We start from the raw sequence: 288,358 nt of genomic DNA, 5'->3' as shown, positions 1-288,358 counted from the left end.
TTGATTGAGGTATTCTAAATAAAATGGGGGGGGGGCAGAAAGTTGGGGATTTAGGGGGTGTATCTTGGAGGAGTTGAGGTAAATATGATGAAAATACATTGTATAAAATTTTAGAGTTTATTTGAAAAAGAGTTCATGTTTATTTAAAAAATAATTTTGGCTGCATTGTGTTTTTTATTACATAGAAAGGTAACAAATTCCAACTAGTAAGAAGATGGCTGCCTCTGCTAAGACATCTTCTAAGAAGATGGTTGCCACGTTTCCTGACCCTGGAAGAACAATCTTCCTAAGTTTCACGGAACACGAGAAGATTTTTTTAGAGCATAATGACTTAAACCAAAGGGAGTAAGAAAAACTTGGCACTGAAGCAAGAAGCTAATTTGTAAGGAAAATACATATCCACAAATTCCCCAAATGATGAACCAGAAAGAATGCCTCGGGCATCATCTTTCCCTGCTCAGCACAGGTAAAACCTAGCAGAAATTGAGTGTGCAGATCACAGTGTTCTGTCTGGTTTCTGTACTCTGACTAGTTATTAATCCAAGTTCCAGTTGGAAAGCAAAAGGCCAAATTATGCAGAGACAGAGATGCCATGTGAAAGTGCATGAGCCATCGCAGCAAAGAGAAGCCTAGCTTTTCATCCTGAGTGGAGAAGTTAAACTTAATCCTAAGGAGTTTGCATCCTGCATTACATCTTTGAAGGTCTCTGCAGAGAAGACAAGGACCAGCCATGCAGTTTTGTTGGCAGGCTGTCCATAGATTGAATCAGCACAAAGGAAAATGAGTCCAATATTTCATGGAGAAAAGTACTCAGGTCAAACAGCCAAAGGTGACATTGATTGACTTCTCTATTTCTTCATTGTGTGCTATTACTCATTCCCGGTGGACTGTACTGAAGATAGCCCAAGACTGGATCAGCTTCATGCATCTTTGCATTGGAGGGAAGGGAGAAAAGGCAATGTTTTAGCTTGCTTTCTGTTGCTGTAAAACACTCTGGTCAAAAACAACTTGAGGAAGAACGGGTTCATTTGGTTTACACTCCCAGTTCACAATCCATCATTAAGGGAAGGTGGGGCAGAACCTTAAACAGAAACTGAAACAGAAATCACGAGACAATGCTGCTCTCTCCATCCATCTCTGATTCCTGCCAAACCAGCTGGCTGATCTACCCTAGTCCCACCTGTCTAAGGACAGTGTGACTCTTAGGGAGCTAGGCCCTCCCACATCAAATAGTTGCAAGGACAATGGTCACACACCTGTCCATAGAGCAATCAGATCTACACAGTTCTCTTGTTCCAGGTGACTAGGTTGTGTCAAGCTGACAATGATAAAACTAAGCAGGATGGACACCAGCATCACATCCTTAGTCTACAGAGGTCTCACGCCCTGCACAGTAAGGCCTGGCCCAAGAAAGGAGGATAGTCCTAGGATCTGCCATCCTTTGTTCAAATTATAATTGTCTTTACATCACCAAATTCTAAAAAGGTAGACTAAGGAAATTCTAGATATTTAAGTAAAAATGCAAAGTTACATTAAAAAATATAGACCAAGTTTGTAGTTATAAAAATGTGATATTTTAGGCAAATAAGCAGCTAAACAATTTTTAAATTATAAAAACATATTCCTAAAACACAAAGGTGACAAAAATGACAGAGAGCAAGTTACTAATTTTTTCCAAAGCTTAGGACAGAGGCTTTGTACAAGATAGTGGTATATTATACCCCTGAGGTACAGCCACAAGTATGGCCTTGCAAGTTACTGACTGTTGTGAGATTGTGGGCATTCAGTTTCCACATGACTTACTATTGTTTTTAATATTTTTATTATAATATCAGAAATAAGAAGTTTGTGAAAACAATGTGTGTATTTGAAAGAGGGAAGCACCTGCAGGGTACCTTCTAACACAAACACACACACACACACACACAGAGAGAGAGAGAGAGAGAGAGAGAGAGAGAGAGAGAGAGAGAGGGGGAAAGAGCCTCACATGTTATAACATACTTTAGTTTGTTTGGGCTTTTACTTGAAAAGAAGCACGACTTAGCTGCTACTCTAAAGGATGACATACCCAGGGTCTTTTCCTTCTCTTGTACCAACCTCAGGGATCTTTACTAGAGAAGAGGTTCTTCTTGGGGTCTTGGAATTCCAATACATAAACTTTCCCCAGTAGCTTGTGGACTTTGGAGCCACCATGGAGAGAGTCTAAAGGCTTTGATGTGGATCTATGTCCCCTTGTGGTATGGCACAATGACACTCTAGTTCCACCTGCACTGATCTCTCAGGGCTTTAAAACAGTTCTGCAGAATTCTTTAGAGCAGTCCTGTGGTTCCCCAGCCTAAGCTAGTGTCACAGATGAACCATGTCGAGAGTCATGACTCATGTTCCCATTCCATCACAGCATCATGCTTAGGTCTCCCACAGACACCCTCATCCCGAGAGGTCCAAAATCTACTCCATACTACTTAATGAAGTCATTCTAATTCTCTTTGCTTAGTAATAATAAATGTACTACAGAAAGATCATTAAATTGTATACTTTCAATGAGAGTCATTTCTTTTATGTTATGTTCCATAAAGCCATTTAAAATAAAACTAATAATAATGAAACAGAAACCTGAGTATCCCATCTTCTGCGTGAGGATCTTCAGTGGAGCTCCACTCCTTCTGGATCCATCCAAACGACACAGCCACCACAACACAGGTTACCTTTGCAATTAGGATTAGGCAAAGGTGCCACTTTGTCAAGGGACACAGTTGCCATCTACTGGAAGACTTCGCTAATAACTATGCAAGTCTATGATACCTGTGTTGTGATGGCTCCCCCTAGAGCTATACAGGCTGTGTCCTCAACCCAACAGACTGGTTGGGTTTTGACCAGTGCTGAACAAGCACCCTGCATCACTCCTCAAGATTCTATTAGTTCCAGAGTGGCTACTGAAGTTTCCTCTGACAGTCACTGTCCTTGGCCTTTAAATGCCCTATATTTTTTACTTTTTTTTTTTTTGAGACAGGGTCTCTCTATTAGCACAGACTGTCCTTGAACACGATTCTCTGCTTCAGCCTCCCAACTGTCGGTACTAGGGACCCAGATCATCATACCTAGATTGAATGATCTTTGTTTCCCCTGGGCTGTGAGATCCTTGCTAGCAAAGATAGAGTCTCACTTGGGTCCGAATTTCAGCCTCGCCTAAGTTTGATCTCAGAATAGTAACCTCTGCATGCTCACTCTGAAAAGCAGCTTGACAAATTTTGAGTGTTCTGCTATTTGGTACTTTGAGCCAAGTGATCATGAGTCCTCGGTTCAACACGATTAAACAAATCTTCCACTATGAATATCATTTTAGTAGATAAATGACCAAAAGATCTAGGCGAGAAAGGAGAGGGCAACACAAAACACTTAACTGCCCACTAAAGTGAGACTTCCTTAATCATGCTGGGGTCACTGAGGCCTGTGGTGTGAAGAAGTTTGCTCAATATCTCTCAGTCAGTGAGGGAATGAATCCGAGAGTGCAGTGGCTGGCTGCAGAATTCAGGTCTGCCTCATATCTGAGAGTGTATCCTTGGGAGAAGTAGGGTTAATGCTAGTTGGGGAGTAGAAGGGCACTGACTTCTAACCTAACGTTTTAGCACTGGGAATACAACTCCTCTCATGAAGGAGGAGAGTGGAAAGAGTAGGGAACCTCAGGTCTGGAGCAGGGCAGGTTCCATGTGGAGGGCCAATCCCAAGTCATTTTGGTCACAGCATTAAGAATTCCAGTGAGGACTGTGGAATTGTACACAAGAGGCAGGAAGTCAAATGACAGTGTTATCAAGTTGGAAACAGAAGCCTGGGTTCAAGACTGCAGCTGGCAAAGTCACATAAGGGTCCCCAATTTCTCTAAGCAGCAGAGAAATTCTCTGAGTGATGTGGGATTCCCCTCTGTATGCTATGAATGATTTATTACCATTGGTTAATGAAGAAGCTGTTTCAGCCTATAGCAAGGAAGAATAGATCTAGGCAGGAATTCCAAGCAGAGATGGACAAAAGTAGGTGGATTCAGAGAGATGCCATGTAGAAGCTGGAAGAGAAAGATGCCGTCAGAACCTTTCCAGTAAGTCACAGCCTTGTGGTGATACACAGATTAATAGAAATGGGCTAATTTAAGATATAAGACCTAGGTAAGAATACACCTAAACTATTGGCCAAACAGTGTTGTGTTTAATATAATTTTGTGTGATTATTCGGGTTTGGGTAACTGGGAAGTGAGTGTGCAATCTCTTTCTACTAGAATAAAATACTCTGACGGCGCTGGCTTACAAAATTGGTTGTTTTACAGCTTCCATAGTGGGACAGGGAAGGGTCTGAAACTCTAAGGCCTTAAAAATTCAAGTCCTCTCAAGGCCATCACAGTAAGGAGCTAACAGCAACCATATTATCTGAACAAGATTAAGTCAGCTAGAATTGTGGTATAGACAGAGAAGTTCTCTCCATGCCCCACACCTTACTGAGGCACTAATGGCATTGCTGGCTGTTGGGGGCAGGAGGATCATTCTTTTTTGAGGTGTTCCTACTGCTATATTTCCCATGCTCCAGTGGAAGACCCCATAGCCATGTATATATGGGTAACATTAATTGAACTTACAAATTTTTGGTGGGTCATGGGAAGTAGATGTGTTGAGATATGGAGGAACTAGAAGAGGGAATTGGGAATTTGGGGTATATACTATTTTATTGTATACATGTATATAATTCTCAAGAATAAAGAAAATTATAATAAAAAATTCAAGTTATTTTCCATTCAGTTTACTCCCTCCCCAAAGAACACTCAACAAAAGAATAGTCTATTACAATGATTATCCGTGAACTCTCTCCTCAAGCTGCCCTCTGCCTCGTTCAGGCTCTTGAAGGACAAAGACCTTGGCCTTTCACTGTTTTTCTTATACAAAGCTGAACACCTGATTCTATAGTAGAAGTTCAACAAATATGGAAGAAATACATTCTCCACATTTCGCACATATAGTAGCTGAAGTTCAGTAAGGTGAAAAAGCAAATTCCAGGGATGGAGAGCTGGCTCAGAAGAGCATTGTCTGCTCTTCCAGAGGACCTGGTTTTGACTTCCAACATCAATGCAGTGGCTCACGATAATCTGTAACTCCAGTTCCCAGTGATCAGATGCCATTCCTGACCTCTATGTGCACCAGGAACACACATGATGCACAGACAAACATGCAGGCCAAAACCACCGATACAAATAAAGTAAGTAAAACTAAAACGAGTTTTTATTTGGTTTGGTTTTTTAAATCAAATCCCAGGCTCCGTATCTTTGGCACCTCACTTAAGCTCTGGCATCTTGAGCTGGGGTGGGGGTTCTTAGTTACAAGCCCTCACACTGGGTGGCTTGCCACGAACGCTGTGGGTTTCTTGTGTTGCTTAATGGAAACGTCAAGCCTGATTAGTGAGTTACCATGTGGTGAAGATCCACCACAGACAATGATCCAACATCAACTAGCGGTGAAATTTCAGACTGTTGTCTTTGCTGTCTTCCTGCTTCAGGCTGAGAAAGGGGGGTCATTCCCTGCTCCTACATGATTATATCCCTTGAGATCCATTTTACCTAATATCTAACAACAAAAATGAGCCCAACTTCCTACCCAGCTGTAGACCAAAGCGTTTGTGCCTCAGCCAGATTGTTTAATCGACACCTCTCAGGTGGTTCTGTGTTAATTAAGAGAAAGGAGCTCCAGTCGTGATTGTGATATTTCAAACAGGTGTGATTTTCTGGCTCTGTCTAGCGAAATCTCCCGAGGATTCTTTCCATCCAGCCCCTCTCAGTTCAGTCTGGTCTAGGTAGCTTGGGCACGCTTCACTTTATTGTGTCACAGCAAGCTTCCAGTAGAGCCTTGTCAGTGCAATTTCACACAATGGGCGGGCATGTGTGTTCTGCATATTAGCAGAGGCTTTTCTTCTCTGCCAATGGAAAGGGTTTTCTATTCTAAATCAACTTAAAGCCCCAAATGAGGTTATAATGGTAAATAGCACAGGGGAGGAAGTTAACAATGACAGTCACGGTTCTCAAAGTCTGTGCTTTGCCTACCAAAACATTCCAGGTGCAGACTTGCTCTCCTGTGCTCCGAGTCTCAGGACAGTGGGTTGGAATAGGAAGACGTGATTATTTCTATTACTGAAAATATATTGGTACCACTTATAAATGAAATATACGGGGAAGCAGAGTGAGCTCTTATTTATTACTTTATACATATTGGATTGTTGAAATTATAAGAAATTGTATGCTGATTTCACATAGCTATTAAAATCATGGACATCTTTCCAAAGAAGCCGACATAAGCAATGTCTAATTGCTTCTTAAAAAAAATCAGAGAATTCCAGTTTCAAAATAAAAAGAAACCTTTTCACCTAGAAATGTCAACTAGGAAAATGCTCTATTGTTGACATGTCTTAAATATTTGTAATTGACCTCCTAAATTATTACATTTATATTGTTTTCAAATATTAGAAATGCTACTCAATATAATAAATGCTATAAGAAAAAATAAGTGTTTATCCATTAATTCATGAGAATAATAGTGTTGAAGAACTGTTATGGTTCTTATTATCATGTGAAGAACATTGAACTGATGTACAGGCCTATCTTTTGTAAAGATGCCACCAATTATAGCCGTTCTCCCACTCTCGCATTAAAAAAGCAAAAGGTTTTTAAGCTGGGGAGATGGCTCAATAGATAAATGCTTTGCTTGTAAACAAGGGTACCTGCCCTTTAATGCCCAGCACACGTATGTATCAGGTATGGCAGGGGCGAACTGTAAGCTAATATTGGGAGTCAGAGACAGGCGGATTCTGGGAGCTCACCAGTCATCTAGTCTAGCCCAAACATGCTAAGCTTTCAGTTTATTTGAAGGCATAAGTCACAAACAATCCCACACCAGTTTGGAATTACGATTAATAGAATGGTTATTTATTTAAAGGGGAAAAACTTACAGATCACCGTCCCAGACAACAGCCCTCTGCACAAACAGGAAAGGACCCTAGTCTCTGGAAGCCAGAGAGAGTGAGCAAGGGCAGTTGCTGCTTTTTTAAAGAAAAAGAGACCACGCCCCAATGGGCTGGTATCTCAGCAGCTATTGGCTGAAGGAGCGGAAGGAGCTCCTGCAACATTTATTGAAGGACCTTTTTTCAAGGGAATAAGAAGAGCAATAGAGGACATCCAATGTCCACTATTTGAGCCCCAGTATGCACTCTTACGGACACACTCATCCACCTATATGTATCCCTATCTCCCCCTACACAAAATTTTAAATTGTTAATAAAAATATGCTAGAGAAACGAAAGTACAAGCATCATCTTTGTTCAGATTCCTTTCTCTGAGACTAAAGAATAAACTATAATTTGTGAAACACTTGCAATGGGCCAGGCATGGTGAAACATTTAAAGGAAAGCATTTTGGGTATTCGACATCCTCAGGACATAGATACATGCATTTTATTGATGCTACTGATAAGGCAGCTGAGGTTCAGAAAAGCCTTGACAGAGGTAACTTAGACAATGAACCACACGCTGGGGCCTGCAATGTGAAGGCATATTTTTCTAGTACCTTGTGCATTTATCAGCTAGGCTTAATGCTTTCTACAAGATTCCCAATTGCTTGCATTGTGGGCGAAATGCAAGCTTGCTGAGTTCCACATTATTCAGGGCACACTTGATCTCAGATATGGAAAAAAACACAAACTATGTGCTTCGTCCTCTACGCCTTTCATAGTAAAACACATAAAACAACATAGGGGAAATTGGAATATGATTACATAGCATTTCCCATAACTTCCAACTCAAGAGCCATTTGCATATTCTGTAAAATTCAAAGGGTTAGCCATAAAATTTTCCAAATAGGTTTAGGGAAAGGGTATTTTTTTTTTAGCTAAATACTTGCCTTAAGGTTTTTTTTTTTAAGTTTAACTTACTAATAATTGTGTACCTTGAGAAATGATTGGCAGAAAGAAAGAAGGCAAAATGAGAGCTAAGGAGGGGGTGGCATACACAGGGAATGTGTTCTTAAGAACTATAGTGACAACTTCTGATGCATAATCACATCCCACACACCCATATGAGAGGCATAGCGTGAGTAAAAGCCTCAGCTGTCAATTACAACGTCTGTTCTCACGCTGAGTGTTAATGAAGCTAGAGCAGAAGGGGAACACACATGGTTTTCATCAGCAGAACAGGGCACTTCGGTTCTTCCAACTTTTCGGATTTCTTGTGTTGACTACGGATATTTTCATGCCGGAGCTTCATTATAAAGCTCTCATTCTTAGCGTGTAGCCCCCCATGAGACTATGGAGTGTCATACTGAAGGGTACAGCCTCTGAAGTCATTTCCTGGGAAAATGAAAACTCCTTAGCATGACTTCATAACAAAGCACGCCGAGTAACACAAATATTCCCAAAGACTTCCCAGATGTTTCCCTCCTGTTTCAGGTATCTTTTAGTTCATATCTTTTTTTCTATTAAATTACATTTATTTATTTCTTTGTGTGTGTTATGTGTGACACACAGAAATGCTCAACGTGTGGCAGTAGCTCCTTTGACCATGTGGATCCCCAGGATTGAACTCAGGCTTGGCAGCATGCCTTTTACTATCTAAGCCATCGATCTCAAGCAGATTCTTGTCTTTTCCACAGACAGAATTCTTTCAATGGACAGAGACTTTAAACAGAAGCTTATTTAGCAAAGCTAAGCAAGTACTCCAAGGAGAGTTTAGAGTGGACTGCCTCAAATTAGATGGCAGCATCCTGAGTACTAAACTACGGGTTTAAAAGGTGTCTGAATTAATACTTATGAGGTGGATGGCAAATCTATGGAACAGTGTCGTGTTTTCCCTTCAAATGCACGATGAACCAAGTCTTCATTTTAGAGCATTCCTTCAAGTGTTCTTCTGAGAATGTTCACCAAAGAAAGGGTCAAAACCACAAAGCAAGCAATATTATACAGACCTTATATTGTTGAATGATACAGACCTCATGTGTGGGAAATACCTCAGAACTATAGTTCTGATTAGCAGGAATAACCTACCTTCAGCTTCAAGGATGTTTAACCACAAAGCAACACTCTGGCAGTCAGGAGAGCACAGCTGCAGTTTTCCTGAGTGACATAGCCCATAGCTAGAAGTGGCTGTTCATACACTCTGGCTATGTAACCAAATGCAGAAGTTGAACATCATCAATTACAGGAAGGGTGCAGAAATATTGTGTATCTCTTCTTCAGGCTATAATACTCTACCTTTGAGCCAGGCCTGACATTAACTTTTCAAATGTGACCTCCGATGAGGAAAAATGGAGAGCGAAGCTCAGGAGCTTGCAGACTAGAAAAGAAGCAAAACCTGATCTTTACATCGCTGGGAGTGATTGTCACTTCTTAGGAGGAAGTGTTCAAAAGACCGTAAAGTTCACTTTCCGTGGTTTCATTTCTCTTAGAAGTGATACTAGGCAATAGTGGTATACACCATTAATCCCAGCTCTCAGGACTATAAAGAGAAACCCTGTATTGAAAAACCACACACAGACACAGACACACACGCATGCACACGTGCACACATGTACGCACATACAAACATAAACAAACAGACATAAAGAAGTGATCATTTCAAAGTACCGCTACTATATGTTTGTGAGTATACATGTGTGTAAGAAAAATATGAAGAGCAAACCTTCAGTGTTTATGTGATACATGGCATTGTTTTAAGTGATTTTAAATATAATAAATTCCCATAATTCTCACAACAAGCCCATAAAGCAGGTGTCATTTTTATCAGCACTTACAGTCCAGGAACAGAGACATCCCCTGGTCACACAGCTCCTAAGTGCTTGAGAGCAGCTAGTACCCAAGCATTGTCTTCAAAATTCGTGACTTAATCTCCATAGTATACAACCTCTCTCTGCTTCCAGAAGATACAGATTTTATCTTTTAAAGTCATCACATCAAAATATTGACTTGATTTATTCTCATTGACCTCAAGCCCTGTGCACCTCCGACTTCCCCAAGTATTGGATCACTGAGGCACACACAGCCTAAGTTTTCATATTCTCAGAGCTGAGCTTTAAAACCTGTACAAAGTTCTTGGAGATTTCCAGACCCATTCAGATAGTGTTCTGCACCACTGTTCAGCCCATTAGCAAGCTGTGCCAAAGCCAATTTTATCACTACAGAAGGCATGTTCCAATGGGCCAGCAATTCTTTGTTTATTTATTTATTCAGCCATTGTTATAATATTTATAACATCTAGAGATTAATCTTACAGATGAAAAAAACCTCATAGAAGGTGGAAAATGAACAGATGGCAGGATTCCAGGGAACTTAGTCATTTTCTGCACAGCAATTTCAGGCGAAATTCAAGCATATGACTAGTTGAAGCTGGCAATCTGCTGTCTGGGTTAGAGTTTACAGAAAAAAAACATCAGTACCACTAATAAGCATCTCATCTCTGACTCTAGGGATGTGCCCCGACCCTCTAATTTGTGCCATTCGGCACTAATCAATACGTTACAAGCCCCTAACAGGCACTCTTGCAGATTCCAGAGAAACAACTCACACCCCAGAAGCATGGGCTCCCTGAATATTCATACCAAGTGCAAATGTTAATTCATGCAGCACTTGCGTTAAACTGGTTTAATTATCTACTGAAGGAATCTATTAAAGGCGCGCTGTCAATCCTCCAGATTGGGTTCAACAAAGTGAAACTGAATTGCGTGCCTTTTCAGTTAATTACAAAAAAAAAAAAAATCTGCCTGGCATGCTTTAAGAATGGTCAAGAGGTGAGGGGTGGCAGAGAGCGAGAGCGAGAGAGAGAGAGAGAGAGAGAGAGAGAGAGAGAGAGAGAGAACAGTGCTGCCAGCGTCAGCTCCCAATACACATTGTTACTTCTCTTCTTGTCAGCCTGGGAAATACAGGACAGGATGAGAGGCAGAGAGCACAGCTTAGGAGACCATGTGTCCTGTTACATCGCTCGGAGTCTCATAAGGGATGTGGTGCACTGCAATAAGCAGTTCTTTTAAAAACCTTAAGTCTCAGATAACTGGGTTTTCACTGTGGAGTTTGAAGCAATAATAAGTTTTAGCACTTGGGATATTCCTCAGCTGCTGTTCTCAGGAATTCTATATATTGAGAAAAATTTCCGTTTATAGAAGTTCTTCTTATCTTTCTAATATTTAATTAAAAATCAAGAGAAATGTGAGGGTCAGGAGATGAAGAGGTGACTCAAAGTTAAGGACCATGCACTGTTGCTTCGGAAGACCTGAATTTTGTTGCCAGCATTGAGTGGCATGCAACTGTCTTTAATTGCAGTTCCAGGAAATCCAGGCATCCACACTCACAATTGCACAAGCTTGCGTGCCCCACACACATATACAAAGACTGATTTTTCAGATACTATTTTCTTCCCTCGCTGTCTTTCCCAGTTACCTAGTAGTTTCACTGGAACTTCATTGGACAAGCTCATCTCCAAATCAAGCAATGATGAGCAGGCATCATTAGGGAGAAAGAGGAAACAGCCGATAATTCAAATAATCCTTCAAAATATCAAGTAGGATGTGGCTGATTCATAGTGAAATCAGATCATCTTTTTCTCTGTTTGGAAAATGTTCGTTAGCTTTATGTCCTATCCAGCCATATTTCTCCTACCCCTTGCTCATATGCTCATATTTTAGCATCTGTGAATGCAGGATAGATGCAAAAACTCCAGTCTCTATTGTTTTGTTCTTGATCTTGCTTTGTTTTTGCAAGACAAGGTTTTGTGTATCCCAAGCTATCCTTAAAGTGGATATGTAGCTAAGGACAACCTTGAACTTTTGATCCTCATGCCTCTATCTTCCCAGTGCTAAAGATTTTGTTTCCAAGAATAAGCCTGAGTCATCAAGTAAGCTGTTAACACCTGGAGAGTTTTAAGAGACACGACTGTTTATTTGGCTTTTACAAAAATCACTATGGAGTTGAATGGATATTGTCTTAAGTTACTTGAGAAAAAATTCTCTATATATCAATACAGTCTCCTTTCTCTCACATAGCATGACCAGAACACCAGAAAGTCATATCAGCTTCCCTTTCATCATCTCCCCAGATTCTCTACACTTGTCTCCACCTCTGAAGACTTCCTCATGCTACCATCACTCAATGGCAACACTGCAATAGGATCCAAATGCATACCTGTTTTCCACTGTTGCTCCTCTTGAGTTTTATGCCCCTACATATGGAAGTCAAAACAGAAAAATTCCATGGAAAGTCGAAACACAAAATTCATGTCAAACTGAACTAAGTCAAGCAGCAAAGGACAAAACTTGGTTCCCTTTAGACAAGGTATCAGAAGCTCTCTATGTCACAGATGAGAGTGGGGGTTGACAGGAGCTGGCTGAAAGCAGGGAGGTTGATGGAATGGAGCTTCGGTTTGTTGAGACAATATGCTTGTTGTTAACAGTATTCAGTGGTGCACTGGTCAAAATGTCCCCAAAATTACATCAAATCTTTCTCTCTGCCAAGGACTTCACAGCTACTCAGTGAAGCACTGAGCCTGCTCTATAAGCCACTGGAGCTCAGGATGAACTTTCTCCATTTCTCTCTAAAGGCTCTTCATGACTCTGTACCCAGTGTTCAGCCCCATCTCTTCCCAATTTCCTTACTACTCTGTACCCAGTGTTCAGCCCCATCTCTTCCCAATTTCCTTTCTTCATCCTCTCAAGTTAAACTAGGTTCCTGTGTCTCACTTAACATACGCCATCATGAAGCACACCACCTCCTTCACCAAGACCCCATTCATTTCCTTATTTTTTGCATGGTGGTGAGCACCACTTGTATGGACCGTGTCACCGAAGTACCTAAATTCACATCTGCCAGGGGCAACTTCCTACTGACTTGTTCTTCTGCTAGCCTTTATTGAAAGAGATCAAAATTTTTGTTTTGTTCAGCCCTAACTCCTATGCCTTAAATATCAACTTGAACCTTGTAGATGCTCAATTAGTGTTCATTACTTAAACAAAGACATAGAATGAACATGTATTATTACAGATTACCCAAGTAAAACTTTTAAACTTGTTTTTGGGTTTGCTCCAATTTCTGAGTTTCCTCAGTGTGCTCAGCTTGCTTCAATATTATTATAGGAAGTTGCAAACACCACTTACAAGAACTACCATGGATATTAATATATGAAGCATTAAAGTAGCTTTGTCTAGTTTTCTATGCTGTATCTTAATTCTTCTGAAATCACATTATCCCCCATAGATGTCTGGCCTATGATAGGAGCTGCAAAGCTTAGTAAATCTGTACTGTTGAACAAGTTATTTGATGCTCTCATTTCTGCTAGTGAGTGACACACTGTGAAGTAGCCATAAACTACAGACTGATTAAGAACACACTTCTATTAAAATCTCCATGCTGTCAAAAGCTAGTGGCATTAACTTTAGTGTGCAGTTCTGACTGTGGATATGAATCGGTACCAACAGGAGGCAAAGAGCAGAAAAGTAAATATGGAGCAGAAACACAGAAAAGAAACTGGAGCAAAGTCTGAGGACAGAGTGTCATGCCTATGGTCAGAAGGTAAAGCAAAGTCTCTTTAAAATGCAATGAAAAGATGCAGATAAGCAATAATAGAAGCTAAGAAAGGCCATTCATAACAGAGTATCTGTAGCATATTTCCAACCTACAGTAGGAGTGAAATTCATGAATAATATTAAAGGTATTTACATGATCCACTGTTCTCTTGAATAGTGTTTGCCTAATGTAATAAGATCTGGATTGCTTGAGCAAAATACAAATTTGAGGTTATAAGACCTCAACCTGACTGCCTGTGTTATTAAAAACAGGAGAGGAACTTTTATGAATACAATAGTATACATCAATATTACCACATCATCCCCCTCACATCCTAGATTATTTGAATTGCATTCATACCCTGAAATAATTATGTAGTCCACTTGAGAGATTTTTTCTTTCCTTCTTTAGTGTGACATGTTTCACTGAAATCAAAGACTTCAAATTCAAATTTAATTGCAACAATTCCAATCACCTTCCATTGTAAAGAAAATATCACGTGAGGAAAGACAGTATCTCCTAAAGCAAACGAAGAGCACTGCATACAGAACAATGTAACTAAAACTTCTCCTCTACTTCAGCTTTCCTTCCAGTTTTACATTTGCAAAGCAGAAAGTAAATATCAATAGCTAAGAAACTTGTTGTAGGGGGCTGGAGAGATGGCTCAGAGGTTAAGAGCATTGCCTGCTCTTCCAAAGGTCCTGAGTTCATTTCCCAGTAACCACATGGTGGCTCACAACCATCTGTAATGGGGTCTGGTGCCCTCTTCTGACCTGCAGGCATACAGACAGAACATTGTATACATAATAAATAAATAAATATTTTTTTTTAAAAAAAAAAAGAAAGAAACTTGTTGTAGGAAGGCCATTTATTTGTAATCTGGCTGCCCAAACTCCCAGAATAATCACACAGAAATTATATTAATTAGATCACTGCTTGGTCCATTAGCTCAAGATTCTTACCTGCTAACTCTTACATCTTTTTTTTTAACCAATGTAAAGTATTCATTTCTATGTCATATCACTCTTTAAATGAAAACAAACATTTATAAACAATCATTTTGGGAATTTGGGAGTAGTTTTTGAGACTACTCCCTGCTGATTGTTAGGCGAAGTATTCTTAGGGTTCATGAAGACCTTTCAGGGAGTTCTTTTTTTTTTAATTTATTTATTTATTAAGGATTTCTGCCTCCTCCCCGCAAGACACTTAAGGTCATGCTCAACTTCCCTAGCGATCAGGGAAATGCAAATCAAGACAACTTTAAGATACCATCTTACACCTGTCAGAATGGCTAAAATAAAAAACACCAATGATAGCCTTTGCTGGAGAGGTTGTGGAGAAAGGGGTACACTCACCCATTGCTGGTGGGAATGCAAACTTGTGCAACCACTCTGCAAAGCAGTGTTTCTGTTTCTCAGGAAATTCGGGATCAACCTACCCCTGGATCCAGTAACTCTTACATCTTAATTTACCCCATTTCTAGTAAACTGTATCACCACAAGGCTGTGGCTTACTGGGTAAAGTTCCCGCATCTGTGTCTAATAGAGATACATGGCTTCTCCTTAACTCTGCCTCTTTTCTTCCAACCTTCAGTTTAGTTTTTCTTGTCTACCTCTATTCCCTGCTCAGGCCCAAGATGATATTCACAGAATACAGAGGGGAATCCCACATCACCTCTCCTTTTCTGTTTAAATGAAAAGGAAGGTTTTAATTTTAACATAGCAAAATTAATTATCACAAAACAGGTATCAAGCAAAAATTACAGTTACAACATTTATATCTATTTTATCTTTTATCATAACTAAGGAAAACTAAAACTATCAATTCTTCAATTCCATTAAAGACTCCAGAATAATATAATATTACCTAAGTAAACAGGAAGTATATTGTAAGCAGTTTCCAAAACTCTAGAATTGACAGAGACATCTCACTGCCTGGACAGTCACTCAAAGTTCTTCTGTACCACTGAGGCATCCATCTTCAGCCTACAGGCCCATAGTATCTAGCAGAATTTTCCAAGAAGCAGGAAATTTCAAAGACAATTCTACCTATATTGGCAGTTTGTCAGTCACTTTTTTTGTGTGTGTCCTACAGAATGTCTGGCAGACTTTTTCGGGAAGCAGGAACCCCGAAGGACCCTCTCACTTTTAGACAAGTATTTTTCTCTGTGGGTCCTGTATGTCCAGTTCATCAAGGAACCCAGGCAAGAGCAGTTCCTTGCCCAAATGGCTAGCAAACTCCATAAGAAGGCTCTTCGATGCCCATCTTCATCTTGAAGGAGATTGGTGCTGCCAGGAGCAGATGTATCTCATTGTCATAAAAAGTCCTAAGTTCTTAATACATTTTAAATGCAAGCTTCTTTAGTCTTTGAAAGGTTTGAAGAATACCTATCCGTCTGAAATACATCTCTGTACATCTAGAAAATCTATCTAACATGACTACAAGCTTGGCTATTATAGATAGCTTTCCTCTTCTTTTGCCCTCATCCCTTTTCTTTCTCCTTGTACATACACTTGTACAAAACATCCTGATTGACAGAGTGATGGAGGAAGGTCATTGGCTAATAAAGGAACTGCCCTGGCCCATTTTATTGGTTAGAGGATAGGTGGGAGGAGTAAACAGAACAGAACGCTGGGAGGAAGAGGAAGTGAGCTCAGAGACTCCACAGCTCTCTCGGGAGCAGACGCCTCAGAGAGAGATGCCATGCTCCTGGCTCCTGGGCAGACGCACGCTATGAAGCTCCGACCCAGGATGGACTAGGCTAGAATGTTCCCGGTAAGACCGGTTCTCACAGATTATTAGAGATGGGTTGATCGGGGGATAACAGGATTAGCCAGTAAGGGCTAGGGCTAAAGGGCCAAGCAGTGATTAAAAGAATACAGTGTCTGTGTAATTATTTTGGGCATAAGCTAGCCGGGCAGGCGGCCGGGGTGCTGAGAACACAGCCCTGCCGCCCCTATTACTACAACAGAGGAAGACGAAAACCTCAATTTAATAACCAAGTTCTCTAGCAGAAAGTTGTCTCACAATTTCTATGAGCGATCGTAGCTTGTCTTTATATTTTACCTTAATTTTTCTAACCTGCTTTAAATTTAGATGGATAGTTGCACTCAATATGAATTTAGATGCTCTCACAGAAGGGACTGTACCTTTATTAACACTGTCAGCTTAGTTCAGCTAAAGAACTGTGTGATGAGTAGTTGTTTCCCCGAGTTTGGATTATGTAGCTTTCGCTCTGACTGTTTTTGCTTCATTCATAGGATATTCTGGTTTCTGTGATACTGCTCGTGGTTGCTTTTGTCTAATTTCTGTTGGATTGGGGCAACTATTTTAATTATCTGGAGAAATCAGTCCTTGTATCTTCTCCCAGAAGTATCAAGTAACTGTTAGTAAATGATGTAATTATAATTTGGTTCAGTTCTTTCTCTCCTTCATGTAAGTAAATAAGTACACAAATAACATCAAGAGAACATGTTCTTTTTTCTTTAAAGTCATGTAGGAAGGAAAGGACATATCAGTATGATGCTTCATGCATGAATCCTTACAAGTTCATATAATTCACCTAGCAAGTGTTTTGAGAACCTGCTGCATCCAGTGTCCTTATCATGTGTCATGGAAGATAAAAGAAAAAGGTGTGCTCCTTTGTTCCCAAAGAATGTACAAAATCTAAGGTGTTATAAACTGTGGGTCTCTGAGAAAAACAAACACCATCTTCATGCTTGTTTGCTGTTCCTTACAGAAGGAGGAGATGGGGATGGTCTCTAGTACTACATCTGAGATTTCAGCCATTCTTCCAAGCCATTTGTGTACAATGCTACTCTAATTGCATTTGATTTTCGGAGGATGGTCATTGAAGGGATCCCATCTATGCAGCTACAGGGGAGCCATCATTTGTGCTGGGAGCAGACCCTCCAGGGTTGCTGCTTTGAGGTCACCAACATTCCTGCCTGTAACCATATACTCATGCTCTTGCGAGTAAGCCAGATAAAACTCACTGATTCTCTGAGGTGAACATTAGTGGAATTATATTTTGGTTTCTCATTGAGATAGATGTTGTTTATGTCTCTTCAGAGGAGAAATTTTACAACATAAGGGTTCACATTTTACTTTTTTCAATAATCTATGAAATATATTCAGTAGGTAGTCAGATGAGTATGTTTAAAGATCAGAACCTAAAATCTGTATTAACATTCTATTTGTCTGATACAAAGTCTGTAAAAAATGAAATTGTGACAAATTGGTTACCAAAATGACACAATTCCTAACCCTTAATCATGTACTCTGAGTGACTAGTCCTCCCTTCCCAAAGGTAGAATCTATTTCTACCCTTCTTAAATTTTGGTCACCTTGCTTTGTTCAAGCAACTGCAGAAGCCACTTGCCAGTTCTCACCTTAGGTCTCAGAAGACTGTGATCTCTTTTGCTTTCCACTCCCTGCCTTGAGAGCCACTATCAGTGTGTGAACAAAACCAGGCCAAACGTCTAGATGGTGAAATATATCCAAATGACTCCCTTCCATCATGCCAGCCAGCCATCAGTACTCAGCCAGACATCAGTAAGGAAAGCCTATGCCCAGCAGCCCTTGCAGACCTGCCAGCTTTTCACAGATGTGTGAGAGAGCCTGCTGGGATCAGTGAGCTTCGTCTCTGTCAGCAAAACGAACTGACCAGCTGACTCTTCGACTAATGATAAATAATATGAGATTATTCTTTTGCGCCACTGGGTTTTATTGTTCTTTCCAAACAAAATTAATTTAGTCCTAACTCCATCTAAGGGGAAAAACATAAATCTTAAAGATTGAAAATAAAAATTCCTTGAAACCCAAGCCATTAAAAATTTAAGTCTTCTCCCTTAGCAATAAATACCAAATGAAATACAAATATACACAAGACAGAGGCAAGAACAGGAACTTTGAGATTGCTGTCCTAAGTAAGACTGCAACATTCCTACCAGTTCTATCTCTGACTTGAAACAGAGTGTAGTCAGAGGCAGAAATGTGCCAAAGTAGTATATGGCCCTAGAACGAGCTTCAACTGTTGTGATATTTATGTTCTGATAATAAAGCTTGCCTGGTGATCAGAGGGCAGAGCTAGTTACTAGTTAACCTGGAGGTCTGGAGGTCTGTACAGACAAACAGGAAGTAATAAAGCAGGATCTTGGTTTTACAGTCTGAGAATTCAGAGAGATAAGAGGTGACTGCTGCTCCCTTGCTTCTCTAATCTTTCAGCTTTTGCCCAGATATCTGCCTCTGGGATTTTATTGAAAGGAGTAATTAGGATCACGCTTCATTCAACTTGACAGGAGAATGGGCAATGAAAGAACAAGTCTCTATTTAAATCATAGACATGCCCAGACCCTATTGAGGTGTGTGTGTGTGTGTGTATGTGTGTGTGTGTGTGTGTGTGTGTGTGTGTGTGGTGTGTGTGTATGAATTCAGAACCTATCTCTCCCCCTTCACTTCCTTGCAAATGAGGGAAGGTTATTGGCATCAGGGCAGTAGCTTGGCTGCTGATATTGAGACTTTCCTTTCACCAGCAAGAGGGTGTCTGCCATCTGTCAGCTTCCAGGCAGGTGATCTGGAGTGTACTGAAGCCTGGTAAAACAACAGTGCTGCAGTCCTTAGAAAGGCAGTGATTCTCCTAATATTAATAAAACCAAGATGGTGCCCCCTTTCTATCTAGCATAGTACAATCACATGGCTTTGCTAAGTGTTGATGGTTTATACTACTGTGGTGCAGAGTTTGCGGAGGGCTTGCTGGAGATTCTGTGGCCCTCCTTGAGCTCAGTTTTTAACTTCACTGAATTTAGATCAGAGGATTCTTTTGGTTTCCTAGTAGTCTAGAGAGTCTCTCAGATTGAACAACTTATTACACAGTATTTGTTGATGATCAGGAACTGATGAACATAGCCCCGGCCAGTGCATGGAGAGCTATGGCTTTGTGCCTCAGTAGTCTATGACGCATCTATGTAACCTGACCTCTTTATGCATACGTATATGTGTCTACTTAAATCTCTAAAATGAATTAATGAACTTCCATGAACAGAAACAGAATAAATGAAACATCATTTATGATGACACACAAAAAAATTCTGAGGGCAGTTGGCTAAGAGAAATAAGCCAAGACAAAAAGATAAATCCTGTATCAAATTGCTTCAGCACAGAATCACAAAATGATGAATTTATGAAAATGTAACAGGTCAGTGGTTGACATGAGCAGTGAAGAGTAATGAAACAAAAGAAATGATGAACAAATTCTGGGGAACAGATGTTCAGCAGGAAGGAAGAAAGGTAAATCATGTAAGAATATAGTCTTTAATTATATTTTTGTGACCCAATAATCAAGATAAGAACTTAGCACAAAACATCAAGTAAAAACACTTTATTCATCAAATTGTATGTATTTAGCTATAGAGTGTGTAAGGCAAAGGGAACAATCATATAGTGATGTGGGATTTACCCCTGTATGCTGCAAATATGTTTTATTACCATTAGTTTATAAAGAAACTGCTTTGGCCTATAGCAGGGAAGAATATAGCCGGGCTGGAAGAAATATATAGAGAAAGTAGGCAGAGTCAGGGAGACGCCATGTAGCCACCAGAGGAGAAAGATACAAGCCACCAGCCAGAACCTTGCTGGTAAACAATGAGCCTCATGGTAAAATATAAAATAATAGAAATGGATTCATTTAAAATGTAAGAGCTAGCTAGAAATATGCTTAAGCTTTTGGCCAAGCAGTATTTCAACTAACATAGTCTCTGTGTGGTTATTTTGGGTTTGGGTTGCTGGGAATGGAACAAGCAACCTCCGGCTACAACATAGCATTGGTGGGTATGCAAATTAGTAGAGAGAGACATATAGAAATCAATGTGAAGGTTGAACTATGCTATGACCAGCAATAAAACTCAACAGAAATGAAGTCAGCATACAAAATAGACATGTACATACTCATACCCATTGTGGCATTGTTCAGAATAGCTAAGTTATAAAATCAGTCCAGGTGTTTCTCAGCACATAAATTTGTAGATAAAGAAAACATGATAGAGAAATTTATAGTTCAATGAATGAATAGAGATAGATAAATAGGCAGATAGCTCTATAGATCAATAGAAGATAGATAGATAGATAGATAGATAGATAGATAGATAGAGCAAGGGACATATGTTTTCTCTCCTATGTATAATCTAAATTTCTTTTGAATGCTGATGACATGAAAGCAATATAGGTACTAGCAAGAAAAGGAAAAAGGATATGGATGGAGAGAAATATGTCATACAGAGAAACCATTAATCAATATGAATTAAAATTTTAGAAATAAAAAATGTTTAAAATATAATGATATTAGCAGAGTCAAATATATTTTGGAGGGTCTCACAGGCTTGAAGCATAGATGAATAATCATAATACATCAGTAATTAAATTTTTGAAGTACCTACAAAAGGGACATGTAGGGTAGCTCAATGGTAGGGCAAGTATCTAGTCTGTTTATGTTCAGCGTTCTGCCCCCCCCCCCCCAACACCACACACAGGAGAAATAAGAGGAAAATAAGGAGGAGAAAGAGGAAGAGATTCTTCCCCAAATAGAAACATTTAAGCAAATCTGCATTTGAACTATTTAGAGATGTAAAATGAAAGCCTCGGAAAGCATGTAGGTTCAATTCTAAGACAGTAAGTCAAGTCTTAGGAAAACAGAAGACGCAGTGACGCTGCGGTTGTGCTTTGTTGCCACGGTGACAGCAGGAGCAGAAGAAACAGATCAGCTTAGCCCTATTCAATGCTCTGGGTTTGCGCTTCGAATATATGTAGCAATCCAGTCTCTAGAATTTCTTTATCCCTCCATCTCAAAACATCGATAACAGTTTTTCAGTTCAAATATTCAGTCTAATTGTAGAAACTGGAGTATTTGGTTAAAAGCAATCATATCCACTTACAGCCCAACACCACAGCCCTATGAAGCTCAAAACTAAATCCCCAGGGTCTAGAGAGAGACAGGATTAGGGAAAGAAGTATGAAGAAAAAGGAACAGCAAATCTGTGGCGTTTGGGACGGGAGAATAACAAGTCCAAAGACCTGCAAATGGTTCTGTAGAACTACAGCTGCACGTCATAGTAGAGTGAAGGACGGAACTTAATGGCTGGGAGTTAGTCACACAGGACACTGAGAGATCGTCACATTTGCTGGCAGCGTGACCTAATGAGGCATCGAACTTAGAAAGGACTCCCTAAATGTACTGTAGTTTACGGAGGAAAGCAAGAAGAAGGTCAAGGAGAGGAAACTGGGCAAACTTCTGAGTGGCCCCAGGAAGAACTGGTTGCTTAAATTAATGTGGTAGCCCTGCGGGGTGGAGATCTTCGAAAATAGCTTAGAGTTCTCAACCGTGCTAAGACTGCGATGCTTTAACACAGTTCCTCATGGTGTAGTGAACCCCAACCACAAAATTATTTGGTTACTACTTCATTACTGTAATTTTGCTACTGTTGTGAATCATAATGTAAATATGTGACATGCAGAATATCTGGTATTCGACCCCTGTGGGACTCGTGACCCATAGGTTGAGAACTCCTGGCTTAGATGATTCGGACAGAAAATGTGCAGAAGTGAGGAATGGATAAACAAGCCCCTGACTATGGCAGACGGTGGCGGAGGTTCCTGAGCACGAACCTAGAGGATAAGAGGCCGAGAAAAGCAATGAGTTTGAATCATTTGAACAACGATGTTATATAGCGCTTCTTATAGCCCAGCATAATGGCTGGTCCACAGTAAATACTCTCCAGTGTATTTGTCAAGGAATGAACAAAATGCTTAAAAAAATGGTCTGAATCTGGACTTAGAAAAAAAGGAATAATAATGACAGGATTGGAGAATTTATTTTAGGAGAGAGGGAATTCAATCAATTCCACTCAAAATGAGGATGTTAGAGAATGATGGCCTAAAAATTGCCACCCATCTTCAATGAGATAAGCACAGGTACTTTAAATAACCATTTGGAAAATTTCACAGTATTTTATTGAGTAATTTTATGTTATCTCTTTCAGCTTACATTAAGAAATATGGCTCATATTCTATCTATCTATCTATCTATCTATCTATCTATCTATCTATCTATCCTAGTAAGTCAAAGAGATGTCTTCTTGATGTGTTAACTTTTATAACATTCATGTAAAATTTGGATATGTTTAAAACAATAACAGAAAACAAAATCAAGGTCCAGAACCCGAAACAGCTGAGGCACAAAATGAGGTTATTTGAGGAAGATGTTTATGGAAGCCCCATTTGTAACGATTGTCACCTCCTATTCATTTTTCTTATCTGTTTTTATAAAACAAATCTTATTTCTCCATTTGGTATCTCTGCTGGTTACATTTTTGTCACCTTGACACAAATCAGAGTCACCTAGGAGGAGGGAAATGCAGTTAAGAAATTGCCTCCATCAGTTAGATTGTAGGGCCTTTTCCTATTAATGATTGATGAGGAACGGTCCAGCCTACTGCGGATGGTAGCACCCCATGCAGGTGGCCCTTTGCTGTATAAAAAAGTCAGCTGAGCAAACGATGGAGAGCAAGCCAATGAGTACCCTCCTTCCATAGTCTCTATTTCAGTTTCTTCCTGCAGGTTCCTGCTTGAGCTGTTGTCCTGACTTCCCTCAGGGTTTTATCACAGTAAATATCCGAGTAACTCTAACCAAACAAGTGGAAGACTTGTGTGACAAGAACTTTAAATCTTTGAAGAAAGAAATTGAAGAAAACACCAGAAAGTGGAAAGAGCTCCTATGCTCTTGGGTAGGTAGAATTAACATAGTAAAAATGGCAATATTACCAAAAACAATCTACAAATTCAATGCAATGCCCATCAAAATCCCAGCAAAATTCTTTACAGACCTCAAAAGAGTGGTACTCAACTTCATATAGAAAAGCAAAATACCCAGGATAGCCAAAACAATCCTGTACAATAAAGGAACATCTAGAGGTATCACAATCCCTGACTTTAAACACTACTGCAGAGCTACAGTAATGAAAACAGCCTGGTATTGGCATAAAAATAGACACAAGGACTAATGGAACTGAAACAAAGATCCAGATATTAATCCACACACCTTTGAACACCTGATTTTTGACAAAGAAGCAAAAAATATAAAATAGAAAAAAGAAAACATATTTAACAAATGGTGCTGTCATAACTGGATATCAACATGTAGAAGAATAAAAATAGATCCATATATATATATATATATATATATATATATATATATCACTATACACAAAACTCAAGTCCAAATGGATCAAAAACCTCAACATAAAGCCAGTCACACTGAACCTCATAGAAGAGAAAGTGGGAAGTACACTTGAACACATTGGCACAGGAGACCTTTTCCTAAATATAACCCCAGCAGCACAGACTCTGAGAGAAACAAGCAATAAATAAATTTCCTAAAACTGAAAAGCTTCTGTAACAAGACAAAATGGCAGCCTACAACACTAAAAAAGATATTCACCAACTCCACATCAGACAAAGGTCTGATCTCCAAAATATGCAAAGAACTCAAGAAATTAGTCATTGAAAGAACAAATAATCCAATTTTAAAAATGGAGTATAGACCTAAACAGAGAATTCTCAACAGAGGAATCTAAAATGGCTGAAAGACAATTAAGGAAATGCTCAGCATCCTTAGCCATCAGAGAAATACAAATCAAAACAACTCTGAGATTCCATCTTACACCTGTAAGAATGGCCAAGATCAAATGACAACTTTTGCTGGAGATGTTGTGGGGTAAAGAGAACACTCTTGCATTGCTGGTGGGAGTACAAGCTTTTACAGCCCCTTTGAATATCAGTATGGTGATTTCTCAGAAAATCAGGAAATAACCTTCCTCAAGACCCAGCAATACCACTTTTGGGTATATACCCAAAGGATGCTCAATTGTACCACAAAAACATGTGCTCAGCTATGTTCACAGCATCATTATTTGTCATAGCCAGAACCTGGAAACAACCTAAATGCCCCTCAACCAATAATGGATGAGGAAAATGTTGTACAATTACACAATGGAGTACTACACAGCAGAAAAAATAATGACATCTTGAAATTTGCAGGCAAAAGGATGGAGCTAGAAAAGATCATAAAGTGAGATAACCCAGACGGAGAAAGACAGTTATCATATGTACTCATTCATAAGTGGTTTTTAATCAAAGCAAACGAGTCTACAAATCACAATCCCAGAGAACCTAGACAACAATGAGTACACTAAGAGAGACGTACATGAATCTAATGTACATGGGAAGTAGAAAAAGACAAGGTCTCCTGAGCATGAGGACCATGGGAGAATATTGAAGGGGAGGTGAGCACAGAGAAATGTATAGCTCAATAAAATCAATAAAAAAAGAAAAAAGCAAACTAATATGGTATCTGATAATGGACAAATTGAATTCCATTTTGTTTTTCTGTTTCTTGTTCATGTCATTTTTGGAAGTACTCTTATTCCTTTTTCTTGCTCAGACTACACAGAAAGAACACTGTGGTGGGCAGAATTGTAAGACAGCCCCTGAGCAGCATAGTTTCTATTCTGTGATATGAACATGATCTGTGATGTTCCTCTGACTATAGGAATTTGGTACAGGTGACTGGATGTTATCCTCTTACCCAGTACAGGTAAAATGTAGAAAATACGTCTGTGAATGATCACACATTCATTTGCACACCTGCCTTGAAGTAGCAAGCCACAAACAATCTCTAAAACTAACATTCCTTTAAAATTTAGAATTCTATCATCAATCTATACCATCTGAGAAACAGATCTTTTCCCTGTTGAGTTGTTAGATGAGACCTAACCTTTAGCCAACATCGCTATTGCAGTCATATTGCAAACCTCACACACAAGATATCACAAACAGGTATCTGGGATCCCAGCACGGAGTAAAGGTGAGGGGTGGCTCTTCATTGCTTTAATAGCTAAATTGATACTAATTTCTTATGCACCATAAAAATTAATGTAATCAGACAAGTGGTACCTGATTGGATTCAGATGATGAGGAATCTGGGCAAGGGAGGTATTCTTGTTGCAGTTCTATTATGCAAGAGACAGGAAAAAAGAACAATTGTGAGAAGAATAAATCTTGTTTTGGATAGAATGAATCTATGGTGTCACAATGAAGGGAATTATCTGAATAACTTACAATTAAAATGAAAGAAAAGTTTATGATCTAACATTTAAGACATCCACTTGAAATGAATGATCATGTGGGTGGGAGCAGGAAAGAAAAAGTGTGAAGAGTTATGAGGGTTTAGGAAGGAGAAAGGCTTTTCTGAGAAAGAACATCATCAGCCAAGGCTAGTGAAAGGAGGAAGAATATGAAATATCCTTATCGTTCATTAGAAATGGAAAATGTCTGTTGAGCATTTGACAAGAATCACTTCAATAAGATGGACCAGCAAAATCAATAGCATATGACATTGGTGACTGGCACAAATGTGCAAGCATTGAATAGCAATTCTGGGGAGGTAGAGAAAGAAGAAATGTTCAATGGCAAATGGGAGATCCAGAGTACAAGGCCCAGCAATTTCATGCATGGAAGAGGGACCCAACAGAGAAAAGAGTGAGACAGAGAAAGGCAGGTGACTAAGATATCACACCTGGTGCTCAAACAGAAGCAGTAGCTTTAACCAGGGATGCTTTTCATTCTCAGTGTGTTACAAAACACAAAGAAGCTGGGCATGGCAGTACCTACCTTTAGTTCCAGTACCCAGGAGAGAGAGGCAGGTAGATCTCAGTGAGTTCCAGGCCATCCTGATCTACATAGCAAGCCCCAGGCTAGTCAGTGTTACAGCATGAACCCTACCTCAAAACAACAAAACACAAAGGGCAAAGGATCACATTAAAAATACTGTGTTATATATACATATATTGTGCTCAGTTTCTGCTGCTTAAAAGAGAAGAGGAGTTGTCCACCTCAAAATAAAAAGCAAGGGTGAGATCAGAAACTGGGAGTGAGACCAGGTTTGGAATAGCTCATGTGCAGACTGTTAGAGGATCAACAAGAGATTAATGAAAGGATTAAGAAGCAATTAAAGTCAGGCGGCGTGAATTGGTAGCAGGCCAAGTCTGCAGAGTTTCACTTGAAATCTGTTAGTGACACTGGGTAACAGTGAGGAGAAAAGCTAGATGGATGGTGGGTTGGTGGGCAGCAGAATCTCAGCTCATGCAGTAAGGATGCCACCCGCACACACTATGTCATTGCACATGGACAGCCAGGAGGTGGAGATTTTTCACAACAGATGGCGAATGGACGTTCAGCCAGAAATGACACAGGCAAATCTAAAAAAAAAAAAAACAGTAGAAAAGAGAAACTTTTAGGAAGTGTCTTAATTGAGGTCTTTTCTGGCCTTAATGGCCCATGTAAATGCCTCAAAGGGGTCTTTTCATTCTGAAGTTCCTCATGCTGTGTGTTGAAACACACATATGCATGTGCATGCAGGCATGAGTGTGGTATTATCATTCCCTCGAGATGAAGATTCCATGTTAAAACCCACGACATTGTATGCTAATCTAAAATTTAATTTTTAAAAAGTTGCTTCATCTCTATACGGCTTAAATTACTTATTCCACGTGGCATCACTAGTGACATCTAACTCCCAGTATACATTTGACAATAAATGAGATCATTTATGTGTTTGATTTTGGTAACGTGGCATCTATACTAGATATATAGATAAAACTATTAACACAACTTCACATATTACTGTATTTTTGAGCCAGTAAAATATTAAGAAATAATTGAAAGGCAGAAGTTTTAAAAAGAAAAGTCATCAAGAGTCTATCCTCTAAGCATTAATTTTCTTAATATATTGGTTTTTAATATAAAATTTGAAACCATGAAAATTCTGAGGACATGATACCCCATAGTTTTATAGAAGAGAAGACTGAGATCCAGAGAATCCATCTGGTCTTTCTAAGAGCATATGGCTAATGAGCAGAAGAGTCGGACCAACAAATGGGATCTTCCATCTCTAGGACATTTCTACACTCTGTGATGGGGAACAACGGTATCAATAGCTAATGCTTATTGGATCCACAGATGATCAAGGGCCTCACCACTCTGTGTGCAGAATCATTGTTGGCTATCCACTTATAACTGCTAAGAAACTGGTTAAAAGTAGAACAGCAAAAGATATCCCTTCTAGATGGAACAAAACACCTTAGAGCTATGCCTGCACACACTGCACAAACATCAAGTATGCTCTCTTCAGCTCTCTTTGATATCAAGGAGAGTACAAGCACCGCATGTCATCCACTAAGTTAGTTACAAACAGGCCTCCGTGACAAATTCTGATGAATTTGGAAACAAGCAAAATCAATTTTAAAAAGAAAATAAAAAAGAAACAAACAAAATTAATAAAGGCCTTGTGCCGGTAAATTTTTCTCATCAACTTGACACCTGGGAAAGTCACCTGGGAAAAGGGAGCACCCATTGAACAAATGTCTGACCATATTGTCATGTGGTATGTCTATGAAAGGCTGTCTTGATGATCGATGTGGGAGCACCCAGCCCTGTGTGGGTAGCACCATCCCTAGGTGGGTGTGCCTGGGCTACATAAAAAGGCCAGCAAGTATGAGCTGGACAGCAAGTCAGGAGAATGACAGTAAGTCATTCCTCTAGGGTCCTTCCCTTCAGATTCCCACCTGACATTTTCCAAAGATTGACAGTGACCCGGAATTGTGAATCCTTTACTTCCCTGTGCTTGATCACAGCAACAGAGAAGCAAACTACTGCAGGCCTCACGTTTAGCCCATCAACTTGAAACCTATTCTGCAATGCGGCAAAATGGGGACATAAAAGTCTTTCTCTTTCAAGAAAGGTGAGAAAAGAAGATGAGGAGAAATCCTAAAGTGTCAGGCAAGGGCTAAGATAGCCAGCAATGACCATTTTCCTCCCAGACTATCATTGCTACTATCCATGCGTTCCTTACTGATGGAGGAAGGTCATTGGTTAATTAATAAAGAAACTGCTTGACCCTGATAGATTAGAACATAAGTGGGTGGAGTAAACAGAACAGAAGGCTGGGACGAAGAGGAAGTGAGCTCAGATGCTATGCCTCTCCTCTCTGGGGCAGACGCGATGAAGCTCCGACCCAGGATGGACGTAGGCTAGAATCTTCCTGGTAAGCTCACCTCGTGGTGCTACACACTTTAATAGAAATGGGCCAAGTAGTGTTTATATGAATACAGTTTGTGTGTCGTTATTTTGGGGCATAAGCTAGCCAGGCGGCCGGGAGCTGGGTGTCAGGAAGCGGCCCACAGCTCCTTCTACACCTTACAGTCCATCTTTGTCTTTCAGATTATTGCTTTTCTCTCTGTCTTCCTGTCCGTATGTATGTATGTATGTAAACAGAATCTCACTATTGTAGCACAGACTAGCCTTGAATTCAGGATCATGCTACCTCAACTTCATAAGTGCTTGGATTATAGGCATGTATTTTCTGTGTGCTTTCATATTTTCTAGAATAATGCCCTTCTATTTTCTAGCTCAGTAATTGCTGTAAATTTTTTAAAAAGTGGCACACAAGAGAAAGATGTCATGCAACAGAGTTCATGTGGAGGTGTTTTTATTAGGGGAAAAGTGGATATCAAAAAAGGGGAAGAAGGGAGCAGGAGACTGGCCTCTGAGGACAGCAGCAGAAGAGAAGAGAGAGTTGGGGGCAGGAGGAGAGGGAGAAACAGAGGGACAGGTAGAAAAGCAGAGAAACAGAGATAGAGATGGGAGGGGGTAAGGACCACCTTTAAAAGGGAACATAGTAAATGTGAAGAGGAGGTGTTTTTAGTGGCTGCACCTGAGGATGTAGCCTGTCAGTACCCCAAGGGCGGGCCAGTATAGATGCCTGAATACTAACAGCAAGTCTTCCCCAATTTCATAATCTTAGTACAGAGAAGGGGAAGATCTGTGTAGTGTAGCCTGTATTATAAAGCATGAACTATCTGACATCTGTCTTCTTCACGTCTCTTGAAAAGTTAAGTCTCTGTGGGCAGAGCATCCCTCTTCATGTGCATCTGTAACTGCACAGCTGTTATATTGGTTCTTTTGTAAAGGTGTGTATCATTTTTTTTTACTTCTGTGTATGTGTGTGTGTTTGTGTGGAAGTGTGCAGGTACTCTGAGAAGCCAGAAGAAGACATCCGATCTCCTGGAGCTAGAGTAGAGGCATTGCAAGCCTGGGCATCTGTGTTCCGGAAACTGAACTCCGGCCCTTTGCAAAAGCAGTATGTGTGTACTTTGAACAACTGAACTCTCTCTCTAGCCCCTCATGTTCTTGGTAAGCTTTCTCAAATCATCCTGATGTCTTTTAGCCAGCGGAAAGTGTATGAGGTCCCAAATCTTCCCCTAATTCCCTTCTGCTCTTTTTGTTCTCGAACTGTAAAACAGGACCTCTGATTATTATTAGAACATATGCTTTTCACCCTGTGTCCTAAGATGTCATCTTCATAACAAGCATTTCACAGGTCCTTTCTGCATTCATTAAATCAAGCCTGGGGCTCTGAAAGCTTACCCCAGAAATCAAATTCTGTAGCCTTGTAAGATCTAAGGTTTTCTAACTTGTTTGCTGTTTCTTGAGCCATGCTTGAGATGAAAAAGGATATTTTTATGCTGTTTAATTAAAGCATTAAGAAACTGGCAGAGTCCCCAGGCAGAACTTTCCTGCAAATTCAGGGTTCTGGGTGGCATTGTTGGTTATAAAGCTCTTAGCATCAATTAACAAGATTTTGACAAGAGGGAGCTAGTATTTTTATCTCATATTTTAAAATTCCACAGCCAAGGCTCATCAGGTCAAACAGTGGTACAAAGGACTTGGATGCTAACATGCCTGCCTGTCAGCAATCTACCTTTCCTGGTTTTAGCAGAGCTAGACACGATCTACAAACAGTGCTTTGCTAGTCAAGGCACAGGACTTTCCTCTTCAGTATTCCCTTAACATATAGAGGAAACTTTCTTCAGACCACCCCAATTCCTGTTCATCAGGATTGCATCACCTGCCTATAGTCCTCAATCATTGGCAAGGGGCATGAGATTCAGGACATTTATGATTCATCCCCAGGATTGGGCAGGAGCCTTTCATAAACATATCTCTGTGCTGGCACATGTAGAAAAAATGATACTACATTGCTCATATTTAGATAATCATATTGGTAACATTTTCAGATGTGGCTTCTGATAGTACTAGGAGACAAAATCCCACAGCAAACTCCCTGATCCTTTGCTCTTGTACCCTTTCTACCCCATCTCCCACAAAGTTCCATGAGCCCTAGGTGTGGGAGTTGTCTTGCAGTTATATCCATTGGGACTGGGACACCACAACTCTGCCTTTTGTTTGGTTGTGGTTTTCTGTAACGGCTCCTGTTGCAAGCAGAACTTTCCTTGATAAAGGGCGAGGACTACACCCTACATAAAGAACTACATGCAACTACAGAACGTTGAGAGAGGGGGAAATAGTCTTTTTTAAGAAAGAACATACCAATTAGTTATCCAATACCAAATGGTAAGCCCTTAAGACATACATAACAAGTAACATTATAAAGGAGGAAGAGACCTGGTCAGTTGTCCTCATCAATTTAGACCGTGAAACCCATTCTGGACAAGTTCAACAGAACCACCATATACGGGCTGTCCTTGCATGCTGCAGAGGACATGCTGCATTGCCAGAACATAAATTTCATTTTCATTTTTCAATATTACGAAGGCCACAGAGGTTATATTTAGGGACAGATATGTACATATACATACATATATGCACACAAAATAATTAATGAAGAAAAAGATAATGAATTTTTAAGAAAGAAAGGGTGTATATATGGAAGGGTTTGGAAGGAGGAAAAGGGAAAGGAAAATGATTTAATTATAGTACAATCTCAAAAGAAGTAATAGAAAATAAAAATTTCAAGCTGTACCAACAAGCCAAAAAGGAGAGCATGGTTTTGGGTACTGTAAACACCTGTCATTTGACAGTCCTAGCAAAACAGGAAGTGTGATGCTCTGTACATGCTGTAGACCAGGGTTGAGGTTATGACACTAGGGTCACAAAATTTACTATCAAGTGCTGACCCTGAACTTACATGACTCAGGAAACAAATGCATTATTAAGTTCTATGCCTTAGGGAGCTGGAGAGATGGCTCAGCGGTTAAGAGCATTGCCTGCTCTTCCAAAGGTCCTGAGTTCAAATCCCAGCAACCACATGGTGGCTCACAACCATCTGTAATGAGGTCTGGTGCCCTCTTCTGGCCTTCAGGCATACATGCAGAAAGAAAATTGTATACTAAATAAATAAATATTGAAAAAAAAAGATTATTAAAAAAAAAAAGTTCTGTGCCTTAGAAAACTCATTGGCTTCACCCAGGACATGGACTTGACTGCAGATTCGACATTAGCTCAATAAACATGGCCTTTTTTCCTTCTAAGATATGTTGTAAATCAATTGCTTACATACCATCTCACCTGACTCATGAAATCTAGGCATTAGCTTTGATTTCTTTATGGGAAGCTTTCTTTACTCTTCTATATGCAGTGCCTCTAGAGAAGGAACTTATTCGACGGTTACCTTCTCTCCTCGCAAAAGAGAGACACATTTTAGAATCAAAGCACTAGGTGGTCCACACACAGTATCTCTGTGAGGCTTGGGATGCTTGAGGCAGCTTCTCTGGCATCACAGTGGGAGAACATAATGCTGGATTTAGGAATTCTGTCAAGTTTATTCAGGACATACTGGCATCCCTATAAGCTTCGGAGTTGAAATCACCAGAAAGATAGGGCACAGGAAGATAAGAGGCACCGCATTGGAAGCAGTTAACCTGGGATGCAGAATAAAATGTCACGTGACACAAAGGCTTGAGGCAACATCTGTTTGCTGTTCTGGAGACTGTGTATCAGCTGTGAGGTTCTGCTTTGGGAATGTCTCTGTCAGGTCTGTTCCAGTGTTGCCTGAGCAAGAAATGCATTCTCTGGGATAGTTTTAAGTTTTCTACTACATGGAGCTCCAGGTCTTCCACTGTCTTGGAGGTAAGCCCCAACTTACATGAGGTTCTCCGGGTTGCACAACCAGCAGAGAGGAAAGTTGTGCAGTGCTTTTCATGCTCATTTGTTCATACTCCAAAAATCAGTGTAAGGGAACACCAATCTCATAGAGGAGTGGGGAGAGAGGGAGGAAGTAAAGAAGAGAGAGAGAGAGAATGAGAATACTGGTGGCTATTTTATCTCTTCTTTTCTATGAGTAATTCCAGATGTATATATATTAACTTTCTATTACTATAATAAATACCCTAGATTTATCAACTTGTTCATTTTGCTCTATGGCTTCAGGGATTCCAGTCATGATTCCCTGTTACTGTTGCTTTTAGGCCTGTAATGAGACAGTACATCCCAGCATCAATGGATAGAGAAAGAAAACTGATCATGTCATTGTGAACCAGAAAGCAAAACAGGGCAGAAGGGATAGGTATCCTCTTCAAGAACATGTCTCCAACAACCTAAAGATCTCCCACTATATCCCACCACCTAAAGATCCCATCATTTTTCCAATAGTGCTTCTTTGAAGAGGAAGCACATGGTCTTTGGGGACATTTAAGGCTCCAACATTGATAGTATCTATAGGACTCTAGAAATTGTTAGGATTGTTAAGGAAGGCTTTCGTGAGAGAAACCATTACATAAATAAAGCCTGTGTCATCAGAGCAACCACTTCAAAATGATATGGTTCTGTCTCAGAAAATGATGACAATGTCCATGCAAATACTGAGCCCCTCAGGTGACCCCGAAGCACACACTAGCAGGTGTTCTTGTTTTTGTTTCTCTGTCTAAAAAGAGAAAGTCTCTGGTCATTTGAATCATGTGACTTACCCAATTATACTAATTCCATGATCATCAAACAAGTTCCTTATGTCTTAGCTTACTGTTGACCTAGAAAGAAGAGAGTACAGTAAAAATAATGGAAAATTATGTTAGACATTGTTATTTCTCATTGAGAAGTAATACATTAACATTTTGTCTTATTATGATAGTTAATACCATCTCTCAACTTAATGAGATGAAGAATCACCTGGGAGCCAGGACTCTTGGCGTGCCTCTGGGGAGTTGTATCTTTACCATGTCAATTAAAATAGGAAGAATCTAACTAGTGTAGGCGGCACATTCCTGAGTTGGAAGCCTGAACTGTGTAAGAAGGAAAAAGTGAATTGAATACTGGCATCCACTATTCTCTGCTTCTTCCTGATTGTGGATGTATTATGACCAGTTCCTTCCATCTCCTGCTGTACCGATTTCCCCATCATGATGGACGACACCTTGAACTGCAAGCCAGAATCGTCCTTTCTTCCTGAAGTGGCTTTTGTCAGAGCATTTTCTCATAGCCACTGGAAAAATACCTATGACATTTATGTGTGTCACCATTGTATGAGATTTTAAAATAATTCAGAGGTCTCTTCACATCGTGGCATTGAAAGTTTAGAAAAAATGGTCTGTATATACTATTATTTCACTATCTTACTGTTTATAAGCTTAGCAAAGACATATATATTACCAAAGCATGAATTTCTCATCACTTTATAACTACATTTTAATGTAATTTTTCTTTGTAAACAATCACAGGCAAGACTATTTTATATTTTGCCTTTAATAAATTATTCTGAGATGAGCTCTCCAGGCTCCTTCAGGTTGTGATGAGAAAAATGGCTTTAGAAAAGTTTGAAAGCTACCACGAACCAGTCTCCCTACTCTCATAAAATAAAAAGAACCAATAAGTATTCTTGGACTTGCAAAGTCAAGAAACAAATCTTAACACAAGGAAACTCACCAAGTATATGATGCTCTTCATACAGTACTGTTATACAATTCCCTACTGTGTTTAGTAGTGATCTAGAAATGCCAGTGATGTTATTAAAGTTAGCGTCTTGGACTGAGTATTCTCTAAAGGCCATTCCAACCTAATGTTGTACCATTTTATTACTCTATGGCCTACCTCGAGCCCCGGACACAGTTATTCCATAACTAAATGGAGACAATTACATTCAGCCTTCTATAGAAAGAAGGTAAACTGCCCTCTGCAGGTTCGTGGTCTGTTTTCGGCCTGTCTTCAAACTAAGGCTGCTGTTATATTTCAACTGGCTAAATAAGTCAAGAGGAAAATAATATTTTGCGACACATCCAAGTATATCAACTTCCGATGCGGATGTTTGTAGACTGTACTTGATGGCAGAAACACTGTGTCCTCTCAGTTAAATACTGTCTGCAGCTGCTTTGCCATAGTAGAGTACCTGGGGTAGATCCCACATGGCCCGCAAAACCCAACCTCCTTAATGTCTAACCCTGTATGGAAAAGGGTTGCCAAACATTTTGGAAAACTGAGCATCTAATCCTGCCTGTAATGATGACGACGCCTTGTACTAAGAGTTCCTTCCCAGATGAAGCAACCCTAAAATAACTTTCTGCTCTCCCTACCTCAACTGACTTACTGAACGGTTTCACTGTGTGTTCCACTTCACGAGTCGCATGTCAGGCAAATCATGCACATAATTCTCACTTTAAATGAGTTAATTATTTAAGTGCTCAATCTTTTAGTCAGTCTATCAGGCAGAATTACAAGGAAATGAATAAACATGAGGGCATTTCATACTCTCTCTCCCCGCCCCCATCATTCATTAAAAACATTTCAGAGACTCATTAGTAAGGAGCTTAAGCAGCCTTTATAGCAGGTTGATCAGATGCCAGACATGACTTCCCATACTCTACAAGTAGCACCTTAATGGGGGGAGTGAAATTCCTATCATCTCATAGGAATTAACTGTGACTCAGCCCCTTGCTGCCTTCCTTTAACTCTTCAGGAAAATCTAATCCCATCTCTTTGATCTGTTTAAATTGCTCCAAAAAAAAAAAAAAAGACTGGCTAAGTAAATAAACAACTTGGATGCATAAAATGCTGTGTACTTGCTTACCAGAAGTACTTTCCTGTTTCAGCCTCAGAAAACAACAAAAAAAAAATAGTAAGGAAAACCTGGGCAGTGGTGAAAGGGATTTTAAATCAGTACACCGTGCTCCCCAAATCTCTCATGACTTATAAAAAGCCTCGGGTATATTGTTACCGTTTTATGGCATGATGGTGGCAAACAGTTTCTTATTTTAAACGTAATTCTAAAACATGTCTCTTTAAAATATCTTCCCCAGAAGTGTTCTTAACAGACTCTATTGTTATCTGTCTATTGGTACACTTTCTTCTTCCACAGTTCATATATTGTACCAGGGAAGTGGGCAGCGACCTCATGAACAGTTACTTGGGACCAGAAGCTTTGGGTGGCATTCTGTGATAATTCCTCATGATTGCCTGTTGCAGTTTTCCTGGTCACATCTGGTTGTTGTGTGTGGAGTTTATTGAAAGAGCATTGTATTTCAGTAGATGAGGACCAGGAGGAAAAGGTTTGTGCATCTACTTGTTCCTAACATGCCAAGAGCTGCGAATCAAATAAAATGAGTGTCTTTTGAGTGCTTGTGGTTTCCGCGGTTACTCTGAACACTGAAAATCCCTTAGGTTCAGCCTGTGTGCCCAGAGCCTGGGTGGCATCTGTTCTCGAAGGCGGAACAGATTAATGTGTGGTCTCCCCATAGCTGCAACAAGTTCCAAGGGTTGAGAGTGTGTGCCTGGTGGGGAGAAATGTTTATTTTGGCAGGGAAGGGAAAGGACAGCAGATTGGGGCCAATAGGAACAGAAAGGCGTAATGGAGCCTTGTGCTGTCGTTTAAATTAAAGTCTGCTTGCCTCCTACGAAATGGCAGCATTTGGCAATGAACTGCTTCCAATAAGAAATAATGAGCTCCCTCACTATAAAGTAATAGTCTTTAAAATAAAATTTCAAAGCATAATTAATGAGCCTCTGAAGAATGCCAGGAAAACAGTAGCCTGAATGTCATTTCTGAAAGTTTACAAGTTTATATACGGCAAGGGATATTTGCTAGGCAGACTTGAAGGCTTACCAAAAACTTCCAACTCTGTTTTCCTTCATACATAGTATCTTAAAATTTAATTTCTTATCATTGACCATGTTCCTCTCAAATTTATACTCTTAGTGCATTTTAACTAAAAAGGTGTGCAGATGAAATCATATAAGAATTATTAAAATATTCATTCATGAGCATCCTCAGAATAGAAGGACTTTAGTGCTTACATAAAATGATAGTCTGTCATTCACTGGAACACATTTCAAATCATGACTACTCCGGAAGAGACATGACATTTGTTTATTTTATGTATATGTATATATATATATATATATGTATGTATAAATGTTTTATTCTGTGTAGTATTATTCTGTATGCAAGCTTACATCCAAGCATTCTTCTTTCCTTGAGAAAATCAGCCCAATTCCTATAGTTGGGGATTAATTAAGAGAGATTATCATAACAATGTCGACACTGTCATTGCTTCAGGGGTAAATAAGTGACCAAACCAAGTCCAGTAGAGACACTTCTTTGTATTTCAACATAAACATTGGGGGGGGGGGTAATGGTTTGTTTTTCTTTGGAGATGCTAAGCTGGCATGCTACAGGATGGGAGAGTGCTTATCAGTTAATTTTCATTTTAGCCAAGAATACAGAAAACCCACAGGAATGAGTGAGACTTACAGGCAAAGTGAGGGAGAGTTGAGCAGACAAGAGGACAGACAGGAAAACACAATTGAGTCCAGGATTTGGTCATATCTGATGTGGTTTGGATCAATAGACCCCTGTTTCCTTTAGGCGGCTCGGCGATGGATGTCTATTCCTAATGCTTAAAAGGATCTGACAGTCTGTCAATAGGCAAGAAAGTCTCTCATATAGAGTGAGAAGGCTAGCCATAATGAGAAAGTTATTGAGCACACTTTCAATTCTACCACAGTTGTATGCTGGAGGATGATATAATTTTCCCTTCCTATTTAAACTGAAGAAGATATTGAATAGCAAGCAAGGGGTGATGAATGGCATAGGTATATCTTCAGAATAGATAGCCCGTAGAGTAGTAAATGCTGTCCAGGCCACTCTAGAGGGACTTCCAAATTTGTACAAAGTAATCAGTTTGGAGAAGATAAGATAGGCATGTGTCCATATCTCCCTGAAATCTCCCCCTTTCTTCATAAAACAGCTTATATAATTGTATAATTATTCAGTGCCTTTTGCATCTTTCCAGTATTTTATGTTAGCATCCCTTAGATATTTCTCTATACTGATTGTCTTGGGGTTTCTGTTGTTATGATGAAACATCGTGATTAAAAGGCAAGTTAGGAAGCAAGGAAGTTATTTAGCTTATTCACTGAAGGAAGTCATAGTCAGGAACTCAAAAAACGGCAAGATCCTGCAGGAAGGAGCTGATGCAGAGGCCAAGAAGGGGAGCTGCTTATTGGCTTGCTTCCCATGGCTTGCTCAACCCAATCTTATAGAACCTGGGATCAGCAACCCTAGGATGGCATCACCCACCATGGTATCGGCCTTCCACCATTGATCACTGAATGAGAAAATACCTTATAGGTGGATTTCATCAAGGCATTTCCTCAACTGAGGCTCCTTCTTCTGATGACTCTAGCTTGTGTCAAGTTGACGTACAAAACTGTAGACGGAGGTTGAGCATTCGTTCCCAGCCACCCAGACCCAAAATAATCGCACAGAACCTATATTAATTGCAACACTGCTTGGCCAATGACTCTAGTGTATTTCTAGCTAACTCTTACATCTTGAATTAACCCATGTCTATTATTTTATATTTTACCCTTGAGACTCATGGTTTACCGGTAACATTTCTGAGCTTCTGTCTCCCTTGGCTACATGGCATCTCCTTGATTCCATCTTCTTTTCTCCTCTATCTCTGCTTAGAATTCCTGCCTTGCCTGATTCTCACTGCCACTGGCCCAAAGCAGTTTTTTGTTTTGTTTTGTTTTTATTAACCAATGGTAATAAAACATTCACAGTATACAGAAGGGAATCCCACATCACAAAACAACTCAGTGCACTAATTTAAAAACGAAAGAACTGAAGTTCCTGAAATATTCTGTTATGAAGGTGAAGGCTTCCCAAGTAAAAGCAAAGCAATACTTAGGGCAGGGTAACTGAAACGTAAAGGAAGACATGTTTCAAATATGATGGTAAGGCAGGCTGTTCAGTGTTAAGATTCAGTGTATGTACATGTTGACAGCACAGAACATCTCCTCAGCAGCAAGAACCATAACTGCTCCTAGTTAGCAAGACAAATTAGTCAAAAAGAGAAAAACTGCCAGATGGTGCACACTGTTAATAATGCCCATCTGTGAATTATAGAGCTGATTTGCGATTGTATTTGGTGTTACTTTTGGAGGGGGAGCAAAATAACCAATACATCTTTGTGAAGAACCCCAGTGCAGATACCTAACTGGTTTTGTAGGTACATTTTATTTGTTTTCAGCATTAGCTTTTGATGAAAACTTGTTCAGTCTGGACCCAGTAGATCTGTGCAGCTCCAAAAGAGTTATTGGGGTTATTGGGAATCACTTCTCTTTCTCGTTCGTTTTTAACATTCATTTTTTTATTGATTCTTTGGGAATTTCACATCATGCACCCCAATCCTGCTCATTTCCTACTCCCTCCATATCATCTCTCACCCCTATAGCATCCGCATGTAACGGAAGAATTAAAAAAAAAAGTAATTAAAAACAACAAAGCAAGCAAACAATAAAAGCACTTCGCTCCTTCATCTTTCTCAGCTGTCTAACAGCTCTTCGTTCATCTCTGGCATTTGGAGCTGCAGTGTGTCACACAGTACACCATTTGGTCTACTCAGCTTCACCTGTGAACGTTCACCGTGTAATGTGCTGTTGGTCAGGTGCAAGGCTGCTGGTACACCATCAATGATGGACCCTCACCGAGATTCTTCTTGGATATCTGTTTTTGCCCCAAGTTATGGAGATCCTTCGGCCATGGTTCCATCGGGCCACTCCCTTCATATGCTCTGGCACGTCATAGATGGTGTAGATGTTTGGACATGCCAACTCAAAGCCCTAGATGTGGGTTTGGGTGTTAGCTGATTTGGTCAATCCGGGCCACTGGGAACCCAAAGGAAAAGGGGAGAGCCAGCTCTTCTATAACCATGCCATTGGGGCCAGTTCTCTCATGCCCAGGCTGAGGAATGGGATTATCTCTTATGAGTGTGGGGCCATCTCTTCCACTGCAGTGGCCAGTGAGGGACAGGATCAGCTCTCCCAGGGCCAGTAAAGTGCAGACCTCATCATGCCCCTCAGATTTCAATATACATGGTCCCTCTGGCCCCTTATGGTAACATGGGCCATGGAGATCAACATAGACCCAAGCTGCATTAGGATCATGAACCCAGATATGGCCCTCAGGGCATTTCGGGCCCAGACATCACCCATCCAGATCAGTATGGCCCCAGGGATCCATGGATACCAACATGGTCTGTGGTGGCTGACCAGACTCTGGGTATTCACATGGTCCTTAGTTGTAACAGGAGTCACATCAACTCTGCCCCTGGCTGGTGTAGGACTGGCTATAGACCCAGATATGACCCCATATATCAGCTGTCTCTCTTTCTCAGTCTTAAGAATGTTATTTTTATTTTATGTGTATGGATGTTTTGCTTGTGTTCATGTCTGTGCACCAGGAGCATTCTTGGTTTCCAAGGAAGCTGGAAGAGAAGTCAAATCCCCTGGAACTGGAGTTACAAATTGTTGCTAGCCACCATGTAAGTTCTGGGAGACAAACCAGTGTCCTCTGGAAGAACAGCTAGTGCTTCTAACTTCTGAGTGATCTCTGAAGGCCCAATTGCTCATGCTTCTAAAAAAAATCAAGCAAATTATAGATAAGAGGCTTCAGAGTGTTAAACTATAAACACGAAAAGAATAAAGATATGCAAAGTTACTGGCCAAAACTAATCCTCTAAAGAAGATGGTGTTTGGGTCTAAACAGAAACTAAAAAGAAAGTAAAGAGGGTCACTCTTGTCAGGGTGCAAACTGACAACAAGCAAAGAGCCTGAACCCTGAGGAATCTTCAGGAACCCTCATCTCCTCAAGACGTCATAAGAATCCTTAGTCCCTCATAAGGGTATGACTTGAGTGAAGGATCACATGGAGGGTGTAGACAACAGATTCTCATTTTCCGTGTAGGTATGCAGATGTGTCAAGTACATTATTCTGAGATCGTGATTGTTTTGATATCAATTATTCTTATTCCATACTCAGCACACACACTTTGAATCCTAAGCCTATTCATTCTATATTATGGAGTTTTTTTTTCTCGTAATTTTCATCTCTATGCCTATAAAGGTAATTTCTAAATTAATCAGAAAAATCATCATGAATTGTTTTCTGTTTCTGTGATAAACGCCATGACCTAAAGAAATTTGGAGGAATTGATGTGGTTGTTTGAACGTAATTGGCCCCCATAATCTCTTAGAAAATGGCACTATTAGCCGGGCGATGGTGGCGCACGCCTTTAATCCCAGCACTCGGGAGGCAGAGGTAGGCGGATCTCTGTGAGTTAGAGACCAGCCTGGTCTACAAGAGCTAGTTCCAGGACAGGCTCCAAAGCCACAGAGAAACCCTGTTTCAAAAAACCAAAAAAAAAAAAAAAAGAAGAAAAAAAGAAAATGGCACTATTGAGGGGTGTGGCTTTTTGAAGTAGGTCTGGCCTTGTTGGAGGAAGTATGCCATTGTGGGGGGTGGGCTTTGAGGTCTCTTTTGCTCAAGTTTCCCTAAATGTGACACAGTTCATTTTCTGTTACCTGAATGCCACCATGTCCAATCATGGTAATAATGAACTGAGCCTAGGAAAGTGTAAGCTGCCATGTCAATTAAATATTTTTCCTTACAAGAGTTGCCATGGTTATTGTATCTCTTCACAGCAATAGAAATCCTAACTAAGACAATAGATTTGTTCCATTTTAGGCTTCCAGATGTTTGCAGTCCATCACTGAGGGAAGTCAGGTAGGAACTCAAGGCACCCTGGAGACAGGAACCCTGAAGGGATGCTGTTTACTGATGTGGGATGTCCTTCTGTATATGTGTTGCTTTTATTGGATGATGAATAAAGCTGTTTCAGTCAACAGTTTAGCAGAGTAAGACTAGGTGGGATGTCCAAACAAAGATAGAGAGAGAGAGTATGCAGAATTGAGGATAGATGCCATGTAGCAGCTCAAAGAGTAATATACCACGCTGGTAAGTCACAGCCTCATGGCATTACACAGATGAATAGAAATGGGTTAATTTAATAGAGCTAGCCAGTGAGAAGCCTAAGATATTGGTCAAACAATTGTAATTAATAATAAGCCTCAGAGTAGTTATTTCATAAGCTGCTGCAGGAACTAGCAAGTGGGACCTGGTGAATGGAGAGAATCCAGTCCAGTGGGGCCAAGTGAGATGTAGAAAAGCCTTTTGTCTACAATTTACTGCCTCTTTACTTCTATCTCATGTCAGCCAGCTTCCTTATATACCCAAAACCATCTACAGAGAGATGGCACACATAGTGGGCTTGGCTTCCCCATATAAACTAACAATCAAGCTAATCTCTACAGACATAGCCACAGAGCAAATTGATCTAGTAATTCCTCAGATGATGCTCTCTATTCCCAGGTAACAATAAAACTAATCTGTATATTGTCTTTCCTGTAAGTTAAACCTTATATATTTACTAACAGTTGACTATCTTTAGATATGTAATATAAGGCATTTCTACTGTGACTACATTGAGAGTATGAATTAATAACAGACTTCAATAATTTTCCTGTGTTACGGGAGGTCCTCCCACTCCTCCAGCCTATCGCCGCTGAGATATCAGCCCATTGGGGCGTGGTCTCTCTCCCTTTAAAAAAGCTGCCACTTCCTCTCCTCTCTCTCTTCACTTCCTGCTCTGCCGGCGACTAGACTCCTTTCCTGGTTGCGTAGAGGGCTGTTGCCTGGGACAGTGATCTGTAAGTTTTTTCCCCTTTAAATAAATACCACCCTAATAATCATAATCCCAAATTGGTGTGGCATTTTTTGTGACTTACGCCTTCATTCCTGTATGTTCATGATGTGGGAGTTATTTCTTTCTAATCTGTTGCTTTCATTGGTTAATTAATAAAGAAACTGCCTTGGCCCATTTGATAGGCCAACCCTTAGGTGGGTGGAGTAAACAGAACAGAATGCTGGGAGAAAGAAGCCGAGTCAGGCAGTCACCATGATTCTCCCACTCCAGACAGAGGCAGGTTAAGATCTTTCCTGGTAAGCCAGTTCGTGGTGCTACACAGAATATTAGAAATGGGTTAGATCAATATGTAAGAGCTAGCCAATAAGAGGCTAGAACTAATGGGCCAGGCAGTGATTAAAAGAATACAGTTTCCGTGTAATTATTTCGGGGCATAAGCTAGCCATGTGGGAGTCGGGGCTGCTGGAACGCAGCCCCGCCGCTCCTATTACTACACGTTCATGATAAACTGATAATATTCTAATGTCTATTTTTGAATAATCTGTCTTTTAATTAGAGTAAGACAATAAAATTTCCAAAGGACAATGGAATACTAGAGACAGTAGGATTAGATGTCAACTAGTCCAAGTGCCCAATTTTAGAAAAGTACCAACTAAAATCTGGATTGGTTAAGCAACTCATTGGGAGGCACAGAGCATGTTGGTGTCTTAAGTAGGACTAGAGCCTAGAAGAATTTTCCTTCTATTACATGAGACTGAGAATTAAGCTCCCAGGATCATCGAAGCGACAAAAACAAACACCAAACAGTGACTGTGCTTAAAGACGTGAGATAAGTCTTGTTGCATCTCTTATTTATGTCCTTATTTTTCATAAAAAACCATGCAAGACACCACACAATTCAACTATTTTCAAGGATGACCTCAGTATAGAAATGTCCTTGACTTTGAAATGCATTCAAAACAATGGATGTTATCTCTAACTGTAATCAAACAGAAAAATCAGTATGGACATTTGGCAAATTTCTATCCAGAATTGTATAGATATGAAGGCATGTGCCTGTTTTCTTTGCAGTACCTAAATATTATTCCACACAGAAGAGACAGAACTAATGTAGGTTAAAAGCCCCAAGAAAAACCTCATGTTCTGCTATAATGAGTATTTGACTTTGGAGAATTAATTAGCAACACTCCTTCTCATATAGTCAGAAGCACTTCCTAACGAAGTTGTAATGACTTGGGGCTGGAGAGATGGCTTGGTGGTTAAGAGCACTTACTGTTCCTGTAGAAGCTGAGTTTGTTTCCAAGCATCCATGTCGAGCACAACTCCCTGTAACTCCAGGAGATCTAATGCTCTCTTACGATCTCCCCGAGCATCTGCACTCATGGTATGCACTCACTAATACAGGCACATACACACACATAAAGAAAGTCTTTTTTAATATTATAATTTAATTATCAGTCATGACAATATCTGGAAATACCTATAATAATAGTGATAAAATACTATAGAAATGTTTATAAAATGTAAGCAAATATGCATGTAATAAATATTTATGGGATGAATGTATGTGTTCATAAATATAAACCATAATACAACATCATCAAACTTAAAGCATTATATCATTGAATATTGTATTGTTAAAATTTTTGTACATTATCAAAATAATTAGTACATCATCATTTTTCCACTCTCTGCTAATTGACTCTTATTAGTGCACATGCTAATTTTAGTTAATTTGCATGGCTAAGATCCTTACTAAATTTTTGGTCCTATGGTCTTCGCAATGAACCCTTTCTTAGCCACCCTACAGTTTTGAACTCCAACCTCCAATCTATTCCCCCACTTTTCTTTTCTTTTTTATTTCACTAAGAAATGAGACTTCATTTATAGGGATCAGAGCACTGACTCCATATGAAATATCCATAAGACTACAGAGGATTAAGACACACAGGTCCTCCTTCCTGCTTTCATCAGCATTAGCAAGGATTTTCCCTACTCTTTAATTTTCCTTCATGGTACAAATCACCTCCTAACAAACTGCATTGTGTACTCAGTCATTTATGGCATTTACATTATTTTATCCTTCCCTATGGACTGTAATTGCATGAGAGAGGAAAACGTCTTGTTCACTGATTCCTCCAAACCTCAGAAGAATAACTGATTCACAACAAATGTTGTAGGAACATCAGCTAAATCGAAAAAATCTTCCTTCTACTCTTATTATACCAAATGTTTTGAACATTCTGCAATTTAAATCTTCTTTCTTTCATGCTGCTGAAAGTGAAACTATTGGGTCAAATGTTGATAACAGTTTTTATGTTCTTGTTACTTAATGAGTTATTCAGGTCTCTCTGAGACAAATCGGACCAACTGTGCAGTGAGAGGGGGAGGAGGTAGAGCAGCTGGTCTTGCTCCATAGTTCTGCTCCTCTGCAGAACAGAGATAACCTTTTCCCTAAGGACAGAGGCCTTGCTAATCTGACTGATCCATATGCAGATATTTACTGGGCAAAACATACCAGTAAAAGGGTACAGGACACTAAAAATGTCAAGTACACTTGTAAATCTCCTCTCCATCATTTGAAGATGCCAGTGACCACAAGGAACAGCACCCTGACGCACCTACATACCCTTGCACAGATACACAACTCGTGATCAGTTACACATCCCAACAGCAGCTAATGCCCACTGCAAAGATTGCACACCCCATTAGCAGCTACACGTCCCTGCAACGGTTGCACAATCCCAACCCCATGTACAAACGCCTGCAGCAGATACACAGCCCTGCGGCAGATACACACACTTCTGCAGCAGACACCCACCCAGCTTGTAGTAGATTCACCTCTGTAGCTACAGAACCCTGCAGCAGACACATACCACTGCAGCACATACGCATCTCTGCTCTTCTTCGGGTCCTGCAGACTTTTTCTAGGTGTAGATTTCTTAACCCATAGTTTGAAAACTTCGTTTTCTTTTAAGGTACTTATTTACTTGCTTGTATTTGAGTGGGTGTAGTGTATACACATATGCTTATAGATGAAGACATTGGTTGTCTTCTATCCCTGTCTGCTTATACCCTTGAGATCTCTCATGGAACCTATAGCGAGGCTGTCAGCCATGATTTGATCCTTGTGACTCAGTTCCCAAAATGCTAGGACTATAGACATAAAGACTATCCAGCTTTTGACACAGGTGCTAAAAAGTTGAACTCAGGACCTCATGCATGCTCAGCTAGTGCTTTAACCCACTTACCTATCTTCCTGGCCTCCATGTTTAAAAAAATTTAGTTAAAAATATGAGCCTTCTATCCATCACCAGATGAAGGTTCTATGATGATATGCAAGATATTCGTCAGTATTGCTCTAGGATAGGGTCATTTCAGGTTCCCAATCCTCAGCTGCCCAAGGAACTAACTGGGAACCTCATGTTGGGCACTTGGGAGCCCCTCTAGGGTCAAATCTCTTGCTCACCCTAAAGTGGTTCCCTTAACTAAGAATTGTGGTTCCGTGGTCCCCTATCCACCTTTCCTTTATCCCAATTCTCCTGATTCCCCAAGTCCCCCCTCCTTCCCTTCTACCTTTTCTCTCCCCATCTCCCCTTACCCCCATCCCACCCCACCCCCAAGATCCTAATTTTCTCCCCGGCAATTTGGTCTACTTCCCTTAGCCAAGAGGATAACTATATGTTTTTCCTTGGGTTCACCTTCTTACTTAGCTTCTTTAGGTTCACCTATTGTAGACTCCGTGGCCCTCATTTATGGCTAGAAGCCAATTATGAGCGAGTACATCCCATGTTCATCTTTTTGGGTCTGGGACACCTCACTCAGGATAGTGTTTTCTATTTCCATCCATTTGCATGCAAAATTCGAGAAGTCATTGTTTTTTACCGCAGCGTAGTACTCTAGCGTGTATATATTCCATAATAGAGACAGAGACCCACACATGAGCACTGGACTGAACTCCCAAGGTCCCAATGAGGAGCAGAAGGAGGGAGAACATGAGCTAAGAAGTCGGGACCACGAGGCGTGCACCCACCCACTGAGACAGTAGAGCTGATCTACTGGGAGCTCACCAAGGCCAGCTGGACTGTGACCGAAAAAGCATGGGATAAAACCGGACTCTCTGAACATGGCGAACAATGAGGGCTGATGAGACGCCAAGGACAATGGCACGGGGTTTTGATCCTACTTAATGTGCTGGCTTTGTGGAAGCCTAGCCAGTTTGGATGTTCACCTTCCTAGATATGGACGGAGGGGGGAGGACCTAGGACTTACCACAGGGCAGGGAACCCGGACTGCTCTGTGGACTGGAGAGGGAGGGGGAGAGGAGTGGGGGGAGGGGGAGAAGGGTGGGAGGAGGGGGAGAAGGGTGGGAGGAGGGGGAGGGAAATGGGAGGCTGGGAGGTGGTGGAAACTTGTTTTTTGTTTATGTTTTTTTTCTTCTTTTCTTAATAAAAAAAATTATAATCACAAAAAAAATATGAGCCTTGAGTTGCCAGAACTCACTAACTATTTGAATATGTTTCTAAACATAGATTTAAAATACTCTATCATATTAAAGTCTCAAATTATCCCATTTATCTCTATTCCTTTAACGATTTTCTATGTAGAATGTAATACAGTTACCTATCACATGTCCCAGTGGAGCACGGCTATCACCTTCCTCAATCGAGACAGCATTCTTCTATTAATGCCCATTATTTTTATTGACTGTCACAGCCCCCTGTTTGGTTCATTAAGTTTCCTGCTGAATGCTTGTCCCATTGGCTATTTGTGCTGACACCCAGCCACCTCGCTCCTACATTTGTATCCTCCTTTTATGGATTCAGGTTCAAGGTTGCACATGGTGTTAGTGCCATAGAAAAGAATATATTATACACCCCCCAAACAACCATTTGTTCATCTGCAGATAGTTTTCCCAAGTCCATTGTGATTTCATGCGTTTAAGAAACACGGTTCCAGGAGAAAATGTGATGCAGTGTACTTTACATGGGTCCGTGCCACATACAGTCAGCAAGAGATTTTTCAGCATTTTCTGTAGTAGAATCATAAGCCAATTTTAAAGGCTGCTGACTGTGGGAAACTGACACAGGAAGGAAGTCAGCAGAAGGATTTAATACACAAAGGATAGTGGGAGTATTGAGCACAGAAACGCCAGCAATACATGGTGGTTTATAAATCTGGGGAAATTAGACTGTCATCGTTAAGCACTCATCAGTGAGATTTTCATCTTGCACCAGTTTCACAGAGAAATACCTATTCTCACAGACATTTCACAGGAAAGTGTCTGGTTCTCGTGTAAGTACTTCGAGCAATCAGAATATATGTATGTCTGTGTCACTGGTAGGGTGCTTCTGGGAGAATACTGTAATTATATTCAGTCCAATCAGATAGACATCCTGATATAGCAGAAAAGTGAAGGTGGATGACTCTTGGGCAGGGGTATCTTACGTTCTTGTGTGTTTATTACATTCTGTCATCTGCTACTGGATATAGCCAGTTTTAAAATAGAACACTATTGAATTGAAAACCAGAAATCTGTTGGTCACCTACTTGTGAAGAAGCCTCTTCCCTTTGCCGATAAAGCATAAAGTATTTGTGAAAGCACAAAGATTGTTTTCACATTTTAAAATCATGATTTTATTTCTCTTTATATCATAACTTCCTATGTTTTTCTATCTAAACTTTCTTGTGTTTAACCAGGAATCAGCTACCTTATTTATTAGCTAACTAACGAGCCAAAATTGCTATTTTATATTAAAGACCACATTTATCTTAAGGAACTCTAAGAAAATTCCCACACTGGTCGGGGAGGTCCTTCTGTCTATGTGTTGCTTTTATTGGTTAATAAATAAAGAAACTGTCTTGGCTTGTGATAGGACAAAAGAACAGAGCTAGGTGGGGAAAACTAAAGTGAATGCTAGGAGAAAGGAGGTAAGCCAAGCCACATAGCGATACACAGATTAATAGAGACGGGTTAGTTTAGGATATGATTTAGCCAGAAATATGCTATTGGCCAAACAGTATTGCAAATAATATGGTTTCTGTGTGATTATTTCAGGACTGAGTAGTCAGGACACCAACAAGCCGCCTTATTGCAATACATGCTGTATCTTTAAAATTTCTTGAAAAGTAGCTCATGATTGTCAAGTTTTCTAGGTAATGTTCAGACACTGCTAAATTACCCTAAGTATTACTGTCATTAAAAGAAAGTGTCCTCACAAACTCACAGAGACTGAATACAGAAACAAGATATGCACAAGATCAAGAGAGCCAAATCCAGGTACTGATGGGGGTGTGGCTCATAAAGTTCCACCCTGGGAGGAGATGGATTAGTACTTGGTAGATTTTGGAGAATGGAGAGTCAGTTTTCTTCATGGTTGTGTCCTCTAAGAGGCTGTCCACGCTCTAGTATTGGTCCTATGTTCATGCACATGCAGCAGACACTAAGTGAATTCAATGGACAAAAAACAAACAACAAGGAAGGGAGGGAGGGAGGGAGGGAGGGAGGAAGGGAGGGAGGAGAAAAAAATGAAATGAGACTAAATTGTTAACAAACTTGAGAATAGGAATTTTTCAAAAATCAGAATAAATGCCACTTATAAATAACAAAAAAAAACACATGAGGTTGGGACAAGTAGTAAAAGAGAGAGCTGGAATAGGAACTGGAAGGAGGAGACAGGAAGGAATTTGGTCAACATACACATATGAAATACATGAAATTCTAAACAATTTTAAAAGAATATTCTTTTTTTTCTCTTTTTTTATTGAGAAAAGGAAAAAAAAAACAAGTTTCTGCCTACTCCCAGCCTCCCATTTCCCTCCCCCTCCTCCCATCCTTCTCCCCCTCCTTCCACCCTTCTCCCCCTCCCTCTCCAGTCCAAAGAACAGTCAGGGTTCCCTGCCCTGTGGTAAGTCCTAGGTCCACCCCGCTTCATCCATATCTAGGAAGGTGAACATCCAAACTGGCTAGGCTTCCACAAAGCCAGCACATTAAGTAGGATCAAAACCCCGTGCCATTGTCCTTGGCTTCTCATCAGCCCTCATTGTTCGCCATGTTCAGAGAGTCCGGTTTTATCCCATGCTTTTTCAGTCACAGTCCAGCTGGCCTTGGTGAGCTCCCAATAGATCAGCCCCACTGTCTCAGTGGGTGGGTGCACCCCTCGTGGTCCTGACTTCCTTGCTCATGTTCTCCCTCCTTCTGCTCCTCATTGGGACCTTGGGAGCTCAGTCCAGTGCTTCAATGTGGGTCTCTGTCTCTATCTCCATCCATCACCAGATGAAAGTTCTATGATGATATGCAAGATAATCATCAGTATTGCTATAGGATAGGGTTATTTCAGGTTCCCTATCCTCAGCTGCCCAAGGAACTAACTGGGGACCTCGGCTTGGGCACCTGGGAGCCATTCTAGGTTCAAGTCTCTTGCCAACCCTAAGGTGGCTCCCTTAACTAAGAATTGTACTTCCGTGCTCCCCTAGCCAACCTTCCTTTATCCCAATCATCCTTTTTCTCCAAGTTCCCCCCATCCTCCCCTTCTCCCTCTTCTCTCCCCATCTCCCCTTACCCCCATCCCACCCCACCCCCAAGATCCCAATTTTCTCCCCGGCAATTTTGTCTACTTCCCATAGCCAAGAGGATAACGATATGTTTTTCCTTGGGATCACCTTCTTACTTAGCTTCTTTAGGTTCACCAATTGTAGACTCCGTGACCCTTATTTATGGCTAGAAACCAATTATGAGTGAGTACATCCCATGTTCATATTTTTGGGTCTGGGATACCTCACTCAGGATAGTGTTTTCTATTTCCATCCATTTGCATGCAAAATTCGAGAAGTCATTGTTTTTTACCGCAGCGTAGTACTCTAATGTGTAGATATTCCACACTTTCTTCATCCATTCTTCCATTGAAGGGCATCTAGGTTGTTTCCAGGTTCTAGTTATTACAAATAATACTGCTATGAACATAGTTGAACAAATGCTCTTGTCATATGATAGGGCATCTCTTGGGTATATTCCCAGGAGTGGTATTGCAGGGTCCAGGGGTAGGTTGATCCCGAATTTCCTGAGAAACCGAAACACTGATTTCCAAAGTGGTTGCACAAGATTGCATTCCCACCAGCAATGGATGAGGGTACAATATTCTTAAGAGTAAAATCAAATAAAAGGAATGTGTTCAGATTATAGCTTGTCCATTCCCTAGACAGATAAACCAACTTCTTTGAGAACCTACTTTCTCTTTTAAGTAATGAAGATGTGGCCATCCCTTCGGTGGTCTGGCATGAGATTGAAGTCATATACTTGCTTATATGTGAGAGGTGCTCAAGAAGAGTGGTGATGCCTGTGTTAGTTATCAGCTTCTGGATAACAAGTTATATCAATACCTGCAGCATCACATGATCAGCTTCATGATGCCCTATTGGTCAGACAGGCCATCCTTACTCAACTACGTGGTGTGTGCATACTAGAAAGCAGAGAACATTAGGAGCCTTCTTGCAGCCTACTTACCCAGAATATGATGATGATGACGGTGGTGGTGGATGATGATGGTGGTGGTGGGAGTGGTGGGGAAGCTAACATCGGGAGACAAGGAGTAAATCTATAACCCAGTAAAACTAAAGGGACTTCATTGACGTTATGGTGCTTAAGAAGCCAAGTATTCAATGTGAAACCTACAGAGCTCTTCATAACTCAAAGAATACTGAGAAAGTTCCAAAGTGAACTGATTTCTAGAAGAGCAATATAGTTTACTAGTTCTATGTTCCTAAAACATAGTATATTCTCAATTAATTCAACAAATATTTGGTAAGTTCTGAGAGTACGTCTATCTGCCAGATCAATGAATGTAACAAAGCTGCCTGCCATTGTGAAACTTCTTTTAAAATAGAGAAAGGGTGATGTGGGATTCCCCTCTGTATTCTGTAAATACCATTGGTTAAAAAAGAAATCTGCCTTGGCCCGTGATAGGGTAGAGTAGAGCTAGGTGAAGAAAACCAAACTGAATGCTGGGAGAAAGAAGGCAGAGGCAGAGAGATGCCATAGAGCCACCAGAGGAGAAAGACATGAGCTGCCAGATAGAACCTTGCTAGTAGCCCATGAACCTCATGGTAAAATATAAAATAATGGAAATGGGTTTATTCTAGATGTAAGATCTAACTTGCAATAAGCTTACGTGATTGGACAAATAGTGATTTAAATAATACAGTTTCTATGTGATTATTTCAGGACTCTGGGCAGCCTCCAACAACAAGAGGGACCATAGAAAGTGACGAATTACCAAGTATGCTTCCAACAAATGACAAACAGAAAATGTATCATGTAAACAGAATCTAGTACTTTGGTATGAGGAATGAGTGTGTGATATTTCAAAATAAGTGCAATTTTGATTTATGTTGTTTTGTGTAAGTATGTGTTTACATGATTGCTGCCCTAGAAACCCATCCTTACGAAGGCAGACTACCTACTAAGTGAATCCTCACAATTTGGCACCAATCTTTTCTCTCCAGGTACTCATTTATCTTTAAAAGAGGATGGTGACAGTTTTGCTTACATAAACACCTCATCTTCATTTTAACTTCTGTGCACTGTGCACGGCACGTTTAAACACTGGCCATGTAGGCTGTGCCATGCTTGTCTCTCCTCCATCAGGCCTACACCAGCCCATCTAACAAAGAGGGCAGCCGAGATGTATTTTCCCAGCTTCTAAGTCCCAAGCCACACAAGGTAAGCTGAGGCCTCACCCCTCAAGCACACTGTTAACGTCAGTCCTTTGGCATCCTGTCCTGTTGGCCAAGGTCTTTGCTCTTCTCACTTCTTCACTTTCAGGAGACGGAAGAAAGAAGACAGTGTTTACTCCCCACTCACTCAGCTCTGGCTTGCCAGGCTAGCTTCTGAGTATATAAACACTCTCCCAGGGAGATACAGAGACTGGCTTCTAGGTCTGCAAGAGACAGAACAAAGCCAGAGTGTTCTCAGAGCAGGCTGCCAGGAAAACCAGGGGAAAGTGTTTTCAATTATTAAAGCAAGCTACTTTAGCCAGATACCTTGAGCAAGCAGCTAGGAACTCCATGATGGCTGCTCTAGAAATTTGTACTTACATAGGTAGAGAGGGGAGGAGATTGGAGAAAAGAGAGGACTTTGAGGAAAGAAAGTGTCCATTGTTAAAAACCGTTTGAGGCAGGTAACACCCATGAGACAGATGTTTAAGGCAGCTGAGTCTGTGTTTCCTTAAGCAACATACCTGGTTTTATACAGCCGTGTCAGGTTTGAGGGAAGACACTGAAGATGATTCAATCTGGCAGTCTTGGGAGTTTATGACTTTACATACTATGAGCTGAGTGCACACTCTCCTCGGAAAAGAAAGATTGTCAGAATACAGGGTGAATTCCATGACAGCTCTTTGCATGTGTCTTGAATTAAGGTATATTTGTGTATTACATTTAGTGCCATGGTAAGGACTGATGTATCATCTTCTATGGAAATCTTTGGAATCAATCTAAAAATTTTTGTATAGCCCTTTGTCCGTGAGTTGACAATTCAAACAAAACAAAAATGTGTAAAACCAAGGTATTAGAGGTTCAAGATTAATGTTTTCCACTACTACCTTCATGACCTCCCTTCAAAGTAGCCTTATTATGCCCTTGCATGGCTCCAGGGATTAGACCTGACTGGGGCAGCAAGGGAATGAAGAAATGGATAGGCACATGGACACATAGAAAAGCTGGGATTGGTTGGACAGGGCTCTTGATGGAGAATCCTAAGCATCGAGGAAGCTCAACATGTGTTGAAATAGGAGCGGCGGGCTGCGTCCCCGGCATCCGGCCGCCCCCACGGCTAGTTTTACTCAAAATAATTACACGGAAACTGTATTCTTTTAAACACCGCTTGGCCCATTTCTATCTAGCCTCTTCTAGGCTAGCTCTCGCACCTGGACTAGCCCAGCCCATTTCTAATAATCTGCTATAGCCCACGAGCTGGCTTACCAGGAATGATCTTAACCTGCGTTTGTCTGGAGTGTGAGAATCATGGCGACTCACTGACTCAGCTTCTTTCTCCCAGCCTTCTGTTCTGTTTACTCCACCTACCTAAGGGTGGGCCTATCAAATGGGCCTAGCAGTTTCTTTATTGCTTAACCAATAAAATCAACAGATTGATATATGACACTCCCACATCAAACATGTGTGTTACAGACAGAACATAGAAGTAGGGTTATGGTATATAGTTGAACAATTAAGTGGGGTCATTACATATAAACAAGCACTTGTGAACATCCTCTTTCTGGCATCATTTAAAGTAACAAATATAACATGATGGTCTGCTTGTTGGGGTTTCTGTCCTGCCCAGTTCCCACAGCCAGTCAGCCCCCAAAGAAAGTCTCACAGAGGCCTCCATAGGTTATAAACGGATTGGCCCATTATCTCAGGCTTTGTATTAGCTCTTATAACTTATATTAACCCATTATTCTTATATATGTTAGTCACATGGCTCGGTATCTTTTTCAGTGGGGTGGGTCACAACTTCCTTTTTCTGTGGTCTGAGCAGGACTGCTGAGGAAGCTTCCTGCTTCCCAAATTCTTCTGTTCTCCTTGACCTGCCTCTACTTCCTGTCTGGCTGTCCCACCTATACATCCTGCCTGGCTAATGACCAATTAGTGTTTATTTAAAACATAATTGACAGATATAGGATTGTTCTCCTGCACCAAACAGACATAAAGGTTTTTTTTATCTCTGTATTTAAAGAGCCCACTATGCTACAGTGCTTTCTCTGAGCTACTGAAATTCTGCATTACAGTGAAGTAAGTCTATGACCTATGAGAAATGAAACTAAGGAAAGTCTATGGATAGTCATAGGTGCTGATACAAGGAAATATTAAGTGATTGTTACCGTTTACAAATGAGCTAGATTTCATAGAATATCATTGTGTTAGTGGAAAACTAGCATAAGGACAAAAAATATATTTTAATGAAAAAGTTCACACACACACACACACACACACACTGTCCTTTTATACTTGAGCTGGCCTGGGGACTGTCTTCTGCTGAGAGAAACACACCAGAATGCCAACAGTTACCATCCCAGCAGCACCTTGAGGGGCCTCTTGTGCATTCAGCATAGAGCTGCAGTAGTACTTGGGTCCCACACTCGTTATCTCGTCTTGACTCTGTGACCACTATCAGAGATCTCAACCATTTGGTGGCATCGATTTTCTGAACAGCAAATTAAAATGGATAGAATACATGATCAGATCAGATGCAAAGTTCTATGATTCTTTGATGCCTCTGCTTTGAGTCAACTGGACGTGAGTAACATCCATAAAAAATGAAACTCTAATGGCAGCGGCCATCCCTTTAAATCTCCACCGCTTCTCCTCTACCTCCCTGAGATCAGCTCAGCAGTCAGTCAGCCTCTCTCAACTGCTAGATTTACTCAACCCAATCTCTTCTGCTCCTGATGTGTTTCCCCTGACATCTCTGGAACATTTTATTCTAATACTCCACTGTTCCTTCTTGAAATTACCTCTTTCCTGGCCAAGTGCTGTATTTGCCTGCTTCTTTCCCCATTCTTGCATGGTTATTTGCAATTCTAAGCTCTGGGAGTGCTGTATTGGGCTTTTCCGTCATCTATGCCCCAGTACTAACAGTCACTACCCTCCCCTTTCTTGCTCTGCGGACTCAGTCCTACTTATGGTCCCACTTAAGTCCTACATAGATACTGCCCACAACCATTTCCCTGAAAATCTACGCCAATGTCTCTAATTGACTGGAAAGCAGTTTCCCTGGATAGATTCCCTGTTAGTATTTAAGCATCTATACTGGCCGGCCTTGCCCTTAGGGTCCTGGTAGGATATGTCTTCAGCTCCAGCCACTAAGAGCTCCTCCTGTGTTTTTTTTTTTTTTTAAGGCAAGCTTTTCTCACCTCCCATCTCTTTCTTTCTTTGTCTCTCTTCCCCTCTCTCTTCTTCTCTCTCTCTTTCTCCCTCTCTCTTTCGCTCCCACCACTCTAGTCCCCAGGGACTACTGCCCCCCCTCCTCTCTACCCCTTTTTCTGCTCCTTCTCTCTCGTCTTCCCATAAACATCCCATATGAGCCCTGTTGCATGGCATGTCTTCTCTTTATAGTTTTAAATGATAACATTCCCCACTCCTGAAACCAACTATTTATTTCCTTTCTTCATCAACACTTTTACTCAGAATCCTTGAGTTGGACCAGAGTCGAAACAAGGTGTTTTCCAATTATTGGAAGAGCAACACGTTATGAATATGTGTCACACATTTCTAGCTTTCTCAAACCATCTCCTCTTGTATCCAGTTTTCTCTCTCTGACTACCTTCGAGGGTTCCTGATCTATTTACAAAAGTGCTAAGGAGCGAGGGGTGCACCCACCCACTGTGACTGTGGGGCTGCTCTAATGGGAGCTCACCAAGGCCAGCTGAACTGGGACTGAAGGAGCATGCAATCAAACCAGACTCTCTGAATGTGGCTGACAAGGAGTGTTGACTGAGAAGCCAAGGACAATGGCACTGGGTTTTGATTCTACTGCATGTACTGGCTTTGTGGGAGCTTAGTTTGTTTGGATGCTCACCTTCCTAGACCTGGATGGAGGGGGGAGGACTTTGGACTTCCCACAAGGCAGGGAACCCTGACTGCTCTTTGGACTGGAGAGGGATGGGGGAGGGGGGGGTGGGGGAGGGGGAGGGAAATGGGAGGAGGTGGAAATTTTTAGTAATAATAAAATAAATAAATAAACAAACAAACAAACAAACAAAAAACCCACAAAGTGACTTTCATCAGCCTGTGCGAGAAGGTTGAACCAGGCATCTCTCCTCACCATAAATGCATTAGTATTAGGGAGCAGAGAACACTATTTACAGAGCAAATTCAAATACAAACAATCTCTCACTTGGTTTAGGTAAGGGCTCGCTAAAACACTACCAGTTAGATGGCTGAGAGTGTTGTGAAAATAAAACAAAACAAACAGTGATTTTGGAGCTGTATAGCTCTGAAATTATGTATTAAAATATTTATGATATAACAAATATTAATGATGAAAACAATGTTGAGATAAAAATGATTCACTGAAAACTGATAATTACATCTGTGTATATAAAAATGGTAATAGAATGTGTGTCTCTCGGAGCCTGAGAATACTTCTTTCCCTGATGTTTTTATAAGAAAATTATAAAGTGCTACCAAGAAATTTTAAATATTTTTCATTCTAGAATCTTGGATCTTTTCATTTTCTTTCCTCCAGAATTTGCCTTCGTATCCTACAGATTTGTTTCTGTCAAGCGCTGTCTCTGGAATCCCAGTGTTGACGTATGACCCAATTTTGGATCTGCACACTGTGCTTTGGATGAGAGTTCGCCCCAAATGGCTTTTGGTCGGAATTATATCACAGCAACAGAAAATAAAATTAGCATAATGTCCATGTGGGTAACAGAGTCATTGAATGGCAAGAGGTCCACGGTCACAAAGGCGTGCAGTAAGGGAGGCTCAGCCACACATCACCCATGGCTCTTAGTGCAAAGAGTCTCGCTGAGTGTGGACTGGGCTATAAATGTGATTTTTTTTCATTTCAGCATTGCCTCTCAAAAGTTAAACCATTGTTTGATGGTGTCCTATACCCACTGCTGGTGTTTGGCAGAAGTCTAAGATTTCTAACAGCTGACTAGTTAAAGGGCCTGAGAGTCTCTCCTGACAGATGATCAAGAGGAAGAGATGACCTATGGAAGGGACTGCTAGTTGCTGAGGGTGGTGCCAACCAGTTCTAGTAAAGAGAGTTGAGGAGAAATGAGTTGTGAAAAAAAAAAAAAAAGCCAAGGCGCTGGAAAAGGAAACTCGAATCAAACTCTAGAAGAGGTCTAACTACATTGATGTAGGCAAATCTGTTTTAGCGTTCTGATATATGGAGCAGCCCATCTGTAATTGTAGCCCTAGGAAAAGGGAGAGGCACCGATCACCAGAGCAAGCAGGCTGGTTAAAAATGCCATACTAGATCTCAATTTTCTCCCCGGCAATTTTGTCTACTTCCCATAGCCAAGAAGACAACTATATGCTTTTCCTTTGGTTCACCTTCTTACTTAGCTTCTTTGGGATCACCAAGTGTAGACTCCGTGACCTTTGTTTATGGCTAGAAACCAATTATGAGTGAGTACATCCCATGTTCATCTTTTTGGCTCTGGGATACCTCACTCAGGATAGTGTTTTCTATTTCCATCCATTTGCATGCAAAATTCGAGAAGTCATTGTTTTTTACCGCAGCGTAGTACTCTAATGTGTAGATATTCCACACTTTCTTCATCCATTCTTCCATTGAAGGGCATCTAGGTTGTTTCCAGGTTCTGGCTATTACAAATAATACTGCTATGAACATAGTTGAACAAATGCTCTTGTCATGTGATAGGGCATCTCTTGGGTATATTCCCAGGAGTGGTATTGCTGGGTCCAGGGGTAAGTTGATCCCGAATTTCCTGAGAAACCGAAACACCGATTTCCAAAGTGGTTGCACAAGATTGCATTCCCACCAGCAATGGATGAGTGTTCCCCTTCCTCCACAGCCTCTCCAGCAAAGGCTATCATTGGAGTTTTTTATTTTAGCCATTCTGACAGGTGTAAGATGATATCTCAAAGTTGTTTTGATCTTGGGGGTGGGGTGGGATGGGGGTAAGGGGAGATGGGGAGAGAGGGGGGAGAGGGGGAGAATGGGGGGGAGCTTGGGAAAGGGGGAGGATTGGGATGAAGGAAGGTTGGATGGGGGAGCACGGAAGCACGGTTCTTAGTTAAGGGAGCCACCTTAGGGTTGGCAAGAGACTTGAACCTAGAGTGGCTCCCAGATACCCAAGCCGAGGTCCCCAGTTAGTTCCTTGGGCAGCTGAGGATGGGGAACCTGAAATGACCCTATCCTATAGCAACACTGACGAATATCTTGCATATCATCATAGAACCTTCATCTGGTGATGGATGGAGACAGAGACAGAGACCCACACTGGAGCACTGGACTGAGCTCCCAAGGTCCCGATGAGGAGCAGAAGGAGGGAGAACATGAGCAAAGAAGTCGGGACCACGAGGGGAGCACCCACCCACTGAGACAGTGGAGCTGATCTATTGGGAGCTCACCAAGGCCAGCTGGACTGTGACTGAAAAAGCATGGGATAAAACTGGACTCTCTGAGCATGGCCAACAATGAGGGCTGATGAGAACCCAAGGAAAATGGCACGGGGTTTTGAACCTACGTAATGTGCTGGGTTTGTGGGAGCCTAGCCAGTTTGGATGTTCACCTTCCTAGAAATGCACGGAGGGGGGAGGACCTAGGACTTACCACAGGGCAGGGAAATCTGACTGTTCTTTGGACTGGAGAGGGAGGGGGAGAGGAGTGGGGGGAGGGGGAGAAGTGTGGGAGGAGGGGGAGGGAAATGGGAGGCTGGGAGGAGGAGGAAATTTGTTTTTTTTTTTTCTCTTTTCTCAATAAAAAAAAAAAGTTAAAAAAAATGCCATACTAGCTCGTTCTGGGTTCAATCTCATTTCAATAAATAAGCTGGAGAATGATTGAAAATGACTCCTGATATCAGTGTTGGCAGTTCATACACAAGGACATGAGTATGTGCAACCTCAGACACGGCATATGGCCACACACATGCTTGAATAGCATAGACACACATACACATGCATGTGCATGTACACACACATACACGCGCTCACATGCATATGCTCTTTAAAAAAGAAAATATAGAGGATGATAAAGGAAGACACCTGACATCTCTCTCTGACTTTAATACTCCCAGAGAACACACTCACAAAACACAGGCACATGCATAACTTATGTATCTACATACAAAAGTGTAATATTTAAGAATTAAATATATGATGTATGTAACAGATGATTAAGCTCAGCCTCAAGATTTCAAGAAGAATAATTCCATAAATTTGTCTAGCAGATGTTTCTAGAATAAGACACAAAGACACATTTTACACAACTACTCCAGATGGGGCTTTCTTTATGAGACTTCCCTTGCTCTATAATACTGGAAAACAAAGATAACCTGACTATTCTAGCATTAGTTTTGAAAATTTAAGATGATGAGGGAGCTGTACTATTGTCCTCTACAGACTAAGCAATAAACCACATTAAAGTACTACCATGTTTGTTTCCCAGAAAAAGCTGAACACATACACTGTGGTTTATTTTCTTACTGTTAATTCTGACTTCACTGATGAGGAAATTGTGAACACAAAGAGGTCCAATAAATGGGTTTAATCATACAACCAGAAAGTAACATATAATATCAATTGGATCTGGTACCTTCACCCTACCTGTACCCTTGCAGGATGAGCATTTCATGAGAGATGGAGGAGAGAGGAGTAGAAGGTCTATGAAAAGTGGAGTGGATAGAGGGGAATGAACAGAGGCAACTGCTGAAATTATCACATATTTCAGCTGTTTTCAGCACCAAATCCCAAATGGGATATAATGTATTTCCCATTGCTCAGACCATTGAGAAATATTCACTGAAATAAAAAAGAAAGTAGTGATTATAGTTCTCAGTCAACGGGGACACTAAAAACATAGTATATATAATAATATCACAAACTGGATCATCAAAAATGTGCTAAAATTCTCTCAAAGAATAAAATGATCAAACTGAAGTTATATAAGAAATGCAGACACAAATGAAAGCACCTGTACTTGCCTTTTTACTTAACTGAGAGAGAAGGGAATGGCTAGTTAATAATGGTCTTTAAACTACATGTATATTTTATTAGAGGGCCATGAAATCAACTATGTGGATCACAGCCAGTAGAGAAACGTGTGTGTGTCTCTGTATGTCTGTGTCTGTGTGTGTATACATGTATGCATGTGTACCTTCAGATCAATGACAAATGAGAACTAGTAAAACATTTAACACATCTGTGGAATTATAATCTTAACATCTTACAATTTTGATTCACTTTTAATTATGAAGTCCATTGTCATAGAATTAATCATTTGTCTTTGCTATCTTATCTCAGCTGGGACCTTGTCAAAAGCCTCCATCACGGAAGATAGCAGGCTGAAGTCCTTAGTGAATGAATACTTTTGAGCTGATTACAAGGGGCCCTCATCCTTTGCATTTCAGGGTGATAAGTGGAAAATGAAGTCCTTTTTATAAATAGAGAGGAATGTATCTGCACTGAGGAATCTGAGAAGAGGGACTGTAGAAAGTATATTGGAAGGACAAAAGCATTTCTCAGGAGCGAGTTCTGTTTGATATATGAGTTCTGGTTGACCTATTCACACACACAAGCCCTGCCCTTCTCTCTATGCCCCACATGTAGGCTGACCACGAGGTCAGATGACCGTAGTCACATAGCTGTCCAGGTCTGAGTATTAATAGATTGCCTCTTATCCTAAGAAATGTGGTGTTAGATGATGAATTACATGAACATGCTTTCCATAGTGAGGCAGAAGTATGTCCCTAGCCTAGAAAGAAATACTTGTAAGGAATGGCTGTGTACCAAGGATCTCTTATGTTTATCCTTTCCAAATTAATTCCTAGGGCTTTGGTTTCTGCTGGGAACCCCCTGAAATACACTTACTAGAAGAAACACTGTGTTTTCCTATTCAAGAGTGTGAGAAAAGACTAGTGCAGTGTTTGTAAGATGAACTTCAAGGACTTGGAAATTCTCCAAGGATTGTCAGCTAACTGAGCTTCCAATGTGCACTTATGTACAGCACAGTTAATCTTCGTGTACTTATTTTACATCTTAAAGTATAAACTGTAAGTTATTCTAGATCATTTGAATGACCACTAGAGACTCAAGTGTTTCTGTTATTGAGTATAACTGAGCCATACTTTTAATGTTTGTGAAAGAATCTGAAAACAAAAAGTAAATACAGTATTCATAGAAACTTTGAAACAAAATGGTATAATAGATACCAGAAAAATAAAAATGAAGATTCTTCTGTGGTTCAAATACTCTCTCTCACACACACACACACAAACAAGCAACAAATAACCAATGAAATAACAGAAAAGTCATAAAATGAAGAGATGAGGTAGCCGATCTACAAAGTTCTATCTTTCTCTTATGTGTTTAAAAATATGCTCAGCACAGAGTCGCACTCCTAACCAAGAATCTATTTGCAGTTGATGTCTGTTAGGGGAAGTAGGTGAAGGAAAATTAGTTTTCTCCAATGGAGGAGTGTATATCAACAACACTGGAGAGATGGTCCCTTGCTCAGGAGTCATTGGCCAATGCAAAATGGACTCCATGGTTTTATTGCTTTGCTGTGTGTGTGTGTGTGTGTGTGTGTGTGTGTGTGTGTGTGTGTGTCTTTGGGGGTTGATTTTCTTTTTTGAGAGAAAGAGAATGGATTTTTAAAAGTCAATTAACAACAACAACAACAACAACAAAACATGCCCACATTTTATGCGGCCACATCCTTTACACAGAACAACAGGACAAATTAATGTTATCTGTTTCTATTTTAGTTTTTAAGCTTGAAAAATTCCTAAAGATGTTTGTGTACTTTAGTGTCACACAAAATGACACTGTATGAGGAATTTTAGACATATTTGCTTGTTCTTTGTAAAAGAAATAATGTGAGAAAATATGGAGGAGGGGCTAGAGAATGTTTTGCTTTTAAAATGGGATAGATTTATATTACCAAAGATTTAGACACAAAGGAGTGAAAAACTCCATGCATTGGAAACAAAGTCAAGTTTGCTGTTTCTCCGCTGCTGAGGAAAGCAAACAAACATAAAACCAACCAGGCTTTCTGGCTCGATGAAGTAATGGAAATGCTCTTTTTACCAAAGGAATATACTTGCCAAAAAGGTGACCTAGCATAGCCAGTTGTCCTCCCATGAGTCCTTGTACTGGCTCCTGTGACCCCCACAGCCTGCAAGGAGACTGATCTATCAACTTCTCTGGGAGTTACTTTAGTTCCCCGATTGCTTCCCGACTCCCCACTCTGTTGACATTGTACACAGCACTACCCATCTGTCTCAGTCTCAGGTATAGTTCCGGGAACACTTCCAAGAAGACACCAGATTAAATAAACTAGCAAAGGCCTGGAACATAGGAAAAGCTCAAAGCATTCTCTTTTCTTGTGGCTAGTCTGTTTTAAAGATTAGAACATTGAAGCTCAGTAAGCTTGGAGACAATTTAATGCTGCCAGTCAATGTAAAGCAAATGTAGTTCATGATCATAGTCATTTTCATTAAAAAAAAAAGACAGTTCTAGGTTAATATTGGTTTACTAAAAAATAAGACTTCCGTTTTTTGACTGTCCTTGATGTGCCTGGGAATGGTTTGCTTTTCTGTTTGGAGACAGCCTCATCTGCTTTTCCGCCACTGGACATTCCTCATAGGTTTAAAGTATCTTCCAGAAGACAATTATGGATTTATCCACTGGCGTCCCAACCTTATTACTGAACATGTTTCATTTTGAAAATTTTCCACACAGTGTGCATGCCAAAGCTTGCCCTTAATAGAGTGGATTCTCTATTGAATTTGCGTTTCTCAGATCAGTGAATACCATTTTGAAAGCAGTCTATTCTTTTAACTCACTTGGGGGAAATTAGGTATTGACACCTATATCATTGGCACATGGAAGCATTAAAAAAAAAAAAAAAAAAAACCTTGTATTGAAGACCCACAGACAGATACCATGAGGGAGAAAGAGTCTAAACTGGAGGTCCCCATTAAATCCCTTCCCCCCCGCCAGAGCTCAGGGAATCCTGCAGAAGAGAAGGAGGTAGAAAGATTCTAAGAGTCAGAGGGGAGGGAGGGCAGCAGCAGAACATGGTCCTTTGAATCAATGATGCAAGGCACATGAGTTCACAGAGCCTGAAGCAGCAAGCACAGGCCCAACATGGGTCTCTACCAGGTCCTCTGTGTATACACTATAGCTATTAGTTGATTTTCATGGGATCCTGACTGGGAGAACAAGTTTGTCATGACTCTTGTGCCTGTTGTTGGGACTCCTCAATTCCTGTTGGGTTGCTGTGTCCAACTTTGATATGAAAGTTTTTGATTCATCTTATTATATTTCATCTTGTCATGTTTGGTTGTTATCTCTTAGAAGCCTGTTCTTTTCTACTAGAAGATAGAAAGGGAGTGAATATGGATGGGAGAGGTAAAAGGAGGAGGAACTGGGAGGAGCAGAGGGAGAGGAAACAATAATCAGGATATATTGTATGAGAAAAGAATCTATTTTCGATTAAAAATGTGAAAACATAATTTACTTTTATTTGGGAAAAAAGAAATAAAAAATATATCTGGACTCCTTAAAAGTAACATCACACTCTCTACTAGAGTTCTAGCTAATGCATAGGTCATGGCAATATGCTTAAAGGGCAAAACAGTCTATGAACAAGGACTCTAAACACTCTGATAAGGTGTCTTCAGTGGAATTATTCAAATTTTGATGGATAAAGTAAAAGAATACAGTGTGTGTGTGTGTGTGTGTGTGTGTGTGTGTGTGTGTGTGTGTGCATGTACCAGATCAATTAGGTAGCTCAAAAGGCACATGTGTGTCAGGAAAGACGGTTCTCAAGTGAAGAGTATTTACTGTTCTTCCAAAGGATTCAAGTTTTCTTTCCAGCATGGATATCCATTGACTGACAACCACCTTTAATTCCAAGGGATCCCATGTCTCTGGCTTCTGTGGGCACCTGCACCTACATACATGTACATACATACACATACATACATACACATAATTAAATAAAAATGTGTGGTGGTTTAAAAGAAAATGACCTCCATAGGGAGTGGCACCATTAGGGAATGTGAACTTGTTGAGTAAGTGTGGCTTTGCTGGAGGAAGTATGTCACAGTAGGAGTGGGTTTTGTGGTCTCATATATGCTCAAGCCATGCTCAATGTCTCAGACCACTTCCTGTTGCCTGCAAGTCAAGATGTAGGACTCTTATCTACTTCTCTAGCAATATGTCTGCCTGTACACCACCCTATTGCACCATGACGATAATGGACCAAACCTCTGAAAACGTAAGCCACCCCAATTGAATGTTTTTCCTTTAAAAGAATTGCTGTGGTCATGGTATCTCTTTTCAACAATAGAAACCCTAAGACAAAATGCATCTTAAAAAATAACACATGCATGAGCTAGCTACATCCTTATATGGAGGAGGCAACTGATATTATCTGTCCTAGAATCTAAGACAAGCAATATATATAAAGGGATGTGCTTCTGAAACAGTATCTGTATTGCTTAGGCTGATCTCAAATGATGTTCCCATGTCCATCTCTTATGTGGCTATAGTTACAAGTTATTATGCCTTGCTGATAAAGAAACCGTTTACTGAAGAACACAGGTGGTTAGATTGTTTGCCTCCTTTATTTGTTAACCACAATTGTAATAGTCGAGTGCTGCAATCAAGCTTTTTTAAATGATCAATGTTGTAAAATATTTGTTTAACTATGTAAAGATGTGTTGCATTGGTTTATATTGCAGAATGTTTGTTTAACTATATAAAGATGTGTTGCTGTTCTACTTTGCCTGCCTAATAAAAGCTGAATGGTCAATAGGAAGGAAGGAGGTATAGATGGGACTTCTAGGCAGGGAGATCAAAGTAATTTAGGCTCATAAAACGGAGAAAGAAAAGGAGAAACCAAGAAGATGCCAGAGGCCAAACAGACAGGAAGGAAGCAGGAAAACAGGATATACAGAATAAAAGAAAGGCAAAAGCCCCAAGAAAAACATAGGTGGAAACAGGTTAGATTCAGTTAGAAGAAATGGTGGGACAGGCCTGAGCTAGCGCAGAGCATTCATTATTAATAAGTCTCCGTGTCTTTGTTTGGGAGCTGGTTAATGGTCCAAAGAAAATGCCAACTACAGATCAATTTAAGAGGAGTATCTATCCTGTGTCATATGATGCAGGTAGTTATACTGGATCCTTGTGACTAAAAATGCCACAGAGTAGATTCTTGTGACATGAGAGACAGTTATCCCCACCATGCCCCATCTTCTTTTCCTGAGAGTTAGTAGTGGTAAACTCTGTAGTCCTTACCTATCAGCATCATGTCTGCCCACAGCTCTTTTCTCTGGCCCTCATCTTCCTGTATTATTTTGGAAAGGTAGTTAATAAATTCTTTGAATAAATAAGTGAAGTTTTATATAAAAACAATCACAGGTTTATTATCTTATTTTTCTCTCCCACCATCACTAATCCCTCCGGCTTTGCCTATTTTACTATTATCTGCAACTTTATTCCCTTTTGTTTTTGAAAATGAGATTGGGTCGCCTTGCTCAGCCTTACTACGTGGAAGGTGCTTAGTCTTACTGCAACTTGATATGCCATGTTTTGTTGATACTCATGGGAGACCTGCCTGTTTCTAAACAGAAATGGAGGAGGAGTGGATTAGTAGAGTGGAAACAGAGGCGGGAGTGGGGGTTGCAGGAAAGGGACTGGGAGGAGAGGAGGCTGGGGAAACTGGCTGGGATGTAAGATAAATAAATACACTTATTTAAAAAAAAAACTAGACTGAAGTTGGGCTCTATGGTCCTGTTTCTTATTCCTTAGTGAGCCATACGTTTTCAGTCTGTTTATTCGGTGTGTGGTATAGTTATTCACATGTAATAGGCTCTTCCATAGCAATATGCAGTGGAAAATTCCTTTTGACAAGCCATAGCAAGCTTAATTGAGTCATGACGTATCCCATTAAATGACTTCCAATGAAGCAAGCAGTCCTTTCCCTGAGGTAGCAAATGCTATCCTACGGTTTCATCATGACTGTATGGTCTTATATGCCTAAAGAAATGAATTTCTTCATTTAGAAAAAGTTACAGAGAGGTGTGGAGTTAGTATTAGAGTTATCGAATTAAATTTTAAAGAGGTACATGTTCTACCAAGCTAATCTTCCTTAGATTTAAGGAAACCCATTTTTTGAGAAAAAAAAAAAACAACCTAGCACTGATTACAGGCCCATTTTTAAGTGGTATGCTTACTTGGTTGCTTAATGAGCCCCTTATGAGAATCCCAAATCTACTCTTTTTAAGTTTAAATTTTATTACAAAATGTAACTTGTCATGTCAGTAGAAACCACTCTGTCAAGAAAGTACTTATGATTTTCTCCCACTGCCTTCGCAGCCTGCAGTCATCCTGAATCCTGACACCGCAGTTAATGTTTTGAGAACAGATGGTGTGAGGGCTCTCAGCACTAAGCAGACCAGTAGTAGCTGACCGTGTGCAGTGTTGAACTTGTGAGCCTCCATCTAAGTCTTCTGCAGGTGCCCTAGGATAGAGTGAAGTACCACTGTCAGTCTGGAGAGAAACATTAGGAATGGGTCTCATGCTTGCCTCCAACCCCAGTGCAGCACTAAGCCAAGAAAGGGAGATTGCAAACCATTGATTTGAACCATACAGACGAGCTGAAAATAAATTGTGCTATCTGCTCTATTTGTCCCTAAAGTCAAATTTACCTAATACATAACACGAGTAGTCCCATTCAGTTGCATCAAAGGACTTCTTGGCATGTAATGCAATTGTCGCGATTCGTTCTGATGTTCTCTTATATTTCTGATGAGTGGCATTAGCCTATGCAGATAACCTGATGCTTCTGACCAGGCACACAGGCTTCTCGATAAAGGTCCATTAGGTCTTTATTATTTATTCATGCACCATGTATTCAGGTAGTCATTATAGTATACCTACCTACGTTATATGAAAGCATATTTTTCACAGTACCACTAAGGGAATAATATGTAATTTAAGTATAAAACTAAATGGATGTATGTAATAGAATAAAGAATGGTAGGCCACCTTGACTTCAAACCACAAATAGTATCTTATGCTTTAAAAATTCAGTACAAACCATTTAAATGCATGACATTTATTCGTAGTCTATTTGTGAGACTAGTGGCTGCTCCAGGTGCTGATGGCAGGGAGAAGTAAATGTGTTGGTGGCTAACCTAAACTTTTATGAAGCCATTTTTAAAGTGACTTCGTGCCACAGAAAGGGGCATCAATTACTGCTCAGTTTTCAGTTGAAATTGAAAGGCCGTCCAAATTTCCATTCTTCAGCTCACCATCTGTAACTGAGAGGGAGGCAAAAAATACCTCCATGGGAGATTCCTTATTATTATAATCACACGAATAGGGCTGAAATATTTCCTTCCCAAGTATTGATAAAACCTTTGATGCTCTGGGAATCTGAAGAGTGGATAATAGGCATAAAGGCAGCTGGTAATCTTAAAAGTTCTATAATCCATACTGGTGGCACAACACAGTATCAGAGGAATGGCTGGCAATGGAGTCAGCTCTCATCTGGCTCCCTGCTTAAGTTGCCAGTGTCATTGACAAACAAGTAACCCTGGGCTTTGCTTCCTCATCCACAGAGAGGAATACAAACTCACTACCAGCTGCGGCTCATTGGATTGCTTGCTTTGAGACAGTGTCTCCCTCTGTGGCCAGACAATGGAAGGGCTCTGCACACCAACAGCTGATTACTGACAACCACCATCATTCCTAGCCCACAGTTATAAAGATCAAAAAGGCAACAGACTTCGGTCAACCATTTAATGCTCAATAAATGTTTGCTGTTTTGTTACAATCATCTTAATAAAATATATAAATATATGTAATAAGCATACATGTATTTCTCATCAGTCCCAAGAAAGTCAAGTTCAGTATCACACTTGGTGTTCAACTGAAGCTTCATGACATTATACAGGAAAAATAATGACATTTTGTGCTGTGAAAATTTATACTGTGGCTAAATGACACAAAGAAAATGCACTTTTAAAACTAGAGACTCCAAAGACAGGATTTCAAACAGAAAAACAAACCAGTAAGTCAAACTAAAATAAACAGAACACTTTTTTTGTCATTAATCTTCTATACTAATTGAATACAGTTGATGGGCTCAAGAGATAAACCTTTACTTTAAACAGTGGTCTCATATACTTTAAAATATTGTAGAGAACACAATTTCCCTAGATATTTCCATTAACGTGAGTCCAGTGACAAAGGCTTGCAAAACAGAAAGTGTGTACTGAATACCTTAGAGAACAGAAGAGACAAACAATACCATTCTGCTGCCATGGAATTTTGTGTTCCCTAGCTGATTTTTTAAGCGAATTTTTGGCTTAAGCCATAGCTTCATGGTTAAGAGTATGTGTTGCTCTTGCAGAAGATCAGAGTGGTGGTTCATAGCCGTCTATATCTCCAGTTCCAGGGCAGCGAAAGCCCTCGTCTGACTTCCTCAGGCAACAGGCATTTACATAGTTCACAGACATACATGCAGGCAAGACATTCATACATACAAAATAATAATAAATAAATCTTTAAAAATTTTAAAAAGCTAATTTCTAATTTGAAGGATGCTTTGTAATTTTCTCTCATGTCCTCTATCTTTCCTTCTTTCCCTCCCTCCCTTTATCTTCCCTATCTACCTCTTTCTTAAAGAGGGTCTTGCTATGCAGCTCAGGCTGTACTCGAACTTGGTTTTCTGCCTCAGCCTCCCAAATGCACTGCCATGTCTGCCAGCATGATTTTTAGTAATAGTTGGAAAATATGTTTGGATCCAAGAGAAGCATTTTTTAAAGAAAAGTTCATGATTGAAAATTGATTCTAAAACCCTAAGCATACATATAGACATATGCACAAAACTCGTGGTGTACGTGTAAACAGAGAGAGCCACTCAGTGAATGGTTTGGGGCCTTGGTAATAGATAATTGACTCTCATCAGGCATCTCTCTCTTGTGCATTAATATGTGACATCACACTCTCATATAAGATTTTATAACCTAGTGAAATAAAAAGCCCCTTCAGATTGCAACTGTAAGATAATCAGATTCCGTAGTACTCATTATGACTGCAATTATGTAACAAAACACTCCAAATATAGTTCAGTTATTGCCGTTATTAATCATTCTGGTTCTGTTTCAAGTGCTTGCTTTATAGCCTGCTGGATAGACTGCATTATTTCACAGGCTGAATGTCGAAAGTCAAGCACGTGCTTGTGACTCTGCTGCGCTGAAGGCCTTTCAACATAACTTACCCTTTCAGTGTGTATTTCTGAATAAAAACAAATGGGAGGGATGGAGAAGTTGGTGTCAATGGAGTCACTGACCTTTGCAGTAAACAGAAGAGAGTCCTTAGCACAACAACTTTGCAAATAAGAAACCTATTTTCCTACGACTAGAAATTGTGCTGTTTAAGGAGCTAGCTTTGGAATACCAATTGCTCTTACAGAACGAATCTGCACATTTGATGAGGAAATGGTAATGAGTGTTGGCAGATCCAGTTTTAAAGGAAATGTTTAAAATACCTATGTCATAGGATTCAGTCCTAAGCATTTTATTTATTTCATTTTACACAAAGAACCATGTATTCTAACTCATTTACCAAGTAAAAACAAGAATCTGATTACACAGAGCCAACACCATCTGCCCCACTTTACACATCACGGTAGATATATTTCGAGGAACAAAACTGGACCTGAAAATTTCTTAAGCCTATGCTCTCCGCGGCTGAAGTACGAACGAAACAGGTTTCCAAATGGTCCTAGGAAAAGTGGCTCTGTAATTATAAGTACTAACGCATAGTGTGCTCAAATAATATGCATATAATAACACATCAATACGGTTTACAAAATTATGTCACCATTTTCCTGTACTCACGATTTTTTTCAGCTTGGCTATAAACATTGGGCCCCAAGCTTTGCCCTTTTCTGGAATCACCAAGAGGCTGCATTTCTGGTTAGTGGGAGCAAATGTGAAATCTTGGGAGCAAGTCCTTGCTAGTCCACTCATGTCCACAGGCACGATGGTACTGTTGGAGGTTAAGATCTCACTGATGACGTCCTGATTTTCAGCCCTGGAAAGTGTGCATGTGGAGTACACGAGGAGCCCTCCAGGCCGTAAGGCCTTAATTGCAGACCTGTGCATAGTGGGAAAATGAAGGGGTGAGTGGGGTACAACAAGGAAAGTAGGGGACCTGAGTCAAGCAGATTACATACCAGCCTTGCTCTGCCTCAAGCTGCAGTAAATCTGGTGGTTTTCTGACCCTAGTCATAGATCATTTACATCCTATACATAATTTAGCACTGATACCTGGGAAACAGTAACCAGAGAAATCAAGATGGAAAAATCAGAGAAAGTGAGTTGGTTGACGGTTTGTTCTTCTAAAGGAAGGAAAAGGGTGGCAGAACACAGATAATATTTTTTAAATCATGGAAGTAAAACAGAAAGCAAAGACAATAATTGACAACAGACATAATAAATCATTGATCATACTCTACATGCTCAAGGAGGGCTATCAGGTAAAAGTCAGAAGGTATTCACCTAAGAAAAAGAGATAAATAATTTGTAAAGACATAAGGGAGCTGCTGTGGTTTGGGAAGCCAAAGACCTTTGCATTCTGCCTTATAGGGGTCCTCTAGAGTAAGATCTAGCTTCCCACGGTGTGATATTAGCAGAAAAAGTTTCTACCCTTACAATAAACCTCCTGTACATTGTTGTTTCCTTATAAACTAAAACGTATGACCAAGGATCCCAAGAAATGATTAATCAATACGAAAGAAAAAGAACACAAACACCAAAATGTGGCCTAGAAAGAAACTGACAATTCAATTCAGGGAACAAAATATGACACAATAAACACAGAAAGATCAGGGAAGATGGATCACTCATAAAATAGCAACATCATAAGGAAACAGCAAGAAGAAAGTTTATAGAAATTGAACATCTGTTTGCCAAAATAAGGAATACCTGTAGAAGCACTTGGAAGGTAATGGTCAACATATTCCCCGCTCCCCGCCTTCAAAGTAGAACAACCTTGTCCAAAATTAAAGTAACAAATTTAGAAAAATATTACTCAGAAGTTTTTGACAACGGGAATTGAATTAATGTAATAACATAACTATCCAGAATGGGGACAGGACTCAACGCTTCAGATGGAAAGAACTCATCAAGAGGCTACCACATTCATTATTATTCATGTATTACCTATTATATGCTGAGTGTTGTCTAGGTATGGGATATGTATCAATGAATAAAACAAAACAATGAAAATACAAACAATTTAAAACATATTCTACGAGGTGTGATTCTTTACACCTTTAAACCTAGTACTTCAGAGTCTGAGGAAGGAGTATGAGGCCAGCCTTGGTTATACAGTGAGTACTAAGCTAGCCAGGGTTACACAGACAGGCTATCCTGTCTCAAAATGCTCCAGGAAAAAGCACACTATATCCAATAACAAAAGCCCAGCCCTGAAGACATACACATACAAATAACAATGTGTAGCGTGAGCAGTCTGTATTTTAAATTTAGAAACACACACATAAGTGAGAGCAACTAAAAAAAAAAGCTGCGAATTTGAAAGAGAGCAAGGCAAAGTACTTGAGAGGAAGGAAAGGAAAGGAGGAAACAATGTAATTACATTAGTTTCAAATAATCTAAAAGTTTTCCAGGGAGGGGAAATTGCAGTCACGATGTTATGTGTGAGAGAATACATTTTTGAAAAAAAAATTATAAAAATAATAAATCCAGAGACCCAAGGGTGGGGGGCTTTATTTTCCCAAATATCACATTCTCATAAGTACCAACTATGGAAAGATGGCCACGCCAGTGACTGAACTGTGCCCCTTAGACTTACACAATGTGAAAACACACGTCGTCTCTGCACGGGGCTGAGTTTGGAAATAGGCCCTTTAATGAGGTAATTCAGTTAAAATCCAGTCACTGGAGAGGACACATTAACCCAATTTAGCTGATATCATTATAGGAGAAAATTTAGACAAAGAGCTACAGAGAGACGGACCTGTAAGCCAAAGGAAAAGAAGGTCTGCAAAAACGGAGGGAGGCCTCAGAAGAAGCCAGGCCTAGCAGTGTCTCTAAGACTTGCTGCCTGTCCACTGTCCGAGTAAGCTACTCAGTCAGGTGCACTTTGCCATGGTGGTCAAGGAAAACTTATATAAAGTATATATATACACATAAACACATATATATCTATACACAAGAGTATGTAAGACTATGTGAGTTTGTATATATTTTTATTTCATATGTAAATTATTGGCAGGTATCATGAAGAAAACTAAATCAATACAAAAAGATTAGGAGTGATTGGACCATGAGGAATTGTAACTTTAAGACTGAGTAACAATTGGGCCAAACAGATGTGTGATGGATAACTATTCTACACTGCAGGAATAGCCTGTAAGAAATCCCTGAGGCATGGCCAAGGAAAGAGGCCAGACGTGTGGCTAAAGTAGGGAAGACAGGAGGGGAATGGGGGATGGGATGAGAGCTGAGGTGCAGAGGCCTGTGAGTGCGCTGTAAACCTCACCTTCCACACGTGCACGGAAATCCGTCACTGCTAGTGCTTAGAATGCTGGGAACAAAGAGAAGACACTAAATGCTTCCAGAAGGAAAGACGAACCAGCAATAATTATGGGCCATTTCAGCGTTCAGAAAGTGGGCTGGCAACAGGGAATGTCACGTGACTTCCATTTGCAGCCGACCCATCAAATAAACATGCGAGAAGAATACAGAAATTCAGAGATTGGATGGCTCTGAATTTTTCCTCCAGCGAACTAAAGGGATACGGAGAACCAGAGCCCATAAAAGAGTAAATATGGCACAGAATGGTGAAGGGCGGGAAGCCTCGGAGAAGAAGCAGTGTGAGAGCTTTGAGGGAAAGCCTCTTCAGGTGACAAGGGTAGGGTAGGTCCCCAGAAAGAATGGCTGACAGGTAAGAAAAACCTGTGGATCCACCTTGCACAGCTGAGAGAAAGTTTGATACTACCATCTGATTTGGTTGCAGAAAGACCCTTTAGTAGAACTCCTGCCATAAAATTGAACTAACAGAAAAAAAGTTTAATTCTAACACATTACCCAAGTCTAGAGTAAATGATATTTATAGAATTAAATAACTCTTTATCAATCTCCAATATTCAGAATCATTTCATAGATTGATATTAGTATTGTGTTGGAGAGTAGATAAAACCTCTGGAAGAACAGTACCAAGGCTGACAACAATGAAAATGAAAACCCCATCAAAGGGTACTGAGAAGTAAATAAGATGGAGCTATGCAGGCAGGGCCAGCATACAAATACACTTATTTCAGAAAAAGACAGGAGGCACTTCCCTTGGATGAGAGAGAGAGAGAGAAAGAGAGAGAGAGAGAGAGAGAGAGAGAGAGAGAGAGAGCGCCAGTAATAGACTAAGAAATGGAGGTCTCAGAGTTGCCTAGGAGAATGGGTAATGTGGGCTGCAGGTGTACTCCACTCATTATAAAATGCAGTCTGTACAAATCAGTCGGCACAGATGACCAAGGACACAGAGTGGTGTAGGGTCCTGTATGTGCGATGAATACCAGCAGCAGGCTAGTAGTAGGTGCCTAAAAGCTAGAAAAGAAAAAAAATTATTTAGAGAGCTGGGGATGCTCTGTAGAGATTTGGTAGTGACCTGGAGAATAAATTAAGAAATATGTGAAAGTCATTGACTCCGAAAACACGGGCGGAAGAGTAAAAGAACAGAAAACAACATTTTGGACACAATTATATTTCGGGATTTTTTACCTATATGGTTATTTTTTATGACACTACAAACAATAGGGCAGATTCAACACTAGTCTAAGTACCTACCTTTTCCACAGTCATTGTTTTTGTATAAATTTTGATTGTTAGGAGAAAACTTAATCTTCAGACAGCCTATGCTCCAAAATCCCAGCTAACATTTTGTAGTACCTAAAATTTATAGACTTCCCAAGTATTCCTTTCCCGAATGAAATATAGGTATATGCATATTTGGGATATTGAAATGGCAAGAAGCACTTGATTGGGAATCTCTAAGGTTTTGAAATCAATCCAATTTGTATTAAAAATAAAGCCTTTGTGTTATTCCACATAGTTTCTTTGTTTAGAAATTAATGTAGCCAGCTAAGTTATGCAACCTAAGTTTAGAAGATAAGTTAAGGATGTTGAAATGAAAACAGCAGAAGAATGAGCCAATACTGCAACACTACAGAAATAATTAATTTGCATCAAGCCAGAAACACATTGTTGATAAACGGTGAAGCTTCTGTGTCATTTTGTACAACTTTAGTGAAAAGAAAAAAAAAAACCCTCACTCTTCCCTGATTAAGTACTAGCTTTGTTACCAGTGGAATTCAGATTAAAATAGTCCTTTTAATGGCAATTTAAAGACATCTGCATTCAAATATGCATATATCCTGTGCACAATGTTTATCTAATGGGTTTTTAAAAAATATTGCACAGTCCATAGAAAATGGTCTCAAATGAGTGTAGTTCAAATACAAGTGTAGAAAAATGACAACACATTTAATGGCTTAAAGTATTGGAGCCATATCCCCTTTAGGCCTCTGGAGCCCACAGTTTATAACAGGATTCATGACTCAAATCAAGGTACTCCTATGCTGTATCACCCCAGAAGCGTGGGTGAGGAATCCTTACTTTTATCCTGCTTTGTATTTTAGCAGCCATGCACCTTGACGAGGCAGTGCTGTCATCCAGCCTGAACTATGTCATCGCAGCTCCTAATCTACCTCTACGCTCCCTTCCCATCTGCAAGGACCTTCGTGATGACACTGGCCCACTAAGATATCCAGGGCATTCTCCGCACCGCAGAATCATATTTGGTCAAATCTAAAAAGCTTCTAGCCTATTCTGGTGACTCTGATTATCACTGTTCTTATGACAGGGTGTTATCTTATTAACAATTCCTTTCTCTGGTGTCTAGATATGAAGACCTTCCTTGTACATACTGTGGAGATTGAGAAGAAAATATGAATTTAGGGACTTTTGAGCACAGCATGCATGTAGGGTAAATAAGCCCCCCATGAAAGTCAACCCCCAGGAATGTTTTTAAGCAATGAAATTTGGTAGACACACACACTAAAAAGCTAACATTTGAGATGGAAAAGAATTTAAAGGCCAGAGAGTTGAATAATAAATTGTGGCAAGTCAGTATGAAGAAGGCCACATAAAAAGACAAAGGGAAAACAAACAAGAAATACAGACACTGAATAGTTAAGAGGCTTTTCCCTCTAGCATAAGCTTCTGTGCTGTGCAGTTATTCTTTCTGTTTTATTGAGAGAGAAGAAAACTAAACTACCCTGCTAACCTTCTCCAAGGAAACAATGGCCTTCTTAATGACCCTAAGTTTGCTAGGTTTACAAGATCTTAGCAAATGTGACATTATTTCCCTGTACAACAACCACTAACCACACTGCATGGAAAAAAATCACAAATAATGTTGTACTAAGATGCATTATTCACCACTGAAAAGCAGCAGAGACAGGCTTACTTACAAGCTGAAATCAGAAGAAAACAGGCAGTGTGGTGTCAAGCTAACTACAACTGAATCAGAGGGCTCATCCAAATACTCAAAACTGTTACTGGTCTCTGTTTCTAAAATAAGAGCTGATAAACAGTATCTTAGGCTACATATATTATTCAGTATACAATGTCCAAGTATAATGTAAAAATTGGGGAAGTCCTTCACAAGAAAGCAGAATACCCCACAATACAATCCCTCTCATTTCCCTAGAGCATTTATATTCTTCTCAGAAGCTTCCTACGAAGTGCTCATTAGGCTTAAACCCTATTTGAAATATCAAGTAAAATTCTATCTCAGAGTAGCGCTGTAGTAAACAGGGCTGATGTGGCTTATAGGTAATAGAACAAAACACAGTGGGAAATTCTATTAGTAGGAAGTACTGCTAACAGAAATGGTGACTCAGTCACAGAACACATTCCAGTCACCTGGTGCTTTACAGCAAATCTGGGCTATCTAGCTCTCTCCAAATCTCCCGTAGCTATGCGGTGCCGTATGGAAAAAGGCTGAAATGCATCTTAGGCTTAAGCATCTAGTTAATGAAGCACCTGAAAACAAAGCCAGACATATTCCTACTGAGGAAACCATTACATAGAAGAACATTTTGAGTTATTAAATGAGATCAATCCTTACTGCAACGTTGTGGAAGTTTGCAAAGCATATACGAACGGAACTTCAGGCCTACTCCTCCTTATACTTTACCATTAATGCCAAAAGCTCTGAATCCCATAGGGTTTGTTTTTAAAGCTTTCTTTAGTCTATGAGTAACAAACGCACACAAATCTACTTATGGGGAAGACCTATGGCATATAGCGTAGCTATTTCTATGTTTGCTGAGTAGGTGTTAAGGTGTGATTACAGAATGTGCTGCTAACTCTGCAAGGAAAAGGAGGTTATCCCATACACCCAGTATGTGCTGAACTCTTTCTCAAGCCCATTGAAATGTCTGAGTTCTGAACATACCAACACTATACCTCAAGGGTTTTGAATCAGACTTTGAACTTCTGTCTTCTATTCAAATTAGCTTCATTGAAAAGTTATGTAAAATAGGATCTGCAATATTTCTACAAATAGCCACATAGTTATCCATTGAACATTTCATTCAATACTTGATATAAGCAGACAACTGAAATGTTAAGGCATCAGAAAGGGTTGATGGGTACAGATCAGTGGTAGACGACCGCTCAGCATGTATGAGGCCTGGCTCAATCCCCAGTCAACAAGGGCAAATGAAAGAATCATCACACAGGCAGATCTGCTAAGTAGACTATGTGCTCACCAGTGCTTTCTCATCCTAAGAGAAGAGGAAAAACTAGATTCCTTTGTTTTTGCAAGGCACAAAGAGTTCCAACCCCTTGATGCCAAAGTGCTTTGATTTGTGTTTGTATTAAAAAACAAAAACAAATGAACAACAACTCCCAGCTCTTGGTTTATAGGTACTAACTAAAGCCAACTGTCAGGCATTCCTTTTATCTCCCAAAAATTAAATCCTCTGCTTTTCATAGACGCTGATCATCTTTCACAGGTCTACTTTAAGAAGAGCAGCTTCAGCCACCAAGAGCCCTCTAAGATGCTGGCTCAAAATCTGGGTAAGACTGTGCTCCTTCTCACCACAACAGAGCTCACTGGGTCTCTAGACAGGCTCACAGGGTCCCAACTACCAGCACATGATCTACAGAGAACTAACAGAAAAGGCAAAGGGCTACCCGAATTTAAATCCTTTAAGGAAAAACACAGTACTTTCATAACAGCGTGTTTCATGGCTTGGAAACTAAAATGAAATAGAGAAGCAAATAGTCTTAAAAACCTCATAGCTATCTAAGATCCAAAGGAAAAGCAATGGATCCAGCCAGGACTTAGCACAAGACACCGGGTGTCCTGTCCTGTCTTCCCTATGGCAAATCTCAGTCTCAGAGAATGTTCTTTGTGGGAATACTTTAAGACCACTAACATGTAGTCGGGTGGTGGTGGTGTACACCTCTTTGAGTTTGAGGCCAGCCTGGTCTATGAAGCGAGTTGCAGGACAGTGAGAGCTGTTACACAGCCAAACCCTGTCTTGAAAAACAAAACAAAACTAAACAAAAACAAACAAAAATACAAAAAGAAAAAAAAAAGACCTAACCTCTCTCATCTCTTCTTCTACTGCCTGATTACAAAATTTGGCATTCAGTGGGGAGGGTCACTGTTAATTAGATCAGCACATTTAACTGGTTTTCTGAATTTCAAAAGGACCAAACTCTCATTATAAGAGAAAAGCAAAACAAAACAAATACCTACCAGCACAGCAACAGTGCCATCTTTTGACTGAAGAAAATAAAGAAGAAAATGGTTTTCATTTTCATCTCTCAATTCCTCAAGCCCTGCCAGGAGGTAAGCGACTTCTGTTTGTGCCATCACTATAATGTGATGTACTTTAAGATGTAGATCTTGCATTATCTCCAATCTCTCATGTGGAGGTAGAGGATTCATAGATGACTCTATTCTTGAAAATATAGGTGATGACTGAAAAAGACTGTAACTAAAATGCTTATATCTCATCTTTATTCACGTCTTTCTACTACCACTGTAGAATTAAGGCAACTGTACCATATCATTGGATATAAATATAGGCAAAAGGAAAACAATAAGAATCACATATTGCTTTAACTAACAATCTTAGCAAGCTTATTCACCTCAGAGACTTTAACAATACACTTAAAAAAATCCACATGGAGGACTCAGTGGTTAAGAATACTTGTTGATTGCAGAAGAGCTGAGTTTGATTCCAAGCACTCACACTGGGCAGCTTTCAACTATCTCTAGCTTCACTGGAGGGTGTCCCATGCCTTCCTTTGGCCTCTCAGGAGCATGCAGTATAGAGATACACATATTTAGACATAAAAACAAATCCTTCTTAAAAATCAAAGGTTTAATAATTTTAGATATTTAAAGTAAACATAAGAAGCCATTTATAGTCAAGCAATAACTCTGAGATTCTGGATCAGAGAATTTTATAACACATGGTCAACTTGTACTGAAAATAAAATAAATCGCGATGATATGAAAAATGGAAGCCTCCCAATCTCACTGCCCAGAAAACCATAATAAATAAATAATAATAAATAATAATAAAATGCAAAAATACAACACACCCTTCCAGAGGATACTACACATTTGGCATATATCACTCCATGAAGGCAATTTCACTCTTGGTTTAGAACAAGCATATCATGTTCCTCAATAAAAGGGAATGTAGATTTGGCTCCACTGAACTTGGAGCAGGCAAAAGAAGTTCGCCTATTTTGAACCCCATAAAAGGAAGCCCCACAGAATAATCAGGGCTTTAAAGAATCTTCATTCAAGTGGTCCTCTGCTCTCTTACAGCAAACTGTGCTTTTGCTTTTTGTGAGTAAAGTATTTTTGCTATTCTGTGGTCTTTATACATGTTCATTTCATTCTTAAGATGCCAACAACCCAATAACATGCAACTTAAACCCCAACTGCCAACTCCCAATAACAAGCTAAACTGTGTAAAGGATGTGCGATCTGTCTACGTATTAACACTTATTTGGTACCTAAAGATCACAGCACATGCAGTCTTAATGAAACATTACAAAGTGTACAAGGTAAATAGTCTGACTCTATTTATCAAGCCAAGGGTCACAAACTCTAAGTTACATTGCTAATTAAGGGAGCACAGACGGCCAACCTTAGCTAATATCAGAACGGGGCTACACACTTTACCACTGCTTCTATGTAAAGCAAAAATTAAAAGTGCTAAAATACGGTATGGAATCTAGGGCAACAAGACCTAGGATGCAACATACATTCCTTTCATCATCCCAACTGCACCAAGTCCTCCTGGAAGGAAAGGGAAACCTACAAGCCTTCAGGCATTTTAACACAAAGGAATCAGAATCTGGCAGGGCCAAGGCAATGACCTGAGAACCTCCGTGTATGTTGTTAGTTATGCTTGTTTACTCATTCCTACTGGTTAAATTCTAATTAAATGGCAAGAACTGGACTGACTGCCCTGGTGGGTTCAGGCTCTCATGACTATGGAACCTGACTATCTACTGATTGCCAGTAGTACTTTAGGATATTTAGTAATGTTATTATTTATTTAAGTCATTCTTACATACAGTGATATCGGGGAGAAAATTACCTTCACTATTATTAAATCTAGTGGCATCATGCTGAAGTAGCTATAGCAGAATCTCAAATGTAATAACGCTATAATAAGCAGGTAACAGGGAACACGCTACAAAACTACAAGTTACAATGCTAGAATGATAACTCGTGCCATTTTTTAACTTCATTGGACCACTGTGCCCAGATATTGGTTAAACAGTATTCTGAGCACATCTGTGTGGGCAGAAAGGTTATAGAAAATTAGCATTTGAAATGAGACTAATAAAGCAGGCTGCACTTCATAATATGGGTGGGACTTTGAACAATTAGCTGAAAAATGGAGTTGAACAAAACACTGACCTCACTTAAAGAAGAAACTCTGTAGCAGGTTGTGTTGAACTGGCAGAGCAGGGTGGCTCTTCCCTAGGTCTTCGGCCTGCTGGTCTACCCTGTAAATGATGGACTTACTAACCTCGCTAATTTCATACAGTTTCTCTGGAGAACCCTAGCTAATATGGCCAATGACCTTCACTATGCCATCACAATTTTAACTCACATTTTCTGTCTCTTGATAGAGTTATCTAATTGGCATGACTCTATAAAGTACACAAACCACTACAGGTCCATTGGTTCAACCTCTATGCAGAAGAGAGTGGCTATGCTTACTTCCTTTGGAATCACAGGGTATTTTTTCAACTTGGAATTCTGAAAATCTGAGTTCTCTAATTCTGAACCACTTAGCTCACAGAGGAATCGAACAGCTCCTACAGATCTCTAACAAACACCATTAAAGTTAGAAGCTTGAGAATGACAAGAGAGCTACACAGCTTGTGATGACAGAGACGATTTCTCTCATTCTTGTGGGTTCTCCCCATCTCGTGTGCAGTCAGCCTGCTTAGCTCAAGTCCAGTCAACGTAACCAACTCTTAGAACTGGACGAGATCTAATTCTCAGACTACATTCCTGAAGCATTAGGGAGATTCTCTCTAGTCAACGCTGCGCCCAGGCAGCCAGACAGATACCATTGTGAAGTTAAACACCTAGTCATGGAACTAAAGCTATGTTTAGTTTTAAGACTTATGTAAGTTTTCCCCACAAAAAAATCATGCTTCTTTTTTAGAGTTGATGAACACTGATTTATCTGTCAAAACCCACTGCAAAATATGTATAGTCTCTGAAAACTTCGCTATGAAATGCCCTACTACATTTTTCCCAGGCAATACATTTTGAGCTTTTTTAAAATAATGGTTTTGTTATAACCATGCTGCATGTAACCAAGTATTTATTGTGTCTGTTTGAGATAGGGTATTGCTATGAAACTGTGGTGGTTTGGCACTTGCTATGTGGCCAGGCTGCTCTAGAATTCATGAAAACCCCCTGAATACAGGGATAACAGGCACAAATCACTATATTTAGCTAGCTTGTAATTTAAAAATATAGCAGAATAAATGAATGTTACCTTAAGAGGGAGGTCATGAAAAAAATATTTAACATTGAACACAAGAATGCATTTAATTTAAGCAAACATTCAAACATTCTGAATAAAGAATATTTCAAGCAGCCTCTAACTTTTATGCTGTAGAAGAGGTGAATATAATAGTGGCCTAAGCTTCACTTGGGAAAAAAAAAATACAAGTTTTTCCTAACAATTGGATGAAAAAGGTTTTTCTAATAATTGAATGAAAAAATATTTTTCTTCATGCCAACATAAGTTTCAAGTAAGTCCTTTAGTAAGAAAACAATCAGTTAAGGGAGGGCTAGTACTTACAGCAACTTGGTTTCACTTCTGGTAAAGTGGTATTGTTACTGTATTCAAAGACTTTATTTTGATTATGTGTTTAAGTGGTTATCTTTTTGTGGGTTTGTACTATACCTGTGGAGGCCAGAGGAGGTTGTTAGATCCTCTGGAGCTGAGCTTACTAGGAATTGGAAGCCATAATTGATGGGTGCTAGGAACCGAGGCAAAAGCAGTGCTCATGCATAACCACGGAGCCATCTCTCCAGCCCTTATTCGGTAACTTTTAGTAAATAATTGGCTTCCAAAAAAAAGAACATTGTTATTGCTTTAAAAATGAGGTATAAGTGATATCAAAATTACAATTAAGTCATCTTAAATACTTGATGGAGGAAGGTCATTGGCCAATAAAGAAACTGCTTGGCCCTGTGGGTGGAGTAAACAGAACAAAATGCTGGGAGGAAGAGGAAGTGAGGTCAGAGTCTCGACAGCTCTGCTCTCCGAAGCAGACGCCTCAGCAGAGACGCCATGCCCCGCTCCTGGCATGAAGCTCCGACCCAGGATGGACTAGGCTAGAATCTTCCCGGTAAGACCGGTTCTCACAGATTATTAGAGATGGGTTGATCGGGATGTGAGAATTAGCCTGTAAGTGCTAGAGCTAAAGGGCCAAGCAGTGCTTAAAAGAATACAGTGTCTGTGTAATTATTTTGGGGCATAAGCTAGCCGAGCAGGCGGCCGGGGTGCTGGGAACGCAGCCCCGCCGCCCCTATTACTACAAATACTAACTATCTCAGATCTTGCGTTTTTATTAAGAAAAGAAAAACCTTAACAGAATACATTTAAAAATGGTGGGGAAGGCAATTTGATCTAAAAATAGATCTATTTTTAAAAGAAGATATTAGCCTAATTTGACGAAATAACAGAACCAATTTAATCACTATTTAATAGCTTGACAAACTGTAAAAGAATCCCTGAATTGACTCTCAAGGCTTTTTCAAATCTCCACCGAAATGTTCAATTCCTATGCAACCACCCACCCTTTGTCTCCCTGGGACTGGGGGTGGGGGTGGTGGTGGTTGGGGAAGACGTTTCATTTCTTTTACCTTTCCATCCAGGGTCTGTCTCTCTCATGGTACACTTGCACACTTGCAGCTTCTAGTATTCCTTTCCAATTTTTCTGCTTCTGCTCCTTTCCGGGGGCTCTCATTTCTTTCCTTCCCAGCTGCCTGTTCCTCATCATTCCCTCCTCTATCAGTTTACTGTTGCTGCGGGAACACAGCAGTCTGGGCAAGGGAGCAAATCAAACATCCCTGCGTGATTATGCACTACGACCACAGAAACATTCAGGTGAAAAGTTGGAGCCCATGTGCAATCTATCAAGTAAATGCAGATCTGAAATTAAGGTTCAGGTACTATAAACATCAAAACACAGATATTTCTAGGTTGATAGCTATCGAGTGCTATCATCAGTTTTAAAAGTATTATTTTACAAGCCTTGAGGGGACCTTCACTGTGCTCACAGTATGTAATCAAATTTCTAGATAGCAAACTGTTTATTATCAAAGAAGTTCCGTAAACTCAAGATAAATAAACATGACCAAGCTTGCTATTTTCAGAGGCATCATGCCCGGTGGCCAGACTTTTGTCAGTATAAGAAACAAAACAACACTGATAACTAACCATCTCTCTTCTGGCAGGAAGTTTTTACCTTGAGGAAGGGATATTTCTTCCAGTGTGCTAGTAGAACAAAGAAATGGTAGCAGATACTTCTGAAGCAGATTATAAAGGACTGGCTCTAACACACTTAGCACCAATTTTCACTTGAGGATCTCAAGTTTTGTGTATCTTTTGCAACTGCAGGTTTACTTTAATTACTTTACTAATTTAATTTACTTCATTATTTTATTAATGTGTGTATGAGGAAGGAGTTAAGTATTAAAAGTTCTCTGTTTACAATGTTTATAATTAAATATAATAAACTTAAGATTATACTGCCTAAATTAGGAAAGAGTGCTAACATAGCATTAAATCTGCCTAACTTTAAGACTGGGTCTTTTTTATTTTCAAGACAGAATTTCACTGTGCAACAGGCCTAGCTTTCCTGGATTTTACTTTGTAGACCAGGATGGCCTCGAACTCACAGAGATCTGACTGCCTCTGCCTCCCAAGTACTAGGAGTAAAGGTATGAGCCACCACCGCTCAGCTTCAAGATTCGGTCTTTGATATACCAAATATAATCTCACTAACACAAAGAAAGAACATTTGAAAAGTATTTATTTAAGCAAATCAACAGAAACTACTATCTGTGTGTGCTTGTGTGTGGGTGATGGGGGCGCAGTTCTGGGAAGAGCTGGACAGGAGAGACTAAGGTATGGGTTTGACCAAAGTACTTCTCAAACATGTATAAAATCTTAAAAACAAAACCATCAGAACCAATTCAATGTGGGCTCGTGAAAAACACAGTAGTCAACAGAGAACAATGATTTTGAAATACTAATTTTCAAATAACAAATGGTCTTCAATTTAAAATCTTATTTTAAAATAAGAAATGGTTTTAAATAAAATTCTATGCTTTTTCTTAAAGATATCACATGTAGCTATATTTTGGGGGCAGATTAAGGGTCTCTAGTGATCATCTTCTCTATTCCCTTAAGATGATCCCTGAACCAGTGCTCTAGAACCCCATATCTTTATAGATGTTCCCCAGATGAGTGTTCTAGAACCTCATGTCTTTATAGAGGTTTCCTAAATTAATGCTGTAGGGTTCCTATGTCTTTATAGACATTCCTTGAATCAGTGCTGTAGAATCCCTATCTTTATAGATGTTATCTGAATCAGAACTTAAGGACCCTATGTCTTTATAGATGGTTCCTGAATCAATGCTATAGAATCCTTATGTTTTTATAGATGTTCCCCTACATCTTTATAGACTTTCCCTGAATCAATGTTGGAGAATCCCTGTTTTTACAGAGCAGAGTCACATTGACCTGAATAATTCTTTAGAGAAAAACAATGACCTCCTCTTAAAGAAAGAAATCATATTGTTCCTGCAGTGGCCAGATTATAAGATAATTAAAAGCCTGTAAGGCTTAGTGATGGCATTTAGGTCAACAGCATGGTAAACTCAGGTGCCTGTAGTGAAGGATAGAATGGGGTCAAGTGCCATAGCATGACTCTCTTGGAAGAAGCTTTGCGGGGACCTGTGATTAGCAGTGAGCACTGATCTAGTCAAATCCGTCAGGGGAAGGAACAGTTCTTCCCAATAGAGAGAAATTTCAAGGAAGATTATGCGGCCCCAAGTAGCACTAAAGAATACTCAAAGCCTAGTGCTGTGGAGCACACTCATGCCAACTCTCAAGAGGCATGGGTAGGGCTACAGCCTGTTAAATGGCTTCTGCGGAGAGTGTCGGTTTTCCTAAGGTTGTGGCTCCTGGTTGGTCAACCCAGCTCCAGTGGATGGCCTCATGCCCAGATGCAAATGGAAAGCAGAAACTGATGTCATTATGTCTTTGAAGAAGCAAGAAGACGTGAAGTCGTTAGGTGGAGGGAGGAGAGGAAGGGAGTGGGAGGAGTTAAGGGTGAGAATTGGGGCTGAATATGGTCAAAATACAAACAATTCTCAAACAATTAACACAGTATTTTTATAAAATGAAATCACATTACTGAAAAAGATTACTTCAGCCATTTCCTAATTATGAATTACTTTTAGTTATATAGTAGGGCTTTTAAATTGAGTGTTAGTCAGAGGTACAGTTAAACTTTTAAGTAGAGGCCTGATGGTAAGGGCCAGAAGTAGAACATTTGCCTTAGCATGTGCAATGTCCTGGATTCGATCTGTAGCAAGAAAAAAAAAATTAGGTTGTATACAGTCTGGCTCAAGAACAAATAGTTTGACAGAAGACTAAATCAAGTGTTAGGACAGTAAGATGGCTCTCTAGGTAAAGGTACTAGCCATCAAGTCCATAAACTTCAGTTCAATTTCAGAACCCAAAAGGTTTATCCTCTGCCCCCGCCGCACATGTGTGGCTCAAAATACATAAAAGGGGAAAAGAATAAATTAACAGTAAATACTGATAATACAGCCCCATTTTTCTTTTTTAAAATACAGTTATTTATTTGTGTGCATTGGGTACTCCTTTTCTCGGGTTCCTTGCCCTCTAGCTATTTTCTCTAGTATAATCTTTATTACATCTTCTGATGTTTTCCTAAGGATATTACAACAACATATTTTATTATTTACAGTGTTGGCAAAGTACCACACAAATCAGATATTTAACAAAATGCTCGATAAATTAATGAATACTGAAAAATCCTACTATACATAGACTGTATTTCATAGTACTAAAGACACTGACTAAAAACCACAGGAAGGTTTCAGTTATGAGTGAGCACAAAAGCTACAAATTATAGGACTTCATTTCTCCTGAACTTACTTTGTATAATCACATTTAATGGAGAAATTCTGACAACTTTCATTGAAAAAGACAAATGTAAGCGCTAGGGATAGAAATCAGGAGGGGTGCATGATCCAGCAGGCAGAGGTCCCTGAGCCTGATTCTCGGTACAAAAAAAAAAAAAAAAAAAAATCCCAAAATAAAACATAAAAAACAAAGTTCATTTTGCCAAATTATAGATGATAAACCTCGGAAGCTCTGGTTTCTAATGCTGACTTAAACAACAACAACAAAAATGAAAAGCAAAACAAAAAGGGAGGATTACAAAGCAGGAGGAGGGAGAAACAGTGCACTATTATTTGCAGGAATAGTTAGCTTCTGCTTTCCGGATTCCAAACATGTGTGACTAAGCATGTGATGACAGCATAGCAGCAGACAGATAGGTACTCAGGAGAAAGAATACTCATGGCAGAAACAGTGAAACAAACCTCCCACACCCAAGTAACCATGCAGACATGATTGTTCTTTGGACATCTGGACTGACTTCTTCGGGCACCATGTTGATAAACGATAAAGGCCCATTCTCCAAGTCACTAGGAGTCTCCCAGCTCAGCTCAAGAGCATCAGAGAATAAATGTTAGTGATTTTTTTATTGCTTCTTTTAAAACACAATTCTTACTGCCAGTGTACCACTTTTTAAGACTTGTTATCTGGATGATTTATACAAATTTTCAAAACATTACCCAATAATCTACGCTTCCTCTTTCAATGAGTTCTCAAATTCAATTTTACTTGTCAGGTAGTGAGAAAAGAAAACCAGAAGGGGTCAGTATTTTATATGTGATTGATTTTCTTGCAGGAAATGGATGACATGATACATTACTGCAATAAGATACCTATATTTTTGTGATAAATCATACTCCTCAGTTAGCACTTTCCCAAGCCCAAATCATGTAAACTTCTCCTGCACAAATATCAAAGCCACTTTCTAAAAAGATGCCGTGTTTATCACTTTCAGCATATTTCTCCACTCTGCATTCTTCTAAATATATTGACGTGTAAATGGAGTGACAGAGCTCTACTGTGTAATATATGTATATATACATACGGCACACAGTAGCAGTGAGAGGTCAGAGATTATAACGGTACACTTTAAACAGCACTCTATGAGTAAAATTGGGTTATGTTCAATTATTCCTTTAATTCTTGCTCTTCAGTCGTGGATTCTAAGAATAGCCTAGGGCAGTGGTTTTCGACCTTCTTAATTCTTCAACGCTTTAACATAGTTCTTTCAGGCTGTGGTGACCCAACTATAAAATTATTTTCATTGTTATACTTCATAACTGTAATTTTGCTATTGTTATGAATCATAACATTAATAGTTCTGGAGACATCAGTTTGCCAGGGGAACCATGACCTACAGGTTGAGACAGACTGGCTTAGGAGCTATTGTGTGATAGAATTTTATATAATGTGTATGTTCATCCTTGAGAGACTCAGCAGAGATTGTCATGTAAGCCAGAGTCCATCAGCTCACAAGCTCTGGGGATCTGTCCTCTGACATCACTGTGCTATTTGTGTTTTTAGCCATTAACAGTAAAAAAAAAAAAAAGTGGGTTAAATTACTACGGTCATGACTGCATATAATACTATACATAGATTGGTTTTTAATGGTTTTGTAGGGGACAATAAGTGCTAAAGACAGAGCTCTGTTCAGTTGAGTGTTTGCCTAGCCTGTGCAAGGCTCTGGGTTTGAACTTCAGCACCACAGGACACTCCTACCAACAAAAAACAAAACAACTTGCACATATACTAAAATTTCTTTTGAGAAATAAACATAAACCTTCCACTAAACAAAACACCACTTTTCAATTCTGCACCACATACAATGTGCACGATCAATATACGACTACAGCTCATTAACTTTCAAAAGCTAAAATTTTAAACTGTATGAAGATTACCTATCTAAGGAATCATTAAAAAAAAATCTGAGAAGGTCATGGATGGCCTGAACTAGAGATCCTCTCCTGCTTCAGCCCCTATAACTGCTGGACTCACAGTCTGAGGCAAAGGTCTGGACCCATTGCTTCTCTCCGTTTTTAGTACCATCTTTTGCCAGGCAATATACGTTTGCTTTTTTTCTAACTGCTCTTTGCAAGGATCTATCAATTCTTTACAGTTTGGCTAAATGTATATGCATAGATTTACTCTCTTGTAAATTGCATATAAATCAATTTATCTCATATTACAGAATAAAATGATTATACCTTTTCTAGAAAAAATAAGTATGCAAGGAAAATTAAGAACAATGGCCAAAGAAACTTCTTTGTAAATGATATGGTATCTCTGATTTTAAAAATTACCATAATCCTTTTCTTCTCTGAAATGAAGACAGGGAGATAAGGAAAGGTTGTTTGGTATGCTTTATCTTTTTAACCCCAGCACTTGTCTGTACCAGGAAATCAGAGCTTTGTTATTCATGTGTCTACAGCTTATGTATTTGACTTTCTGCCCTTTTTATCATTATCACCTGGCCAGATACCAATTCCAGCTGCTCCTAGTCAGTCTGCCTGCAGAGCAGCTCCTAGTCAGTCTGCCTGCAGAGCAGCTGGGCCTCAGAGGCAAGGCTTGCAGGCTCCCTGTTCACAGGAGGGGACAGGACAGCTGCAGAGATGGCCTTCCCCAGTACATATGATGACGTGAACACTGACACCAAATGTGCCTGACAGTTCTGTACCTTGTCAACCTACTTTAGCATACACCATTTTGTCAGAGAGTTAAGGAGATGGAGGAGTGGAGTGCCTACTAACACAAGCTTCAGCTCTGATGTCCTAAGAGGTGGAAGTATGTTATCATCTTCAGAATGATGAAAAATGCTATTGGATCCTAAAGAAAATTTAGTATATGGAAAAAAATAAAGTCAAACCAAAAACATGCTTTGTCTCTATAAAAGCTAAAATAATCAAAATATATTATGAAAATTGCTTTGCTGTTATGCCTAATTACCTTGCAGCACAATAATGATTACAAGATTATTTTGATCATTTTAACTTTGACCAGAATAATTATAACGGTGTATTCCAAATATTCAGGCGTTGAGATTTATTATTTTTAAACAAATATTTACTGAGCTCCTTTATTTGTTTGGCACTACATTGAGAATAACAGTTACTCTCTGATCCACAGAATCAACCAAGCAGGGCTATAGGTGCTCACAGAGACTGAGTAATAATCACAGGCCATGCATGATCTAAGCTAGGTCATCTGCATATACATTACATTACAGCTTGGTGTTCTGGTGGGACTCCTAATAGTGTTTGTGGGGGGGGTCTCTCTGATGTTTTTGCCTGTGCTTCAGACCCTTTTCCTCCTACTAGGATGCCTTGTCCAGTTTTGATATGAGGGGTCTGTGCCTGGGCTTACTGTAATTTGTTATCAGTCTTATTGAGAGAAATAACACAGGCAAGCGTCTAGTGGAGACTGACTATGGACAACACATACACATCTATTTATTCTCCCTTGGGGGTCTGGTTTGAGACAGGATTTCTCTATGTAGCTATAGCTATCCTGAAACTCACTCGGGAGATGAGGCTGGCCTCGAACTCAAGAGATTCACCTGCCTCTTCCTCCTGAGTGTTGGGAATAAAAGCATGTGGTCACTACTGCCCAGTTCACCATTTTAAATAAAAGTAAGGATGTCATAAGAATATCATTGATTAATGCTTCAATAATTAATCAATTATTAGCAAAGCTGATTCTGAAGAACAACAGTTAGTCAGAAGGGAAGGTTAGAATGACTTAGAACTCTAAGGCAAAATACACAGGAAATAATTGGCCTCAGACTTGAAAACTAAAAGGACTACATGCGGTGTCGCTCCCCTGAAATACACGTACATAGAGTCTTAAGACAGTGAAGGTTAAAGAAGTAAGAGTCAGGTGAAAGAGAGGCCTTGATTATTAGGCTAAAGAGCTGGCAATTTTCCTGCTAATGAGGAAGCACTAAAACTCTGCCAGGATGAGGGTTCAGATGAACTGCTTTGGCTTCAGCGTGTGGGATGAAGTGGTGGCGCTCACCACCGCAGGCCTGTCAGAAGCCGGCTGAAGTCATTTCAGTAATAGATTCTGGGAGGATCTAGGTTAGGCTGTGAAGAATTGAGGGAACTGGATGGAGGTGACAGATATGTAACAGTTACAACAGAAATGTCTTAGTGATTGATTGCATATGGGAGAAAAGGGGGTAGTTGAGGATGGCTTTCTGACTTAGGCAAAGACATTGCAGAATGTCATTTACTAAGAGAGAAAACAGGCAGATTGATAAAGCTTTGTTTTTACTTTCTATTGATTTTGGCAGTGGACCTAATAAATCATTAACTTAACTAACTTTACTTACTGAGTTTGAACTTAACTGAGACTTAATTTGTCTAGAGAGCCATGGCATGTTAAGGAGTGCATAAATTCAAGGGTAGGGAGGAATCTCAATTTAGATATATATTTAAAATACAACACTTTACGTCATTTGAAGCCGTCATACAGCAAAATGATACTAGCAACTTAAAGAAACACAAGTTTTTTTGAGATGAGCTAAGTAAGAACTCAGAAAAATATAGAGAAGATATAACCACAAGTAAGAAGAAAACCTAATCACAAACGTCAAGAACAGAGACTGTTTTAAGAGAGAGCAAGTAGCCAGCAAAGGAAAGTGCATGACTATGGGCTGGTACCATAGATTCTGGAAGGAAATATAAATATAATCAAGAAGAACGCTATTATGCACATCTACTGAGACAAAGGACAGCATGCAAAAATGATGTTGAAGGAGAAAAAAAAACAGGATACAATAGGCTATTCCTCTTGAGTAGTTCACAGACGTTGAGGAAGAAGCAGATCTGTATAGTCTGAAATATCACAAATAAAAAGTACAAGAACATACGTGCATAATAACAGCTATTTTTAATGTATTTTTTTATCCATACTTCCTTGCATACACAGAGACTGAAGCAGAAAGTTTACAGGCATATAAACCAAACTTAAGCCCAACAGTTAGCTTTGTAAAGAAAGACGGTATATGACTGGGTGAATGGCCGACAGGTTTACATCACTTGACAGTTTTTACAGCATCAGTATTTCCAGATCTTATAAATACACTTAAAAATACATTTTAGGTGGTCGTGGTGGCTAATGCCTATAACCTGGGCACTTGAAAAATACAGATGCACGAAGGCTGGAAGGTCCTAGAGCAGGGCTGGGTTACACAGCAGAATACTGTGACAGGAACACTAAGAGGAGAAAGGAAAGGAAGGAGAAACAAAGGAAGGAATCTTAAAATCCTGTCAAATCTCAGGAGGTGTCTCAGCAGGTAACAGCCATGCAAACCTGATGACTCGCAATCAATACCTGGAATCAATGGAGGAAAGAAAGACCTGACTTCCACAGTTCCATACATGTACCATGCACCACGTTGTGCATGCCTGCACACACACACACACATACACACACACACACACGTACACACCCAGATACTTATAATAGACAAAAATTCAAAATCTGTTTAATTTATTTTAAAAAGAGATTGAGTAAAATTAAGATTGAAAGATAGTCAATTGACAATTAGATATTTAAGAACTTTAATAAGAAAAGGTTTGTAAAAATGAAGCAAGCAGAAAACAATAAATTGAGATGAACTGGGAAGAAAGGCATTAAATAAAATGGAAAACTCAAAGAAACTGGTAATGGCAATGGCAAAAATAAAAACCAGTAAAGCATATTTCATATGAGGGGAAAAAAGAAAAATTCTCTGGAAGCTTCACTGCTTACTCACAGTTTAGAAAAACTAAGAAAGACATGCAGAAGACAGATGTCATTTTCCTATGAAGTTCACTTTTCAGAAAATTACAAAGATAGGAATCTGGCCCCAGACTGCTTTCCCTGGTAAAACAGGGTAATAGGCTCCTGGCCTGGTACAGACCTAGGCAGAAAACAACTGAATTACAACAAAATCCCTGATGTTGTTTTGAAAAACACATCGAGGGGAGAAGCAACACAGCAGAAAGATGGCCTGGAATTTTTTGCTTGCAACCTTTGGAGGAATTAATCAGAACACCAATAAGAAAAAAAGCTTCCCATATGCCTGCCCGACACGCTTGGCTGCTGCTGTTTAAACTATAGTAGGAACACAAACAAGCTTTTGAATAGACAGTCCTCACCTCAAGAGTTCTACCTGTAGGACAGGCAAATTGCTCCTTTGATGGAGCCTATAGGCAGCCTTCTGAGAGTCAGATGAGAACAGCCAGCTTCGGTCATTTGAACAGGGAGCATCAACTAACACCTGCAGAAAACAAAGACAAACAGTGCGAACATACTTAGGAAGAGGAATATGGCACAGCTACATGACAAACAGCATATAAATAAAACCGCTGCCTTAGGGATCCAACATACGACATGCTAAGTCCTTTGATGTACTTGTCTCTGATAGTTCACCAAACATTTTCCTAGGCAGTGTTAGTGTTTGTTTCAATGCAGAGAGGGGGCATTAATGAAATAAGTCTACTGATATCTAGTATTTGAATTTAATATTCTTTTTTGTTTGGGGTTTTCAAGACAGGGTTTCTCTGTATAGCCCTGGCTGTCCTGGAACTCACTGTGTAGACCAAGTTGGCCTTGAACTCAGAGATCTACCCGCCTCTACTTTCCACGTCCCGGGAGGAAAGACATGCACCATTACGCCAGGCTGAATTAATTGAATATTCTTGATGACTACACATGAGACTTACAAAAGTGACTCATCTTCAGCAAACATAACTGTATTTCTGGACCCACAGTATTTATTTCTTTTTCCTTTTTTACCCTAGTAAAATTATACATTGTTGGGGGCTGAATCCAGGGCCCAGTGTTTATTTTTAAGAATTAAACAAATTCAATTTTAATTTACTGAAATGGCTTTTCTTCATCTATCTTACTCTGATATGAAATATTCTGAATTAAAATAAAATGTACAAATATTGTTACTTGTTGGAATGATAACTGATCATTTCCAGAGTAACTCTGAGGTACCAGAAAACAGAAAACATTCTATAATCCCCAAACCCAATGTCACTGTTTCCACTGAACCATACTAACCATCAAATGAAAAATGCCTCCACATCCAGTTTATCAAAATCTCCCAGAACACTGAGGAAGTGTACCATCTGGAAGCAGAAGGCAAAGAACAACAGAGCAACACAATACCGTATCACTGGAGTCTGTCAGCTTTTCACAGTACAATAAAAGTACCTTGTCAAACGCTTCAGGCTGGGCATCTCCCATTTCTCTGCCATCCGATTCAGACACTTTAATTCCATTTATCAAAGGCTGTGGGATGAAAGATTCCAACGTCTGTCTCAGCCATCTCACTCTCAGACTATCATATTCGTTACAAAGAAGATAACCTAAATGTAAAAGATTAAAAAGTTCCGGAGCAGTCCGAGGCAACAGAACTGGGAAAGTTTTACTTTTTAACAAACAGACTTCAGGAAAATCAATCCTTTGCAGCTATATAGAGATATGGCTCAGAGGTAAACATTAGGATAACTTTAAAAACAAAACCACATACTTTATTAAATATTTGCCATGTTAAGCCTCACAGCCTCCCAGAAGCGCTCATGTTTATTCAATCAAGTTTAATTTGTGATGTGAAACTTACAGATTCCTAGAGGTGCGGCACAGCCATTATCTCATGTATGATTTTCACCCTGAAGTACCAGCTGTGGAGAGTAGGCAATATATTCTGATAGGTGTGTAAAGTTCCTTGCTGGGACAACACATTCATTTTAAATGAAGGAAAGTAATAGAGTGTCAAATAAAATGGATAAGAATATAAGCTACCGGTAAGGAAAACATGGGTTTAAACTGAGCTGATAGCCTAGGACAGTTATTTAACTCTGTGACAGCCTTTGTTACCTTATGGTGATTGGTAAGATGGGGATCATACCTACGCAATGGTTGTTATGATTAAATGGGACAGAAACTCAGAACAAGATGGTGGCTGAAGAAATGGTGGCCTCCCCACAGAGACAATGGTTTAAGGGCACAGGGAGTCAGGTAAGAGGCAGTGTCTGGTCTCAGCACAGAATAAGAAGAGCTGCAGTGAAGAATGAAAGAGGTGTCCTTGTCCATACCCTTCTAGTTCTAGGCAGTGGGATGAGAGGCTCCTCTTACTTGGGGGAGGGGAAAGGAATCAAGTCCAGACTTTGACTTGAAACCCAGTAGCATAACCTGCCACAGTGGAACCCTGTGCCTAGTAATCTTATAGCTCTTACACCGGGCTATTGCAGACTGTGACTGTGGGTTCTCCTTAGGCAGGCAGGTGCTGCCACCACTCCTCCACCAACCCTGGGAAGCAGAGTGAGAAACGAGACTCCAAGTATTGGAAGTGTTGTGGATATAGGTTGATAGGTCTGTTTGCTATGGTGCTTGTAGCATTGTTTGTTATCTGAGTTAGTTGGAGTAAGCTAGAGTCAGGAATGTTTCATCCCTTGTAAAAAGCCTGTTAAAGAATTCTATATCCTTCATTCCTTCCCATGTGATGTTTTATATGCTGTTCTAATAAATTCAGAGCTAAGTTTCTTCTTAGGGATCTAGCCATGGACACAGACACAAGGACAGACAAGATAAGACAGCAGTCAGCCAAGCACAGATTCAGATTTATATAACAGATTACAGATAGAAGAGATGATGGAAGACACAGGGAGAGAGAAGTAAGCAATTCAAACCTGGGCTCGCTCTTGGTAAATCTACTCCAAGGCCAGGATTATGATTTCTTTTCCTTAATACAATACATTCACTTGAGGTTGTTACTACTGTGATAAACTGATGATAAAGGACCCAGTGCCAGGCTAGTACAACTAACACCAGGCAGATCTTAGCAATCCCAGTCCTCAGGCTAATGTCCATGGACAGAGCTCCTCAACTGTCTGAATGCCACCATCAACTGAACTTGTAATCTAGCCAGCATTTCTTATGGTTGGATATAAATGCTCTGGACCATGAATAGACATAAATCCACCAAGGAACAGATAGTATATAGCAATGTAGGTCTTAGTGTCCCTCTGTTACGATGATCTTAGTAGCCAATATACTATGTGCACAGTGTTTTTAACCATGGAACTGCCAATTCCATTTCTTCCCTGGCTCTAGACAAATCAGGGAGAGTAGCTGTCCACCTCATGGCAAGTAAAGGGAGGTACTAGGGTACTGAGACGGTCAGTGAGTAAAGGATCTGCCACTAAACCTGACAACCCGAGTTTGAGCCATAGAGCACAGAGAAAGGAGACCTTTAATTCCTGAAAGTTGATCCCCAGGAACACAGGAGGGGAGGAGATAACTGACTACTTCAAGTCATAAGGTGACCTCTATAAGCGTGCCCCTGCAAGAGTACATGTGTAGGAACATGTATAGGTAGGTAAGTAGGTAGGTAGGTAGGTAGACAGATAAATAGCTAGGTGTTGTTGATATTTATTTAAGGAAATATAAGGGAGTATACATTAATCCACCAATTAAAGTGTGGCACAGAAATAGATATAGCTCTATTGCCTGTCCATAGGCCAGTGACTGCAGCTAAGGCTATCCCAACTTTGGACTAAGGTTTGTAATGACAAACCACTACATTTAAGCACTCCTCTAGTTCATTCTAAATTACATACCTACTGAATACGTGACAAAATATGGTTTGGGGAATCAGGGAGCTGAGCCAGCAGCTACAACAACAACAAAAAACCCAACAGTGGAACTGTGATAAACCTGGACTCAGGGTGCCATCTAGTGCTGAAATACCAGAAAGTTCCACAGACTCACACAAACCACTTAGAACTCTGGAGAGTAGGCACAAACATAGCTAGATTATAAGGACTGGGAGAAGTAGCTAATGTCTATACACAGCCTATGTCATAAGTCAAGCATCAGAATTCAAAGAATCATGACCAAGTCTAACGTATAAAATAAGATAAGAAACTGACCATAAAACAAACCATCCCTGGCTAATGGAAACAGCTAAAAGTAGCACTTTTAGGGAAACTTAGTAAGCTTCAGAAAACTCAAGAGAAATGACAGATTAAAGCAACTTTTAGAAATATCAAATATTTAAATGCAACAGAAGGCAGAAATAGCAGAACAGATCAAACAATGACAACAACATTCCAGTTGCCTTGAAATCAGAGTATTTGGAAATATACTGCTGGAGAAATACTAAAAAGAATAGAAATGTGAAAAAATTCCAGCAGATATGAGGGAGTAGCTAAAAAGGCAAATACAACTAAACAAAGGGTTCATTCTAGTATTTTCTACCAGCAAAGGTTAACCAGATGTCTAAACCTTACCACTGACCGCAAGAAAAATTTCCCTCTAGAAGGACTCCTGTCCTTGTGGAGAAGCTTGACCATACTACCCCATTAAGCTACATCATCCCTTGTGAACAGTTCAAATTTTACTGTTTAGGATCATAGGTATTTGCTCTTTCTTCAGTAAAAATCAGCACACTGCAAAAACAGTAATACTTTTAAAAAGCCAGTCCATCACTGTGGTACAGGTGAAAGAAATACCACATCTTTCTGGATCAACGGACAGACAAGCAGACTAATGCTTTAATTACACGAAACCCCTCTGTCATCCAAAGCCACAGCCTCGTTGCCTAAAATAATGTCCAAGGTAAAGAAATTCAATGCATAAATCGCACATTTAGTATGGCCTTCATTTTAAGTTTTGCTTATGGAAGCACTGACTAGCGTTGCTTCTGCATTGCACATTTGAATAGTGTGGCTAACTAAATTTGGGTTTTCAATATCACCATGAAGACATCAGCGCCTTGGAGGGAACCATTATCATTAGTCTATTTGATGAAAAGCTGCTTCATTTGGGAAACTAGTGGTAGTTCACTGTTCTTGAGGAAGACTTGCCCTGTCTTCAAAGTCCTAAAGTGATCAGTTTATAACCTTTGTGTTTCCGAGCCAATTATCTTCATCACTACAAATGTGTAAAGTATCTCTAACCTATGAATGAGGTGGCTTAAAATTAAAGTGCAACTTGTTAAAATGGAACTAGACTCAGGTATTTCTCTCCCATCTCCTACACTATTACATATTCTATACCTAAAATTAATAAGCTTGTAAGAGTCAACTAAGAACATCAAGTAACATAGAAAGAGTGGGTGTAAAACAAATACTCCTTATAATAAATGAATTCACAAAAGCACCGTCAAATTATAAAAATAATAATGTAGCCTTACTATTTACTTTTATTTCTTATACCAAACACATAAAGCTTCAGGTGCAGCGTTTTATCAGAAATCTAAAACATACAGTGTATTTTTTTTTCTTTTAAATATTAATATATCTGTACCACAGTCAAGTACAACTGGCTTCACATTTTGAAAATGCTTCCAAAGGAAGAAATAAATTAGCAGTCTACATGCTAGAAGATGCATGTCCTGGGGGAAAATAATACCTTTCTAAGAGACAGGCAAGCTTGGAGGATCTGAAGAAATTGCTGTTTAGATCATCCACTTCCTACAGGCATCTCCTTCCACATGGCCACTCACCAACTTTATAAATAGCCAGCTTCTCACTCATACATAATCTGAAGGAAATATGCTAGAGTTTTGAAACCTCCGGTACAGTAAAGAAGTAGCGTTTAAAACACTAAGAGGCTGGAGAAAAGGCTCAGCTGGTCAGAGTGCTTGCTGCTCTTTTAGAGGACAAGAGAGTTTGAGTGTGCACATCTGGTGGCCCACAGCTGCCTCCACCTCCAGTTCCAGGCTATCCAAAGCTCCTTTCTTACCTCTGTGTGTGTGTGTGTGTGAGTGTGTGTGTGAGTGTGTGTGTGTGTGAGTGTGTGTGTGTGTGTGTGAGTGTGTGTGTGAGTGTGTGTGTGAGTGTGTGTGTGAGTGTGTGTGTGAGTGTGTGTGTGAGTGTGTGTGTGAGTGTGTGTGTGTGAGTGTGTGTGTGAGTGTGTGTGTGTGTGAGTGTGTGTGAGTGTGTGTGTGAGTGTGTGTGAGTGTGTGTGTGTGAGTGTGTGTGTGTGAGTGTGTGTGTGAGTGTGTGTGCGCGTGAGTGTGTGTGAGTGTGTGTGTGAGTGTGTGTGTGTGAGTGTGTGTGTGAGTGTGTGTGAGTGTGAGTGTGTGTGTGAGTGTGTGTGTGTGAGTGTGTGTGTGAGTGTGTGTATGTGTGAGTGTGTGTGAGTGTGTGTGAGTGTGTGTGAGTGTGTGTGTGAGTGTGTGTGTGAGTGTGTGTGTGAGTGTGTGTGTGAGTGTGTGTGTGAGTGTGTGTGTGAGTGAGTGTGTGTGTGTGAGTGTGTGTGTGAGTGTGTGTGAGTGTGTGTATGTGTGTGTGTGAGTGTGTGTGTGTATTTTTGCATACACCCCCCCCACACACACATGCAAAATAAATCTGAAAAAAAAAAACAACAACAGTGACTTCTTTGTTGAAAGAGTGATGTGTTAACAACTAGGCAAGCAAGCAATCGGGCTGGAAACTTCCTTTAGAAAAGCTGAGAACACTTTAAAGAATGCTCACCTAGGCAATCATTAATATAACGCCCGCTGCCCCTGGTAGCTTGCAACCATAACTCGGAAGGAATTTAAGCAACCAATGTAACCAGTTTAGCAAGGCTCCCAGTATTTCCGTTTTTTTTTTTTAATCAGTGTGAACAGTAAGTAAACCTAAGATCATAATATACAACCAAATTGAACTGGAACTGAACTATGCCACATCTAGTAATCACTAACATTCAGAGAAACATGAATTAGGGTTTTAAAAGTTTTAGCAAAATGATCACTAACATTATTAAGAAAGTAATTTATAATGAAATAGATTTATTTTATGTGTGCATGTGTGTACTCATGTTTATGTGTGAGCACACGTGTGGTTAAGCAAGCATGTAGAGGGGACAGAGGTTGACTTTGGATATCTGTCTTTGTTCATAGCTCTCTACCATAGAGACCTTCCTGGGTCCTGTCAGTGCTAAGAACACATGTGCAGGCAAACATGCACAGCATTTTCTTTTAAACATTGGTGATGGAGGAAGGTCATTGGCTAATAAAGGAACTGCCTTGGCCCATTTTATTGGTTAGAGGATAGGTGGGAGGAGAAAACAGGACAGAACACTGGGAGGAAGAGGAAGTGAGCTCAGAGTCTTGACAGCTCTCTCTCGGGAGCAGACGCCTGAGGGAGACGCCATGCCCCGCTCCCGGGATGAAGATCCGACCCAGGATGGACATAGGCTAGAATCTTCCCGGTAAGCGCACCTTGGGGTGCTACACACAGATGATTACAAATGGGCTAAATTAGTATGTGAGAATTAGCCTAGAAGAGAATGGGCCAAGCAGTGATTAAAAGAATACAGTGTCGTGTAATTATTTCGGGGCATAAGCTAGCCGAGCAGGCGGCCGGGGTGCTGGGAACGCAGCCTCGCCGCCCTTATTACTTCACATTGGTACTGTGAATCCAAGTTTATTAGGTCCTTATGTTTACATGGTAAATACTATACTGACTGAGACAGACCCCCAGCCCCTGGACTTAACACCAATATCAGCAACAATAACAAAATCACTATAAAAGAACTTACTCCACTGTTTAATACTATCTTCTCTCGCCATATGTGGTTATGAGAAATTGACCTGTGTTCTAATAGTAAAACAACTAATTTCAAAGAGCTTGAAGAACAATGAGAGTGTAGAGTACTTCTTCAAATACTTTCATTGTGATTATGTGCTCAAGGGTCATAACCTTGGTACTCCAAAAAATGTCAAATTAATTTTACCTCTTACTACTTTTTTAAATGAGAATATTCAAAAAATTGAAGTATTTTATGTGTTACATAGTATCCATCTACTAAACAGAACTTGTTTAGAACCATATGGTCCAAGAAATAACACAACAAAGTGGTTTTAAGTGGAGTTTTGTGTGTTTGACAACGAGCTCTGACAATGGCATCCAGGCAACCACTCAAGTGTAAGGAACTCAGTGGCAGAGTACTTCCTTAGTCCGAGAGGCAGTCTGAATGCCATCCCCAGTACTCCTCAATCATGTTTTCCGTTCTTACTCATGGTGTCCTCCCTAACTCACATTTCCCTTCATCCATCTCCAAAGCGTCTGAAACCTGCAGATATGACAACTGTGGCTGTGGGAGGACAGACAGTACCTGGGGAAGCACACTGCAGCAGGGCTACTGATTTGCCTCCAGGAGCAGCACACAAGTCCAGAACGGTCTCCCCGTCACTCAGTTCCAGAGCCAGTACTGGGAGAAGAGAGGCAGCGTTGAGGAGGTAGTACTTCTTCAAGCTTCCAGTCCGATGTCTCTCTGAAGGCATTCGATCTGGAGATCGGCTGAGGTAACACTTCATTGATGTAGGGTAATATGGTAAGGACCCAGGAAGGATTGTGTGATAGCCCCTCAAATGTAAGTCCTTTTCCAGCTCAAAGGGATAACTGAATCGGTTGAAGAGGACTGCATATTGCCACAGTGATGGAGATAGTAGAACATCCCTACGGCAGAAAAAGAGCACTAAATGAGTCAGTATCACGAACTAGTGTAGTCTTACATGATTAATAGGGTGAATGTGGTCCTAGGATTACACTCCATCTGCTGGTGATTTTTCAGACAGGATCTGTAATGGTTAATCTGGACTGCCAGTGTTACAGAGCTGAGAAAAAAAACAACTATATTTAGTGATGCACTGTTCCGTATGTATCTATGAGGTGATTAGTTCATGAGGCTCTTACCTAATCAAGAGATTAATCCTTGCTGGATTTCTACATTAAGCCACAATTGGGGATGATGAAAAGTTGGATGTGAGGCTTGTTTGGGAGGTACGAATCACTGGGGTGGGGCCTGGGAAGGTAAATTTTGCCTCAGCCCCTCCTATTCCCTTACCTATATCCAGGGCCTGTGAATGGCTTTTTCCACTTTGCTCTCCTCACCCATCATGAACTAACACTTCTCAATGCATGAGCAAAATAAACCTACCACTTTCCATCATTTCCATAGCTACTGGCATAGCAACCCCAAACCTAATACAGGATGGGTCTTCCCAGCTTTTCCTTTTGCCTCATAAGGTCATGATGTGGCCACCCTGACTTTACTTAAAAATATAATTTAATTAATTAATTATGTAAGTGACACACTCTGTTTGTCTTAATATTAATTTTGATTAATGTATTTGGAATGGAAAAAAGATTGGGAAGAAAGCAGAGGGTAAGAGAACCTCCTTTACAAACTGAGGATACTTGCAGCTAGGTACAAAGTCAGGCATGGCTATCACCTGTGCTATAACTTGGTGTTGTGTGCCTGTAACCCCAACATTGAGAGGTCAGACATTGAGCTCCCTACCAGTTAAGGGCAAGCTTCGAGTTCAGTGGCAGACTCTACTGAAGGCTTTAGAGCAAATGCAATAGACAAAGACGCTTGAAGTTCTGCTCTGATCTTTGCATGCATGTGCTCAGATACACACACCCACACAGGCATGAGCAACCACATACTCACATGCATGCACCAAACAAATCTCTCTCTCTCTCTCTCTCTCTCTCTCTCTCTCTCACACACACACACACACACACACACACCACGTGTTCTGTGGTTTTTAAACTGCAGACCAGAGAAATGCTCTACTTACCTTTACTTCCATACCCACTGAAGTCTTGCCCTCCAAAAGCGGCTTGCCTAGAATTTACATAACTTTGCATCTGCCACAGAGCAGTTTTGTTGGGCATAGAGAGATGGCTTCGTAGTGGTTACAACTGCCTACCAGTCTTGGAGAAGATCCACATTCAATTCTCAACACCCACATGGAAACTCACAACTGTCTCTAGCTCCATTCTTGGGGATACAATGCCCCTATCTAGCTGCGCAGGCTCCTGAACACACATGGTGAGATACACACGTGCAGGCTCACACTCACGCACATAAATTAAAACAATACTTTTTAAATAAAATAAAATCCAGGAAAAATAGTTTTTAATCTGTCAGTATTTGCACAAAAGGTTTTCTTTAGTTACCAAATTTAAGGTCAGGGAGTGACCCAGGGAAAAGTAATATCATAAAAATAACATATTTGAAGGAATAAGCACTAAGCTCTCCTCCAACAAGAATAAAGGATTTGCAAAGCCAACTTTGGTCAACTCTTCAGTAATAGAATTAATCAGGTGACACAGGGTTCAGATGATGCAGAGCCAAGGATGTGAAAACCTCCAAGGACAGATAATGTAGGCTCCTGTCAGAAGTTGGACCTTCCTAGATCTGTATTCCGTCCACCATTAGGTCTTCCAACAATCCCAAGCTCCCATCAACCAACAGACAATGCAGCAGGAAACACTTAATTTATTTCCTAGCTGACCTTTCTGGCTGAGTTGTTTGGAAGCCTCATTAACCATGGTCAATTAAGTAAATTCCAGCTACTACTCCCTCTGAAGTTGCTTATGTGAGAAACGGCTGGATTGAAATGTAACACCTGTGACGCATGCCTGCCACGTGAATTTCAATTACACACGAATTGTGGACTGCTTTTGCCTTTCATTGCCTCTTGCTTACTATGGGCGGTGCATCTAGTTTACTTACTTTGACTCTGGATCCTGTCTGGAGTTACTGAATCAGCAGGATAGGGCCTGCTATTTTTGTTTCATTTTTCTCACTTACTGTGTGGGCATGCATGTACAAGCAAAAGTGCAGGTGCGTACACACCTCAGTGCCCGTGTGGACTTCTTGGGGTCAGCACTCACCCACCTCCCACCTTACCTGAGACAATGTCTCCCTTGTTGCTGCTGCTGCACCTAGTAGCTCGGGCTAGCCAGCCCTCCGGCTTTCAGGCAATTCTTCCTCCACCTCCTGTCTTGCTCTAGGACTACTGAGATTATAGGTGTGTGCTGTAGCACTCAGTGGATCTGAGCTAAGGTCAGGCCTGCTTAGCAAGCACTTTTACCCATGGATCTATCTCCCCCACCCAGAACACAGAGTAGTGCTGTTACCAGCTTTGGTCAGAGCTTAGTCTTTTCAGTGGTCAACAGTGAATGTTGATTCCTGGCCAGAGTACTAAGAATAAATGACTGCTGAATTTCAGGCTGTGATTGACACATTTGTATCACAGTCTTACCCATGGCTCAAGGAACATTTTGGAAGAAGCAGAAGGAAGAGAAAGATGGGTATAGGTGTGGATTGCTGACTTCCTGGCATGAGATGGCTGTTGCATTCTTGGACTCACAGCAGAGTAGTTCCATGCAACAGATCTACTCAAGATTGGACCAGTCAGCGACTTGCTATGAAAGGGGAAGAGACTCATGAAGACTTACACACAGCTAATGGTTAGAGAGAGACAGAGAAACATTTTCTTCATTGCTGGAGCCACTGGTATGCTGCCCAAGCTTCTCCAAATTGTAACCCATGCCCCAACTGATAACCCTAATGATTTTCATTAGGTCACACACGCAGACACTTGCACACACACACACACACACACACACATACATATAAGACATGAAAGTAGAACCAGGCAGTGGTGGCACATGCCTTTAGTTCCAGCACTTGGGAGGCAGAGGCAGGCGGATCTTTGTGAGTTTGAGGCCAGCCTGGTCTGCAAGAGCTAGTTTCAGGACAAGCTCCAAAGTTAAAAAAAAAGAAAGAAAGAAAGAAAGAAAGAAAGAAAGAAGAAGTGAGGGTAGATGGGAAGAAAAAATATTACCATGAGTGGAATGGGAACAAGAGAAGGTAACAGACGGAGGTTATGAATATAATCAAAATATATTATGTACATCTGTACATGTATGGAACTGCCATAATGAAACCTATTATGCATAATTAATATATGCAAGACCCTGTCTCAAAAATCAAAACATAAATATAAATAAATATACCCAGTGAAACATGACTATATTGGATTTGACACCTGTCACTGTTCATTTAGAGCTCATATTAATGATTCTTCAATAAGTAGAAATACATTAGTCCTTTCTTTAACTTTTTCCATTATATTTTATGCTTCAAATCCTTTTTGTTCTTTTTTTAGGTTTTTAGGTTTTGTTGTTGTTGTTTTGGGGACAGGGTTTCTCTGTGTAGCCCTGGCCTGCCTACCTGTCCTGGAAACTTACTCTGTAGACCAGGCTTACCTCAAACTCAGAGATCCACCTGCCTCTGCCTCATGAGTGCTGGGATTAAAGGCATGTGCCACCATGCCCAGCTTTTAATTCATTTTTATTCACAATTTTATCCACACGTTGGTGGCATGCCCATTCACATACACACTTTGCACGTAGTATAATGTTTGCTTTCCTTGTGGTTTTAAATATAAGTGTAAAAATAGTATTTTCTATATTTTATTGTCAATAACGAGTACAAATTTGCTTAAAATTTGATATTTATTAAACATAAGTAAATCTGTTAGGAAGCTGGTATCTTAATGAAATAAGTGCTGTCGAACAATGGTCTGTACTCTGTCACTTGTATTTTCATAAAATGCAGTAGCCAGGAAAAAGTAGAGGCAGGGCAACAAGCACAGGAGAATTCTGTCTGTAGTCGTCACCCAGACACAGAGCAAGTAAGATGAGAACGCATCACTGATATAAGTTACCAAGCCATGTAACATAGACAAGAGATGCAAGAATTAGTTAAATAAGAAAAGCCTGAGCAACTAGGCCAACGAGTTTATAATTAATGTGGACCTCTGTGTTTCTATGGGACTGAACGATTACGGAACCAGGGAGGACAGGAAGCTCTGTCAACAAATAAAGCTTTTGTTTCCACATATCTATAGATGACTTTTTTTTTTTTTTGCTAGAATGATTCAGGGTTCAAGATCAATTTTATGCCTATTTTGGATTTTTATAAAGCAGAAAAGATTCCCACTTAGGTCAGTTAAAATGGAACGTTTTGTAAAATTAAATACACCTGCCAAGTTTCCCTCCTTGAATTCTTCTGAATTATGTCTCCAAAAACGCTACTGATCCATCACCAAAAATATTTTAATGAGCTGTCAATTGCAGCTGCTTAGTTTTGATGAAATCAAGCCCTGGAAAACATCTCAGCTGTCAAACAATTTTCCATTTACTTTCTAGGTCCTAATGTTGACATCCCATGACTTGAGCATATGTGGATTTTGATGCCCTAGAGAAATGCTTTATAGAGCTGGATAAATAGCTCAGAGATTAAGCATTTGTTGTTCTTATAGAGAACCCATGTTTGGTTCCTCGCATCCACATGGTGGCTCCCAACCACCTGTAATTCCATTTCCAGCAATCTGATAACCTTATCTGAACTCAAATACTAAGCACTCACAGGGTACACATATACACCCATGCTAGCAAAATACTCATACACATAAAACAAACTAAGTAAATCTAAAACATAATTTTCTAAAAAAGAGAAAAGAAGGAGAAGAAGAAGAAGAAGAAGAAGAAGAAGAAGAAGAAGAAGAAGAAAAGAGAGAAAATCCTGATTGTATGGAAGTCAAGATAAATAAAGCATAAAGCATGGCTCTCTTTGTAAGTGTATACAGCATAAATGTGGATTCTGCTTTGTTGCGGTTTTTGTTTTTTCTGATAGGAGGACCAGAGAAAGGCACGTTGGGAATTACTGGTTTAGGTAGATGGGACAGCACTCTTCTGAAGGGGCTCAGAGACTGCTAAGACTGTCTATGCCTACGAAAGTCTTTGATTCACGTTTCTTATGCTTACACAACATGCCAATTCATCGTTGTCGTCTTGCTAAGATTTCTTTATTCATGCTCTAAATGAACACTACGCTTTGGCCATATGCTATTATATAGTCACGATATAAAACTCTGAATGTTTAAATCTTATGTAAAGTGACTTTAAAAGACAATAAATAAAACTGAACTTGAACACAGTACTAATGTTCTTACTGTCCACTAGAGGGAGCTCACTAGATCATGTTAAAGGCTGGGCTCAGAAAATACAGGACACATGGAAACACACTTAAGTTGTTTCCAAGGCATTTCATCTTCGTCTTTATTTTTCCAGTGGTTTTATCAAGGAGCTAAAGGCTTCTCACCTTTTCCTGGCAATGTTTCCTAGGAGTTGTCTAAGACCACTGGAAAACACAGATACTTACACACTATGATTCATAACAGTAGAAACAGCAACAGAAATAACTTTAGAGATGAGGGGATCACCACAACATGAGGAACTGTATTAAGGAGTCACAGCATTCAGAAGATTGAGAACCAATAGTGTATATATTTATGAGAATTCATTTCCTCTCTTAAATAACAATGGAATAAGTCGGGCGGTGGAGGCACACGTCTTTAATCCCAGCACTCCAGAGGCAGAGGCACGTGGATCTCTGTGAGTTTGAGACTAGCCTGGTCTACAAGAGCTAGCTAGTTCCAGGACAGGCTCCAAAGCAACAGAGAAACCCTGTCTTGAAAAACCAGTAATAATAATAATAATAATAACAACAACAACAACAATGGAATAGATACTATTTTGCTTGTCTTACAGATCAGGACAGTGTGCAGTGATTTTCTTTTTTTTTTTTTTAATTTATTTATTAAAGATTTCTGCCTCCTCCCCTCCACCGCCTCCCATATCCCTCCCCCTCCCCCAATCAAGTCCTCCTCCCTCATCAGCCCGAAGAGCAGTCCGGGTTCCCTGCCTTGTGGGAAGTCCAAGGACCTCCCACCTCCTTCCAGGTCTAGTAATGTGCGCGCATCCAAACTGCCTAGGCTCCCACAAAGCCAGTACGTGCAGTAGGATCAAAACCCAGTGTTATTGATCTTGACTTCTCAGCAGTCCTCATTGTCTGCTATGTTCAGCGAGTCCTGTTTTATCCCATGCTTTTTCAGACCCAGTCCAGCTGGCCTTGTTGAGTTCCCGATAGATCATCCCCAATGTCTCAGTATGTGGGTGCACCCCTCACGGTCCTGAGTTCCTTGCTCGTGCTCTCTCTCCTTCTGCTCCTGATTTGGACCTTGGGATTTCAGTCCAGTGCTCCAATGTGGGTCTCTGTCTCTGTCTCCTTTCATCGCCCGATGAAAGTTAATCTCCTCTAAGTGATGCGCTACAAGATGCTGAGAGCTTTGAACCCACACTCCTAATTAGTAGAAGGAAGGCAGGGTATACCTGGCAGAGGGGACATCATATCTAGTACCAAAGGCACAAAAGAGCCTCTTTGCTCCTATCATTTTGCACATGGTGAAGGCAAACCTGTGGGCGGGGTGACATGCTGGAACATGGCAGCTCTGAGAAGCAGCTTGACAGAGTGGTTAAGAATAATCCACAAGTCCTCTCCAAATACATAGGATGTGTGCCTTCTCAAGTAATTTAACCTCTGCATGTCTATTGGTGAGTGGAAATAACTGTACCTCAGAGGGCTGGTGGTGTCAGTCTAAAATGATGAGAGCGCTACCTGGAACACACTACCATGACAGTGGAGGCTAAAGCAAGCCAACAGCAAATACAGAAGGTGAAAGATGATGGAGACAGCAACATTTCAGAGAGACGAGGATGGCTACCTAAACAGCTATGACAGACAGAACTTCAAGTGTATCCAAATAAAAACATGTCTTAGGGAGAGGCAACAGCCCTTGGCAGCCAATTTTTCTTTCTCTATGGGAAGGAGTGATCTCTGGGAATATACAGATAAGAGTTCCCAAGACTATGCAGTTTCCACAGCACCTACAACTTCAGGGATCCCAGAGGTCACACCCAGAGTCAAAAATTCATAGAACACAATGAAAACTGCTGTACTCGCAATCATGAACATTAGGGACTACAGCAAAAGCACTGAAGTTCAAATATATCATGGGAAGAGACAACTCACGGGACTCTGTTGGCTCCAGTAGCTCAGAGAAATCTAGCTTTTCCTGGCAGCAATGTGGGGTAATCCTGTCAACCAAGGATGCTCACAGAAACTTAGCTGTTTTGCAGATTCTGCCATGGAGACCTAACTGACAGTCCTTATAGTCAAGTTTAATTAGTCACCAACCTCCCCGGGATGTTGTTCCTTTATCTGTGGTCTAGAACACCCTCTGTAAAACAAACGGGTAGACTAGCAGGTGTGGCACAAAGCCCCAGAAACACATCTCAACACCTATCAGGACAGTAATAGGACACATCAAGGGCTTAGAGATGAGCTGAGAAAAAACACCAGACACACTTCACAGTAACCTTTCTTCTTTATTACAAAGATCCTAAAGGTCTAATGGAGTAAGGATACAAGACTGACAGTAAGGCCCCCAAAGGAGGAATGTAAGTCAATCCTGAAAGCAGCATAGGTTTAAAGAGAACAATAGCATGCATGTGAGTATGCCGAGCAGGAGGGCAAGAGTACCTGCTGGAAAATGCAGGTAATGCACTGAATCTGCAAAAGAAGTGCGGAGTGTAGGAAGACATCAACGTGGACAAAAGGTTAAACAAAGCTCTGCTGGGAATGGGACTTTCTTGAAAGCAACAAGCTGGAAGCAAGTACTGCAAAAGCTGAAATATGAAAACCCATTGCTACAGAAATTTGAGAAACATCAATCACTTTCTAGATGAGAGAGAGGTAGGGCAATGCTGAAAGAAAAATCCTTACAGGACATTATGTTTGCAGACAGTTATCAAACAAACATGTCATTCAGTTCTCTTCCTATGCTGCCTTCATGGTCAGCCTTTCTAAGATTCTAAATTTCCTACAGCAAATTTAGTACATGTTTATGCAAAACTTAAGTTACCATGAAATCCTACCAAAAGGGGAGATGGAACAGAAGGCACAGCTAATTAAATGGCTTTGAGGTTCACTGCTCATTTTGTTCAGGGTCAAATAGTAATTTATATGTCTTTCTGGGTACACGAAGTAGAAAATCAACTCATTACAGGGTATGAATAGCCAAGTTACTAAAAAGTCTCTAGACAAACTACTTCTCGCAATATTTTTTGTTTTCAATCACCCAAGTATGCTAATTATATCCCCAGTAGGAGACAGCACTGTCAGCAGTGGGAAATTACGACTAAGACAGACTGGGCCAAAGTCCCACCTCTACTTACTAACCAACTGAATGAATGCAGAGAAATGACTTTAGCTGCATGCTATAGCCTCAGAGGAAACACTGAAAGCAAACCTGAAGTTTGTTCCCAGGAGGACACAGGTAGATATTGTTTGCATACAATAGTCACGCAGACAGTGTGGTTCTTTAGGTAGTCTATGAGAATGTTTACATACTAAAAACCTCATGAATTAACTATATACATCACTATGCATTTTTTGATAGAAGGATCACTATGAAATGCAGGATTGTTGAAATAGCTGTTGCATTTCCAATTATATTTATAAGATTCCCGAATATCTAACCATCCTAAAATCATCTTTGACCCACTTTATATTTTACTATCTTTATTAATAAGACCTAATTTCTGTCTTGAACTACGCTTCAAGCTGTTCTGTGAAAAAAAGTTAATCTAGGAATTTAAAACAATCCTGAGAAGCTACTGTCTGAGCTACGTTGAGGACTATCTGCAGTCAAACCACATTGTTCTCTTTACCACACACAACACTGGGCAATCTACACCCAGCCCTTATTGTCTGGTTCCTTCTACCAAGTTAATTCCAAAATTACCAGTGGCTTTCACAGGCACCTACACACATCAGTAAATAAAATACGCCATTTTTGCTCCATGTTTCTGGAATGTTTCCCATGCCTCTCCCATTTACTTCTCCCACGAACAGACTGCATGTAAACTACACAGGGGTATAAGGTTCTTGTATTCCAGGGGGTATCATATATACATATCAGGCACTCCATATAAAACCCCATTCACTATCATTCTGATCAAGATAACAAATGTTTTTGTCTCTTAAAAAAATCACTGAATTTACTTCAGGGACATGGAGTATGAATGAGCACGGAGCTCAGAGGACAACTTACAATGGAGTCCCCCTTCTGGTCGCCAGCCTTCCCTCCCCACCAACTGAACCATAGCATCACACGGCCCACCGCTGACTTTTCTGCATTATATGCTTATTTTTAAGAAATACATTTAGACTTGTCCATGTGCCCATATGTTCCAAATGCAGACATAATGGTTACTATGACTGCCAAATAAGCTAAGATAAAGGAGCACTGACTTTAAGGATTTGTTATTTTCTGAATTTCCGAAAGTGAAATTTCTTCAAGGTTAGGACTTTTGTTATGACACTGTTTTCAAATGCAGTGCAGTTTCATTTTTACAGATAAAAGTAATTGCTTCGGAGGAGGGCGCTCATTTTTACTATCACTTTCTTTCTCCATGATTTGAAACCCATTTGTGGCCTGTACCCACAGTTCAAGCAGGAGAGAGCAGCTAGTTGATTCCTTCACCTGTATTTTGTTTGTTTGTTTTGTTTTTCGAGACAGGGTTTCTCCGTAGCTTTGGAGCCCGTCTAGGAACTAGCTCTCATTGCCCAGGCTGGCCTTGAACTCAAGATCCATCCGCCAGTCTTCCTCCCAAAATGTGTATATACAATTTTATCTGCATGGTGCCGCTCTCATCAAAGAGGTATACCACAAGCTCCCACTATTGTGTCAAAAACAGCAAGAGATGAATTACACTAACCTTACTGTACTCCAGGAATCCCCAAGTTCTTTGGAATACTGTTTGTCAAACTGGTCCAACACAACTCTGCATATCTGTTTTGCGAGCTTCCCATCTGATTTTGCATTCAGCTATGATGGTAAGAGAAAATTGCGAACGACACATTGTGATATTAACAAATTTATTGAAATTTGACATTAACATGACCTTAATTTTTTTTGTTTACATCCGTATTTATTCGTTGAGCATTTCATTACGTATTCAATGTATTAATAACCGTGCCCACACACGTCTCCAACTTCTCAGACTACTACCCGTGTTCGGTTCTCTCCCAACTTCGTGTCCGTTTTAAAAATAATACATAAATGAAATGGGTGGGAAGAAAAGTCTCTCACAGCGACAGTCACCTACTGCCAATAGCTACGTGGCCAAGAGAGAGGCTTCCTGTTTTTAAAGAACTACTTACTGCCTTGGGAGCAACACCTCCACCTCACTTGTGACAAAATTTTATTATTGGTAGTCTACCTACTTATGAAAATGGCGTTTCTCAATGTGGTAATTACGCAAATGAAAGGCCCAGGTTAAAGGTGGATCTATGCTAAGAAAATTTCAGAAGGCATAAAAGTTTTGGGGTTTTTTGTTTTTTATTAAAGTAACACTGTGCAGATAAATCACCACGGCTGCGTTTCCGTGAACGTGAAATTACTCCAAAATGAAGTTTATTTATGGAAATAAACGTCGCCGTAACTTCCTGGAACTCGCAGCGGAACTAGAGGCACGGGCTCCAGGGAGCGCGGGCGGACAGAAGCCCGAGGAACGCGTCCGGCACGGCTCCCCATCCCGGTCCGCCCCGGCTCTCCGCGGCTTCAGTCCCCGGCACCGCGCCCGAGGGCCTCACCCGAGTCAGCATGCTCCCGCCTCTGGCAGACTACCGATCTTCCGCAGCGTTCGCCCAAGAACAAAGAGAAACGCCACGCTTCCGGGTTCTGCTAGGAGGTCACGGGTTGCCTTACAGTTCCTGTTTCCGTTCTCGTGAGATTGTACTTTCAGTGCCCAAATCCCGCCGGAGGCACAGGTCCCGCGAGACCTGCTCCGAACCTCTGTTTAAGCCAGGGTGTTCCTTTCCAAAGTCACCCTTCACGTCCGTCCCCGGGGAGTCGACAAAAGATCTTTATCGTTATTAGGCTGTCAGGGTTTTATAGCCAGAGGCATGGCAATTTATAAGACCAAGCTCCACGTTGAGGGAAGCGCTAAAAGTGTTAAGTGGTGCTTTTCCTTGGGATCGCCTGGGATGAGGCAGCCTTCCAATGGGGAGTGTTAAATATTACACTGAAATACCTAGTAAAGCTCTCACCAGAGAGGAGCCTACGCTGAAGGCTGGCTGACAGTATCACCAGCCTGACAGGCATGAGACATTTGTGTCTGGGTGGATCAGCCTGCTGAAGCAGTGGACCCCAAAGAAATGGGAGAGAGGGGAACTTGTCTTGTAGATTTTCAACAGTTGTAACATGTCATCCCATCTTCTAACAAGAGGAGGTTAAAAACCAGATAATGATTGCACCCTAGTCCCAGGGACCACGGAAGTTTCATTAGGACCCCAAAGACCAACATGGGGGAGTGTTTAGTGTATCTTTTTGCTCTTTTTCCCAATGTTCCTTTTTGTTTCTTTGTTCTTTTTCCCAATTCACATTCAATAAATGTTTTTTTTTTCTGCTTCCCACTTTCATTTTTGTTTTTTAGATAGGCTTATTGAGGGTAAGTGGGTGGACTTGATATAATAGCTATTACATCATTGGTGCTTCATTAATTCATTGTTATTTTTTTTGAAGTTGATGTTTTTATTTATTTATTTATTTGTTTATTTATTTAAGATTTCTGTCTCTTCCCCGCCACCGCCTCCCATTCCCCTCCCCCTCCCCCAATTAAGTCCCCCTCCCTCATCAGCCCAAAGAGCAGTCCGGGTTCCCTGCCCTGTATAACCAAGAATTGAGACCCAGGGACCACGAAGAATCCACCAAGCCACCAGCACATTCAACAAGCAGCAACAACGTTGATTGTATTAGGAATTACCATCAATTAGATTTTCCTTGTTTTGTAACAAACCTGCAATTTCTCCGAGATGATTTGGTCTCTTACAATAAGTAGGCATCATCGTTTTGAGATAGCAGTGGATGCTCAAAATGTCAGTGGAGGTATATGCAATAGGTAGGCGCTGGCCTCTTAACCCTGTTGCAAAGAAATGTGATTTAAAGCTTAGCATGTTTATTTAGGCAAGTTTCTCAGAAATCTAAAGGGTCGCCTTAGAATTTCGATTTGAGGCAAAATAAAATACAATATTTGGTATGCAAATAATTAAATGAATATCACCTGTTGTATATTTGGGGAAAAATAATTCATCTACCTTTTATCTGTAATAAGAAGAGAGATTTTGTATATTTTCATTGTTCATTATAAAATGTTTCAACCACTGAATTAATATACTAACTTTATATTTGCAAAGTAGACCTAGAAAATAGGTAGCCTCATATTAGGATGTTAAACTTGAAAAGGTCAAATCTATTGGTAGATTAGTTTTGAACTACTGAAAACATGAGATAAGAAACAGAACCGACAATTAAGTATGAGAATTTAGTTAAGTGTTTCCTAGTTAATATTGTTTTGAGGTGGTGTCTCATGTAGCTCAGACTGGCCTTGAAGTCACCAGGTAGTGAACTGATCCCCCTTCTTCCACCTCTAAGGTTCTGAGGCTATGTGTGGTATGCTTTTAGGCTTAGTTTATGTAGTTGCTGGCACTGAACTATAGCGTTGTGAATGCTAAAATGAACCACATCCCAGCCCCGTTTGTTTTTTTCCTTTCAATAATAGTTTCAAAGACTTGGTTGATTAATAAATTAAAGGATTAATAACACCTCTAAGCAAAATTTTTTTAATTTAAGCAATTTTATCATTAAATCATTTGACATAAGGAGTGCTTTTGGATATACTTCATAACCTATTTCCAACAATTTTATAAATTTTCATATTTATACAAACTATGTCTCAAACTCTCCTTGTTTATGGTGCCAAAAAGGTAAAGATCCACTGGGTAGTAAGGCCAGTCAGACATTGTGTAAACTCCTTGTTCCTTGAAGCCAACGGCAATCAAGGTTAGAGAACATAGTCCAGGCAGTTGTGGACTTCCAGTTCAGGTGAGACTATTACTTTAGGGGTCCAGGTATTGTGTACAAATCCAAGCACACAATCCAATATAGAAGAAGTAAATGCGACCTCTATTTTTATTCCGTTTTAGGATTTTTTGTTTGTTTGTTTGCTTTTTTGGTTAAACTTCCTTTTGTAGGGGGGCATAAAATGTATGTTGTATAGGTAAATATGAACACCTTCATGTTGATGTTTGGTTTTTGTTTTGTGTGTTTGGTTCTTGAAGACAGGGTCTCCCTGTGTAAGCCTGGCTGTCATGGAACCCATTCAAGGCTGGCCTTGAATAGGAGATCCACCTGCCTCTGCCTCCTAGGATTGCACCACTAGCCCTGGTTTCACAGTTAAAGTTTTAATCCCCAGTGTCTTACTTAGGTTGGGAATGCCTTTAAAAGGGTTGATCGTGTTAAAATGCTGTTGTGAGGATGAGTGCTACTCCAGGTAAGTGACAGTTTTTGAAAGGGATACATTGAGACACTAGGGACAATAGAGAAACAGTAACCTGGCACTAAGGTAAAAAGCCTTTGAAAAAGTCAATCTTACATTCACTTCAGCCTTAAACTTACAGCCTTCGGAAATCAAAGAAAACAACTATTTAATCCACTAAAATGGCGGTGCTTAGCTATGCTAACCCTAGCCCAATAGTAGCAAAAGGTGAAGAATAATATTCAAATGGTCTTTGATAATACATGTAATAAAAAGTTGAGGACCACTGATTAATTCACTGTGTTGTACACTGTTCCCTCAACAGTATATAAATGGAACTTACAAATGATGACTTATATCCTATTTACCCTTTAGTTATAAAACTGAGCCACCAATTAAAGGGAAAAATATTTCTCCTTTCCTGTTTTTGTTGTTGTTTGTTTGTTTCTGGAATGGAATAAGTTTGTACACTTCTGTTTCAACAAAACAAAAAGATTATTACAATTTTCATCATCTCTGCCATACTTTAAAACCTGCATTGTCTGAATTTACTCTCTGGATCAGATGATATATACCTCTCAATAAAGAAGTATCAGCAGACATCTCTTATAAAGTGTCCTCTATTCAGACAAAAACAGGTAATAAAAGCCAGGGGGTAATTAAGTTACAACTCTATTTATAAAGCAGTTTCTATTTTAGAAAACATTTAGTCGAATGGTGGTAACATACGCCTTTCATCCCAGCATTTAGGAGGTGGATTTTCTGTTAAGTTTGAGGCCAGCCTGGTCTACAGAGCCGAGTTCCAAGACAGCCAGGACTACATATAGAAACCTGTCTTAAAAAAAATAAAACCAAAGCCAAACCAAACCAAACAAACTAATCAAAGAAACAAAAACAAACCCTTAAAGTTAAAAAAAAAGAAACAGCACTTAAATAACTATTAAAAATTATAAATTTGTTTGCCTCAGTACAGAAACAATTGAAAATTGGGGAAAACATAAATAAGATCTCTTGAAATTTCGGCTAGCATTCTATACAGTTCCACACCCCACATTCATTACATACAATAGCATATATGTAGTATATACATATGAATTACCCAGTAAATGCACATGGAATTTTCTTCTAAATAAGATAAAATATATCTTTTGGGAAGTAGAGTTAACAAAGCACTGGTGACAGTAGCACAGACACACACATCACAATATTGTTTCTAACATCCTTATGTAGTTTTCATATAAAAAACAATTTAATCCACCAATTTAACTCTTTCCATAGTAATAATGCAAAAGAAAATAAATCAATTTGCTAAAGAAATTCATTCAAAATCAGGAAAGGGAAAGATACATGGGATACTGGTGTAAATTATTTTTTATTCTTTGAAATGCTATAATTCATGATGAATAAGAATGAAAATGTATAATATAACAAAATAAGCATAGAAGTGTTAAAATCTGAAAGGATTTACAAAACATCTTTTAGAGGATTTTTACACTGCTTTAAGAAAACATATGATTATAGAAAACATCAATTCTAGTTTATGTTACATTCAATTTCAAAATCATTTTTATGAAATAGAGTCGGCAATTACTGTATTCTACAGTAAACATTGGTAGGAAGCAATAATTTTTTTAAAAAAAATTTTATTCTCAAAGCAGATGAATGTTAAAAGATAGCAAAAGTGCGAGTTTAGTTTTAACAGGGAATTTAAATATTACAAAATGAACTAAAAAGATGAGCACTTGTTCCTCTAAAATCCAGTTCCGATTTAGCATCCTGTGTTCATGTGATTCTCCTAAAAAACCTAATTCTGCATATAGGTTTTGCATAGAAATGAAAATGCATTTTTGTCAGTATGCAAGGTAGGTACCATGCAAAAACTCAAAGAAACTCCAACAATGCTAACTAGAATAACGTGACCTGATTGATCCAGGTCCAGTGAGCTAAAATGTGAACACAATACCCTGTAAACATTTAAAAGACAAATAATCAATGACTATCTACCTTAGACGGACTTACATTCAGAAACCCAGTATATGTCAATTGCCAGTATAAGGTACCAGACTTAGCAACGTGATAGGGAAATTGTTCTTTATATTCGCCTTGACTTAAAGGCATACTTTCAATTGAATATTACATTATGAATCTATTACTAAGTGTAATCTCTAGAAGTTTTAGTAAAGGACAGATGAACAGGGAGTCTTATGAATGGCACTCAAGAGTAAAACAAGTGCTATCATTTGAAATGAAGAAGTCATGTTGGAATTTGCTCTTTATAAAATGATTTGAGCAAACATTTTCACTCAGATGACTGTGTTTGCTGTAAAGCTGAACTCTCGACACCCACAGTAGCCTTTGCAGTCTTCTTACCGTTAAGTTCAATGCATGGAAAAATGAAAACAACCCAAGGAGTCAGTGAAGATCCTAACGGATCAAAGTAACAGCGGAGGGCACCTGAGCTCGGAAAGTGTCCGGTCCTTTAGTTGGCTCCATTAGGGCTTTGAATAATGCCTCACAGTGCACATTTTTACTAATTTAAACAGAATTAGGATATTTCTGAAAAGGTATTTAACATGTCTTAACATTTATTGAGATCATCACCAAAGAAAACAAACAATGACAACAGAATAGAATTCTCTCCTCAGGTACTACTTTTAAATCACGTAATCGGGTAGAATCAAGCAAGGTCTGAGAACTTGCTTTTTAAAATAGCAACTATTTAAAAAAAACTATTTGAAAATTATGTCAAAATAGGGTGTACATTTTAAAAATAATGTTATCACAAAACATACCTCAAGCCAGTTAAACATATCCTGCTTGTACACTTCATGTCTGTCAAGTAAATCAACTTTCTACCCAGACAGTTTAATGAACACATCTGTAGAAAAGTGCACAGTCAATACAATAGCAAATTCAAACAAAAGCTTTAGAAAAAAATATAAAAATAGTTAAAATTTAGATTATAAATTCCCAGGAATTCCCTTTTAATGTACATGTACCTTATAAAAAAATGTTTAATGCATAGAAATACAGACTATTTAATAATCAGGTATGTAGAGTCCATTGGCTCCATTTCTGAGGAGGTTTTCCTTCAGGAGAATGTCCAAGAGTAGGCACGTGTAAACCAAAAACTCAACATCTTGCTAACTTGGCCAAATGTTCTGGTCATTTTGTTTCCTTTCTGCTTTAACCATAGAACATGGAGACATAAAGGATCAGGTCAGAAGTTCTTGGGTATTCTTTCCTCTATGGCCTCATGGATGTCTTGCCCCAGTCGTCAGTGTTCAGGGCTTTTCTGTTTGGGGAAAGGTCTCAGCTCACTTTGTTGGTATTAAAAAGACCAACCCATCTGACTTGGTTATGAGATCATGTCCTGAGCATCACCATTAGGTCTCTGTCGCACAGCCAGGGGAGGCAGTGGCTTCCCATAGAAATCTGCATAAAGAAGGGAAATGGAAAGCATAAAACAGTATGGTAATCAAGTTTGTCACAGCTATTCTTTTCCAGCCAACATCTTTAAAACAAGATGCAGACAATTCTCAAATGAGTGAATGGGGAGCGGGGGAGAGACAGAAAATGGAAGCAAACAAAAATCCAAGAAAATATGAATGAATTCAAAACATAACAACATGGGTAAATTCTAAATGACTGGTAAAATGTTGTACCAAACAAACATACTTAAAAAGTTTTTTTTTTAAATTGCACATTTACATTAGGAAAAAAAATACAAAATATTGAGAATCTATGCCATCTGCTACTAAGCCCCTGGTCAGTTACTATTTGTATAAACCATGTTTATTTCTAATGATTGGTATAGGAGGTTATTCTGTCTATGTGTTGCTTTCATTGGTTGAATAAAGAAACTGCCTTGGCCTTTTGATAGGGCAGCACTTAGGTAGGCAGAGTAGACAGAACTGAATTCTGGGAAGAAGAGCAGACAGAGAACCGTCATGGAGCTGTCAGGTCAGACATGCTGAATCTTTCCCGGTAAGCCATGACCTCGTGGTGACATACAGATTATTAGAAATGGGTTAAATCAAGATGTGAGAGTTAGCCAATAAGAGGCTACAACTAATGGGCCAGGCAGTGTTTAAATAAATATGTTTCTGTGTGATTGTTTCAGGTGTAAGCTAGCTAGGCATTCGGGACAAAGGGCCCGCGCTCCTCTCGGGAGCCTGGGACAATAAGCAGGCCGCTCGTTCCCTACAAATGATCATTATGTCTAGGTATTTTAGGAGAAGCAGACTAACCTCCCTTACCTAATCCTACTACAATTCTGTGGCTTGCTAACTATATTGTACAAAATGATCTTTCTTTTTGAATATGTAAATTACTAGTAACTGAATCCAGAGTCTCCTGCATGCTAGGTAATTCCTCTATTATTGAGTCATCTTCCCAGGCCACAATCGTTCCTTTTATCATAAAAATCATACTCTTGTTTGTTTGCTTGCTTGTTTTTTCAAGGTACTACTGCCTGGCTCATTTATATTCTTTTAAAAAGTATTACATTTACTTATTCTGATGTTTGTGTATGAACAATGTGTGGGAGTTGGTTCTCTCTTCAACTGTGTTGATCTTGTGGATCAAATTCAGGTCTTTAGGCATGGCAACGAAAAGTACCTTTACCAGCTAAGTTGACTCACCGACTCAAATTTCTATTTATTTCTTTGCCACAAATTAGATTATAAAGCTAATGTCACATTTAAGTCAACTTAAAATTATTTTAGAAGCACAAGTGTACAAAAACACTTAAGATAAATATATTGGAAATGGACGAGGGGAAATATTTTAATATTAAGATAAATATATTGGAAATGCACGAGGGGAAATATTTTAATATTAAGATAAATATATTGGAAATGGATGAGGGGAAATATTTTTAAAGCAAATGTAAATAAAAAACAAAAACTAAGCTGCCAAGAAAGAAATATTAAAGTAATAATATAAACATAAAATATTAAAGTAAAGATTTCAAAACCAGATAGACCTAAGTTCAAGTCTTGATTCTGCAGCTTAGTGGAATAAAAGCTTTGGCTCTTGCCTAAAGTAGTTTGGCTAACAATATTACATGGCAATTTGGAAGAATTATAATTGTCAAGCATAATGGTAGGTACCTATTACTTGATATTATTATTATGATAAAATTATAAGATATAGCCAATTATGCTAATGAATTTTAAAATATTTTTATTAAAAGATCAAATGTATGTATGTAGAATGTCCTTTTTGTCTTCCAAAAAATTAGTCTATTTTTGTAGTAGGTTCTGTATCACATCCTTACAGGAAACTAAATCATCCTATAAGATACAGCATTTTAATTTTCTAAACATTTTCATAGTGATTATCAAACATTTTTAAGATGAAATTTAGAGAGCAGTGAAAAGATACAAATATATTTAACTTTCTTTATAATTTTAAGCTTTGTTAATATTCTTTAATTTGTATAGCTGGTATTTTTGACTATCTAAACTGATTCATTTCTCATGATGTGGAATATAGACTGAGAGTGTTCACAATATAAATACGGACTCTCATTTTAAGCCTCTTCGAATGCTTCTGTTCTACCTGTTATACAGAGAAAGCTTTGTAGGCAATAACAGTGATTATAGAAACATGCTATTACCAAAGCAAATGCCTGTAATCAAAGTAAGAATCTCCCTTAAGCTGCTTTCAATCTGATAATGGCAATTTTTGTCAAGGCAGTGAAGTTTAAATCACAAACCCCGTACAGCTGGTTTTTAATTATCCACTAGCTCATTGTAAGTCACTGCATATTTATCACCAGACTTTGGACCACATATATCTATATACAATTGGAAAGAACTGGGTTCAAAATTAGTAATAAGAAGAGGGTCTGGGGGGATGGGTCTGAGGTTAAGAACACAGGCTACTCTTCCATGGGGACCAGGGTTCAATTTCAGCAACCATAATATGGCTCACATATATCTGTAACTCTGATTCCAGGGGATCTAATGCCGTTTTGTGGCCTCTGCAGGCACAGGCCCACATATGGCACACGGACATACACACAGGTAAAACACTATACACACTAAGTAATTTTTTGTTGTTTTCTTAAATCTAGTAACACTATGTCCATGCAATAAATGACCATTAGCTCCTGAAAAATTACTAGTAGTAAGCCTTTATATTTTAATATATAAGGCCTTCACCACCTAGTCCAATGCCAGAAATCCATTTTCAATGTTTTCCTATAATTTTAAATTTCCTCTCCTAACCACTATGTAACTTCATGCCTTCAGACCATTTTTCAGACAAACCACTCTTCTTTTCTGTCTCTGTTTTTGTTGCTGTTGTTTGGTTTTTCTTCTTCAGACAGGCTCTCATGTAGCTTAGGCTGGCCTGGAACTCCCAAGCCTTTTGCCTCAGCATTCAACCGTGCTAGCATTACAGGCATGCTTACATTTGGATCCTGCTTATACTGGCTTTTCTTATTTGAACCCATAGTTTTTATGTCTCTTTCTATAACTTCCCATGGAGTTTCTGAAAAGTACTCCAATTTTCCACTAAAGAACTTATAGTTTCAGATAAGTAATTTGGAGAACTACAGTAATTTGGAGGACTATTTATTCTATTAAATCAGAAAAAAATGCATGTCTTATTCATCTTGATATCACAAATATTTAGCTGGTGTCAAATAAATAAATACACACTGTTATTGTTTGTGTCTGAAATGATCCCTTCCCCCTTCCCAGCTCATGTGTTTCAACACAATAGTCCTGAACTGGTGGTGCTGCCATTTTGAAGATTGTGGAACCTACAGAAAATTAGTAAGAGAGGGATGAAGTACTTGCTGCGATGAATATTATTAGCAGTTCCTAGACTTTTAGTTAGTTTTCAGGATGAATATAGGAGAGTGTAGAGCTATTGGTTAGAGAAGCCTAGAATGTTATATATGAAAAATCAATGGACATTCCGCTACACATCTAGAAGCTAAGGCCAACAGATATGCATGCAGTGAAGGCCACCAGCAGGAGGATTCAGATGGAAACAAAGACTCTACTGGGTTTGGGTAAGTGGCCATTACACAAAGATTCTAGCCACATCATAGTCATTCTGAATTCAAAAGTAATAGACAAGTTTATTTGATGTTTAACATTCAGACTGTGGCATGGTTACTGTTAAATGCTTTCAGCTACATACTAAGAATAGAGAGCAAAGAATGGAAAAGAAAGAGAAGCAGCAGCTGGGCCTGGAAAAGGAAAAGAGCACATTTATCACAAAGCAAGTGCAGACACTGTAGGCCTGATTACTAAAGAGATTAGCATCAGGAAAGAGAAGCTACACACTTCAAACACTGCACTACAACAACAAAAAGGGTAAACAGGAAGCTATAGCTCCAGAGACGGGCCTAGAATGTAAAAGTACAAACTCACTTGGAAGATTTTCATTTACAAAGAGAGAACAGAGAATGTGAATCCCAGCATTTGGTGGACAGAGGCAAGTGGATCTCTGTGAGTTCAAGGACATCCTGGTCTACAGAGTGAGTTTCAGGGCAGCCAAAGATACACAGAGAAACCCTGTCTCAAAAAAACCCAAAAATTAAAAAGAAAAATAAAAGAAATAGAGTTTAAAATAAAGTCATGTAGATAGAAAATACACAGAGACTCTGGATAATGTATATTATTGTGTTGTCTTTGAATTGCATGACTGCCAAGGAAAGAGCAACAGCTGCTAAAAGACATTTGATTATAAATGCTGCTGAATTAATCCAACATATATATTTTGAAAATGCCTTGACTTCAAAATTGAAGTCAAAAAATATGTTACTTTGGAGAAGAGGTTTTGCTTTTGTTTCCCCAGGAATTGAGAAGCTGTGAATTCATTCTGGGTTAAGAAACATCATATTTGATCAAGGAAGACCCACTGAGAAATCTTCAATAGGAGCAGATGGCCCAGATGTCTGAGTTCTACATCCAGAACAGTTTCAAGACTGCTGGCTGAGATGATCAAGCCTCACAGAATACTCCGGTCAGGACTTTGTCATAATTCAAAAATTTCTTTAGGTCCCCATAAGATTATCATCAGCCCCAATCAGCAGAAAGTAGCCTGGAAAACTACACTCATATTGCCCCCCCCCAATGGATTATGGCTGTTTATCTTTGTTTAGAGTGTTGGTTATAAGATGTTATGGCTAATGGTCTGGACAAAAAGCTAAACAAAGGATATTAGATCCAGAGTTCTTGTTTTGAAAAGGGGGTTGCTGTGGGACAATGGTCTTTTATCCTGTCACTTGTATTATTTTAATAAAACACTGATTGGCCAGTAGCCAGGCAGGAAGAAGAGTTGGGGAGACTAGAACAGGAGGAAAGAGTCAGTCTGCAGTCCTCACCCAGACACAGAGCAAGCAAGATGAGAACTCATCATTGATAAAGGAAGCAAGCCACGTGGCTAGCACAGCCAAGAATTATGGGCTAATATAAGTAGTAAGAGTTAATAAGAAGCCAGAACTAATTAATAGGCCAACCAGTTTATAATTAACATAGGCCTCTGTGTGCTTCTTTGGGACTGAATGGCTACGGGATTGGGCAGGACAGAAACCCCTGGCAACAGGTGACCTACTAGGAAAAGGCCACCTAGAGAAACATTTTGTAGCCATGAAGAGACACTTAGCTCTATCTTCAGCTGGCAGTAGAACTTGCTACTGTCCCTGTGGTAATGGTTTGCAGGCATAAAGAATGGAAGAGTTACAAGACTGTGGAAGCTGCTGAACGAGGTGCAGAGGACAGCCTAAGGCAGGGGCATGCTTAGCAATAGCAGATTCTCTGAGAAAAGTCTCTGGCAATGGGAACCAAGAAGCTGTGAAGATGAGGCCTAAGGTGCTACACTGGGATCAACACAACATGGGCTGTCTACTGAGGAGAACTGTAGGTCCTGGGGGCCTACCTTAAGAGAAAGGCCATGTGTGCTGCAATTGACAAAGCCCGGGTGAAGGACGGAACAACACCATTGGAACTGTTATACCACCATGGGTCTTATATGCCTCTGCCTCCCAAGTGCTGGGATTAAAGGCGTGCGCCACCATTGCCCGGCATAAATATAATTTTTTAATTTTCACCAATGATCATGTAGAAACCATTAGGGGCCTGTACAGTATTCTGAAAATGAAAGCAAGAAGCAGGCTTGACTACTTTCGAATAGTATCAGTTCAGTGTGACAAATGTTGAGTTTATGGTAACACTTTTCCTAAAGATTCGGTATCTTTTTCTACTAAGTAATCCTCTTAGGAAACAGTTCTCTTACATTAACACAGAAAGTGTATTGGATGCTCGTAATGAAAAGTTATGGAACTACAGTTAGACTTAGTCTTTTGCATTCTAGGTTCAATGTGAAGCCTAGGCCTGGGAGTCCTATCTTTCCTTAGGCTTTATTTCTTGGAGTTCTAAGGCAAGGCACTGTGAAGATTATAGCTATGCCCATTTCATAAGGAAAACTGTTTTCTTGATTCAAAAAAGGCTTCAAAAACCTTTCTGTATTTAGTTTACTAATCTGATCTCTCATTTTATATGGTGTGCTGATCTTGACTTCTTTTAATGTTTAGTAACTGGATTAAGCAATTACGTTCATGATCACACAGTGCACTGAGCACAGCAGGCATGACAGTTTCCTAGCACAGTCCATAAAGCTGCAGTAGCTCAGACTTCAGTTGTTGGAAAGCTTTCCCATCTTATAATTGTTTCTCTTAGGGTTATCATAAGTAAACACAGGAATGAATCTTCATGTATTTATATTAAGATTAAAAACTCAAATTATATAATAGTAAGGTGCATTTAAAAATTAAAAAATAAAAATAAACGTTAAAAGTATAATGAAAAGGATGGTAGTGGATCTGAGAGCTATCAAAAATAAAATACTAAAACTGTGAAGTTATAAGATAAAGAAAAGTGGATGGATCATGCAGAGATGTTATTTGAAAACTAGTCCTTTTGTATTACCATTATGACGTGTTTCACCAAGAGGCTCAAGTTTTGGAAGTCTAGTGACTTTGGGGGTTCCCCAGCCAACTACAGGAAAAGAAAAACATTGAGAAGCTCTGTTAAATGAATACTTGTTAAGGTCTTTGCAGAGGATCCCTCCTTGACAGGAAATGTACTTCACATTCTACATAATTTGATATAAGTCACACAATTCTGAACAGGAGCATTTTCAAGCGGCTTCATTCACCACGTTACTGTAGGATGATAACATTTGCTTTAGAATATTATAATTATATTAATGTTAGTTACAGTTAGCTCTCAACACACTTTTAGTGATAAATTCACACCTCTTCTCACCATCACAGATAAACTATTGGCTACCATTATAATGACTAGCAAAGGCTAAGAGAACTGTTTTGTTAAAAAATAAGATTAGAAATGAATCTTATAAAAGTTCATAATAAAAAATATGACCATTTGACGCTTTGGCACCAAGTCTACACAAATGTATGTATTCATTTCGGTCACACATATTTACCACCACTGTAAGAGGGGCCACTATGCTCAGTGCGTCCATTATCTCCTGCCACATCTTAGGAGGTGGATATACACCTTGCATTTATATTGAGAAAAATCACAGTTATATTAACTTGTAGGATAAAAAGACCCAGCATTTGAAATCTCAATCTAGTTGTCAATTCATTAAACTTCAATTCCCTTCAGCAATGTGTGGTATAGCTATTTCAAATATAATTTGATCACATTCTAGGGATTATTGTATAAAGTTATATTAATACATTTTACCATATAATTCTTAAAACAACACAGAAATGTTAACAAATGCTGCATAACACAGACAGTAAAGGGTTCTTTCTCATGAAATAATTAAATACCAATTTCTTCTTCCTTTCTTCCTACAGTGCTTAAAGCAGTGTTTCTATGTCCAGTGTCAATATCAATTACTCACCAGGAGGGGGCGGTGGGGGTGGCGTGGGACTTTTAGGCACAGACTCATCTGTATTGACTGGCTCCACACGATGACTCCTTTTCATTCTTAGTTTCTTAGTTCTCTTTTTACTGTTCTCTATAAGAATATAGACATAGAACTTAAGTTCATAAAAACGTGAACTTCTACAAAGTAAAAACAAAGATGAAAATGAGACTATTGTTATTATTACCATAATAACTGATTACACTCAAGTTTGGAACTACTATCCACAACCACGTATGAACTTAGGTACACTAAGAATACATTTTAGAAGGCCGACAGAAAAAGTATACGATAAATGAATAAAACACCAACATCCAATTTCTAAGAGAAGTCTTCATTTCCAAAATGAATGAGCATTTCTTTCAAACTCAGAGTCATTTTAAACAACTATAATTGTCTTAAGTGTAGGAATTTCCATAAAACTCAGAAAGGCGTACAGAAAGAGGAGAGATGGTGACACGCCTCAAGAGCGTGTCCAGTGTAAATATTTTAAGCACATCACATGGTAAGCCTCTCAGAATCTAATATTCTTTACAACGCAAAAACAGAAGTGATACAGACGCTCAAAGAAACACACATGAACATTTGAGGCTCTCTATATTAATGTATACATTTTAATAACATAAAACCAAAACTGAAGCGTATATTGAACAAACTTAGAACAAAGTTATAAAAGTATCTCACCTAAAAAATTCTGAACTAAAATACTTCATCTATTTAAATATATATGCAACATATCAGATATATAACAATTCATATTCTAAAATGAAAATTATCTGTAACATAAACAATAACCAACATCTGTGAAACCTACAAAGCTACAGGGAATACAAAAAAGTCTAGAAAACAATATTTTGTGAGCAAATGTAATCTCACTTCATGTAGGATAAAAACAGAAATAAAAATTGTTATATGACAGAACTATTTCTGTGAACATGATAAAAACCAAATATAAGTTTCCCTTCCATATGGCAGGTATGAAATGATGCGATTTAGCACCTGATTCTGATGATCGCTGGTCCAGCTCCTCTTCATTGTCCAGTTGCTGTGACAGGGCCTCCTTGTAACTCTCCACCAAGCCACTGTCATTGTTTTTGTGGCAGCCACGAGGTTGGTGTTCCTGCTCCACTTTATGTTCTGGGAGGCAAACCTCACGCTCTTTCTCTGTAGTCTGCTTCTTTTTCTCTTTTTCTTGCTTTTTTTCATTCTAACAAAAATGAAATACATTTATCTTTATCACAACAGTGGTATTTAAGATCATTTCAAGGAAAAAATCAAGTAAGCACTTTGGTGAATCAATATCACCGTGAAATGTGCAATGAATTGCGAATATAGCATTAAAACACACTAACTGCTAAATATTCACTACAGACAGAGGTCTAAAAACATAAATATTGCCAGTAGTTTCATAATCTAGAGATGACCAATGTTCTGTTTATAATTACCAATGTTTTCTCAGTCTTTCCTGCACTCATATAGACACATACCACCAATAAACATATGTGAATGTTATTCTCTCTGAATACGTGTATTACTTACCTGTTGATAAAACAAAAATGAACTCAAGGTTTTATTTTAAAATGTTTCCTTCCATATAATGAATGTATAAAGTACTTAAAATAGCACCTCAAATGCAGTAAACATTATGTGGTAGATACTATTATTTTCATAAACTGAATTAACATTTCTGGTTGTTTGTAGTATATATGTATGTATGAATGTATGCATGTATTCTATGCATGCATGTATATACATACACTTGTAACTGTGGGTGTATGTTGAGTTCAGAGGCTGGGAACATATGGCTTAAGATAGGGTCTCTAAGTAAATCTAAAGCTAAATTTGGCTAGATAGGCTGGCTAACGAGCTACAGAGATCCCTGTCTGTGTCTCCAAGCCACATTGTGTATTACAGCCACATTCCACCATGCCCATCTTTTTACAAGGTTCTAGGTATTGAAGCACAAAGGTCATTGCGCACATAGATCACTAGGAAAACCAGGAATGTTAAACACACGGGGACCTTTTCTCAGTGGAGGATATAAGATAAAGTACCTGTTTCCCCACCCAGAAGAATGGGAATGGAAGCAGGGTGCCTCTTTTGCTTTCTATGGAAACAGACCTCACCCACCTTTATCTACAGAGGCAGACCTCACCCAAATTCCCTAGAATGATTATCCCAGACTCTTCCCTCTAAGAGACTAGAATCTAGTGTGGTCTCTGACCAAGATAGCATAGAGGTCAACAGGATATGAAGTACCCGCGTCCTCTTCCCTAAGGATGGGTGAGGGTCTAGGGAGGGACCCTTTTGTGACTCGGAGACTGCTCTGCTACAGAGACTCTGCCTATTGAAAGGAGCTAACCTGCCTCCTTGTTCAGAAGTACCTAACAATGCTGCCTCCTTGTCCCCTCTATGCAATGACACTGCCTCCTTGTTCAGCTGTACTTAATAAACACACTGAGCTTCCCATGTGCTGTGGCTTCTCCACCAAGCCCAGATGTTTCTCTGTGTTTTTGTCTCTTTTTCATTCCCTCACCACCCTGAGTATGATAATCCCTGGAGTCATGCAGAATTTGGCAGTATAAAAATGTATTTAATCAATGACATTCCAACAGATGAAGTTATGTTAATTTTTCACTATTATAAGAAGGAAATTACCTTAGTGTTTTAAGTTACATTCTTATCAGTTCAGCTATGGATCAGCTGGTCAGTATATTTTAAAATAAAAGCAAATATTATATATGCCAGGGTTGGGAGAATGACATTTCTTTCTAAGTGATTCTGAGGATGGATGATAGTGGGGATTGAACTCAGGGTCTGTGTCTACTAGGCAACCGCTGTATCACTCTCTGGCTCACGGCCAATGCTGTAAGGCTGTAGCTCTGCTAAACTAGCAAATGTTAACTGGCACTGTTTTAATCTGATTTGAGTCTGACCTGACAATAATTTTGTTACTACTGGAGAAGATTATTAAACACCTTTAAGGCCATGCTCTCTCCCACCTTTTGGAATCCAATGCCCAGGTTTTTTATTATTCGTTAGTAAATTTTAGTATTAGTACACTGTCACAGGACTATGAGTCTGGTGTGTCTCTTTTAACATCAGGGTTATTTTATTTATTTATATTTTAGTTTTCATTAGGTATTTTAATCTGTATAGCAATTCTTTTAAATTCAAATGCAATAAAATCTAACTTTTTTATGATTTGTAGCTTGATTATTTATGTAAATGTGTAATATACATGAATATAACGTAATTTAAATTATCACAACAAGAAAATAGTATCAATTCTACTATAAAAAATATCAAATTTAATATGGCAAACCAGTTTTTATCAAACACAGTAACTATAAAATATTCAGCTTTTACTTTTATTCCTGTATATTTTGAAGCCATATTTCTCTTTTTACTGTGGCGTCCAGCCATGATAAGCTAAGTCTGGGCATGTCACTCAAAGGAAGTTCTTTACTTCCAACCATTAAATTATCAACTGGGACTCTGGCCATTGATAAATTTAATAAGAGGGCTGAGTCTCAGTAATTTACCCTGAGACAATGCCTGGCTGCAGGAGGAACCACACAGATTGCCTAACTCCCACCCAAGAGCGGACCATTCAAAGGAAATGCCTAGCATTCCAAGAGCTGTAGATAAAGACACCTGCCAGTACTCCTCAACAGGACACCCCTATCAGGGGCCCTAAACCTCAGAGATGCCTCATCCCCACCTTTACTACTATAAAAACCTCTAATTGAGCTCCAGGCTCTCCCGTTAGTCCAACACGCTGGACATGCAGAGAGACCGAGTTTGCAAACTTGATTAAAATTAAGGCTCTTTGCTTTTACATATGGGACTTGGATTCCTTGTTGGCCTTGAGGGGATTTCGCAGATTTCGGATTTGGGCATAACATTTATACTTCATTGAACATATTTTTAAAAAATGATTGTGTTAGACAAGCATGTGATCTATTACTGTGCCCCAAAGTAAACTATGACCCGAAAAAGTGGTTAACCTCTACCTCATGGTACACCTTCAATGTCATTGGAAATTCTCTCTGGAGAAATTCTCTACTGCCCTGCCTGTTGTCCTAACACCTAACCACCATTACTGAATTCTGTTTCATTTAACACATAAAAACTCACAGTCTCACAATGCATACCTCAACGATAACAGCTGCTATGGGCTGGAAAGGGTTAGCAAGAACTGGTCCTGAGTCCGTCTCAGCCAGACCACTGGTCCCATCAAGTTCAGTTTGCTCGCGATCTCTGTTTGTGGGAGGAAAAAATAAAAATTCCCTTTGAAAGGGAGCGGAACCATTTTTACCTAGTCATGGCATTTACTTAGGGCAGCATTTCATGAGGACACGCTGATAACAGGATGCTATGTTTCTATAAAGAGGAGTCAAAAGGAAATCCTAAGAGGCAGAACCCTGACAGAATGGTGTGGGCTCTCTCCCTACATCTGAGTAAGGAGAGACAGTGCTGCAAATGAGCCGGGATAGTCCATGGCAGGGAGTGAGCCAGGAAGAATGCTGGGGACCAACAGGAAGTGAAGATAAAGCAAAACAACAGAAGTGGAAAGGCCTCAGACAAGCACAGAACAGTTCTAGAATTCAACCTCTACTAGCCTCTTGGGGGCTGCAATGATAAGGTTAATGTCAGGGTCCTGGCAACAGGTGGAATAGCAGCAGAAAAGACCAGAAGTCCTAACGACTGGAGAAACTCAAGCTTCTGCAGCTGTAATCCACAAGAGTCTGGTTTAATGTAATACCCGTATCGAGTAAATACTAAAAACCTCCTACTACCAAGAATTCATGCCTACTGCTCAGCTTAGCAAACACTCCAGAGCTCCAACTAGGAGCCATTGTTTGAGAAAGGTCCTAGTCCTAGGAAATAAACTGCTCCTGGGCTCAAAACAAAACAAAAACAGAGAATAATCAGAACCTAGGGTCTTAAGAACCATATGTAAGAAGTGACGAGGTGGGACACCACCAAACAATAGCATTGTTGATAGAACATCAATGACAATGGCAAGTCCACTGTGAGGTTTAAGCAGGGCGGGTGGGGTGTGGTATGGAGAGAGGGGACTCAGTGGTAGATGGTCCCATTCCATGAGGAGGAGTGAAGCCAGATGCACCAGGGTCTGGGTCTGAAAGCAAAGACCCCGGCTGTCAATTCTGATGCACATAATTCACTGTTCTGATGGTTTCCTTCACTGTCAGGGAGCATTCCAAAAAAACAGCACAGCTTGGGCATTTGCCATGCCTTGCAGGCTGGGGGCCTCTGACAGTAGCATGCACTGCCTGGTCATTCCACATACTGCTGAGGCTCCATATGCAATAAGGGCTTTTGGCAGACAGACTTTTGCCACACCTCTGATATACATATAAAAAACCTTCAGAGTCACCACTAATTAACCTGTGTGGCAGGAAGCAGCCAGGGAGCAGCCTGGATACTGACCTAAATTGTTAGGGCGGAAGCAGAGGAAGGACACCTAGTTTCAGCTACAACTCACGGGCCTCTCAGACCTGGTGGATCTGAGTATCAGAAAACCCCCTGGGAGTCACTTCCAATCCAAGCCCTTTGGCCAGGAGGGCAGGGCTTTGTGTTACTCTTCTAACATTTTAACTTTTTAATTTTTTAACTGAATCTTTTTTCTTTTTCTCTTCTACTACGTTTTTGCTTTTTAAAAAGTCTTTAATCTTTTTTACTTTTATTAATTTTTAAACTTTTAGTTTACTGTATGTTACTTTCACTTTTAAAAGGGTAGTTGCACCTTTTACCTGATTAATATATTTCTATGACAACAGATATAGCAATTTCAAGACAGAAATATAATTGTGAAAAATAAGGCCAAAAGAGTTAGTAATTTCAGTTGCAAATGGCAGAACATGCCTGTAAGTCCAGCACTCAGGCACGATGTGGGATTCCCCTCTATAAGCTGTGAATCTCAATGGTTAATAAAGAAACTGCTTTTGGCCCTAGCAGAGCTATAGGGGAACTGAGTTAGGTGGAAAAACTAAATGGAATGCTGAGAAAAAGGATGCAGAGAAAAAGAGAAGCCATGGAGCCTCCAGAGACAGATGCACTGAAACTTTTCTGGTAGGCCATGACTTCGTGGTGATGCACAGATTAATGGAGATGGGTTAAATTAAGATACAAGAGTTAGTCAATAAGAAGTTAGAGCTAGTGGGCCCAGCAGTGATTTAAATAATACAGTTTCTGTGTGATTATTTCTATTCTGGGCGGCCTGGATGAACAAGTAGTCCTCCGCAACACAGGCAGCACAGGGAGATCACTGGGTCCAAGAATCATCCTTCCCATCAGCACACACCAGGGTCCATTTCCCCACAAAAACAATGTCCACCATAGAACATTTAAAAGTGCCACAGTAATGAACACTGCATTCCCATATTCTGCTTACGCGTCCACTGAAGAACCATTTCTTTTCTTATAACAAGCATTAACGGGTTTTGCTGTGACATTTCCAAACACATGTGTAATGTCCTTCTGTCATCTCCATCCTTTGTACTAACCTCTTTTGTTCCTGTCACTCATCTCAGTAATCCCTTTTTGACTTTCAGATGAATCGCGTTTTCTTTTTTAAGTTAAGTCCCACATATGAAAGGAAATACAGAGTCCTTAACTGACCATAGTTGGCTTAAATTTCTTAATATGATAACCTCCATTCATTTTGAAAAAGTGACATAACTTCTTTTATTTATGGCTGAGTAAATGTCCCGCCATGTGTATGCATAGGAAAAGATAACAACGGAATAAAAGTAGAGATAAACAGCAAGAAAAGGTAAAGGAGCTATACAAAAATGGACTTTTTAAATAAGAAAGTAGGTCACAAAAGAAATCAGGAGGAACTTTAATATTTCTAGAATTAAATAAACTGGAAGCAAAATAACATAACAGTATCTATGGGATATAGGGAAAATAAAACTAAGAAGGAAGTTCATGGACTTCCTAACTAATATAACAATGTACCTCAAGGGCCTAGGAAAGCAAAAACAACAACAACCAAGTCAGCAGAAGGCAAAGTGCTTCACTAAGAATTACACTGATGGTAGATGGAGCTTCCATATCCATAGATTAGCAGAATATCCTGAGTATGTCCATAGTACCGAGAGCTGTCTGCTGAGTCAATATAATCCTCATCAATATATTCAAACTCAGAACTGGGAAAAAACTCAAATTAATACAGAAGCATAAAGAACAAGAATAGCCAAAGAAATCAAGGTCAAGAAGAATAATGGTAGGTCTATCATGATACCCAATTTCAAAATAAACTAAAGTGACATAGGAAAAACAAACCAACAGCACAGCCTAGTTCACAAACATGTGAATCAATGAGTATAGGGAACTCAAAAATAAGTCCACGCAACTACAGTGTAACTGATTGTGATTAACTCCCTATCTCCCAATCTGTTAAAAAAAATAAAAAAATTACCAGTTCAAAAGAATTTGAAACCTTAGTGGAAAAAGTGAAACTACTTTAGGCAATCATAGGAGAATCCTTCAAGATCTTAAATAAGCAGTTTCCTGAACAGGATCCTAGTGTCTTGAAGATTAAAGAAAGAATTTGCAAATATGATTACATTAAGATTTAAAAGCTCTGTATGGGAAAGAAAGCAATAAACAAGTTGAAAGGAAAACATGCAGAATGAAAGAAAATCAGTGTCTTTGCCAGCTATTCATCTGACAGAGGATTAGTGTCCAGAATAAATAACAAAAAAATTAATAACAAACTAAGTTATCTACTAAACAAACAAAAACAGGCAAACTCACAGAATAGTTATTTCTCAGAAGAAGTGCAAATACCCAAACAAGTGTTGAAATTTTTAGTCATCGTAGAAATATAAACCAATACTATCAAAACTACATTGAAATTCTACCCTACTAAAGCTGGAATGGTTACCATCATAAAACAAACAAAATATTGACTGGCAATAATGTGGGAAAAAAAAAGAAACAATCCTCATTGGTAGTAATACAAATTTGTATAGCCACAATGAAAACTAATGTGGGAGATGCCAGAAAAAAAAACAAGCTAAAAATAGAAATACCATATTATCCAGCTATACCTCTTCTGGGTGTACACCTACACAAAATGAAGCAAACAAAAGATACACTTGCAGACTCACGTTCACTGCAATACTGTTCACATTCACTAAGTTACAGAATCTCCCTAGAGCGCATAACCAGATGAATATATATACTCTCTCTATATTTATATATATATATATATAAAATAAATGGATACTATATATTATATATAATAGAGGTTTCATCTATACTGTTTTGCACAAACACAGATATAAAGTATTATTCCATAAAAGAAAGAAATTATGCCATTTGAAAGATAATGAGTAAAACTAAATTTAACATGTTACACAAAATGAGTCATATACGGAAAGTTAAAGATTGCATATTGTCTCTAATACATTGGGGAGAAATAAATGGGGGAAAGGCTATCTATCTGAAGGGCAAAGAGGGATTACTGAAGAATAGGGAAAAGATGAGGGAACAGGGCAAAAGAGATTTTTAGGAAGGATGGGTATGATCAAAGCACATTACATGAATGTATGAAAATGTCTCCAAGCCCATTAATATGTTCTAATAATTATAAGAGAAAGAACTGGTTCTCCAATCAGCCTGTATGTAGAATACATTACATTGCTTTGTCAACTAACTACATTCTATGATGAAATATCTGTTTCCATTCTGAACCTAGAAAGCTAAGATATGGAGATTGTTTGCTTTACCACCTCTTATGACCTGCAGTTCTAGAATTCGGAGCCTCTGCTCTGCTGCAGATGGGATTTCAACAGTCATCTCATAAACACTGTTTTGACACCAGAGAATTTACTCTAGAAGTGAGCATACAGAGGATAGCCACTGTTGTTACCCACTCATTAGAATTCAAGTTTAAAATAATAGCATAGCATTTTCATAATAAAATACTAAGTATATGCTACTTTTTAATAGAAATGACTATGTAAGATTGGTTTAACATGGCAAAATGCTTGCGTTTCACTTGTCCCTAAATGCTGATTTATGTATAATGCTGCAGTCACAACTCAATACTGAAGTTTTCCCTCTCTAACTGGCTTGCCCAGAAGACTTATAGAGAGGGATGTGAGTACAGGAAAGACCTCCTAGAACATGACCTGGACTATCACTATGGAAGGGAAGGAACTTATTTAAGATGGCTTAGAGAATATTTCTTGTATTCAACTCAACTGTTATTGCTACCGGCCTCCTTTCCTTCCTTTTTCCTTCCTCTTTTGGTACAGAGAACTAAATCCAGAATTCATGCAGCTAGCTCCTCATGCACTGTACCAGTGAGCCAGCTCTGCCTGTTACCCCATGTTTTTATTTCTGCACTGGAGAAAAGAGTTTTCAGAAAAATGTGGCCATATGTTTTATTTTTACAAATATATTATATATACATATATGTATATATACAAATATATAAATATAATATATATACAAATATAATATATATGGTAGTTTTACATGATTGGCTATAATGATCTTTATATTATGAAAAGGTGTACTAGGATTGAAAACATAAAATACCAAGAATTCTCACATGAACCTCCCACCAGTATCTGGTCATATAGCCCAGAAACCCAGATATTCCTTCTCCATCTTGTATATAGCACATAAACCCAGATAGTCCTCCCTTATCATACATGTAGCAGAGAAACCCAGACAGTCCTCCCGCCCACCCAGCATGTAGAAGAGAAGCCCAAATAGTCCTCATGCCCACACTGAATGTAGCAGAGAAACCCAGATAGTCTTCCCGCAACCTGCATGTAACAGAAACCCAAATAGTCCTCCTCCCATTCCAGAGATGGGTGAATAAGATCAAAATAAATTGTACAAAAATCTCAAAGAAATCATTTTAAACATGAGAAAAGAAGACCATCCATTCCATGTTCTGGTATTGGGGAGACCTAGAACTTGGTAGTTGGAGAGTAATTCCACACTTATTTCTTTCCTTCAGGTCCTATCTGAGTTATAAGAAAGGCACCACCAGGAGGCTTCCTTCACAAAATAAAGGAGGCCTCATAAAGCCCTGAGAGTAGGGGACACCTTGGAGGCAGCCTGTGAAACCACGCAAAAGGCCAATGTGACTGTGGCAGAGCGGGAAGGCGACTGAGAACCTTGTCAGACCTTCAATTTTTTTTCTCATTTTTTTCATTCTAACATGTAACAAAAAGTGATGAAGTGTAATTTAAGACTGAGTATTAAATTTAAATCTAATGAAATCTCAGCACTATCTTACAGCATTAAATTAATTTATAAATGATTTTGAAAGATTACATTTGCAATCATTTTTTCAGCTTCATGAATTTAGCTTAAGTGTTTCTTATCAGGCACAGCATTTTAAAAATACATCTTAAAACTTGAGTTAGGGCCTGGAGGGATGGCCTGGTGGATAAGAACCTGAGCACTGCCCTTCCAGAAGACCCAAGTTCTGAGCACTCATGACGGGTGGATCACAATTGCCTGTAACTTCGGCTCCTGGGATCCCATATTCCTGTCCTACGTGGGCACCTGCACTCCCGTGCACACACCCACATTCGCAAAGACACACACACACACACACATGTATGCACACAATATTCTCCATGGGAGGCCTGCCCCTTTCTGAAAGGAGAGAAAGGAGGACTGGATGGTGGGGGTTTATGGGAGGTGGGAAGAGAATGGGAGGAGAGTTGGGAGGGGAAACTGTGGTCATCATGTAAAATAAATGAAAAAAACCACCACAACAAAAAGTAACTCAAGACTGTGCAACTTTTGATAAAATGAATGTTCCAGATCGAGTTTGAGCTAATCGATCCTCTAGCAGCTCTACGTTGAGAACACGCATAGGCTTTTCATTCTACTGCACTGGGCACGGTGCATCTGATTCTCCTGTGCTGAGCTCCCTGCGCACTAGAGAATGGTTGACTCCAGCCCTGACTGACGCCAGCCCTGACCTCCACCCAGAACAGATAAACTGTCTCCGGACACTTCCACCTGTTCCTAAAGCAAAGTTCCCTGTACTTTGAGAAGAACTACTTTGAAATTTCTCACCACTGCTTGATACAAATTTAAACCTTTGGGAAGCAATTACTACATAAGAGGTATGCTTAAGTACTATCACAGCCCCAGGAAAGGTGCATAAGTCCATCGCGTGGGATGGAGATAGGGCTCCACAGTAGAATGTTTGCCTACCCTGGGCTGGATCCACAGCACAACAAAACAGAAGAGCCACTTGCACTTGTGCATGGACACAAAGAGTCACAGAAATCTTTCTTCATACAGAAAGAGAGAAAACTGAATAGACAGACACAAGAAGCAGAACTAACAGATTAAAACTGCCTTTTTGAATCTTTAGACAAACTTTGTGGTAAACTTAATCTACTCACCTTTCTTCACGTAATTTTCGCACTCGCTCAGCCCGCTCTCGCTTCTCTTGCTCCTCAAGAGCTCGCTGTTCAGTTGTGTCTTTTTGGATGCGCTCACTTAAGGCATCAAAGTCTTTTGCAATGATGTGCAGTAGCCAATAAAGCCCCTTTTTAATGGACTTGTCAATTTTCTTTCCATAGCCTAAGACTGCTGAACAAGGTTCCTAGAACAAATCATTTGACCCAATGATTAAAACTAAAAATTCTCCACATGAACATATTCATAAACCATTAAATATCATTATTGATAAAGTAAAAATTAGCTTTTTAAGTTAATAATAAATTTAGTACTACCAGAAGTTGAGAATAATTATAGATATTATCCATGTGACATCATGAATAAAATGAGAGGACCAGATAAATTTTATGAAACGTTACTGGATGATAAACTGAACTGCCCTGAGAAAAGCGCTGTTATGTATTAAGAACACCGGGGAGGACCAGGTGCAGTAGTACACACCTTTCTACCCAGCACTCTAGAGGCAGAGAAAGGTACATAGATTTTTTGAGAGTTTGAAGCCAGCCAGGGTGACATAGACTCTGTCTCAAAAAAAAGGAGAGTATGGGGGGAAAAATGTAAGTTGTAAATTCTTATGCTGAGTCAGGCGAGGTGGCTCACACTTTTAATCCCAGCACTCAGGAGGCAGAGGAAGGTGGAACTCTGTTGAGTTCAAGGCCAGCCTGGTCTTTAATCGAGTTCCAGGACAACCAGACACAAAAAATCTGTCTTGGAAAAAAAAAAAAAACAAGCAAGCAAAGAAGAAAGAACAAAAGAAAATTCTCATGCCAATTAAGTTACAGCAACAGACACATTTATAAGCCTTACAATCTGACGATCATTTCCTGAAAGTTGAATAAATCCTCTATTGTACTCCTAAAGACTATGACAACTCATAGACTGCTGTAACTTTTTAAAAATCATATTGAATTTCTTATGTTAAAATTTTATTTTTTATAGATTTTTTTCCTAATTTCCAAAATTTGCAACATGAAAGTTTACTGGTTCTATAAGCAATATCTACAAAAAAAACATAAGAAATTTAGACATAATGCAGGAAGGTTTCTAGAAGTCAGTGAAAACAGAAGAAATATTACAGTATTAGCTACTATAAACCGAAAATGACAGAATGGTATATGGCATAAAAATTATTTCAATAGTGTTCTTATTATCTTTTTACATTTATTTATTAATCTGGGGGTGCACAGCAATCATCACAGCATAAGAGGTCATGAGACAACCTGACTCCTGTCTGCTGTCTCCTACACATGGATCCAGGAACTCAGTGGTAAAGCCTGGATGACTTCTCAGCTAAGCTATCGTTACAGCACGGCCCCAAAAGACTGTTTTCTAGTTGACTATCACTCTTATAGAAACTATGTTTTCTGAACAAAATTAAAAAGTAGTAATGATAATTAAGAACAACAACAACAATAAACAACTTACTATCTGACACAGGCACTTGTGTTCATTGACCAGCTTTTCCAGAGAGAGACATTCAATCACATCGGCTTCTCCTAAAGCCCCCTCCTTGTCTTGTTTATTTGCCAACCTAGGAACACAGACGAACTGGTTGGTTACAGAGCAAATGTGGAATCATGGCAACTGAAGTGTCCTTTTCATGGTCTCTGTTCCTAAAACTTCTACCGAGTTTAGAATAAGCTGGTTCAGGGATTACTGTAGCATATAGCATAGATGTCATAACTTTGCACAGTTACTGCTCTACAATCCACTGTGGAAGTACTGGCTACTAAAAACAGCAAAAACAACAAGTACAAGCAACCACTAGACAAACAATAAAAACTACCAATAGAAGAAGCAGGCAATTTCCCAGAGCCCACAGACAACAATCCAGACCTTTCCTTCTTGAAAACAATGCTGGTGAGAATGTGAGTTCCAGTCCATGTCACACTGGAGTAACTGACGAAGCAACGATGGAAATCAATATGGACACTCTTCCTGTTCCACCCCATTCTAGACACAGCATTTTCACTATTTCTTAGTTCAGCTTCATGTTGTTTCCGTTCGATAAACAAAAACATATTTTTGGGTGGTATTTCAAAGTTTACAACTGAGCACTGTGGAGAACATGTTGTTTTGTACCATGATTTTTTTCTCTGGACACAAAACTCAGTCCTGAAATTATCTTGATGCAGAATAAAGAAATCGGTACATGACTCTAATTTGCAAAAGGACACATCATACAGGTGATCCAGTGTCCGTTCACCAGTCCTGCATGGAAGGATTTCTTCTTCATCTTCACAAAAGAGTACTGGGAAGAAGTGGTTTTATTTGGATAAGGAGGGGAAGAGAACAGACTTGAGGGAGTGGAAATCTAAAGACAATCTAAATTTTACTTTAATTGCAGCAGGTGTTCATCCCACATCTTCAGTGGGGGTGGGAACACCAAAAACCTAAAGGGTTAGAAATGGGACACTATGAAAGAATTTCATTCCTACATTTTCCTGTAAGTACTTCTTCCTGGTAGAATTAATTTTGAATTTCAATACTGACATAATAAACAGTAGTACTATATAACTGTTATTCTACATTGAACATTATAGAAACTAACTCTAAAGTAAAAATAACAGTACAGAAAGAAAAGTGAAGTGGAAGGTTCGAAGACAAAAGTCTTCTAATTTTGTGAGTTAAGCACTGTGGGATTTCCAAGGAGAAGAGACTTCAACCATAAGTGGAAACCAAAACACTGCACATGAGGCTGCATTCCATTCCCGTTCATGCCTACTTCATTCTGTACTTTCACGTTTTGAAATCTACAAAGAAACCTGTGTTTAGATACACCAGCAGTTTCTGGAAGTAAGGCATCTGCAGGTAGTGTAGACTAGCAAAGAACAGAGAATGCACTCACCCTGTGTGGGCAATTTAACAAGGACTTCCTGTTACCAAGGAGTTCCAGTGAAAATGATCTTCCTTTAATCTAAAGAACAGTGGAGGAACAGGCAGAACCAGATTCTCCAGGTGTGAAGTAAGCAATCCGCGCTCCTCATTTGATAGTAACAGCAAATGTACAACTTTATCTCCAATGTATTTGACTTCACTGTTTGGCTTTCAATTAACTGTATGAGAACCATAAAGAAAGCCCGTGCCTTAGAAGTGATTTAAGCACCGGGATGGAGCATTACACACCATGGCACTCGGATTCTCTCTCAGACTAAGAACTCTAACACCACGGGTGGGAAAACAAGAACAAGACAGTAAGGTGAGTGAATTGGTGTGTGTGTGTGTGTGTGTGTGTGTGTGTGTGTGTGTGCGCGCGCGCGCACACACTATTTAAGGTGAAATATGTACAAACTGAAATGCAGGTACAGATGACAGGAAAGAATGGTTCAGCAGGTCCTTCAATTTACTTTTTAGATTTGCACAGAGCTGCAAGCAGCTGACCTGTCCCGGCTATGATGACCAGAAGAGGCTTGAGGTCAAGTTACCAAGCTTGACGAAATCCTTACTCTAAATCTATAAAAAACGACTTCTCATTTTAGAAACATTAGAGAAGCAGATTCTGTGAAAACAAATCTAAAAATCTTTTTTTAAACACAGTAAATTAATAATGCTATATTTATGTTAGACAGGACTTAGGACTTTCACACTTAATTCTGAACAGAACTTATGTCCAAATTTGACAGAAAATATTAATTTCTCTATTGTTATTTCCCAGGATATGCTAAAACTGATTTGAAGAAAATTTAAAATGGTTTCATTGGAAAGAAGTACTATAAAATATCAAAGCACTCAAGCGTTTTAATGTTGTAGACAGTATGCCCAAAGTACTTAAATTAAAAATTTATCATAGATTTTTCAAGTTATTAGGTCAACTTAATATATAAATTGGGGCCATTTAAATGTGATGAATTTCCTAAGTTCTGGCTATTCCTATATGTGACTTTAATAAATACTCATTTCAAATCAACATTATGACTTTCGTAAGTACTTTCAAAGGAGATATGAAGTTAGCCATGTAATGTGTGAACAATGCCTCTTTAAGGCATGCACTTTAAAATTTAATATGAAGACCATTTCATATCTATTCAACTTCTCTGAATCAGATAAGTAAAAGTTAAAAAATATCCATCAACAACTAACTCTTAATAAAGTTATGATCTTACTATTTATTTAGTTCAACTAGACAACTAACATATCCACATCAAATCAAAAGAAAGAATACTGAACGAATACATTACTGAAAATGTCAGTTAATTCAAGCTTAGAAAATATATATAGTAAGATCTCCCACTTTTACCTTTGAGCTAGAAAATGCTGAAAGTTGCCTTTATATACAAGAACTTAATGTATTTCTTGCAGTACTTACTAACATAGTAACTACAGAGAATTTACTTAAAAAACCCACAAGCATATTAAACATGTATCCCATCATGTATTTTTGTTTTAATTTTATTATTCTTTTTATTTACTATTACTATTATCATTATTGCTATTTTTGTTTTCAAGACAGGGTTTCACTGTGTAGCCTTGGATGTCCTGGAACTCACTTGTAGCCTAGGCTGGCCTTGAGGTCACACAGATGCACCTGTTTCAGCCCCACAGTGCTACTAATGCGGTGTTCACCACCACTGTCTCATGACTCTGGGTATTGCATATTCACGACTGTCTCTAGGAATCTGCGTTCTCTATAACAGTGTGGGGAGTTCCTTTGAGTTACTCCTATTTACTTCTCTCTTTCCCACAAGGAACTATGACATGTTATTATTGCATGTATCAACCATCATTTTTTTCTTTTCTAAAATACCATCCTTAAACTCACAGGTATAGTAAACATTATAGGTGAAATTCAAACCACATAGCAAATCCGAAAATGTGCAGTAGTAAATTAACCATACTGATGATCCTATCTTCTACAGACAGAATACCGCCACACTATGAAAACTGCATAAAATAATGAGCTCATGAATTTCATCTAGCCTAACCAACTCAATGACTTCTTATTGTATGCTTATGTAAACTGTAGCCAAAATTTAAATTCTACTATGCATAGTTCTAATTTATGGATGCAAAATTAAACTGGAAACACTTGCACATATAGCTATAAGTACCAACAGCTAAAAAATGCACACAGACAGCATTTCAGTGCACCTGAGTACTTAAAATAAGTGAATTTCTACATGGACAAACAAAAATTGGAAGATTATAAATATGATAACAAGGTAAAGGTCATCACCTATATCTTCATCAAGGTAGACAGTTATCTGACAAGGGGTCCCCTCTCTGTGTAGTATGGAAGGATATCTGATATAAACTTAACTTTAAAAATACCAATTTAAAACTATCCCAACAGCTTTTAAAATAGTAAAATCTAGGAGGCTCTAGAAATGAAGAGTGAACACATCCACAGTTAGGGGCAGAAGTTAAACACAACTCCATTGGCTACTAGAATAAAATAGTCTATCTTAGAGGCTGGGACTGAGGGCTTAGATATTACAGGAAATAAAACAGAATTTCCTGGATGACCTAGGGAAAACAGAAGACAGCCTGTACAGACACTACCCAGATTATGGTGGACAAAGTCCATGGCTCTAGTGGGAACAACCAAACAACCTTAGATTGAATCTGTAACTTAGAAAGGCATTCCCGCATAATAAAATACCTCAAGAGACAAAATAAATATACTTGTCCACCTTCAAGACAGTAGCTAGACATTAATGGGCACTTGAAAGAAAAGAATTTATTACCAAGAAAAATAACCCAATAATAAAAAGAAACTTTAGCATAAATATGTTAGATATTCCAAAGAAATAAACTGCCAATATAGTAGTCATCAAAAATGATGCACACCATATATACATTATAGCTAACCACATAAGCTCATCTACTTTATACGCATGCCCTTGTATACAGCAGCAAAAAGAAGCCTAATTCTATTTACATGTTTGCATTTTCAAATCAGTAACATAGTGCTCTCAAGAAAGAAATGTTCGAGTATTTACTTGTATTTTGGCATATTCATGAATGTACACATGTGCATTTGCACACCCCTCTGCACTTACTAAAACAACTAACACTTGAGGAAAAAGCTTGAAAAAAAGCATGTCCATAGCATCAATAATTTGCTTCTAGCTTCTTAAAGACGAAAGGGTCATCCCATCCTCAACATGTTAGAGAAGGTGTTGTAATGCCCAGGACTTGACTAGATATGGAGATGGCCACAGTCATAAAAGTGGAAGTGACATCTCCATGTAAGCAAGTTGGAGACCAGAACCCTTGTGAACACACACAGACATGAATGTGAACAAAAATCATTCCGAACTTCAACGCAAGGCTTGGAATAGTCATTGCAGTGCCATATCTTATTGGGCAAAACAAAATTATGTATAATTGTTTACAAATGAAATTTAAATTTTGCAAGGAATTATAATTAAATTTATTACAAAGTTAATAATCTTTTCACTGTAACTCTGAAAATTTGAAATTAAGGATTTAGACTCTTAAAAATTGCATTAAGGGTTATATTGACTCTAATTAACTGTCATTAATTATAATCCATAATTACATATAATATATGACATAACTTGATTAGTATAATTAAAGACGGGAAACTGCTGATACATATCTATAACCTCAGTGCTTGGAAGAAGAAGCAAAAAGGATTATGAGTTCAAGGATAGTCTGGATGAAATAGCAAGACCTGTCTCAAAAATCCAAGAGCCAGTACTGGTAAGATGGCTAACAAGCAAAGGTGACTGCTGTTAATAATGACCTGAGTTCAGCTCCTTGTAATGCACAAAGTAGAAAGGGAAACAACTCCCAGCTCCAGAACTTGTCCTCTAACCTCCACACATGGGCTATGACACATACAGGACACACACACACACACACACACACACACGGACACACACACACACGGACACAGGACACACACACACACACACACACGGACACACACGGACACACACACACACACGGACACACACACACACGGACACAGGACACACACACACACAAACACACACACACACGGACACAGGACACACACACGGACACACACGGACACACACACACACAGACACAGGACACACACACACGGACACACACACACGGACACACACACACACACGCACACACACACATACAGGACACACACACACACACACAAAAGCATGCACATATGTACAACACTACACCACTAATTATATAATAAAAGGAAAACTACAAAAATGAGTTACAAAATCTTGGGGGGGTTTTTTGTTCTTTTTTTTTTTTTTTTGGTTTTTCGAGACAGGGTTTCTCTGTGGTTTTTTGGAGCCTGTCCTGGAACTAGCTCTTGTAGACCAGGCTGGTCTCGAACTCACAGAGATCCGCCTGCCTCTGCCTCCCAAGTGCTGGGATTAAAGGCGTGCGCCACCACCGCCCGGCTTACAAAATCTTTTACCTACAATTAATTGCTTTAGTATTGAAATCTTTTCTCATCAAAACTACTGTTTTCATTTTAATAGAGGACATCAATAATAACAGTCTGAATATTATTCAATATATTCATTCTGTTTAATTTCCTAGACCCATGGAAAAAGGGTAAGAAATATTTCTTGAAGATATGCATGATACACAGATCCATAGTTACATTCCTAAAATAATATCTAATCTTACATTCCTCTGTGACTAATTTTCATTTCACAAGTTTTCTACATGTATTATAGAAAATTATTGCTGTTCACTTCTTTATCAGAAGGTAGAGAAATTACTCCTCGCAAGGAAAGTTGAAAACAGAATGAAGAAGAGGATAGGTAAGAAGAATCCACTTGCTGTGTGCCTAAATACTCCTTCCCTTCTACTTCTGGGTTCGGCCTTTCCCGCTAAGTCACCAAAGGGGAGTTTCAGGCCCAGCAGCAGAGTTTAACTGACATTTTGATGAGATGAGATGAGATGAGATGAGATGAGATGAGATGAGATGAGCGTGAGAGGATGTCAAAGAGGAAATGACATCAGGAGACTATGACAGTGACCCAAGTGAAAGACTGATGTCTGGGACCAGACCGGAAGAGGTGGCTGGCTCCAGACACACTAAGGAAGAAAGGCTGAGAAGTTTTATTGTTGTTTGGAAATGAGCTAAGGTATAAAATATTGAAAAAAAACACTCAAGAATGACACAAGCTTTTGGATTGGAGTCACTGAAAGAACAGAGCGCCACTGACTGAGCTAGAACAATCTGGGCACGGAGACAGTGAACAATCATTTCAGATCTACACACCTTAATGGGACTAAGCAAGCAGACAGGGGTTTTAAGAGGAATCCAGACTGGAGAACCAATGGAATCAACAGAATTTAGTACCATTATTAAAAATAATGGTGGACAATATTCACTTTATAAGTATCCCAATATTCAGAGGTAGGGGAGATGAAAAGCCAGGAGCTTATGGGAGGGTGGGAAAGAATGAGCCAGGGATAAAAGGTAAAACACTTTTTGGACACTGTCTCAAAAACTAATTTTGTCAGCTGTGGCTGTAGTCATATTGCTTCTACCCTCAAAAACATGTTCTAACGATTACCATGTATTCTGTCTCTGTTTCTATTATTCAACTCTCTCACGAACCATTCTGCGACCCTGGGAAACAATTCTATACAAAACAAGTCAAAACAAGCGTTGGAATGCAAAATTCATGTCAATGCCACATTTGCTCTTCATGTGTTTCCTGCTGCGTCTATGATAAACTCACACACCTTATCCCGCATACAACTCAACTACCATCTGCTTCCTATCTACCTGTCTGATTTATTTCCCCTGTTAATTTTCCTTCTCTTAGTTTCTATCTACACAGGCATTAATTTTGTCCTGAATGTACAACAGCCTCAGGCTGGAGAGATGGTTCAGCAGTTAACACCATGCACCATCTCTGCAGAGAACGTGAGTTCCATTCTTAGCACCTGCATCAGGCATCCCACAGTCACCTTTAACTCCAGCTCCTCGGCATCCAACACCTCTGGCCTCGATAGGCACCTCTACTCATATGCGAGCCTCCATTCAAACACATACACACACACACACACACACACACACTTACACACAATTAGAAACAAATATTTTTTAAGTACATCAGTTTTATATTGGTTTGGTATTTTATCTCCTATAGAGACTCTATACTCCTTGTCTCTTCACCAATATTTATATTCACCTTGTCTAACTTCTCAATATTTAGAACTCATAACCCAAATATCTCCTTAAAGTCCTTGTGTAGCAGGCTTTCTTTTGGGCCACCAAGCAGCTCCCAAATCTTGATACACAACTTATTAGTTATGAATACTCAGCCTTATCTAGCTCTTACAATTTAAATTAACTTGTTTCTTTTCATCTATATTTTGCCTTGGAGTATTTTACCTTTCTTTCATTCCGTATGTCTTAACTCCATGTATAGCTTGCTGGTGGGTACCTGGACAAATGGCCCTGCTCATTTCCCTCTGTTTCTCCCTCATTCTCTCTTTTCTTTTCTCTTCTCTCTGGAGCCTAGATTCCTCCTCCTACTTATTCTCTCTGCCCACCAGCCCCACTTATTAGTTATTCAGCTTTTTATTAGACCAATAAGGTGACTTAGGCAGGCAAGGTAAAACAGTAACACATCTTTCATAGTTAAACAAATGCAACACACCTTTACATAGTTACAGTAATATTCCACAATGGCCTTGCCTGATTGTCTGTTAAGACATAAGACGATCTTATGTATCTCTTTATAACTTCATAAACTAGTTCACCTCAGGACAGTTCCATATGCTTACAAAATCTCCTTTATCTGCATTAATACTCCTCCCATATAATTCCCCTCAATAAGCTTTAGAACAATGCTATGTCTAACCATGTTGTATACAAAGATTTTCACATTTCAGAAAATAATTGTAAAAGAGATCTCTTACAATGACTTAAATTTATTTCAATTATTCTCCACTTCATATGGTTTTCTAGTCTTCTCCTTCTATGTTCTTTTGGGAATTTCTAATTTATGAGTTACCATCATAACTCATCATAAACAACATCATTGTTAGTTGGTCCCACTAGAGTCCCAGAATTTGTCCACTGTTTTCCAGGCAGTGTCTGTACAGGCTATAAGTGACACAAGTATCCTTCTTAGTCTATTATCCTGGTGCTTATTATTCTGGTGGCTCAGATTAAAAGCATGATTGAAATCTAATACTTTGTCATAGTTAATGGCTGTGAAACAAAGTCTTCTATTTTACAGATGTGAAGAAGTTTCCTAAGTACTTGATATTTCACATTCTTTCCTGTTAAGCCTACTTTAATACTTTTACATTTAGCATTTGCTTGATGTTACTTTAGTCTCTGAATCTCAGTGTAACTTGAGGAGACTAAAGACGATACTACACTAAGCATCACGAATATATCTGATAACTATATGTATGTGTATTGAAGATTCAAATCATTAACTTAAAAAACTGTAGAAATATGCCAATCATTGAGTCTCACACTACCACATCCTACCTCTATTCAATATTTAAAAAATGTCTAGAGAGCAGTGATCTGTTTATATTGCCACGCAACCTTTTCAAAACTACAAAAGACATTAAGTGCCTTACACACTCAAGGATTAAGGAAATAATGGTTTATTAACAATAGCTTTTATTTGATGCCATGGACAATTAGGAGCACTAGGTAAAAATGTAAGTAACATCAGCATTCTCAGATAAGAATGCATATAAACATGTTCCCAAGTATCTAACAATTATCATAATATGAATTCCTATACATTTTGTCCTAGGAGTTTTGGATCCTTGGAAACAACCGACAGAATGAGAAGTCTGCATAGTCAAAGCAACAATATTTTCATACATGCAAAAAATGAGAAAACAAGATTATATAAAATATGCTAACTCAAAACCTCATTTTACTTATATATTTATATACATACATATATATTGCTTAAAATCCACATTGAATTTATTCTGACATTGTTAGTTTTAATTGAATTATGCATATCTTAAAAAATGAGTATGTACTTAAAGATTTTTAAGTGTCTTGCCTGAATGCACATATGTGTATCACATGTACACTTGGTCCCCACAGGAACGAGGAAAGGGTTTCAGACCTCCTAAAAGTGGAGTTACATATGGTTGTTGAACTGCCATGTGCATGCTGGGAAAGGAGCTGCAGTCCTCTACAAGAGCAGCATGTGCTCCCAACTGCTGAACTATCTCTCCAGTCCCAGAAAACGTCCACTTTAAATATGACATAAGGGAAGGAGATCTATAATAATGGTATTTTTAAGAGGCTAAAGGACAATCCTAACATTAAAGTACAGTCAAACACTTGTAGTAGAAAATCATGTTGTGGATAGTATGATGATACGGATGAATTTATCTGAGGTTCAACTGTATCCTCCGCGCTGTTCTCTCCGTGAGTATACTCAAACAGATGAGACGCACAGCAGGACCAACCATCCACAGTCATTCCTAAATTATCTTGCATTACTTTCTCTATTTATTATTTTTTGGTAATCTCTATGAGGACATTATTTTTGATTCTTCTTCTTTTCTTCCTTAGTTGTTACTCTATAGTTCAGGGTGGCCTCAAATTCCACCTGTGGCCTAGGATAGCCTCAAATTTGCTATACTTTTACCTCAGTCTTGCTACAGGGATTATAGGCAAGAGCCATCATGCCTTGTTGATGTTCCTCGATTTCTAAAATTTCCTGTTAGAAAATAGAATTTTTGCTAAGAGACACACCTCACAGCAACAGCTAGTGGGGAAAAACAGCAACTTCTTCTTTGTTCAATTTCATTATTTTTGTTTTTTAGGAGTAACGGGAAGATGAAAGACCGACTTCAAGAATTAAAACAGAAAACCAAGGAAATCGAACTCTCTCAGGATAGTCGAGTGTTTCCAGAAGCAGAGGAACAAGGGGAGCTTGTCCAGCAAGCTGTTATTTATGAGAGAGAGCCAGTAGCTGAGAGACACCTACATGAGATCCAGAAACTGCAGGAGACTATTAACAGCTTTGCTGAGGATGTTCAAAGGTTTGGACAGCAACAGAAAAGTCTGGTGGCTTCCATGAGAAGGTTTAGCCTACTTAAACGAGACTCGACCATTGCAAAGGAGATCAAAATCCAAGCAGAACACATTAACAGAGCACTGGGTGACTTAGTCAAAGAAGTAAAAAAGTCAGAGGTTGAAAATGGTCCATCATCAGTGGTTACAAGGATACTTCAGTCTCAGTATGCCGCCATGTTCCGCCACTTTCAGCAAAGCATGTTTCTATACAACGAAACAATAGCTTCAAAGCAAGAGAAGTGCAAGACATTCATTGTCCGTCAGCTTGAAGTAGCTGGAAAGGAACTGAAGAAGAAGTGAATGACATGCTTCAGCATGGAAAATGGGAAGTTTTCAACGAAAGCTTACTCACAGAAACCAGCATCACGAAAGCACAGCTCTCAGAGATTGAACAGAGACACAAAGAGCTTGTGAGTCTGGAGAACCAAGTGAAGGACCTCAGGGACCTTTTCATTCAGATCTCTCTTCTGGTAGAGGAACAAGGAGAAAGCATCAACAACATCGAAGTAATGGTGGCCAGCACAAAAGATTACGTTATCAATACCAAAGAGAAATTTGGACTCGCTGTCAAATACAAAAGAAGAAACCCCTGCAGGGCCCTGTGCTGTTGCTGCTGCCCATGCTGTGGCTCCAAATAAAGATGCTATTTTAGAAGCTTCTCAGGGGTTAGAAGTAAGGTTTCCACATTTCAGAGCCGTGTTTTGATTGTCTTTATTTCATGAGTCCAGTCCCATACATTCTATCACTGCTAACAACTCATTTTCCCCTTTAACATTTGCCTTTTAAAGTTACAGAAATACTGGAGCTAGTGACACAAGACAAGCATTTTTCTTAAAATTTCCAGACTAACTATAAAAAGTTAAATTGAAAGATTTTACATTTCTAGAAAAATATTAAGTTCTACTGTTAATTTCTGTAGTCTTAAGATGAGTATTCAAACAAGTGGTAACTACTAATCTGGCTTAGTTGAGAATATTTTGGTAATTAAGAGTTGTATAAAACAAAGTCTCAACAGATGCCAAGGACCATCAAAATGAAGCTAAAATGCCTAGTAAGTCTTTATCCTCAGATAGATGAGTAAACTTGATGATCATTTCGTCCTGGAAAAACCCACTCATAGACTTGATGAAGAATCTGTCTATGCTTAACAATGGTGACTGTCAAGTTAAGACTTACAGTGAGGTAAGACTGTTTTTATGAACTTGGAAATGGACAAAAAAAACTGAATTAAATACAGATTAGAGGCTTGACAAAGTCAAAGTAAAGGCAACTGTGTTCTAGAACATGTGACATCACTTTGTGATGAAGTATGAATTAATGACGAGTCCTAAGCAGTCTTCGACTTTGAGATGATCCTCCTGACAGCCTCCAGGGAGCTTGGATGACACAGGAATGCACCACTGAGCCCATTCTGATCTTTTTCTTTAAACCTTGTCTTTTATTTTGCCCCAGCTGCACTGTTCTTTTCTGTAATGGAGCAGGTTACTCTAGAGGTTCTATACTCTTTTGTTTCTTATGCCTAAAGTAAACCTGTTCTTACTATCACAACTGGAATGTTGTCTCTTGTGGGTGGGTGGACGGCAGACACCATAAAGATATTTAGTCTTCCTACTCGAAGATATGATGTGTCTTCAATTATTTATACAGTTTTTAGTTAGTGGAAAACTCTTGCCATTCCCTATATATGAAAGCACCATGGCCATCTTTGTGACATTTTTGTTTTGTTTTGTTTCTATTGCTATTATGAAGTAATATTTCTCTCCAGTAAATATTTGCCACTGTTGTCAACAAAGATATATAACACTTGCCTTTGAGAAAGTCCTTCCCTGACTAGTCACCCTAGCAAGGGTATCCTGATAACCTGTGGCATCTCCTCACCCTTACTTTAAGTGTCTGCTGGAGCTTAACACCATCTTCTAGGTCTGTTTGTTACTTGCTTCTGTGTTAGCATGTGAATTTCCAATTGATTTCCTGTGCAAGACCAAACAATATCCATAGGTCTCTAAGAGTACTTTTCTCAAATTTACTCAGTTATCTCATTTCCCTTGTACACCGTCTCCCCTCCTTATAATATGGAAGGCTGTGTTTCTGCTCCAACCCATGGCATCTTCATTAGCCCCCAATTCCACCCTTGTGTTTGCAGTATTCCTTCTCTTTGCAATATCTGGAGTGAGCTCCTCCTCTGGGTCACTGTCTTCAGCATAGTGCTCTGTGTTTCCTGTATCAGATGCCCTTGAGTGAGCCCTTCACATCTCTTCAGGACTGACTCCTTACTGGAGGGTTCTGTTTAAAGTCTTGGCCAGAGCGGTGAAAAAAAAAAAAAAGTGAGAGAATTCATCTGTGACAATTTCCTTAAAGACCCTTAAGACAAAGTTATCAATTGAGAGGAGCAGAGTTAAGGGGGCAAGAGAATGAATGAAACAATCAGGTCAGAGGGAAGGATTGAGTCATCCTGGAAAATGGCAGGAGAATAACCAGGGGGCATGCAGGGCCCATCTGAACGTATTGGGATAACTTTCATGTGATCTCTGCCAGGACACACTTGCGTTTTTAACCTCGCCATGCTCAGCAGCTTGAATGCTGGCAGAGAAAGCGACGATCCCTGTCTGCTCAGGGTGGTGGCTCTCCCACACCTGTGCAATGCAAGAAGTGTGTGCTGGGAAAGCTGGGGAACTTGAAAGGATTAAATTGCCATGTTACACCATATTAAAAGTACTACAAAGTAATTTTAGTTAAAAAATGTAAATTGAATTTCGTTTTATCCTGTCAGTTACCAAGTATCACTGTGGGAAAAGATGTTTCACGTGTCCCAGCTTCAAATGCTTAAAGTAGCATTATGAAAAAGGCTCTAGAAGACTGATGAAAAACTCCAAAGCTGACTGGATAATTACAGTTATCACCTCCACCGTTCCTTTTACGTTTCTATTTAGAGCTTTACATATACTTGGTTACAGCTGTTCTTAAATTATTTATCATGAAAACTAGATTATTAAGAACTATTTAGTATGCATTCGTTCAATTATGCCCAGATGGATGTACAAAAAGTTCTGTTAGTATTTTATCATGCTGATAAAGTAAGACTGACGCCCAGACTTGTTGAAAAGCCGTTAATAATATTCTGTTTCATTGCTACATTCTTTATCATAATGAGTTATACATATTAATGGGTTCAAACACGGCATTCCTGCACGTGCATTATTGTGCTTTGTCTTATCCACCTTCTTCTGTCTCACACTCTTCTCTGGTAGCTGCTTTCTACTCTCAAGTCTGCCTCCCTCCAGGCTCCATAGATTCTACATTCTATATAGAAGAGAAAAAAATGTTACATTTGTCTTTCTCTCTCTGGATAATTTCACTTAACCTGGTAAACCTACATGCTTCCATTTTCTTACAAATGACTTGATTTTGTTCTTTTACGTTGCTTCTGTGTTGATTTCCACCTAGGCTAATGCAATATCATAGCTATGGCAAATAATACCTTATGTCTATGTCCTCAATTGCTTAGTATTAACCTAACCTAAGCAACAAGGACAATATATTTAATCAATAATTAAATATTTTGTATACTTTATTCCATATTTAATACAAAGTAAAAGCATCAATCTTTTTCTTAGTATAACTATCTGAAAGAGAAAACTAATTATTGAAAGAGTTGATGGAACAACATTAGAAATCTGCTGGCTCTGGAAACAGAAGTCAAAAATAACAAATTTTAAAAAAGAACAATTAAAGTCTTTTGGGTGAATGTTAACACCACTAAATTGGTTTAAGTGGTTTGAATTCATCTAACAGTTTGAAGCACTGTACCATCAGCAATAATATTCCAATCCATTTCCAGAACAGTAGGAACACTCTTTCATTATCTGAATCCACATGTCAGCACAGGCAGGCACACGCTTGCTCATTTACAAGCAGAGTCATAGAGAGAATTGGTAACTCTCCTGACCGTGTGGTAGTTGCACATCTGATCCCTAGCTTGGGCTGGAAGGTCACTGGGACTTCCACGTCAGCCTGGGCTACAGTGTGAGACCTTGTCTCAAGGAAACCAAGGAAGGAAGAGGAAGAAGGGAAACAACAGTAGGGGAGGAGGGAAAGGGTATCTCCTGATTCCAAAGGTCTCACCCTCAAAATACTGAAGGTGAAAACAGTAAAGCAGGAGGTCCATGGCAACGTGTTCTTCATGAGCTTTAAAGAGTGTGATAGTGGGAGCAGCGTGCAGCATACGGTGACGAAGGCCGGAGTGCAAGTCCACAGTGTAAGCAAATGGAGATGGCAGCCTCGAGAGGTTCCACAGAAGCTCAGCTCCCAACAATGGAACTGTAGCTTCAGTGTGCAGTGGACTTGGAGGATGAAGCTGATCAAGGCAATCAGACTTCTGTTAAATAATTCCTGGTTATGTGATTTGGGGGTCCACAATAAAGACCTATCACTATATGGTAAGATGCATCACTATTCTAATAGCTAAACTGGACTAGCATAGGTTGAATTTTTAGTATCCTGAAAAGAAATTTTTGTTGGTGGCTTCAGAGATATTCTGGATGAAAATATTAGATAACTCGACTGGGCTTCAAAAAGGTAACAGGCAGAGTGATTTATTATCTCTCTAAGGACAACTGTCAAGACTACACAAGAAAGAGAAAGTCTATAAATGGCACCAATCTTCCTAGAACATTGCTATCAACTGCAGATAATGAAAATTTCAATATATTAAGTTACAGGATAAAACTTACAGTTCCACTTATTTAATAGGAAATCAAATAGTGCCTTGTACATTAATTCAACATGTAGTAGGTATTCAGTATTTGTTGAATTAATATAGGCATAGATGCATATATACACAAAAGAAAATACCAAGAAAAATAAATAAATGACTTGGTTAAAAATATATTCTATTGATAGCAAATAGTGGTTAATATTTTAATTTTTCTTCAGAAACCAGGAAGTCACTGTTTAAATATTTTCAAAGACTATTTTAGCCTGTAGGGCTCAGCAAAGGTCACCTTTCATATATACTTCTATTAAAATTTTACTTCTGATTAAATAAAAGTGAGACTCGAGTCTATAGATGAAGTAACTTCATTAATAAAATACTTAAAAGTTTAAGAACATAACCTTTACCAAAAAATAATCCAATAAAGTTTCAACTTTTATAATCAAAGTTTCAAATAGACTTGTTTAAAAATCTTCATCCGCATGGCCAGGTGGTAGTGGCACACGCTTTTAATCCCAGCACTTGGGAGGCAGAGGCAAGCAAATCTCTGAGTTCGAGGCCAGCCCGGTCTACAAGTGCTAGTTCTGGGACAGGCTCCAAAGCTAAGAAACCTGGTCTCAAAAAACCCCCAAACCCATCCCCCCCCCAAAAAAAAAGCTTCCTCTGCTATTGAGATGAACAGGGACAAAACTCCTCTACATTTTCCCTAATTTAACTACAATGAGTTGATTATTTTCATTCCTTAATAATGAATTACAAGAAGGGGGGCAAAGCAACAAAAAGGCAGTGGCAAAAGCTCGTAACTTCCACTTGAGAAGTAATGTCAACAATTGAGAAGCAAACTGCTTAAACTTTGCTCTGTCTCATGTTACAGCACCATCTGGTGTTTATTGTGTATAAAGGCTATGACTATAAATGTCCTTTTTCAATGTCTTCTACAAATATTCCAGCTTAAGGACAAAATGCTATAAGCATATGACTGGGAGAATAAAGCTAGTCATACTCATACGTGCAATAGGGAAAAATGAAGTCTCAGATTGAGAAATTAAAGTGTCATTACAGAAGGAACCATTCAAGCAACTTTCAGAAAGTACACTACCGAGAAAAGAAGAGCTGTGGGGAGGCATCTCAGTTAGTTGGGAGAGTGCCTGCTGAGCCTGCACAGGCTATGGGTTGATCTGATCAAGGTCGTTCACACCTGTAATCCCAGCACTTGGAAGGTAGAGGTGATGGATATGAAGTTTAAGGTCATCCTTGGCTACATAACAACCTCAAGTACAGTCTGAGCTATCTGAGGTCCTGTCTTAAAGAAAACAATACCAAAAGAAAGCAAATTAAAAAAGACAATGACAAAATATAAGTTAAGAGAGGAAGCGAGCTGTGATGGCACAACTCACAATGCTGAGGCAGGAGGATCTAGAGTTCAAGTTCAACCAAAGCTACACGGCAAAATCTTGTCTGGAAAAAGTGTTGAGGTTGCAGCTCACTGGCCGCGAATGCTCAGAGCATTTGCCTAGTATGCCAAAGTGGTCTACCTGGGGGTGGGGAAATGAAACATATCCTACAACTTTGTTTAAGATGCAAAATTTAATACAAAGCAGGCCATCAAATAAAACAAGAGTTCATATTTAATTTTTCAAGAAATCCTATTAGTAAGCTTGCTCATAACACTGAGTAAGTTCTTTAATCACTCTCAAAAGCAATATAACATTACAACTGACAGGTAATTGCACACATTTATTATACTAATAGATGGCTACCTTGGTTATTCAATATTCTGTAAGAGACAAACATCTCTTGCTAATGCGCCATTACTTACACCAGTATAGGCTTTCCTGATATCCTAGGATGTCTTAGCACTTCTGACATTGTCTCTTTTGTCTCTTCCATTCTCTCTTCATCACTGGAATCCACAACAAATATTACCCCATAGGACTCAGCGTAATAATTCTTCCAAATTCCCCGAATTCTTTTTCCACCTCCCAAGTCAAAGATGGTAACTTCAAACTTTCCTTGTCTAAGGTCGATTTTAGAAAATCCAACAGTGGGAGCTACGTCTTCAGGATGCTCTGTTTCAAATGATACAAAAAGAGGAATCTTTAGACTTTAATATCAGTTTATCTCTACAACATAAATTATATAACAAGTATCATGCATTTGTCATTACAAAATGGAAAAATCACTTGCTGATGCCATAAATACGACTTTGAAACTCACATGTGTGAGAGAGGGGTTAATAATGTAAATATCCAGCTAGTATTTTCACTATACACAGATAGGAATTTGGTTTTGGTTTTTTATTTGTATTTTGTTGTTATTGTTTTTCAAGACAGAGTTTCTCTGTGTATCACTGGCTCTTGGTCTATTGTTAAAAATATGTGTGTGTGCATGTGTGTGTGTATGCATATATTTATATATACACACATTTTATATATATCAAACAATTATAATATAGTGAAAATATGCTAATACCAAACAAAGCCAAGGATAATCCACAGAAAAAAACTAAACTTTTACCCAAAATAACATAATTTCCCATTAGGAAACAGTATTGGATAAAAATCCGAGGAATATTTTTTTAGTCTGGGTACATGAGTGTTTACAAAAGACATAGATTCCCAACCGCAGAGGCAATGACCAGCCATGAGAGGAGGGTCTAGATTAAATGGTGGTCTATTAAATATTTAACAACTTATTTGGAAGTAGAGGGAGAAGGTTATTGTGTAGCTTACGCCCAATTTCATAGTGTAACTACTCCCACGATGACTGATTATAGACTAATTCTAGTTAATAGTTAGATACCCAACAAGAAATTTGTGAAGAAGCAGACAGCCCTGGCTCTTGCTAGAAATTCTGACTCAATATACTGAAGCAGTGGTGGGGCCCAGAACACTACTGCTTCTTGTCAGTGCACAGGAGCTAAAGTAAGGCACCAGTTTCTGCCTCGTGGTCCTCAAGGAGGGAAGCACAGCCGCCTCTTCTCTCCTACAGATTTTCCTTGCAGCTCAAATGTTTCAGTATATTGAGAGCTATCTTGGGCTACGCAGAACAGAGAGAACAGTAGGGATGGCAAAGTGAATAGGAAAAAAGGCCTGAATCCCTACCATCAGGGAGTGACATACTAGTCCTAGACTAGTTTTGCATGGCCAGAGGGGGAAATAAACTCCAATCTTATTGAAGCACTGTGACTTCAGATCCCTCTAAGACTTATGCACAATAACACAATCATTCTGATGGTCAGGGAGATGAACAGCCCAGTGAAAAAAGCGACATTCATGACAGGGAAGATACTTCTAGAAGAAGCTATTGAGACATGAGAGATACTGGGGTCTGGATTTAAACAAGAGCAATACAGTTAAAGAAAAGGTACATGTACCACGAAACAAACAAACAAAAAACTAGCAAAAGGGGGTTGATCAGAGAATAAGAACAGAACAAGAAATAAGTAAAAAAGTAGAGTCAGGGAATGGACATTTTAAGAAGGCTTGGCCCAGTGGTGGTGGCACATGCGTTGAATCCCAGCACTTGGAAGGAATGCTACACAGAGAACCCTGGCATGAATAAACAAAGAAGAAAAGAAGAGGAGATAGAAGAGGAGGAGAAGGCTGTCTACTCTTTCAAGAAGCATGGTTTAAACCACTGGGACACCAAAGTAAGTATCACTGCCCTTAGGGGATTAACAGCCTGGAGAAATAGAGAGATAAACAGACGGTGCAGCTAAGTATAAGCCGAGTGGACCCCAAAAGAGAATGGAATTGAGTCTATTAGTACTCCTCAGGATCGTCACAATTGGGAAAGTTTATGGGAGAGGAGACTATATGGCATTATTTGTGTAATCCCAGCAATTGAGAGGCTATGGCAGAGAACTGCTAGCGTGGGTTACTTCCTGTCTCCCACTGATTAATGATGTGAACATGTCAAGGAAACTACACCTATTCAAATCTGAAATATGGCAGTAGAGGGACATCAGGAAGACAGAGCCTATTCATAGCTTAAGTAAATAAACAACACAAACTATACTATCTCTGTCCAATTAACATGTAATAAAGGAATTCATATAAACAAACAGCTTGAAAAAATTAAGAGTTCAGAAAGCAAATATTTTCTACTTACCTCCTTGGATTCCCTTTGCTGTGGCCGTTTTCCCAGCGTTATCAAGGCCCACCATCACAAGGGTCACCTTTCTTAAAATAACAAAATTTAAAATCACTCAGCACGCAATGGACGATACAAACAAATTCATCCTTTCATGCAACATTTAAGTAGCCTATACTTTATACCATACAATCTATTAGATGCTAGGGACTACGCTGATGAAGAAAACACTGACTCAAAAGCACAATTTATGAAGACACCATCCTATTGTCCTCTAAGCAAAAATTTACTGCATAGAGTAAAACTAATTAACAAAAGACTAGTTGAGCTTTACAGGTGAGAAAATACAAGCCCATAAAGTTAAATAATTTGTCAAAGGTCACACAATGAATTAGTTAGCAAGTCAAAACCAGCATCTGCTACTAACTTCGATGGTATATACTGGTCCTGCTAATCTGATGCTTCAGTTCCCCAGTAAAGCTCATCCCTGAGCCATGTGATCTTTGTACACTGTAAAGGGTGGAACAGCCCATCGTCACTGTGGACCTAGGAGTGAAAGTGTTTGGGGAAAACAGGGAGAAGTCCAGCATAGCATGGCTGCCATGCTAGGACTACAGGGTGTAACCTAAATGAGGCAGCTCAGAGGACAGAGCTCTGAAGGGCAAAGGAACAGAAGCCAAGCCTTACTAAGATTGCTAAATGACAGAAAACACAAATGTCTTAACTCTTTATATATGCATATAGAATATATATCACATACACACGCTTCAGACAACCTGCGCTGACCTTAGAAGGCATTCCAGGCTAGGCACGCTTCTGTGTACTTAAATGACCCTGATGCTGTTCTTTCTAAAACATGGGGGTGGAGGTGGCATCTCCTCAATAACTCTGGAAGAAGCCAGTGGTTGGTGCAACGTGGGACTTGTGACAGTTCCTTCTACAAGGTCTGTGAAAGGCTGTGCTGTGACTGGTGTAAACATAACCCTTCATTTGTATTCCACGGCCATGCCACATCCTGCTCCTGGCTATCTAATCAGACTATTCGGCTCACTGTCTGAGTCTGTTGGGACGGCCCAATGAAAAGCTTCTGTCAAATGGTATTTTCTCTGATCAGAAAGTACAGCAAGCTAAGCTTAAGTAGAGAAACCAGCGGGAATGCCAGCCAGCAGCACGGCCTCTGCAGCAGTGGCAGCAACAACAGTACCAAGAGCAGTAGAGATAGACCATCTACGGAGACAGAGAGGACATAAAGACAAAGATGGGGGCTGTGGGCCCTCATTTTTAGACGACTTCCAGGAATCTGGCAAGGCCTAAGAATTGAAGACACCAGTTCTCAAAAGCTGTAACACCAACCACTGTAAAAGCCACAGGTGTCAGCAGTAGGAGCCATAGTAGGGCCACGGGGTAGGAAGTGTTAGTCCTGGGATACAGGTTTCCAGAGCTCTAACTAGCAGGCACTGACAGCTACTACTGCCATCTGCTGCTCAGAGCTAAGAATTACACTAGCTGCTGCTCAGCTCAATACCCCCAATCTCAGCACGTAGGCCTGTTAGGATCTGGCCTGCAGAGTCTCAAATCCTAATCCCCTAGTTCTCAGGATTTAGAAATGTAAGCCTTTGAATCTAGCAACTCAGCGCACAAACATTTGATACTCAAAGTCTCAGGTCAACCAAACTGCAGCCACCTGCTCCGGCTCCAAGAAGGCCAAGAGGAGCCGAGGCGTCACTTGTAATAGTAATACACGCATATTCATTTCCCACTGGCAAAGACCCTAAAGAATGTTTAAAAACAGAATTAAGATGGCAGTTAAGGTTGTTCTTTAAATTCTAGGCATGGCTTTCTTGAATCTGTACTTTTATTCTTTCCCCCTATCTCAAATTCCCAAATGTATTCAGAATCCACCAAAAAAAGAAAAAGGAAAGGACAGAGGTGAACGTGTCAAGGCATTCCAGGAACAGGCATAGGCTGTTTATGCCTAGCAGAGAAACCAGAAGATTGGAAGACAATGTCAGTAATGTGAGATGGTAACTAGAAATGGGAAATAGCAGCAGGATCATGAAGACAGCCAGGGACAGAGCCTGCTTTAGAAGCCGTAGACTGTCTTACAAATGAGGACCAAAGAGGCAGCAGCTCCTAAGAACTGGAATTCTTTATATACCCCTTGAGGGGATCCACACCCCTCTTCCACAGCTCAGGGTTTGAACATTGCCTCTAGCTGGTGGAAATATTTAGGGAGGCTCTGGAAACTTGGGGAGGTGGGGCCTTACTGGAGAAAGCAAGTTTTGGGGGCAGGTATTTGAGGGTATACTATCCCTGGCCACTTCTTGAAAGAGGGGGTGTGTGTTTGAGTGTGAATATGTATGTATGTTTAATATTTCTTTCATCTATCTATCTACTATCTATCTACTATCTATCTATCTACTATCTACTATCTATCTATCTATGTATCTATCTATCTATCTATCTATGTATCTATCTATCTATCTACTATCTATCTATCTACTATCTATCTATCTATCTACTATCTATCTATCTATCTATCTACTATCTATCTATCTACTATCTATCTATCTATCTATCTATCTATCTATCTACTATCTATCTATCTACTATCTATCTTTCATGAGTCTTTTTGCCTGAATGCATGTATATGTATCATGTGCATGCCTGGTGCGCTTGGAGGCCAGCAGAGTTTCCAGACCCCTGGAGGTGGAGCTGCCGCACGAGTGTGGGACCGGAACCCTAGTCTCCTCTGTGAGTGCAGCAACTACACTTAACTGCTTCGTCATGTCACCAGACATCTGATTCTTTCTTTTCCTCCTGCTAGGTTTGTAAAAACTCTCAGCCATTTCTGCTCATATGGTTGGGCCCAGGAAATGGTGTATAAAGTCTCTGAAATCATAAGCCAAAATAAATAATGTCCCTCTTATAGTCGTTTTTGTAAGACGTTTGGTGACAGCTATGAAAAAGTCACACTAGCTTCACTAATATAACTGTTTTCAGTCTATGCAACCAAGATTGCCAACCCACCACGGGCAGGGCGAGATGTCCATCTCACAGGCAAGTCTAGATTCTGTCAGGCAGACAATTAAACTAACCATCATATGTATGAACAGTACTGAATTGTGGGAGGGGATGCTGGGACTCGAACTCAGGGCCTTACTTATGCGGGGCAAGAACTATTACTGAACCATATTCACCTATATTCACAGTGTTGTATAAGGTCTCTTTGCTCAGTCTGGCTGGTTGGTTCTCTCTCTCTCTCTCTCTCTCTCTTCCCCCCCTCTTCTCTCTTTTGTTGAGCAATTGATTTCATTACTCAAATTTCATATTTTAAGTTATAAAGGGTCAAATGAGTAAACTGGCAGGGACATAAAAATCTGTGATTTAAGTTACATTACTTGGAATATGTTAAGAGCATAATTAATATTAGCATCAGAGGATTACAAAAAAAAGTAGATGAACACATAGTGCCACAGTATGCTAATATTTATGTTTTAGTCATTGTCACTGGAGGAGAATTTTTGAGTGTAAATCATATCTGGCCAGTTTTGTACCCTTAACACCTGATGTTTTTATTGAGCATTTGTCTGAACAAATGACAAAATGATAGAGCTTATTGACTGTGCTAGTCTTTCTAGACTCTGTAGACTCTATCTGCCTTTCCTGTTGGAAGGGCTGTGCATTTGATCAGCAATCATATGTTGTCTTGTAGCACCACAGCCAAACTGTCCCCGGTGACAACTGACCATATTGTTAAAAGCTACAGTGACATGTATCTTTTAATGTGCAAAGGTTATGCATCTCTATTATTCTAAAAGGTTGTATAGACTTTGTGTTTTACATGGATATTAACTCTTTTTCCCGCTTTGTTCTGAAATTATAAATTATTAAACATTAAACATTGCAGTTATTTCCTGCTGTTATTTTTATTCATACTAATACTATACTTATTCACCATGCCTTTAATTACCTCAAATATTTAGTCATGGAAGCCTCTTTTCAAGTACATGGTATAACCTTAAAATTTTTAAGCATGCTCTTGAATAAAAATAGAAAATCATAGAGGATTATTTTGTATCAGTCTCAGTATTAACATTTTCCAAATGAGATGTAGGGAATGTGTGTGTGTGTGTACACGCACGCTTTAGGGCTCTATGCTACTATAAGATCTAGGTACATTTACACTACTAATAAGCAACAAAAGAAAGCTCAAGGCACTCAGAAAAATAGGCGCCAACCTGTTACAGAGTCCTGCATTCAAGTCCTCATGCTGCAATTTCTAAACTGTATGACGCTAGACACATTACCAGTCATAATTTCATCAGTAAAATATAATGCTGACAATACCCATGTGGGGGGGAGATAAAAATTAAATTAGACAATGTGATCAGTGTGCACCTGACCGTGACACACAGGAAATGCTTAGTCTGAAGCCATTCTCATGACAACCCAAAGTGCAAGCAAGGGAACCCACAACTAGGCTCAGATTCCGAGAGAGGGTTAAGTAGTTCCCTGGGCGCATGTTGACAAGATGCTTGCTCTCATGACTCAAGTCCGAACCAGAAAGATCTTGACCAGGTATTTGTGTCATCTAAGTAACAGTTTAATTCATCACAACACTTGAAAGAGCCCAGGAAATGCACAAGACACAGTCCAGGGAACAAGAAAGATGAGAACACTGTCAACCTGGAAATGGGGGCTGGAAAAGATGTCATATATGTGAATGGTTTCTAGAGGGATTAAGAGAGGAACAGTATCGAATGCTGTGAAATTTCGTAAAATAAAAGTATCCCTTTCAGTGGGTCACCTGTAATCCAGCATTAAGAGAGATGGAGGCAGGAGGATTCCACTGCGGTCAGCCTAAGGTACCTGTGAGAACTTTATCTCAATAAAAGAAAGAAAAAGCTATCTTGGTGCTCACCATCTCAAATAAAGTGCCTCACAACTGATAGTCCCCACTCTCCCAGCCCTGCAATAAACAAGACTTTGATGTAAATAGCATGTCTTCGTAGTTCAAAGGCATGTCTATCATTTATCTCCACACTATGCCTTGAGCAAGGGAGGTGCAAGATACTCAAGGCTTCAGTACTAATAAGAAATTAGCCCCAGTGGTTTCCAAGGGAAGTTTAAACAATACAGACACTACTGTGTTTGGAATAACCTGAACCATTTTTATCCTAATATCCACCTACTTTCATAAAAGCAAACAATCAGGCATCCAGGGACAAGGGCTCCTTTTCACAAACAAAGTCGGGAATAATTTTTCCACCCCTTTGCCCAGGACACTCACAACTTAGTTCCTGCAGCTACAGCAAAGGTGACAAGTTGATCATGCCCAACTCTGGCTGGACGGCAGAGGAAGGTGGATCTCTTAGTTTGAGACCAGGCAAACAGCAAGTTCCAGGCCACCGAAAGCTAGATAATGAGACTGTCTCAACCCACACCCTGCTCCCTAGAAGGCAAAAAACCCTGTTCATTTAAAAAGAAAAAAATATAAGCACTTTCTGCTAAAAAAAAAAAAAAGAAAAAAAAAAGAAATACAGAATCAAGTTCAAGCTTGATGACTTCTTCCTTGACTTCCCCAGCAGACAATGACAAGACGCCTTCCGCACCACATGGTCACCTCAAAGAACAAATCAGTCTCCTCGGCTGGAACTTGTCCTCATCTCTATGGGGCACCAGTGCCAATGGTGGCGGAGGGACCATCAACTTTCAGCTTCTTCCTTCCTGGTTTCCCTCGTACTGAGGAGACACCAAGTGAAGCTAATACAAATAAGGTTAAAGAACTATTATTAAATTTAATTCACATAAATCCTTCCATCAATGTAAGCCAAATTGTTTATCTCCTGTCCAATTGGCTGAAAATTTCTGAAAAAAAGTATACATGCTCATAGATTAAAGGTAATAATGAACAAAATATTTTAAAATTAAAGTAATTTCTTAAGAATTAGGAAATGAATTGATTGAGATACCAAAGTTCTGATTATATATTTGTTCAGTTATTTGCAAAAGGTGAAGACTTCTGTAGTCTAGGTGCTAATATTTGAGTAAATGGAGACATTTTATTTCAGGGTTCCTTTTTTTTTTTTCCTTTGGTTTTGCTAGACAAGGTTTCTCTGTATATTTGGCTGTCCTGGAACTTGCTTTGTAAAGCAGGCTGGCCTCAAACTCAGAGATTCCTCTGCCTCTGCCTCCTGAGTGCTAGGATTAAAAAAGCACAAGCCAAGTTCAGGGTTCTTTTTTATCTAACACACAAGCACATACACAAACATACACACACACACCACAGGGGCTGGAGATAGAGCTCATTACTTAAGAGCACACAGTATTCTTCTAGAGGACCCAGGTTTGAGTCACAACACCCACTTGTAACCACCTATAACTTGAGCTCAAGAAATATCAATGTCTCTGGCCTCAGATAGTAGCACTCACACATACACACACGCTTCCACACAGACTCACACACATATGTAAAATTAAAACTAATAAAAATGAAAAAGAAAAACACACAGGAAAGTATTCAACTTAAAAACTAAAAACAAAAACTACCTACATTTCGTGGACTTTGGTCAGTGAACCTCATGGTAGGGAGCAATAGTTAATGTAGTCTCATACTGGTCAAAGCCTAACCATAAGTATATGAAGCCCCACAGAGCTCAGGGATATTGGGAGAGTGACCAGAAAGATTGCAAGAGTGAGAAGATGAGGAAAATCACTGGGAAATAATGTCTTCTGGGTACGGCATGGGCACTGCTCTCACAAACTCACGTAAGCTAACCCACGAGATCAAGGCAGTCAATAATCCAGCATGGATGGGGAGGTGGGAGGCAGGGAGTGGTGGTAGGTCTCACGAGGTTCAGTCCCTGGCTGAGGAGCGATCAGCAACTGACAGCCGCTGAGTGAGGTAGAGGCATTTTCCAGCCACTGGTACGCTGTCCACACTCATGCAGACAGCACTGACTGCACTTGGTAGGAGAAGAACAGAAGAAGGAGGAGGAAACAGAGAAGAGGAGGAAAAAGAGGAAGAGGAGGAGGAAACAGGGAAGAGGAGGAAGATGGAAGGAACACATGTTGTGGGAATGACTGGATTGAGTTGGAAGAGGATTCAATTAAGATATATTGTATATGTGTGAAATTATAAAAGAATAAATTGATCTGTCAACTTAGAAAGATAATACTTAAACAAAATTTATTATATAAAATTTATTTCTAATGTTAAAATTATATATATATATATATATATATATATCAGAGATAAAATAGTTTATTCAAAAAACCAAAGGGCAAGTTTGACATAAAAAAACAACATTATGGAAAATATTTCAAACTTCATAAAGCAGGTTCTATTTTGAACATAAATACATATATATGTCTCTTGTACTTCTTTTTAACTCCAAAATCCCACTATTTTTATTATGCATAATCAAGTAGGCAGATAAAATGAATGTCAGGCATTCCAATTTAGCATACAGTATACTAGATAATCCTTGCTAATCTGTATGTAAAGCTTAATTAGAAATTAAGAACTCAGCAACTTCTATAAATGGCCTAGATTTATTTACATTCAATTGGACAAAAAAAAATGTGGTTGCAGGGATATATTTCCTCCATGGAAAACAAACACAGCATAAATAACAAACCATGTCATCATCAGCTTTACAGACACTCCGCCAGTGTGCAGAAGCAATGAGATGCATTCTGCCAGCTACCTAGAGCTCTTCTTTCTGGATGGGTTAGCCAGCAGTAAACACTTGAAATAAAGCTTTGACAGACTGATATGCTAAAATCGATATTGGAGAGAAATTGTTTTCAAATGGCAAGGACCTGTGGGAGAAGTGATGGGAGATGAACAGCATGCAGGACATTTAAGGACAAAAAAACCTGTATCTTTGAGACTAACACTTACATGTGATCCTAAGGGGTAATACCTGAAAACCTTGAGATACTTCTATTTCCTGATTTAAAATAACAGCCGTTTGTTATTTTATATTACTTCTGTTTTCAAGATGTTTTTAGTTAGTCTTACTTTTCTGATTTTAAGTGGGCCTTTCTTGGCATCGGAATCACAGAAAGCATAGGTATATGTCTTTAAACACCAATAAAATCACATGCCTCTCTTGTTCTGAACTTGCCTGTCTCATTCCTGCCCTAAGGAGCATCAGTCTAGGGTTGCAAAGTATGGAATCTGAACACAAACTGAAGGCCGAGATACCACACTGCCCTCCCATTTTACTCACCCAAGGTATTTGCAGCCCCAGAGTCAGTGCCTTGAAGAAAAGCAACCTCTGAGACCTTATTATTGAAGTGCGACCCATTATGTGGGAACACATGCAGAGTAAAATCTCTTACATATAAGCTAGAAAAGGAGATGGAAGAGGGGGCCTTGGGTCCCACAACTTTCTTTGAGGTCACATCCCTAGTTACCTCACTTCTTTCTACAAAGGATACAAATTCATCTCTAGAATTTGACTACCTGCCAATCCCAACATGTTAGGGAAAAAGTCTTAACATGTAAACCACTGTGGGGCATTCAATCAAACCACAGCATGTGACTGACTGTGCTCTAAAATTACCAGTAAGTTTTCTACTGTATGTCCCAACGGTATAGTGAAAGTACCAACCCGCTCCGCCAGCCTGGGAGTGACGCATCTGACTCACGTCAAGCATTTATTCAGCATATCCATGCTGCATATCCTACCCCTCCATTAGTTATCTGTTAACCTGACTGGTTTTGTTCAAGTCATCCTCATTTTACTTAATAGAAGCCCCCAAATGGTAGGGTATCCATACTAGTCATATTATTACAGTACATTGCTATAACTGGCCAATTTTATTATTAGTTATAATTGTTAAGGTCTTACTGTGCCAAATCTACAAGTTAAAGCTCAGTGTGTGTGTGTGTGTGTGTGTGTGTGTATCACATTTGGTATTATTCAGCTTTAGGCATCACTAGTGATCTCTCAAAGTGCCCCTTAAAAATATGTGAGAACTATTCTATCAAACAGGGAGCCCACTAGGACATGGCGACATAGGACAATAAGACATAACTCAGTATAAAGGATGACTCTTCTGATTTTGATAAGAGAAAGACAAAACGAATCTGCTAATATGAAATACAAATGAAACAACAGAAACTTGTGACATGGAAACGAGACTAGTTCAAGCTCAGTTGCGAATGTGCTGAGACTGAGAATTCTGTAAAGGATCAGCCTCTCTGTACCAGGAATATGTTCTACATGTAGCAGAAATGCTAACACAACATCTGACTTGTTGCATCATAAGGACATAGCACAGAAAAGAGAATCTTGGGGAAAACTAGGAAGACAGGTGAAGGAAAGCAAACTGGTGATGTAAGATAAAGGAAGCAGGCAATAGAAAAGGAAAAAAAAAACTGAGAATTTTAAGAAGTGGTCTTAGACATCTAAAGATGATATGAACCCATTTAAGGCAAGAGTCAAAAGGAATTCATTGCAATTACCATGAAGCAACTAGTATAACGCTTAAAGGGATAGGACAATAGTTAAACAGGGAGTTACAGAATGCATGAGAGAGGAGGAAGTAGGGACAGCACCATAACCCACTGTGAACTGAGAAGCCCAGTATGAAAAGAAAAGGAAAGATACTAGTAGCTGCAAGGACAGAGGGTTGTAGAGGGTGGCAGACCAAAAAATGCCTTCCAAGGATGTTCACAATCAGTGCACATGCTACTTGACATGCAGGGAATCTGGGGTGTGCTTAATGAGGAGGAGCTCATCTTGGACTGTACAAGTAGATGCAATGTAATGGACAAGGATCTGTACAAGAAAGTTTTAGCACACTGTTGTGACTGGCTATGCTACCAGCCTTGAAGGAGGAAGAACAGCACCATGAACCAAGGAACCCAGGTGGTCTCTAAAGGCTGGAAAGGGCAAAGGAGAGTGGATTCTTCCCCTGGAGCTTCTAGATCAGCAGACTATTTTAACTTCCGATCTCAGAACGTAATGATAATAACGTCATATCGTTTCACGTTACTACACTTACAGTGATGTGCTAGTGCATCTATGGGAAGCCGATAGCTGAGTTTGGGTTGGATAGGCAAGAAAAGCCTGAAAACGCATTCTAAGAAGGATGTAAGAGAAACTCGGAAGACTAAGGAGAAAAGTGACTTCGGTTCTCATATATTCTTATAGCTCAAAAGCTCCCTGTGAGGTATATATAAAGTATACTGACCTAAGCAATTAAGAATTGTCTGAATGTCAACAACTTAATCAAGGAAATGGATGACAGAGCACAGGTCAAAGAACTAATCTTGGAAAGACAAATAAATTTCTCTTTCAGGAAAATAAGAAGAAAAGGCCAAGCTAGGTCCTGATAAACAAAGGCTGTTGACAGAGGAGGATATATTCCTACACAATGTCTATCAGGATCTGGGGAGGTAGTTTGCTCAGTGAAAGTTGATGCCATTGTGATGACAATTCTTTATTGTCAGCTGGACTGGATTTGGAATCACCTAGGAGACACACCACTGAGAGTGTCCCTGAGGGGATTTAACAGAGGAGGGAAGCTTCCTCCTGAAAATGAATGAAGCCATGCAGACTAAATAAAAAGGTGAAAAAGAAAAGCAGCTGAACTAGGCTTCTCCAGTTACTAAGTCCTGGCTGCAGGTTCCCACCACAACTCTGACTGTCCACCTTGCTGCAATGGACAGTGTTTTCTTAAAACTGAGGCCCAGATAAATCCTTCTTGTCATGATTTGCTTCTGTCAGATTTTGGCGGCAGGAATGAGAAAAGTAACCTCACAGCCATGCTTCTAATACTTGCTCTCTTAGAATGCTGTGAGATAGAAATAACCAACTACTTCGACATGAGAAAACGCTAAGACTTCTAGGATTCCGATTCCAATCTATTAAAGTCAAGCACCCTACTGAGAAGCCCGGAAGACAATGTGTTAACCATGTGGTCAAGATGAACCTTTCCAGCAATAAAACCCACTAGCACGACAGACCCCTTGATATGATTACTGTGAAATGGGTACTGTAGAGCACGTGGCTGTAATGAACAATATACTGTCTCTGCATTCTTTCTCCAAAAGCACCACATCACTCAAATCACAAGGAATTAAGAAGCAAATTGAGGTCTCTGCAAACAGCCACAGCTTCCACCTTAGAGTCCCTAAGCAGTACTATTTAAAGAGACCTTAAAAATGGCAACCCTTATGGACTGAGTTTTTTGTTTGTTTGTTTTTTCGAGACAGGGTTTCTCTGTAGCTTTTGGTGCCTATCCCAGAACTAGCTCTTGTAGACCAGGCTGAGAAAGGTGGAAAAAATCAGAACAAATAAAATGTGGGATCCTAGACTAGATCTTACCCACACACACCAAACTAAAGAATATTATTACAAGTAGGTTCACATTTTAGTTAACACTATTATACTGATGTTTTTTTGTTTTCATCATTGTACTGTGTCTCAAAATAAAAATTAAATGTACTATATGGCTTCTATTGGGGCAAGTCCAGTGCATCTAGCACTATAGTCAATTTGAGATTGATTTACATGGCTTGAAATCCTAGGTTCACGTTCTGACTTGTATGAAAGTATGGTTTAAAAACTGGCTGGGTTCCTGGCCCTCATTACTAAGCCAGACTGGTGCCTTAACGCTGAGTCTCAGCCTCCCGCCTGGTACATAGCAAACAAATCTAATACACTCAATGGGTTGTGGTTGCCATTAGACAAATGAACAAATGAGTTTCATGAAAGAACTTCCTTGTGAAGAGTACAGAGTCTATTAGAAAAGCCAACATAACCTCTGAGCATATTCTGAATATGAATAATCATTACATTTGCAAATACATTTTCAGAAAATATTAAAGAATCTCAACATCAAACAGCATATCTAAAACTTAAACAGGAAGCATATATATAAAGCAATTTTTCATGGATTAGTGTAAATCATAAAAGCAAAGCTCTGCTTATATTCATGCTCTAATACTCTCCTAAAAAGTTCATTCTCTAAAAGCAGAGGCATGTATGAATGGGGGTACTTTCTGACTTTCAAGTCTGAGTAGAAGCTATAAAATCACCAGAGTAAGATTAAAGCCAATCATATAAACACACCTTCAGTTCTTAGAGGGGATCCTATCACTTACACTTGAAACATTCAAACCCAAAGTCAACGAGTGGGAAAGAATGCCAAAAGTTCTGTTTAAAGCAAATTTCTTTCCCATATACAGACATGTGTTTTCCTATAAATGTGTGACTGTGACGTGTTGCTTTTCAGGTGCATACTTTAATGGAATGCTCATCTTTACAATAAATATAGATTTGTGGAGTTTGGGATTTTTAAAAAAGCACTTAGCTAAATTTTGCCTGTGGTCTAATTCCAAAGCAGAGCTATGAAAAGTCAATAGTTATAATGTAAAACACATTGTGTAGTCTGGGCTTCTAGGTTTCAGAAGCATTAGCCTTACTGACTTCACCCTAACACAGTGCCGGGTACATGTCACTTTCTTGACAGTATTTACTGAATGAACAACCAAGGACTATGCACGGAAGAGTAACAGTTGTACTTATGCAAAGTGAATCATGAAGCAAGAGACTTTTCAATTAGAAGGATATACTAGAGTGTGCATGAAAACAGCAGCTAAATTACTGCTGAGAAAAGACTACTCTTCTCACGCTCTAATTGGATCCAACACTTCTTAGGCACAGATCTTATCCTCATTTAATAAATAAGGAAGATGGGCCAAATGTGGTTGAATCATATAATTAGTAAGGAGTAGAGCCAAATAGCCAAACAAAATAGTGGGCGGTTGTGCTTTCAGATGCGTACAAGAGAGATGCGACAGAAAGAGCGCCAACAGGGATGTGTTTATTAGGAAAACTGTACTTCAAACCTCTCTTTAAGAACTTTCCCATTACAAAACGTTTTCAAGAAAATCACAATGGACAGTTCTCTCCTTCCTTCTCTTTCCACAGACACGCTCATGCACGCATCTTTCTAAGAAACAGTTTAAAATATATGTATACGCCGTGGATCAAAACTTTGTCAAGCAGACAAGGGGCTACAGTCTAGGCTGTGGGTCCGGGAATGGTCCATCCGGAAGGGTGGCATCCCCTAGACTGGGCCGACTCCTCCCACGCCTCGGGAAGAGGCGAGCCGGCCCGGCCCAGGGGCGCGGTCGTCCCCATCCCGCTGGGCAGCGGGCCCGCGCCCCAGCCTACCTGACGGGCTCTCGCCACCGCTTGAACAAGTCGCAGCAGTTGGCCATCAGACTGAACATCCCAGGTCTGTCCTCCCGCCACCTCCCATCCGAGCTCCCCGGCCCGGCTCAGGGGCCCCACGCCGCCAGGCTCCCCGAGGGTAGACTGGCCGGGAGAACAGACCGGGAGGGCGGGGACCCGGACCGATCCCAGGGCTCGGCCCTAACCGCGTCGGCCCGCCGCCCCGGGACAGCCCGAAGACAGGTTCAGCGACACCGGCGCGGCGGTGGCGGGACTCCAGAGAAAACCCCCGCGTCGACGTGCTGACGTTCCCGCATCTCGGAAGGCCCGCCTTCGGAACCGCCCACACGGCGCTTCTCCAATCAGAGGCCTACGACCTCCGTTCGGGGCTTCTGAGCGGCTGAAAACTTCCTTGTTCCCCGCCCCCTGTCAAAGGGCGGAAAGAGGAAGTGGGCGTGGTCTAGACGAATAAGGAGGAGCTCGCGGAAGCAGGATCTGGTAACTAGGCAACCGGAGCGTCCGTAGATAAATCCAGGGTTCCCGGAGAGATCTCACCCAGGTCCTGACTATATACCCAATGGAAATGCATTGCCTGTCAAACTTTTTGCATCCCCCTTCATCTCCAGTAACTCAAATGAGATCCAAAAAGCTCTGCTCGTCTGCGTGCTTTTGTTTTGTTCTGTTTTGTTATGCAGTGAGGATGGTGATCCTCTGGGGCTCAGGTCTACTCAGGCTGAAGAATTCAGGAGCAATACACCGAGGCAATTATAAATTAAAGACACACGGGGAAAACTCGTTTACTGAGCTGTTTCAACAGTTCAAATGGAAATGCTATTTTAATCTGATGTTTATCGCTGTTATGTAAAAAAAAGTGAACAATATATTTCTTGTAAGAAGGGGTTGCAATTACAAGAGCAACATGTCCTTGTTGTAGAATGTGCAAACATAGAAGGAACTAAATGAAAACGTTGCGCACTTTCCACTCAAAAATAAGGAGAGGTAATAATTTAATTTTTTTTTTTGAGGAACATTTTAGCTATCTAGAATTACGGTCATTTGATATTTGAATTTTGAGATTGTGAATATGCTGGCTCTTTTGCAATGCTTTTTTAAAAAGAGGTATTTAATGTAGGTGTTTCTAATATACTTATTGAGGAAAAAATAATATACATTTTTGAAAAGCAAGCAATAACATGTAGAGCCATGTTTATTCAACTTCTGACTAAAAGATAGATGAAAGATAGATAGATGATAAAGACATTTCAAATCATAGACGAGAACACTGGGAATTCACAGTGCAAGGGAAAATGGCAGTATACAACTAAGTTAGACTGGGTTTTTTTAAGCAGTTCTTTTCTCATTCATGAGCTTGCCGACTCTGAACCTCTGTAGGCCTTCTGTAAGATGGGATTGAAAACACACCAGTTCACAAGGTTCCTGAGATGGTGAGATAGAGTTCAATGCAGCCTCTGATCGATAATAGCAGGTTTTAGAGTTACTGTAACGTGTCTCACGAGCATTTGTGTTACACCATAGCTACCTATTTGCATATTCATGGAGTGGGGTGGAAGTTCAGGGAAGCATAAGGAAAGCGTCCATTAACAATCACTGGGGTTAACAAGTTTTTTATTTGTTTGTTTTTTACTAATTTTCACAATTCACCCTCTGTAACTTGTGGTTCAACAACTTTACAGAGCACTGTTGTCGAAGCTCATTCTTTCATTCATTCTATGCCGTCAAACCATGCTAAACAAAATTATATCGTCCAAATTCTTCTGTCTTCCCTCCCTATCCCCTTCTGTCTTACTCTCTCCCACTTCCCTCTGTCATCCTCCCCTCTTAGATGTTTCATTTAAACAGAAATAGAGCACACGTGCCAGGCATTCTTTTTTTTTTTTTTTCTGCCCAGCCTGGCTTTGGGATTGATGACTCTAACAAAGTTCACCTGTGCTGTTCTTTCAATGACAATTTTACAACTCTTGAAGGAAATGTTGTGATAGACCTCAACACAGTAAGATTTGTTTCACATCAGCACTTCCTGTTCCTTGACCTTGTTGACCAACCAGGAAGTTCAAGAGGATGCTGGACTCTAAATGCTTATAGTTTTTCTTGTTCCTATAACTAATGTGGCCCTTGAATCTTCATACCCTGGTGTGGAGACTTTGGGGTTCCCAACAGTTGAGTTTAATTTTGACCTATCCATCTGAATAGTACTGGATGTTGTTTTTGATCCTCTATTTACAATCTTGGGCTTCACAAGAGGCCATAGGAGAGCCCTCATGCTGAGGAAGAGATCCAGACACTGTGGGGGAAGAAGCAGCTCTTTTGCATCTCTCAACTCACTTAATACAGTTAAGACTTCTAAAACTCGTTCTGGTCTCCTCTTGTGCTTTCACAGTTTTATATTATCCTGTTTCTCTTCTCTGCCTGATAATTCTTCCTTTGTCTTCATATGTTTTCTAGGAGCTTGCCCTAATCTTCTGCTTTCCTTTTAAAAAAACATACTTTCTTAAAAAAAAAAGAATAAGTGTAAGTATCCCTTCTGTGCCTGAAGAAGCTTGTTATGTGCATGTGCCTTTGGAGTTTAGAGAAGCATATTTGGTACCACCTGTTTTAAAACTAATTCTGGTAGTAATTTCTACTGCCAGAAAGTAGTCAGTCATCATCTATGGAATTTGACCCTAAGTTTTTCAATGCCTTATGTGGTTTGATGGACAGGGGAAATACTAATCATTTCTTGTTCCCTTTGCTTTACAAGCACACAAGAAAGCTATTCTTACCTTATAGAATCAAGCACACCAAGTATCTTCTTGTGCCCAGTTGAATGGCGAGTAGAATGTCAATATTTCATGAAGGTACTTGACAGCCAGGGCAATGATCCCTGCTCCCCCTTTCTATGTGAATAGTTTTAAGAGTCTATGTTAGCATGTCATGCCAACATATGGTGAGCCTCTGCCTGAAAAGACACGCAGATTTCAATTTCCCGTGATCAAGAAATAAATCACCACATTTTTGTGGCTCTTTTACCACAATGAATGAGCAAAACAGTCCTTGCTGCTATCGTTCTAAATAATACCCTTAAACTGGGTGTGGTGTTACATTCCCTTAATCTTAGCACCCAGGAAACAGAGGCAAGTAGATCTCTATGAATCTGAGGTCAGTTCAGTCTACATACAGAATTCCAGGTCATCCAGCAGTGCATAGTGAGATTCTACCAATTTAAAAAAAAGGAAAGAAGGAAGGAAAAATGTCTGGTGGTGAGTCTACAGCCTAGTGGTAAAGACGTTCCCTAGTATGTGTGGGTCAGAGTTCAATGTTTAGTACTGCTAAAGAGTAAGCAAACAAAACTACAATCACAAAGCAAGAGTCACATGTTCACCCATCATACCGCCATATATAAATCCCCAGGCTCAAACTGTTCATTCGAATGTCTAGGGACTACTCAGTGTTCCAGACACTGGAAACAAAGCTGTAAATCAAACATCAAAAGCATCCTGCCCTGATACATTTTATTGTTCAGAAAGAACAGTATATAGAAAGCATGATTAATGAACACATTAGTTGCTTTATTAGTAAAATAATTCAAAATATAGAAACTTTATAATTTAATATGGAAACAGGATTATATAAGGAGTTCAAGTTTGGACAAGTCTTGCTTGTATATAAGGAAGCATATCTATGTTGAAGGAGGCCGCTTGTTCATCCTGGCTACCCAGAACCAAAATAACCATATGGAAACTGTATTAATTAAATCACTGCTTGGCCCATTAGCTCTAGCTTCTTATTGGCTAACTCTTATGTAATTTAACCCATTTATATTAATCTGTGTTTGTCCACGAGGTTGTGGCTTACCAGCTAAAGGTCCATTGTCTGTCTCTGGTGGGGCTACATGGTATCGCTCTGACTTCTTTCTCCCAGCATACAGCCTAGCTTTCTCCGCCGAGTTCTATTCTTTCCTGTCATAGGCTCAAAGCAGTTCTTTATCTGTTAACTAATAAAAGCAACACATAGACAGAAGGACCTCCCACACCATACCTAAATCATATTCAATATTAGCCAAAGTGTTGATACTTAGAGCTGAAACCAGATATCAATATTAAATTAAAACTAGAGGGAGCTAATAAGTTTAAAACCCACATATTTTATCCAGAGATATATGCTCCAATTTTCCTATTCAGCATTTCAGATAGTATTCAAGTTTAACATTACAGCAAAGAGGCAGTTGTTCCTCATGTGCACTGATACAGCAATGTAGTTCTGAAGCTAAAATGTCCATCCCTTTCAGGCAAAGAAAATGAGGTGTTTTTTCTATTTTTCCATTTCCTTGAAATGGCTTTATTTATTTAATGTTCCCTTCTCAGGCTCTCTCTCTCTCTCTCTCTCTCTCTCTCTCTTCTCTCTCTCTGTTTAAATTGGAAATGATACTTTATGAAATGCTGCTGATTTTTTATTTATGAACGTCTCCCTCTGAGGGAAATTTTGAAATCTCAAAGTTGACAATGTCCCAAAAAATTGTCCTCCAGTAACAAAGAGATTTTCAAATGAAGTTTTTCATTGAAGACCTGTGGCATATGTGCATTTACATTCTAAATATTAAATATAATACTTAAAGCTTTCTTTAATATAACCCAAACAGTTATGAGGGATTAGATTTATATTTGCTCTTGAACCACCTGGGGATGAGAATAAAGTGGTAAACACATAGACCTGGTGGAGTCGAGGATTCACAAAGGAGAAAAGTTTTTCTTTTAAAGGAAGGGATCACAGACATACTAGATAATTCTTATTCTAGTAAACTGAAGAAATTAGAATATGATATAGCAACATGTAATATTATATATATATGTGTATATTATCAGTTAAACAGTTTTATTTGAAAATATGGACATCTGAGTCCCACCATCTTCACAGCCATGCCAGTGTTGGCCTGCAGTTCCACTGGACCTTATGAAGACAAAGGAGTCATGACAGAAGCCAGAGAAAGATGTGGGATACTGGGTGTCTGGGGGACTGGATTTCACCTTCCCAGAAATGAGCAGTAGGTGTGGAACTGAGAGTCCTGAAGCTATAAGTAATGAAGTTCACCTATGGCTACAACCCAAGTTTGCAGATGTTTTCAACAATTGCTGGTGGCATAAGGGACATTTTAAACCACAGCAAATCAAAATCCAGCAGAAGTAACAAGCTCTTTAGTGACTGCTTCAAAGAAAATGTGAGTTCCCTGATGTGGAAAGGAAATTCTGTCAGTCATCTTCTGTCCTAATGAAAACAAAACAAAACAAAAACAACAACAAAATCTACCAGAGGATCAATGTAATGGAGAAAATGAATATTTTGGCTCACAGTTTTAGAGCGGTTCTATAACATAGCCTGTGGCTTGTGATGACACAATGTACCATGGTAATGTTAGGACTGGAAGGAAGAAGCCAAAGGGTTGCTTACCTTGTGGTTACTGGTTACTTGGTTACTTTTCTCTAAGGAAAAGGGAGGGGGGAACACATTTCCATACACCACCTGTTAGTCCTCAGTCCTAATGTTTCTTTCACCAGCACCAGCCTTACAAAGCCTTTATCACAGGACATTTTGAGATACAACCAAGATAAGTAAGGATGGAGCTTTAGATGCTAGAGAGATGGCTCAGTGGTTGAGCCCTCACTGCTCTTCCAAAAGAACTGGGTTTGGTTCCCAGTACTCACAGGGTGTCTCAAAAATCATCTGTAACTCCAGTTCCGAGAGGACCTGGTGCCCTCTGCTGGCTTCTGCAGGCACATGGAGCACATCCACACCCAAAGCTGATACACATCCAAACAATTACTTTTAAAGGTTTTTGTTTTTTGTTTTTCCAAGACATGGTTTCTTTGTGTAGCTTTGAGCCTGTGCTAGAACTCACTGTGTAGACCAAGCTGGCCTCAAACTCACAGAGATCCATCTGCCTTTGTCTCCTGAGTACAGGGATTAAAGGCCTGGGCCAGGGCCACCACTGCCCTGCATTTTTAAAAGATCCAAGCTACAAGAGAAATTTATACCTATAAAAAAATTTTTGATTAGTAAAATTCCTATCAGACCAGGAAGAGCAAGTCCCAGAGGTGAGTTTTGTTGTCCCCAAGACAATAAGGCAAACCTTTTTTGACCATACATTTCAACTCCTTGTCTTTCCTTGAGCTCTTTTCTCCCCATACTTGACTCCCTTTGCTGAAACCTCCAACTCCCTTTCCACAGCTTAAGTTGCTATATGTCTCAATCATTGGGCCACCTCCTTGAAGCTCACAATTTTGTAAAATTCCCCTGCATATATATGGGATTAAATCTTATTTTCTCCTGTTAGTCTGGTGCCAATTGTTGAGGGAGAGAGAGTCTGCTTTTCGTCCCAGCTGCCTGGCTAGCTTACACCTGCCTGAAGTAATCACACAGAAACTGTATTCATTTATACATTGCCTAGGCCATTAGCTCTAGCCTCTTATTGGCTAACTCTCACATCTTGATTCAAACCATTTCTATTAATCTGTATGTCATCACGAGGTTGTGGCTTACTGGGAAAGATTCAGCATGTCTGACCTGGCAGCTCCATGGCGGCTCTTGCTGACTCTGCTTTCTTCCTCCCAGAATTCAGTTCTGTAAGTTCTGTCCTATCAGGCCAAGCAGTTTCTTTGATTAACCAATGAAAGCAACACATAAACAGAAGGACCTCCTACACCATTATCATACATCAATTCTTAAACAAGGCACAGAAGAGAGATTGGTATAGTGTAAGAGTTCCCAAAAGAAAGAAAAAGGAAAAAGAAAGAAAAAGGATCTGGAAATAATCCTTAAAATATGATTTTGCTTAGTAAGTTTCATTCACACACCTAGAAAAAAAACCAATTTATGTTTCATTTGGGAAGAAAATGAACAATAATATATATGCATTGCTAACTACTACTTGACATGCTCTTATCGCTTCATATTGCATCTATTGAAAGACTCAGTTCGACACTATGGAAACCTGTTATCTCTGTATTACAGATGATATGACTAGGGTTCAAAAGGACAGGATCTTTTCTTAACGTTTTGCAACAGTGGTAAGACCAAATACTGTGCTTCAAACCCAAGTTCTGAGTTTCCAGCAGCATCCTAATGCCTGGTTCACAGGCATATGCAGGACCAAAACTGATGGCAATACCTTAATACAGAAAAAAAAAAGCTGTTTGGAGGAAGCTTTCCATAGGTGATCAAAACATTCCATTTTCTTTTCTTCCCTTTACTACTGTTCAGGTCAGTCTTCTTCCTAAAGTCCAAATTGACTTCGGAGGAGTTCAGGTTGACATCCTGACATCCTCCTGAGGGACACAGTCTCCAGACATGGAAAGAAGGAGAGAAGGGGAAAGAGAGAAGGGGGGAGGGAAAGAGTGAGTGGAAAAGGGAAAGGGAGAGGGAAAAGGAGAGGGGGGAGCGAGGGAAGGAGAGAGGGTCTTTTCTTCACCATTGGAAAACTTCACTTTCTAAAGAAAAGAAGTAAACGCAGAACTGGAGACAGTGACAAAGGACCTCTGATAAGCTTTCCTTGGCCTCCGACCTCACTCTCTGAGCCCTCCCCCTTCCAACCCCCCTTCACCCCGCACCCCCACCCCCAGCAGCGAAAAGCTTCCAGGAAATGTCCCAGTCACCGCTTCCCCTCCCGGGCTGGGGGCTGGGAGCGGGCGGTCCCCTTCGCCCCGGGCTGCTCCGCCTGCGCTCGGGCTGGGCCACAGCAGAGCTGGAAGAGCGGAGCCCAGACTCACAGCTTCCCTTGGCCGAGCTCAGGCTCGGTCGCCGCTGCGCCTTCCGTGAACCCGGGCCACCCGCTCAGCAATGAGGGTCCTGAGCGCGCGTTCTCCGGTGCTGCTGGCATGTCTCGCCTTGGTGTTGCCAGCCTCGGAGACAAACTGTAAGTAATCCATACCTCCTGGCTTCTCCCTTTCCTACATGCCCCGGCTGGTAGGATTTTCCACTAAGCTGCTCGCTGCCTCCTAAGTTTCCAGTAAGTCCCCCACTACTCAGAGAGTAGCCGCAGCCTGGGTCTAGTTGAGGGTATAAAGGAGGGACAGGATCCCACCTTTTTGCCTTGCTTTGAGAATCATTGTCCCCACAGGACTTGACGCAAGAACCTGGGTGACGCTAAGTGTCAAAGGAATTGGATGAGCACAGTCCTAAACATTGCTAGGAAAGCTAAGTCAACCCTTTGGTGCCCTTCCTTTTACAAAAGAGTGCCCCAGCCTGCACCCTCTTTTGCAGCTACCCTTCCTTTTGCAATTTCTGGACTTTGAACTTGATTGGCCTGTCTCACATTGACAAACTGTTTGAGGATTACTGTGGGTTTACGTATCATTCTCTAACCTTGATATCAGAAATGACTGCTGGCTATTATCTTGTCCCAAGGATCGTTTTGTTCTGAGGATTTCGACTGCTGCTGTTCTGAGGTGGTGGCAGGAATTCTTTGTACCCTATTTTTCTGATTCCTCTTCCCATTCCCAGATTCCAGGCAGCACATCGAGTTTTCTCTTAGAAATATATAACGAACAACAAGGCTTTAGTACATTTTATTTGTCAATTAAATTGTTTTCCAAAGCTTAAATATGTTCATAATTAACAGTGCGTTCTTTTGCTCTTTTGTATTCCCAGAAACTGGCAGGGGAGCAGTAACTGTTTAACAAATAACATTTAGGCTACCAAGGGCACCAAAGAAACTTTTCAAAGATATAATTAAATGGGAGTTTGCTAGAATTCCAAGTTTTTATTAATTAATAAGGAAGAGAGCCAGATATTTTTAAAATCATAACTAACTTAAAGACCAGAATGTAATGTGTTCATTTTGTGTTGAAGATAAACAAGTTATAATTATAAAACTTAACCAATCAAATCCCTATAACTAAGCTACATGTGACTGTATGCCTGCGCGTGATCTATCTTGTTTATCAAGACTTTCAAATATTTTCAGATAGCAGCAGGGTGGGCGTGGCATATGCTTTTAATCTTAGCAAAGTCAGAGGCAAGCATATCTCTGAGTTCAAGGCCAGGCTGGTCTACAGAGTGAGTTCCAGGATAACTGGGGCTACCCAGAGAAACCCTATCTAGAAACCAAAACAAAACAAAATTTAGATAGCTGGAGTTTGGGGAAAGAGCAAGGGACCACACAGAAAACAGACAAGTTCATTCTACGAGGACATCACAGAAAGAATATTTGGCCCTATGATGACCATAACCTTCCTGGTTGTTGTCCGGTTTAAATCATCTCTGGTTTATTGGTGAAGAAACAGACACCCTAAGCTGTGACTTCTCCCAAAGATTTTCTTTTGGTCTCTTGTTTATCATCAGGTTTCATTGTGACACTGAGAATTAAATCCAGGTCTTTGTGAATACTTGGCAACTGAGCTAGATTCCAAACTCCCCAACTCCAGAAGACTAGAAATTTGAGCTATAATTAGATTTTTAAATATCTTACGTATAATTGATTGTATGGTTCTAGAAATATTGCTATAATAAGGCGTCCCTTTGCAGAAAACAGATATTTTTGAGAGGGTGCTTAAAACACCACCAACAAATGCCAGCACCCTGCTCTGTAGTTCTGAAGTACACTTCGCCTACAGTAGCCTTCTTGACCTTCCAAGTGATGGGATTGCTTGCATGTGCCACCATGCCTGACTTCCAAGCTCTTCATTTTAATAAGAAAGCAAATATTCAGCTATCAAGTGACTTTCCAAATGTATTTGCATGAATAAAAATCACAAATATATAAAAGTAAGAAATACGTACGCAAAAAACCTTGTATTTCGATTTCACATTTTGCATGCAGTTTGCTCATCACTCATGAGAGCTTGTGGTGAAAAGGGAAATGGGAAGAGGAGGATGTCTATTTTGGGTGGGCTAACTTGGCCTTATCCAGACTTCCCTTTCGAGTGGATGCAGTGTTCTCAGCATATATTGACCCATTATTTCCACATGTTTTGTGCCCTTTGCTAGCTCTCCTCTTTGTCATGAGTTTATTTTGTCTTTCTTTAAATTTTCTTTACTTCAGAATCTATACTACTACACTAATGGAGTAATTTTCTCAAGGTTAATTTATATTTGGGGTTTGTGCTGCAAGAGTTAGCTTCTGATATAGCAATGGTGATAATAAAAAATACCATGGTGTATTCTTCTACCATGAACTCTGTGCCAGCAAGTACAGAGATATACTTCACATGGACATTTGATTGAAGTTTCATGCCTTTTTTGTATCTTGAGTGAACTATTTAAATATGTAAGTTTTAAATAATAATATGAGAAGTCTGTTTATATACATTAAATATTAAATGCATTGTAAGATAGACACAACCATTGAGGTCTGGGAACAGAATGGTATACTTCCGATCATAAATATATTGGTATAATACATATGTACATACATACATATATACACACATACGTGTGTGTGTGTGTGTGTGTGTGTATTCTTTATCTGAGAGTTGCAATAATGAATCAGGAATGTCTTAGTCAGTTTTAGTCATTCTGACAAAAATACATGAGACAATCAACTAAAAGGAAAGGGTTTGTTTTGACTCATGGTTTTGAGGTTGCCATTCATGGGCACTTAGGGAAGCATGTGTTAAGGCAGAACAATATGGCAATAGATGAAGCATCATCAGGGAAGAAAAAAAAGGTTATTTTTATGATACAGTACCTCCTCCCCAAACCCATGAAACTGTGAATTCAAGGCCTTGGGCAAATGCTTTCGTGGTCCAATGATCCCCGAAAAGGCCACTTCAGATTACCCCCTTTTTAGGGATGAAGTGCTCAATGAATGAGCTTTTGTAGAACTTTTAGTATCTGGACTATAATCGCTTTCCTGGGCCTCAAAGACTTATGTCAATCTCAGGATGCAGAAGGCATCAGAACACACTAGGCCAGCTTTTATGGGTCTTTGTTCTTACTAGTTCCATCATGGAGCAAAAGTCAAAGTTTCAAAGCATTTTCAGAGATTCAATGCAAAATCTTAGATAGGAACTTTGAGATCCAAGAAGAACAAGTTACGTACAACCAATACTCAAGTATGCATGAGCAAACACTCCTATGCCAAATGAGAAGAATTGTAAAACAGGGAGAGAAAATCCATTTAAAGAAGACTGAAAGCTTGCAGGACACACATTGAGTGCTATAGTTATATGTCTGCCATCTGAGGCACATGATATTATGATATGAGCCCTGAAGGCCACGCCCACAGCTGTATTGAATTCAGACCTTACGGTTATCTTCTTGAACAGGCTTTGCTTTGCTATCTGCAGCTTCCTTTGGAAGCTGTGCCATGTCACTGGCATCTCTGCTGTCCTGCTGTCACCAGTGTTGCTTTGACTTTGCTTTCACAGATTCAGGACATTAAGGGTCTGCTTACAAAACCTCAACCATGCTATAAGCCACATTTTTCTTTGACATATCAATGGGACCCTGGCACTCCACACCAAAACAAAACAAAACAAACAACCAAACAACAACAACAGCAAAAAACCAAACCAAACCAAAACAAAACACAGTACCACATGGTGAAATCAAGTTCCGCTAATAGCAAGATCAGTAGCCACCCCATCCTTTTGCATCATGGCTACAGTGGATTCCTCGGTTATTTTGTGATTAAGCAACAGAAATATGGAGGAAATAATTTCTTAGCTGTGGGATCAGAACACCCAGGGATGTTCTTCTCAAATGAAAGGTTTACATTTACCCACCTCTGAGACCATAAAAGATGGGTATTTCAGATTCATGAGATCACCTCAAGTTATCTTTCTAACTACCCAGGTACAAAGTGCTTGGATTATTTTTTATGATGCTACTCTCTTGAATGTCCCCATGAGCAGCAGCCCAACTCTACAGGCTTTTCTTTGCTGGTCAGAGAGCAAATTTCTCCATTTGATTTTTTTTTCTTCCTGAGTCTTACTGTAAATCTAGCTGAGATCAAACAGCAATTTTGAAGCCCCATCCTGGATGCAGAGTTGCCTTGGAATTTCTTTCAAAGGACTAACTGGAGTTTCATTGCTAAGCCTCCCCTCACAAACAGCTGCAAAATATGGGGAAAATTAGACAGGTTCTTTGCCAGAATATAGCACAAACGACCTTTAGTCCTGTTCCCAAAGCAGTCTTCACTTTCATGTGCGAACATTTTATTCTTCTATGATTCTCCCAGAATCGTCCATTAAGCTCCACTTACCATGTTGTACACCGTCTCTAGCCTGCTTCCCCAAATTATTTCACACTGTTCTAACCTGTATAATTTATAATCACAGCACCAATCACAATCCTAGTGTCAAGTTTCTTGTATTCTTGCTATTATTGTGAAAAAATACCCAAGAAAATTGACCAGGGCAAGGAAAGATTTGCTTGGGCTCATGATTTCAGACCTTTTAGTCTGTGGTCACTCACCCTTGTTTCTGGGTCTACAGTCATGGAAGGATGCTACATTGTTCACTTCTCACTGAGGTTAGGAATCAAAAGGGAGAGCTCGTTTCATATGCTGCTCCCAATCCATTACACTATGCATCCACCTATTGGTTAATTCAGTGATGAATCCAGAACCCTCTTTCACCAGCCACATACCAAAGACTCCACCATGAACACTGCTGCTTTGGGGACAGGAACTTTTACACTTGAGCTTTTCTGGAACACTTAAGGGCTAGACTATAACAAGGAAGAATTCTGAGAAGGTTGGAAAAGTTACATTGATTGATCAGGAAGCTGTGGAATGGTGTGTGGTCAGTCATGGGTAGGGACAGCAAAGACACGAGTCTTTAGCTGATGTATATAGTTAACAGACTGCCTTCAGATGACTAAGTTTACCTGCCTTCTCAAATTCCTAGGATAGCTTAATCAGTTCTTGGCTTAGTTTGACTCTGAAGTCCCATGATTGACAATTTGCATAGTGTCTTGCCCTTGTTTCTGTGCCTACAGTCATGGAAGGATGCTACATTGTTCACGTCGCCTCACTGAGGTTACACAGAGCATTGATAAGAAGATTCCCACCTGGAATGGCTACTGAGGCAGAAAAACAGATTGAAGAAAAGTCTACTTTGTAGTCATTTACTCTGTAACAGGCATCCAAGGCCTTCTTCCAAAGAAAGGCACACAATGGAACACAGGTAGTGACTTTAAGGCTTGCCTGAATCTCTCTTGCTTGGCAAATAGAGCTTGGTAATGATGCCATGGTGACCCATTTTCCATCATTCTTGCCCTCAGGAATTCTTACAGTGTTTTTTTTTTTTTTTTGTTTTTTTTGTTTTTTTTTTTTTTTGTAGTAAGAGCAATTCTACACAGACTTACTGAGCCTATGCCTTTTTACCTGTGGGTGATGCATCTATTCACTCCAAAAAAAGTTCTGGTCCTCCAAACCCTGACTCATATGTTGCAAAAACATCATTTTACCTTGTTCACTGTCATGACTTGAGCACAATCTTTCTTTTCTCTCAGAGGTACTGAAGGACATGAAATACTAAACATTATTCCTTGCTTTTATTAAAAGCTAGGTAGGAAGGATAGTAATTGCTCATATAAAGGCATTCCTTCTAAGTCACCAGATTTCTGGGTGGATAAAACCTAGTTGTAGAAAAACAAAGCAAAAATTTAAGAGCAAAACTTTGTTTGAGTGTCCCAGGCTTGTCAGATCAAAAGCGCCTCAAGTTATGTGACTTAAACTAAAGGGATGTGTAGTCTTAGGAATCTGGAGTCTAAGTCTAAAATCAAGCCATTAACTTGGTTTCTTGCTTCTACAAGGTATGAAAGAAAACATGTTTCACCTTTGTCTTTAGTAACAGGTGGCCTGAGATGTCCCTTGTTTTTTTCTTAAAGTTGTTACATCTTTGTTCTGTACATTTGTGTCTCTTCATCTAAATTTATTTTTAGAAAGAACACTACTTGGGCTGGAGAGATGGCTCAGTTGTTAAAGGCTAGGCTCGCAACCAAAAATATGAGAAATAGTGCTACTGGGGGTGGACTGTTGTCTCTGTGTCCTCATTTTGATTTGATCATCTGCTAAAACCCTATTTCCAAATCAGTAAATATTCACAGGAGCTGAAAGGTAGGACATCAGTAGTCACTAAACATCAACACATTCCAGCTGCCTCCTTTCCTCCTTAACTCTAGACCTGAAGCTTTTAGCTGTAGCAAAGCTTCAATATCTAGTAATGATTTTTGGTTCTGAGTATATCACTGTCCTATTTTTTTGTCAAGTAGATTACAATGGGAAGTAGACATTTTAATTTTGTGATGTTACGGAGTTGAGCAAATACGATGTCTCACAAACAGAAGACCTTGGTAATAACATAAGCAGGAGACATTTTAGAAACTTCTAATAATCACATCATTATCTGTTTCAGTAAAAATGAAAAGGAAAAACAGTAGATTAGAGGCTATGGAATAGTTCTGTCTGAACACGCTTTTTAACGTTCCCACAGGATGTGTCAGCCATTTTCCATAATTTTCTGTACACTCGAATCACATTATCTGTTCATCCGGAGTCTCTGGGATCCTCCTAGCTGCCAGTGAGATCTCCATTGCACAGTCTTTGTCAAAGAGCACACTTTGTGTTGTTTCTTCTTCTTCTTCTTCTTCTTCTTCTTCTTCTTCTTCTTCTTCTTCTTCTTCTTCTCTCTTTTTAATTGAAAATAGATTCTTCTCTGATTCAGTAGCCCTGATCACAGACCACAGTTTCCCCTCCCTTCACTCCTCCTAACTCTCCCTGTCTCCCCTGTTCCCCAGATCCGCTCCCTTCCTGTTTCCTTCAGAAGAGAGCAGTCCTCCAAGAGACAACAAGCAAACAAGTTACAGTAAAACAAGGCAAAAGCTCTCATCACGAGACTGAACAAGGCAACCCAACGGGAGGAAATGAGTTCTGAGAGCAGGCAAGAGTCAGAGAAACACTCGCCCCCACTGTTAGGAGCCCCACAGAAACACCAAGCCAACAGTTATAGCATATATACAGAGGACTTGGTGCAGACCCTTGTAGATTCGCCAACAGTCTCTGTGAGCCGTGAGCACTGCTTAGTTAATTGAGTTGGCCATGTTCTCCTGGTTTCCTCACTTGCTCTGACTCCTATAACTTCTAAGTATATAGTAGGATCAATAAAAACCATGAAAAATTTCCCATTGATATTAGTACTATTCCTTACTTAGAGGTAATGTTATACATTTCGAAAAGAAAAAGGAGGATACAGATATGATAGGATAAAAGCGTAGAGTTTACTTTGAAAAAGATGATATAGATATGATAAGATAAAAAGGTAGATTACTGAATCTACTTTTAGAAAGCAACTACTAGTTTTAAATGCTCAACATTGGATTGAACTTTTGTATATTGATATAAATTTGAGGTTAATTTTGTTATAACATGTTGTACATACATTTCTACTCTTGTTTAAGGGATTGTACCTATATAATTCATTTAACAGTGTGATACAAGTTTCTAGTCCTTGAAAAATTATTATTACCAACTGTTTAGGATAATAAGAAAATGCAGGTTAGGAGTTTAATCGCCTATTATAATCAAACTTGTAAGCATATTAGGTATGTTTTCAAGGTCAAACAGAGATATATATTAAATGAGGTCATCTTCAGACACTTCATATATCAACAGAATACGGCATTTAAGATGTTTTAATAACATAGGTCCTTTTTTCTTTCTTTCTTCTTTTATGTCAATGAGACATTTCTGTTCCTTGCAGCACCAGTCTACTTCAGAGAAAATAATGGACATTGAAGAAACTCCAAATGGAGTTTGCTATCTTTGCAGCAAAAGTAAGCCACTGGGCAAGAAAGTGCTCTTGCCTCAACTGCTGACAGTATGCTGTCCTAATAGGATAAGCAGGACACAAGAGAGTGATTACCATACCTTGCCCAGACAAGATGGGACAGTCCTACAAAAACCCTGTTTCATAGAAAAGTTTGACAGGTATTTTAGACCTGTAGCCAAAGATGTCTGCCCCAACACTGCAGAGGAACTTTTTGTGATTGTTCAGTCAACAAGTTGTTTCTGTCATTTCTCATCAAACAGTACAGGCAAGAGCAGTTTCTTGCCCAAATGGCTAAGCAACTCCATAAGGAATCTCTTTGATGCCCATCTTTTTCTTGAAGTAGATTGGTGCTGCCAGGAGCAGATCTGTTTCACTATCAATACAGGACTTTGGACTCACCAAGATAGGATGGATATGGAATATTTTCTCTGAATTTGTTAAATGCAAATGGACCAGACATTGTTGATGTATTTATTGCATAAATATATTGCATATAGTTATTGTACTTATAGTTTTTTGATATTAGTTAAAGCCTTCTTTTTTCTATTTTAGACAAAAGGGGGAAATGTAGTGACATTTCATTTTTATTTTGATAAGTAAAGCTTGCCTGAAGATCAGAGAGTAAAACAGTCCAACTTTGTGGACTTGATGCTCCCTAACCAGGCCTTCAGGCTTGGCAGCTAGCACCTTTACAGGCTGAGTCTTGTCACTACTCCAAAGTAATCTAAGTGCTACTTAATCGAGAAAATATCTAAAAAGACAAGGCAACATTTGTTATGTGCATTCTTAGGTATTAATGTATGTGGCTAGATATTAAACATTAAAAATGATGCATATGTTGAGCAGTTAAGAGCATGTATTGGTGATGCAAAGAGCTAGAGTTTGGTTCCCAGCACCCATGTCAGATGGCTAACAACTTCTTTAACTCCAGCTCCAAAGGACCTGACAAATCCCTGGTCTTTCACATACCACACACAGACACTCATGCATACAAATAATTAAAAATAAAAATAAACTTAGATGCAATGAACTACCCCACATACCAGCCTTTAAAATGTGCAAATTATCTTAGCTTGTGTTCATAGTAATTATATAACCAGAACAGTATGTGAGAATATTTAGCATGCTTTTAATTATTTGCCTATCTCAATGATATTGAGAGTCACATAGTCATAATATTTCTTTGGATATGACCGTGTTCATTTTATTGTCTTATTCTCCTAGAATTGTAAGTTGAATATCTAAATAGTATGCCTGTTTGGAACATTTCAGATTCATATTGTGAAATAGCTCCTTGGAAATCTGCTTCAAAAAGTTGATAATGCTTTCATCTTTGCCAACACTGAACATTAACTTTAGAAAAGTCTTTGTAAATGCAGTAATTGAAAAGTAGGAAAAGATAACTTTTGGGGAAAGTGAAGGAATATAATTTTAGCTTGACTTTTAGACTTTCCAAATTCTTAAGAAAAACTTGAAAATATAAGAGTTTTTGGATCACAATTCAGCTATGCTTGCTAATGTAACCTATCTGTTTATTTGCTTCCTGGGGGGGGGGATTCAGGAATGCTGATACCATTTGCATTCAACATCTTTTCATATTTGTGTTGTCCTGGGTAATCTATTTTGAAATGTCTATTGATATTTCAGTTCATTCTTTATTTCTAGTGGGGTCTTTTTCTTATGGATTTATAAGTCTTGTGTGTTTGTTAAAACTTTAAACCCCTTTTTATAGTTTATATCTTAATTTTCGTCTAACTTTTATTAAATATATTCTTTGATAATTTCAAACGTATATATAAAACATTCTGGTTATTCTTGTCACTGCTCTAGGATCACCTTGTCTTATTGCTCTACCCTGTGAACCTCTTCTTCCCTGCAAGACCTATTCCCACATCCTTCGGATTTGTTTAGTTTTGTTTGTCTGAATCAGACTCTGTGTTTTGATGAACAGACATTTTAGTATTTATAATCAAATCTATGTTTATATAGTTATCCCTTTTTATTTGGATTTGAGTAATAAAGGACTCCCCCACTTCAATAAAATATAAACATAGGAAAATCCTGCCGAATCCTGTGGTAAAACAGTACAAGACCTACAATTTCATAAAATCAAGTTGCATCAGTTGGCAGATGATTGAATGATAGGAGTCAACTCGTGTGACTAGCTGTCAGATTTAAAAGCAAGCAACAAGATCTCAATCACTATCGTGTGGGACTGTATAGACATTTTTGCTCAGCTTAGATATTAGTGAAAATCATTTTTCAGCCCTGGTACTTAGTGGGAGTTGAAAGACAATGGTCAGCAATTCCTGAGGCTCCTGCTTAGTGACCACCTATTTTTCCAGTGCAATTTAAAGCTGCTGGTCCATAAGCCAGGGGTGGTGGTGCGTGCCTCTAATCTCTGATCCCAGGATTTAAGAGGAAGAGTAGGGAGAATCAAGTGCTTAAGACCGTCTGTAACTACATAGTGAGTCTGAGGTTGGCCTGGACTGCATGAAACTCTGTAAAGCAGACTTATTGAACAATTTATAAAAATCTACAGCAGTTAGGATTTTAAGTGAAATTACAAGATTACATATTAATTTGGGTGGTATATCTTTTAAAATATTTGGCTTTTTTGTTAAGAATTATATGACATTAAGAGTTACTATATGACATAGTTATATAATCTAATCACATTTTATGGTGTCAGTGCGTGTCTGTGGTGTCATGTATATGTGTGTGTATGAATGCGTGTTGATCTGAGTGTATGTGTGTCTGTTTGTGTGTGTTGTGTGTTGCTCTGGCTCAAACTAAGAGTCACATGAGTGCTCAGCAAATGTTCTGCCATCAAGCCATATCTCCAGTCCTACCGTTTCTTTCCATAATGACCTCCAACATCTCTTAATTTATTGTTTGATATTAATATTTCTGCTGGCAATATGTTGCCTGATAAAGGATTCTTCTCTCTATGCTGTGAATATATTTTATTATCATTGGTTAATAAAGAAATAAGTTTGGCTTATGGCAGGCCAGAAAATAGCCAGACAGAAAATCTAAGCAAAAATAGCGGAGGAACAAATCGCCAAGAAACTGCATGTAACAACATATACCAAACCACAAGCTTTTGTGGTAAAACATAAAATAATACAGATGGGTTAATTTGAGATTTAAGAGTTAGTAAATAAAAAGTCTGAGCTAATATACAAAAGAGTAAGTAATTAAATTATAGTAAGCATTAGAATGATTATTTCATAAGGAGCTGCAGGAGCTAGTGGGTGGAGCCCGGTGGGTGAAAAGATGCTGGTCCGGGGCCAGCGGAATGGAAGATATTTGTAGCTACAGTTGCAACTCGGCTCCTGCTTTGTGTCTGATTTTTATTTGTGTTAGTAAAGGTGCTGAGATTTTTCTAAATTTTATTTGAAAAAATTTATCATGTATTTTGGTGGTTTTCTCTTCCACCAGCTTGTCTCAGAATCATCCACATCCCAACTCACTCAAGTTGATGCTCTCTCTCATTCTCAAAAAAAAAAAAAACTCACAAAAATGAGTCAGAACAAATAATCAAAAGATCAATAAACTGCAAAATGTCCAAATAAAATAAAAGGCGCGCGCGCACACACACACACACACACACACACACACACACACACACACCACATGCAAGCACACAAACAAAAACATCAAAGGACAAAAAAAACCCCACAAAAAACCCACATGGAATTAATTTATGTTGGACTTCTACTTCTGGGTACAGGGTCTGCCCTGGAGTGTGTTTGATACACCTAGTGACTCTATTGGAGAAAACGAATTTTCCCTTTCCCAAATGGTATCAATTGAAGAGAGTTTTTTTGGGGATGGGACCCCATGTCAGAGCTGGGACCCTGTCTGTCTTGAGTCAATGCAGACTCTGTGCATGTGGCCCCCCTATCTGTGAGGTCATATGTGTCCGGAAGACACTGTTTCTTTGGACTCATCCATTACCTCTGGCTCTTACAAACTTTTTACCTCAGATTCTTCATCGATCCCTGAGCCTTGAGGGGAGGGATTTAGAAGACATTTCATTTAGGATTTTTTATTTTTTATTTTTGGTTTTTTGAGACCGAGTTTTTCAGTAGCTTTGGAGCCTGTCCTAAAACTAGCTCTTGTAGACCAGGCTGGCCTCAAACTCACAGAGATTCGCCTGTCTCTGCCTCCCAAGTGCTGGGATTAAAGGCATGTGCCACTATTGCCTGGCTTGGATTATTTTTTAAAGAATTGTTTTCTGTCTAGATCTTTTAGAATAGTCTCATCAGCACTATTTGATTTTCATTGTTCTTTGGATATCATTCATTTGATAATCATTCATGTTATCACCAGAATAATTTGTTTTTGCTTATACAATACTTCTTTTTTTTTCTTCCCTGTATAGCCCTGTCTGTCCTAGAACTTACTCTGTAAATCAGGCTGGCCTCAGACTCAAAGATCAGCCTGCCTCTGCCTCCTGAGTGTTGATATTAAAGGTATGTGCTATCATGTTGTGCTAAAATACGTAGACACAGGGCTGAGGAAATGCTTACCTGCAGGGCCCTTGCCTGAAAGAGAACAGACAGAACCCAAATGTTTGCTATTCTGCAAAGTCATCTAAATAACTTGATGGTTACAATTTCCTTTCTGAGGAGAGGAGATTTTATGGCATTGCCCAGGCTGACCTCAAATTCATGATTCCCCTGCCGCAACCTCTCAAGCAGTTGGGAGGTGTTTATCACTATGTCCAGTTTTAATGCTTAGTCTTATTATCTCTTGATTAGACTATCATGTTATATATCTAGTTTGCTTTTTTTTTTTAATCCAGTTCCAGTCTTTATATGAACTGTGTTTCTCATCAGTTCTGGAAATGCCTTTATTTTTGCAGATTATCATCATTGCACCCATTGCCTCTTTTGTACTTATATGATGATTTATATATGCTTTCTTATATCCTCTATTCTGATGGAGGAAGGTCATTGGTTAATTAAATAAAGAAACTGCTTGCCCTGATAGGTTAAAACATAGGTGGGAGGAGTAAACAGAACAGAATGCTGAGAGGAAGAGGAATTGAGCTCAGAGACTCGACAGCTCTCCCCTCAGGGGCAGACACCTCTGAGAGCCGCCACGCCATGCCCCGCTCCCGGGCAGACACACGTGATGAAGCTCCGACCCAGGATGGGCATAGGCTAGAATCTTCCCGGTAAGACTGGTGCTCACAGATTATTAGAGATGGGTTGATCCGGATATCAGAATTAGCCAGTAAGGGCTAGAGCTAAAGGGCCAAGCAGTGTTTGGGTTGTACTTATAACTCTTATCTCTTTCCATTTCATCACCATTAGGAGATGATTCAAACAGGGCTTTGTGTGCCTAAGGGATAACCATGAATGTGCTACCTGTCAAGAGGATTACTGAGTGATACATGCTGAGAGGAAGAGGAAGTGTGTTGTTATTTCGGGGCATAAGCTAGTCAGGCGGCCGGGGTGCTGGGGACGCAGCCCCGCCGCTCCTATTATTACACTATTCTGTCTTCTTGGAAGTCTACACAGTGAATCCTTTATGATTTTGATCTTTCTTTGAAATTTTATTTTATGTTCCAGAGCACGTCCTTAATTTTTCTTTTAGCACTTTTAAGTTTTGATAATTTTATGGGAGATTTTTAAGTTTTATTTGGTTTTAAGTTTGATTTTTCTCCCCTTTCATGAACGTATTATCTTCTTAGTTAATCTTGAGGATGTTTATTACCTTTTAAAGTTTTTTTTTTCAGTTCTGTAATGATCTGTTTTCTCAAACCAAGCCAGTTTTTTGGTATTTCTTTTTTTTTTAAATTTTAATTTATTTGAGATAGGATATCAATATATACCCCAGGCTGGCCCAAATTTGTGATCCTGCCTCTATTTCCAAGTGTGGAGTGGTAGGCTTGCTTTGGATTCTCTCTCTGAATCTTTATCCCAATGCTTTTCCTTTCTTTCTCTAATAAGGTCATTTGTTTCTATTGTAACTTATATTAGCCTTTGGCCATGCCATAGAGAATTCGTAGAGGCTGCTAGAAATTATGTTGAATTGTAAACATCTAGTGTATGATCAATCAATATTCCAAAACTTTACTTGTCTCTGTGCACTTTAAAAGGACAATAGTTAAGAGTCAAATGGGAATCCACTGAGCACTGTAGTTCTTTTTCATACTCTCTCTCTGTGTATGTATTTTGATCAAATACACAGCTCATAAATTGCTCATTAAGTTGGAGTTCTTTTTAATTAGCTGATCTGAGGAAAGAACCAAGCAATGCCAAGCATGTGCTTCATCCCTGAGCAGTTCCCCAGGCCCCTGAGAGACTCTAAGCACACTTTCTACTTGTTGATTTCAGAGATCTGTGGGAGGCTGCAAGTACTGGAACATTACAGAATGAGGCCAGCTCTTCAGTTTTGACTTTGATGTCCCCAAACAGTCTGCTTGTTATTTGTCTAGACAGAAGCACAGACACGGGCCAGTGAACTAATAGTGCTGATGCCATCTTAATAAAATAGGTCAAAGAGAACAAAGACAAAACATTTTCCTTGTGTTCACTCCTTGGTACATGACACCAAAATCAGGTGGTGTTTTGGTGTTCCCAGTGGGTAGGAGATTAGAGTGGCCAGGAAGCTGACTGGGATGCTGTCTTTCGCTAGCCGTCAAAGGGGCTCCTGTTATAACTTCATGGAGTTATAGCATAGCAGTTGGGTGAACAGCAAGGCCTAGAGAAACTCTCTGTCATACCTTACTAAGTTCAGAGCTGTAAATCTCTTCAAATAAAGTATCTTCATGTATGCTGCTCATTCATTCCTGGCTGTCCAGACCTGAAATAATCGCACAGAAACTATATTGTTTGCAATACTGTTTGGCCAATAACTTAAGCATATTGCTAGCTAGCTCTTATATCTTAAATTAAGCCATTTCTATTAATCTGTGTATCGCCATGTGCCTGTGGCCTACTGGCAAGATTCTGTCTGGAGTCTGGCGTCTAGCGTCTGTCTTCTGTGGAGGCTACATGGATTCTCTTTGACTCTGTCTTCTCTCTCTCTCTCTCTCTCTCTCTCTCTATATATATATATATATATATATCTCATATCTATCTATCTATCTATCTATCTATCTATCTATCTATATCTTCCAGCCTGGCTATATTCTCTTAAGCAGCTTCTTTTATTAATCAGTGACAACAAAACATATTAATAGCATATGGAGGGAAATCCCACATCATCTTCATTTACCTCTCAACTAAAGAAATAGACAATATAATTGTTTTGCTGTTTTCTCTTTTTTTCTGGTTACAAGTTTGCCACTGGGAAGTAAGTAAGTAACCTTTACTGTTTCAGCTCTCCTTGGTTAAATCAAAGGTTCCAATCTTGAGACGACAACGGCAGTGATTTATTCTTTTTCCCTCCAGAATAGAGGCTGTAAATTAAAGTAATTATTAAATCCTGGAGTTGGGAATCCCATTTTACTTCTGTTGTAGATAAACAGTTCTGACGTTGTTTCTCTGCTCAGTCAGTCACTGAATTCTTCCAGAGTGATGGTCAGTGGTCACATTTTTAAAGGACACCAATGGCTCCTCTATTAAAAAACAAAAGCCAACTTCACTTCTCTATTCAAATGGTTCAGCATCACCTTTGCAAACATCACATATAACTATTTCCTTTTGTTTACTCCCTCACATCCCAGAGTCAAATCCCAACCTAAGCCTATCTTATGATCTTTATCCTTTAGAAATGCTTATCATCAGCATTTTAATGGTTCAGTTCTTAGAAGCCTAACATATGACTTCCGTTTCCAGAATAGTTCTTTAGCCACTCTTCTACCATTAGTGCAGTGGATGAGAAGTAATGTTTTCTCAGCAGCATAATATAAAATATTAAACAAAACATAAAATTTAGAGAAAGCAAGTCAAACACTCGACATTCAAAGAAAATACTGTCTTTGATGAGTTGAAAGCATAAGATACATATGAACATTGCATTGTGAAAGCAATGCAAGCTTTTCTGAAATTTGGTACTGATTTAAAGGGATGAAAATCCTACTTAAGAATGTCTATCTTTGGGTTTTTCTTAATTCTTGCAAAAGCCACATTTTCAAAACATTCTCCACACTGCCAAATAGAACTCTCATGAGATATTTATGGAAAGAAATAAAAATATTTGTAGTTCAAATCTAATTACTGTTAATATTTTTCACATCCAGTCATCATTAATGACTCAAGATTGTTGTGTGCTAAAGTGGTTTTGTTTTTCATAAGCTTTAAGGAAAACATGCTATTTCAACTATTCGGGTCATGCTAAGTACAATGTCAAAGGGTCAAGTGGCTCTTCTGTTTGCATAGGGAAAGGCATTTCCATCCTGCATGCAACACTGAATCACAAACACAGATATGAACCCTGCCAAGAGTCTCCTCTTACATGCATTCTTTCATGAGCAGTTTTTCGTTCTTAGGATGCCCAATAAAAAGGAATCAGGGAAAGCGACAGAAGGCAAACCTAAAAGAGAAGCAATAAACAGCCATTTTTGATAAAGAAAAGGCATAAAACTGGAAGATCTTTACATGAGCCCTTCTAGAATTTGGGTGTTCCTCCACCTGTCATCTACTTTTGACTGTTGAGTAGGTTTTGAATGGAAAGACTTGGAGGTTATTGGGAAAACACTTTAGCCATGTGCTTTTTAAAATATTAATATTTAACTCTTCATTACTAAATGTAGTACTTTTAAATTCATTTATTCTTCCACAGTTCCAAACAGGTAACTAATATATTTTGGTTACACCCAGTCTCTACCCTATCTTAACATCCCCTCACTTCCACAAGCACTCGCTCTTTTTTTTTCTTCTCTTCATTATTCACATAGGGCTGCCAATGTGAACATGGATGAGGAGCTGTGTACTGAAACATCACCAATAGCTTCAGTACTGAAAACAATGACTTTTCCCTCATGGCTACCAAAAGCTCCCCTGATCAGATGGTCCAATGAACCCCACCTGCATCTTTCACTGAATATTTAAGGATTTAGTAGTGTGTAGAACTGTTGCAAAAATTCCTTATTCCTGGCAGACATAAACTGTGCATCCCTCCACCTTCTAAAATCCTAAAAATAAACTGAGCCATGATTCCATCAAAGTTCATTTGGGGAACCAATGAGTCTATCAGCTTCACTGAAACAGCACAGAGCCTACAATACTGTGAATGTCCCCCTACAATACTGTGATATTCTTTGCAAGTGGGCACAGCTCAAGGTGTCTGTTCTTTCCCTTGGATTGTCACCTAGAACAAGATCAAGATCCTAGACTGGCAACTCCTTTTGCTGTAAATTCATGAATGCTTTGGTCATGTCAGGCTCCTAAGACATCATTTTTCAGCCTTTCTCCATAAGGTTACATGCTTACACTCTTTTTGCCCCTATCTTCTGTGATAATCCCTGAGCCCAAGATTAATATTAGTATTCTTTTAAAAAAAATAATATGATTGTGTGTATATGTGAGTGTGTTTGTGTGTGGGTGTGTGTGTGTGTATGAGAGAGAGAGAGAGGGAGAGAGAGAGAGATGAGAGAGAGAGAAGAAGAGAGCATGTCACAGCACACATGTGGAGGCCAGAGTACAGCATTGTCGAGTTCCTTCTTCTACCTTTATGATGATTCTTGTTGTGAAAGATAGATCAAATCTAATTAGACCTACATATAAAATGCTCTTATCCACTCTGAACTATCTTGCTACTTGGCCCACAAACTTAGTATTCTTGATGGAAGATTGCTGGGAAGTGAATAACATTTCTTTTAAAATATATTTAACTGGGAAGTAGAAATAGACAAGATTTCCTGAGTAAATTGGGAGCATGGGAATTTTGGGAGAGGGTTGAAGGGGTAGGGAGAAGTGGGGAGAAGAGGAGCAGGGAGGGAAGCAGAGGAAAATGTAGAGCTCAGTAAAAAAAACTCAATAAAAATATGTAAAAATAAAAAATAATATTAAAATATATGTTTTGCTTTGATTTGTCATTGTTGTTGGGCCAACATTTTCATTGTTCGGTAAAAATCTTACTATTTTTCTCAAAAAAATTATATATTTGCTCTGAAGTTCAGGAATTTCACATGTTTTGCTATATTTATTACAAATAGCATGCTGAAACACTTGCAAGAAGTGAAAGAGCTGCTCATGTAGGACTCGAATTATTGACAGTGCTGCTATTTATCACTCAGTAATCCTCTTGACAGGTAGCACATTCATGGTTATCCCTTAGGCACACAAAGCCCTGTTTGAATCATCTCCTAATGGTGATGAAATGGAAAGAGATAAGAGTTATAAGTACAACCCAAACTATTTACTTAGGGGTCGCATTTACATTTCTGTTTTGGGATGTAAGAGACCTAAAGCAACGTTACTTATTGCACTTATTTTTATTACTTTCTTTTTGCGAGATTATAATGTAATAACATCATTTATTCTTTTTCCTCCCTCTAGACCCTTCTTTCTTTCAATTCCATGGCCCCCTTTTAATTAAAAATTGTTACAATATATACCTATATATTCCTAATTTAAATATTGTTACACATATATACCTATATGTTCCTAAGTAGAACAAGTTCAGTATGTATAATGTTACTTGTATGTATGTTTTTAGGGTGGACCATTTGGTATTGGATAACCAACTGATGTGCTCTTTAAGGGGGCAGAGTATTTTTTTTAGCATGTTTATCATTTCTTAGTTGAGTGTTGTTATTTGTGTAGGACTGAGGTCTTTTGTTCTTTCCACTGTCCACTTTGGCATGTCTATTGTTGCCCTTGGTCAGTTCATGTTTAGGTAGTTGTGTTAATGGGATTTTATGGATGTAGCCTCTGACATTGCTAGGAGACACAGGAAACTCTTGGATCCTCTGGCTCTTACAATCTTTCCATACCATTTCACAATGCTGCCTGAGCTTTAGGTGCTGTCATTGTTTTGCGGGTGTATTCTTTGGCACTAGGATCCACACGTCTGTATCTTGATTGTTTGTAGTTTTCTGAAATGGGGGGGAGCAGGGTGAGGATTATCTTGTAGGTATAAGGACAAATATTTAGAATGAAGTAATAGATTGTTCTGGTTTAGTAAAGTGGTGGTTATAGGTTCTCTTCCAAGATCCATGACTTTGCTAGCTCTGGGTAGTTGCTTAGGTTTCCAGTAACTGTCTTTGTTTCTTTCTTGTTGAACAAGCCTTAAGTCCAATTAAAGAGCTGTTGGTTACCACTAAGGTATGTGTGTCACACTCTTCCACTCTTCGGGTCTTTCTGTCATGGTAGTTGTTGTAACATAGGCATCATAGTTGGGGAGGACTGTTGCTTGTGTCCCTTCTTTGGAAGCTTGAGTAATGCTTTCTGTTTCTTAAAGGCTAGTTCTTAGAGAGGAGGATTTCAAGTCAGTTCCAATTCAGGAGCCTTTGGCTCCTGTGTCTAAATTACAAAGTATCTTCAGCAATAGGAACTTACCTTCTATCTCTGAGGACCAACCAAAGGTCATACCAGTAGCCTATAATATTATTAAAGTTTCTTGGACAACCCTGACCAGCAGTTCAAAACAGGGCTTCTCATACCTGGTGTTGTTTTTTTTTTTTGTTGTTGTTGTTTTTGTTTTTGTTCTTTTGCTCTTGGAAGGAACATTGGCAGCCCAGATGAGTAAATTTTATTTAAACTGTATGTGTGTGTGCACACATACCACACATGTATATGTATACACATATAAATGCAATATTATTTTTTATAAGTAATATAGTTTTATGTAATATAGGTAGATAATTATGATTACTTATGCCTTTTTCAGATATCCATTCTGTTGTTATTTTTTGTACTGTATTTGTCTTCCTCCCCCATCCCTGACAAGAGGTGCCCCTCTTTCCCCTTCCCTAGTCAGATCACGTGTATCCTGCTATTCCCTTAGCTTATCTCATTTCTGAGTTTCAGTTGTTTAGGGAGACTGCTTATCAACCAGCCCTTTCCTTTTACCCCCTTCTTTTATCAAGTTCTTGAGTATCTGTTGTTTATTATTGATAACAAGACATTGACATGAAATAAACTTATCTATTTAGAGACTTGCTCTTCTTTGTAGTAAAAAATTGTTTATGCATGAAATCTAAAAGAATTTAAAGACATTTTTATGCTTTTAAAATTTTTCTTTAAATACTCTCTCTCTATATCTGTATATACTAATGGTATATATAAGTTCATGTTTTTCATTATTTTCTTCAGATACAATTGCTACTGGCAGTTTAAGAATATTTTCAAATACTTTCCTATATGTTTGTCTACATAATATTTACATATTTGCAGTTTGGACTGCTGTGTTTGTCTATATATAAACGTCTATACTGAGAGAATAGTATTTGAAATATAGTATTTGAAAATTTGCATTTTAGTTCTTATGTTGGAGGTATTTACTTTGAGGATTTTCTTTGAAAACTTCCTTGATATTCTTCAGTTAGGTATTACAGTTCATTATTTTTAAGGCTATCCCTCCTCATTTGTCTGTAGTGTTTCTAATTTTTGCTCCTATAACAATGTTTTTATTGTTTTCTTTATATTGTTTGTATTCAGTTATTTTGTATACAACCTTGCAAATATATTCTCTTTCTATTGGCTTTTTTATTTGCAAAAATGACTTAAAACTCCAATTGCAATTTTATATTCTATACAATGAGAACAGTTTCCTCCAAACTTAGTATTGCAGTTGGTTATATAACTTTTTGTTGTTGTTCACTTGTTTAAAACTTTTTTTATAACCTAAGTTATTTTCCTTTTCTCCTTGTCTTCTGTAGCATATGCTTAGCAAACCTCCTCTTTTTCCCTAGGTTTTTACTTTGCCAGGTGTATGAAGGGTCAGTTGATTTAGTCTGTCAACTCTCATATAGCTGATAGGACTTCATGTCTGTGTTTCTCTGTCTTCAATGAGATTCCAAAGATTTGCCATTAAAACTAAAAAAAAAAAAAAAAATTGTTACTCCTGCCCTAAACGTGGAGTCACTGGTTAGATAAGTGAAAAAAAAAAAAAAACCACACTGAATGTCATCTAAGTGTGTTCGGCCTCAAGCATGAGCTAGATAATTTGTATACCTCAGATAAAACAGCTATAAGTAGCTGCATAGACAGGCATGAACTGAGTCTGCTGGGGGAGTTGTTAACCAAAGGCTTGATATAGCTACATATTTTCTGAGTTCCAACTTATCAATTTTAAATATCGTGCAGATAATTATTTTAGCATTTATTATTTAACAAGATGATATAACTTAGTGGAAAAACAAAGACATTTTTATTTATATAAGCTTATGCTTTCTACAGTTTTGTCAAAAGAACGTGCCTCCCAAGTCCTGTTGAGGAAGCCCCGAGCAAACACCTTGATTGAGGAAACTAGAAAGGGCAACCTTGAAAGAGAATGCATTGAAGAACTCTGCAATAAAGAGGAAGCCAGGGAAGTCTTCGAAAATAACCCTGAAACGGTACGCATTCATTGACACTGTCGAGTTCACACTTAGAGACACATTTACAGTCGGAACGTTGCCAGCCTGAGCTTCCTCGCTTCCATTTGAAAGCTAATGATTTCACAGATCATTTTTCACTGGTTTCCACTGTCACTTCAGACAGGCTGCCAATGACAGGTGCTCCAGCCAAACTAGATTTCCCTTCAGCCTCATTACCAACAACTAGTATTGACTTTATGCTTTGCAAGTATTTTGTTTCCTAGCCAAAGTTTGGTAGCACTGAGGGTTCAGGAGAGGAGGTGTATGAAGTGTGAGTGACCATGTGCCTGTTTTATCACTGTGTTTTTCATTTATTCTGTTCCAGATGATTGCTGGGTTGTATTTGAGAGAGTCTCTTATTCTGTAGCCCCAGCTGCCATGGAACTCACTATCGTCCTGCCTCTGCTTCAGCCTCTCAAGTCCTGTAATTATAGGCCCAACCTAGCTCTAGAAATGGGGCCACCTTAACTGAGGTTAGTTATTACGGTGCCATGTATGCTGAGTGTACGTTGTTCCATAACCTTCACAAAGTTTCCCTAGGCCACTGATAATCAGCAGTAATCTTTGGTGTATAAAATTTCCAAGTCACCCACAACCCCTTCAAATGTTGCCCAATCTGAGCATTTTAGGAGAGGCGGTCTGTGGCACACCTGTGGCCAGCAGGCGTAGCAGGAATCCGTCCACAAAGCAGTGGAAGTATGACCTTGAGAGTCTAAATGTCACACTTTTCAGGGTCTCCTCAGGTATTTTACCTGAGCTCAATTACACAATCTGGAGTAAAAGTGGGAGATGACATACACAAGCCTCCTCCTATGCCTCTGCCACAGCTCCCAGCCTCATGACAGCAGCTGAGGGATAATGAGCAAGGACTCTTTGTTCATAGAGAGAAAATTAGTCCCAAATTGTAGCTACTTGTGTTCTATGTGGCTGTTTTTGTAATTCTTTTTATCCCTACATGTTCTGATAAGTTCAAAGAAGAAAATTTCCCCAAATACACACCAATTATTTTAATCTATCTAGAACTGGTACAAAAATGTGATAAAATAACTTGATCAAAGAAAAGCAACCTGGGTCGGGCTGTGGTGGCATATGCCGTTAATCCCAGCACTCGGGAGGCAGAGGCAGGTAGATCTCTGTGAGTTTAGGTGAGTTCTAGGACAGGGTCCAAAGCTATACAGAAAAAAAAAAAGTCTCAGGGGAAAAAAAAAAGAAAAAAAAAGTAACTTGGGGAGGAAAAGGTTTTTTTTTTTTTTTTTTTTTTTTTTTGGCTTACAATCCTGATTACACTCCATTGAGGAAAGTTAAAAGTAGGAGCTCAAACCAGATGGGAACCTGGAGGCCGGAACTGATGCAGAAACATGGAAGAATGCTGCTTAGTAGCCTGCTGCTGGAGACTTGCTCAGCTTGGTTTCTAACAGAACCCACTGCCCCAAGAGTACCATCACTTACAGTGGGCTGGACCCTCCCCCATCAACCACTAAGAACATTCCCTACGGATCTGCCTACAACCATATTATATGGAAACATTTCCTCAACTGAGCTTTACTCCTCTCAGATGATTCTAGCTTATATCAAGTTGACATAAAATTAACCAACACAGACAATAATAATACAAACTTTTCTATCCTACACAATACACTTATAGTATAGTATTTATGTATATATTCCTTGTTTTACATTTTCATACTAAAAAGGAATATGCATACACTCTTACAACTTCCATAATACAGAAGAATTTGGTATGTATTAGATAGAGGAATAGATTCTTTCATTTTATAGAAATTTTAAAAAAGGAGAAAGAACCGTGTAATAAATCCGAGCATACCACTTTCTTTAATAAAGTTCAAGACTTCTGTTTTATTTTGCCTGCTCATCACATCTACTCAGTAGTTTTGATAGATTGCTTTGAGCGACTCTATCACCCATAAAAAAACTTTAGCGTTTATTTCTGTATTGTGGATATGTTTTCAGAGCTCAGCCTTTAAAGAGTAATAGGGAGGAAAGACAGAACACAGGAGGGAAGCGGGGAGAAGGTGGAAGAGGAAAACAAAATCATGTGTCTATCCCTTGACTGACATTGGTTTTGTTGATAGATTCCACCCACATCTCTCCGTATCCCTCATACTCTTTGTCCACTCTTCCCAGTTTTTCCCTGTTGTTTTCCTCTAATATTCTTGTCATCAGCATATCAAATATTTGAACCCCATGTGTTGCTCCTTATTGTCTCACATCCCTTTAATCCCAGCACTCAGAGGTAGAGGAAGGTGGCTCTCCATGAGCTCCAGGTGGACCTGATCTACATAGTGAGTTTCAAGGTAGCCAAGGTGATGTAGAGAGACCCTGTGAAAAAAAGTATATTAAATGGATGTTTAATCACCATGAAAAATTAAAGGATTATAAAAGAAGGTGTATACTGTTATATTTATCACCTTAAGTACAACCAGTTCAAATTAGAAGCCTTAAAAATATTATCTAATTGTTCAGTAGTATATACATATACTGGCTATTGATTCTTGAAGTATTTTCATACAAATACTTAGAAATTTGAAAACACACAGCATGTAGGCCATTCCTATATAATATAAAAACAAACTAGAAGTGGATATTTATCTCTGTAGTGAAATTTGAGTTTGCTAATATATCTATTTTTTCTTTTCTTTCTAGGATTATTTTTATCCAAAATATTTGGGTAAGTTCTAAGTATTTGGAACATAAAATCTTAGAAATTGAAGATATGCTCAAACCTCAAATAGATGTGTTCAGACCTCACGTTCTGCCCAAATACCTTTCCAATACTGTTTTATCAATATTGAGAAGATGTAAGACCTATGATGCTTTTGTATTTAAAGTCATATGCAATAATTTGAAATGACTCTTTATTATGTTAGACTTTATATTTTAGTTTTCCACATCTTTCTTCTCAAGTATCTTTAGGTTGAGGCTAATTATATCCAAACACTCAGACATTACGCACAAATACGTGTTCATGGGCTATCATTCAAGAAATAAAGGATATCTAAGCTCATCAAATAGTATGATGTGCACAATTGTCACCTAGTCATTTGTAGAGGTCATTCACAACTCCTTATTGAGACATCATCTCATCACTTCCAGCAGTATTCCATTCATGCCATTTTAGATTCTGGACTGCCAATAGTATAGTCTATGTATACTCACATAGGTTAGGTGTTGTTTTGGTTGGAAAGAAGTTGGCCCACAAAGGGAGTGGCACTATTAGGAGGGTGACTTTGTTAGAGTAGGTAGGTGTAGTCTTGTTGGAGAAAGTTTGTCACTGAGGAGGCTGGCTTTGTGGTCTCATATATGCTCAAGCCAGGCCCAGTAAGACAGACCACTTCCTGTTGATTGTGAGTCAAGATAGAGAACTCTCAGCTACCTCTCCATCACCATGTCTGCCTGCATGCAGCCATATCCCACCATGATGATAATGGACTGAACCTCTGAAACTGTAAGCAAGCCACCACAATTAAATGTTGTCCTTTATAAGAATTGCAGTGGTCATGATGTTTCTTCACAGCAATAGAAACTATGACTAAGACAAATGACTTCAATTAAATACTACTTCAAAGTAACAAAGCTTGTTTTCTTAAAGAAAATGTTTAAGTGTTTTATGTTAATATTATTTCCAAACTGTCACAGTGGGGTCTATTTTGTGCATCTGTCTCTCATGTAATCATCTATGTTTGCAACAGAGACTCATTTTCCTTTTCTTGCAGAATACTCCTAATTTATGCTTATTTTCACTCTGTTCTTAGCTCTAGCCAACTAGAAATGAAAAAGCAAATCTTTGGAAGAATATAGAATGAACTCTGATATTGTTGTTAATATAGTCTTATAAATGGTTAAGTCATTAAACTCATTTCTCCTGAATTTTAGTGTAGCTAGAGAGTTTATATGTACAGGCTCCAAAAGGTATAGAGAAAGCCTGTCTCAAAAAAAGAAGAAAAAAAGAGAGCTTATATATATATGCTTCCGACCTTTGGGAATCTTGTGGTGAAATGAAGCTATGGATTTATACTTACCCTTTTGGATAATTAGTAGCTTGAAAGTCAAAGGCCACTTTGTACAAGATCATGTTATAGAAACAGGTGCCTGATTTTCTTCCACAGTTCTTAGTGTACTTGCTGGTCAGGATCCCATCTTTAAAGCACTTGCTGAGCTTGGGTAACTTGACTCTATTGTACTACTCTGTAGTCCATCTTGTTACCAGTTGTAAGACAGCAATCAGTTCTATGGTATCTCCCATAGAACATAGGAAGATCTTAGTTCCCCAACTTCTATGAGTCCTTTTGTCACCTATAGATGGATTTTCAGCCTGTTTCCAAAGCACTTATTAAAATGTATTTCTTTTTCTTTCTCTTCATTTTTTTCTCTGCTGATGTGCAATTTCTGTTTGCCCTTTCTCTTCCTTCCTTTTACGTTTTAAGCAGGCTGGACCCCTCTTAACTTCCATGATGAGATGAGATGGGATTCATTCAGGGTGGTAAGGCCAAGTCCTTTCTTTCCTTCTCTAGCTCTTAACACCAGTGTTGAACATTTTCTTTCAAGTGTGCACCATGAGCAGTAATTGGGAGGTGGTGATATTTGATGGGAATTGCAACAAGGTTTTATAAAAACTCTTTGATATTGCATTTTCCAGAGTAGAGAATGGGTAGAAGCATTCATCCATGAAAGGATCTATTTTTGTATTCATAATGAGTCACCACTCTCTGGAACAAAAAGCCAAGGATTTACATTACTGGAGTTATTGAGAAAGGATACGTCATCAGGCCTATTCCAGCCTCTCTTATTTAGATGAGGTTGTAAATATTTTATTCTAAAAAGAGAAACTTCTTAACTACTAAAAATGTAAGGTTATATTACCCTTATTTCTTAAGGCCATGTAATGAAGTAGTGTTCTCGCAGGAATAACAGTCTAAAAGATGCATTCTTTGAACACAGCCTATTTGAATAAAGATCAATAATGTTTTAATATAGAACTATGTGTTTGGGAGAGGTTTCTCAAATCACAGCTTTACTCCTTTTGTCTCTTCTAATTTTTTTTTCTTTTCTGGATCTACCCAACTTTCTCTTCTTTTGCCCTGAATTCCTTGGCAGCATGATAGAAGACTAAAATACAAAACAAAACCTGGAAATCTGAGATGTAGGCTCCAGTTTCAGAGTAACTGTTAGCTGGCAATGTAATTCATTGGATTTTATGTTTCCATTTTTGCTTTTTGTGCTTGTTGTTGTTTGTTTTATGTGTTTTTTAAATAAACTACTTGAAGGGTTTTAATTTTTTATATGGAGAATATCACCATATTTTCTATCTTCAGAGCTCTTGGATTGCTAAAGAGATTGATAATAGATTTATTGCCCATCTTTCTTCTAATGTAAGGTGTTATTTAAAACATCAGATGGAACAAAAATGCTTTTGACTGAAATTTTATATTTGTTCTTGTATGTATAAGTGGTGAGGTCCATTGTTGAAGGAGAAAATGAAAATCCCTCACCAAAGTTCTATGTTTAGTCATTGGATGTGCCTAGGGGCAGTAGTCTTAGTTAGAAAAATGACACTGTATAATTCTGTTCACAATAAAAACAGTAGTAGTTTATCCATCCACAACTTATACTGGGCTCTTTCTATAAGAAGAGATGGTTATTCAGCAATTAGACCACAGATGCTTTTTGGACAGTCAAGACTTAAAATTCCGGGGCCATATAAAGCACTTGATACAGTTACCTGTGCTATCTGCTGCCCTTACAACATCCAATTTGGAACAGAAATACTCTGGGTTCACTGACATTTATTGCATAGATGGAAATAATTGATGTATTTAGTTTGCTTCAAGAAATAAAAGAAGATAATGTTTTCAAAGAATTTATTAAAGTGTAGCTTTATTATACAAATGTGTTTATATGTAAACTTATAAAATCAAGCTTATGAACTATTTTTGGGTAGTACTCTACCACTGAGTTATGCTCCCAGAATATCATTATAACTTTTCTTCTTCCTGAGGAAATAGGATAAATAGGACTTTGTTCATGGAGAAAAGGTTTTCTGGAGAATGATAAACTTTGATCCAAAATATAATATTAGAAATCATTATTTCAGGGTTGGAGATGCATCTTCCACACATAAGACCTTAAGTTTAATTTCTAAACACACATAAACACACACACAAAGAGAGAGAGAGACATACACACAAGATAGATAGATAGATAGATAGATAGATAGATAGATAGATAGATAAAAAGCACACTTTAGTCTGCAGGTCTTTTCAAACTGATGAATAAATCCAAACTTCTTCCTTCATTTTTTCACATCATCTCTAGAGAAACATTAGGACTCTGGACACTAATAGTAATAAAATTTTAAAGCAATAAAGAAGTGTTCTGAAGTCTGGTGTCATCTGGTGAGAGATAAGATGTGTAGTAACTAAGAGCTAAGGTGAGAAGACAAGTCATAAGGCTTTAAGTAGTCCAAAGTGTTCAAAGGCTGGCCCGGGTCTGTAAAAGCATGGGATACAACCGGACTCTCTGATCATAGCGGACAATGAGGACTACTGAGAACTCAAGAACAATGGCAATGGGTTTTTGATCCTACTGCACGTACTGGCTTTGTGGGAGCCTAGGCAGTATGGATGCTCACCTTACTAGACCTGGATGGAGGTGGGTGGTCCTTGGACTTCCCACAGGGCAGGGAACCCTGATTGCTCTTTGGGCTGATGAGGGAGGGGAACTTGACCCGGGGAGGGAGAGGGAAATGGGAGGCGGTGGCGGGGAGGAGACAGAAATCTTTAATAAATAATTAAAAAAAATAGAAGTACAGTAGAGTAAGCCACAAATAACGAGAAGTAGAAGCATGAATCAAAGTAGGTTAAGTAGAAAACAGTCAAAAGAATTGATGAAAGCAAAATTCAGGCTTTGAAAATGTTTTCAGTTCACAAGAATAATGGGAAACTGCAGCACAGAGAGCCTTCACACGAGCCTTTCAATCTGTCTTCGATAGAGTGCATTTTCCAAAGATGACACAGAAGTAGCTGCTGCTCCTCATGCACTCTGCTGTGCCATTATCAGCAGGTAGATCCTATCTTCCCCATCCACACATCCTTGCGTGGATTCCGGAATTGCTTTCATCATGGTTTACGGTTGCAGTGGCACAATACCTCTTAAAGGGCCTTGCAACACCTAATTTCTCCTTGGATGCTAGCTGCCATGGAATAAGGTCAGCTTTAAGACCACTATGGTCTTAAAGAAACTCACTCCCATGAAAAGACCGTGACGTGTGATCACTCTATATGCTGGTAGAGGTGGGGTGCCAGACATCATGAGCTGTCATGTCTGAGTGAAAACCCATTTTGAAATGGCTTTTTACTTTAATCAGACACTCCGACTGATTCCACATGCCACAGAGATTTTTAGTTAGGTGATCCAATTGCTTCCCAGATAGTTGACTCAAAAATTTAATCCCAAACAGTTATTATTTAAGCTAGTAATTTGAGGGATGGCTTGTTATTGTGCCAAGGCAACTAATTGTTGAGTATTTGAACAAAGAACTATAATATGTCATTCCTTTTCTGACAATAATTTGGAGCTCTTAATAACATGAAAGTCCTTAAGAATTTTATCTCTTCTACATCATGGGTTATTTTTTAGTTTGCTAGTCATTTAAGCCATTGCTTTTATTAGACTTGTAGTCAGGAGCAAAAGGAATGGCGTCACCCATTTTGTGATATTAAGGAATTATACAAATATTATTGTGTTAGTCTCTATGCAACACTGGAAGACCTTGAAGTTGCCTGCAGCAACCAGAAACACTAACTCCTATTGACTTAATTATACATGCTGATTCAATCAGGCTCTGGTCTGTACATTCGCAAGTTTCTTTGCTACAAATCCAAAACACAGATTTGTGTGACAGTAGATTTCCCTGCTAATCCCAGATGGTTTTTGTTTATTTTAGATTAAGGTTCTTAGCTTAATCTAAAGATTGGAGAAAGGAACTTTTATAAACTTACTTTCCTTGACTCTGTTTAGTGCAAACTGACTTTTAGATTTTTTAACTCTTCAGAGAGAGAAATGTGCTAACTGGGAAGCTTCTAATGATAATGAGTGAGGAAGGAAAGTACAGGTAAAGGAATGTCTAATGTAGAATGGGAACAAAATCCAACCAGTTCTTCTTTTTTAAGGTCGATAGTGAAGGGAATCTTCTGGATCCACAAGCCAGTACAGCAGATGAATGGGTTCTTTTGGTATCTTCTATCTTCTCAGAATTAGAAAATTAAGGTGGTGTTGTATCCTGGGATCCCTTAGCATTCAAAAGGCTGAGGCAGGAGGATCACAACAAAGCCAAACTGTAGTACTTGGGGGAATAGAGAGAGAACTGGAGAGATGGCTCAGTGGTTAAGAGACTATAGTGCTCTTGTGAAGGACTTGAGTTCAGTTTAGGTTCTAGGTGAATCTGATACCTATGACCCCACACATTCCCCCACATAGATACATACACATAATTAAAAAATAAGTCTTAAAAATTAAAAAAATGAATAAAAATGAAAAGTTATTTAAGGCACATCTTGTAACATCTCAGGGAAGAATTTCTGTCCATCTAACATTTCAGTATCCAGACGGTATCTAGACTGCCTAGTGACAACAGTGACTCCCTCAGGGACCAGAGCGTTTTTGGCACAATTACACCCATCCATTCTAGTTCAAAGCATAATACAGATTTGTGCTTTATTGTAAAGCTTTCTGCATAGTACAAAAACCTGGTGTCTTCAGGAAAAAGAAAAGCTCACAACAAATAGAAGCTGAACAGTGACAAAAACTTTGAAACCAATCTGCAAATATATTCTATCAAGACAGCACAATGGGAGTGAAATGAAGCCAGTGCCTTCTGGGTCTCTTGTCACTGCAGGGTGGAGAACCTGCCGTAAGTCAAAATGAAACGGCTACTAAGAAATTCCAATGGCCTTCCAATAAAAGATGCTCTGTCACGTGAAATAAGGCTCCACTATGGAATGATGTACCTCACATCAGTCGGGGCTGAAAGATTCACGTGATCCATGTGTTAGTGTGCGTAGGACAGAGAGCTAGTATTGGGCATTCCAAGTGATGTTAGAGATTCCATTCACTCAGCCATTGTCGAAACCTCATGAAGGAAAGGCTAAGCAGTTGGAATTGCTCTTGAATAATTGCACTGGGGACGACTTATAGAAACCTGCGTGAATTCTGGGACAGGGTTAGTTTTCAGATATGAAATAGAAGCCAAATGTTCAATAGTCCTAGCAGACCTAAGTTCTGGCAGGCAAAGCTGAATCAACAGATGTGAAGAAGCAAAAGCTTCTTTCAGAAAAAGAACTGTCTGAGGTGTAGAAAGTAAACTGAAGCAGGCAACGGACTGCAGGATGGAAGCTAGAAACCACACAGCTGCTGCTCTAAGTGCAAACAGGAAAAAGATACAAAGGCGGCGGTCTCTGTGGTGCTCAAGGGACCTGATAAAAAAATGAACCTTGCCTGCTGGAGGGTTCCAAGTTGAAAGTTTGTCCAGTCATGCTCTGGTATTCCTATGTGACTTCTGACAGTCTCTGTCAGAGAGTCAGAGAGCCTGGTACTGAGAATCTGTTAGGGAGCCATGGTTGGCACACTGATAGTCCCTACTATTATTTTGCTAAATGGACATAGTATCAAACTGCCCTAAGATTCATGTCTGTACCCATCGTTTCCTGTAGCTCTCAGACTTAGAGCTGTCTGAGAGGTATCTTTATGTACGGAGTGGTGAGTTATGAAGAAACATAACTGCTCAAAATGCAGAGAATAAGTGTCAGTGGAGACCCAGGCACAAACAGGATTTTTTTTTTTTAAATCACATCTCTTCTCTGAGATTCAAGGTCCATGCCCAAAGAGGGGATGAAGAGATGGTTAGAGTCAGAGGTAGGGCAGTACTGGACCAGAGCAGTGTCGCCTGCACATGACAGAACAGAGGCTCTCTTGTACTCACAGCAGCTGTGGATACCTGCACAACACCAAGTCAGGCAGCATTCTAACATGGAGTCCGACAGGTTTGTTAACCTCACTAGCTGAGACGCTATGGGCAGTTGATGGCATCTAGGAGAAGGAGACTCTCCCTACAGCATGGAACTTATGGGTAGAATCAATGGAAGTTAGAGAAATTTTGTACATTATACCTTAGCTATAAAAAATAAGGTATAAATAGACCTGAAAAAATAAGGTATCAATAGACATGCTAACATAGAAGAGGCCAATCTCATGGGGTGCTTACAGACAGAAAACTAGGACTTGACATTGATGAGACAGAGAGATGGGGTGGATCTTGGATGAACTTACAGTGAATTTGAGGAGAACATACTCAAAATATATGAAATTCTTAAAAAAAATTAATAAAAATGTATTTAAATAAGACAACTTAGAACAACTGTGTTTTAGTAAAACTGAATTAGAACTGGCTGCAATGGGCTTTTAAAGACAAACTATGCCATGAAAAGTTTGAATCTCAGAGTACTACAAGGTGAACATGTCAAACAGAATCTTTTAAATAAAAGTAAAAGGTGAAAATGTTGATAAGTAGACTTTATTCTCAGTTTTTCCTGAGAGCCAAACTGGTGTAGATGTTCAGTATCCTATATCACAAAACTGAACTGAAATAAACCGTGATACAAATGAGACAAATTTTGAGATCGGTTGTTTCCATAGTGAAAAAATGAATCAGCGTGTAGCAGATTATATCAATACTAATAAGAACTAAGTTTCAGATGTTGTTGAAAAAATGGTCGAGAAATAACTTATTCAATTGCACCAGAGTGTTTTGATGAGTAGCCGTAAGAGTATGTGCAACAGAAAAATACCATAATACAAGAAGAGGAAAAAAATCTTTTGATTCAGCCTGAATAGCAGTAATTCCTTACCTCAAGAGGAGAGAATAAATGAAGAACATTCCGGGCGACGACTGTCGATTATTGTCACCTCGTCACCTGTCATCTAACTGGGGTTCTCCAATCGGAAAAATCTCTCTCTTTTGTCCACAGATGGGCAGACAAAAGATGACCTCAGTGCAATGCCCAGAACCCATGTAAAAAAAAAAAGCCAGATGTGCAACAATCCCAGCACTAGGCAGGGAGAGGGGAGGCTGAGATGGGGAAACTGGCTAGATGCTCAGGAGTGAGTACAGTGACAGAAATAACAAGAGATCTTCAAAAACAAGGAAGAGAGTACTGACTCCCAAAAAGTTGCCCTCTGCTCTCCATGGCTTAGTGTGCATACATGTGTACATGCACACACATATTAAATAAATATCTTTAAAATACATATAAATATGCTCCTCATCTTATCAATGTCGCTTTCATAATATGGTGAATATGTGTTTTGTTTACTTCTGTCAATCCAATTATATATTTTAGATAAAATACTGTTACTCAAAAGAAGAGGAAAACATGCTGTTGAAGCATCAACGATAAAAAGACAGTGCATCTTGCTTTGATCATCTTGTTAACAATGCCTGTTAAAGAATGCCGCGCTACGCAGACTTCATAAGCGTCTTCAGCTTAACTGAGTTCTATTGAACTTTGACCCAAAAAAGGGGGAGATGGAAATTTTAGGGTGGCACATTGAGTACTAACTCCTGTGATGCCATCAGAACAGAAATACCCCGGCTTTAGGACGGTTTCTACTGGTAGTTCGGATCTAAGCTGCGGTGACACTGTTGCATCTTTTCTTTCTCACAGCTTGCCTGGGTACCTTCCGCGCTGGCGCCTTCAGTGCTGCGCGGCAGTCAACTAATGCTTACCCTGATCTCAGGAGCTGCGTCAATGGTAAACTACTATTTACAAACAAAATAAAACAACATGGAAGACTTGGGAAGTAAAATACGCTGTGTCTATGTAAACTCATGTTTAAATTAAATAAGTGAACCCTTGAAGGAGGCTATGCCAAAGAGTGATGTACTTTTTGAACTGCACATAGGAACATATTTTTTCAGTTGTAAATGCATCTGTTTTGCATAAAATGAATTTTCCCCCTAACATTTCAGTTGAGGGGTGGTCAGAGATGGTAGGCTTCAGGTTAATGCTTTCAGAAATGTAACTTCAGCATCTTTATTTTGGTTAGAGTTGTGTATGCACAGTCTGATGAAATGTTACAGTTTACTAATTGTCAGAAGAGAGCCATGCTTGTTTTTTATCATTTGGGCATCAACGATATAAATATGAAAATGCGTGTATCAAACCAGCCTTTATTCTCTGAAGTCTAGACAGGGCCCACGGTGACCACCACATGATTGTTGTGCTCATTGCCTTTCATTTAGGCACCACATTTTCCTGAAACTCATTCTCCAGTGTTTGAAAACCATTACTTCATAGATTTGAATAGGACTTCTTCTTATTTAAGGCAGGAAGGTCCCTTTTAAAAGCTTCGACATAATCCAAGTTGGAATTGCCAAATTGTATTGTTGTCTCACAGAGAATAGTTTGCTTGGTCTGTCCTCCTCATGGAATTGTTATAAGACTCAAGTCAAGAGAAGTATTTGCCAGTCTTGGTGGTGCCTGCCATTAATTCTAGCATGTGGGAGCCAGACGTTTCTGTGAGTTCAAGTGAGTTCCAAGACAGCCAGGACTCCAGAGTGAGGCCTGCCTCACTTTTTCTTCTCTTCTTTTTTTTTTTTTCCAGTTAGTGTCTTAAGTGGCACTGGCTGACCTTGAACTGACTATTAGGCAAAGATGACCTTGACCACCCTTTCTTCATTTTCTGAGCCCTGGATTACAGACACGAGCCACCCTATCAGGTGTATGCAGTGCTGGGGATCAAATGCAGGGCTTTGTGAAGGCTAGATAATCAATCACTCTACCAACTGAACTACATCTCAAGGCCGTATTGTTTGAAAGAATGCATCGTAGTCTTATTGGTTCTAGGGATGCAATTGTACTTTTCCATTTCTGCTATTTTCTTTTCTTGCCTGAGGTCAAAATTAAGTGGAGGTCTATCTCCTTCAGCCATCCCAGACCAATGTGATCCCATGCCATGCAACGAAGACGGGTTTCTGAGCTGCAAAGACGGCCAGGCAGCTTTCACGTGCATCTGTAAACCAGGATGGCAGGGAGACAAGTGTCAGTTTGGTATGTATGAATTTTGGCTTTTCCGGGTTGACTGCATGACTGATTATTTGAAGGTGGTATTTCATTAAAAATACTTTGTTTTCCCATTGTAGATGTAAATGAATGCAAAGATCCCTTAAACATAAATGGAGGCTGTAGCCAGATTTGCGAAAACACTCCCGGAAGTTACCACTGCTCTTGCAGAAGTGGCTTTGCAATTCTTTCTAATAAAAAAGACTGCAAAGGTAAGAACACAGACGTAGAATAAAAATACATTCACTGTTAGAGGTCATAGCTCAGGTAGAGGAATTTTCTTGAGAAACTTCTGGAAAACACTCTGGTCAGAAAGTACTTATTATAAATGTGCCACTATGTCTTGGACTCCATTTTAGTTTAAACTACCAATAGCAAGCAAGTGTATTTTAATTTCTTCCTGTGTGTTTACATGTACAATTGCATATTTCAAGAATTTGTTTAGTGATGAATAGGGGTGATTAGGGCACTTCATTGGAAAGACAGGCTTCCGTGCTACGCATGTTACAAAACATCTGTCCTGTTTTCAGAATCAGCCACCAGCCTATTGTTCCATAAGATGAACAACAGCTACACAGGAAAATCTGCAAATCTTAATACCATCACTCTTATATTTATCTTTGCTCTTCAGAAATATCTTTCTGGTTTCCAAAATAAATCCTTCATTTTGCACCCCATTTCCGAAGCCGGCTTTGAGAAAGGTGAAGAATCTCTGCTTTTCATTCTCTTCACACACTGACTATTGCACCCTGGTCTTAAGTATAGTTTCCTAAGGATGTAAATAATCTGTCAGGTTAGCCTTTTATATATTTGTTGCTGTATTTCCTTTGACTTTCTCCATGAATCTTTGTCTTTTAATGTTTTCCCTTATTCTCCTTGCACACACTGCTTCATTGGACTGCGTGAATTGCTAGAAGAAACCTATAAGTATCCCTGCTAGCTGAATGGATGGTTAAAGTCAGACTTCTGAGCCTGTGGCAAATTCTTGCCACAAAGCAGAAACCCTTTAAAAAGGATTTTGTGCCTCTTCCTAAGGGGTTAAAAATTCAGTAGGTTAAATGTGAAGTTTCCTTGTGTAAGCCTTTGCTTCTATCTTAGAAAATCTCCAGTCTGAATTCAAATTTAAGGAATTTTCTGTCTGCTTGATAGTAGTCAGCATTGTGTAGTTCAATACAATGTAATTCAGATCTTGTGGAATGAAGCAGAAATGAAATGCATTAACAGTCTCTCCCAAGCTATTATCCAATTTATGCCTGTATATCTTCCTTATCTGTCTATTCAAATGTTGAGTTTGGCTATTAGAGTAGGCACATCATTAGAAGAGCAGTTATAGGATGTTATAATTCAGCATATATAAATAGGTAGTACCCATTCCTACTTTAACAATTAAATACTTGAATAATCTATTCTGTTCCCAATTTTGTGAATTTTTTCATATCCACATTGAATTAATACATGCCTGTATGATTATAAATATATGTATATATATATATATTTTAAAAATATAGTTCAGTGTTGAAGTGCTTGCTCAGCATGTGGAAGCTCTGGGTGCATTTCTCAGTGCCCCCAATAACCAACAGAATGTTTCTGAAGACCAGAATGTGTGTCTTCCATTCTTTCTTTGCATAATAATTCATCTGTGGTATACAGCAGAGCTTAGAACGTACAGAAAAATATGTAGAAAGCTATTAAAGTAGGACCTTGGCCTGGTGTGGACATACATGAACTCAGGTTAGCAGTTACTCACCAGATATAAAAGTCTAAAGCCTCTTCAGGCATTAGAGTGGAGACAGAATCACCATGCCAAAGTGCTGTATGTAAATTCAAAGTATCTATGTATTTCCCTACAAATATGCCTAAAGCCAAGTAATTTAAGAAATGTGTTTTTATTTTCTTCTAAAAGTGTGGACTTTTAAAAAGCTTTTTAATACTTTTTTCAATAAACTAAGGATTCGTATTAAGTTGTAAGGAATATTATAGATTTCAAGTATTTGTGTTTTTCCTCACTAGTAATATTTGCATAATTCTTGTATAATTTTACCCTTAAAACACTGGCATTGACTCATTTAGGATGAAGAAACATTCCCTTACCATAGGGATTAAATCCATTATTTGGGAACAAGTTATTTGAAACAGAGCAATGTCTTCATCTATTCATCTCCCCAGATAAACTGCCATTTTTCAACGTTGGAAATGCATTTGTCTTTCTCCTTCACCTCCATGAAGAAGCTGAGCAATAATTGCATCTGTGCAGAACTGTATCTCACTGTTTCTGTTTGCCTGAAAGTGCCACCCACCACCTCCTTGCGACCCATCTTTTGCTTCCCTCTACACTACGTAGTGCAACAAATACATCTGAAATTTCTACAGTATTAACCTAATACTAAAAGACACTAGAATAATTGCAGTGTTTGAAAAACTTTTAGACTTTAATCAGTCCCACCTTAAATGTAAATCACTCTTGATTACTGTGGGCAAGATGGGTAAAAATACTAGATATTTGTCTACTTCCAAATAAAAATATAAAGCAAATGAGTTTGCACTTGTTGAATAATTGTAATAAAGAGTTAAGTGAATCTACATTTACAACCAGTTTCAGAAATAAAAATTTAGAAATACATTTAAAGGATGTTAAGAACATAGTTGGCCTCTTCTTTCACGTGTTTTTAGACTTCTCCCCAATAGATAAGAAAATGACTAAATCCTTTTCTTTTTCATACATACTTAAAAAGGAACGTTAGTGCAATTTCCCATGAATTCCTATAAAAATCATTTCTAGGGAACTAAAGCACGGTGATAGATTTACTATTTTGCTGTTCCAAGTGTTTCTTTACTTTTGGGAAAATTTTACCGTATTGATTTTATTTGTAGGTGTGGACGAGTGCTCTCTGAAGCCGAGTGTTTAACACATTGATTTTATTTGTAGATCTGGACGAGTGCTCTCTGAAGCCGAGTGTTTGCGGCACAGCTGTGTGCAAGAACATCCCAGGAGACTTTGAATGTGAATGTCCTGAGGGCTACAGATATGATCCCTCATCAAAGTCTTGTAAAGGTAACATGATGATGGCATCCCTGCTTATGGTGGGGAGGGTGGGTTGGAACCCTGGCTTAATATTAGAAAAAGCATCTCTTTTGCTAATCTCTGGTGTAGCTTGGTTGATTTGGTGATTGTTGACTTCCTTATGGAATAGAAGTATCAAGTAAGACCCATGATCTTTGGGTTTATGTATCATTCATGCCATTTAACCCATTAAATTTTATAAAAACTAGAGACTCCCTTTGTTATTATGGCAAAATTAACACATTTTAATAGCCTGTAGGTAACATTGAAGCTTTTTAATTTGAAAGGAAAAATTTATATAGACAAAGAAAAATAACACATGCTTTAATTATGGGACTGAAACCATGAGCCTGCCTATTAACCTTAGGTTTCATTCCAAATATTTATTTCAGTAACTTTCTGTACATGTATGTGACTTTAAAATAGGAATTTGGTATTGGAGAGATGGCTCCGTAGTTAGGAGCACTTTGCAGCTCTTGCAGAGGATCTGGATTCAGTTCCCAGAGGCCATCTCATTTGGCTCACAACCACGTGTCACTCCAGTGCTAGGGGATCTGGGATCCTCTTCTGGTCTCCTCTGACACCTGCATATACATGCTGCACATATATGCATGCAGGCACACATGCATACAAAATAAAGTCAAGAATAAAAGGAAAACAAGGTCTCTGGAGCTCTAGAAAGCTGAGGGTTACTAATTTAAGGTGCCAAAACCCCATAAAAATGCATGGTGTCAGCTTGGATGCCTTGGCAAGCTTAAATGCATTATGTCTATTTTGTCTTAGATTCCAGATTATCATGTATGAATTATCTCATATATTTCTTTAAATATTTCAAAATTTCCAGCTTTATTAGCATCATGCCAAAAACTAATAACATCAATAATGGAGCATGCTCTGTATTTGTAACCATTTTTAAGCAACAGCTCAGAGACACAGCTCTGCAACCTTCACATCCCAGTTGTCTGTTTTCAAAGCTTTGTCATCACCCCAAGTAGAAACTGCTAAGCAAATAACAGCAGCTTTCTCTTAATGGTTTCCTTATTACAGATAATCCCTGCTATTATAATAAACCTTTCTGTCTTTGAATCTATGTAAGTGGATGGTCATTTTCTAATAAACTTTTTTTCTAATTATTTATAGTATGATGTCGAAGTGTTTGACGTCACCCTATTCCCACAATCACCTATTTCTACTTTCCATTATCCCCATTGCTATTATTAGGAAAGTTATGAATTCTCAGATTCATTGAAACAGAGACAAGCAGAGTCCTTGATTAAAACAGAAGCTTCCTAAGTTCAAGGAACACAGGAGTCGGGGCCTTATTTATTATAGTCACAGAACTTCTATTGGTCAGGCTCTTGTCTTGTTAACTCCAAGGCTGAATCTCATGGACCACAGGGAAGTTACGTTTTAGAAAGATTCACAGCTCAGTTTCTAAGGGATGCAAACGAGCAGAGCTTCTGCGGGGTAGCCACTGCCTCGGAAATGGGGTACAATTGAGCTGCTCATTTGGGGGCTTAGTGTACCTCTCATGGCAGAAACTGTTGAGAAATGGGAGGTGAACTGTCTGTCCAGCCCCCTGCCTCCAGTATCTGTCTAGATATCTGTCTAGTCCAGATGTCTGGACTGGTGTTTTGGTCACATCCTCAGAGGTAGCTTCTAGGTAGCTGTGTAAAAGAAGAGGCAAGATAACAACAACAACAAAACAGATGGAAACTAAAGCTCCCAAACACACTGGCATTTGTGGCCTCCAGCAATGGCAAAACCTTCCAACCTCTGGCCAATGAGAAGATTGAAGGTCCTTGTTCCAACACTGCGTGACCAGCCTGTGTTATCATTATCTGCTCTCATTATTGTTAGCCATTTTCTTCATCTAGATTGCAGTTTCATCGGCTAAAGGACAGATTTTTAAATGTTTTATATATGAGTCCATATATATCTTATTTTAATCCTATATCATACAATTTTAATGCATTTGAAGTATCGCTAACTCTGGAAATGCATTCTGAAGTATTTAAAAGAGCATATATTACATGGTTGTATTAATAAGAACTTCATGAATTTATAATAGGGTGTATTCAATGAGATGTCAAGGACTTTCTGTAGCCCTGAAACAATCTTTAGCTTAGGCATGCTAGTATAATGTGAAAAGTTGGGTGCAGATCAGTTAAAAGGCTTCAAATTATGGAATAGCACAATAAGGTTTGAAAAAATAACATTAATATATGTCATTAAACTTAAAATCTATAACTTCTTAATATCACCCATCATGATCAGGACAGATATTCACTATTCAGTATTATTTATGGACATACTCCATAAATATGGGAAAAGATAATGAGTCCAATGGGCACTCTATTTACTCAGAAATTTCAACTGGGGACACATGATAAAATCAACACAGATACTAACATGTGTTATGATATTCATTATGAATTGGTAAGAGAGGAAAATACAGGGACTCTAAAATGTAAACCAAAAGACATTAATGTGTTGGGAGATGAAGGACTTCTTTGACAGAAGTAGAGGTAGCTATCTTGTTGAAAACATCTCAGTGATGAAGAGACACGAGCATGGGAAAGGTTGACTAAGGAGTCACAATCGACAGGGAGGAGGAAATAAGCATATGAGGTCACGCATTGATCTGATGGGAGGACACTGAAAGTGGAGCACAATAGTGAAGGTCCCGAGCAGGAGCAGATAGCAAATGAATGGGTAGACGATGCTGCCTAGATAGCTGTGGTAGATGATTGTGTGGACCTGAATTACTACAAAGGCTGATAGATTGGTTAAAACTGCAGACTATGAAGGGTTCTAATTGTTGCCGGCCCAGAGCCTAATGACAATTTATCTCGGGCTATCTTAGTCCTCTGAGTAGCCACTTCTTGCCCACCTCTGCAGCAAACTGTAAGACTAAGCATCCTGTCACTAACAAACAAAGACTTTTTGGAATTTATGAACTTAACAAAGCCCTAGTTTTCAACAAACAAAAGGCAGGTTGTGGAGGACACCTTTAATATCAGCACTAGGGAGGGAGAGGCAAGTGAATCTCTGGAGTTCGAGGTTAGCCTGTTCTACAGAGTGAGTTCCAGGAGCTAAACAGGGAAACACTGTCTTCAAAACAAAACAAAACAATAGAAGGTTTGTCCTGGAGAGATGGCTCAGTGATTAAGAGCACTGGTTGCTCTTCTAGAGGTACTAAGTTCAATTCCCAGCAACCACACAGTGTCTCACAGTCATCTATAATGGGGTCTGTTGTACGCTTTTATCACACAGGCATGCATGCAATTAGAACACTCATATACATAAATAAATAAATATTTTAAAAAGGCTGAGTTATCAGGTACCATTTGATGGCTGTAACTGAGATCTCTCTACTTTGCTTTATCGACTTAATGCTTTTACCAGTGTATTTAACAAGTACCTTGTTTTATGAATGTCTTTGTCATATAAAAGTTTTATAGAATTTCTTCCATGTTGGAAATTGGAATTCATGGTAACATAAATCTGTGTTCCTGAGACAGTATCACTCCTATTCAGTTTCAGAATAAACTATCTTTGACTAGAGAAAAGAGAATATGACCAGTGTTAATTATTGCACTAGTATAAAAGGTCAACTTCTTGCTGTTGTCATTTATCCACTCCATGAACTTTCAGTCAGTTAAAGCCAGCTGTCCCCTCCCTTTCAGTCTCTCTTTCTCCTTGTCTTCATCTTTGTCCTCCTTCCTCTCTAATTTATTCCCTTCTCCCCTTTTCTGTTATTTTCAAATCAAAGAATTGGAAGGCGATTTGAATGGAATTTTTTTATAATCAGAAATGACAGTGGGGACCCTAAATATTTTTCTTCTTTAAGTTGGAAATCATGAAATTAGCATAATTACTATGCTATTATTAATTATTGAAAATTATAAAAATTGGTTGGAACATATACATAAAAATTGCCACTAGAACTCCTAAATTCCTAGGTCTAGTGTTTAGCTATGTTGTTGTAGCATTTTCTGACTCCTGTGCCTATTGGATTGGTCATTGAGAAGCTATGAAGGGTTCTTCTGTTTTCACCTCAGATGTGGATGAATGCTCTGAGAACATGTGTGCACAACTGTGTGTCAACTACCCTGGTGGCTACTCTTGTTACTGTGATGGGAAGAAAGGATTCAGACTTGCCCAAGATCAGAAGAGCTGTGAGGTAAACCTTTTAAATTCAAACTTCATACCAGGCTGGACTGGTGTAACATGCCTTTAATCCCGGCACCTGGGAAGTAGAGGCAGGAGGATCTCTGAGGCTAGCCTGGTCTACAGAGTGAGTTCCAGAACAGCCAGAGATATACAGAGAAATGAGAAGAAAGCAAAAACTAAATGAACAAACAAAAAATCTTACCTCTTTTCTTAAATGAAATACCCATGTACCCCCTGGTGCTTCAGTGAAAAGTGTTAATATTCACTGAAAAAATTAAGTTGAAACAGAACACAATGTGGAAATAGGTGAGTTTACTGTAGAATACTGTTATGCCCGTATGCATTTAGTCGTCTTCTTCTTCTTCTTCTTCTTCTTCTTCTTCTTCTTCTTCTTCTTCTTCTTCTCCTTCTCCTTCTCCTCCTCCTCCTCCTCCTCCTCCTCCTCCTCCTCCTCCTCCTCCTCCTCCTCCTCTTCCTCCTCCTCTTTCTTCTTTTTCTTCTTCTAACATCTCCAGAACAGACATATTTTCTGAGTGCCATTTTTCTGCCCTGATGATTCTCACTTGACAGGGCAATGGTTATGCCTTTGCCCTTTATCAGAAAGCCTCCAACAAGGGTGTTATCCATTAAGAAGTGTTGGGATCCTGGAACCAGGTTTAGATAGCTATCAAGTAATGACCCCTCTGCAATTCCCTGTGGCCTGTTTCCTCCCAGTCTCAGACAGAGAACTCAGATCTCATTTCTCTGACCAGTAAGTAAAGCCTGGCAGTTCTAGTCTTTGGTTTCACAAGGGTTTGGTTGATTATGAAGAAGGCATCTATCTCCAATGTCCTCTAATACCACTAAAAGAATATTACATAGAAATTTTAGTGGCAACATTTTCTGAAGTCCTGTATTACATTCTGACAAGATTGTCCACTTCCTGTTTGTGCTTATAAGTGTTCATAAACTTCCCAGTGGAAACAAATTTGTCACAAGAAGATTTAGTAACTTTAAATGTATCATAATTCAGAGACCAATTATGTTCATCAGTTTGTCTCAAACATGCTTGTCAACACTCAAACTTAATGCATAGTTGACCCAAGAAATCAATTTATAGGATGGTTTTAATTTTTCCTTTATTGAATAAATAAGTCAACATTTGTCTCTCCCACTTCCCTCTTTTTATCCCCTTAAGGCATACATCCTAGTGATTCTTTCTGTTCTTGCATTTTAAAACATGGAAAGGTGAAATTATATATAATTATGCAGAAGACTTTTTACAATTCCCAAATAATGATTTCACTGTGTACAACTATACTTATATGTATAAACTGCATGTGCACACACACACACAAATACACACACACACACACATGTGCATGCACATGTGCACAACCAAGATGGATCAGTATATGCTTAAAACAATAAAAGTCACATTACGCACATGAAGAAGGATCAGGAAGATAGTGGGTATAGATAATAATTCTGGGGCTCCTCAATTGAAAGGCCATGTAGTAGAATTTCTTTTATAGTTTAATCCCTTGTTATTTCAGTAGTAATTCTACTATAATAATAATAATACTATTATCCACCTTGTATTGTTTATGAAGTTTTTTAGAGCTCTATTTAATAACTTCAGAATCCATATCAAGGTCATGACCTTCACTGTACCCAAAAAAAATCTCATCTCCGGATAACTTTGTATTTTAATGTTGCTGTTCAGCTTTAAGGAACAAATACTCGATAAAAGATCACATGACTTTGAATCATTTTTATGTAAATTTTTCAGAGAATGAGATGCTAATTTAGGTTTATTCCCTGCTGAGATGTCAGTATTCTCTTGAGTATCTAGATAACACATTTTTGCTTTCAATATCTTAATAACTAAATGAATAATTTCAGACTATATATGCAAACTATATAATGCAAGACATTGTATAGTTTGTTGACAACTTGAAGTAAAAGTTTGTACTTAACACTGAGGTATGTGAAAGAAATAATAAAGATAATCTATAGCCATGCTGTTATACTTTTGGAGGCTTTATGAATGGGTTTTGCAAGGAAATGGAAGATATTCATTATTGTTTGCAAAAACATTATGATGTGAGGTTGTTTCAGAGGATATTTTGGGAACTAAAGAGAGAAGAGAAACTTCAGACAATAATCCATGCATTTTGTTTTCCTCCAGGGCATTCCAGTGTGCCTTCCCTTGAACCTTGATAAAAATTATGAATTATTATACTTGGCTGAGCAGTTTGCAGGAGTTGTCTTGTATCTGAAATTTCGTTTGCCAGAAATCACCAGGTGAGGAACCAATGTAAGTGGGAATTCCTGCAGATTAAACAGGAGAAAAGAGAAGGCAGCTGTAGGTTTGTTATCAATCTGATAACTTATGTATATTACCATTTTGGTGAAGTTCACACATGTAATTTTTATACTAGAGCCTTTTAAAATTCACCACAGCTGACTTTCCCAATGCAAGATTTCTTTTCCCTGTCATTTTCCATTTCCCAGTGGTTACATACTGGGAAAATGGCAATGTAGATCTAAGCTACTTACGAAAATTTAACCCTTTTTTTACACACTCCAAAGTCTAAGTGAAATTGTCAGTGTATCTAAGGAGTGTCATTACATTGAAAACTAATAAGGAAAATTAGCAAGATGTCTCAATTATTATTCTAAAGAAACGGTTAATTAGTTTGGCAATTTGAATACCTCAGCTTTTGCCCCTGTAGTTAGACTGACTTTAGGAAAAATATTTCTGTTTGTGCTTCTCATTCATGATTCTCACTGATCAATTTTCTCTTTGCATACATGCTGCAACTAGAAGCAGTAAATCATAATTTCGATGTAATAAAGAGAAGGGAAAATTATTTAAAGTTAAGTTTAGAGGCTAACTTTTAAAATCGATTAAATAAGCATGAATATGTTGAAGGAGCTGTGGGATGCGTTCCTGCCACTCTGCTCCCGGCCGCCTGGCTAGCTTATGCCCTGAAATAAGAACACACAAATTGTAAATTGTATTCTTTTAAACACTGCCTGGCCCATTAGTTTCAGCCTCTTAACCCATTTCTAATAATCTGTGTAGCACCACAAGGTGTGCTTACCAGGAAGATTCTAGCCTACGTCCATGCTGGGTCGGAGCTTCATCGCGTCTGCCCCAGAGAGAAGAGCTATCGAGTCTGAGCTCACTTCCTCTTCCTCCCAGCATTCTGTTCTGTCTATGCCACCCACCTAAAGGCTGGCCTATCAAATGGGCCAAGGCAATTTCTTTATTAGCCAATGACCTTCCTCCATCATGAATGTTTAGAATTTAATTAAACATAGATCATTCACTAATCAATTCAACTGAATGTGTAGAAGTCTTATCATGAAAGTGCCCAGAAAGTTATTCTAAGATTCACTAAAGTGCGTATGTTTCATGGACATCCAATTTCTCTCAATATCTGGTTTTGCCATAAACATCTATGAACAAATACTGTTTCCATCTGATGAGACATAAGCTGTTCTTTGCTATAACAACAGTGAGGATGAGGAAGAAAAGTGTTGCCATGTATCTTTATTTACTTTCACATTATTTATTTCTTTATGTCAACTCATTCTAACTTGGTACCTAACACTGGATCAGATTTAGCAAACCAATTTCCCCAGTATTCCTTAGTTTCCTCATTGATTTATTTACTTTACACTTGCAGAAGTGTAGTATCTTTTAAACATTCCATATTAAATGCACAGCTTGATGAATATTTATAAAGTAATTTCCTTAAAGCAAACCTCTTCACCTCTGTTTCCCATAACCACCTGCTTCCCTTGGCCTACCAAATGTTGACAAATTCTGTCTCTTTTCAACTCTACGGTACTTTTGAAACCTAATTAATTGGTCCCCAATGTAATGAGTCAGGATGTGATGATGTATTCCAGAAAGAACATATGCAGAACATGACTCTTTGAAATACTGTTTAGTATTATTTTACAAAGAGAAGGAAATTATCTCCATAATAGGATCAACTCCTGGAAGATCATGGCCAAACACAGATTTAGTTTTTGGCAAGATAGTTTTTTCTTCACATCAGCCAAATGCTCAGACAATTGTGAAGAAGGACTCAAGTCCTTGTGCCAAGAGAAATGGTTCTCTTTCTCTCTTTCTTTCTTTCTTTCTTTCTTTCTTTCTTTCTTTCTTTCTTTCAAGATATGAACAGGTCTGTGCATTCCCATTACAGAGTTGTCCTTTCAACACAGTTCGCTCCACGTTTTGTCTGTCTCAAATACTTACTTGGAAATTCAAAATACGGGAATATTTATCCTACTTCTTTTTCTTTGTTTCCTTTGGGGAAGGTCTGTGCCCATCACAATGCTGCCTTTGTGACTGTTTTGCAGTGATGCGACAGATATATGGTATTCTTAGCAACAACCCGAAGTCTGGACTCTAACTCAGATTCTTTTGCTTAGTTTACATGATAAATACTTATACAACTGTTTTTCCTTTTTCCTGTTTATTTTAAAAACAGTTTTATTAGTTGATGCTTTGGGCACCTTCATGCTGGTTTCCACTAACACATTCTAAGGGTAGGCACTCAGTCAATACCCCACACCCATCAGATTTTCCTTCTTGTACTAGCTATATTGTACATATACCCAGAATCTTGATAACAATAAGCATTATTAGAGTGCGTACTTCCCCAATGACTAGCTTGAAGATGTTTGTTAAGCTTAATTCTCATGCATCCTACTTCATGATTTATGCAATTACAGTATCAGGAAAGCATTTATCTTTTTCTTTCTTACTTTCTTTCTATTCATTCCCCCCTCCTTTAATTCCTTCCTTTCTTTTCTGTGAAACATTTCAATACACTTTGGCTAAGCTCTTACTCAGCTCCTTTAGCTTCATTTTGGCACTACTGTGTGTTCCCCCCCCCCCCCCTCTTTCTGATGAATTCAGGACATTTTTGTCTATGGAGAGCTTAAGTGACACAGTACCATAGTTTTGTTTTGTTTTTCAAGACAGGGTTTCTCTGTGTAGCCTTAGCTGTTCTTGGCTGTCCTGGAACTTGCTTTGTAGAACAGAATGGCCTCAAACTCACAGAGATCCACTTGGCTGTCTCCCAAGTGCTGGGATTAAAGGTGTGTGTCAACACTGCTCGACAGTAGCCTAGTTCTTATATGGACTAAAAGCAAATATCCCTCCAATCATGTCCCATATGAACTTGATGTGAAGTGCTCAGGGCATATGCCTTTGGTTCCAAAATTTTTGGTCAGCCCCTGATGATCAGCATCCTGTCCTGAATTAATGCTGATTCTTTTTAGAGACTCCATAAAAGTTTACTTATATATTTAACCATCTGAAAGCCATCTTGTGGAGAGCTGTGAGTGATCATTTCCTGGCATTTGTGAAATCAAAAGGAGCTTATGCCTTTTGCTAGATAAACCAAGTATGTCATTGTGACATCGTCTACTAATCACTCATGGATTCAGTAAACATGTGCACACACACATGCACACATTCCTTATTCTAACATTTAGAGTATATAAAAGGTCCCAGGGAACCTAATATCTGTATACATACATTAATTCTAGTATCTAAAAGATGCCTTCAAAACACCACCATAAATGAAAAACATTGAGAAAAAGAGACTCCAAGAATAATCAAGAAATTATGATAACCAGGTTTTGAAACATACATGGAACCAGAGACAATCCAGGACCTTTTAATGCTGCTCTTTTAAATCCTTTTTTCAAGTCTTCTTTTTAAATCTCAGGGAAAGTTTTCTCCTTCAGTGTAATAGTGTTTGGCAATATACGGTCTGTGTGTGTTGGTGGACACATTGAAACATCCGAGTTCCTCACAAGAAGAGTATCTCTTTGTTTAGATTTTCAGCTGAATTTGATTTTCGAACATATGATTCAGAGGGCATCATACTGTATGCAGAGTCTCTCGATCACTCAGATTGGCTCCTGATCGCACTTCGTGATGGAAAGATTGAAGTTCAGTTTAAGAATGAATTTTCAACCCAAATCACAACTGGAGGCATTGCTATCAACGATGGTTTATGGAATGCGGTATGTTTGGGATTTTAAAGTTATCTCTTTGATGCACTTTTTGTTAAATTATAACCTGATTGTCAAACCAAATTATGTTGGATCACCCAATGTTACATGAACTGCATTCTATGCACTGTTAGTCCCAGTAGCAACTTGAAAGATTGTTCAAGTTGCTTATTTGAGCCACTCTGTTGTCAAGTTTCCATGTTCAGTAGCAGTTTTTTTGGGGGGGTGTTGTAATATGAGTGGCGGGGCTGCGTCCCCAGCACCCCGGCCGCCTCACTAGCTTATGCCCCGAAATAACAACACACAAACTGTATTCATTTAAACACTGCTTGGCCCATTTCTATCTAGCCTCTTCTAGGCTAATTCTCACATATTAATTTAGCCCATTTCTAATCATCTGTGTAGCACCGGTCTTATGGGGAAGATTCTAGCCTACGTCCATCCTGGGTCAGAGCTTCATCGCGTGCATCTGCCTAAGAGAGGGAAGCATGGCGTCTCTGCTCCAGAGAGCAGACCTGTCGAGTCTGAGCTCACTTCCTCTTCCTCCCAGCATTCTGTTCTGTTTACTCCTCCCACCTATGTTTTAACCTATCAGGACCAAGCAGTTTCTTTATTCTTTAATCAATGAAATCAACAGATTGATATATGACACTCCCACATCGGGGGGTGGTGGTGGTGGTGAATATTGGATCTCCTCTCTAAGTCAGGAATCATTAGCAGGCATAAATTAATATGAAGACATCTCTGATCAAAGGAAATCACCCTTAGTTGTTATGAGGCTTTTTGTTGTTGTTTTTATTTTTATTTTTTCGAGACAGGGCTTCTTTCTGTAGCCAGAGATCTGCCTGCCTTTGTCTCCCAAGTTTCGGATTAAAGGTGTGCGCCGCTACCTCCCAGCAATTAGTTTTTCAATTAGAGAAATGTATGTCATAACAACACCGAAAGGTTAATTCAATTTTAAATGTAGGTTTTATAAATAACTAGCCAATTCTGAACAAAGAACATACACTTATGCATTTAGCAACCAGAGTACTTTAATATTTTCATACAATTCCTTTAAGTTTGGTTTCTATTAATAATTGAGGTCATGTTTTTAATCAGTTCAGCCAAAAATGAGACTTTTCTTGGAGAAAAGATTAAGCTTTGTTGATAGTGGGGAGAAGTGTGGGAGAGCCATTGGTTTGGTCGGCATTCCTCAGCCATTTCAAGAGTTTCCACCTGAGAATGCAGGGCTTTTCGAGGTAAGAATGTAGGATGTCATGAAGAACTTTCACTTCCAGGTTTTATATTCAGTATTTATGTTCATTGGTAAACTCGTATTCAGTGATGTGTTTATGGTTTAATTTAAATTGCCCTTTATAAGATTTATAAAATGTGTGCGTGCACATGTATGTGTGTGTGTGTGTATATAAGCACATCTGTGTGTATGTTCTTAGTCTGAGGTTTAGTGTCTTCCTCTTGCTTTCCACCTTAAATATTTGAGATGGTGTCTCTCACCTGGAGCTCACTGCCTTGGCAAGACTAACTGTCCAGTGAATTCAAGGCATCTGTCTGTCGCTGTCTCCCAGCACTGGGATTATTGATGCACATCATAGTAAATGGCTGTGTGTCGGGTCCTCACGCTCGTGTGTCACTTTAACTGAAAAGTGCTCACTTAAATTACACAATAAACTGAACATCTATTTGATAGCATTGGCTTCCTTAATTTTGAAGTATTTTAAATTTTCAAAATATATTTTAAAAATAATAATTTAAATATAAAACACATGAATCAGAATTGTTTTATAATTCACAAGAATTCTATAGGCTGTGCAGTGAATAAGAAGTTACCATGCTAAAAGTCAAGGAAATTATCCTACCTTAGAAGTGATTTTTGTCACTTATTTTGTATGATCCAAATACTGGTTCTGCAACTCATCCAACAAATATCTACCGAGCCTACATTTGCTGATCCTTCTTCTTCCAAGCAAGGGTCCAATGATGAATGCCGCACTCATTGGTCACATGAAGCTTACATTCTAACACTGAGTGGCAAACTGCAGATAAATGATTTCAGGTGCTCATTGATCCTATGAAGACAAAGGAAAGCCAGGCAAGGCGTAACACTGAGTGTGCACATGGTCGGTGACCGTGTGAAACTGAAAAGGTGATTCTGATAGGGTTACATCCGAGAAGGGGCTTGAGAGAACAAGTCATGAAAAATGTGGGTGAGATTATCAGGTGAATCTTTGCAAAGTAAACAGCAAGTTCCATGTCTCATGGAGGAGGACATTTGGTGTGTTTGATGAACAGCACAAAGATGAGTGTTGATGCATTGGAACGGGAGAGAAGAATAGTTTAAAAATGAAGTCAGAACCGAGGTCTGGATAAAGGCCTTTGGGGACCACAGGGAAGAGTTGGATGTTATGCTATGTGGGAAGTCCTTGGATAGTTTTGAGAAGTGACAGAATGTAATTTACATTTTAAAGAATGGTTCTGATCAGAATATGAGGGCTTTTTGGAAACCACTCAGTAGAGAGTAGGGCAGGGGCTGTGAGCCCATTGCAGTGAACTGGGATGGGGTAGACTGTACTACCCCATTGCAGAGAACTGCTTGGGGTTCTTGTAGCAGGATGTGGAAAAGTGGATGCAGTCTTGGCACATTTTTTTTTATGGTAAGCCTTCACTCAAACTTATGTTAGTGTTTTCTAATTGGTATCCACTTTAGTAACATGAATCCACAGATATAAGCAGGGTATAACCATAATTACAAGTGAGCCCAGCTTATACAAGTAAAGTTTTGCTTAAAGGGGTCTCATGCAGGTACATGAGTTAGAAGCATGTGTCTTGAATTATGGCCAAACTGTTTTTAAAACACAGAAATACTAAATCAAATCTTGAAAATATAGATGTTGTTTACACACTGATATAGTCATATGTTGCTTGTATCAGAGATGCAGGACAACTAAAGGATTCGAGTGACTTGTACTTTGTTCCCAAGGAATCAATACTGGTCAAAGAGAAAGGGGATAATTGTACATATTACCGTGTTTACATTGCTATTGCTTGCTTTCTGTTATTGATTAGTAAGCCTTTGCATCATGCATGTGGCAATCTTATGTGAGGCAATTGCAGTAACCGTCTTCTGATTATGTAGGAAGACTTTTTAGTCATGCTTACTGCCACTTTGAACCATTTTTTTAAAAACCAAAGTTCCTTTAAAAATTCTTAATTACAATGATTTGATGTCTAAGAACTAATTTCAGATTTTGAAAAAAAAATACAGTTTGCATGTGTTGCACAGAATGCTGGACATTACTGATTTCTTATAAATAATATTATAAACTTACTATTTTATAGATTCTGTATGTATAATGCATTGGTTGCAAAGTAAGAGTACTTAAAATTTCTTCACGTAAAGAGCTTTACCTTTAGTTTTGAAATTTTACTTTATGACATTGTGGTGGATTGAAAAAAAAAATAGACCCCAAAGGAAGTGGTGTGCTCTTAGGAGGTGTGGCCTTTATGGAGGAAGTGTGTCACCGTGGGGATAGGCTTTGAGGTCTCTTCTGTTCAAATTTTGCTCAGTGTGACAAACAGTCCACTTCTTGTTGCCTTTTGATCAAGATGTAGCCAAAACCATGTCTGCCTGCATGCCAACATTCTCCCTTCCATGATGATAATCGACTAACCCTCTGAAATTGTCAGCTACCACCTCAATTAAATGTTTTCCTTATAAGAGTTGCTGTGGTTCAGATAAGCACTGTGCCGAACTAGGTAGTCCAGTGGAAGAGAGGGTGGATGGGCTTATGAGCAAAGGTGGGGTCAAGATCATGATGGGGAAACCCACAGAGACGGTGGACCTAAGCTTGTGGGAGCTCATGGACTCTGGATGGACAGTTAGGTAGCCAGCATGGTATCAACCCAGGCCCTCTGCTTTTGGGTGACAGTTTTATAGCTTAGTCTTTTGTGGGGCCTCTAGCGGTGGGACTAAAACCTTTTCCTGATGCATGAGCTGGCCCGTTGGAACCTCTTCCCTACAGTGGGATACCTTGTGCAGCCTTGATGCAGCGGGCAGGAGCTTGGTCCTGCCTCAACTTGATGTGCCATGCTTTGTTGATCCCATGCGGGGGCCTCACCCCATCTGAATAGAGAGGGAGAAGGAGAGGATCGGGGAGAAGGTTGAAGGGAGGCAGTGGGGGAGAGGAGAGGAGGGAGGGAAAACTGTGGTTGGTATATAAAATAAATTAAAAAATGAATAAAAAGAAAAAGAAAGTTTTACTGTGGTCATGGTGTCGCTTCAAAGCAACAGAAACTCTAAAACATGAGTAAAGGGGTTAAAAATGTAGATTATAACTGAATGTTTAAATGCTCATGATTTTAAACAATAAAATGAGATCTACTTTTGGAATCAAGTTCTATTACCTAAAATGAATCTTTATCACAAATTAAAATTTTTTACTAAATTGATTGCCATAGAAAATTATTTAATGGAATAATAAGGTTTTTCAGCTATCTCAAATAGCCATGCAGTGATGTTTGTTTTGTGTTTTTAATTGTAGGTGTCGGTGGAAGAATTAGATGACAGTGTGAGCATTAAAATAGCCAAAGAAGCTGTGATGAACATAAATAAACTTGGGAGCCTTTTTAAACCTACAGATGGATTTCTGGACATCAAAATATACTTTGCAGGATTACCTCGGAAAGTGGAAAGTGCGCTCATTAAACCGGTAATGGCGGAGCTCATGCCATTCATCTTGGGTGAATTCCTTTGTCTGCCATAGGATTAACGATGTGTTTTCATGACATTCCATAGAAGTCATTGTGCTAAATATAGCAAGTGTGATAATTTGTATTGGACATGGGAAAAGAACTTTAAACCACTGAAATTATAGTAAGGAGATAAGAAAATGATCACTGTGGTTTTGTGTCTATTTACATTGCAGTATTGCTCGTTTAGCAGTGGGTTTGTTAAATTCTCTAGTTGTCATATCAGTGTTCACACTGTAATATCCTACACTCAGCCATTAAGTGTACAAAACATACATCTAACCCTCAAAGCGTATATATATTGTAGAAGCCAACATCTTTCTCAGATTTATTTTAAGACCTAAATTTGGAAGTTAAGAGTAACACAGAGAGAGGATAGAACATATTATAAGAAATGTTTGTGACAACAGATGAATACAATGTTCTGAATACAATGCTTGTCAAATAACCACTGAACAGAGTTGAAGAAATCCCTCACTCTTTGAAGAATTTACTAAATGTCACCTCACCAGCACTCAGGAGGCAGAGGAAGGTGGCTCTTTGAGTTTGAGAACAGTCTGGTCTACAGAGTAAGTTCCAGAATGGTCAGGGCTACAAAGAGAAATCCTGTCTTGAAAAACCAAAAAAGAAAAGAAAAGTCACCTGAATTCATGGCCCTGCCAGATGACCTGTTTGGTCTAACTTAAATAGTTACTACTTCATATCTATCTACCTTTCTCCCATCACAACTCAAAGTGTTTTTTAACTTTTAGTAGATTACTATTGGATTAGTTAAACCATGCCAAAACAAATATTCCAATTTTTGAGATTTGTGAATTACATACTTAAATGGGAAAGTAAATTATTCAAGAAGAATCAACCATTTCTAAAATGGCTACCATGAACTTTCAAGCTGGTTGGATGCTTTGGGGAGGCCTAGAAAACGCAAGCCTCTTGTTCCTGAAGAGGAGAAGTGTCTGCGTTGGCAGATAAACCTACATTGTAAACACACACTAAGAATGACAGCAGCTCAGAGTCCAGGGCCACCCAAGAAGCATAGAAAGGATTTACTGCTGAATCTGGATGATGTGGGAGAAGCAGGTGGGACCTCAGGTTGTAAATATCATCAGGAGCCTGTTCTGATATTTCATTTGTATTTTAATAAATAAGGCTTGCCTGAAGATCAGAGAGTAAAACAGCCCCACTAGTCAGCCCTACAAACCAGACAGTGGTGACACTCACCTTTAATCCCAGTAGCCACACTAGTTTGCCAAAGAAACTGGGCACTAGTGGTGCACCCCTTTAATCTTAGTCCTAGAGAGAAATACAAAATGGGAGGAGACAGCTCTCAGACACAGTTTCCTTCTGAGGCTTCGTGAAGGAAGACAGGATTGCCATTTTGGTCTGAGGCAGAGGTACAAGTCAGTGGCTGACTGCTTTGCTTTTCTGATCTTCAGGTTGAACTCCAATATCTGTCTCTGGGTTTTTATTATTTGTGTTACAGGAGTCCACTGGAGGCCTTTGATGGCATAGTCTCATTTGATTGAAAAGTACTATGTATCGGAAAGAAAACTATCAGATCTAATTAAAAGTATTTTAATAAGCTATCAAAGAAAGGATTTTCCACCTTAATGCAACCTATACTGAGAATCAATTAAAGCTATTTATATGTCTTACGTAAGTTTGAAATGTACTCCTTGATTTACATCTTATTGTCTAGATTAATCCTCGTCTGGATGGATGTATACGAGGCTGGAATTTGATGAAACAAGGAGCTTTAGGTGCAAAGGAAATTATTCAAGGGAAGCAGAATAAGCACTGCTTCCTCACAGTGGAGAAGGGCTCCTACTACCCTGGTTCTGGAATTGCTCAGTTCAACATAGATTATAGTAAGTGATTCCTGTTATGTTTCTCGTTTCTCACTAGCCATTAAATGCATCCACTGACAAACTGCAATGATTTGTTCTATTAGCATCACCGAGAGAGTAGCTCTTATGACAGGCATTGTTTTCTTTGTGTGGTTAAATACTTATAAAAATTTCAGGTATTTTAGGAAAAAAAATGTACAGACCGGTAAATATGCTTATTTAAGGTTTAATGGCATAGAGCTTTGTTCATTGGGGGTAGATTCAATCGACCTTTTTAAAAAAGTTCACTACTTTTGCAGTCTGTTTGGGTTCACTAATCAATGCATAGAAAACATTGGTTTTGATTTCTATCACTTGTGTTGATCTGTGTTAACATTTTTGTCTCTGATGAAATTGCCTATTTATTTGTATTTACGAAATATATATCTCCTACGTATTATGTTGTGTAGCTCATCCTAAGCCTTCTGCATACTTGCAATACTAATTTTAAATTGCAGCATCTATCTGAGTTCATGTGAGCTTGGTCGTGTTGTTTCTCTACTTGTATGTTGTTTTCTTGTTTTCTCGAGTGTCTTTGTGTGTTCTGTAATGTTTTGGTTTAGGGGTGGGTTTTTTTTTTTTTACAAGGAATAGCAGAGACTGAAGTGAATACTATATATGTCTGGAAACAAGCACACTTGCCCTTGACTAAGCCCTTATTGACATGGGTCTGGAGGGATATTGATCAATTTAGTGGGAATCTGAGACATTTATAGAATTAGTACTTGAGGGGTAAGATTTATAAAGAAGAATCCTTTTGTGAGGGACTTTGGTCCCTGGATTCATTTCCTCTCCTGAGATTATTCCCTACTTTAAGCCTCACAAGAGTTGTCATCATGCTATTTAGATGTTTAGTTTCTACAACTGTGAGCCAAATCGATCCCTTGTTAAAATATATTATCTTGTTTCACATACTATTATTTAGTACCTTTGGAAAATATGCCAATACAATTCAAGTTTCTGTTTGATGAGGGTCTGATTACCTGAGATTAGGTTTTGTTTTTGTGTGTGCATGTGATTTTTTTGTTTGTTTTTTGTAAATAGAACCATAAGTCATATCAGATTGGGTTCCCAGTGAAGCCTGAGTATACCTTTCCAACTAATGTGCTGTGAATATGCCTGAGTGTACATCCTGTGTATTAGAGAATTTTAGCATTAGATTTCCTCCATCAAAGGTCCTGCAGATATATAATTAAAATTAACATAGGGCTGATTACATTCTCTTCTAAAGATTATTAATTGCTACTCTTCCTAAAAGCAGAAAGTTTACGCTCAAAATAGGTTTCTAATCTGATAGATCAGATTGAAATGCTATTGTTTTAGATATGATTTTCCTAGTTTCTACCTAAGTTGACTACTTTCCCAAACATCAGTGGTGATGACTGTGTGACCTAAGGTTCTCACGTCCGGCAACAGTAGACAGGAGTCTGAACCCTCAGGGGAAGAGGCACTGCTTTTTTGTCAGGCTATCTCCTTGAGTTGGATGGAAGATGCAGTTAGGACCATCAGTGAGTCAGGTTTCAGCCTTTGGAACAAAAGAACAGGTGTATTGATGTGGGAAAGATTCTTGTCTACAGTACCTGTCCAGGTCCTTTTGTGCAAATTAGGAATTCAAACTTGTGCAGACTGTCTGGACCCGAGAAGTCAAAGTTCAGTCTCTGTGGTGGGTAGGTCATTGATCAACTTTAACTTAGAATAAGGCAGGTACTCAGGACACTGACCCTGTTAGCCACCTAGCAGCTGAGGTTTTTGCTCTGCCTCCATAGAAATTAACGGTGGACAATGAGAAGGTCCCCATGTCCTGGTCCTTGGTGGCTTTATATTCTTTAATGTCTGACAATAGTAAGTGGTGGCCTGGGAGGGCAACAGGAGTGGCAGAAGGTAGCAACCATTTAGTGCTACAATTCTTCTGTAGGCTTTGAGAACTAGGCCCTGCATTTCTGTAATCATGGTCCAGGAAGGTGAAATTCTATAGCACTAAGCAGCAGCTGATGTTATATAGTTCCTTGTAGTAATAAGGCTGCTTGTTGGTTCCTGGCTGCTCAGCTCTGAAATAATCACACAGAAACTATTTTATTTAAATCACTGCTTGGCCCATTAGCTCTAGCTTCTTATTGGCTAACTCGTACATCTTAATTTAACCCATCTCCATTAATCTGTGCATCACCACGAGCTCATGGCCTACCAGCAAAGTTCAGCACGTCGGTCTCCAGCGGCAGCTTCATGGCTTTTCTCTGATTCTGCCTTTTTTCTCCCAGCATTCAGTTTAGTTTTCCCCGCCTATCTAAGTTCTGTGCAATCAACAGGCCAAAGCAGTTTCTTTATTCACCAATGGCATTCGTAGCATACAGAGGGGAATCCCACATCAGTTCCTTGTGCTGGGGTATCTGGGACCCCTTGGCCTTAGAGGCTTAACACCTTTTATACCTCCTGTGGTAACCGAGCCTGCAGGGCTTCTTCTCTGGCTCTTTACAGCTCTCTAACCTTCTTCTTCAGTTCTCTACCCTCTCTGCTCCTGCCACTGCATGTTCCTGCCCTGGCTACTCTTGAATTGTTCAGCTGCTTCTCCAGCTGTCAAGCAGCTGATTGCCTTGCTGCTTTGCCACCTAAGCCTGCTGGCAACTCGTCTGTTGTTCCTATCGCCACTGTAATTCCACCGCCTCTATCTCACTTCCTTGATGTTGTTCGTACTGCTTCTTTATCCATATTATCAACACAGCCCACACTGGTAAAAGTAAGCAAGAAAAGGCCACTTCAGGGAAGCCTTTTGTAGTCCTGCTGCTTCAACACCAGGGGTGGTGGCACAATGAACCAAACAGCCTGCTTTTCCAGCCACAGTAGGGGCCTTCCCACCAATCACAGTACTGTCTCTTTAGCTGGCCTTTTATTGGCCTTCTAAGGCTCTCTGCTAGGCTACCAGGGTCAGTGCCCCTGCCCTTGCTCTGATCTAAGTGGAAATCATCGTAGGGTCATCTAGAGTTCAGTGAGGGCTGTGATAGCAAAGCAGCCTTGGCTGAGAGACTCTCCCTACCAGAGCTGAGCAATTAGCTCCACGTGTTGTGTAATTATCTCCCAGTGTCTACGGAGTGTTGGAAATAGCTGGTGCTGGCATGAGCTTAGTCTGGCTGGAGTGACAGACCTTTTGTTCAAGGCAGGAAGGGTGTAAAGAGAGCTCACCAGCTCCCAACTAGAGGTCAAATGGTCCATCCTTCAAAAGCTTGCTTATTTAAAGGGAGATGAAAATCAGAAGGAATCTTTCCAATAAGAATGCAAATTATTTTTTATATTAATAATGATATTAACTGAGTTTTCTTGATATTAACCTTGTGCTTGTTATACAAACTATATTCCAAGTCCAGTTTGATAGTGCTTTAACCTCACTGATGCCCCAGGGACAGGTAGGCTCTTCCTGTTTCATCCCTGGCTCATTTGCAGGAGCAGGACCTGTTTGCAGCTGTCATAATTGTAATTCTGATACTGTCTGTGAACTTTGGCTTCCAGCTCACATTATTGTTTGGCTTTACAGTGAAAAAGCACAGCAGCAATGATTCCTGAAGAGTCCCTTCCTGGAGGAAGTTTCCAGGGAAAGATATTAAAATAAGTTACATTGTAGCTAATAAATTACTTTATTTTGTGGATAGTTTGAAAATGACTTACTTCATAATCAATATTTAATGTTATAACTTCCACACACTTTAGTATTCATTTTAGTATGAATTTAATATCCTTTGCTTATTTTTTTTTGTTTTGTTTTTTCGAGACAGATTTTTCCTCTGTAGCTTTGGAGTCTGTCCTGGAATTAGCTCTTGTAGACTAGGCTGGCCTCGATCTCACAGAGATCCGCCTGCCTCTGCCTCCCAAGTACTGGGATTAAAGGCGTGCACCACCACCACCTGGCTTGTAGTAGCATTTCAGCTGTAGTTTCATAAATAAAACTTGCCTGAAGATCAGAGAGTAAAACAGCCCCACTGGTTAGCATTACTACCAGGCATGGTAGCACACACCTTTAATCTCAGTAGCCACACTAGTTGCTATAGAAACCGGATAGTGGATGGCTTTAATCTCAGTGATGCATGCCTTAATCCCAGAACTAGAAAAGATTCTAAAATGGGAGGAAACAGCTCTCAGACAGTCTCATTCTGAGATTCTTGGAGGCAGGATAGCCATTTCGGAATTGAGATGGAGGTAAGACCCAATGGCTGGCTGCTTTGGTTTTCAGATCTTCAGATTGAACCCCAATTTCAATTAATAGAAACCCTTATGCTTCACTGCATAACAGTTGTAATGAGAAGTGTAGTCTCAGTATATGCAGCTAAATAGAAGAACATCTAGCCAAAAGGAAAGCATTTATTCATTCATGTACACCCTTTCAAAGACTGCAAGTGGGACATGAACTTTGTTGCTTATTGCTTCATAATAGATGAAGACTTCATTTATATTATAAACTACTTTTTAAAAGTACATGAGGCTAAGTAATTTGTGAACCTTAACAAGTGACTAAGTTCTGAAAAATGTGCCTGTCCTGGTTTCATTTCCAAAAACAATTTAGAGGAGAAAGGGATTTATTTCAGCTTACAGTGTCAGGTCATACTGGGGAAGTTACAGAGGCTGGGACTTAAAATAGCTAGTCACACCCATATTCAAGACCAGCGAGAAAAGAACGCACGCGTGCTCACTTGTTTGTTTGTTCATGCTCAGCTCAGTTTTTCCACTCTTACACAGTTTAGGACAATCGGTGTAGGGAATGCTGCCACCAGTAGTGGACTGTGTCTTTCTGCATTATTTAACTTAACTGGGACAACTCCTTATAGACATGCCCACAGGACAATTCAATGTAGACAACCGTTCATTAAGAATTTTCTCCAGTTAATTCCATGTTATGTCAAGTTGATGATTAAAGCTAATTATCACTGTGTCACTGGGCAATTTCATCATTTGGTGAACATCACAGAATAGACTTATGTAAAGAAAGCCGACTATAACTTCACTAGGAGACATAATCTTAGGTGAACACTGTCATGTATGTCTCCATTACATGATTGTAATTAGGGATGAATGTCTGTACTTTGAAAACATAAATTCAGTGAATATTCATTATCTGCTATGAAAAACAAAGTGATGATCGAGACACATACCTCCTTTTCCTGGGCTCCATTTTGGGAGATAGCTAGCTTAGTAATTTAAAAGATGAAAAATGTTAAAGCAAGAATATCACTGAGCATAAGTGGACTGCATGGTATTTCTCGGCTACCATATTATCTTCTCTCCCTTTATAGAGAACATATTTCCCCCTCTCATTGTTGGAGAACTGAGTAATAATAAGGGAGCTTGATGACTTTTATATCAATAAGAATTCAGTGAATCTGTTGACCTTCCTTCTAATGTCCAAGATCTGAAAAATCTGAGGCCTGAACACTGGTGAATTTGCATGAGAGGCATAAAGAGAGAGAGAAAGAGAAAACAGGAGAAGTTTGGAATGCCCCTTAATATACAGTCCAGAATTTTCCTCTTGGAGGAATGAAAATGCGGAGACTCTAGTTGCACTTGAAAATAAAGCAAACCTGTTCTGTTTTTTTTTTTCGTTGAGAAAAGGCATTAAAGTCTTCAGTATCTCACAAAGTTTCTTTGAATATTAATCAGATTATAACAATTGATAATTACTATTTTCACTGTTAAAATTACTATGATTAGTTTCTTTCCCACTCTGTTTATTATTTTAATAGATAATGTAACCAATGCAGAGGGTTGGCAAATAAATATGACCTTGAATATCCGTCCATCCACTGGCACTGGAATTATGCTTGCCTTGGTTTCTGGAGACACAGTGCCCTTTGCCTTGTCCTTGTTGGACTCCAGCTCTGAAAATTCTCAGGTAACCTTATTCCCAATATAATTGAACCTCTCTTTTGTTTGACTTTTTTTCCTGACTTGTCAGCTGATATCCAAGTTCTGGAAGGAAAAGATATTGGTGTATTGAGAAGCCTTTGCATCTAGAGCTATGGTTTGGTAGACTCATGCATGGGCTACCATGGATGTAAAAGTCGTGAACAGGTTACTTTGGGCATAACACACATATTCAGATTGCTAGGAGACATCATAGAGGGCATACAAATCTATCTACCCAGGTTCAGAATCTATGAAATATTATGGGGACTTATCTGTGTACAAAACAGGGATGTGATAACAGTCTGCTCTGAGCTGCTTTCTGTACAGTTGTAATTGTTCTCTCTTGCACTTTAGTCTTTTACCCCACAAGTAAATCAGGAAAACAAGAGAAAACTGAAAGCATTCCCCTTAATTTCTTCCTGCTGACTCCAATTTAGAATGAAGAAGAACAGGAAAGTCTTAGAAACACAAACTTATTCAGGAGATCCATGCCATTCCAATCTCTAGTAGTGCTGATTACTAACACCTCCTCCCAGGTCCTGCTCTGTGCACTCTTACAAGTTTTTGCAGATAGCTTGTTTATGCCAAGATTGGATTTTTTGTTTGCACTGTAATAAACAAAAAGGTGGGATTCATTTTGCAAATTAGAGTGTAATTTGTTGTGAGTTTCTGTTCTGTAACACCTCTACACATCATCCCTGTCCTGCCTTACCCCATTCCCAGTCTCCCTGTGTATCCCTGGCTGTCCTAGAACTCACTATGTAGACCAGGCTGGTCACAAGCTCACTGAAATCCATTTGCTACTGCCTCCCAAGTGCTGGGATTAAAGAATGCACCGATTGTATGCACGTACTGGCTTTGTGGGAGCCTAGGCAGTTTGGATGCTCAACTTACTAGACCTGGATGGAGGTGGGGGGTTCCTTGGACTTCCCACAGGATAGGGAACCCTGATTGCTTTTCGGGCTGGGGGGGGGGGGGACTTAATTGGGGGAGGGGGAGGGAAATGGGAGGCGGTGGCTGGGAAGAGACAGAAATCTTTAATAAAAAAAAAAAAAAAAAGAATGCACCGAAATGCCTGACTCGGCCTTCGGATTTGATGAATTCAGGATGGGAATGTTTATAAAGTTAAAGATTTCCTCAAGTTATCCAGAGCTGGGAAGCACAGAATTTTCACTCCTTTTAGTATCTCAACCCGAGAGGCAATTTCAGACTACATCTACTCTCTGGGCACCATCATAGCATCTCTCTCCATTTTTTGTTTTATTTTTTTTCTGCCTTACTTTTTATATTTCCTCTTTATCATCTCTAAGTTAGCAGAAGAGGTCACCCTCAGCAAGTTGAAACCTTTGAAAATGCCAGCAGCAAAATAAAAAAAAACACTCCTTTTTTTTTTTTTTTTTTTTTTGAATCTCTCCACGTACCTACTGTAACTATTGCTCCCAATGCCTGGTCTCTTTTTTTTTGTCCACATTGTTCTTGGGCTGTGTGATTACTTGAACGACCCGGACAAACCTTTCTACTTTGAAGCATTCTAAAGAACTCTGATTTTTCCCCAACACAAAGTGCTCCCTTCCTTTTCCATAGGTAACTTTTGAAATTTGGGAGACTTGTATACATAAGTATTCCTGAGGCACAGCACATAAGTTTCCTTTATTTGATGATTTAACTTAATCTTCAGAGGCCAGTAAACATTTACATTTTAATTAATTAATTATTTAATTAATTAAGTGGCTTTGCCCTCGGTGCTTGTTCATATGAGTCTTTGTTCTGCTCTTTAGGATATTCTGGTATTTGTTGAAAATTCAGTGGTAGCTCGAATAGAGGCCATACCTCTGTGCTCTGAGCAGCAATCCCAGCTAAACTGCAATGTCAACAGAAACGGCCTAGAACTGTGGACCACACTTAGGAAAGATGCTATCTATTCTAAAGATCTCCAAGAAAAGCTTGCCATCTTGGACAACGCAATCAAAGGAAACGTGGCCACTTACTTGGGTGGCATTCCAGGTATTTCCTTACCTTTTCTTTGCTTCTTAAAGCGTGCTTTAAATCAAATGTCCTCTGGCTTTGTTTGTTTGTTTATATTTATTGAGATAGGGTCTTTTTACAGAGATCTGACTGTTTTAGAATTTATTACTGTAGACCAGGCTGGCCTTGAACTAAAAGATCTACTTAACCCTCCCTTCTGAGTGCTGGAATTAAAGGCAGGCACTAGCGCATCTGGCCAAATTAATAATATCTTAAACATGGAATCTTAGTAACAAAACATTTAAAGAAAAAAATTCTAATATTCTTTACACTTGTTTTGGAGGCTCATACCAGCATTTCATCGGTATGTTTTTTTTTTTATTGTTGTTGTTTTTTTTTTTTTTTTGAAACAGGGTTTCTCTGTGTAGCTCTGGTGGCTGTCCTGGACTAGCTCTTGTAGACTAGGCTGGTGTGTGTATTTTTAATGGTAAAGTGAGACTAATTGATTTTTTGCTACATTTGGTGGTCTATACCAGAAAGGATATGTCATTTAATTCTTATGATAATATTGTAACCTCAACACTTTAGTTTATCCATCACTTATCCAATATTTGTTCACTCTATATTTAATTCATCAATTAAGAACATCTGGGGGAGAGAAGAAGTGGGAGGAGCTGGAAGAAGTGGAGGGAGGAGGGCCATTGGGATGTACTGTATGAGAGAATAATGATGATGATGATGATGATGATGATAATAATAATATTATTAATAATAATAAAACCCCATTTGCCCCAATAAGCAACAAGCAATGGTCTCTGCAATGGAGACTTTTACAATTTATTTTAGGAGGCAGACATTAAACAACTCACAAGAAGATATCAAAATAACTAAAATTGCCATGAATTCTATGAAGAAAAATTACAAGTCAGATTTAAAACATGAAAATAAGGACCTGATTTGGTTGTGGGGACCAGGAAGAATCTCTCTGAATAAGAGACTAAAGTATAGATTTGCTATTTACAGGGCTAAGTGAATATAACTAGGTGGCAGGAGTGTGCACTGCAGTGTATAGAGGTGCAATGGTCAGCTTAGGAGACTATGGAACTATGGCTAAGGCATCCTGGATCAAGAGGTAGTGCAGGATAAGCCTATAAAAGGTCTGAATGGGTAACTAATAGACTTAGCTTAGGATTTTGTTGTAAAACACATGGGTGTCATTACACTGTTTAAGACAAAGTAGTGGCATATAAATATTACAATTTTAAAATTTAATTCTGGATAAACAAATAGAGCGGGTAGCGGAGCAAATACAGGTATAGCTGACCCGAGTTCAGAGGCTGTGGAGTAACCTGAGGACAGAGTAATAATAGTGTTAATAATCACGCTACATTGACAAGCACACACTAGTCTGGACACCATCCAGGGTCCTCAAATGCATCAATTATTTAAATGTTTAGAATAGCGATGTGGAAACTACTATCATCACTTAGCAATAAGGAAACTGCTGGACTAGGGTGGACTATGCGTGATTGCATAGCTCCATACAGTGAATCCAAAGAAGCAGAAATAAAATCAGAATTTCATGATTAAAGAACAGGTAGGTTAAAGGATAGCTCTTTAGGTATCTGACATGGATCCTTTCATGGTAGGAGTGCATATTCAAAATGGGGAAAATTGGAGGAAACTCACATTCATGTTTAACTTAATATTGTACCTATGATATTGGCTTCAGCATATTTTTAATCTTTTAGAAGCCAAACAATTTTTATTTTATATTTGGAGAAGACAAATTTTCAAATATTCAAATTTTCTTTATCCAGAATAAGATTCCAGTTCATTTTTTCATGTTTTTAATTTTCTTTTTTAAAAAAAATTGTTAATTTATTTTACATCCCAAGTGCAGTTTCCCTTCCCTTCCCCTCTCAGTTCCCCTCACACCTCCCTTGACTTTAAAAGCAAAAAGAGAGACACAAAGTTATTTGGAAGCATTTTCCAGTCCTATTTATGGACTATTCTGTGGACAATTCTGAATTTGATGTCTGAATTCATAACCTTTATTTTATTGCTTTAAATGCTCAAGGGCCTAATGTCCCCGACACAGTGCTCTTTGCAGTAGTACCGCCAGCCCGCAAAGAATGACATGAAGACTTAGCATTAATTATGAAAGCTCGGTCATCAGTTTAGGCTTATCTCATTAGCTCTTATAATTTACATTGTTTTGCTTTTATGATTCTACATTGTGCCATGTGGCTTGGTTACCTCTACTCTGTACCGTATGTCTGATCTCTTTAATGTCTCCTGCATGCCTAGATTTCTCCTCTTTTCTTCTCTCCCCGAAAATCCTGCCAAACCTCTTCCTGCATAACTATTGGTCATTCAGCTCTTCAGCTGCCTTAGTCAGAGACACATCTTTACAGGGTACACACACACACACACACACACACACACACACACACCCCTTTCTGATATATTGGAGAATGGAAGGAAATGGGTTCCAAAAGTTATAAGTAGAAAAGTCCCACAGAGTTCAAATCATCAGCTTGGTTAGTTATTAGGAAGCATGGATGCAGTTAAATTGGATGAACCAATGACCTCTGTATTGAGATTTATTCAAAAATTAGTTGACTGCAACTTTAACAAATCAAAGAATGAATTCATTTTAAAGGCGTAAAAATACAAAATTTGCAGTAACACTAAGTGTAGTTGATTTTAAAGAAAAAGTGAGAAAAAATGAGAGAAGGCAAAATAGAAATATTTATGAGTATAAACTAATCATGTTTAAATTTTTTTATGAATGAAAGTTAAGAGGAAATTGAGTCTGAATTTTTTTTCAAAACTAATTTCTATTTATCTAGTATATAGATATTTTATGTATCCTGTAGGTAAATTAGTGTCATTGTCAGTGATGGCATTGTGGATAAATAATGCATAATTGGTGACATCAGCCATACTTGAAAAGGACTCCTAAAAGATGCCTTTAGCTCATTGATAGGAATTTTATCACTCTATTGCAAACCTGAAAGAAGAATTTTTGAAGTTTCTATTTCTGGCATAATGTGTTTTGAGAAGGATGAACAAGAGATAATGAATGTTCACTGTGAATTCAAATCCATGAAGGAGAAATGCCAAACGAGAGGAAGGAGGTGGGTGCCTTGGACCAGAGTTCTTAGGAAACCCAGAATGTGACATGAGCCTGAGGACAACCCTTGGTAATGAGAGTGAAAGGCGTGGCAAAGCCCAGTGGCCCTAATGACCTTAAACGACTCACTAAGGAACAATTCAAAAGGTTATTTTGTAGGACAGCGTTATCACATAAAAATCAGGCTTTTATTATGACTTGCTTTTATGCTCAGCCAGAAACTATTTCTTGGGAAATATAAAAATCTGTTTCTGTTCCAGAAATTATAAAACGGCATGTTTTGTCATGACATTTAAAAAGGACTTCTAAGGCACAATTCAGAGTTGAAGAGATGATCGAATGGCATTGAAAATGTTGCTCAAATTTAAAGAGAAACTGATATATAGTATTTTATAGTATATGCGGAATATCATAAGCATATGCTCTTTTCTTCCTTTAGTTTGGGTGGAAATGACTGTGTTTGTGAAATAAGAATAACTCATGATATGCTGAGTTCCATGCCCAGCATAACATGTATTTGGTGAATGGAATCACAATAGCAGTTTTTTCCTATAGGGTTAGAATTTGTTTGGGATTGTGAAACCTGGGTAATTCTTCTAACTGTAGACAAGGTGCAGTGGTTTTAGACTAATGGTCATACTCTTTCTTGGCAGATATTTCCTTCAGTGCCACACCACTGAATGCCTTTTACAGTGGCTGCATGGAGGTGAACATCAACGGTGTGCAACTGGATCTGGACGAAGCCATTTCTAAACACAATGACATTAGAGCTCACTCGTGTCCGTCAGTTAGGAAGACTCAGAATAATGTCTGAAGTCTGTTTTCTGAGCTGATAATATCCCTTCCCTTGGAATTATGCTCCTGTCTCTATCACCAGCTGTTACCTATCACAGGTGTTACCTGTGATGTGCAATGTTTGAAATTATGTGGTACCTTGTCCCTCAGATCTTTGTTATATGAATCATGTTTTAAAATGTCTTGCTTCTGTTGCAGTCTAGAAGTTAAATAATGAAGCACATGAGATTTTTAAATTTCAGTTTATTTGCTATAAATCACACTGCTTTAGTTTGTTATTTTAAATGTAAGATTTCACTGTCATTGAAGTAGCATTTAAATCTCTTTTTTTCTCAGAAGCGAATCAGCTAAACCCCAACAAAGGCTTGTGTGGCTAAATACTAACAGCTGCAGATAGACACTGTGTTTTGTTGTTGCCCCCCACCCCACCTTATGACAGCAGCAGAGCTGATAACATTCTGGGTTGAATAGAATGTCTCAAAGCTTTACACCAAAATATTTCCTTGGAGAGGGAAGCGGCTTGCTCAGGCTTCATTTTTCTTCCTCCTAGCTTTATACTTGGGTCAACACCATCAGTGAAGTAGAGAACAAGGACAGATTTTCATGGGGACAGCAGCCCTTGGGATGCTGCCCCTAAGGCCTTGATTTCTATCAAAGACATCAGGTTAAGCTGGAAGGGGTGTGGACACTGGTTGGACATGTCTCCCAAACTTGACCACATCAGGGCTGAATCAGAAAGGCAGCAATCCTTAGTGGTGGGGAGGAGAGTCAACATGCAGAGAAATTCATAATTTTCTGGTACTCTGGGTTTTAATTACATTAGATGATTTGAATGTGATTGTTGAAGTTGAAAATGTGATGAGAAGTCCAGTAGGTTTTTTAACAAAAAGATAATGATAATGGGGATGCTGGAAATTGTTATGTTCTAACTCTGTAATGAAAGAAGTATGAAGGAAAGGTTGTCAAGCATTTGCTGGTAATTATTGCAAGGGACAGGCTGTTTTGTTGTTCCTGAATTGATCATTTCAGGTATGCATCAGACATTTTGTTGCTGTCTGAGAAATTAAATTTTATTTTATTGTAGATATTTTACACCACATGAAAAATAATAAAAATTATATGTATTTTTAAAGTATTTGAGTAATGTTTTTATTTGAATAATTCACAGCATAAAATTATATAATGTACATCTGATTCTTCATGTATCATAGTAGAACTCCAGCTGAAAGACTGGCAACTCTGCAATATTTGGCAAATGGTTATATCAGTTGTAGAGTAAAGCTCAGAAAGGGAACAAGAGCAAGTGTAACACACACCGAGTGCGGAGTGCCTGCTGACCATTGTATAGATGACTTATGGAATGTAAGTTTTCTCCTACTATGTACAATAAGTGATGAACTACAGCAAAAGACTACTGATTATGCTGGTATAAAAAGAAGATGGGAGTGAGAAGGTGGCTCAGTGGATAAAATGCATGTTGTTCAATCATGATGACAAACTGAGTTAGCACGTATCAAATACTGTGTGTGGTGGCTTGTCCTGTATCCACAGCATTAGCGGATACAGGCACAAACAGCTAGATTCCAGGGACTCACTGGCAATCAATCCAGCAGAAACTAGCTCAAGGTTCATCTCAGAAAATTATGATGGAGAGGAATCGAGAAAGCTATTTTATGATTCCACATTTGTATGACTCCTCCCCTATGTACACAAATACACTTAACACAAAAGAAGAAAATAGTAAATATGATCAAAATATATTATACACATGAATGGAATGCCACAATGAAATGCAGAATTATGCTTAATTAATTAAAATATGCTAATAAAATGAAGACACAAGAAAAATAGAGAAATATAAGGAAAAGAAGGGAAATAAATAAATTTTCTTTTGGAGATTCTAAACTTCTCATTGAATAATACTACATACGAGGATAACCATTGGGTTCCCATTGAAAGCTTAGTGGGCTTTTGAGTGAATGAGCACATACATTGATTTCTATTACATTTCCCTATAAACAAGTCCTGTCTTTCCAAGTGTCTTCTCTGTGCTTTCACCCAGGTATCTTATTCCATTGTGTTCATGAAAACCCTCCTTTGATTTCAAATCTACTTTTTTACAGATTAAAAGGCATAGATAGTCAATCCCTACTTTCATTGGGTTCACCATTGAGCTTGTAGGCCTCAACCCAGGCTACTCATTAGCTTCATAGGATCAGAATTTTTTCTTGGAAAACCAGAAGTATAAAGTGAAGACCCAAACTTACTCTCAGTTTACTCTATGTGTTCCTCCTCTCCTGCTGTGGGACAATGGTCTGTACCCTGTCACTTGCATTTTATTTACATGCTGATTGGCCAGTAGCCAGGCAGGAAGTAGAGGCAGGGCAAAAAGAACAGGAGAATTCTGGGAGGAGGAAATTTTCAGTCTGCAGTTGTCACTTAGACACAGAGGAAGCAAGATGTGACTGCCTCGCTGAAAAAGGTACCAAGCCACATGGCTAACACAGACAAGAACTATGGGCTAAAATAAGTTATGAGTTGATAAGAAGCCTGAGTGAATAATAGGCCAATCACTTTATAATTAATGTAGAGCTCTGTGTATTTCTTTGTAACTGAGCAGCTGTGGGACTGGGCAGGACAGAACCCTCAGTCAACACTGTCCTTCCATCCTGAAACCTGTGTATATGTGAGTGTGTCAGTATACAGAAGGATAGATGTGAAACTGAATAAGTGTGGAAAGAGATAGAAAGGAGGATAAAGGAGAATGATTGGTGTTGCTGCTGCTGGTGGTATTATTCATGGTGGTGGCATGCATGTGTTATATGTACACACAGGAGGGTATCCAAAGATGAAGAAAAGAAATTATTAGAAAGGACAAGGAAGATGTGAAGATTAATTCATTGAGAGACTTAATAAGATAAAGAATAGCAGAGGAGACAGAAGTGACACAAAAAAGATAACATGAAGAATGTGTGGCAGTGACAGAGAACAAACAAAATAGGAAAATAGATGAAACATTTATTTTTATGTAAATCCTTAAATAGAAGTAGCCAGTGACAAATTGAAAGCCATCAAGGGGGAAAGGATTGGAAAGAGAAGATCATAAAGTGATATAAAGTAACTAGATTATTTAGGTCTCAGTGACCAGGAAACAAATGAGCAATTTCTATTAATGGTGCCCATCATCTGGGGGCATGGATCCACATAAGACCTTTAAAAAAATCTTTAAAAAAAGATGACTTCTAGACCCACAAAAGCAGTAGCCAAATGCAGCTTCTTGGTAGCCATATTTTTTTTTCCAGATAGGCTCTGTTTGCAGGTGGCAAGCAGAGGTTTGATTTTTTTTTTTTTTTTAGAAAAGGCTTCCTGACTTGGTGTAAGCAGTAAAAACTGCAAGGCTTCTTTAAGGGATAGATTCCTGGTTCATGCAGGAAGAGTGAACTCTGACTCTTTTAGGAGGTTTTACACTTAACTAGAAATCCTCAAAAAAGTAGTAGAAGAAAATACTAGAAAGAGAGCTACACTGAGATAATACAGACATAAACAGAGATGACCAAAAAGGACCAAAGGAGCATAAGAGATTAATGTAAACCTCAGGGTGAGGGGAAAAACAGATGAGTAAAGAATCAAAGAGAGGGGATAAAAAAGAGCAAACATAGATTGAAAGAAAGAATAGTAGAAGAAAGATGAGGACAGATAAAGATTAAAATAGAGAAGAGAATATCTTTGAAAAAAAGTAGGAAATTGATGAGGGATGTCCTTCTTTATACATATTGCTCTTATTAGTTAATGAAGAAAGCTCCTTTGGATTACAGCAAGGCAGAAAATAGCCAGGCTGGAAGAGATAGAGGTAGAGAGCAGGAGGAGTAAAAGAAACACCATGTAGCTGCAGATGGATACAGACAACATGTAGCTGTCCAAGAAGCAAAAGGTAACAAACAATGAACCTCATGGTAAAATATATATATATATATATATATATATATATATATATATATAGAAATGTGTTAATTTAAGCAGTAAGGGCTATCTAGGAATATGCCTATGCTATTGGAGTAACAGTGTTGAAATTGATACAGTTTCTCTGTGATTATTTAGGTCTCAGTGACCAGGAAACAAATGAGCAATTTCTATTAATGGTGCCCATCATCTGGGGGCATGGATCCACATAAGACCTTTAAAAAAATCTTTAAAAAAAGATGATTTCTAGACCCACAAAAGCAGTAGCCAAATGCAGCTTCTTGGTAGCCATATTTTTTTTTCCAGATAGGCTCTGTTTGCAGGTGGCAAGCAGAGGTTTGATTTTTTTTTTTTTTTTTTTTTTTTTTTTTTTAGAAAAGGCTTCCTGACTTGGTGTAAGCAGTAAAAACTGCAAGGCTTCTTTAAGGGATAGATTCCTGGTTCATGCAGGAAGAGTGAACTCTGACTCTTTTAGGAGGTTTTACACTTAAATGGAGACTGTGAACAGCATGCTCAGGGACCGATTGTGTCTCTGGAGCTGGGGTGGTGTGCATGGCTCACAGAGGCATTGAACATCTCCCCCAATGTTGAACTGGGCGGAGCAAACAGGCAGAGCCATGAAGTTGGTCCTGGCCCTGCCAGCTTAGCAATTAAAGAAAAAAGCACTCCTGGACAAAAAGGATTTCAGATACACAGTAGGACAGATTCAGACTTAAAAGATCTTTGAATGAGACACAGTGTGTTTAAAAAATGTACACAGGCTTGGGAGAGAGAGAAAAAGAGTATAGGAAATTATTAAAAGCAAAAAAGACTTTTAAAAAATGAAAAAAATCTTTAAAAAGACAGATTACAGACAGTCATAGATTAAAGGAGTAAAGAAAAATAAGCCACATAAAGATTGAATATACACAGTACTAATACACAGAGAGTCTGGATTATGTTTATTATTGTGTTTTCTTTAAATGTTTTGACTGTGAATGAGCTAAATACAGAGAAACATTTCATTGTATTGGCTGCTAAGCTAAACCAACATATATATTTTAACAGTATCTTGACTTCAAAATTTGAGTCTAAGGATATGTTGCTTTGGAAAAGTGGCTCTACTTTTGTTTCCACAGAAGTTGAACCTGTGGATTTTTTCTAGGGTAATGTAGTTTGATGGAAGAAGACCCCCCCAAAATCTCTGTGAACATTAAAAATACTTTGCCCAACAAACAGCAGGAAACAATTTGGAGAAAACTACACCCAAATTCCCAAAATAATTGTTTATAAAAATTTGTTTTCAATTAAAGGGGTTTGATTATAAGTAATTAATGGTCACAGTCAATTTCTAAAAATATAAAATAAAATAAGGGGGATATGATATAGAGATGAATACTTTGCATTGGTATGGCTTTTGGTCTATTGATACAAATTTAAGGTCGATTTTGGTACACTGTGTATATGATATATATTCCTGCTCTTATTTAAGATATTGTGCTTGTGAGGTTCATTTAAAAATTTAATATATCATTAAAAGTTACAGATTAATAGATAGTCATTTATAATAGTCAAACTTTTACTCATGTTGGTTAGGTTTCTAGATATATAGAGATATATTTCAGTGAGACAGATAATCTTCAACATTTCAAAGACCTACAGAATATGGCCTTTAATATTTTAAGAACTTAGACTTTTCTTAATGGAGAGAGCATTGAAGAAACTCCTTATGGAATTTGCCTTCAAGTGACAAGGCTAGCCATTTGGGCAAGAAACTGCTCTTGCCTGGACTGCTTTATGGTGGTATAAAGTGGACATGCAGGACCCACAGGAAAGGAACCAGTGAACTTTGTCAGACTAAAAAAGGTGGGATGGTCCTTTAGTGTTCCTGCTTCACAGAAGAAAGTGCCAGACCTTATGCAGGGCACAAAGGAAAGTTACTGACAAATGGCCAATGTAAGCAAGACAGTCTTTCAAATTTCTTGCTTCATGGAAAAGTCTGTCAGATACTATCAGCAAATAGGCTGAAGATAGGTGCATGCAATGCTACAGAAGAATTTTGGATGACTATCCAAGCAGTGAGATGTCTCTGTAAGTTCTAGAGTTTTGGAAGTTGCTTACAAAGCACTTCCTGATTACTTAGGAAATATTATATATTTCTGGGTTCTTTGAAGATTTGAAAACACATAGTTATAGCTTTCCATAGTTATGATAAAAGCTAAATTTGATATGAAACTTTCCACATACAAATATACTAAATATTATAAATGTAATTCTTTCTTAATACCTGTTTTGTTATATGTAAAAGTTAAAACCTTACCTTTCATTTAGACAGAAAAGGGGAGATGACTTGTGATGTCCTGCATATTTGTTCTCATTAGTTAATGAATAAAGCTGCTTTGGCAAGGCAGAATATAACCAGGCTGGAAGAGATAGATATAGAGTGGCTAGGTAGAGTCAAAGAGATGTCATGCAGCTGCTGAAGGAGGTAGAAGCATGTAGCTGCCCAAGAAGCAAGAGGTAACATACCACGAGCCTTGCGGTAAAATGTAAAATAATAGAAATGGGTTAATTTAAGATATAAGAGCTACCTATGAACATGCCTAAGTTATTGGTCAAACAGTGTTGTAATTAATACATTTTCTGTGTGGTTATTCAGGTCTGCATGGCCAGGAAAGAACAGCAGTCTCCATTGATAGGAAATGATCAAATAACAAAAAAATTGTAGCTGTCTTTGCAAACACCAAGGCCAGCAGAATAGTGCCTTATGTGATTCAAGAAGGAAGTCTAGTCCAACATAATTCAGGAGCTAGTGTTGATTTAAAGTTTAAGCATTTGACACCAAGCAGTGTTTTTAGGCATTTGGAAGTACAGAAAATTTAGGGGAAAGTTTTCTTATAATAATTAACTCAATCATATGTGTACATCAAAGCTTAAATTTTTACTATATTGAAAATCTTTGTAAAGTATATGTGACCTCTTCCATAGAGATCAGTTCCGTAGATTGAATACATGTGAAACCTCAAGGGTCTGGGGAGGATCTTGTATAGTCCCAGTCATACAGATATCACCTCTGCTCCCATTTGTAAAATTCATGTGACATATTCCATAAAGATGGGTTCTATAGATTGTCTGAGAAATAATTTCAAGATTAGTGTCTAGAGAGGATTATTAATAATCAAAAGTCATGGGGAGTCCAGTGTAGCCTGGCCATACTGATCGCACAGAGGTCACCAGGCTATTAACCACATCAATTCCCAGCCTCCGTGGTAGAAAACAGGTTATACATCTCATCCTTTGGAGCATGTTTAACCTTCTTGGTTTCCCTAGTGTTTATGAGTACAAAGACTTCTGTTCCCTCCTCAAAAAGTAAAACAAAACAAAAAACCAAAAGAAAACCCACAGAAATAGACAATGATGTGGGATTCCCCTCTGTATGCTGTGTATATCATTGGTTAATGAAGCAACTGCTTTGGGCCTATAACAGAGCTATAGGGAGATAGAACTAGGCAGGAAAACCTAAACTGAATGCTGGGAGAAAGGAGGTAGACTCAGGGAGAAGCAATGGAGCCGCTGCCAGAGACAGACATGCTGAAACTTTGCTGGTAGGCCACGACCTTGTGGTGATACAAAGACTAATGGAGATGGGTTAAACTAAGATGTAAGAGTTAGCTAAGAAGAAGCTAGAGCTAATGGGCCAAGCAGTGATTTAAATAGTATAGTTTCTGTATTATTTCAGGGCTAAGTGGCCAGGAACTAACTAGCCGCATCCTCCAACAAAGACAATGAAGGAGAGAGAGAGAGAGAGAGATGAAACATTATAAGGAAAGAGAAAGAGTAGGTCGGAATGATACCCTTATAATTTATTCACAGTGAGGATATCAGCCTGTGGAGATGAAGTTGTAATAGTGTGGAGTTGGAACTAATGTTCAAATATCAGCTAGAGATCTCACACCATAAATTGTCTCTGATTTCTTTTGTCATCTTTTATTCCTCTGTGGGATAAGGCAGGAAGCTATTCAGTTAAATGTCATTGTGTGAAGACTCATGTAAATGCTGCTAATTAGCTTCTCCCTCAGGCTGGATTTTTAAGACTGCAATAATAAAAGTCAATTGAACCACTACTCTCAAATCTCTTGTTTGTTTCATGTTCATCATTTATCTCTAGTTTTCTTCTAATGCAGATCCTGAGCACTTTCTATTTGTAAGAGATGTAAATAACAACCCCATTTATTCATCTGCTCCATGTGTAGGCTACACACAGTGTGACAATCACCATCTTCTTTTAGACACCTGGGTTGTGAGATTGAGCAAAACACACATATATAGATAGATAGTTATGTTTGGAGATGAAAAGAACATTAGCCATCTAACTCAAAAGGGAAAAGTCATTCTTTTCTGTGATTCCTTTTATGTATTTATAGATGTGTTAATCAATTTGCCATATCACAGAATATGTGAGAAAAACTACCTTGAAGTAACCGTTAGTTTGTTTTATGGTTTTTGTTCATGGTCACTTGACTCTAGCTTTCGGTTTGCCTGTGACAGAGCAAAGCTGTGTATTCCAAAAAGGCTGAGAAGGTGAAATGGGTGGGCTTTTGAGGTACTAATACCCTCTCCAAGGGATTCATTCAATGACATAGCATCTTTCCACCATGTCACACTTTCTACAGGCTCCACCAACTCCTCATAGTGGTACCTGCTGGGAAATAAGCCTTCAACACATGACCTTTGAAGGAGAAAATTAATGCCCAAACCATAATAAGAAATTTAAAACAAATTTTCTCTTAATACCTATATATATATCTGATACATTGGTTATGATCTCTGGAGAATCTTTTTTTCTTAAAGCACTATTTTGGTTTTATTTGCTCCTTCAGTTTATTGCATAAGTCAAACCAACAAAATTAGAAATAAAGGTGAGATGCGGCCACATTCCCTCAGTTGTTTTTCTTAACTCCTCATTTACCCTCTCCTGGAAAGCTTCTTTAGACACTGGTCTAAATTTAATTCCTCATGAGAACTATAGGTAGGCAATGGTAGAGCATGCCTTTAGTCCCAGTACAAAGGAGGCAAAGGCAGGATGATCTTTGTGAGTTTGATATCAGTCTGCTCTACAGAGTGAGTTCCAGAACAGCAAGGAGTACGTAGAGAAATCCTGTCTTCAAAAACCAAAATCCACCCCCCCCCAAAAAAAACCAAAAAACCGAAAAACAAAAACAACAAAGAAAGAGCTGAGATAGTCCTGCTGTTCAGCCTTTTTATAAGTTCATTGATTTCCTGGCCACTAGTTACTTTGTTTTATAACCAAGTTCTCTGGACTGTTTCCAGTGACCATGGTTATATATCTGCTTACTTTTCCTGACCAGGATTTTTGCCTTATTAATTTAGTTGTTTTGTAGCTCTTACCAATATCTTTTGGTACATCTTTCTTAACTTACTTAGCTTATGTTTATTAAGTTTATTTGTGTGTTTTTTGTGATAGGATATTGTTATGTAGCCCATCTTTGCCTTGAACTTGATACACTCTAAATTATCAGAATTATAAGCATTGTTACATTATTGAACTTGCTTTATATATTTTTTATGCCAATAGGACAGCCATCTCTACCATTATTTAGACTTTTCCAGAATCAAGCCTCTATTCACCTTTGTAGCACTTAATCTTATTTGCACCTAGTGTATCCTGTGTTGTTATTTTATAGTGACTTTCTCTGTAGATTATATTTTTTAATGAAGGGCTGAATGTTCTATGCACACCAGTAAACAGCATTCAAAAAGTAGCAAATGCTTTTGAATAAAAAAATTCCATTACATATGCATTCTTGCTTCCTCACCAGCTAGATTAAAAATACTTCAATATGGGGACATATATTCCATTATTCTTTTGGGATCTTTACTTATTTCTAGACTATCTCTTTGCCTACTGAAATACCAAACACTTCATGGAAAACTTTGACTCATCAGAGTTTTGAGGTACAAGTGGAAATCAGGGAATAAAGTAAAAAGGAATGAAATGTGAACTTTTATGTTTTTTTTTTAGCTTGCTGAGATGAACTGTCATGCATTTCATTATCACTTCTAGAAGAGTGTCTTAATAATAGAATTTTTTGAGTATTTTCAGCAGAGCATTGCCTAGGGAAAAGTGGAAACATGGACATTATCTATGCTTGTGTTCTCTTTCCCAGGAAAGAAGAATGAGTTTCCCCTGCTTTAGATAATAACCAGATGATGTAGAGGAAAATGCACTGGACTCTAAAGAGATATTACCTGGCCGGAAAGATATTGACATGCAAACGTACATCACATTTTTCTTTTCATTCTTGGAATTTATATCTTGGGCAAAACAGATGACTTATATTACTATAGAACTTCCCACACCCACAGATCATGTCATAGCTGTTTCAAAGGGATTCTTCAATCCATGTCAACCTGAACATGTCATTATTTTCAAATGCTCTTACAGAAGGAGTGTTTTATCATGACTTTAAACATCTCTGAGAATAACTGAAGTGAACTCTACTCACCCACAAAGAAAAATAATCACAGTTGCTTATATTTAACAGACCCACTTTCATCCTCCCGACTTAAAAACTAACTCCATATTTTTGTACATTTTGTGTTTTTGCCTGTAGTTTTCTTTTTACCTCTCAGTCTGTCTTTAAAGATAAACTTATATTTCAACCTTAATTTTGCTTCATGCCAATAAATTCAAACAGAGCCAAAACACAAGCTCATTTTCTTTGAAGATCTCTACCTGTTCTCATTTCTGTCCTCTCACTCTAACCTTGACTGAATGTCTTAGCCTCTTATTTTTCCCATGACTTAGACTTTCTGACTAAAATTCATAGAATATAAAATAATGCTATTTTAAGGTCATTCTATTATCCTTAGTATACTTACAATGTGTTTATCAGTTTCTTTACTTCCCTCTAATTCATCCCCTGAGTTAGTGGTCTCCAGAGAAGCAAAACAATAGGTAGATGGGTAGATCAGAGGTAGATTAGGGGAATTGCCCCAAACAATAATACACACTATTTTTTCCCTATGATATGCTGCTAAAACAAAACAAACAAGCAAAACAACAAACAAACAAAAAATTTAGAAAGTAAGAAAAGCCAGGGGTGAAATTAGGTTGGAGTCCCAGTAAGTAGATAGTAAACTTCTTAGTTCAGACAGTTGACCTGTGAAGAGAAGAGTTCTTTCATGTAAATCCTGGAGATCACAGAACTTGGAGCTCTGATGTCAAGGGCAAAAGGCAGGTCAAGCTGATCCATCCTTTCTCTGCCTTTTGTTATGGGAGGTCCTCTGATATACTGAATGATGCTGTCTGCAGTGCTAGAGGTGGACTTTGCCCCCTTTATTGATTCAAATGCTGAGCTCTCTCAGACACACCAGAAATCATGTTTTACTTCAGTTTGGAAATGACAGGAATTTGTTTCTTTTTTTTTTTAATTTTTTTTACCCAACCACTTCTTAGAACTTTGTAAATAAAGACAGGTTACATCTACTGTGGAGAAAGAATACGAGATGTCTGAGACAGTAAAGAGCAGGCGTAGGCCTTAGCAAAGGAAAAGCAATGGAAATCTATACAGAAAGGGATAGAAAGATCCCCTGGACTCAGTCTGACTTCTCCAGTACTCTGTCTGACTTCTCCAGTACTCTCACGTCAGATGTGGTATTTTCTTAACTAATGTCTTCTATGGAAACCTTCTATCAGCTAGCTGTTTTGTTTTCTCTTACTTCTCTTACAGTGGTAAAAGCTAATATACCGGTGATCAGCCTCTAGGGTGACTGTTGGTATTCCTCATCTCCTGAAATCCTATGGAACGCCCCCTCCTGAATGTGGCCTGGACCTGGAGACAGATTCCATTAGCACAATGTAGAAAGGGCACGGTCATTTCTGAGATTAAAGTACAAAAAGATGGCGACTTCCATCTCACATCCCCTCTTGTAATCGCTTCTATGGTCAGTCCAAAAGAATTCAGATTTTACCCTTTTTTTTTCTTTTTTTTTTTTACTCTTTTTTTTATTGAGAAAAGGAGAAAAAAAAACAAGTTTCCACCTCCTCCCAGCCTCCCATTTCCCTCCCCCTCCTCCCCCCCTACACCCCCTCCTCCCACCCTTCTCCCCCTCCCCCCACTCCTTTCCCCCTCCCTCTCCAGTCCAAAGAGCAGTCAGGGTTTTCTGCCCTGTGGTAAGACCTAGGACCTCCCACCTCCGTCCATATCTAGGAAGGTGAACATCCAAACTGGCTGGGTTCCCACAAAGCCATCACATTACATAGGATCAAACCCCCGTGCCATTGTCCTTGGCGTCTCATCAGCCCTCATAGTTCGCCATGTTCAGAGAGTCCAGTTTTATCCCATGCTTTTTCAGTCACAGTCCAGCTGGTCTTGGTGAGCTCTCAATAGATCAGCCCCACTGTCTCAGTGGGTGGGTGCATCCCTCGTGGTCCCGACTTCTTTGCTCATGTTCTCCCTCCTTCTGCTCCTCATTGGGACTTTGGGAGCTCAGTCCAGTGCTCCAGTGTGGGTCTCTGTCTCTATCTCCATCCATCACCAGATGAAGGTTCTATGATGATATGCAAGATATTCGTCAGTATTACTCAAGGATAGGGTCATTTCAGGTTCCCTATTCTCAACTGCCCAAGGAACTAAATGGGGACCTCAGCTTGGGCACCTGGGAGCCCCTCTAGGGTCAGGTCTCTTGCCAACCCTAAAGTGGTTCCCTTAACTAAGAATTGTGGTTCCGTGCTCCCCTGTCCAACCTTCCTTTATCCCAATCCTCCTGCTTTCCCAAGGCCCGACCTCCTTCCCTTCTAACTTTTCTCTCCCCATCTCCCCTTACCCCCAACCCACCCCACCCCAAGATCCCAATTTTCTCCCCGGCAATTTTGTCTACTTCCCTTAGCCAAGAGGATAACTATATGTTTTTCCTTGGGTTCCCCTTCTTACTTAGCTTCTTTAGATTCACCTATTGTAGACTCCGTGACCCTTATTTATGGCTAGAAACCAATTATGAGTGAGTACATCCCATGTTCATCTTTTTGGGTCTGGGATACCTCACTCAGGATAGTGTTTTCTATTTCCATCCATTTGCATGCAAAATTCGAGAAGTCATTGTCTTTTACCGCTGAGTAGTACTCTAATGTGTAGATATTCCATACTTTCTTCATCCATTCTTCCATTGAAGGGCATCTAGGTTGTTTCCAGGTTCTGGCTATTACAAATAATACTGCTATGAACATAGTTGAACAAATGCTTTTGTCATATGATAGGGCATTTCTTGGGTATATTCCCAAGAGTGGTATTGCTGGGTCCAGGGGTAGGTTGATCCCGAATTTCCTAAGAAACCGAAACACTGACTTCCATAGTGGTTGCACAAGATTGCATTCCCACCAGCAATGGATGAGGGTACCCCTTCCTCCACAACCTCTCCAGCAAAGGTTATCGTTGGTGTTTTTGACTTTAGCCATTCTCACAGGTGTAAGATGATATCTCAAAGTTGTTTTGATTTGCATTTCCCTGATTGCTAAGGAAGTTGAGCATGACCTTAAGTGTCTTTTGGCCATTTGAACTTCTTCTGTTGAGAATTCTCTGTTCAGATCAGTGCCCCATTTTTTAATTGGGTTAATTAGCATTTTAAAGTCTAGTTTCTTGAGTTCTCTATATATTTTGGAGATCAGACCTTTGTCTGTTGCGGGGTTGGTGAAGATCTTCTCCCAGTCAGTAGGTTGCCTTTGTGTCTTAGTGACAGTGTCCTTTGCTTTGCAGAAGCTTCTCAGTTTTAGTAGGTCCCATTTATTCAATGTTGCTCTTAATGTCTGTGCTTCTGGGGTTATACATAGGAAGCGATCTCCTGTGCCCATCTGTTGTAGGGTATTTCCCACTTTCTCTTCTATCCTTTTCAGTGTGTTCGGGCTGATATTGAGGCAGTTACTGGCAAGAGAAGGGCTCATCTGGACTGAAGATAGCATCTTAAATGCTATCTCCTTTCCTGGTGGATGAGATGGGGAAAAAGGGTCAAAGTTAGGTGATAGCTTTTACACTAGGGTGATGTGGGAGTGTCATATATCAATCTGTTGATTTCATTGGTTAAGTAATAAAGAAACTGCTTGGCTGGCCCTCATAGGTTAAAACATAGGTGGGAGGAGTAAACAGAACAGAATGCTGGGAGGAAGAGGAAGTGAGCTCAGACTGACAGCTCTGCTCTCTGGAGCAGAGACGCCATTCTCTGCTCTCCTGGGCAGACACACGCGATGAAGCTCCGACCCAGGATGGACGTAGGCTAGAATCTTCCCAGTAAGACCAGTGCTCACAGATTATTAGAGATGGGTTGATCGGGATATCAGAATTAGCCAGTAAGGGCTAGAACTAAAGGGCCAAGCAGTGTTTAAAAGAATACAGTGTCCGTGTAATTATTTCGGGCATAAGCTAGCAGGCGGCTGGGGTGTTGGGGACACAGCCCTGCCGCTCTTATCACTACACTAGGGCCAGGAGAAAAGCTCATATATACTGTATTTTCAGGTGTATATTCATTTCTCTATGCCCTACAAAGATGTCTTCAGCATCGTTTTCTTTTGTGTGTGTGTGTGCGTGTTTGATACAGGGTTTCTCTGTGGCTTCAGAGCCTGTTCTAGAACTTGTTCTATACCGGGGTGACCTCAAACTCACAGAGATCCACCTGCCTCCGCCTCCCAAGCGCTAGGATTAAGACATGTGCCACCACCAACTGGCTAAAACCGGTAATAGGATCTTATCAGGTAGTTATGATGAGTTACCAAGGTCAGCAGCAATAGCCTGTATTTGCTTTGGGGGTCCATGGGGCATTCCTGACTGATAACTTGTAGGAAGGTATCCTGTGCCTTGTGCTCGGACTTCCATAAATTAACCCGTCTTCTGGGAACAGCATTGTCCACACAGACAAGATAATTCTGGTCAAAATTTTTATATATATATATATATATATATATATATATATATATATATATATATATATATTTAAATTAGCTTATACATAGTAGGTTTCCATAAGGAATGTCCACACATACTTTGTTCTGGAGAACTTCCATTACTCTCTGCTGTCCAGCATTCACCACCTTTTTCCCACTCAGTCCATTTAGTCCCATCTCACACTCAAAAGATCATCACTGAAAGCTTCACTTTCTCCCTAGGTAACTTTCTAAGGTTCTACCTCTTAACTCTAACACCGCTGAGTAAGCTTGAGCATATTAACTTAGGGAGACAATTTAGAATGTACCCTGTCTGTTATGAGATATTGGATTATACTGTGTAAAGACATGCCACTCTGATTAGTTTAATAAAAAGTTGAATGAGAAATAGCTAGGCGGGATTTCAGGAACAGAGGATGCTGAGAAGAAGAAGGGCAGAGACGCCAGGGATGTAGACAAGCAGCAAGCACTTTACAAAAGTAAAGGCAACTGAGCCACATAGAGGACATAGATGAAAAGATATGGGTTAATTTAAGTTATAAGAGCTAGTTAAAAACAAGCCTATTGATCTATTGATCAATATATTATTATAATAATAATATAATAATAATAATAATAAGTCGTCTGTGTGTCATGATTTGGCAGCAGGTGTTGGGACAAAGAAAGACTAGCTACACCTATGTTGTTGGCCATTTACTAGGTTGTGGATCTTGTAGGAGCTATGGCAGTTTCAAATTTGTTGTAGTAAGAGGCTGCTTTGTTGTTTCCTGGCTGCCCAGACACCTGAAATAACCACACAGAAACTGTATTAATTGAATCACTGTTTGGCTTATTAGCACTAACTTCTTATTTGCTAACTCTTACATTTTATTTAACCCATTTCCATTATTTTATATTTTACTACGAGACTCTTGGCCTACCAGCAAGGTTCTGATGTGTCTGTCCCCTGTGACAGCTCCATGGTTTCTCCCCTGACCCTGCCTTCTTTCTCCCAGCATTCAGTTTAGTTTCTTCTGCCTAGCTCTGTTCTACTCTATCAGGCCACACCAGTTTCTTTATGAACCAATGGTATTCACAGCATACAGAGGAGAATCACACATTACAATTTCCCAAGGATTTCCTCCTTTCTGCTCATGTTGGCTGAGATGCTTCACTATTCCCCTTCGCTCCATGAGAAATTGGTGGGAGTGACCTGCAAAACAGAAAGAATAAACTCCTATTACTTTAGGTGACCAAGTTTGTGATAATTTATTACAGTGCCCCCCCCCCCAAGAAATAAGAATAAAGCCTGTGCCTTTTCAGTTCAGAGGTAGCAAATAAGAACATTTTCTTTCAAATTGGTCACAAAGTTTTAAATTTGTTTTTTCAATGTCTACATGCAATTTCATTATATATTTTGAATGACTTATTAAATTTCATGGTACGCTTGTAAGCATGAAACAAATACCTTTTCTTTTCTTTTCTTAAAGCATCTCAGGTGAGTTTCTGTACTTGAAGCCCGTATTCTTTCTTTTCCTTAGGCAACAGTTATGCTTTGAGGCTGGTGATTGCTTCTTCCATGGACAACTCAGAGTGAGATCCTTGGAACTGTAGATTTAGGATGCTTTCATTTACAGAAAGTATTCAGACCTATTATCTATAGGTACCCCTGCCATAAAACTCACAGAGACTAAATTAAGAATTTCCAAAATTGACAGGCAATTAATGTGTGGCCTAGTTTCAACTGTATCCTTACCACCCTTCATTGTAAAGTCCTTTTGACTAAAATTTGTCTACTTGGGAATGTGGTTTGGTTTCCATAATAAGCACTCATGACAAGACAAGGAGTTTCTATTGTACCAAGTCTCTACCTGATCCAAAATGTCCCCCACCCCATACCCCCTATCAAGAGGTCTCTTTCCTTATTCCCCCCTCCATCCAATGCCCCAAGTCCAATCCCTCATGTTACTGAGAGAGCTGTTGTAGAAGATACTCAGAATATTCAACAGCCACAGCATAGGAAATGCATTTTTCTTCCTGTGATCTTACCAGTTAAGCCTACTTGTTTCTGATTTGAAACACACACTTCCATTTTGCTTATAAAGAAGTTCTTAGGCTCAGATCCTCAGGATTTGGATGCTGTAGCTGACCTGTTTGCTAAGCTCTTTCCTGTGGTGTCTGACATGAGAGAGAGAAAAAAATCCACCCAGGTTTTTTTGTGTTGGTTTTTTAAGGGGGCTGGTAGTACCACGAGTGACTACCACTAGGTGGCAGTACATGAATGTCCTATGAGTTGAGCCCTGTATGTTTCAGGCTGTAACAATGTAAATTATGCGCTTCAAACGTGAATGTATCCAAATACACCTCTCCTAGTTCACAGAACGTTACTCATATTAAAATATTGTAAATTTATGCCCATCCTATTGAGAAATACTCCACCGAAGAGCGATAAAAACAGGTATGTGTTAAAAACGGTAGCCTTGATTTTGTTTTAGAGCAGACCCTAATCAGACATGTATATTCAGCAGAAAGGAAACCGCACTAACTCTTCAGTCGCTTGGAACTCTTGTAAAGTTCATTATTTCACTTCTAAGAGGTCTTTACCCTGTAGAATTAATTCAGGACAGCCGAGAAAATTAACATGCTGAATTATAATGAGAGACAATAAAACACTGAAACTTCAGGGCAGGTGGAAAAGAGCGCTTTTTTTTTTTAAAGGTGCAACTTTGAAATCAATATTTGTATCAACCAAATGGGAATAAAATCAATAGGTAGGGGGGCACAAATATTTTAAAACATAAACGAGGAAACAGAAGATAAACAAAACATGTTTCATTTTTTATATGAGTGTTAACTCTCATGATACTTGTCCTTAAAGTAAGGGCATGAAATAAAGAAGTCATTCCATTTTTCATACATTTTTAATGATGCTTTATTTCCATTATTATATTCTCAGCCACTTTATTACATATTTTAGTTTATGTGCCATACAGTAGGCAAGCTCACAGGCCTTGGCTTCATTTAATTAATTGGAAAATGTTTCTAATAGTTAATTGGTTCTCTTGGAGAGTAAGAATTCCGATTTTGACTTCCAATCTCTGTGCCATATTTTTGTCTTCCTTATTAGTTGTCTATTTTAAACATACCTAAAAAACATCCTTTATCATTTACTATTTGACCCTACTTGAAACTTCATCTTTTCTGAGTTTCATGGCGGGAATACATGGTCATAGATAGGGATCTCCTTAATCTTTGGGAATTCTCTTCTGGCAATGGAAGCATTGAGGAGAGCTCCTCGTTGTCTGGTGGATGCTTCTCAGAATGAACAGCCATTGATCAGTTTCCCTTTATTTGTCTGCGTCAACTCCACCATGTGCAATGTCACAGTGGGCATCTGTTTCGAGGAGACAGAACTTGTCTGCTCCGATTTCATCTTTGGATAAGTCTGTTCTCTATTGCTTGTTTCACTCCCCACCATCCGCTTTGTGTACAGAACATCCAAACGCCAGAGGACTCAGAGCAAGTTATACTTTTTCATTCTCTTCTTCCCTCCTCATCCCTCCATCCTTATTCATTCCTTCCAGTTTTTCCTCTGTCTTTTTTTTTTCTTAATATTTGAATTGAAACTTCTCAAGAACAGATGAGAAGGAAAAATGTCAATAGGGAATTGCACTATTGTCAAATTGCAGCCTCGAGGGACAACATAATGAGCATCAATCTAAAGTGATTTTGGACTAGATTGCATGGTTATTAGAGGCACATGTAAACCATATGTAAATTAAGTTGTGACCTGCTTACATATTGATCTTGGAAGTCATAACTAACTCCTTAAGTGCTGCTTACTCTGACTATCCTGAACTTTATCTTCAGCATGAAAGATTGCCTCTATTAAAAATAACAACAATATTTTCATTTCAATTGCTTTCACTACGGAGCCAAGGTGAGCATATGTGGGCCATTGCTTCACTCCGTCATCCTCATTTGTTTGGCCATGATAATTACACTCTGTAATGAGGCTGAGTTTTCTTTGAGTTCTAACTCTGAAATGATGCATGTTGCCACGGTGAATATGTGTTTTTACGGAGCTGGCTCCATTTCCCCGTCCTTAGGACTGGAAGATTATGTTTCCTTTCTGGATGAATTAGAGCAGTATATTTGAGATTATATTTCATTAGTTTTATTGCTGCTTGTTAGGGTTTTATTATCCTCTCTGTTTTATGTTTCAGATTGGCAAACACTCTCCAGCAGTGCTATGTGACTTGATATATATGAATCATAACTTTGTGACCGAAGAATCTGCTGTGTGCAAATAGAGTGGGCCATTGGAAGTGATATTTTATAATGCCATTGAGCAATGCATTCACAGAATGGCTCCTATTCACGGAGAAGCAACCCTATTTCAAAGTTCCTTCCATCCTACTTGAAGTATTCAGCATCTTTCACAAGTGGTACATAATGTGCTCTTAGTAAGAATTCCTTCTTTCTGAATCAATGTCATTTATTGTACACCACCGCTCTCTGTCATGCCGCAACAATTCAATCCTGTCTGTAAAGCAGTCTAGCAACAGAAGAAATCTGAAACCCTTCATGTTCTTAGGTTGGCGCTACTTCATTCGGCTGAATGAAAAGTTGAGCAGGCTAAATGGAGTTACATGTTGCATTGATGTGCTACCGGACTGATCAGGAAGTACCAGTTCCTCCACAGCACTCCAACTCCTCTGACCCAGTTAAGGGCAGTTTCTTGCTCTATATATGGAGGTGAAGAATTATACTCCCTGAGACAATAATAATGATTACTGAAACAAATATGACCATCACCAGAGAGGTCATGATTCAAAAACATCACCTGAAATTGGTCTATTTCTTACTACATTTCCTTTCTTTTTTTTTCTTTTTTTTGGAAGTAGTAGTGATGTTTCCTAATTCAGTGGTTATGGTTATATGCACCAACTTGTGAACACTCTGTCTATTTAAAAATGATTCACCTATGAATCCTTTTAAAAACATTGCTATTTTATGCTTTACTTACTTTGATATCAATATAAAAATTCTGCCAAGCAAAGTGCTCAGTTACCAAAATAACCCAGAATGCCTTAGGTATTTCAGAAAAAAGATGTGTGTTCTGCATTTTTATATCGTTGTCTCTTCTTGATACTACTTTAAGACACATTATACCAGGTGAATTATTCATGAAATCCAACTTCCCCACACAAAAGCAAATCAGTTAAAAACAATCAAACATGCAACAAAGACAACGAAAGCGTCAATGTGTGCGAGAGAAAAAGAGCTGCAGAAGTAATAGAAACTTCACCCTTTTGGAAGAAGCACTGTGAGTGTCCCAGGGTTTATACCCAGAGAATAGAGAAGTAACAAGAACAGGAGTGTCTAGTAGTTTCCACAACTTGAACGAAGTATAGGGAATCCCGTTTAACTTCCCACTGATTCCCTCTCCCCAGGGATCCTAGAAGGGAAATATCTGGAAATCTTTCATTATCTTAGGAAGACCCTGGAGTTTGAAGGCAAAACAAAACACTATGACAGCAAATTGTTTTAAAAGGAAACAGCAACATGAGACGGGCTTACAAGATACTGTGTACAGATTTACCTCCCGTCTCTCTTTGCTTTCTCCTAGCTTCAGCCTCTACAGAGTTCTTACAGTTCCCATCCTGCTTTGAGGCTATGATGGGCAAAGGAATTACACAGGCAAAATCAAAGAAAAAAGGGAGGGAGAATTTGTAGTATATACTGTGAGAGGATGTTAAATAAAACCTAAAAGGGCAGAAGAGCTGCTGAGTGAAGACCTGAATTCTGATTGCCAGAAACCACTTAATGCTGGGCATAGCAGAATGCCTCTATTATTAGTGCTAGGGAAAGGGAAAGTGAAGACTGGAAGATCTTGGAGGATGCTGGTAACCAGTCTAGCCAAAATGGCAAGCTCCAAGATCAGAGAAAGATTCTATCTCAAAAACATAGGCGGAAAGAGATAAAGGAAAATTCTTGCCTTGCGTTCTGGCTTTCACATCCAGCAGCACAGGAGGGCACAAACACAGGTTCAAATACCCACATGAACACATATACACACATGATTTTTTTTAAGTCTAAAACCCAACAATGTAAACAAACTCAGGGCATTTAGGAAAGTGAGACAAAGACAAAAGCCTGTGCAAGATGCTTGGACTAAGTGCAGCGCATAGTTGACAGTTGAGATCATCAGCATGGAAGACTTTTATAGCTGATGCCCTCCATGTGGGGAATGCGAGTAGTAAGAGGGATGGCGAGAATGGATATTTAAGATGATCTGTGGTTTTCGAAGTGTGTTTCCATCTTGTCGTTTTTCAAAGGACATCTTTAAATGATTTGAATGTCTTGTAATTACTTCTGGTTATTGTATTGCGTTTCCTATTACCACAGTCTAAGCTGAGTTTGGATCATAGACACATGGCGATAACTGAGGTTGCTCTGTATTTTTGCTAGACATCTGGTTGCTGAATTGAGGGAACTCTTGTGGCCATTGAACTTATCTCTTGGTAGAGAGCACCCAGGCTGTATTTGTAGGCAGGGGTGGGAATAGAAACATAACCATGCTCTTTTCCATCTTGATAGTATGGGTGGGACATCCTAGGAGAAAATCACTTTCAGACTCTTAGAAGAAACAGAAAAACTCTTGTTGAGTGTGGGCAAGTGAGCATGTAGGTCTGGCAGGACCTGACTCAGTGCCCCTGAGGCAAACTACATGTTCGCAGATGCTCAAAATGGAGGCCTGGAAATTTCCTTGAATTTTAATATCAAGGCTCTGCTGCTCTTTACTTTGTATTGAAAGAAGAGTGACTATGGTAGAAAGAATGAGCAAGTTTAGCCATTGTGCTTTGGTCAGTAGCAGAAATGGTGCAGAGGTCTTTTGTAGTTATTTTCCTGTGTAATGCTATGCTTCATTTTCCCCTGGATGTAAATGTAATGACTGAAAATTCAACATATTTAAAGACAGACTCTTTTTCTCCTGTGAATTTTCTTGGGAGTGAATCTATTAGTAGACACTTGTTTATCTGGGAGGAGCAGGGCCCAAGAGAATCTCCTCCGTCAATGCACCTGTCACATATTCTAAAGGATCCCCAAATTGCAAGCATTGCTTTATTTCCTCAATGACTATCCCTTATGTTTGAGTAACTTTGAACGTGTGTGAATGTTCTGGCTTGTAAAAAGTCATCATTACAACCACAGCCTTGTACCAGGTCTCTGGTCTTGGGGTGGGAAGGAGTTCGTCCTTGAGTCAGTTCAGAACCTCTGGCACCAGGCAATCAGACACCATTATGGTGAGTGAGTATAGAGTGATGCTATGGGAGAGACAGAGAAGAGGAATGAGTTATGTGCAGGGAGAGAGGCAGACTTGAAGGGTCGAGAGTGGTGAGGAATGAGCTGACATAGATGCCCCACTGCTACCCAGGGCCAGATGTCTGCGTCTGGTCTGCTGCCAAGGGCCATGACTTGGTCCATGACCCTGATGAAGGCAGACAGGATAGGGAGTACAGAGTTGGCCCAGCCCTCCACCATCTGAAGCACTCAGAAGAGAGGGTCTTCGACCTCTCCTGGGCAACATAATAGAGGTGACCCAGTCAAGCTGGCTCTGTTGGCATGAGAAACAGAGAACAGGTCACACCCTTCTTGTCTGCCATATGGTATCATGGATGAGGGAAAGATACCTTCCTATCCTCACTCCTTGACACTTTCAGCTGGTGTGGGACATAATCCAATCCCCCACTAGTACAGCAACCAGGAGAATGCGTTCCCTCTTTTGCTTGGGCAGCATAGTAGAGTTGTCCATGTAGACAGGGGTGTGGCAATGACATTGATATTACCAAGATATTTGCATATACTGTTTCCCATCCTTCCAAACATAGCTAGAAACATTTTGATGACAAAACATTGCTGAGATTAAGTTGCATTCTAAACTGATTTAAACAGCAGTGGGAAGGAGTTCTCTACTTATTTTCTCAAGGGGGTTCTGTATCTACGTGCACTGACTAAGATCATGACTACAGTGGCAAATGCTTACATTTGGAAACTATTTAATAATAAATCATGCTTTATTTATTATATGATCAAATTTAGTATTATACAACTAGACACTTTAGTACATTTCGATAAAATATAAACATCTAAAGAAAAGGCTTCCTAGAATTTAGTTTTTCTTCTAAAGAAATTTATCTGAGCTTAAAATTTGAATGTTTCATAGTCACTTTTCAAGTTAAAAAGGTTGTAGTGAAACTTTGCATCAGACTATTATTTTATGAACCTGTTATAATTAGCATATATATATATTATAATAACATACTCTGATTTGATGCATTTTGTCATTCTATTTTGTGGATATTGGTTTAATATATTACATGTTAATATTTTTAGTGTTGTATAGTTGATATTAATATTATACTTACCATATAAACAATTTTTACTTATGAATTCAATCTGACCTCAAGTTAGTTATTATAGAATTACAAATAAAATGAGATAGTAGATGATTTCAATACACAGTTCTTGGCAATGAATAGGCCATATAGACAAAAACTAGAGAAATGCTTTAGTTAACTGGACAGTGGTGGCACATGCATTTAATCCTAGCACTTGGGAGGCAGAGATAGGTGGATCTCTGTGAGTTTGAGGTCAGCCTGGTCTACAAGAGCTAGTTCAAAGTTACAGAGAAACTCTGTCTCAAAAAACCAAAAAAAAAAAAAAAACCAAACCAAAACAAAACCCAAACAAACAAACAAACAAATAATGGACCTAGCAGATATTTACAGAACATTTCACCCAAACACACACACACACACACACACACACACACACACACACACACGTATCTTCTTCTAAGTATCGCATGGAACTTCCTCCAAAACTGACCACATACTTGGACACAAAGCAAATCACAACAGATAAAAGAAAATTGAAATAACACTCTCAATATTATCTGACCACCATAGATTAAAAGTTTGTTATCATCAACAACAGAAAGCTTACAAATTCACAGAGATTGAACAGTTCAATACTGAATAAAAAAGGGATCAAGACAAAAATGAAATACTTTCTAGGCTAGAATGAAGATGAAAACACCACATACCCAAAGTTATGAGACACAATGAAGGCAATTCTGAGAGGCAAATGAATAGCACTGACTGCTCACATTAAAAAAAAAAAAGGAGAGATCTCATAGTAATAGCTTAAGAGAACATGTGAAAGCTCTAGAACAAAAAGAAGCAAGTGCACCCCAAAGGAGTAGACAGCAAGAAGCAATCAAATTCAGGGCTGAAATAAAGAAAAAATACAAAAGTAAACTACAAAGACTCAATGAAACAAAGAGTTGGTTCTTTGAGAAAACCAATAAGGTTAACAAACCCTTAGCCAAATTAGCTAGAAGACACAGAGAGAAGATCCAAATTAACAAAATTAGAAAGGGGGAAATAACAAGATACCTAAGAAATTCAGAGAATCTTAACATACTTTAAAAACTTGTACTCCACTGAATTGGAAAATCAAAAAGAAATGCATAATTTCTCAATAGATGTCAATTATCAAAATGAAAGAAAGACCAGATAAGCAATTTAAACAGACCTACAACTTCTAGTGAAACAGAAGCAGACACTAAAAGTCTTCCAATCAAAGAAGTCCAGGACCAGATGGTCTTAGCACAAAATTATACCAGACTTTCAAAGAAGAGTTAACACCAATGCTCCTCAAACTATTCCACAAAATAGAAACAGAAAGAACTCTTCTCAATTCATTTTCTAAGGCCACAGTTATCACGAAGCACAAATCATACAAGTACTCAACAAAGAAAGATAATTACAGACCAGTTTCCTTTGAACATAAATGCAAATATTCATAATAAAATACTCGCATACCAAATCCAAGGACAAATCAAAAAGTCCATCTACTATGATCACATAAGCTTCATCCCAAAGATTCAGGGATAGCCCAATGTACAAAAATTGATAAATATAATCTGCCATATAAATAAACTGAAAGAAAAATATACCACACAATCATCTTATTAGATGCAAACAAGTTCATCAACAAAATTCAACACCCCTTTGTGACAAAAGTCCTGAAGAGTTTAAAGATAAAAGTGGCATCCCTCAATACAACAAAGGCAATTTACAGCAAGTCTATAGCCAAAAATAAACTGAAATGGAGAGAAACTTAATCAATTCTATTAAAATCAGGAACAAAACAATGTTATCCACCCTTTCCATATCTATTGAATATAGTATATTAAGGTTTTGCTAGAATAATAAGAAAGATGATGGAGATTGAGGAGATACAAATTGGAAGGGAAGAAGTCAAAGTATCTCTATTTGCAGATGATAAGATAGCACTCATAAGTGACCATAAATCTTCTACCTGAGAACTGCAAAACTGATAAACATCTTCAGTGTAGCTGTATACAGAGTTAACTTCCAATACTCAGTAGCCTTCTTACACAAATGGTACTGAGAAAGAAGTCAGGGAAATAATAGTCTTCACAATAGCCTCAAAACAAAATATCGTAGGGTAACTCTAACCAATCAAGTGAATGATTCATATTGATAAAACACTAAGACTTTGAAGAAAGAAATTGAAGAAGATATTAGAAGATGGAAAGATCTCACACACTCATGGATCAGAAGTATTAAAGTAGCAAAAATGGCCCTTCCACCAAAAGCAATCTACGAATTCATTGCAATCCCCAATCAAAATTCCAACACAATTCTTCACAGATCTTGAAAGTACAATTTTCAACTTCATACAGAAACACACACAAAAAAATCCAAGATCGCTAAATCAATGTTTAATGATTAAAGAATTGCTGGTGGTATCACCATCACCAATTCAAATTGTACTACAGAGCTAGTCATAAAAACAGCATGGTATTGGCACAAAACCAGACACATTATCAAAGGAATTGAAGACACAGACATAAATCCACACACTTATGGACACCTGATTTTTGATAAAGAGGCCAGAAATACTTGATGGAATAAAACACAGCATATTCATATTGCTGGTCAAACTGGTTGGTTGTATGTAGAAGTATGTATGCAAATACATCCATATTTTATCACTCTGCACAAAATTCAACCCCAAATAGATTAAAGAGCTCAACACAAGGCCATATACATTGAATTTGGTAAAAATAAATATGGCAAGTAGTCTTGAACTAATTGGCACATGGAAAAAGATTTTCTGAACAGAACACCATTAGTACAGGCACTAAGATCAACAACTAATAAATGAGACCTCACAATACTGATGAGCTTTTATACTGCAAAAGGACAATGTCATTTGGACAAACTGGCAGTCTACAGAATGGAAAAAGATTTTCACTAACTACACATTTTAAGAGGTCTAATATTCAAAATATATAAAGAACTGAAGGAAAAAACCCTAGATTTAACAATACAAATAACCCAATTAAAATTGGGGTACAAATCTAAACAAAATTCACAAGTGAAGAAACTCAAATGGCTGACAAGCACTTAAACAGTGTCTGACATCCTTAGTCATCAGAGAAATGCAAACACAAACTTGAAGCACAATTAATAAAAGCTCATGGACTGATATTGGGGTTCAACCTTAAGATCTGAAAAGTAAAACAGCCAGCCACTGACTCAACTCAACCTCAGTCTGAAATGTCCATCAGGAATCTCAGAGTGAGACTGTGGTTGAGTGCTGTTTTCTCCCATTTTATAATCCTCTCTAGGGCTGGGGTTAAAGGCATGCACCATTGTGATTAAGGCATGCAACTTCCAGTTTCTGTGGCAACAAGCATGGCTATTGGAATTAAAGGTGTGTGTTACCATTACCTGGTCTGTAAGGCTGAACAGTGGGGCTGCTTTACTCTCAGATATTCAGCCAATCTTTAATTATTAAAATATAATTGAAATGCCACTACAAAAACTACTTTGAGATTTTAGCTTATACCACTCAGAATGGCCAGGATCAATAAAGCAAATGACAGTTAATGCTGGATGGATGTAGCATAAGGAAAACACTCGTCCATTGCTAGTGGGAGCGTAAACTTGCACAGCAACTACAGAAATCAGTGTAGTGGTTCCTCAGGAAGATGGGAATTGATTTAGCTCAAGATCTAGCCATAATCCTTTTTGGTGTTCCCAAAGGAGACTTTATTCTACCACAGAGATACTTTCTCCAACATGGTCATTGCTACTCTATTGATAATAGTCAAAATTTGGAAATAATGCAGATGCCTGTCACAGGATGAATGGATAAAAAAATGTGGTACATTTATGGTTAAATTTTGAAAAGTAAGAAATGATGCACTTTGCACGTTGAGGAGATAGTAAACCATTTTACCCTTGTTATTATACTCAATGATGTCATGGCACAGACTGAGAGTTTCTCTAACTCAGTGGGATGGCTATGGTTTTAGTATTTTTTGCAAGTGACAAAGCTCCAATGTCACGGTCATTCCTGGGATCACCCTTGATGGGACTTATTGACATAGATTTCTATCCTGCCTGGACCCACAGCTGTTCAGTCCCTAAGAAACACACAGAGGCTTACATTAGTTATAAACTGGTTGATCTATTAGCTCAGGCTACTTATTAACTCTTACAACTTACATTAACCCATAATTCTTGTCTGTGTTAGCCACATGGCTTGGTACCTTTTATCAGAGAGGCATTCTCATCTTGCTTCCTCTGTCTGGGTGATGATTTCAGACTGACTCTTTCCTCTTTGCAGAATCCTTCTGTTCTCATTGCCCCGCCTCTACTTCCTGCGGGTCACCCTGCCTGTACTTCCTGCTTGGCCACTGTCCAATCAGCTTATTATTAAAATAATACAAGAGACAGGGTACAAGACCATTGTCCCACAGCAGGGACTTGAAAGGATGGCAATATACCAGCTGCCTCCATCACCCCGCTGCATATTATATTCTTTTGTTTCTTCTTAGATCACCTTTTTAAGTAATTTCTTGTAGTATGTATAGGTTTTCTGGAAGATTTCTTAAATTTGAAATCAGAAGTTTCTGGTAAATCACAGTTCCATATTTTCAAAAGATTTATTTTATAGTTTTGCTTATGAGTATGTGTCTGAAGCTTCATGAGTTTATGTGTACCCAGCTGCATGCAGGTCCCAGAGGGGAGAGGATACACTGAAACCAGAGTTTTAGATTGTGGTGAACAGTCTAATGTATGTGCTAGAAAACAAACATTGGTAGGTCCTCAGCAAGATCACTAACCACTCTTAACCACTGAGCTTATTCTCTTTAGTACTCCTGTGTGCAGATACCACCCATTCATTTCTGGATGCCCAAACTTGAAATAATCTCATGGAAATCTGTATTAATTGCAATACTGTTTGGCCAATGACTTAAGTGAATTGCTAGCTAGCTCTTACATCTAGAATTAATCCATTTCCATTATTTTATGTTTAACCACGAAGTTTGTGGCCTACTGGTAAGGTTCCAGCTGGCAACTCGTGTCTTTCCCCTCTGTAGATTACATAACATCTTCCTAATTCCACCTTCTTTCTCCCAGTATTCAGTTTAGTTTTCCCAGCCTAGCTCTGTTCTGCCCTGCTATAGACTCAAATAATTTCTTTATTCATTAACCATTAAAGCACATATACAGAAGGACTTCCCTTTTCTGTCTAAGTAAAAAGGAATGTTTTAATTTTAACATAGTAAAATTGCATATAACAAGACAGGTATCAAGCAAGAATTACAGTTACAACATTTATATATACTTTATATTTATCATAACTAAGGAAAACTATAGTCATAACTATTCTTCAACTCCATCAAAGACTCTAGAAGGCTATAATAATACCTAAGTAAATAGGAAGTACATTGTAAGCAATTTCCAAAACTCTGGAAATGTCAGAGACATGTCATTACTTGGACAGTCACCCAAAGTCCTGTAATGTTACATGCAACCATCTTCAGCCTACTGGCTCATAGTATCTGTCAGAATTTTTCATAGAGCAGGAAATTTCAAAGATAGTTCTACCTATATTGTCAGCTTGTCAGTCACTTTCCTCTGTGTCCTACTGAATCTTGCAGACTCTTTCATGAAGCAGAAACCCCCAAAAGATCACCTCACTTTTAGGCAAGTTCAGCAGTCATTTCTCTGTGGGTTCTGCATGTCCAGTTCACATGGCATAACATCAAGCAGTGCAGACAAGAGCAGTTTCTTGCCCAAGTGTCTAGCAAACTCCATGAGGATCCTCTTTGATGCCCATCATCCTCTTGAAGTAGACTGGTGTTGCCAGGAGCAAATGTGTCTTGTCACGAAAATTCTAAGTTCTTAAAACATTTTAAATGCCATATTCCATAGGTCTTTGAAAGGTTTGAAGTATCTATATAACTAAAATATATTTCTATATATCTAGAAAACAACTAATATGACTAGAAGATTGATTACTATAGAAAATTATCTGTCAACCTATATTTCTTATTATACATTACATTTTTTTTGAAAAAATTTTCTGCCTCCTCCCCACCTCCCATTTCCCTCTTCTCCCCCTACTCCTCTACCCTTCCACCACTCCTCTCCCCCTCCCCACACTCCTTTCCCCCTCCCTCTCCAGTCCAAAGAGCAGTCAGGGTTCCCTGCCCTGTGGGAAGTCCAAGGTTCTCCCCCCTCCATACAGGTCTAGGAAGGTGAGCATCCAAACAGGCTAGGCTCCCACAAAGCCAGTTCATGCAGTAGGATCAAAACCCAGTGCCATTGTCCTTGGGTTCTCATCAGCCCTCATTGTCCACCATGTTCAGAGAGTCCGGTTTTGGTTTTTGGTTTTTTTTTTTTTTTTGGTTTTTTTCGAGACAGGTTTTATCCCATGCTTTTTCAGTCCCAGTCCAGCTGGCCTTGGTGAGCTCCTAATAGATCAGCCCCACTGTCTCAGTGGGTGGGTGCACCCCTAGCAGTCCTGACTTTGTTGTTCATGTTCTCCCTCCTTCTGCTCCTCATTTGGACCTTGGGAGCTCAGTCCAGTGCTCCAGTGTGGGTCTCTGTCTCTATCTCCATCCATCACCAGATGAAGGTTCTATGGTGATATGTAAGATATTCATCAGTATGGTTATAGGATAGGGCCATTTCAGGTTCCCTATCCTCAGCTGCCCAAGGAACTAACTGGGGACATCTCGCTGGACACCTGGGAGCCCCTCTAGAGTCAAGTCTCTTGCCAACCCTAAAATAGCTCCCTTCATTAGGATATATATATATATATATATATATATATATATATATATATATAATTATATATATATATATATATAATTATCCTGAGTGAGGTAGCCCAGACTCAAAAAGATGAACATGGGATGTACTCACTCATAAGTGGTTTCTAGCCATAAATAAAGGACATTGAGCCTATAATTTGTGATCCTAGAGAAGCTAAATAAGAAGGTGAACCCAAAGAAAAACATATAGTCAGACTCCTGGATATTGGAAGTGGACAAGATTGCCGGGCAAAAATTGGGAACTTGGGGGTGGGGTGGGATGGGGGTGAGGGGAAATGGGGAGAGAAAAGTGAGAAGGGGAGGCTGCGGGGAGCTTGGGGGAATGGTATGATTGGGATAAAGGAAGGGTGGATATAGGAGCAGGGAAGTATATACATTACATTTTTAAATGAACTTCACAAACACAGTACCTTAATCAAGAGCAGAAACAGACAAATAACAAAATTGACCGTAACTTTTTACAACATTAATTTTCAGTAGGTAAGAGATTTGGAAAAGAAACATCTGTATATGACTTAGCCTTACCAAGCCTTTGGCTAATGACTGAATCTTGAGGGCTTTCCCCAAATAAATGGCTTAATCTTCTGATGGATCCATAATATTTTGACATTGTTTAGAGGTGAGCTTAGACGAAGGAACTAGATTATTACAAGCATGATTTGGACAGATATTCTTTGTCCCTGGCCCCTTCCTCTCTTCTTTTGCTTCCCAGCCACCAGAAAGAGAAAAAGAAAGCCTTTAACCCCAATACATTTTTTTTCTACCATGATGTTCTGCCTTGCCTTGGTGTAAAATCAAAGGAGTCCATTGACTTTGGGCTAAAACCTTTGGAGCCACGTGTTAAAAAATAATATTTTTTCACTTTTGAATTACTAGTTATGAATATTTGTGACAGTGATGAAAAACTAAGACAAAGGACTATTTTCTTTTCATGTTGGATTTGGTACTTATAGTACCAAATTGACTGTGTCTAATTAAGAAGAGATGTTAGTAAGTGGTTCTCCAACTTGCTGGAACACTAGAGTAAATTGGAAATTTTTCAACAATTCTAATGCTTCTTTAGGAGCCCAAAGCAGTTATGAGCATTGTTAGATTCTTCCCAGTGAGGCAAATGAGTAGTAGAGTTTGATCATGTGTGGTATAGGTTAAGATGCTGTGGTTTTTTTCCTGTTAACGTACAACATAGTTAAAGTGATATACAATCCAAATGCCTTCTGAGCAAGTCTAAATATGTATAAAATGATAAGCATACCTATTTAATGGTTTACATATTTATATTCTCTCATTTAAAACTCAAAATATTTTTTTTATAATTGATCCCCTCTTGCAATTGAGACACTTGAAATGCCAAAAAGTTAAGTTGCTCAGCAAAAGTCTTGGAAAACAGGGACTGAATGTCTTGGTCTGTTGCAGAGCTTTCTTTCTTATTATCAACCAATACCACATTATACATTTCTGTTGATGTTGCTGACATGATGTTCCTGCATCTGGGTGAACACACTGGAATGTTTGCATTTCAAACTTCTGTTAATTTGCTGTCAGTACTTAATGCACATATTAAAAGCCATAGCTAATGAAAAGATGAGTTGAAAGTCATCCCACCTCCCCTACAAGCATTTGAACCAAAATAGGTTCCTGGGAAATATCTCAAACTAGTGAAACATCTGAATTATGAGAATGTTTCCTTGGTGCGTTAAGCCTAGAGGAATAAGAAATGAGCAGGCTCTGGTTAATGGCAAGGAACTGTATATTGAATTCATGTTATTAGTCTGGCATTGGTCTAACTTCCTCATTAATGGGGCTGTGTAGTATCATCAATGATGTATTTGTGTGGAAAGAAACACACCCACAGTCTTAGGTTTTAGATCAGCAATGATTGGGATGTGTGTTGCAAAGAAAATTGCTGTACATGCATTAAATGCCTTTTACGTCTTGAGACTCTAAAAGTATACTGTCCATTGAAGCAATTTAATGTGCACCATTGTTAATTGAGCTTGGAACTTTTCCGACTTTAGTTTTCATTTCATACATAATTAAATTTGGGGATCTGGCTATGATTATGGCTATAGTATCTTTCTTGGATGCCTGTATGTCAGGTTTCTAATTTAAGTTGCTGGAATCAAAAAAGGATCAGTTATGGGATTTTGGAAAAGTAAAAAAGAAGTCAAAGAAACAATTAAGGAACAACTACACTGGCTTCTTTGTGGACTTGAGACACCAGTCTGATTGGAATTGCAGATTAATACAATCTTTGTCTTCCTGGAGACTTTATACAGCAATGATTCTGTGAGTCCACAATATGGAATTGTCTTAAAATAATTGCAGTCTATCTGTGTCCCTGGGTGTTAGTTTGCTGAGCTATTCTTTTTCTGTTATAAGAATACTCTTAGGCGTGATGCTTGGTGTGTATCCTATTAATGTCTTTGTCTCACACTCAGAAAGAGTAGTTTTTAAAAAAAATTCTCAGTTGAGAGATAACACTTGGTACTTATTTCAGTTGTAGATATAACACACTTTTAAAACATCCTTAAATATGGTTTCAAATCTTGGCTAAATGTGATGTTTTGTTCTGTTAAACTAAGAGTGGTTCTTAATAAATTGATTGCTTTGCTTTGAAAATGGATCATTTCTTCAAAAAATGCACATTAAGCAGATATAGAAATCTATTTTGGCAGTCAAATCACATGGATTCCAATAAGAGTTTGTAGTGGGGGGAAGACAGCTGGCATATTTCCTCACAAGTGTAAAATTATTGACTGCAGAATAAAGAATAGCACTTGAGATCTTTTACTTAGTCAAGGTCTTAACTCACTCACTCTTTTTCTGATACCTGGTAGGCTTGGTAACCCCATAGTTTACCTCTGTTGTCTGTTGACCAGTAAGCTCTACAACTATGCAAGTTCCTGCTCTTATTTTAAATATGATGAAGCCGTGGTTTTAAAATATACACTCGGGGCCTAGAGAGAAGGCTCAGTGGTTAAGAGTGTGTACTGAAGAGGACCCAAGCTCAGTTCCCAGCATCCATGCATGGCAGCTCACAACTGAGTGCAATTCCAGCTGCAGGGGATCCAATGCCCTTGTCTGTTCTCTATGAACATTGCAGTCAGGAATTGTGTGCACATGCACACGTGCATGCACGCATACAAAACTAAAAATAAAAATCTTAATGAATCAAGATGTGATAGAAATACAAGAAAAATAAAGTTCTCTAAATGTGATATGATATATTTAAATAAATGCACTATCATTTAATTTGTCTGCAATTGTTTTGTTAAACTGAAATTAGTTTTCTCAGAAAAGGGACCATCAAATAATACCAAATAGATGGAGAGTACTACCTACTTTCTGTTCACTCTTCATTTAGAAACCAATTCATAGAATAAATATTTTAATCATTAATAAACTTTATTTTTGCATTTTAAACTTTCTCATAGAGACAGAGGCATTGAAGGAGGAGGGACGAAGTGAGGGAGGGAGGGAGAGAGAGAGAGAGAGAGAGAGAGAGAGAGAGAAAGAGAGAGAGAGGCATATAAAACTTACCTTAGAATTAAAGGTTAACAATTAATTGCTCAAGCTTACCATTGTACCAATATGATGTTATTACAATATCTCTACAGACTAATATATTTTTATCACATTGGAAAAGGAACATTCTTTTATATCAGAAGAAATTCACTTGGAAAAATTAAAGGCTTTTCCAAGAATGTTATTCTACTTATGTGTCACTCTCAATTACTTTATGTGAGAAAAGAGAACAGCATTATTCACAAATCACTCAAATAATGCTTGTAATACAACACCACAAACAGCATCACACTATTTAAACTGGGAATACAATCTCAATTTAAAATGAAAACCCAAATTTGCACTATCTATGACAAGCAAGCCACACATTTGGAGTGAGTAGAATATTAGTCTTTCAGCAATGGTTAGAGGCAGCAGACGACTTTGAATGGAGATGATTAATTTCCTAAAGAAAATCTAGCAAATATATTATTTATATAGCCTCATTATATTTCTCTCTTCTTTGTCTTTTTTATTTTGTATGGTGTTGTACAATTCAGTTAGATCCCATCTAGTGATTAAGAAAAGTTTTAATTAGTACAGTTTGAGCTAACTGGCATTGTCCTATAACAGAGCTTTAGTGTACCAAATGGAAGAAACACATGTATCTATGCACTTCAAAACATAAATAGAAGGACAAATATTTAACACAAAGAGTAGATTAATATCCATGTTATGAGTGTGAACACTGGACCACAGTCACTTTGTTCAAATTCAAGCTCTTCCACACATTAAAGTGTGACCTTTGGCTGTTAATCTCTGTGTGACTCATTGCGACATGAAACTAAAAATGCATTTGCTTCACAGAATTGTGATAATCAAGTATTTTCATGCACTCTAAATGTGCATGTGTTGGTTCTATTAAAAATTAATTATAATAGCACTTGACATTAATACTATGCCCCAAATGCTGCAGTTGGAGCATACTCTAGGGAATAAAGGATACAAGGGAAGGCATGGGGACTTTAAGGTTCAGTTGGTGGGGAGGAGAATGTCATGCTTATTCCATTAACAATGGTGAGACTCTAAGAGGAAGAAAGAAGATTGAGAAAGTCGTTATTGTGGAATTCTGAGGTGAAACTATGGAGAGAAAGGAGAGAGTAGACACAGAACACTAATCAGATAGAATAAATTAAAATACAATATATGAAATATATGAAAATAAACAAGTTGTAGCCAGGAATATTATTGCAAGGTATTTCAAGGGTTATCTGAGATGAGTCCCATCTCAATGAAGAAAGGATTAACAATGACTTGCTATCAAGGATTGAATGGTAATTACTAGAAAGAGTGTATATTAAAAATTCTTATTCTTTATTTCAAGCACCTGAGGGTCTAAATTTGTATAAAGGAATTGGCTGTCCTTATGGAGTGCTCTGTACCCTGTTGAGGATGACTTTAACCTGTAGCAAATTTAGGAAGTGTTGTTCTATACTGAGCCTTGTGGACTTAGAGTCCTTAATTATGGAATAAATTATTTTCTTAACTGGGTGGATCTTAAAGCCTGTATTTTTTAATTACCCTCTTTCTCTTAAACACAATTTTAAACTGAAAATAAAGTTTCAATTGATGAATCTTGTGATTTTTTTTTAATCTTAAAAAGAAAGAAAAATTACTCTGTGGTCAGGGCTCTCTAGTGTGCTTAAGCCATAGGTTGAATTAACTGTGCTGTATGTAAAAGACTTATGAACTTTTAAGAAAGGCCTGCTCATTTCTGAGGGGAGATGAAGGAGGGAAAAGAAGGTGGGGGGATAAACTTGGGGAAGAGGAGAGAAGGGAGGGAGGGGAAAACTGTGGTTGGGATGTAATATATGTGAGAAGAAAAACAATAAAAAAAAGACTTGCATTAAAGCATTTTGGTACGGTGAGTTGAAAGCCTGTTTTTTTTTTTTAATCTCATTTAAGGTGTATTAATCGAAAATACATGTTTAGTAGTAAACTAAAGCTTTTAAATTATTTTAAAACAAAATTTATTTCTGACTCTAAAAATAATTAAGGGTAAGTAAGGCACAGTGTACTGTGGCCCACATCTCTTATCTCCCTCTTGCCTTCTGCTGTCCTCTCCATGGCAGCCATATTGCTACCAATGTGAATCAGAATTCTGAAGGCATCCACCCAGATTTGTAGATTCTTCTGCCTCAGACAGAGACATGTGGATAGTAGCAAGACAAAAAAAAAAAAAGATAGTTCTTAAGAGACACCATCATTGAGATTGGAATGAGTTAATGTTGGAGGTAGGTTAAGGCTCAAGGGCCAAGTGAGAACTTTGTGAAGTTACTGTGGTTCATTTACAAGTTAACCAGTTTCTGTTCATGCTGTGTTCTGTAGTTTCCTTCCTGATGGTGGTGGTGGGGTTCCAGTCTCCCTCTGTTAGTCTTTAGATCTTAATCTCCTACTGTATTCTATCCTCCTTCACTATCTCTGCTTGTTTTTCTCCAGTATTGAAGCTCTTCCTGCCTGACCTGCAGTCACTTCACATATCTGTAGCTATTGTGTGCTTTCAGGTTTTTCCTCAAAATTCAGCAGCACCACTAGGCCAGCCTGCTTTGTATATTCACCTCTTCATGTTCTCTCAACGCTCTTGTCTTCCTTCTTCTTTCACACTGACTAAAACTACACATACATCTACACAAACACACACACGTGCATTGATGCACACACATACATAGACACACAAATACACACATGCACACACGCAACACAATTGATTAAGTTCTAGTCTTTTTTCCAAACAAAAAGTAAAGTTTCACAGTAGCAGAAGATCCTGGGATACCATCACATCCATGGTGCCAAGCAGCAAGTATGAATTTCTAAGTATTGTATTCATACCTTTTAAGATTGAAATATGAATGATTCTAGGATGTCTGGGTTTTCCTTCTTTAAGAGTTGTTCATGATGAGTGAAAGCTGCTCCTTCTGTATGTAGGTTTATATTAAGGAGTTTTGAAAATAAAAGAATTGGTTTCAAACATTTATGACACTGTAAATAGAAAACCCATGTAATAAAGGTACATACAAATTTTCTTGTAAGACCTTTGGATAAGTAAATGATACTTTTGGACATATGGAGTTCCCTATTGTTTGCCTTCCTAAGGAACAAATAAATCAGCAGAAAAATATTTATATAGGTGGAATGCAATAACACCACAGGGAAATATATTTGATGAGTTCTAATAAAACATGTTCCAGGCAAATTATAATTGCTGCCCAGGAGAGGAGTGAAGACCCCAGAAATTATTTCTGCCTTTATTTAGTGGGATTTGTGTGCACATAACAGACTTAACAAAAAACAATGAGAAAGTAAAGGCAGAATGCTCACAGCAAAATAGTCATGATTTCATAGTGGACAGGAAGTCACACTGAAATTTACCCAAATCTGCTTAGAGAAATAATAATGTATTTTCATTATGTGTGTCCATAGAGTATGGATCCTGTACACCTTAATATTCTAACCCCGCCAACAAAACTATCTCAAATACTATTGTTTTCTATCTTGCAAATGAGAACATTGATTCTCAAGGAGGAATATGTATTACTTATTTACTCTGTTGTCAAATAGGAGGCTAACTAACTTTGTTTCACCTAGGTCTAAATCAGCTACGAAATACATTGCTGGACATGAAAGCCATGCTTTGGATGCTAGTTCTAATTGCCATTTCGAGTGATAAAGTTGAACTTCAAGGGTTTTGTCATCTTTGGAGCATCCTTTAGATTAAATTACCTATTAACACTGACAGTGAGCAACAACTTCAACATCCAGTTCTCCTAGCTATCCTATACAGATGGTCCCAGTTTGCATTGGTTATTTAGTTCATCTTAATCTTGAGATTAAAATTTTGAGAAGATTCAAATTCTACAAGCATCATCCCTGCTCCCCCCGTAAGCCAATCAAAAAAAATCTGTTGCATCATAGCTGGAGAATCCCCTTGCCCTGGAAGATAGGACTATCTATCTCCCTCACCTTGTGATGGTCTATCCTTTTCATGTGGAAACAAAAGGGGCCACAGAGAAGTAAAGGAAATACTAAAATAAACTTTAAAAACTAACAAAGAGTCCAGAGTCTGGAGTTAGTGCTATAGGTATTTGGAAGTGGTGCAAAGATGGTGAAGTTCTTGAGTGGGAAGCAGGTGATTGGAAATACCACCATTGGTTGCTTGCTGCTCTTTTCAAAATGGCTGACTGGCTCTTTCTTTTTGGGGAGGGAAAGCCTCTTCTTCATCCAGTTTGACGTTGACTTCCACTGTCATCAACAGCCCCTCCATGTATACAGTGTTGTTTCTGCCTATATATTTTCAAACAGATTTGGCCATGGTCCCAGTTCTGCTGAAATGAATGCCAGTAAACACCCAGTGATTTCTCTTATGCCCTAGAGAATAAAACGTGTAAGTCCTATAAACTAATGACTTTCCCTCTCTTTTCTCTCCTTTTCTTGTTTGATTTTCCCTTGTCTCCCTTAAAACTTGATCTGCTTTCCCCAGTTATAAAACTTTTTCTATTTTTGCTGTGTTGAGTTGGTAGTAATCCATTGTGTATTTGGTATTTTGTGATAGCAGTTTAATATACTATATCATAAGCAGGTTTAGTTTATTTACTTCAGTGACCTATGAAGCCATAGTGGTTAAAACAAGAGAAAAAAAATCAAGTTCTCTCTTAAGAGTTTTCAGCCGCATTTCCTCTGTACATGTGGCACCTTCAGGAGCTGTTGAGCTGCTCTGTTTCCTGCAGCTTTGTTTACTGTGGCCCTGATGGTTTCTGTGAATGATTCCCCAGTTCTAGGTTGCCTAGTTCTGACTTTATTCCACCGTCTATACCCTTGTCAAACATATGGAATTCTCTACTGCTTCTTTACATATTTTGGAAAAGGAATAAAACTTTCATTTCCAGACCTCTCTAGGAAAATGCAACATGATTCTAGGAAGGCATTTTTTTGACTATTTTGACATTTTTCTTAACTTCACACTCATATAACCATGTACACATTTATTTTTATCTCTTCTTAAAGAATGAATTCAACAACATCTAAAATTAAAACTTAAGTCAGCACATATCTCTATGCACTTCAGATTGTTTGGGGAGTTTTCCTAAAGGATTTCATTACCCATAGTCCACTCTTGAGTCGTATTCCACACTCTTTGTACCTGCTACCCGTCGCAGATGGCCAATGGATGAACAGATAAGAATATCATAGGGCTGATCATTTTCTACTATGCGCAAACATGAAATATTTATAGCTTCTGGCTGAAATATTGTTCTGGCTAGTTTCATGCTGACTTGACATAAGCTAGTGTCATCAGAGAGGAGGGAACCTCAGTTGGGAAAAATGCCTCCAAAAGACCAAACAAGTCTATAGGGCATTTTCTCAATCAGTGATTAATGTGGGCCCAACCCATCATGGGTAGGGCCATCCCTGGTGGTCCTTGGTTCTATAAGAAAACAGGTTGAACAAGCCACGTGTAGCATGGCAGTAATTAGCACTTCTCCATGCCCTCTGCATCAACTCCTGCTTCCAGGTTCCTGTCCATTCTGACTATCAGTGATGACGATGGTGTGGAAATATAAACCAAATACATTCTTTCTTCCCCAAGTTGTTTTGGTCATGGTGGTTTATCACAACAATGGTAAACCTAACTTGGACAATTATATAGAATATCCATGGCAGGATAAAGAAGGAGGAATGCAGTATAAGATGAACATCTAGTACTTGGGTAGAGTACCAAGCAAGAGAGCCAGTACTAGCATTAGAGTGCCTTTTGCTTCTGGTGGTTTCTATTTTCTCTATAGCTATTTTATCTTATAGTACCTTGAATTATGATTATTATTATTATTATTTGGTTTTTCAAGACAGGGTTTCTCTGTAGCTTTGGAGGTTGTCTTGGAACTAGCTCTTGTAGACCAGTCTGGCCTCGCACTCACAAAGATCCACCTTCCTTTGCCTCCCAAGTTCTGGGATTAAAGGCACGCACCACCACCACCAGGGTATCTTGAATTATTAGTTACATTTTCTTAGGAGACTTTTAAAACTGAAAATAAACTTTTTGTACAATATATTTGGATCAAATTTTCCCCTCCTCATTTCCTCCCAGATCTTTCCCATTTCCTCACCCAACCAACTCCACACCTTCTCTCTATCTCTTTTTAGAAAACAAACAGGCAAAAAAATAAGAAAAATCAGAATTTAAAAACACACAAGAGTTTGTAACATGAACTTTCAATAGGTTATTTAATAATAAGCTAGTATCTTTGCAATGTTCTGCCAGCTGATAGGCCATGCATTTTTCTTGTATTAGCTCTTATTTTTTGCAAAGACTTTTCTACTTTTAAATAACACTCTGTTACAAAGAATGGTATTGAGACCCAGAGAGACTCGGGGAAAGAATCTTACATTTTATATTTTGGTTGTGAGCCTAGCTTTTAACGGCTGAGCCATCCCTCCAGGCCGATAGTGCATTTTAAAAATGCCTAAATAAACAAATTATCTATTGTTTTTTTTCCTAACAGAAGTTCTGATGTTAAAGTAAAACTGAAAGAAAATATAGTCATTGTTGTAGGAAGAAAATATCGCTTTGGGTCAGGGAACAAGCTGTTAAATTGTGGCAGCAGCAGCAGCAGGAGCATCAAATTCTCAAGGCCTGCTGTTAGAAGCAGCAATAGAAGGATTAAACATTTAATAATCTCACCACTTTTTTATAAGGTAGGAATAACAGATTGTTTTTGATTTTCTTCCTAGATGGTAGAAACATTTATCTAACATACATACATACACACATGTCCATTTAGATACATATATATTAAAAAGGTATATATATATATATTAAATAATAAAACTGGAAAGCTCTCTTGTAAACTTAAATTCCATACATTAGTATTTCATGACACATCTCATGATCTTCTTACTGAATTGTTTTAGACTATATGAACCATTTCTATCCCACTATTTTATGTCATGATTCTTTGAGGAAAAATAATTATTCCCTTTCCCAAAATTCTGGCAACATTAGTTTTCTTGCTACTAATTTTAAAAGCTTCCCCTTCTCAAAAACTAACTATCAAATAGTGTGTACTTAGAGGCTGACCATGTAGCATCTCTCCAGGAGGGCTGTGTTATTTGTGGGAGTGCAGGGTCACTGAACTAATCCCCTGGTAGAAATACACTGTCAAAACCAGTCCATTACAGCGTGCTTTAAGTGAACAATGCATTCTCAAATCAAATGACATCTTGGGGAATTGCCCACATTTAACCTAATAACCAGCTGTGCAAATGCTAAAAGGCAATTGATCTGCTACAGAATTTGAGAACCATGGTGGGTCTTTTAGTTCAATACTCAGATGGGTACCCAGCAGGACTGGAGGCTTAGCAGGGCCAGCAGTGAATGATCTTAGTCATTACTAGAGATGATCAAAAAGGCTGAACCAAGCTCTTTGGGACCAGCTACAATCCATTCACAGACTCTTCCCTGCAGGTCTCTGATCCTACTAACGTCCTCCCTAAAGTTTAGTTAAAGACAGGTTTTTGGTTTATGATCGTTCTCTTTTTTATTATTTATGCAGATAGGAGTGACAAAATGAACAAAAAGACAATAAAGATGTTGAGTGGTTTTTTTTTTTGATCAAAGGGCAAATAAAGTCTAGGAAAAAAATACATATTCTCCTTTTTGTCTGTCTGCCCTCATACTCTAGAACAACTGACAGCGTTTCATAATTTCAAGCTCCTGAACTCCATATTGAGTCTTTATCTTCTGTATGGAAATAAAGGTGTCATTAAAATCTTAGATTTTTTGTTCAATTGTCACATCCTTTTTTTTTTTTAACATGTGTTAACTCCCCTTACATTTTGCTTAGCTATATTCCAATGGGTCATTCTTGGTGATTGAACTGTGTATTCTGTACGTTTATGTAATTCTTTCTCTTTTTCTGCCAGTACATAAATTAATTATGAGCTTGCTATGTAGTGGGTGGTGGTGGCATAATTCATGGAGACCTGTTTGTAACTGCCTAATGAGTGCTGGGAGTAAGGACATGAACCGCTGTGTCAAATAGCCCTTCAATTTTTAGACAAGGGCTTTCACAAAAAAAGAAACATTTTGTATTACATTCCATTTTAAATTTCTGTTATATTCTTTGAAAACAGTTTGAAAAATGCTTAAGAAATGTCATTTCAGTTCATTTGAAAATTGTTTATACTTTAAAAGTGTCTCAGAGCTGAAATTACACACTAAAATTATTCTTATGCTTAGATAAGTATAAATTTCACCAGGAGAAAAAAAAATTGAAAAATTATAACACTGTGAAATTTAGCATTTTGTAAAGCCCTGTTAATGTGCAGAAGGTCAGGAAACCTTAGAAAATAGGGACATGAACTCTTCTGCGTATGCTTTAAACACCCATGATGTTATGTTGTTCAGCCAATGAGATGGTGGCTGTGGGGGAGCTAATTAACATGTCTACCATTTCACATAGTCACTGCCCCTTTTGGTTTGTGGTAAATACAGATTGCTCTTTTTTAGAAGGAGTCCCCAGTGCAGCACAGTTTTATTAACTACAGCCCTCAGGTTATACATTATACCTCTAGATAAGTTTGCTGTACATATTGTGACCTCTGACCCATATCTTTCCATTTCTTTACCTTTCCTTGAGAGAAGAAATTTCTTTTTCTCAAAAAAAAAAAGACTGAGTAGATAGTTTTAAAATATTTTTTTTTTAAAAAAAATTCAGTTTTAATGACACAGACATGCAATGCCAGATATTCTGGATTCTGATATAGGAAGATCACACACAAGGTAGGGGCAGCCTGGGCTACAGAGCAAATTCAAGGCCTGTCTAAGTAACTTAGTGAGAGAGATTTTTGTCTCAAAAATAAAAATGTTGGTAATAGGGTCCTAAAGCTGTAGTTTAGTGGTTTCAGGCTCACCTATTGGGTTAATAGAATTAGGTTCAATCCCTAATCCAAAAGAAAGATAGGTAGACAGACAGACAGACTGACAGATATGATAGATAAATGGATAGATTGGTGATAAGTAGATCATGTATAGATAATACAGATAGGGCAAAAACTAATAAATCACCTTAAATAATCACCTTGCTCATGCTTTCAGTTCCTAACTTCTAAATTTTCATTTGTGTAGTAAAAAGGGCAGCGGGGCTGCGTTCCCAGCACCCCGGCCGCCTGCCCGGCTAGCTTATGCCCGAAATAACAACACACAAACTGTATTCATTTAATCACTGCTTGGTCCATTTCTATCTAGCCTCTTCTAGGCTAATTCTCACATATTAATTTAGCCCATTTCTAATCATCTGTGTTGCGCCCCTATGTAGCGGTGTAAACGAATGCAGACGGATTGTATCAACATATATAGCTTTAATGTCAAAATAGACTTACAGAACCACCATTCCAGTGGAGACCAGGAAAGCAGAAGCAACAGCTGGGAGCTCGCTCGCCAAATTTATAGGCAGACATTAGCCCGAGGCGAACACGCAGCCCAAGGGGCGGGACTTTTCCCTACATCTCCCCTTTTTTTCTAAATAAGACAGAACCAAATCAAATACAACTATATGCAATAACAACAAATAATAAATATAACAAACAATATTGAGAACAAAATCATTGCTAAACATTCTATCTCAAGGAGTCCAAATAATGTAGAGAGTAACTACAATTATATAATCTTCAACTCCGTCAATGATCTGAGAAGGGAATAAACACTACTCAACAAACGAGATATATCCAAAATGTGCAACAATTGACAGAGACAACTGACTACCTGGGCAATCACCCAAAGTCTCGTTTGCAATGTTGAGTCAACCAATTTTGGCTAAGGCCTAACATAACTGACATACCATTATTAAAGGCAAGGAACTTTTCAAAACTATCTTACCCTGTCTTGGCAGGATATGACAGTCCTGTTTTATCCATTGATGCATGCTCTGTATCTCTGTCAGTGGTTGAGGTATGGGCATTTCTTTGCACAAAGGCCAGTTCTGCCAAATAGAAAGGCTCCAGGTGGAGTGTCTTTGGTGCTCAACA

The 288,358-nt window shown here is 38.9% G+C and overlaps 4 protein-coding genes across 6 annotated transcripts; 2 read left to right on the top strand and 2 right to left on the bottom strand.

Annotated features, from left to right (window-relative positions):
- Positions 1 to 68,006: 68,006 nt before the first annotated feature.
- Nsun3 (NOP2/Sun RNA methyltransferase 3) lies at positions 68,007 to 111,560 on the bottom strand. The gene is made up of 6 exons (XM_041678572.1): positions 111,456 to 111,560; positions 110,579 to 110,688; positions 100,206 to 100,549; positions 93,309 to 93,463; positions 92,243 to 92,364; positions 68,007 to 70,378 (listed from the first exon to the last, which is right to left on the bottom strand). The coding sequence occupies exons 1-6, from the start codon at positions 111,465 to 111,467 to the stop codon at positions 70,099 to 70,101; spliced, it is 1,023 nt and encodes a 340-aa protein (XP_041534506.1). The 5' UTR covers positions 111,468 to 111,560; the 3' UTR covers positions 68,007 to 70,098.
- Positions 111,561 to 115,531: 3,971 nt separating this feature from the next.
- Positions 115,532 to 170,879, bottom strand: Arl13b (ADP ribosylation factor like GTPase 13B). Of its 3 annotated transcripts, none has more exons than XM_041678658.1 (10): positions 170,598 to 170,879; positions 157,414 to 157,484; positions 155,120 to 155,369; positions 138,014 to 138,119; positions 136,531 to 136,733; positions 129,262 to 129,367; positions 126,104 to 126,311; positions 125,081 to 125,197; positions 124,132 to 124,200; positions 115,532 to 117,613 (listed from the first exon to the last, which is right to left on the bottom strand). In XM_041678658.1, exons 1-10 carry the CDS (start codon positions 170,654 to 170,656, stop codon positions 117,537 to 117,539), a joined length of 1,266 nt encoding a protein of 421 aa, XP_041534592.1. In that variant the 5' UTR covers positions 170,657 to 170,879; the 3' UTR covers positions 115,532 to 117,536. The 3 variants fall into 3 exon arrangements, with proteins under 3 accessions (XP_041534592.1, XP_041534594.1, XP_041534593.1); XM_041678660.1 differs by having other exon boundaries at positions 157,414 to 157,480; XM_041678659.1 differs by lacking the exon at positions 124,132 to 124,200.
- Positions 139,562 to 149,368, top strand: Stx19 (syntaxin 19). The gene is given in 3 exon segments (XM_041678661.1): positions 139,562 to 139,787; positions 148,337 to 148,872; positions 148,875 to 149,368. Coding segments are annotated over 2 exon segments (876 nt in total). The 5' UTR covers positions 139,562 to 139,787; positions 148,337 to 148,349; the 3' UTR covers positions 149,228 to 149,368.
- Positions 170,880 to 178,350: 7,471 nt separating the features above from the next.
- On the top strand, positions 178,351 to 245,799 carry Pros1 (protein S). The gene is made up of 15 exons (XM_041678558.1): positions 178,351 to 178,500; positions 199,669 to 199,826; positions 202,512 to 202,536; positions 211,586 to 211,672; positions 212,849 to 212,971; positions 213,064 to 213,195; positions 215,910 to 216,035; positions 220,109 to 220,230; positions 222,391 to 222,506; positions 226,070 to 226,259; positions 230,789 to 230,956; positions 232,696 to 232,864; positions 238,606 to 238,754; positions 240,547 to 240,772; positions 244,526 to 245,799. Exons 1-15 carry the CDS (start codon positions 178,425 to 178,427, stop codon positions 244,684 to 244,686), a joined length of 2,028 nt encoding a protein of 675 aa, XP_041534492.1. The 5' UTR covers positions 178,351 to 178,424; the 3' UTR covers positions 244,687 to 245,799.
- The last annotated feature ends 42,559 nt before the right edge of the window (positions 245,800 to 288,358 follow it).

The sequence above is a fragment of the Microtus oregoni genome, unplaced genomic scaffold (assembly GCF_018167655.1).
Source record: "Microtus oregoni isolate MIOR12 unplaced genomic scaffold, Mior012 000030F_ref0000283, whole genome shotgun sequence".
In the NCBI taxonomy this organism is placed as follows: Eukaryota; Metazoa; Chordata; class Mammalia; order Rodentia; family Cricetidae; genus Microtus; species Microtus oregoni.
This window is presented reverse-complemented; position numbering and strand designations above follow the sequence as displayed.

Bases quoted from the DNA above. Each gene is read 5' to 3' on its own strand.
- Pros1 (XM_041678558.1), top strand. From the start codon at position 178,425: ATGAGGGTCCTGAGCGCGCGTTCTCCGGTGCTGCTGGCATGTCTCGCC. The intron at 211,673-212,848 runs GTAAACTACTAT...TATCTCCTTCAG, and splicing joins TCTCAGGAGCTGCGTCAATG to CCATCCCAGACCAATGTGAT. The intron at 226,260-230,788 runs GTATGTTTGGGA...TTTTAATTGTAG, and splicing joins ACGATGGTTTATGGAATGCG to GTGTCGGTGGAAGAATTAGA.
- Arl13b (XM_041678658.1), bottom strand. From the start codon at position 170,656: ATGTTCAGTCTGATGGCCAACTGCTGCGACTTGTTCAAGCGGTGGCGA. The intron at 138,120-155,119 runs GTAAGTAATGGC...CTGTGTTCCTAG, and splicing joins TCAGGAAAGCCTATACTGGT to GTTGGCAAATAAACAAGACA. The intron at 125,198-126,103 runs GTGCTAAATCGC...ATATTCTTATAG, and splicing joins CCAGCGATCATCAGAATCAG to AGAACAGTAAAAAGAGAACT.
- Nsun3 (XM_041678572.1), bottom strand. The intron at 100,550-110,578 runs GTTAGTGTAATT...TTTCTGCCGTAG, and splicing joins GATTCCTGGAGTACAGTAAG to GGATGTTCTACTATCTCCAT. The intron at 93,464-100,205 runs GTACTGTCTGTC...TTTTACATTTAG, and splicing joins GCTGCAGTGTGCTTCCCCAG to GTTATCTTCTTTGTAACGAA.